General features: G+C 50.1%; 3 protein-coding genes across 3 annotated transcripts in view; 1 reads left to right on the top strand and 2 right to left on the bottom strand.

The window, feature by feature from the left end:
- Positions 1-59,092: 59,092 nt before the first annotated feature.
- Positions 59,093-60,778, bottom strand: LOC137302547 (T-complex protein 1 subunit theta-like). The gene is made up of 2 exons (XM_067972291.1): positions 59,332-60,778; positions 59,093-59,298 (listed from the first exon to the last, which is right to left on the bottom strand). Exons 1-2 carry the CDS (start codon positions 60,776-60,778, stop codon positions 59,093-59,095), a joined length of 1,653 nt encoding a protein of 550 aa, XP_067828392.1.
- A 7,914-nt stretch (positions 60,779-68,692) lies between these two features.
- On the top strand, positions 68,693-243,168 carry dnah2 (dynein, axonemal, heavy chain 2). The gene is made up of 87 exons (XM_067972290.1): positions 68,693-68,858; positions 69,975-70,030; positions 71,812-71,982; positions 73,023-73,251; positions 74,816-74,926; positions 77,500-77,738; positions 78,806-78,997; positions 83,991-84,148; positions 85,714-85,801; positions 87,439-87,644; positions 90,680-90,809; positions 92,796-92,978; positions 93,502-93,716; positions 94,808-94,954; positions 96,859-97,015; positions 98,086-98,325; positions 102,283-102,471; positions 105,146-105,293; positions 106,628-106,820; positions 109,064-109,264; positions 110,335-110,491; positions 110,583-110,757; positions 111,898-112,061; positions 113,049-113,210; positions 114,256-114,359; positions 116,135-116,291; positions 117,187-117,269; positions 119,270-119,450; positions 120,382-120,520; positions 121,156-121,373; positions 123,735-123,833; positions 125,452-125,577; positions 127,730-127,840; positions 129,398-129,586; positions 130,993-131,096; positions 132,645-132,834; positions 134,619-134,799; positions 135,845-135,972; positions 138,271-138,423; positions 143,108-143,233; positions 145,075-145,293; positions 145,985-146,102; positions 151,490-151,626; positions 152,676-152,813; positions 155,025-155,183; positions 156,609-156,761; positions 160,830-160,921; positions 163,364-163,562; positions 165,263-165,487; positions 170,457-170,561; positions 172,290-172,478; positions 173,529-173,614; positions 174,095-174,225; positions 175,846-175,998; positions 176,788-176,955; positions 178,563-178,723; positions 181,147-181,286; positions 182,710-182,842; positions 184,524-184,663; positions 188,294-188,504; positions 190,491-190,607; positions 191,832-191,973; positions 192,876-193,045; positions 194,075-194,191; positions 197,094-197,258; positions 199,709-199,834; positions 201,040-201,188; positions 205,512-205,578; positions 209,868-210,018; positions 210,811-210,959; positions 212,168-212,301; positions 214,181-214,325; positions 216,759-216,958; positions 218,772-218,898; positions 220,795-220,981; positions 221,961-222,109; positions 222,201-222,384; positions 224,587-224,777; positions 226,479-226,670; positions 227,360-227,544; positions 231,394-231,622; positions 232,890-233,041; positions 234,487-234,601; positions 236,959-237,135; positions 237,923-237,997; positions 240,023-240,173; positions 241,463-243,168. The coding sequence occupies exons 1-87, from the start codon at positions 68,705-68,707 to the stop codon at positions 241,615-241,617; spliced, it is 13,512 nt and encodes a 4,503-aa protein (XP_067828391.1). The 5' UTR covers positions 68,693-68,704; the 3' UTR covers positions 241,618-243,168.
- Positions 243,169-254,817: 11,649 nt separating this feature from the next.
- Positions 254,818-256,939, bottom strand: part of LOC137302549 (disks large homolog 4-like) — a 36,116-nt gene continuing 33,994 nt past the window's right edge. Inside the window, exon 15 of the mRNA XM_067972292.1 lies at positions 254,818-256,008. Within this exon, the coding sequence (XP_067828393.1) occupies positions 255,902-256,008 (107 nt within the window). The 3' untranslated portion in view covers positions 254,818-255,901. The remainder of the gene's footprint in view (positions 256,009-256,939) is intronic.

Raw genomic sequence — 256,939 nt, 5'->3', positions numbered from 1 at the left:
TGACCATAAATAACAGATACCCGGGAGTGAGTTACAGGCTGGAATCTAATCGAGATTCCGCACCACCGAGTGAGTCACTGGGTGATCCACCTGGATTTAAAGTCCTGAGAGTTCTGCACAAGCAGCGTGTAGAAGATTAAGGGGTGATCTGATCGAGGGGTTTCAGATGATTAAAGGATTTGATAGGGTCGATAGAGAGAAACTATTTCCTCTGGTGGGGGGAGTCCAGAACAAGGGGGGGCAGAACCTTAAAATTAGAGCAGGCCGTTCAGGGGTGATGTCAGGAAGCACTTCTTCACACAAAGGGGAGGTGGGATTGGAACTCTCTCTCCCCCAAAAAGCTGTTGAGGCTGGGGGTCAATTGTAAATTTCAAAACTGAGATTGATGAATGTTTGTTGGTGAGAGGATTAAGGGTTACAGAACCAAGGCGGGTAAATGGAGTTAAGACACACAGATCAGCCGTGATCTAATTGAATGGTGGAACAGGATGTTCCCATGTTCCCGTGCTCCTGTGTTCCTATGCTCCCGTGTTCCCGTGTTCCTGTGTTCCTATGCTCCCGTGTTCCCGTGTTCCTGTGTTCCTGTGTTCCTATGTTCCCGTGTTCCTGTGTTCCTATGCTCCCGTGTTCCCGTGTTCCTGTGTTCCCGTGCTCCTGTGTTCCTGTGTTCCTGTGTTCCATGTTCCTGTGCCCAGCTGACCCCCGTTGCCTACTCCTGCAAGATGCGAGATTGGAAAGGGGCTTGTCAGAAGGGCCTGAATGATGACAGTAAAGGCTTTCTGTGCAAGGGACAGCCAGAGCTCCACTTACACAAGTACCCGGCAACCACTTCCCATTTAATTCGGCAAGGCTCTCCTCGTCTCATCTCTAAACGGGGCGGCTGTCAGCCAGACACAGTCAGGTATCAGTCAGGTGTTGTCGTAAGTCACTGACTCCCTTTGTAAACATTCATCCCCTTAGTTCCTCTTATCGCTGTCAGATGCTCCCTCACTATAAATCCTGTTAGCGTTTACACAAAGTGCTTTGTGCGTTAATGTGGGTTGTTTCATTCTCTCTCTCCGCCCCCTTCCCCCTCTCTCCTTCCCCCCTTCACAATAAACTCTTTGATTAGACTTTGGCCGTCGCATCTCATCGTCTCGCTGTCCAGCGTCCGGTTATTTTATTACAGGCACTGGATCCAGGTTGAAGGAGTTAAGATCGTAAGAGTTACAGAACCACGGGGTTAAGATAGCGAGCACCCACGACCTCATTGAATGGCGGAACGGGATAATCCTGTGATCCCATGTCTGCGGGCAGGGGGCAGGGGAGCGCGGGCCGCGGAACACGGGAATACGCGGGCAGGGGAACGCGGGCCGCGCGGGCAGGGGAGCGCGGGCCGCGCGGGCAGTGGAACACGGGAATACGCGGGCAGGGGAACGCGAGCCGCGCGGGCAGGGGAGCGCGAGCCGCGGAACACGGGAATACGCGGGCAGGGGAACGCGGGCCGCGCGGGCAGGGGAGCGCGAGCCGCGGAACACGGGAATACGCGGGCAGGGGAACGCGGGCCGCGCGGGCAGGGGAGCGCGAGCCGCGCGGGCGGGGAACACAGGCCGCGTCACACACCCCGACTCTTACTAGGCCGTGTATTCAGAGTAACACAAAAGCAACAAACACCCAGCGTTTTGCTGGCTCCTCGCTCCTGTTCACTCTCCTGAATAAACGCTGCCTTACAGCGGCCCTGCTACAGCACTGCACGAAATAAAAGTCTCCGAAGTGTTTTTATTTATTTTTCTGTGTGTCGTATCCGAGATTTATTTTTCCTCCCTGCTCCTGTGAGCAGCTGGTCGCCATGGCGTATGAGCGTTTCCTCCCCCAATGGATTGTTCTCAGTTTAAATGTGGTTTCACATTCGTTTGAACACGAGCCAATCCTTACATCAGGAGCAATCTCAGCACAAATAACCCAACGGGTCAGAGCCTCCTGGTGTATCAGACAGGGCTCTTAAAGGGCCCTCGCAGGCCACTCGTCAATCGAACCGAGGGGTTCAGGGGGTTTATATATAGAATAACAGATACCCGGGAGTGAGTTACAGACTGGAATCTAATCGAGGGGTTCGGGGGGGTTTATATATAGAATAACAGATACCCGGGAGTGAGTTACAGACTGGAATCTAATCGAGGGGTTCGGGGGGGTTTATATATAGAATAACAGATACCCGGGAGTGAGTTACAGACTGGAATCTAATCGAGGGGTTCGGGGGGGTTTATATATAGAATAACAGATACCCGGGAGTGAGTTACAGACTGGAATCCAATCGAGGGGTTCGGGGGGTTTATATATAGAATAACAGATACCCGGGAGTGAGTTACAGACTGGAATCTAATCGAGGGGTTCGGGGGGGTTTATATATAGAATAACAGATACCCGGGAGTGAGTTACAGACTGGAATCTAATCGAGGGGTTCGGGGGGTTTATATATAGAATAACAGATACCCGGGAGTGAGTTACAGACTGAAATCTAATCGAGGGTTCGGTGGGGGTTTATATTAGAATAACAGATACCGGGAGTGAGTTACAGACTGAATCTAATCGAGGGGTTCGGGGGGGTTTATATATAGAATAACAGATACCCGGGGAGTGAGTTACAGACTGGAATCTAATCGAGGGGTTCGGGGGGGGGTTTATATATAGAATAACAGATACCCGGGAGTGAGTTACAGACTGGAATCTAATCGAGGGGTTCGGGGGGTTTATATATAGAATAACAGATACCCGGAGTGAGTTACAGACTGGAATCTAATCGAGGGGTTCGGGGGGGTTTATATATAGAATAACAGATACCCGGAGTGAGTTACAGACTGGAGATCTAATCGAGGGGTTCGGGGGGGTTTATATATAGAATAACAGATACCCGGAGTGAGTTACAGGTAACAGATACCCGGGAGTGAGTTACAGGCTGGAATCTAATCGAGGGGTTCGGGGGGTTTATATATAGAATAACAGATACCCGGGAGTGAGTTACAGACTGGAATCTAATCGAGGGGTTCGGGGGGTTTATATATAGAATAACAGATACCCGGGAGTGTTATTTTGAACCCCTCTATTAAATCTCCCCTTAACCTTCTCTGCTCTAAGGAGAACAATCCCAGCTTCTCCAGTCTCTCCACATAACTGAAGTCCCTCATCCCTGGGACCATTTTAGTAAATCTCCTCTGCACCTGGGAGCTTCTACTGGGTAAGGGCACGGGGCACGAGCTGGTATTGACCCCACTTGTGGGGCACATCATCTTTGGGTAAGCTGGAGCCAAGCTTCCCAGCCCCCCAGATACAGGAGTGTGAAAGGGGAGAGGGGTTAGAGGCCCCCCAGATACGGGAGTGTGAGAGGGGGGGTTTAGAGGGACCTCCCCAGATACGGGAGTGTGAGGGGGGTTAGAGGGACCTCCCCAGATACGGGAGCGTGAGGGGGGGTTAGAGGCCCCCCAGATACAGGAGTGTGATAGGGGGTTAGAGGGACCTCCCCAGATACGGGAGCGTGAGGGGGGGGGGTTAGAGGGACCTCCCCAGATACGGGAGTGTGAGGGGGGGGTTAGAGGGACCTCTCCAGATACAGGAGCGTGAGGCGGGGGTTAGAGGGACCTCCCCAGATACGGGAGTGTGAAGGGGGTTAGAGGGACCTCTCCAGATACGGGAGTGTAAGGGGGGGTTAGAGGGACCTCCCAGATACGGGAGTGTAAGGGGGGGTTAGAGGGACCTCCCCAGATACGGGAGCGTGGAGGGGGGGGGGGGGGGGGGGGGGTTAGAGGGACCTCCCAGATACGGGAGTGTGAGGGGGGGGTTAGAGGGACCTCCCCAGATACAGGAGCGTGAGGCGGGGTTAGAGGGACCTCCCCAGATATGGAGTGTGAGGGGGGGGTTAGAGGGACCTCCCCAGATATGGGAGTGTGTGAGGGGGGGTTAGAGGGACCTCCCAGATATGGGAGTGTGAGGGGGGGTTAGAGGGACCTCCCCAGATACGGGAGTGTGAGGGGGGGTTAGAGGGGACCTCCCCAGATACGGGAGTGTGAGGGGGGGGTTAGAGGGACCTCCCCAGATACGGAAGTGTGAGGGGGGGGGTTAGAGGGACCTCCCCAGATACGGGAGTGTGAGGGGGGGGGTTAGAGGGACCTCCCCAGATACGGAGAGCGTGGGGGGGGGGTTAGAGGGACCTCCCCAGATATGGGAGTGTGAGGGGGGGGTTAGAGGGACCTCCCCAGATACGGGAGTGTGAGGGGGGGGTTAGAGGGACCTCCCCAGATACGGGAGTGTGAGGGGGGGGTTAGAGGGACCAGATACGGGAGTGTGAGGGGGGGGTTAGAGGGACCTCCCCAGATACGGAAGTGTGAGGGGGGGGTTAGAAGAGATTGCTCCCCAGATACGGGAGTGTGAGGGGGGGGTAGAGGGACCTCCCAGATACGGGGGAGCGGGACGGGGGGCTAGAGGGATCTTCCCGTTTATTGCAACAGGCTCCAAGTCTTGTCTGGTCTGGGGTTTATAGAATCCAGTCATTCTTAAGGGGTTAAGTTGTGGGAGGAGAGGAGTTTATAGCCGCAATGAAATGAAGATGAAGTTGTTGTGACTTGATTCCTCGTCTTATTTATTCTCCTACAGGATCTCATCCTTCAGCTCAGTATTTTTACGATTTGATAAGCTGCAGAGGAGTTTTCTGGAGGCTGAACTTTTGCTCAGCGCAATTATGGAGTCTGGAATTTAAAGAGCCAGTGTCTCACTGACACAAAACACCTCCGTCGTCCACTGTCTTGGTCAGTGTGTCAGCTGGGGCTCAGTGGGGAGCTCTCTCTCTCTCTCTCATCTCTCTGAGTCACAAGGTCGTGGGTTTCGAGCCCCCACTCCAGAGACTTGAGCCCCATAATCCAGGCCGACACTCCCAGCGCTAGTACTGAGGGAGCGCCGCACTGTCGGAGGGTCAGTACTGAGGTCCGACAGTGCAGCGCTCCCTCAGTACTGACCCTCTGACAGTGCGGCGCTCCCTCAGTACTGACCCCTCCGACAGTGCAGCGCTCCCTCAGTACTGACCCTCCGACAGTGCGGCGCTCCCTCAGTACCGACCCTCCGACAGTGCGGCGCTCCCTCAGTACCGACCCTCTGACAGTGCGGCGCTCCCTCAGTACTGACCCTCCGACAGTGCGGCGCTCCCTCAGTACTGACCCTCCGACAGTGCGGCGCTCCCTCAGTACTGACCCTCCGACAGTGCGGCGCTCCCTCAGTACTGACCCTCCGACAGTGCGGCGCTCCCCTCAGTACTGACCCTCCGACAGTGCGGCGCTCCCTCAGTACTGACCCCTCCGACAGTGCGGCGCTCCCTCAGTACTGACCCTCCGACAGTGCGGCGCTCCCCTCAGTCTTCGCTCTGACCCTCCGACAGTGCGGCGCTCCCTCAGTATGACCCTCCGACAGTGCGGCCTCCCTCAGTACTGACCCTCCGACAGTGCGGCGCTCCCTCAGTACTGACCCTCCGACAGTGCGGCGCTCCCTCAGTACTGACCCTCCGACAGTGCGGCGCTCCCCTCAGTACTGACCCTCCGACAGTGCGGCGCTCCCTCAGTACTGACCCTCGACAGTGCGGCGCTCCCTCAGTACTGACCCTCCGACAGTGCGGCGCTCCCTCAGTACTAGCGCTGGGAGTGTCGGCCTGGATTATGGGGCTCAAGTCTCTGGAGTGGGGGCTCGAACCCACAACCTTCTTAAGGGCTCTTACAAACCCAGCACTGAATCCCCCTCCCCCACCACTCTCCCCTCCTCACTCCCTCCCCCCACCGCTCTCCCCTCCCCCACCGCTCTCCCCTCCCCACTCCCCTCCCCCCACCGCTCTCCCCTCCCCACTCCCCCTCCCCCACCGCCTCTCCCCTCCCCACTCCCCTCCCCACTCCCCTCCCCCAACCGCTCTCCCTCCCCCCCACTCCCCTCCCCCACCGCTCTCCCCTCCCCCACCGCTCTCCCCTCCCCTGTGCAATGAGCGGAACCTGTGGCTTTAAATCCTATCGACACAGCATTCCTGTCTCTGACACTCCTTAACAGAAATTCTGCGGCTTATCAGACTGTAGCAATCCATCCTTGTGTTTTATAAAGAGAGGCTGTAAATATTGCAGATATATTCAGAGACAGGGGAATCCTTTGGAGTGTTCGCCATAATGTTCAGTTACAGGATGCGCCTGTGTGTCTGTATCTCTGTGTGTGTGTGTCTGTGTGTGTGTCTGTGTCTCTGTGTCTCTGTGTGTGTGTCTGTGTCTCTGTGTGTGTATCTGTGTGTGTGTCTGTGTCTGTGTATGTGTCTGTGTGTGTCTGTGTCTGTGTCTCTGTGTGTGTATCTGTGTGTGTGTCTGTGTCTGTGTATGTGTCTGTGTGTGTCTGTGTGTGTGTCTGTGTCTGTGTGTCTCTGTGTGTGTCTGTGTCTGTGTGTGTCTGTGTCTCTGTGTGTGTCTGTGTACCTGTGTGTGTGTCTCTGTCTCTGTGTGTATATCTGTGTGTGTCTGTGTCTGTGTGTGTCTGTGTCTCTGTGTGTGTGTCTGTGTGTCTCTGTGTGTGTGTCTGTGTGTATATCTGTGTGTCTCTGTGTGTGTGTCTGTGTGTCTCTGTGTGTCTGTGTCTGTGTGTCTCTGTGTGTGTCTCTGTGTGTGTGTCTGTGTGTCTCTGTGTGTGTCTCTGTGTGTGTGTCTCTGTGTGTCTCTGTGTGTGTCTCTGTGTGTGTGTCTCTGTGTGTCTCTGTGTGTGTCTCTGTGTGTGTGTCTCTGTGTGTGTCTGAAATCAGGGGTGGGGGGGGCTCGAGAGTGGGGACTGATTGTATCCTGTGCAGTGAAGGGGATTCTGGATCTAGTTTCAGGGTAAATATCAGCAGGTTATAAGATTACTACTAGTTACAGGTAGACTATCAGTGAGTTATTGTAATACTGTTGGTTGGGAGGGGAATCTGTGAGTTACCAGTATTACTATTAGTTATCAGTGTAATTTCAGTGAGTTATCATAAGTTGCTGGTGGAATCAAAGCATCTCCCAGCTCGGTTTCCCCTCTCCCCTCTCCCCCTCCCTCGATTTCCCCTCCCTCGGTTTCCCTTCCCTCAGTTTCTCCTCCCCCCCCCGCCCTTGGTTTCGCCTCTCCCCTCCCTCGGTTTCCTCTCCCTCGGATTTCCCTCTTCGCCTCCCTTGGTTTTCCCTCCCTCGGATTTCCCTCTTCGCCTCCCTCGGTTTCCCCTCCCTCGGATTTCCCTCTCCCCTCCCTCGGTTTCCCCTCCCTCGGATTTCCCTCTTCGCCTCCCTCGGTTTCCCCTCCCTCGGATTTCCCTCTTCGCCTCCCTCGGTTTCCCCTCCCTCGGATTTCCCTCTTCGCCTCCCTCGGTTTCCCCTCCCTCGGATTTCCCTCTTCGCCTCCCTCGGTTTCCTCTCCCTCGGTTTCCCCTCTCCCCCTCCCTCGGTTTCCTCTCCCTCGGTTTCCCCTCTCCCCCTCCCTCGGTTTCCCCTCCCTCGGTTTCCCCTCCCTCGGTTTCCCCTCTCCCCCTCCCTCGGTTTCCCCTCCCTCGGTTTCCCCTCCCTCGGTTTCCCCTCCCTCGGTTTCCCCTCTCCCCCTCCCTCGGTTTCCCCTCCCTCGGTTTCCCCTCCCTCGGTTTCCCCTCCCTCGGTTTCCCCTCTTCGCCTCCTGGTTCTTCGAACTCTATGCACGACAGTTGCTGGCATGAAACCACGATCAAAATGACTGAACGACAGGTGACCCGACCTTTATACGGCAAATGCAATAACATTTGTAGAAGTCACATGGTCAGAACGTCATGTGGTCAGAACGTCACGTGATCAAATCTCCAGGAAAGCCCCCAACCAGAGTTGGCAACCCCAACCTGGAGGATGAGTGGGAAAAGTCGTGTTGGAGTTGTTTATGAGTTGACATTGTATTATTTCTTTGACTGGCACAGGCACGATGGACCGAATGGCCTTATTCTGGGCTGTACCATTCCATGATTCTAACCACTTTGCAAAATCTGAATGCACTTTCCTGGTTATCCTGTTTACCTCAGACTGTGGGCTGTGACGAAGAGGGGAGGGAGGAGGCTCGTGTGGAGCATAAACACCGGCACGGACCAGATGGGCCGAACGGCCTGTTTCTGTGCTGTAGACACGATGTAGGAGTACAGGGAAATACGACAGGATTTACAGACACAGTCCAGGGACAAACGGCATCTGAATCTCACATCCTACATGACGAGCCTGATCTTGATTCGGAGACGCAGGGAGTATTACAACTCTCCGGGGCCCCCTCGGCCCTGCTCAATGTGTTTCAATCACTTGTCGTTCACACACAGATTTAATTTAAACCGCGTCATTCAACAAAGGCACAAAAAAGTAAAGATAATTCTTTTAAGTTGCTCGGCAGCTACTGAGCCTTCCGACTCGTGAGAAATGCGACTTTCTTATTATTTTCACGGAGCCAGGCTTTGCTCCTCTCAGCTCTCCCCCCCCGCCTCTCATTCCACCAATCCTGGTAACCTGCTGCTACCGCAATTTGCCACACCTCGTGTGGAGCCTTGAGAGTGAGTGACGGGGAGGGCAGTTCGACTGCAGGGGCATCGCAGATGAAGCAGGTGCTGCCCTCGCCTGCACGTGAGTGGGCCCTTTCCAGCAGGGATCAATGGTTAGCGATCGGGAGCATGAACCCCAGCTGATTTTAACAACCCCCCGACCCCCCACACAACAAAAGGGGCACCAGGTGCCAGCCGTGGGTCAGTGGGTCTCTCCCTCACACTCGCCTCTGAATCAGAAGGTCGTGGGTTTGAGCCCCACTCCAGAGACTTGAGCCCAGAATCCAGGCTGACACTCCCAGTGCAGTGCTGAGGGAGCGCCGCACTGTCGGAGGGTCAGTACTGAGGGAGCGCCGCACTGTCGGAGGGTCAGTACTGAGGGAGCGCCGCACTGTCGGAGGGTCAGTACTGAGGGAGCGCCGCACTGTCGGAGGGTCAGTACTGAGGGAGCGCCGCACTGTCGGAGGGTCAGTACTGAGGGAGCGCCGCACTGTCGGAGGGTCAGTACTGAGGGAGCGCCGCACTGTCGGAGGGTCAGTACTGAGGGAGCGCCGCACTGTCGGAGGGGCAGTACTGAGGGAGCGCCGCACTGTCGGAGGGTCAGTACTGAGGGAGCGCCGCACTGTCGGAGGGTCAGTACTGAGGGAGCGCCGCACTGTCGGAGGGGCAGTACTGAGGGAGCGCCGCACTGTCGGAGGTGCCGTCTTTCAGATGAGACGTTAAACCGAGGCCCCGTCTGCCCTCTCAGGTGGATGTGAAAGATCCCACGGCCACTATTCAAAGAAGAGCAGGGGGGAGTTCTCCCCGGTGTCCTGGGGCCAATATTTATCCCTCAACCAACATCACTAAAAAAACAGATGATCTGATCATTTATCACATTGCTGTTTGTGGGATCTTGCTGTGCGCAAATTGGCTGCTGCGTTTCCTGCATTACAACAGTGACCACACTTCAAAATTACTTAATTGGCTGTAAAGCTCTTTGGGACGTCCTGAGGTGGTGAAAGGGGCTGGAGAAATGGGAGTTCTTTCTTCTTTCTCTCAGTGAGGTAGATTGTTGTGCCGCTCAGTATTCCCCTCGTGAGCCTCAACTTTATAAAACACTGGTTAGGCCTCAGCTGGAGAATTGTGTCCAATTCTGGGCTCCACACTTTAGGAAGGATGTCAAGGCCTTGGAGAGGCTGCAGAGGAGATTTACCAGGATGGTCCCAGGGATGAGGGACTTCAGTTATGTGGAGAGACTGGAGAAGCTGGGATTGTTCTCCTTAGAGCAGAGAAGGTTAAGGGGAGATTTAATCGAGGTGTTCAAAATCATGAGGGGTTTTGAGAGAGTAAATAAGGAGAAACTGTTTCCACTGGCAGGAGGGTCGGTAACCAGGGGACACAGATTTAAGGTAATTGGCAAAAGAACCAGAGGGGAGATGAGGAGAATTTTTTTTACGCAGCGAGTTGTTCTGATCTGGAATGCGCTGCCTGAAAGGGCGGTGGAAGCAGATTCAATAATAACTTTCAAAAGGAATTGGATAAATACTCGAAGGGAAAGAATTTACAGGGATATCAGGAAAGAGCAGGAGGAGTGGGACTAATTGGATAGCTCTTTCAAAGAGCTGGCACAGGCACGATGGGACGAATGGCCTCCTTTTGTGCTGTATTTACTATGAACTCGGCAGAGACAGGAGATTTTGTACCGGGAACTTTCTGGAACTTCCCGACTGAGCGCTGGCAGGCAGTAAGCGCGGTGTGAGGGGAAAGATGCCCTCTGCCCGTCCCACTCCTGGGCGAGGCTCTGACCGAGCTTTCCCCTCGCCCATTCGGAACCGAAAGGAAAGTTCCTCGCACACACTCTCACATTTCCACATCACTCAAGCCGCCCCGAGAGCTGTAAATAAAATATAGTGTTCTGCAAATGGGATCAGTTCATTCAGAAACATGCTTTATATTTTCAATAATAGAAGAGCTTCAGACTGTTCAAAGAGCTCAGAGAGTTACAGGCTTATTCAGGAGGCAACCTCGGGTTCTGTGCAGCTGGGATCACAGTAAGAAATAAAGAAAGAACTCCCATTTCTCCAGCCCCTTTCACCACCTCAGGACGTCCCAAAGCGCTTTACAGACAATGAAGTACTTTTTTGAAGTGTAGTCACTGTTGTAATGTAGGAAACGCAGCAGTCAATTTGCGCACAGCAAGATCCCACAAACAGCAATGTGATAATGACCGGATCATCGGTCATAATTGATGTTGGTTGAGGGATAAATATTGGCCTCAGGACACCGGGGAGAACTCCCCCTGCTCTTCTTCGAAATAGTGGCCGTGGGATCTTTTACATCCACCTGAGAGGGGCAGACGGGGCCTCGGTTTAACGTCTCATCCGAAAGACGGCACCTCCGACAGTGCAGCGCTCCCTCAGTACTGACCCTCCGACAGTGCGGCGCTCCCTCAGTACTGACCCTCCGACAGTGCGGCGCTCCCTCAGTACTGACCCTCCGACAGTGCGGCGCTCCCTCAGTACTGACCCTCCGACAGTGCGGCGCTCCCTCAGTACTGACCCTCCGACAGTGCGGCGCTCCCTCAGTACTGACCCTCCGACAGTGCGGCGCTCCCTCAGTACTGACCCTCCGACAGTGCAGCGCTCCCTCAGTACTGACCCTCCGACAGTGCGGCGCTCCCTCAGTACTGACCCTCCGACAGTGCGGTGCTCCCTCAGTACTGACCCTCCGACAGTGCGGCGCTCCCTCAGTACTGACCCTCCGACAGTGCAGCGCTCCCTCAGTACTGACCCTCCGACAGTGCGGCGCTCCCTCAGTACTGCCCCTCCGACTGCGGCGCTCCCTCAGTACTGACCCTCCGACAGTGCAGCACTCCCTCAGTACTGACCCTCCGACAGTGCGGCGCTCCCTCAGTACTGACCCTCCGACAGTGCGGCGCTCCCTCAGTACTGACCCTCCGACAGTGCAGCGCTCCCTCAGTACTGACCCTCCGACAGTGCGGCGCTCCCTCAGTACTGACCCTCCGACAGTGCAGCGCTCCCTCAGTACTGACCCTCCGACAGTGCGGCGCTCCCTCAGTACTGACCCTCCGACAGTGCAGCGCTCCCTCAGTACTGACCCTCCGACAGTGCGGCGCTCCCTCAGTACTGACCCTCCGACAGTGCGGCGCTCCCTCAGTACTGACCCTCTGACAGTGCAGCACTCCCTCAGTACTGACCCTCCGACAGTGCGGCGCTCCCTCAGTACTGACCCTCCGACAGTGCGGCGCTCCCTCAGTACCGACCCTCCGACAGTGCGGCGCTCCCTCAGTACTGACCCTCCGACAGTGCAGCGCTCCCTCAGTACTGACCCTCCGACAGTGCAGCACTCCCTCAGTACTGACCCTCCGACAGTGCGGCGCTCCCTCAGTACTGACCCTCCGACAGTGCGGCGCTCCCTCAGTACCGACCCTCCGACAGTGCGGCGCTCCCTCAGTACCGACCCTCCGACAGTGCGGCGCTCCCTCAGTACCGACCCTCCGACAGTGCAGCGCTCCCTCAGTACTGACCCTCCGACAGTGCAGCGCTCCCTCAGTACTGACCCTCCGACAGTGCAGCGCTCCCTCAGTACTGACCCTCCGACAGTGCAGCGCTCCCTCAGTACTGACCCTCCGACAGTGCAGCGCTCCCTCAGTACTGACCCTCCGACAGTGCAGCACTCCCTCAGTACTGACCCTCCGACAGTGCGGCGCTCCCTCAGTACCGACCCTCCGACAGTGCGGCGCTCCCTCAGTACCGACCCTCCGACAGTGCGGCGCTCCCTCAGTACCGACCCTCCGACAGTGCGGCGCTCCCTCAGTACCGACCCTCCGACAGTGCAGCGCTCCCTCAGTACCGACCCTCCGACAGTGCAGCGCTCCCTCAGTACCGACCCTCCGACAGCGCAGCGCTCCCTCAGTACTGACCCTCCGACAGTGCAGCGCTCCCTCAGTACTGACCCTCCGACAGTGCAGCGCTCCCTCAGTACTGACCCTCCGACAGTGCAGCGCTCCCTCAGTACTGACCCTCCGACAGTGCAGCGCTCCCTCAGTACCGACCCTCCGACAGCGCAGCGCTCCCTCAGTACTGACACTCCGACAGTGCAGCGCTCCCTCAATACTGACCCTCCGACAGTGCGGCGCTCCCTCAGTACTGACCCTCCGACAGTGCGGCGCTCCCTCAGTACTGACCCTCCGACAGTGCAGCGCTCCCTCAGTACCGACCCTCCGACAGTGCAGCGCTCCCTCAGTACCGACCCTCCGACAGCGCAGCGCTCCCTCAGTACTGACCCTCCGACAGTGCAGCGCTCCCTCAGTACTGACCCTCCGACAGTGCAGCGCTCCCTCAGTACTGACCCTCCGACAGTGCAGCGCTCCCTCAGTACTGACCCTCCGACAGTGCAGCGCTCCCTCAGTACCGACCCTCCGACAGCGCAGCGCTCCCTCAGTACTGACACTCCGACAGTGCAGCGCTCCCTCAGTACTGACCCTCCGACAGTGCAGCACCTCCCTCAGTACTGACCCTCCGACAGTGCGGCGCTCCCTCAGTACTGACCCTCCGACAGTGCGGCGCTCCCTCAGTACTGACCCTCCGACAGTGCAGCGCTCCCTCAGTACCGACCCTCCGACAGTGCAGCGCTCCCTCAGTACCGACCCTCCGACAGCGCAGCGCTCCCTCAGTACTGACCCTCCGACAGTGCAGCGCTCCCTCAGTACTGACCCTCCGACAGTGCAGCGCTCCCTCAGTACTGACCCTCCGACAGTGCAGCGCTCCCTCAGTACTGACCCTCCGACAGTGCAGCGCTCCCTCAGTACCGACCCTCCGACAGCGCAGCGCTCCCTCAGTACTGACACTCCGACAGTGCAGCGCTCCCTCAGTACTGACCCTCCGACAGTGCAGCGCTCCCTCAGTACTGACCCTCCGACAGTGCGGCGCTCCCTCAGTACTGCACTGGGAGTGTCGGCCTGGATTTTGTGCTCAAGTCTCTGGAGTGGGGACTTGAACCCACCACCTTCTGACTCAGAGGCGAGACAGAATGTGACCCACTGAGCCCCGGCTAACATATTTACAGGGCGTGCAGTGCAAACAAGGACACAGGCGCAAACCACAGGTGCGAATGTGAAATACGAGATCTGCTTTCCTCCCCAGGGTTGCTAGCAGTGCTCGGGAGATTAATCTTCCATTCCGGGAGATTCCTGGACAATCCAGGGATGGTTGGTGACCCTAGAATGTCCGTGCCCCCTCCCTATCTCTGTAACCCCTTCATGGCCCTCACCCCCTCCCTATCTGTGTAACCCCCTTCATGGCCCTCACCCCTCCCTATCTCTGTAACCCCCTCCACGGCCCTCGCCCTCTCCCTATCTCTGTAACCCCCTCCATGGCCCTCACCCCTCCCTATCTCTGTAACCCCCTCCACGGCCCTCGCCCTCTCCCTATCTCTGTAACCCCCTCCATGGCCCTCACCCCTCCCTATCTCTGTAACCCCCACCACGGCCCTCGCCCTCTCCCTATCTCTGTAACCCCCTCCATGGCCCTCACCCCTCCCTATCTCTGTAACCCCCTCCACGGCCCTCGCCCTCTCCCTATCTCTGTAACCCCCTTCATGGCCCTCACCCCTCCCAATCTCTGTAACCTCCTCCAGCCTCACAACCCTCCGAGATCTCTGCGCTCCTCCAATTCTGGCCTCTTGTCCATCCCCGATTTCCATCGCTCCACCATTGGCGGCCGTGCCTTCAGCTGCCTCGGCCCTAAGCTCTGGAATTCCCTCCCTAAACCTCTCCGCCTCTCTCTCCTCCTTTAAGACGCTCCTTAAAACCTCCCTCTTTGACCAAGCTTTTGGTCACCTGTCCTAATATCTCCTCATGTGGCTCGGTGTCAGATTATGTCTGATTTACGCTCCTGTGAAGCCCCTCGGGACATTTTACTACGTTAAAGGCGCTATATAAATGCAGGTTGTTGTTGTTGTAGAGTGAACTGCTAGACTCGGGATACTGCAGCGTAGTACAGACTGGTGTCCAGCGAAGGGTTAAGTGACTCAGGCCGATTCTGTGTTTCTGGGCTGGGGAATGCAGACTCTGGATTGTGTCAGGGATGGGCTGAGTTCCTGGAGGGGGAGTTTATATCCCACCCATTCCTCCTGTTTCCCAGTTTGTTCACTCGTAATTCCAGCCTAACGACTCACTGCTTTATTACCAAATGAGGAGTTGCTGGGAAATGATTTGCACCCAGAACGTCTCCCTCTAAACCCCGTGAAGCAGCAGGCCCCTGAACAACACCCTGAACAACACCCAGAACAACACCCTGAACAACACCCTGAACAACACCCTGAACAACACCCTGAACAACACGCTGAACAACACCCAGAACAACACCCTGAACAACACCCAGAACAACACCCTGAACAACACCCCGAACAACACCCTGAACAACACGCTGAACAACACCCTGAACAACACCCCGAACAACACCCTGAACAACACGCTGAACAACACCCCGAACAACACGCCGAACAACACCCTGAACAACACCCCGAACAACACCCCGAACAACACCCCGAACAACACCCCGAACAACACCCCGAACAACACGCTGAACAACACCCCGAACAACACCCCGAACAACACGCTGAACAACACCCCGAACAACACCCCGAACAACACCCTGAACAACACCCCGAACAACACCCTGAACAACACGCTGAACAACACCCTGAATAACACCCTGAACAACACCCCGAACAACACCCTGAACAACACCCCGAACAACACCCTGAACAACACGCTGAACAACACCCTGAACAACACCCTGAACAACACCCCGAACAACACCCTGAACAACACGCTGAACAACACCCCGAACAACACGCCGAACAACACCCCGAACAACACCCCGAACAACACCCCGAACAACACGCTGAACAACACCCTGAATAACACCCTGAACAACACCCCGAACAACACCCCGAACAACACCCCGAACAACACGCTGAACAACACCCTGAACAACACCCTGAACAACACCCCGAACAACACCCTGAACAACACCCCGAACAACACGCTGAACAACACCCTGAACAACACGCTGAACAACACCCTGAACAACACCCTGAACAACACCCCGAACAACACCCTGAACAACACCCCGAACAACACCCCGAACAACACGCTGAACAACACCCTGAACAACACCCCGAACAACACCCTGAACAACACGCTGAACAACACCCTGAACAACACGCTGAACAACACCCTGAACAACACCCCGAACAACACCCCGAACAACACCCTGAACAACACGCTGAACAAGACCCTGAACAACACGCTGAACAACACCCCGAACAACACCCTGAACAACACCACAACACCCTGAACAACACACTGAACAACACCCTGAACAACACGCTGAACAACACCCTGAACAACACCCCGAACAACACCCTGAACAACACGCTGAACAACACCCTGAACAACACGCTGAACAACACCCTGAACAACACCCCGAACAACACCCCGAACAAGACCCTGAACAACACCCCGAACAACACCCTGAACAACACACTGAACAACACCCTGAACAACACACTGAACAACACCCTGAACAACACGCTGAACAACACCCTGAACAACACCCCGAACAACTCGCTGAACAACAACTTGAACAACACCCTGAACAACACCCTGAACAACACGCTGAACAACACCCCGAACAACACCCCGAACAACTCGCTGAACAACAACTTGAACAACACCCTGAACAACACCCCGAACAACACCCTGAACAACACCCCGAACAACACCCCGAACAACAACCTGAACAACACCCCGAACAACACGCTGAACAACACGCTGAACAACACCCTGAACAACACCCTGAACAACACGCTGAACAACATGCTGAACAACACCCTGAACAACTCGCTGAACAACACCCTGAACAACACCCTGAACAACACCCTGAACAACACGCTGAACAACTCGCTGAACAACACCCTGAACAACTCGCTGAACAACACCCTGAACAACACCCTGAACAACACGCTGAACAACACCCTGAACAACTCGCTGAACAACACCCTGAACAACACCCTGAACAACACGCTGAACAACACCCTGAACAACTCGCTGAACAACACCCTGAACAACACCCTGAACAACACCCTGAACAACACGCTGAACAACACCCTGAACAACAACCTGAACAACACCCTGAACAACACCCTGAACAACACCACGAACAACACGCTGAACAACACCCTGAACAACACGCTGAACAACACCATGAACAACACCCTGAACAACACCCCGAACAACACCCTGAACAACACGCTGAACAACACCCTGAACAACACCCTGAACAACACCACGAACAACACGCTGAACAACACCCTGAACAACACGCTGAACAACACCATGAACAACACCCTGAACAACACCCCGAACAACACCCTGAACAACACGCTGAACAACACCCTGAACAACACCCTGAACAACACCCCGAACAACACCCTGAACAACACGCTGAACAACACCCCGAACAACACGCCGAACAACACCCCGAACAACACCCCGAACAACACCCCGAACAACACCCTGAACAACACCCCGAACAACACCCTGAACAACACCCCGAACAACACCCCGAACAACACGCTGAACAACACCCTGAACAACACCCCGAACAACACCCTGAACAACACGCTGAACAACACCCTGAACAACACGCTGAACAACACCCTGAACAACACCCCGAACAACACCCCGAACAACACCCTGAACAACACGCTGAACAAGACCCTGAACAACACGCTGAACAACACCCCGAACAACACCCTGAACAACACCACAACACCCTGAACAACACACTGAACAACACCCTGAACAACACGCTGAACAACACCCTGAACAACACCCCGAACAACACCCTGAACAACACGCTGAACAACACCCTGAACAACACGCTGAACAACACCCTGAACAACACCCCGAACAACACCCCGAACAAGACCCTGAACAACACCCCGAACAACACCCTGAACAACACACTGAACAACACCCTGAACAACACACTGAACAACACCCTGAACAACACGCTGAACAACACCCTGAACAACACCCCGAACAACTCGCTGAACAACAACTTGAACAACACCCTGAACAACACCCTGAACAACACGCTGAACAACACCCCGAACAACACCCCGAACAACTCGCTGAACAACAACTTGAACAACACCCTGAACAACACCCCGAACAACACCCTGAACAACACCCCGAACAACACCCCGAACAACAACCTGAACAACACCCCGAACAACACGCTGAACAACACGCTGAACAACACCCTGAACAACACCCTGAACAACACGCTGAACAACATGCTGAACAACACCCTGAACAACTCGCTGAACAACACCCTGAACAACACCCTGAACAACACCCTGAACAACACGCTGAACAACTCGCTGAACAACACCCTGAACAACTCGCTGAACAACACCCTGAACAACACCCTGAACAACACGCTGAACAACACCCTGAACAACTCGCTGAACAACACCCTGAACAACACCCTGAACAACACGCTGAACAACACCCTGAACAACTCGCTGAACAACACCCTGAACAACACCCTGAACAACACCCTGAACAACACGCTGAACAACACCCTGAACAACACGCTGAACAACACCCTGAACAACACCCTGAACAACACCACGAACAACACGCTGAACAACACCCTGAACAACACGCTGAACAACACCATGAACAACACCCTGAACAACACCCCGAACAACACCCTGAAAAACACCCCGAACAACACCCTGAACAACACGCTGAACAACACCCTGAACAACACCCTGAACAACACCCCGAACAACACCCTGAACAACACGCTGAACAACACCCCGAACAACACCCCGAACAACACGCCGAACAACACCCCGAACAACACCCCGAACAACACCCCGAACAACACCCCGAACAACACGCTGAACAACACCCTGAATAACACCCTGAACAACACCCCGAACAACACCCCGAACAACACCCCGAACAACACCCTGAACAACACGCTGAACAACACCCTGAACAACACCCTGAACAACACCCCGAACAACACCCTGAACAACACCCCGAACAACACGCTGAACAACACCCTGAACAATACGCTGAACAACACCCTGAACAACACCCTGAACAACACCCCGAACAACACCCTGAACAACACCCCGAACAACACCCCGAACAACACGCTGAACAACACCATGAACAACACCCCGAACAACACCCTGAACAACACGCTGAACAACACCCTGAACAACACGCTGAACAACACCCTGAACAACACCCCGAACAACACCCCGAACAACACGCTGAACAACACCCTGAACAACACCCCGAACAACACCCTGAACAACACGCTGAACAAGACCCTGAACAACACGCTGAACAACACCCCGAACAACACCCTGAACAACACCACAACACCCTGAACAACACACTGAACAACACCCTGAACAACACGCTGAACAACACCCTGAACAACACCCCGAACAACTCGCTGAACAACAACTTGAACAACACCCTGAACAACACCCCGAACAACACCCTGAACAACACCCCGAACAACACCCCGAACAACAACCTGAACAACACCCCGAACAACACGCTGAACAACACGCTGAACAACACCCTGAACAACACCCTGAACAACACGCTGAACAACACCCTGAACAACTCGCTGAACAACACCCTGAACAACACCCTGAACAACACCCTGAACAACACGCTGAACAACTCGCTGAACAACACCCTGAACAACTCGCTGAACAACACCCTGAACAACACCCTGAACAACACCCTGAACAACACGCTGAACAACACCCTGAACAACTCGCTGAACAACACCCTGAACAACACCCTGAACAACACCCTGAACAACACGCTGAACAACACCCTGAACAACACGCTGAACAACAGCCTGAACAACACGCTGAACAACACCCTGAACAACACGCTGAACAACACGCTGAACAACACCCTGAACAACACGCTGAACAACACGCTGAACAACACCCCGAACAACACCCCGAACAACACCCCGACAACACCCTGAACAACACCCTGAACAACACCCTGAACAACACCCCGAACAACACCCTGAACAACACCCCGAACAACACCCCGAACAACACGCGGAACAACACCCTGAACAACACCCCGAACAACACCCCGAACAACACCCCGAACAACACCCTGAACAACATGCGGAACAACACCCTGAACAACACGCTGAACAACATCCTGAACAACACCCTGAACAACACCCTGAACAACACCCTGAACAACACGCTGAACAACACCCCGAACAAACACGCCGAACAACACGCTGAACAACACCCTGAACAACACCCTGAACAACACCCTGAACAACACCCCGAACAACTCGCTGAAGAACACCCTGAACAACACCCTGAACAACACCCTGAACAACACGCTGAACAACACCCTGAACAACACGCTAAACAACACCCTGAACAACACCCTGAACAACACGCTGAACAACACGCTGAACAACTCGCTGAACAACACCCCGAACAACACCCTGAACAACACCCTGAACAACACCCTGAACAACACGCTGAACAACACCCTGAACAACACGCTGAACAACACCCTGAACAACTCGCTGAACAACACCCTGAACAACTCGCTGAACAACACCCCGAACAACACCCTGAACAACACCCTGAACAACACGCTGAACAACACGCTGAACAACACCCTGAACAACTCGCTGAACAACACCCCGAACAACACGCTGAACAACACCCTGAACAACACCCCGAACAACACCCCGAACAACACGCTGAACAACACCCCGAACAACACCCCGAACAACACGCGGAACAACACCCTGAACAACACCCTGAACAACACCCCGAACAACACCCCGAACAACACCCTGAACAACATGCTGAACAACACCCTGAACAACACCCTGAACAACACGCTGAACAACACCCTGAACAACACCCTGAACAACACGCTGAACAACACGCTGAACAACACCCTGAACAACACCCCGAACAACACCCCAACAACACCCTGAACAACACCCTGAACAACACCCTGAACAACGCCCCAACAACACCCTGAACAACACCCTGAACAACACCCTGAACAACACCCCGAACAACACCCCGAACAACACGCGGAACAACACCCTGAACAACACCCCGAACAACACCCCGAACAACACCCCGAACAACAACCTGAACAACACCCCGAACAACACGCTGAACAACACGCTGAACAACACCCTGAACAACACGCTGAACAACACCCTGAACAAAACCCCGAACAACACCCCGAACAACACCCCAACAACACCCTGAACAACACCCGGAACAACACCCTGAACAACACCCCGAACAACACCCTGAACAACACCCTGAACAACACCCCGAACAACACCCCAAACAACACCCCGAACAACACCCTGAACAACACGCTGAACAACACCCTGAACAACACCCTGAACAACACGCTGAACAACACCCTGAACAACACCCTGAACAACACGCTGAACAACACCCCGAACAACACCCTGAACAACACCCTGAACAACACCCCGAACAACACGCTGAACAACACCCCGAACAACACCCTGAACAACACCCTGAACAACACGCTGAACAACACCCCGAACAACACCCTGAACAACACGCTGAACAACACCCCGAACAACACGCTGAACAACACCCTGAACAACACCCTGAACAACTCGCTGAACAACACCCTGAACAACACCCTGAACAACAGCAACATCGGCCAATCATGGTCTAAATGGCACCCAGAGAAAGAAAGACTCCCATTTCTACAGCGCCTGTTCACCACCTCAGGATGGCCCAAAGTGTTTCACAGACAATGAAGTACTTTTTGAAATGTACTCACTGTTGTAATGCAGGAAATGCGACAGCCATTTTTGCGCATAGCAAGATCCCACAAACAGCAATGTGATAATGACCAGATCATCTGTTTTTTTAGTGATGTTGTTTGAGGGATAAATATTGGCCCCAGGACACCGGGGAGAACTCCCCCCTGCTCTTCTTCGAAATAGTGGCCGTGGGATCTTTTACATCCACCTGAGAGGGCAGACGGGGCCTCGGTTTAACATCTCATCCGAAAGACGGCACCTCCAACAGTGCGGCGCTCCCTCAGTACTGACCCTCCGACAGTGCGGCGCTCCCTCAGTACCGACCCTCCGACAGTACAGCGCTCCCTCAGTACTGACCCTTCGACAGTGCAGCGCTCCCTCAGTACTGACCCTCCGACAGTGCGGCGCTCTCTCAGTACTGACCCTTCGACAGTGCAACGCTCCCTCAGTACTGACCCTCCGACAGTGCAGCGCTCCCTCAGTACTGACCCTCCGACAGTGCAGCGCTCCCTCAGTACTGACCCTCCGACAGTGCAGCGCTCCCTCAGTACTGACCCTCCGACAGTGCAGCGCTCCCTCAGTACTGACCCTCCGACAGTGCAGCGCTCCCTCAGTACTGACCCTCCGACAGTGCAGCGCTCCCTCAGTACTGACCCTCCGACAGTGCAGCGCTCCCTCAGTACTGACCCTCCGACAGTGCAGCGCTCCCTCAGTACTGACCCTCCGACAGTGCAGCGCTCCCTCAGTACTGACCCTCCGACAGTGCGGCGCTCCCTCAGTACTGACCCTCCGACAGTGCGGCGCTCCCTCAGTACTGACCCTCCCTCAGTACTGCACTGGGAGTATCGGCCTGGATTTTGTGCTCGAGTCTCTGGAGTGGGACTTGAACCCACGACCTTCTGACTCAGAGGCGAGAGAGAGAGAGAGAGAGAGAGCTCCCCACTGAACTACCATTATCACTAACATTAGAGCCAGGCCGTTCAGGAGTGAAATCAGGAAGCATTTTCTCACACAAAGGGGAGTGGGAATCTGGAACTCTCCCCCCACCAAAAGGCTGTGGATGCTGGGGGTCAGTTGGAGCTTTCAAGACTGAGATCAATAGATTTTTGTTGGGTGAGGGTATCGAGGGACACGGAGCAAAGGCGGGTAAATGGAGTTGAGGTACAGATCGGCCATGATCTCATTGAATGGCGGAACAGGCCCGAGGGGCTGAATGGCCTGCATCCTAGTCCAATGTATGTGGATGCTAAGTCTTAACACCAACACCAAAAGATCTCCCCACCCACCCCGCACCAGTCTGATACACTTCACTGCAGCCATCGTTGTAGCTTCTCAGACTGAGATTACCGATTCGGTGGTGAAGGGAGGGGGGCGGTTTTATTCTGCGGACTGGTCCCTGAGTGACCAGTTTAGGACGTCCCCAAACTATGAGACTTGCACCCCCATCACCTCAGGCTGCATTTGAACCCGGAGATGAAATGCCAATATTGTGTAGCTCACTGCACCTCCAAATGTCCCCCTCATGCATCGGGGTTGCCAACGCTCCAGGATTGGTCTGGAGTCTCCGGCAATTGAAGATTAATCCTGGACATTTCCAGGAGCAAAAAAACCCCAGGGACAGAAATCTGTGTTTATTTTCATTTTCTTTGAAAACTTTTGTTTGTGAGTTTTAAAAATATTGGCGACGGGAATAAAAGTTTGTTTGACTGACAGTCAAGAATCACCCATCGGGCAACAAAGAGTCTGTCTGATTGGCCGTGGGAAGGCGGGGCACAGCGAGGATTGACGTGTTGGGCGACCAATGGTGGATGTGTGGGGCGGGGCATTGTGTGGATTGGCGTGTTGGGCAGCCAATGACGGTTCACAATCTATATCAATGATTTGGATGAGGGAACCAAATGTAATATTTCCAAGTTTGCTGATGACACAAAACTAGGTGGGAATGTGAGTTGTGAGGAGGATGCAAAGAGGTTTCAAGGGGATATAGACAGGCTAAGTGAGTGGGCAAGAACATGGCAGATGGAATATAATGTGGAAAAATGTGAAGTTATCCATTTTGGTAGGAAAAACAGAAAGACAAAATATTATTTAAATGGTGAGAGATTGGGGAATGTTGATGTACAAAGGGACCTGGGTGTCCTTGTACACCAGTCACTGAAAGTAAACATGCAGGTGCAGCAAGCAGTTAGGAAGGCAAATGGTATGTTGGCCTTCATTGCAAGAGGATTTGAGTACAGGAGTAAAGATGTCTTACTGCAGTTATACAGGGCCTTGCTGAGACCGCACCTGGAGTATTGTGTACAATTTTGGTCTCCTTACCTAAGAAAGGATATACTTGCCATGGAGGGAGTGCAACGAAGGTTCACCAGACTGATTCCTGGGATGGCGGGATTGTCGTATGAGGAGAGATTGAGTAGACTAGGCCTGTATTCTCTAGAGTTTAGAAGAATGAGAGGTGATCTCATTGAAACATACACAATTCTTACAGGGCTCGACAGGGTAGATGCAGGGAGGACGTTTCCCCTCGCTGGAGAGTCCAGAACCAGGGGTCACAATCTCAGGATAAGGGGTCGGCCATTTAGGACTGAGATGAGGAGAAATTTCTTCACTCAGAGGGTGGTGAATCTTTGGAATTCTCTCCCCCAGAGGGCTGTGGAGGCTCAGTCATTGAGTACATTCAAAACAGAGATCGATAGATTTCTAGATATTAAAGGCATCGAGGGATATGGGGCTAGTGCAGGAAAATGGCGCTGAGGTAGAAGATCAGCCATGATCTGATTGAATGGCGGGGCAGGCTCGAGGGGCCAAATGGCCTACTCCTGCTCCTATTTATGTTCTTATGAGTGTGGGGGGACGGGGCGATCGGAGGCAGGAGGTCACATGATGAAACCTCCAGGAATACGTCCAACCAGAGACGGCAACCCCCCCACCGCCCCCCGCCCCGGCCCCCCCAAAGCCACACGGGCCCATCGAGGCCTGAGAAAGTTGGCCTGTATCATCCTCTCCTCCATCTGGACCTGTCACAAACTGTGACAACTGACGGCGACTGAACGAGGTCTGCAAACGAAAGCTTTAGCTTTTCCTCCCCCCCCCCTGAAATACTCTCATTTGCTGCTCAAGGGCCGTCCTGTTAATAAAAGTCATCGTCTGTGCAGTGTTTGCTCGACACACAGAGCCCTCTGAATGGGCACAATACTCAAGAGTAACAATCTGTCAGCCAGCTCTGTATACACCGCCGTCTCTCTCTCTCTCTCTCTCCATCTCTCCATCTCTCTCTCAAAAGGGGAGCTCACAATGGAAAAGAATAAATCTCAGGGCCCCCTCGCCGTGATTGCACCATAAATCTCGGCAGGCTCGGTCGTGCGGAGGGCTGAATGAAGGTTAGAGAGGAGGGGACAGCAGGTGTTGGAAGAGGCAGGCTTGTCTGCTCTGCCATTTCACCTAGGGAACAAGCCGAGGAATTTAAAACTGGCTCCGTACCTCCTACCGTTGGGGCATTGGTGAGGTGGGGGGGAAGGTGTTAGCTCAGGCTAGCTGCCTGCTCCTGAGAGGGGCGATATACCCCCCTCCCTCCCTCCCTCCCTCCCTCCCTCCCCCTCTCCCTCGATCCCCCGGTCCACAGTTTATTTTCTGATCTACACCGGTTTCAAATCTCCCCACCCATCCCATTTCCCTTTGTCCTTCTCTCTCTCTCTTTCGCTGAAGGGCACGGGATCCGCAGGAACCAGCTTCCCTCTGAGCTTCCCTCTGCCACCTCGCCCCCAGAGGCCCTTCTCCCGCAGGGAAGCCCGAGCGGTGGCTGAGAGTGGGCTATTTGACCGGGGGAGGCATCGTGGCTGGCCACACTCCTGCCCTCTGCTCCCGCGCCCTTTCCAGCAGGCCGGGCACCAGTCGCAAGCACAAACCGTGGCCGATTCTTTTGAGAATCCCCTCCGGTCCTCCCCCCAGCCTGGCTGCTGAAACCCTCGTCCGTGCCTTTGTTGCCTCCAGACTCACTATTCCAACGCTCTCCCGGCCGGCCTCCCATCGACCGAGCTCCGTAAACTTCAGCCCATCCAAAACTCGAACCGAGTCCCGTTCACCCATCACCCCCTGTGCTCACTGACCGACATTGGCTCCCGGTCCGGGAACACCTCGATTTTTAAAATTCTCATCCTTGTTTTCAAATCCCTCCATGGCCCTCGCCCCCCCTCCCTATCTCTGTAACCTGTAACCTCCTCCAGCCCTACAACCCTCCGAGATCTCTGCGCTCCTCCAATTCTGGCCTCTTGCGCATCCCCCGATTCCCATCGCTCCACCATTGGCGGCCGTGCCTTCAGCTGCCTGGGCCCTAAGCTCTGGAATTCCCTCCCTAAACCTCTCCGCCTCTCTCTCCTCCTTTAAGACGCTCCTTAAAACCTCCCTCTTTGACCAAGCTTTTGGTCACCTGTCCCTAATATCTCCTTATGTGGCTCGGTGTCAAATTTAGTTTGATAATCGCTCCTGTGAAGCACCTTGGGACGTTTTACTACGTTAAAGGCAAATTATGGTGAGCAGACCCCTACAGCTGGAGATCGAACTAGCGACGCAGGAAAGTCTCGTCACAAACACAGACCCACCTCCGAAATAAATCCCACCGCAGGTGTAATTTTTCACAGATCCTCCTGAACATATGCTGCAGGTTTTCACGAATAAACCCCCACCAGTGCCCCCCCGGCCCCGAGTCTGTAATGGTGTAAATTAAGATTTTAATTGCACCCTTCGCTGTGACAATTGAGACGGGCTGACAGTAATTTCAGTGTTGCTGCGCTCCCAGGGTCGCTGACGGTGGGAAGGTGCTCGAGTCCCAGCTGAAAGATCCCGCTCAGCGTGAGAGAGAGAGAGAGAGAGAGTGACGGAGAGATGGGTGTCAGCTCTCAAGAGAGAAAAAGAAAAAAAACCAGATAACGCTTTGCTCACTGCCTCCCTCCTCAGCTTTCAGCTGCTGGAGATAGACCGTGTGGCGGAAGATTAGGTTCTGGATCCCATCGTCAGCCTGCGCTGATCGCAGCGTGGGGGCGATAGTTGGGAGGAGGAGGGCGGAGGCGCTCCAGTTGGCCTCAGTGCCCCTGGGTTAAGGAGGTGTGTAGGGCGGAGGACGGGAGATAGCTCTTGTGTACGGAGGCTGGGTTGGGCTACAATTGGGCATGAGATGTGGTGCTTCTCGTGGTTGAATAGCCGGCCAACAGCCATTGGCTGAGCCTACACACACACACACACACACACACACACGAGGAATGGAGAGGTACTGGAGGGCAAAGTCTTAATACAGTGTCAGTCGGGGTTCAGTGGGGAGTTCTCTCTCTCTCTCTCTCTCGCCTCTGAGTCAGAAGGTCGTGGGTTCGAGGCCCCACTCCAGAGACTCGAGCACAAAATCCAGGCCGACACTCCCAGTGCAGTACCGAGGGAGCGCCGCGCTGTCGGAGGGTCAGTACTGAGGGAGCGCCGCACTGTCGGAGGGTCAGTACTGAGGGAGCGCCGCACTGTCGGAGGGTCAGTACTGAGGGAGTGCTGCACTGTCGGAGGGTCAGTACTGAGGGAGCGCCGCACTGTCGGAGGGTCAGTACTGAGGGAGCGCCGCACTGTCCGAGGGTCAGTACTGAGGGAGTGCTGCACTGTCGGAGGGTCAGTACTGAGGGAGCGCCGCACTGTCGGAGGGTCAGTACTGAGGGAGCGCCGCACTGTCCGAGGGTCAGTACTGAGGGAGCGCTGCACTGTCGGAGGGTCAGTACTGAGGGAGCGCCGCACTGTCGGAGGGTCAGTACTGAGGGAGCGCCGCACTGTCGGAGGGTCAGTACTGAGGGAGCGCCGCACTGTCGGAGGGTCAGTACTGAGGGAGCGCCGCACTGTCAGAGGGTCAGTACTGAGGGAGCGCTGCACTGTCGGAGGGTCAGTACTGAGGGAGCGCTGCACTGTCGGAGGGTCAGTACTGAGGGAGCGTTGCACTGTCGGAGGGTCAGTACTGAGGGAGCGTTGCACTGTCGGAGGTGCCATCTTTTGGATGAGATGTTAAACCGAGTAAGAGCGCGTGGGACAGAGGATTTCGGGGTTGGGGGAACAAGAGAGGAAAGTTCCAAGGAGAACTGACCAGGATGAGGCCATTCAGCCCCTTGAGCCTGTTCCGCCATTCAATGAGATCATTGCTGATCTGTATCTTAACTCCATTTACCCTCCTTGCTTCTGTAACCCTTAATCCCCTCACCCAACAAAAATCCATCAATCTCAGTTTTGAAATTTTCAATTGACCCCCAGTCTCAACAGCTTTTTGGGGGGAGAGAGTTCCAGATTCCCACTCCCCTTTGTGTGAAGAAGTGCTTCCTGACATCACCCCTGAACGGCCTGGCTCTAATTTTAAGGTTCTGCCCCCTTGTTCTGGACTCCCCCCACCAGAGGAAATAGTTTCTCTCTATCGACCCTATCGAATCCTTTAATCATCTCAAACCCCTCGATTAGATCACCCCTTAATCTTCTACACTCGAGGGAATACAAGCCCAGTCTGTGCAACCTGTCCTCGTAATTTAACCCCTTTTAGCCCCAATTTGGGTCGACAAACTAGTTGGGAATGAGCCATTGACCTTAAAGTGCCCTTTGGCCCTGGTGAAAATGTTTCCCTCTCCCGTCCCCTCCCGTAATCCCATGGAAGTGACGGGAGCCCTGGGCTACGCCTGCACTCTGTAAATTCCCCTTTGATCCGCCCCTCCTTGTCACTCAGTCAGGCCCTTGATGGGAAAGTGAAGTCAACGCAAATTGTTAGTCAGCGGGGAAGAATTTCCTGCAGGTTAAACTGGATTACAGAACCTCGCAAAAAAAAACAGGTGCTGACCCGGGCCCTGCCTGATTTACCAGCACTTTGAGGAAAACATCAGTGAATGTCGTCTCAGACCCAATCACAATCAGAACCTCGCAAATCCACAGGAAGCAACTGCAGACTGCAATCTCTTATTTCCGCTTCGGAGATTCTCCTGCTTCCTGCTGACTGACCGTGTGTTCCGGGTTATCCCTGTAACCCCCTCCACGGCCCTCGCCCCCCTCCCTATCCCTGTAACCCCCTCCACGGCCCTCGCCCCTCCCTATCCCTGTAACCCCCTCCACGGCCCTCGCCCCCCTCCCTATCCCTGTAACCCCCTCCACGGCCCTCGCCCCCCTCCCTATCCCTGTAACCCCCTCCACGGCCCTCGCCCCTCCCTATCCCTGTAACCCCCTCCACGGCCCTCGCCCCCCTCCCTATCCCTGTAACCCCCTCCACGGCCCTCGCCCCCCTCCCTATCCCTGTAACCCCCTCCACGGCCCTCGCCCCCCTCCCTATCCCTGTAACCCCCTCCACGGCCCTCGCCCCTCCCTATCCCTGTAACCCCCTCCATGGCCCTCGCCCCTCCCTATCCCTGTAACCCCCTCCATGGCCCTCGCCCCCCTCCCTATCCCTGTAACCCCCTCCACGGCCCTCGCCCCCCTCCCTATCCCTGTAACCCCCTCCACGGCCCTCGCCCCCTCCCTATCCCTGTAACCCCCTCCACGGCCCTCGCCCCTCCCTATCCCTGTAACCCCCTCCACGGCCCTCGCCCCTCCCTATCCCTGTAACCCCCTCCACGGCCCTCGCCCCTCCCTATCCCTGTAACCCCCTCCACGGCCCTCGCCCCTCCCTATCCCTGTAACCCCCTCCACGGCCCTCGCCCCCCTCCCTATCCCTGTAACCCCCTCCATGGCCCTCGCCCCCTCCCTATCCCTGTAACCCCCTCCATGGCCCTCGCCCCCCTCCCTATCCCTGTAACCCCCTCCACGGCCCTCGCCCCTCCCTATCCCTGTAACCCCCTCCACGGCCCTCGCCCCCCTCCCTATCCCTGTAACCCCCTCCACGGCCCTCGCCCCTCCCTATCCCTGTAACCCCCTCCATGGCCCTCGCCCCTCCCTATCCCTGTAACCCCCTCCATGGCCCTCGCCCCCCCTCCCTATCTCTGTAACCTCCTCCAGCCCCTACAACCCTCCGAGATCTCTGCGGTCCTCCAATTCTGGCCTCTTGCACATCCTCGATTTCCATCGCTCCACCATTGGCGGCCGTGCCTTCAGCTGCCTGGGCCCTAAGCTCTGGAATTCCCTCCCTAAACCTCTCCGCCTCTCTCTCCTCCTTTAAGACGCTCCTTAAAACCTCCCTCTTTGACCGAGCTTTTGGTCACCTGTCCTAATATCTCCTTATGGGGCTCGGTGTCAAATTCTGTTTGATAATCGCTCCTGTGAAGCCCCTCGGGACGTTTTACTATGTTAAAGGCGCTATATAAATGCAAGTTTTTGTTTGTGGACTCACTCCTTCCCCTCACATTGTTTATGTGCTTTACCCTCAGTCTGTTTAACAAGGCACCAAATCCCACTCCCCCCACCCCTACTGGAGAAATGGGTGTCTCATCGCCTCAGACTGGACGCTTCCCCCATTGGACTAAATAAATGGTCCTGTCTGCCCTGCCCTTCCAGGCAGAATGGACATTCCCAGTTCCCAATAGCCATCCCACCTCGGCCAAATGGAGGCTTCCATCTCCCTGCCCTCCACAACGACCCCCTACTGCACAAATGGACATTACCATTTACCCACGATGACCGATGTGACTCCATTCCCCTCACCACGTGGTCCATTGCAGGAGGGGCCGAGCTTTTAATTGTTCTGGGTCTCTGGCGTCCCATATAAACTTTCAACCCCGGTCCCACTAATCCCGGGATATCTCAAGCTGCTGATACGAACAGCTCTTGGTACTCTGCTTCAGGATTTACCCACCAATGAGGCAACAGCGTTACGACCGGGAGCCTTTCTAAGCCTCCCGGCCGATGAGGTTCGAAGAGGAGAGAGCAGGGAGTGAGAAACATCTGCACAAAGTAAGACTCTTGGTCGGTTTGCAGCGCAGGCCGTGGTCTGGACACCCCCTGATCTATCTTAGGTCTCAACCACGCCTCGGAGTCAGAAGGTCGTGGGTTCGAGCCCCACTCTGGAGACTTGAGCCGAGAATCCAGGCCGACACTCCCCGGTACCCAGTACTGAGGGAGCGCTGCACTCTCAGAGGGGCTATCTTTCAGATGAGATGTTAAACCAGGGCCCCGTCTGCCCTCTCAAGAAGAGCAGGGGAGTTCTCCCCGGTGTCCTGGGCCAATATTTATCCCTCAACCAACTTCACTAAAAACAGATGATCTGGTCATTAAAACGTTGCTGTTTGTGGGATCTTGCTGTGCGCTTCCGCGTTTCCTACATTACAACAGTGACTATAGTTCAATGGTGCTGTCCGTGAAGTGCTTCGGGGCGTCCTGAGATGGTGGAAGGGGCTGTAGAAATGCAAGTTCCTTCTGTCGGAGGTGCTGCACTGGCGGAGGTGCTGCACTGGCGGAGGTGCTGCACTGGCAGAGGAGCTGCACTGTTGGAGGTGCTGCACTGGTGGAGGAGCTGCACTGGCGGAGGTGCTGCACTGGCGGAGGTGCTGCACTGTCGGAGGTGATGCACTGGTGGAGGAGCTGCACTGTTGGAGGTGCTGCACTGGTGGAGGAGCTGCACTGGCGGAGGTGCTGCACTGGCAGAGGTGCTGCACTGGCGGAGGTGCTGCACTGGCGGAGGTGCTGCACTGTTGGAGGAGCTGCACTGGCGGAAGTGCTGCACTGTTGGAGGAGCTGCACTGGCGGAGGTGCTGCACTGGCGGAGGTGCTGCACTGTTGGAGGAGCTGCACTGGCGGAAGTGCTGCACTGTTGGAGGAGCTGCACTGGCGGAAGTGCTGCACTGGCAGAGGTGCTGCACTGGCGGAGGAGCTGCACTGGCGGAGGTGCTGCACTGGTGGAGGAGCTGCACTGGCGGAGGTGCTGCACTGGCGGAGGTGCTGCACTGTTGGAGGTGATGCACTGGTGGAGGAGCTGCACTGTTGGAGGTGCTGCACTGGTGGAGGAGCTGCACTGGCGGAGGTGCTGCACTGGCAGAGGTGCTGCACTGGTGGAGGTGCTGCACTGGCGGAGGTGCTGCACTGTTGGAGGAGCTGCACTGGCGGAAGTGCTGCACTGTTGGAGGAGCTGCACTGGCGGAAGTGCTGCACTGGTGGAGGTGCTGCACTGGCAGAGGTACCATCTTTCTGATGAAATGTTGTTATTGAATGATCCCTTCTTCATTCAACCTCGGATCACAAGGAGGTGTAAAACCCAGAGGGGTGAAATGTGCACTGCCTTTGGAGCGCCGACCAGCCAGTGGAGCGCCGACCAGCCAGTGGAGCGCCGACCAGCCAGTGGAGCGCCGACCAGCCAGTGGAGCGCCAACCAGCCAGTGGAGCTATCAGATCAAGGGGTGAACGGTGATGTGTAAATCTATCTGTTCTTTTTTAACGTGTGTAAGAAACATGACTGAAGAGGCTTGAGGGAGGGCAGAAGAAGTCCTTTGAAGGTGTGACATTGTTTTCACTCGCAGATGTCTGCCGTCTCCTGTTCAGTGGTCCAGCAGTGGGTCTCCAGCCCCCTCACCCACAACCCAAACACCAGCTCCCCTCGTAACAAGGTGTCTTTGTTGCAACTTCGGTTCCGTTAAGTCTGTCGGAAGTCAATCGTAGCCCATCTCCCTCGAGTTGCACCCCATAAATCAGCACAAAGCCCCCCACCCAACGCTGCACCCGCTGTGTGCCGAGAGGTCCCTGTCCAGTGTCAGGGGTCAGTGTCTCAGACGGAGTCTCAGCCCTCGGTGGGTGAGTCGGTCACTCGGAAAGGAGCAGGTCTCAATCATTTCCGAAAAACACGAGTCCAGAAAGGACAATGTTTGAGAAGTTGGGGGGAGGGGTGGGGAGGCAGTTAAAGGTAACTGGGGGTCAGACATGTCAACGTCGGGGTGTCTCCTGTCCCGTGGATGGAGGGATGGAGTTTTATCTCCTGTAACGAGAAAATTATTGAGATAAGTTGGAACCCAAGTCCATTCTCTTTCTCCCTCTCCCCTCCAATCGTTTCCCTCCCCCCCCACCGAAGGTACAGACTTGTGGATTTGGTTCCCTGAGCACTGGGCACTGACTGATATCTCGACAAATGCGTCAGCACGGACAGTGAGTATTAGAGCCTATTCGGCCATGGCGTGCAGCACGTCCACCCCCATCCCTGGTCTGACCCGAGGGGCACTTTCCCGCAGAGACTGCTGGTCAGTGAGTAGGAGGAGGGGTGACGGGATGTGGTGTGACGGGAGGTGGTGTGACGGGAGGTGGTGTGACGGGAGGTGGTGTGACGGGAGGTGGTGTGACGGGAGGTGGTGTGACGGGAGGTGGCGTGACAGGAGGTGGTGTGACGGGAGGTGGGATCCCAACTCCCACCTTGTGCTGCCTTGCCTGATTTGAGCTGTGCGGAGGTGCTGGTAAATCAGAGAGGCGAGGGCAGCCTCACCAACCTCCTAACCAATGGAGACAGAGCCCCCTGGGCGAGGACTCGGTGACAGCTCTGCTCTGAGCTTCAGGAAGCAAGGTAGAAATGGGCAGAAACTAAAAGACATTAAAATTAGATTATCGGGTCCTCCAAATAAAGCTCCTCTTCACACCTCTGGGCTATTTTGAGGAGAGAAGGTGCAAGGACAAGAATCTTGAAGTGTCTTCACTTTGCCTCCTGACGTGAAGTGCAAAGTCTCGCAGTGTCTGAGCTGTACTCTCACTACTTCTCACACAAGGTCTCTCCACTTTCTAACTCTCTCTCTCTCTTGTTATATTTCGATCTGAACAAACTGTGCTTCAGATTGTGTTAACCCCTCGCTCTCCCTCTGCTCCGTCACCTTCTTATTTCCCTTTAAAACCTCACTTCCATCTCGCTTCCTGGATCAGTGTCGAATTGAGCCTTGAGAAGCAGGAAGAATCAAATCTTGCTCTGTGCAGATCGAGCTGATTTCAACCAGTGCTCAGTCCAATCTAACGGTGTCGGTCGGGGCTCAGTGAGGAGCTCCCTCTCTCTCGCCTCTGAGTCAGAAGGTCGTGGCTCGAGTCCCCACTCTAGAGACTCGAACCCATAATCCAGGCCGACACTGCCGATGTCTGTACTGAGGGAGCGCTGCACTGTTGGAGGGTCAGTACTGAGGGAGCGCTGCACTGTCGGAGGGTCGGTACTGAGGGAGCGCTGCACTGTCGGAGGGTCGGTACTGAGGGAGCGCTGCACTGTTGGAGGGTCAGTACTGAGGGAGCGCTGCACTGTTGGAGGGTCAGTACTGAGGGAGCGCCGCACTGTCGGAGGGTCAGTACTGAGGGAGCGCTGCACTGTCGGAGGGTCAGTACTGAGGGAGCGCTGCACTGTCGGAGGGTCAGTACTGAGGGAGCGCTGCACTGTCGGAGGGTCAGTACTGAGGGAGCGCTGCACTGTCGGAGGGTCAGTACTGAGGGAGCGCTGCACTGTCGCAGGGTCAGTACTGAGGGAGCGCCGCACTGTCGGAGGGTCAGTACTGAGGGAGCGCCGCACTGTCGGAGGGTCAGTACTGAGGGAGCGCCGCACTGTCGGAGGGTCACTACTGAGGGAGCGCTGCACTGTCGCAGGGTCAGTACTGAGGGAGCGCCGCACTGTCGGAGGGGCCATCTTTCAGATGAGACATTAAACCTCTCAGGTGGACATGAAAGATCCCACGGCCACTATTTCGAAGAAGAGCAGGGGGGAGTTCTCCCCGGTGTCCTGGGGCCAATATTTATCCCTCAACCAACACCACTAAAAAAACAGAATAACAGGGCATTTATCACATGGTTGATTGTGGGAGCTTGCTGTGCACAAAATGGTTGCCACATTCACCTACATTAAAAATTTTGTTGTGTGAAGCAGTTTGAGACATTTTGACAAAGGTGCTGAGATTATACAAACACAGGCATTCTAATCAAGCCAATTAAAAAAGGAGGTGACACAAGAGTCCCAAAAATGGCCAGGAATTGTTCTGGGCGTTGATGGAAGTTGCTCGGTGAAGCTCCCTGTGCGTGGGAAGCAGTCGATTATCCGACTGCAGCTGCAGAGTTTCAAATTGATTTACAGACCCCCGACAGGCAGGGAAAATTCCAGTCCATCGCTCTTAGTCTGCGATTGGGGGGACGGGGGGACGGGTCACATCGATTTTAACTTGAACTTTCACACTGGAGGGGAGGGGGTAAAGGTCAGGTTGCAGTCAGGAAAGACGCCTTTCCTGTTAATGAACACACACATCATCTGGGGTGATTTAAATGCTCCCGGGAATCCCACGTCGCAGGGACACGCGGACTGAGCTGGCGAGGAGGGGAGACGGCCTTCCCTCCGCCTCGGGGAGGTGGAGTCACACCCGGAATATTAGGCTTGCAAGACAAACGGTTATTGAGACGGGAGGGCGATCGGACGATTCTGAGTCAGACGCTGCTGCGTGGAGAGCAGGGGATTTAATAACACAATTTTAAGACAATAAAAGATACACTCGAGGAATCGCATATCATAACTCACCGTAGGTTCAAGAAAGATCTCCCATTTCTCCAGCCCCTTTCACCACCTCAGGACGTCCCAAAGCGCTTTGCAGACAATGAAATACTTTTTTTTTGAAGTGTGCTCACTGTTGTAATGTAGGAAACGCAGCAGCCAATTTGCGCACAGCAAGATCCCACAAACAGCAATGTGATAATGACCAGATCGTCTGTTTTTAGTGATGTTGGTTGAGGGATAAATATTGGCCCCAGGACACCGGGGAGAACTCCCCCCTGCTCTTCTTTGAAATAGTGGCCGTGGGATCTTTTACATCCACCTGAGAGGGCAGACGGGGCCTCGGTTTAACGTCTCATCCGAAAGACGGCACCTCCGACAGTGCAGCACTCCCTCAGTACTGACCCTCCGACAGTGCAGCACTCCCTCAGGACTGACGCTCCGACAGTGCGGCGCTCCCTCAGTACTGACCCTCCGACAGTGCGGCGCTCCCTCAGTACTGACCCTCCGACAGTGCAGCACTCCCTCAGTACCGACCCTCCGACAGTGCGGCGCTCCCTCAGCACTGACCCTCCGACAGTGCGGCGCTCCCTCAGTACTGACCCTCCGACAGTGCAGCGCTCCCTCAGTACTGGCATTGCGAGTGTCGGCCTGGATTTTGTGCTCGAGTCTCTGGAGTGGGGGCTCGAACCCACGACCTTCTGACTCAGAGGCGAGAGAGAGCGAGAGAGAGAGAGCTCCCCACTGAACTACGGTTGACACATGTGATCTGACAAATCGTGAGACTCCTCACCGCGCCCGGTTTCTGCTGCCAGATTTAGTCTGGAGCCGCTCTGGTTGATGAATCCATGATTCTGGGCCCACAGCCCCTCCCTGGTGTGGCCAATGGTGACGGGGGGAGGGGGGAATGATGGTCCGTACGTGAGCCTCCCGATGGCTGGAAATACATGGAGGCCCCGGCCTACCATTTATGTTTGTCAGTGGTGATTTACCCCAGAAGCAGATGGTGTAATATATACAGGCCGCAGTATTAACGCCCGGAGGCTGGATCTATACAACGCTGATTTTGTTCGATAATTGCTCCTGTGAAGCATCTTGGGACGTTGCACTGCATCTAAGGCGCTATATAAATGCCAATGTTACATAGAATTACATAAAATTTACAGCACAGAAACAGGCCATTCGGCCCATCTGGTCTATGCCGGTGTTTATGCTCCACACGAGCCTCCTCCCTCCCTACTTCATCTCACCCTATCACCATATCCTTCTATTCCTTTCTCCCTCATGTGTTTATCCAGCTTCCCCTTAAATCCATCTACACTATTCACCTCAACCACTCCTTGTGGGAGTGAGTTCCACATTCTCACCACTCTCTGGGTAAAGAAGTTTCTCCTGAATTCCCCTATTGGATTTATTAGTGACGATCTTATATTTATGACCCCTAGTTCTGGTCTCCCCCACAAGTGGAAACATCTTCTCTAAGTCTACCCTATCGAAACCTTTCATAATCTTAAAGACCTCGATCAGGTCACCCCTCAGCCTTCTCTTTTCTAGAGAAAAGAGCCCCAGCCTGTTCAGCCTTTCCTGATAATTATATCCTCTCAGTTCTGGGTATCATCCTTGTAAATCTTTTTTTGCACCTTCTCCAGTGCCTCGATATCCTTTCTATAATATGGAGACCAGAGCTGTTCACATGTTGTTGTGACATCCTGCCCCAGTCTGGGTCGGGGCCGGGGGACGGTATTCTACTTGTGAACTTGTTCCAGGGTCCTTTCTAATCTAAGTCTGAGGGAAAGGGAAAGATTTATCGAGGTGCATCGAGCCATTCAGATTCGGCTGGCGAGCATGGGAACAGAGCTCGGGCCCGCTTCGCCATTCAATCAGGTCACGGCCGATCTGTACCTCAGTTCCATTTACCTGCCTTTGCTCCGTATCCCTCGATCCCCTCACCCAACAAAAATAATCGATCGACCTCAGTCTTGAAAGCTCCAATTGACTCCGAGCATCCACAGCTTTTTGGGGGAGAGAGTTCCAGATTCCCACTCCCCTTTGTGTGAGGAAGTGCTTCCTGACATCACCCCTGAACGGCCTGGCTCTAATTTTAAGGTTCTGCCCCCTTGTTCTGGACTCTCCCCACCAGAGGAAATAGTTTCTCTCTATCGACCCTATCAAATCCTTTGAACATTTTAAACCCTCGATTTGATAAACCATCTCCAATATTTTTACGACTTATATCCAAAAGTGTTCAAGTGAAATTGAAAAAAAACACCATTTTTTTTTCACACCCCAGTGATTTTTCCCCGGGGCTTTTTGCTTGCAGCAGTGCCCTGGGAGATTAATCTTTAATTCCTAACTCCAGGATAATCCTGCAGGGTTGGCATTGCCCACCTCAATTAACAAGGCCATTAATTTATGGTAACGATTTTGAAGCCCAAAACACCAGTGAAGATCCCAGATTTCCATGTGGCATAAATGGAATGAAGTAGCATAAGCTGAGGGCCCTGATTATACACGGGTGAAACAGGGCTAAAGAATCATCCAAAGTTCAGTCACCAGTGGTCTTCTGAACAGAAGCGTTTGGTTGGGAGTTCCCTGGCCTGGTGTGGTCCCAGCCTCGCCTGGAGTCTCCAAAACAGTCACCCCATCACCTCTCACATTCCTTCCCCCTCCCTGTGGGCAGAAACCCCTTTTGACAAGGTTCCACCCTGGCTCACACAGACTATTTGATCAGGCAACGGAAGCTTAATAACAAGGACCAAACTGACTTGTCATTATTCGCTTTCTATCTCCCCTCCGCGGTGGGGGGCGGGTGGGGGGCTGCGAAACGAAGGCCCCGGAATTTTTTTTTTTGCCAAACCAGAAGAGGTGATGGATTTGCAGCCCCCCCCCTGCCCTTTGTCTGGTTTCGAGTATTCTTCCCCCCTTTCTTTCTTCATGAAGCCTTGTATTTAATAAAATGTGGACATTAACGATTCATCCATTGAAGAAAAGCAATGGAGTGTCAGATTCCAAGACCACTGCTCTTGGGATACAAGAGAGAGTTTACACACTGTCGGGGCAGAAATGAATTTCCGAAATTACAGCCCGACTCCTGGGAGATTCTTCGCACTTGACCCCGTGACTGGACATCAGTTTCCCCGCTCCCAAAACCTTCATTCTGTGCAGAGGCCCAATATTGGACAATCAATCCATCCTTAGCTACAAAGACATGCAGCCGGAAAGGACAGGGACGAACTGTTTGTACAGATGAGTGTATTTACATATAATACATTTATAACATCAACCTCGACGTGGAGTCTCTTGGCGACTCTTTATATGTTGGATCTTATTTTTATGAGTCTATCTTTTCGAGAAAGGTCTTCATCTTCTCACAGATCCTCGCCCAGCGGGAGTTATATTGCCACATTTTTTCCCCCTCTCTCCCGGTAACTGCAAGAGATGTCAATATTTAACTTTTTTATTTCGAAGCTGGGAAGTGAAGGGAAGGGTCTTTCCAGCCAACTCTGATCTCACCCAGGTGATAAGGGGAGGGGAGGTGGGTGAGGGGGTTTGCGAGACGATGGGGAGAGGAGCCTGAGGGAGGAGGCCGGTGGGTGGGGGGGGGGGGAGAGTGGGTAATGAGAGTCACCGCGGTTACCAGACGCCGGCTGGTTTAAACTGGTGTTTATCCCGGCCCCCCCCGCCAAAGGTTGGCTCTTTCGTCGGGGTGTGGAGTCCGTCAGGAGCAAATATTTGGACATCCGGCAAACGGAAGAGGAGGCCAATGGAAGGACAGAAATGGATTCTCAACATTCAATTAATTGGACTTGTGAGTGAGACAGAATGTGTGAAAGCTGCCAGACATCTTGAACAACAGCGACTGCACTTCAAAAAGTATTTCATTGGCTGTAAAACACTTTGGGACGTCCTGAGGTGGTGAAAAACGCTGGAGAAATGCAATTTCTTTCTTGAAATGCCACACTTCCTGTCGCCACCATTAATCTTAAAGGAGCAGCGCACTGCAGGCAGAGTCAGTCGGTGATAGAATCACACCACATTGTGACTGTTACTGGTGGAATTAAAACACGAAGGTTAAGGGGAGATTTAATCGAGGGGTTCAAAATCACGAGGGGTTTTGATAGAGTAAATAAGGAGAAACCGTTTCCAGTGGGCAGGAGGGTCGGTAACCAGAGGACACAGATTGAAGATAATCGGCAAAAGAACCAGAGGGGAGATGAGGAGAATGTTTTTTACGCAGCGAGTTGTTCTGATCTGGAATGCGCTGCCTGAAAGGGCGGTGGAAGCAGATTCAATAAAAGAAAGAAATTGCATTTCTCCAGCCCCTTTCACCACCTCAGGACGTCCCAAAGCGCTTTACAGACAATGAAGTACTTTTTGAAGTGTAGTCACTGTTGTAATGTAGGAAATGTGGCAGCCAATTTTGCGCACAGCAAGATCCCACAAACAGTAATGTGATAATGACCAGATAATCTGTTTTTAGCACCTGGTTGAGGGATAAATATTAACCCCAGGACACCGGGGAGAACTCCCCCTGCTCTCCTTCAAAATAGTGGCCGTGGGATCTTTTACATCCACCTGAGAGGGCAGACGGGGCCTCGGTTTAATGTCTCATCCGAAAGACGGCACCTGCGACAGTGCAGCGCTCCCTCAGTACTGACCCTCGACAGTGCAGCACTCCCTCAGTACTGACCCTCCGACAGTGCAGCGCTCCCTCAGTACTGACCCTCCGACAGTGCAGCGCTCCCTCAGTACTGACCCTCCGACAGTGCTGCACTCCCTCAGTACTGACCCTCCGACAGTGCAGCGCTCCCTCAGTACTGACCCTCCGACAGTGCAGCGTTCCCTCAGTACTGACCCTCGACAGTGCAGCACTCCCTCAGTACTGACCCTCCGACAGTGCAGCGCTCCCTCAGTACTGACCCTCCGACAGTGCAGCGCTCCCTCAGTACTGACCCTCCGACAGTGCAGCGCTCCCTCAGTACTGACCCTCCGACAGTGCAGCGCTCCCTCAGTACTGACCCTCCGACAATTCTGCATTCTCTCAGTACTGCCCCTCCGACAGTGCAGCGCTCCCTCAGTACTGACCCTCCGACAGTGCGGCGCTCCCTCAGTACTGACCCTCCGACAGTGCAGCGCTCCCTCAGTACTGACCCTCCGACAGTGCAGCGCTCCCTCAGTACTGACCCTCCGACAATGCTGCATTCTTTCAGTACTGCGCTGGGAGTGTCGGCCTGGATTATGTGCTCAAGTTGCTGGAGTGGGGTTTGAAATGGATTCCATTTAATCACGGACAAAGGATGGGAAAATTCAATAACTCATCCCACTTGTTTTGCAGGACAGTGTGAGAAGCAGGGACAGGGGGGCCCATTGTGGAGTCACAGCGAGCAACGGAACTAAATGTAAAGGCATCAAAACAAAAATTGCGTCTACATTGCTATTCCACCACAGGGGGCATCTCAGTGCGGGATGTCCTCACTGTCGCCCAATGTTCACACGTACTTTCCAGCGGGGGGGGGGTGGGTGGGTTGAGGGGGGGAGCCGGGGGGAGCGGGGGAAGGGGGGTTCGCTGCTTAGTGACCAGGAGTGGAAATCTAGCTGATGCTAATTACGGAGCCTTGCTCGAGGTGAGCTGCCTCAGCAAGGGTCAGGGGGCAAACCCGTGACCTCTGGTCCGTTTGACCCCAGCTCCCCACTCGCCGAGAGACTCCTCGCAGACGGCGCGTTGCTGCGGACTTTGCAAAGGAAGGTTCCAGCCCCCCCTCCAGGGGTCCGTCAGCCATCCCAGCCCCACCTCCAGCTCCCGCATTCTGTACTTTATAGAATTCATTGAAAGATCGGACTGAAGAGCAGAAGCTGGAACGAGTGGCAGTTCAGGGACGGTTCCTGCCAGATCAGGTGGCATCTTTGACAATCCATTTCATGTTTCCATCCATTCTAATTGGACGGACTCCAAGTCATTTTACAAATCTGCCAACAGCCTCTGAACAAACGAGATTAAAAATGTAAATCCCTTCGAGTTCATTTCCTTTCATTGCAGCCAGCAACAGCCTGCATTTATATAGCGCCTTTAACTTAGTGAAACGTCCCGAGGCGCTTCACAGGAGCGATAATCAGACAAAATTTGACACCGAGTAACACAAGGAGCTATTAGGAGCTTGGCCAAGGATTTAAGGAACGTCTTAGAGGAGGAGAGAGAGGTAAGAACATAAGAGCGTAAGAAATAGGACCAGGAGTAGGCCATTCGGCCCCTCGAGCCTGCTCCGCCATTCAATCAGATCATGGCTGATCTTCGACCTCAACTCCACTTTCCCACCCGATCCCCATATCCCTTGATTCCCCTAGTGTCCAAAAATCTATCGATCTCAGCCTTGAATATACTCAATGACTGAGCATCCACAGCCCTCTGGGGGAGAGAATTCCAAAGATTCACAACCCTCTGAGTGAAGAAATTCCTCCTCATCTCAGTCCTAAATGGCCGACCCCTTATCCTGAGACTATGTCCCCTAGTTCTAGACTCTCCAGCCAGGGGAAACAGCCTCTCAGCATCTACCCTGTCAAGCCCCCTCAGAATCTTTATATGTTTCAATGAGATCACCTCTCATTCTTCTAAACTCCAGAGAGTATCGGCCCATTCTACTCAATCTCTTCTCATAGGACAACCCTCTCATCCCAGGAATCAATCTAGTGAACCTTCGTTGCACCGCCTCTAAGGCAAGTATATCCTTCCTTAGATAAGGAGACCAAAACTGGACACAGTACTCCAGGTGAGGTCTCACCAAAGCCCTGTACAATTGTAGTAAGACTTCCTTACTCTTGTACTCCAACCTCCTTGCAATAAAGGCCAACATACCATTTGTCTTTCTATTTCCTTGCTGTACCTGCATGTTAACTTTTTGTGTTTCTTGTATGAGGACACCCAAGTCTCTCTGAATACCAACATTTAATAGTTTCTCACCATTTAAAAAATATTCTATTTTTCTATTCTTCCTACCAAAGTGAATAACCTCACATTTCCCCACATTATACTCCATCTGCCACCTTCTTGCCCACTCACTTAACCTGTCTCTATCCCTTTGCAGACTCTTTGTGTCCTCCTCACAGCTTACTTTCCCATCTAGCTTTGTATCATCAGCAAACTTGGATACATTACACTCGGTCCCTTCATCTAAGTCATTAATATAGATTGTAAATAGCTGAGGCCCAAGCACTGATCCTTGCGGTACCCCACTAGTTACAGCCTGCTAACCTGAGAATGACCCGTTTATCCCGACTCTCTGTTTTCTGTCCATTAACCAATCCTCTATCCATGCTAATATATTATCCCCAACCTCATGAGCCCTTATCTTGTGTAACAACCTTTTATGTGGCATCTTATCAAATGCCTTTTGAAAATCCAAATATACCACATCCACTGGTTCCCCTTTATCTATCCTGCTAGTTACATCCTCAAGAAACTAAATTTGTCAAACACGATTTCCCTTTCATAAAACCATGTTGACTCTGCCTAATCATATTATGATTTTCTAAGTGCCCTGTTACCACTTCCTTCTTAATAATAACTGGACCAGCCATATAAATACTGTGGCTACAAGAGCAGGTCAGAGGCTGGGTATTCTGCGGCGAGTGACTCACCTCCTGACTCCCCAAAGCCTTTCCACCATCTACAAGGCACAAGTCAGGAGTGTGATGGAATACTCTCCACTTGCCTGGATGAGTGCAGCTCCAACAATGCTCAAGAAGCTCGACACCATCCAGGACAAAGCAGCCCGCTTGATTGGAACCCCATCCACCACCCTAAACATTCACTCCCTTCACCACCGGCGCACTGTGGCTGCAGTGTGTACCATCCACAGGATGCACTGCAGCAACTCGCCAAGGCTTCTTCGACAGCACCTCCCAAACCCGCGACCTCTACCACCTAGAAGGACAAGAGCAGCAGGTACATGGGAACAACACCACCTGCACGTTCCCCTCCAAGTCACACACCATCCCGACTTGGAAATATATCACCGTTCCTTCATCGTCGCTGGGTCAAAATCCTGGAACTCCCTTCCTAACAGCACTGTGGGAGAACCTTCACCACACGGACTGCAGCGGTTCAAGAAGGCGGCTCACCACCACCTTCTCAAGGGCAATTAGGGATGGGCAATAAATGCCGGCCTCACCAGCGATTCCCACATCCCATGAATGAATAAAAAAAAAGATTCCAGCATTTTCCCGATGACTGATGTCAGGCTAACTGGCCTGTAGTTCCCTGTTTTCTCTCTCCCTCCTTTCTTGAATAGCGGGGTTACATTCCCTACCTTCAAATCCACGGGGACCGTTCTAGAATCTACGGAATTTTGGAAGATCATAACCAATGCATCCACTATCTCTGCAGCCACCTCTTTTAGAATCCTAGGATGTAGATCGTCAGGTCCAGGGGATTTGTCGGCTTTTAGTCCCATTAGTTTCTCCAGTACTTTTTCTCCACTGATATTAATTACTTTAAGTTCCTCACTCTCATTAGCCCCTTGTTTCCCCACTATTTCTGGTATGTTTTTTGTGTCTTCTACTGTGAAGACAGATACAAAATATTTGTTTAACGTCTCTGCCATTTCCTGATTCCCCATTATAATTTCTCCTGTCTCAGTCTCTAAGGGACCCACGTTTACTTTTGCTACTCTCTTCCTTTTTACATACTTGTAGAAGCTCTTACAATCTGTTTTTATATTTCTTGCTAGTTTACTTTCATATTCTATTTTCTCCCTCTTTATCAATTTTTTGGTCATCATTTGCTGGTTTCTAAAACTCTCCCAATCCTCAGGCTCACTACTCTATTTGGCACCATTAGAGGCCTCTTCTTTCAATCTAATACTGTCCTTAACTTCTTTAGTTAGCCACGGATGGATCACTTTTCCCGTGGAGTTTTTATTCCTCAATGGAATGTATAATTGTCGAGAATATTGAAATATTTCTTTAAATGTTTGCCATTGCTTATCTACCATCATAACCTTTAATTTAATTTCCCAATCTACCTTCGCCAACTCGCCCCTCATACCTTTGTAATTGGCTTTATTTAAGTTTAAGACTCTAGTTTCAGACTTAAGTGCGTCACTCTCAAACTCAATGTGAAATTCTATCATATTATGATCACTCTTCCCCAGAGGATCCCTTACTATGAGATTACTAATTAACCCTGTCTCATTACAGAAGACAAGATCTAAGGTAGAGAGGCGGAGAGGTTTAGGGAGGGAATTCCAGAGCTTAGGGCCCAGGCAGCTGAAGGCACGGCCGCCAATGGTGGAGCGATGGAAATCGGGGATGGGCAAGAGAGGTCAGAATTGGAGGAGCGCAGAGATCTGTAGGGCTGGAGGGGGTTACAGAGATAGGGAGGGGGCCGAGGGCCATGGAGGGATTGAACACAAGGATGTGAATTTTAAAATTGAGGTGTTGCTGAACCAGGAGCCAATGTAGGTCAGTGATTACAGGGAGAACACAGAGGGAGTGGAGGGGTTGGTACAGGTGGTGGAGAGTTAGAGCCGGGTATTATTATCAGACAGCGTGTCTTCGGATGATGTCGAGGGACAGTGTGTAGATAAGAAAAAACACACTAACCGTAAACAGATTTTAAAACATGAAAGTAAAACAGGGCAACCCATCAGCACAGTGGGTGAATGTACTGTCCAGTGTGATACTGACCCATTCAGACCAGTTAGATCCCCCAACTCTGTGCTCAGTTAACTGACCTCAGCCAGGGAGCGAGGAGAAGCCGTACAGTGTCACGTTAGATTGTGGAGATGTGAGGGGCAGTCAGATTCCTGCAGATTTGCTTGATTTCCTTTAAGGTTGAGGGAATATTTATGCACAGTTTCCCTCAGGAGTTAAATGGGTGGGTAGAGTCCACGATAGGGGAGAGTATACATGGGCTGTGGGAGGAGATTCCACACTCCAGCGAGAGCCAGTGTGTGTGGGACCCGTACCCCAGTGAGAGTGAGTATCTGTGGGACCCGCACCCCAGTGAGAGTCGGTGTCTGTGGGACCCGTACCCCAGTGAGAGTCGGTGTCTGTGGGACCCGTACCCCAGTGAGAGTCGGTGTGTGTGGGACCCGTACCCCAGTGAGAGTCGGTGTGTGTGGGACCCGTACCCCAGTGAGAGTCGGTGTCTGTGGGACCCGTACCCCAGTGAGAGTCGGTGTGTGTGGGACCCGTACCCCAGTGAGAGTCGGTGTCTGTGGGACCCGCACCCCAGTGAGAGTCGGTGTGTGTGGGACCCGTACCCCAGTGAGAGTCGGTGTCTGTGGGACCCGTACCCCAGTGAGAGTCGGTGTGTGTGGGACCCGTACCCCAGTGAGAGTCGGTGTCTGTGGGACCCGTACCCCAGTGAGAGTCGGTGTCTGTGGGACCCGTACCCCAGTGAGAGTCGGTGTCTGTGGGACCCGTACCCCAGTGAGAGTCGGTGTCTGTGGGTCCCGTACCCCAATGAGAGTCGGTGTCTGTGGGTCCCGTACCCCAGTGAGAGTCGGTGTCTGTGGGACCCGTACCCCAGTGAGAGTCGGTGTCTGTGGGACCCGTACCCCAGTGAGAGTCGGTGTCTGTGGGTCCCGTACCCCAGTGAGAGTCGGTGCCTTCAGGAAAGGAGGGGAGAAAACTGGAGGGAAAGGAGAATCAGCACGGAGGAGAAATGACAAGGATGGATTGACAAGGGCAGACAATGGAAACAGAAAGAAGCTGTGCGTACATTATCAAACTATGATATTAATGTGTGTAGAGCACTGATGATTAATTAGTACAGCGTTCCTTAACCTTGCTGAAGCGCCTGTGTATTCCCATGAGTCTGACTGTACTTGCCGATGGACGAGGTGGGGGAGCTTGTGATTAGTTCATAAATTTCCACACACATAATAAAGTGAGAGGCAAGTTCCGCTGGGCCTGCTCATCAGGCCTGGTGATTCTCTGAAGTATTGGTTGAGAGTGAGGTCAAGGTGGAGAAATGGAGAGTCAGGGGAGGCAACAACATGAAGGAGATGGAGTTATTGGAAGAGGAGGGAGTAATAGTGGAACACAAAAGAATGCGCCATCTGCCTGCCTCCGGATAGTTTCAGCACAGACCAAACCCCTTCCCATTCACTCCCACTGTACACAATCCCAATGGACCAAACCCCTTCCCATTCACTCCCACTGTACACAATCCCAATGGACCAAACCCCTTCCCATTCACTCCCACTGGACACAATCCCAATGGACCAAACCCCTTCCCATTCACTCCCACTGGACACAATCCCAATGGACCAAACCCCTTCCCATTCACTCCCACTGTACACAATCCCAATGGACCAAACCCCTTCCCATTCACTCCCATTGCACACAATCCCAATGGACCAAACCCCTTCCCATTCACTCCCACTGTACACAATCCCAATGGACCAAACCCCTTCCCATTCACTCCCACTGTACACAATCCCAATGGACCAAACCCCTTCCCATTCACTCCCACTGTACACAATCCCAATGGACCAAACCCCTTCCCATTCACTCCCACTGTACACAATCCCAATGGACCAAACCCCTTCCCATTCACTCCCACTGTACACAATCCCAATGGACCAAACCCCTTCCCATTCACTCCCACTGTACACAATCCCAATGGACCAAACCCCTTCCCATTCACTCCCATTGTACACAATCCCAATGGACCAAACCCCTTCCCATTCACTCCCACTGTACACAATCCCAATGGACCAAACCCCTTCCCATTCACTCCCATTGTACACAATCCCAATGGACCAAACCCCTTCCCATTCACTCCCACTGTACACAATCCCAATGGACCAAACCCCTTCCCATTCACTCCCACTGTACACAATCCCAATGGACCAAACCCCTTCCCATTCACTCCCACTGTACACAATCCCAATGGACCAAACCCCTTCCCATTCACTCCCACTGGACACAATCCCAATGGACCAAACCCCTTCCCATTCACTCCCACTGTACACAATCCCAATGGACCAAACCCCTTCCCATTCACTCCCATTGTACACAATCCCAATGGACCAAACCCCTTCCCATTCACTCCCACTGTACACAATCCCAATGGACTAAACCCCTTCCCATTCACTCCCACTGTACACAATCCCAATGGACCAAACCCCTTCCCATTCACTCCCATTCTACACAATCCCAATGGACTAAACCCCTTCCCATTCACTCCCACTGTACACAATCCCAATGGACCAAACCCCTTCCCATTCACTCCCACTGTACACAATCCCAATGGACTAAACCCCTTCCCATTCACTCCCATTCTACACAATCCCAATGGACCAAACCCCTTCCCATTCACTCCCACTGTACAGAATCCCAATGGACTAAACCCCTTCCCATTCACTCCCACTGTACAGAATCCCAATGGACCAAACCCCTTCCCGTTCCAGTTTCTCATCCAACGATGGGATGTCTTTTGACGGTTTATTTGTTCACAGAATGCAGTGTCCCTCCTCCGCAGGCCTGGTGTCACATGCTGTAATGGGCCAATCACGTCTGTGTTGATGAAGTGTTCCGTTGCGCTGCACTGAGCTGAGTCACAGAATGAGCAATGAGCAGGCTGTGGGAGCGTCATTCCCAAACTCAGACCTTTATCAGACGGCTGGTTGATAAGAAACAAAATCCATTCCAAACAGGACCTTTCTGCCAAACTGTACACTGAACAGATTCAACTCTACTACCACCGGGGTGGGGGGGTGGGGCATTTGGGGGTGGGGGGGTGACAGGGAGCGTTCAGAGGGAGGTCTTAAGTCCCTTATGTAGTCAGCAAAAACACTGATGAAAAATGTAGTGAGGAAGCCCAGGGTTGTGTGTGGAATGTAATGAGATAACAGGCCCGGCTCCGCCAAGTCCAAGGAGCAGTAACATCAGGAGCAGTACTGATCAGATCCAGTACCTTCCTGACCTGTATGGAACTGTACCTCACTAAGGGGGTGAATTTACCCCCTGAGGCTAGGGTCTAGGCCCTAAGCTCTGGAATTCCCTCCCTAAACCTCTCCGCCTCTCTCTCCTCCTTTAAGACGCTCCTTAAAACCTACCTCTTTGACCAAGCTTTTGGTCACCTGTCCTAATATCTCCTTATGTGGCTCGGTGTCAAATTTTGTTTGATAATCGCTCCTGTGAAGCACCTGGGGTCATTTTACTACGTTAAAGGTGCTATATGAATGCAAGTGTGAGATCGGAGAGAGATGGACAGTGTGAGATCGGAGAGAGATGGACAGTGTGAGATCGGAGAGAGATGGACAATGTTAGATTGGAGAGAGATGGGACAGTGTGAGATCGGAGAGAGATGGACAGTGTGAGATCGGAGAGAGATGGACAGTGTGAGATCGGAGAGAGATGGACAGTGTGAGATCGGAGAGAGATGGACAGTGTGAGATCGGAGAGAGATGGGGCTGTCTTAGATTGGAGAGAGATGGACAGTGTGAGATCAGTGAGAGATGGACAGTGTGAGATCAGTGAGAGATGGGACAGTGTGAGATCAGTGAGAGATGGACAGTGTGAGATCGGAGAGAGATGGACAGTGTGAGATCGGAGAGAGATGGACAGTGTGAGATCGGAGAGAGATGGGGCTGTCTTAGATCGGAGAGAGATGGACAGTGTGAGATCGGAGAGAGATGGACAATGTTAGATTGGAGAGAGATGGACAGTGTGAGATCAGAGAGAGATGGGACAGTGTGAGATTGGAGAGAGATGGACAGTGTGAGATCGGAGAGAGATGGACAGTGTGAGATTGGAGAGAGATGGACAGTGTGAGATCGGAGAGAGATGGGACAGTGTGAGATCGGAGAGAGATGGGGCAGTGTGAGATTGGAGAGAGATGGACAGTGTGAGATCGGAAAGAGATGGACAGTGTGAGATCAGAGAGAGATGGACAGTGTGAGTTCAGAGAGAGATGGGACAGTGTGAGATCGGAGAGAGATGGGACAGTGTGAGATCGGAGAGAGATGGGACAGTGTGAGATCGGAGAGAGATGGACAGTGTGAGATTGGAGAGAGATGGACAGTGTGAGATTGGAGAGAGATGGACAGTGTTAGATTGGAGAGAGATGGGACAGTGTGAGATCGGAGAATGATGGACAGTGTGAGATTGGAGAGAGATGGACAGTGTGAGATTGGAGAGAGATGGGACAGTGTGAGATCAGAGAGAGATGGGACAGTGTGAGAACGGAGAGAGATGGACAGTGTGAGATCGGAGAGAGATGGGACAGTGTGAGATCGGAGAGAGATGGACAGTGTGAGATTGGAGAGAGATGGACAGTGTGAGATCAGAGAGAGATGGACAGTGTGAGATCGGAGAGAGATGGACAGTGTGAGAACGGAGAGAGATGGATAGTGTGAGATCGGAGAGAGATGGACAGTGTGAGAACGGAGAGAGATGGACAGTGTGAGAACGGAGAGAGATGGACAGTGTGAGATTGGAGAGAGATGGACAGTGTGAGATCAGAGAGAGATGGACAGTGTGAGAACGGAGAGAGATGGACAGTGTGAGATTGGAGAGAGATGGGACAGTGTGAGATCGGAGAGAGATGGACAGTGTGAGAACGGAGAGAGATGGACAGTGTGAGATTGGAGAGAGATGGACAGTGTGAAATCGGAGAGAGATGGACAGTGTGAGATTGGAGAGAGATGGACAGTGTGAGATTGGAGAATGATGGACAGTGTGAGATCGGAGAGAGATGGACAGTGTGAGATCAGAGAGAGATGGACAGTGTGAGATCAGAGAGAGATGGGACAGTGTGAGAACGGAGAGAGATGGACAGTGTGAGAACGGAGAGAGATGGGACAGTGTGAGAACGGAGAGAGATGGACAGTGTGAGAACGGAGAGAGATGGACAGTGTGAGATCGGAGAGAGATGGACAGTGTGAGATTGGAGAATGATGGACAGTGTGAGATCGGAGAGAGATGGACAGTGTGAGATCAGAGAGAGATGGACAGTGTGAGATCAGAGAGAGATGGGACAGTGTGAGAACGGAGAGAGATGGACAGTGTGAGAACGGAGAGAGATGGGACAGTGTGAGAACGGAGAGAGATGGACAGTGTGAGAACGGAGAGAGATGGACAGTGTGAGATCGGAGAGAGATGGACAGTGTGAGATCAGAGAGAGATGGACAGTGTGAGATTGGAGAGAGATGGGACAGTGTGAGAACGGAGAGAGATGGACAGTGTGAGAACGGAAAGAGATGGACAGTGTGAGATTGGAGAGAGATGGACAGTGTGAAATCGGAGAGAGATGGACAGTGTGAGATTGGAGAGAGATGGACAGTGTGAGATCAGAGAGAAATGGACAGTGTGAGAACGGAGAGAGATGGGACAGTGTGAGAACGGAGAGAGATGGACAGTGTGAGAACGGAGAGAGATGGACAGTGTGAGATCGGAGAGAGATGGACAGTGTGAGATTGGAGAGAGATGGACAGTGTGAGATCGGAGAGAGATGGACAGTGTGAGATCGGAGATAGATGGACAGTGTGAGATCGGAGAGAGATGGACAGTGTGAGAACGGAGAGAGATGGACAGTGTGAGATCGGAGAGAGATGGACAGTGTGAAATCGGAGAGAGATGGACAGTGTGAGATGGGAGAGAGATGTGACAGTGTGAGATCAGAGAGAGATGGACAGTGTGAGATCGGAGAATGATGGACAGTGTGAGATCGGAGAGAGTTGGACAGTGTGAGATCGGTGAGAGATGGGGCAGGGTTAGATTAGAGAGAGATGGACAGTGTGAGATCGGAGAGAGATGGGATAGTGTGAGATTGAAGAGAGATGGACAGTGTGAGAACGGAGAGAGATGAGGCAGTGTTAGATCAGAGAGAGATGGACAGTGTGAGAACGGAGAGAGATGGACAGTGTGAGATCGGAGAGAGCTGGACAGTGTGAGATCGGAGAGAGATGAGGCAGTGTTAGATCGGAGAGAGATGGGACAGTGTGAGATCGGAGAGAGATGGGGCAGGGTTAGAACGGAGAGAGATGGACAGTGTGAGATCGGAGAGAGATGGGACAGTGTGAGATCGGAGAGAGATGGGACAGTGTGAGATCGGAGAGAGATGGACAGTGTGTGATTGGAGAGAGATGGACAGTGAGATCGGAGAGAGATGGACAGTGTTAGATTGGAGAGAGATGGACAGTGTGAGATCGGAGAGAGTTGGACAGTGTGAGATCGGAGAGAGATGGGGCAGTGTGAGATCAGAGAGAGATGGACATTGTGAGATCAGAGAGAGATGGGACAGTTTGAGAACGGAGAGAGATGGGACAGTGTGAGAACGGAGAGAGATGGACAGTGTGAGAACGGAGAGAGATGGGACAGTGTGAGAACGGAGAGAGATGGACAGTGTGAGAACAGAGAGAGATGGACAGTGTGAGATTGGAGAGAGATGGACAGTGTGAAATCGGAGAGAGATGGACAGTGTGAGATTGGAGAGAGATGGACAGTGTGAGATCAGAGAGAGATGGACAGTGTGAGATCGGAGATAGATGGACAGTGTGAGATCGGAGAGAGATGGACAGTGTGAGATCGGAGAGAGATGGACAGTGTGAGAACGGAGAGAGATGGACAGTGTGAGATTGGAGAGAGCTGGACAGTGTGAGATTGGAGAGAGATGGGACAGTGTGAGATCAGAGAGAGATGGACAGTGTGAGATCGGAGAATGATGGACAGTGTGAGATCGGAGAGAGATGGACAGTGTGAGATCGGAGAGAGATGGACAGTGTGAGATCGGAGAGAGATGGACAGTGTGAGATCGGAGAGAGATGGGATAGTGTGAGATTGAAGAGAGATGGACAGTGTGAGAATGGAGAGAGATGAGGCAGTGTTAGATCAGAGAGAGATGGACAGTGTGAGATCGGAGAGAGCTGGACAGTGTGAGATCGGAGAGAGATGAGGCAGTGTTAGATCGGAGAGAGATGGACAGTGTGAGATCGGAGAGAGATGGGACAGTGTGAGATCGGAGAGAGATGGGGCAGGGTTAGAACGGAGAGAGATGGACAGTGTGAGATCGGAGAGAGATGGACAGTGTGAGATCGGAGAGAGATGGACAGTGTGAGATCGGAGAGAGATGGGGCAGGGTTAGATCGGAGAGAGATGGGACAGTGTGAGATCGGAGAGAGATGGACAGTGAGATCGGAGAGAGATGGACAGTGAGATCGGAGAGAGATGGACAGTGTTAGATCGGAGAGAGATGGACAGTGTTAGATCAGAGAGAGATGGGGCAGTGTGAGATCGGAGAGAGATGGGACAGTGTGAGATCGGAGAGAGATGGGGCAGTGTGAGATCGGAGAGAGATGGACAGTGTGAGATCGGAGAGAGATGGGACAGTGTGAGATCGGAGAGAGATGGACAGTGAGATCGGAGAGAGATGGACAGTGTTAGATTGGAGAGAGATGGACAGTGTGAGAACGGAGAGAGATGGGGCAGTGTGAGATCGGAGAGAGATGGACAGTGTGAGATCGGAGAGAGATGGACAGTGTGAGATTGGAGAGAGATGGACAGTGTGATTGGAGAGAGATGGACAGTGAGATCGGAGAGAGATGGACAGTGTTAGATTGGAGAGAGATGGACAGTGTGAGAACGGAGAGAGATGGGGCAGTGTGAGATCGGTGAGAGATGGACAGTGTGAGATCGGAGAGAGATGGACAGTGTGAGATCGGAGATAGATGGACAGTGTGAGATCGGAGAGAGAGGGACAGTGTGAGAACGGAGAGAGATGGACAGTGTGAGATTGGAGAGAGATGGACAGTGTGAGATCAGAGAGAGATGGACAGTGTGAAATCGGAGAGAGATGGACAGTGTGTGAATGGAGAGAGATGGACAGTGTGAGATCGGAGAGAGATGGACAGTGTGAGATCAGAGAGAGATGGACAGTGTGAGAATGGAGAGAGATGGACAGTGTGAGAACGGAGAGAGATGGACAGTGTGAGATCGGAGAGAGATGGGGCAGTGTGAGATCAGAGAGAGATGGACAGTGTGAGATCGGAGAGAGATGGACAGTGTGAGATTGGAGAGAGATGGGGCAGTGTGAGATCGGAGAGAGATGGACAGTGTGAGATCGGAGAGAGATGGACAGTGTGAGATCGGAGAGAGATGGACAGTTTGAGATCGGAGAGAGATGGACAGTGTGAGATCGGAGAGAGATGGACAGTGTGAGATCGGAGAGAGATGGGACAGTGTTAGATTGGAGAGAGATGGAACAGTGTTAGATCGGAGAGAGATGGACAGTCTGAGATCGGAGTCGGCCAGTGACTAGGTGGTGAACTGCGATGCTTACAATCTCATGCTCAGTTAAATGGTGTCGGTTGAGGGACAATGTTGGAGGCTATGATTGACCATAGTGGGGGCAGAGTCGGGGGGTGGTATCTGCTGGGGTTCCATGTCCGACTGCTATGGAGTGACCCCCCCTCCCCCCAATGAAAAACATGCACCTGTGGGCTATGAGGGGCTGGGTTGTGATGCACTCCATGGTCGACTTTCCCTCCCTCGGTTCAGAGTGCGGAGCGGGCATTTGGGGTTAGGTACAAGATGACCGTCAGCCCCCTCGATGTCCATGAGGAGACTTGACGGTGGGAGGTGGGGAAGCCGGAACAAGTGAGGTGAGGGTAGGAAAAGTTTTTTAAAACCTAAAGTCTCCTCCAAGTCGGGGGGGGTGGGGGACAGACGTCAAATGAAGATGGGATGGAGCTTTGCTGCCACCTAGTGCTGATGTAAGTGGGCAGAGCCGCACTCGCAGAGAATTAAGATGAAATTTAATTTGCTTCGTTCATCTCCCACTCATTTTGGCAGAAAGCATCTCCCTGAAGCAAACACCGAGAAAACACGCAGATGTCACTTTGAAACTAGTCTCTCTGTGTGTCACCTCCTCTCTCCTCCTCCTCCCGGCCTCCGCATTTCAGAAAAATTTAACATTAACACTGCTCCAAGTCCACAGGTTTATTCCTGATTATTAAAAATAGACAGTTTGCAACAACAACAACCTGCATTTATATAGCGCCTTTAACGTAGTAAAACGTCCCCGAGGTGCTTCACAGGAGCGATTATCAAACAAAATTTGACACCGAGCCACATGAGGAGATATTAGGACAGGTGACCAAAAGCTCGGTCAAAGAGGCAGGTTTTAAGGAGCGTCTTAAAGGAGGAGAGAGAGGCGGAGAGGTTTAGGGAGGGAATTCCAGAGCTTAGAGCCCAGGCAGCTGAAGGCACGGCCGCCAATGGTGGAGCGATGGAAATCGGGGGATGAGCGAGAGGCCAGAATTGGAGGTAACATAGGAACAGGTGGAGGCCATTCAGCCCCTCGAGCCTATTCCGCCATTAAATGAAATCATGGCTGATCTGTGACCTAACACCATATCCCCACCTTAGCCCCATAACCCCACCTTAGCCCCATATCCCCACCTTAGCCCCATATCCCCGCCTTAGCCCCATATCCCTACCTTAGCCCCATATCCCCGCCTTAGCCCCATATCCCCGCCTTAGCCCCATATCCCCGCCTTAGCCCCATATCCCCGCCTTAGCCCCATATCCCCACCTTAGCCCCATATCCCCACCTTAGCCCCATATCCCCGCCTTAGCCCCATATCCCCGCCTTAGCCCCATATCCCCACCTTAGCCCCATATCCCCACCTTAGCCCCATATACCTTTGTATTTCCATGGTGCTAGCGGTGATTCAAGGCTGCGATCATCCACCACTCCCCTCCCCTCTCATCCCCTCCCCTCATACTCCCCTCACCCTCCCCTCCCCTCATACTTCCCTCATACTCCCCTCACCCTCCCCTCCCCTCATACTTCCCTCACCCTCCCCTCCCATCCCCTCCCCTCATACTCCCCTCACCCTCTCCTCCCCTCATACTCCCCTCACCATCCCCTCCCCTCATACTTCCCTCACCCTCCCCTCCCCTCATACTCCCCGACCCTCCCCTCCCCTCATACTTCTCCCCTCCCCTCCCATCCCCTCCCCGCATACTCCCCTCATACTCCCCTCACCCTCCCCTCCCCTCATACTCCCATCACCATCCCCTCCCATCCCCTCCCCTCCCCGCCCCTCATACTCTCCTCCCATACTCCCCTCCCCTCACCCTCCCCTCCCCTCCCTTCTCTCTGCCTCTGATCTGTGTGCCCGGTCTCACATCCTGTCCCGGGACCCTGTGGGCTCCAGCCCCTCTCTGTGGTATCTTTTCTCCTCTCCTCAAAACACTTTTTTTGGCGGGTGATCGATTAAATGCTTTTATTTCCAGAGTGTGGTGATCTTTTTTGTAATTGTGTTTGGTCTGTGTGGAATACAATGTACAAAAAATTAAGATTAGTCCATATTTATTTTTTAATAAATGCTGTTCTTTTTATCCCTGTCCACAGTTTGTGTTAGAATCGGAGAATCTTACAGCACAGATGGAGGCCATTCGGCCCATTGTGCCTGTGCTGGCTCTTTGAAAGATCTATCCAATTAGCCCCACTCCCCTGCTCTTTCCCCACAGCCCTGCAAATTTTATCCCCTCTCAAGTATTTATCCAATTCCCTTTTGAAAGTTATTATTGAATCTGCTTCCACCGCCCTTTCAGGCAGCGCATTCCAGATCAGAACAACTCGCCGCGTAAAAACATTCTCCTCATCTCCCCCGCCTTTGGTTCTTTTGCATCACAACTAGTTTTTTCTTCCTGGGCGCAACACAACTTTTAAAAACTTTTTAAAAAAACTTTTCCAAACTTTCTGGGGGAGGGGGAGAGAGGTGGGGTCGGGCTGGGGTTTGGGACGAGTCTCTCTTGCTGCAATTGAATGATGCGCAGGATTGACATTTTTGCGATGCCTTTTCCAGGAGGCAACAAAAGGATCTGGACACACAGAGAGAGAGAGAGAGAGAGAGCGAGTGAGAGAGGGAGGGAGATTAGTGTCAGATCTTAACTTGCAATAATAACACGACGAGATTGATCGAGACAGAAAGTGCTGGGAGGGTGGATTAAACACTGACAGTAAATAGCAGGAAGACGAGGAATTGCGGATTGATCTGGGTGAGGAAATTGATTAGCCGTTATATTTTTAAAAGGTTAATTGTCTTTTTTCTGATTTTCCCCATTTTGCTGCAAATATGGATCATAGTTGATTCTGTAATATTCCAGCACCGAAGTGCAGCGAGGAGGATATTAAAGAGTCATTATCAGCAATAACTGGTTATAATGGAGCAGTCAATTCCTGTCAAGGAACTGCTTTGCTTCACTCTTTTAACAACTTGCAGCCATTTGCCAGGCAGTTATCTGTAATCATTTCCCATGGTCTAGTTTCTTCCCTGCTTTTAAAGGGACAGGTGCCGATACCAAGAATCATGGGCAGGGCCAACATGACGACCGCACTTTGAGCACTGGGGCGGAATCCGGTCCTGGTCAACGAGACACAGGGGAGAGATGCTCAACCATGGGAGGCAGTGCAGAGAAGAGCCACGGAGCTGATCCCCAGTGTCGGGGTGGGGGAGGGCGGCAGGCAGTTCTGAGTTATGGGGAGAGACATCGAGTCTTCAGCCTGCAACGGAGGCGCCTGAGAGGGGATCTCTCTATCTAGGGGTTTGATAGAGTAAATAAGGAGAAACTGTTTCCAGTGGGAGGGGGGTCAGTAACCAGAGGACACGGATTTAAGGTAATTGGCAAAAGAACCAGAGGGGGAGATGAGGAGAATTTTTTTTACGCAGCGAGTTGTTCTGATCTGGAATGCGCTGCCTGAAAGGGCGGTGGAAGCAGATTCAATAATAACTTTCAAAAGGGAATTGGATAAATACTTGAAGGAGAAAAATTTGCAGGGGATATGGGGAAAGGGCAGGGGGAGTGGGGCTAATTGGAGAGCTCTTTCAAAGAGCCGGCACAGGCTCGATGGGCTGAATGGCCTCCTCCTGTGCTATAAGATTCTATGAGGGGTGGAGCTCGAGGTGGGGGCGGGGGGCAGTAAAGAGAGGTTGTAAGTGGTAAGGGTGATGATTAGGGGTTTGGTGGTAACAGGGTAAGGTTGGGGGAGGGCGAGGGGGGAGGGCTGATGGTTCAGAGGTGGGATCGGGCAGGAATGGTGGGGCCTGGATCTGGGATTTGAGGCTGACCCAGCTCAGGGCCAAGCACGAGAGTGAGCGTGAATGAGCATCGATAACGCAGAGTGTGATCAGGGAGGGGTGGGGTGGGAGGGCACAGGGGGCTAAGGTGGAACCGAAATTCATAATCACTGGCTGGTGATCAGGAGCAGCAATATTGCGCCCCTAACCCAGCGGTACTGAGGCCGAGTGCAGAATATCCACCGCCACCTTGGCTGAGAACAGGCCTGGGGATTGAATCTTCCATCTTCCTGCTCAGTGTCTGCAGGGTCGACAGGCAAAGTGCGATTACCATCTGGATTGGAGGGAAGAGTAAGGTGGCAGAAAGCTGAGAATCGTTGAAGCTGGAGGCTGTGATTGGAGGGGTTTTTATTCGCTGCAGGATAGGCTGAAAGGCCTGCCCCAATCAACCCGTCTCTTATACCCGATTCAGCCCCGGGGGAGATGGGAAGGTGCAGTCCCCGCCCTGGGAGTGTTTGATGGGACAGTGTAGAGGGAGCTTTACTCTGTATCTAACCCTGTACCTGCCCTGGGAGTGTTTGATGGGACAGTGTAGAGGGAGCTTTACTCTGTATCTAACCCGTGCTGTACCTGCCCTGGGAGTGTTTGATGGGACAGTGTAGAGGGAGCTTTACTCTGTATCTAACCCGTGCTGTACCTGCCCTGGGAGTGTTTGATGGGACAGTGCAGAGGGAGCTTTACTCTGTATCTAACCCTGTACCTGCCCTGGGAGTGTTTGATGGGACAGTGTAGAGGGAGCTTTACTCTGTATCTAACCCGTGCTGTACCTGCCCTGGGAGTGTTTGATGGGACAGTGTAGAGGGAGCTTTACTCTGTATCTAACCCTGTACCTGCCCTGGGAGTGTTTGATGGGACAGTGTAGAGGGAGCTTTACTCTGTATCTAACCCTGTACCTGCCCTGGGAGTGTTTGATGGGACAGTGTAGAGGGAGCTTTACTCTGTATCTAACCCGTGCTGTACCTGTCCGGTGTGTTCAGCCCCACCCAATGCTGTCCTCCTCCTGACATTCACCCTCTTGCACCTTGCAGCCCGGCTCCCTGAACTGTAACCAGGACCAGGAACCTTGATAGCTTCTCCCCTCAGTGCCAGGGTGGCCCCTCTGCTCTCCCAGGCTGAGGTCTGCAAACCCAGCTCGTGGACAGGTACAAAAAATAATTTAAAAGGCTAATGGGATGTTGGCCTTTGTCTTGGGGGCTGGAATAGAAACAGGTGGAAGTTATGCTACAGTTTATATGAAGCTCTGGTTAGACCCCATCTGGAGAGACTGCGTTCAGTTCTGGGCACCGCCCCTCAGGAAGGATAGATTGCCCTTGGAGGGGGGGCAGCGCAGATTCACCAGAATGATACCGGGGCTAAAAGGGTTAAATTACGAGGACAGGTTGCACAGACTGGGCTTGTATTCCCTCGAGTGTAGAAGATTAAGGGGTGATCTAATCGAGGGGTTTGAGATGATTAAAGGATTTGATAGGGTCGATAGAGAGAAACTATTTCCTCTGGTGGGGGGAGTCCAGAACAAGGGGGCAGAACCTTAAAATTAGAGCCAGGCCGTTCAGGGGTGATGTCGGGAAGCACTTCATCACACAAAGGGGAGTGGGAATCTGGAACTCTCCCCCCCCAAAAAGCTGTTGAGGCCGGGGGGTCAATTGGAAATTTCAAAACTGAGATTGATGGATTTTTGTTGGGTGAGGGGATTAAGGGTTACAGAACCAAGGGGGGTAAATGGAGTTAAGATACAGATCAGCCGTGATCTAATTGAATGGCGGAACAGGCTCGAGGGGCTGAATGGCCTCTTCCTGTTCCTATATTCTTCCTGACATCACCCCTGAACGGCCTGGCTCTAATTTTAAGGTTCTGCCCCCTTGTTCTGGACTCCCCCCACCGGAGGAAATAGTTTCTCTCTATCGACCCTATCGAATCCTTTAATCATCTCAAACCCCTCGATTAGATCACCCCTTAATCTTCTACACTCGAGGGGATACGAGCCCAGTCTGTCCGTACTCTGTGTGGAAAACCCACATTCAGTGAAATGGAGTTAATGAGAGAGAGAACGGTGTGGTGAAGGGAGTGATAGTTTTATTTTGTTTTGTTAATAATCAGAGTGACGCCTCGCGCTCTCTCCTCACTCGATGTGGTCGGGCGGCTCGTCCCAGTTTGGGTTTTCCCCCCGGGGCTTGGGTCCTCCCGACTTCTTCGCCATGATGATCTGGTCGACGCTCAGCACGGTGACGGCCGCGTTGGTGGCCAGCTTGATGGCGAGCTGCTTGACCAAGAAAGGGTCCCAGATCCCGGCCTGGGCTGCGTCCAGCACCGCCGCGCCAACACCCCCTCCCCCTCCCCCTCCCCCTCCTCCCCCTACACCCTCCACGTCAAACCCCGCGTTCCGCTGCCCGTCCTGGTGGAGGGCGCAGAGCTTGGCGATGGCCAGGCCCTCCTTGTCTCCCGTGTTGTGCGCCAGCGCCTCCGCCACCAACTCGAAGGACTTGGCATACTCCTTTATGGCGTACTGGTCCAAGCCGGGGCAGGTGGCCCCGTGGGCGGCGATGCGGAGGGCCAGCTCGATCTCCGTGGCCCCGGCCCCCGGCAGCAGGCGCTTGTCCTGGCTCAGGGTCTTGTAGGTGTTGACCCCGTCCCTGATGGCCTCCTCGATGTTGTCCTGCAGGCTCTGGGTGGAGCCCCGCAGCAGGATGGTGGAGATGGGCGAGTGCCGCTCCTGCTCAAAGACCACCACCTGTGTGTCGCCCACCTCCCGCAGGTGCACGTGGTGGCAGTGCCCGATCTCCTCGGGCGCCGGTGGGTACAGTTTGAGCAGGGGTGTGGCCCCCACCGCCCTGCCCAGCCTCACCAGCTCGTAGCGGGAGTGCAGCCTCACCACCATCAGCTGGTGCTTGTCGGCGTAATGGAGGGCCAGGTCACCCACCCTCCCGCCAACGACCACCACAGTCACCCCGCAGCCCACTATCTCCCGCACCTGCGCCTCCGTGGCCTCCTCCTCGCCCTGGCTGAAGTCCAAGAGCTCGGCTGCCCCGCTCAGCAGCACCGTGCCCTTGGTCTGGGTCTGGGCCAGCTCGAAGGGGCAGCTGTAGATGACCACTCGGGCATCCCTCACCGCCCGCACCAGGCTCTCCGTCTCCTTCTTGAAAACCATCCCCCCCAGCACCAGCGAGTCCATCACACCCGCCCCCAGCACCTTGCACACCCGCACCGAGTCCGTGTCAAAGGTGCCGGACTCGGGCAAGACCGAGACGCAGGCCCTGGCCACCAGGCCCGACAGGAGGCCCTCGTAGCCGTACTGCTTGCTCATGATGGGGGCGCGGAGAGCGGCCGCCACCTCTCCCTCGTCCCGCAGGTTCTCCAGCGTGGCGCACTCCAGGCTCTCCAGCACCTCCAGGGCCTTGCGGCAGCCCCGCCGGTAGCCCTCAATCACCTCGGGCACCGACAGGCCCATCTGCAGCAGGCCCCCTGCCCTCTCCAGCAGGATTCCGGCCAGGATCAGCACCAGGGCCCTGCCGTCCCCCACCTCCTCCTCCTGCGTCTTCACCGCCAGTACCAGCATGCTGGCGGCGGGCTGCTCGATCTGGAACTCCCTCAGCACCGCGCTGGCATCGCCCGTCACGGACACCTTCTGCAGGTGGCTGATCACCAGCTTGTTCAGCCCGCTGGGCCCGTACGTGGCTCGGAGGGAGCTTGCCAGCTCCTTGCAGGCCTCGATGTTCCGGTAAACCACCTCCTCCAGTCCACTGAAATACTTCGCACCACTTGTCAACATCTGGAGATAACCCGGAGCTTTGGGGACATGAGCAGCCATCGTCTGTTCGGGGGGGGGGAAAAGAATTCAAACTGAAATTGGGGCCTATTTCTTTCTCTGTCTCTCTCTCTCTCTCTCTAACTCTCTCCCTCTCTCTTTCTCTCTCTCTGTCTCTCCCTCTCTCCCTCTCCCTCTCTCTGTCTCTCCGTCCCTCTCTCTCTCTCTCTGTCTCTCCCTCTCTGTCTCTCTGTCTCTCTCCCTTTCTCTCTCTCTGTCTCCCTCTCTCTCTCTGTCTCTGCCTCCCTCTCTCTCTCTCTCTCTGTCTCTCCCTCTCTCTCTCTCTCTCCCTCTCTCTTTCTCTTTGTGTGTCTCTCTCTCTCTGTCTCCCTTTCTCTCTCCGTCTCTCTCTCTCTCTATCTCTATCTCTTTCTCCATTTCTCTCTGCCTCTCCTTCTCTCTATCTCTCTCTCTTTCTCTGGACGATTGTGACACCTCAGTTGGAGTACATCAGAAATTATTGGGCCACAGGGTTAGATACAGAGTAAAGCTCCCTCTGCACTGTCCCATCAAACACTCCCAGGGCAGGTACAGCACGGGTTAGATACAGAGTAAAGCTCCCTCTACACTGTCCCATCAAACACTCCCAGGGCAGGTACAGGGTTAGATACAGAGTAAAGCTCCCTCTACACTGTCCCAACAAACACTCCCAGGGGCAGGTACAGCAGGGGTTAAATAGAGAGTAAAGCTCCCTCCACACTGTCCCATCAAACACTCCCAGGGCAGGTACAGCACGGGTTAGATACAGAGTAAAGCTCCCTCTACACTGTCCCATCAAACACTCCCAGGGCAGGTACAGGACGGGTTAGATACAGAGCAAAGCTCCCTCTACACTGTCCCATCAAACACTCCCAGGGCAGGTACAGGGTTAGATACAGAGTAAAGCTCCCTCTACACTGTCCCATCAAACACTCCCAGGGCAGGTACAGCATGGGTTAGATACAGAGTAAAGCTCCCTCTACACTGTCCCATCAAACACTCCCAGGGCAGGTACAGCACGGGTTAGATAGAGAGTAAAGCTCCCTCTACACTGTCCCATCAAACACTCCCAGGGCAGGTACAGGGTTAGATACAGAGTAAAGCTCCCTCTACACTGTCCCATCAAACACTCCCAGGGCAGGTACAGCACGGGTTAGATAGAGAGTAAAGCTCCCTCTACACTGTCCCATCAAACACTCCCAGGGCAGGTGCAGCATGGGTTAGATACAGAGTAAAGCTCCCTCTACACTGTCCCATCAAACACTCTCAGGGCAGGTACAGGGTTAGATACAGAGTAAAGCTCCCTCTACACTGTCCCATCAAACACTCTCAGGGCAGGTACAGGGTTAGATACAGAGTAAAGCTCCCTCTACACTGTCCCATCAAACACTCCCAGGGCAGGTACAGGGTTAGATACAGAGTAAAGCTCCCTCTACACTGTCCCATGAAACACTCCCAGGGCAGGTACAGCACGGGTTAGGAGCACTGGGTTATGGAGGGCTGTGATTGACCCTCTCCCCCACTCTGGCAGGTTGCAAAGCCCACAGGTCCCCGCTACCCTTCAATAGGCCTGTGTGCCCACTGTGGGAAGTGCATGAGGATGAAATCGGATGGCGGACTCCCCAGCACCGACACCCGGGATTTAGACCAGGATAAATCCTTTAGTGTACCTTGATTCGGGAAGATTTTATTGGGTATCGATGTACACCACGCCCAATAATTCTCCTTCTGGGACTGACTTGACTGCGGAATATCTATCTCTGTGCCAAACAGAAATCCGTGTAGCATCCCAGCATCTGATTGTCCGTTATGCTGTTAGATTCTTGTTTGAATTTGAATGTATAATTGTTTTGTGATGTTATGGCGGTGATTGTCTAATTCCTGATGGTTCCGGTGGATTGGACAGAGGCCGAGAGAACCTTGTTATTATGACTCAGGTCTGTGGAGACCTTAACCCCGACAAGACTGCTAACGGGGGCGTTAAGATTGTGAAAGGGTTTGATAGGGTAGACGTAGAGAAGATGTTTCCTCTTGTGGGGGGAGACCAGAACTAGGGGCCATAAATATAAGATCGTCACTAATAAATCCAATAGGGAATTCAGGAGAAACTTCTTTACCCAGAGAGTGGTGAGAATGTGGAACTCGCTCCCACAAGGAGTGGTTGAGGTGAATAGTGTAGATGGATTTAAGGGGAAGTTGGATAAACACATGAGGGAGAAAGGAATAGAAGGATATGGTGATAGGGTGAGATGAAGTAGGGAGGGCTCATCTGAAAGACGGCACCTCCGACAGTGCAGCGCTCCCTCAGTACTGACCCTCCGACAGTGCAGCGCTCCCTCAGTACTGACCCTCCGACAGTGCGGCGCTCCCTCAGTACTGACCCTCCGACAGTGCGGCGCTCCCTCAGTACTGACCCTCCGACAGTGCAGCGCTCCCTCAGTACTGACCCTCCGACAGTGCAGCGCTCCCTCAGTACTGACCCTCCAACAGTGCGGCGCTCCCTCAGTACTGACCCTCTGACAGTGCAGCGCTCCCTCAGTACTGAGCCTCCAACAGTGCAGCGCTCCCTCAGTACTGACCCTCCGACATTGCGGCGCTCCCTCAGTACTGACCCTCCGACAGTGCAGCGCTCCCTCAGTACTGACCCTCCGACAGTGCAGCGCTCCCTCAGTACTGACCCTCTGACAGTGCAGCGCTCCCTCAGTACTGACCCTCCAACAGTGCGGCGCTCCCTCAGTACTGACCCTCTGACAGTGCAGCGCTCCCTCAGTACTGAGCCTCCAACAGTGCGGCGCTCCCTCAGTACTGACCCTCCGACAGTGCGGCGCTCCCTCAGTACTGACCCTCCGACAGTGCGGCGCTCCCTCAGTACTGACCCTCCGACAGTGCGGCGCTCCCTCAGTACTGACCCTCCGACAGTGCGGCGCTCCCTCAGTACTGACCCTCCGACAGTGCGGCGCTCCCTCAGTACTGACCCTCCGACAGTGCGGCGCTCCCTCAGTACTGACCCTCTGACAGTGCGGCGCTCCCTCAGTACTGACCCTCCGACAGTGCGGCGCTCCCTCAGTACTGACCCTCCGACAGTGCAGCGCTCCCTCAGTACTGACCCTCTGACAGTGCGGCGCTCCCTCAGTACTGACCCTCCGACAGTGCGGCGCTCCCTCAGTACTGACACTGGGAGTGTCGGCCTGGATTACGGGGCTCGAGTCTCTGAAATGGGGTTTGAACCCACGACCTTCTGACTCAGAGGTGAGGGTGCCATTCACTGTTACCAAGTGCTAAATATAAAAACGTGCCCACAATGTTAATTGGAACAACCTGGACTGTTGGTTGTTGTAAATGGGCTGGGGAATCCATTCTGCTTCAGGGCTGGATTTACTTATTACCCGCGATACTCATTGTTCAGAAAATTTCCAAAAGTATAATCCGACCGAAGCTTTTGCTCCTTTGATGCACAAGCGGATAATTCCCGGGGCATCACTAATGCTGAGTGGAAGACCACACTATTTTATAATGGCAGGACAGCCATACCGAGTAAAGCGCAATGCAATTATAAAACAGTTCATCCTGTGGCACTGTTCATGGGCGATTGAATAATTCTATCTCTCTCTCCTTGTAACTGTGTCTCTGCATTCTTCAGCAAACTCTTGCTCTTTCTGATTCAGTCTCTCTCTCACACACTGACACACACTTTTCCCATTGTCGTGACTGAATCGTCATTCTGGCTGATGCTTTACATCATTTTTCTTTCCCCCTTTTTCTCTAAGTCCCTTCTCCCTCCACCTCTTTGCGCTTTCGTAGGAAAGGGAGGAGGCCATTCAGCCCCTCGAGCCTGTTCCGCCATTCAATTAGATCATGGCTGATCTGTATCTTAACTCCATTTACCCGCCTTGGTCCTGTAACCCTTGATCCCCTCACCCAACAAAAATCTATCAATCTCAGTCTTGAAAGCTCCAATTGACCCCCAGCCTCAACAGCTTTTTGGGGGAGAGAGTTCCAGATTCCCACTCCCCTTTGTGTGAAGAAGTGCTTCCTGACATCACCCCTGAACGGCCTGGCTCTAATTTTAAGGTTCTGCCCCCTTGTTCTGGACTCCCCCCACCAGAGGAAATAGTTTCTCTCTATCTACCCTTTTTTTATTTGTTCATGGGATGTGGGCATTGCTGGCGCCCATCCCCTAATTGCCCTTGAGAAGGTGGTGATGAGCCGCCTTCTTGAACCGCTGCAGTCCGTGTGGTGACGGTTCTCCCACAGTGCTGTTAGGAAGGGAGTTCCAGGATTTTGACCCAGCGACGATGAAGGAACGGCGATATATTTCCAAGTCGGGATGGTGTGTGACTTGGAGGGGAACGTGCAGGTGGTGTTGTTCCCATGTGCCTGCTGCCCTTGTCCTTCTAGGTGGTAGAGGTCGCGGGTTTGGGAGGTGCTGTCGAAGAAGCCTTGGCGAGTTGCTGCAGTGCATCCTGTGGATGGTACACACTGCAGCCACAGTGCGCCGGTGGTGAAGGGAGTGAATGTTTAGGGTGGTGGATGGGGTGCCAATCAAGCGGGCTGCTTTGTCCTGGATGGTGTCGAGCTTCTTGAGTGTTGTTGGAGCTGCACTCATCCAGGCAAGTGGAGAGTATTCCATCACACTCCTGACTTGTGCCTTGTAGATGGCGGAAAGGCTTTGGAGAGTCAGGAGGTGAGTCACTCGCCGCAGAATACCCAACCTCTTAATCATCGTAAACACCTCACCCCTTAATCTTCTACACTCGAGGGAATACAAGCCTGGTCTACGCAACCTGCCCTCGTAATTTAACCCTTTTAACCTCAATCTCAGTTTTGAAAATTTCAATTGACCCCCAGTCTCAACAGCCTTTTTGGGGGGAGAGAGTTCCAGATTCCCACTCCCCTTCGTGTGAGGAAGAGCTTCCTGACATCACCCCTGAACGGCCTAACAATATTGAGTGGATTCTGGACAAGGGGAGGGAGAAAGCCAAGAATAAAAAATTTGCCATGCATTTTTTAACCCAGGCTGCCCCTTTAAGACTTTCATTCACAGATTCGAGGCTGGGCGGGAGGGGGAGGGCGCGCTCCAGCGTCCGGTCTCCAGGGGCAACGCCAGCAGCGGCCAATCGTGGCGCCGGTTGCGATGATTGACGGGGCTCCGGCCCCGCCCCTCCGCCGCGCGGAGCCGTTGCCGGGGAAACGCGCCAACCGTCCGCGCCGCGCCTCAACCAAACCTGCTGGGCGCAGCTCCCCGCCTACTGGTCGAGGGGGCGGGACACAGCGGACAGGCTGCACGATGATTGGGCCGGCGGATGTCAATCATCGGAAGGGCGGGCGGCGAGTTAGGTTGAGCGGCGGGAGACGAAAACACGGAATAAAGTGGGGGGAAAGGTAGGAAAAAAACCGGGGTACAGCCCGGGGGGAGAGGGGGGGAAACCGGGGTACAGCCCCGGGGGGGAAAAACCGGGGTACAGCCCGGGGGGAGAGGGGGGAAAAGCCGGGGTACAGCCCCGGGGGGAGAGGGGGGAAAAAACCGGAGTACAGCCCCGGGGGAGAGGGGGGAAAAGCCGGGGTACAGCCCCGGGGGGAGAGGGGGAAAAAACCGGGGTACAGCCCGGGGGGAGAGGGGGGAAAAAACCGGGGTACAGCCCCGGGGGGAGAGGGGGTAAAAACCGGGGTACAGCCCGGGGGGAGAGGGGGGAAAAACCGGGGTACAGCCCGGGGGGAGAGGGGGAAAAAACCGGGGTACAGCCCGGGGGAGAGGGGGTAAAAACCGGGGTACAGCCCGGGGGGAGAGGGGGGAAAAAACCGGGGTACAGCCCGGGGGGAGAGGGGGGAAAAAACCGGGGTACAGCCCCGGGGGGAGAGGGGGAAAAAAACCGGGGTACAGCCCCGGGGGGAGAGGGGGTAAAAACCGGGGTACAGCGCGGGGGGAAAAACCGGGAAACCGGGGTACAGCCCCGGGGGGAGAGGGGGGAAAACCGGGGTACAGCCCGGGGGAGAGGGGGGGAAACCCGGGGTACAGCCCCGGGGGAGAGGGGGGGAAACCCGGGGTACAGCCCGGGGGGAGAGGGGGAAAAACCGGGGTACAGCCAGGGGGAGAGAGGGGAAACCGGGCTACAGACAGGAGTGAGAGGGGAGAAAAAACCGGGGTACAGGAGGGGGAGAGAGGGGAAACTGCGGTACAGCCCGGGGGGAGAGGGGAAACCGGGGTACAGCCCGGGGGGGAAAACCCGGGTACAGACAGGAGGGAGAGGGGAGAGAAAACCGGGGTACAGGAGGGGGAGAGGGGAAACCGGGGTACAGGAGGGGGAGAGAGGGGAAACTGCGGTACAGCCCGGGGGAGGGGGAAAACCGGGGTACAGCCGGGGGGAGAGGGGGCAGAAAACCGGGGTACAGCCGGGGGGAGAGGGGGCAGAAAACCGGGGTACAGCCGGGGGAGAGGGGGCAGAAAACCGGGGTACAGCCGGGGGGAGAGGGGGCAGAAAACCGGGGTACAGCCGGGGGGAGAGGGGGCAGAAAAGCGGGGTACAGCCGGGGGGGAGAAAACCAGGGTACAGCCGGGGGGTGAGGGGGAGAGAAACCGGGGTACACCCAGAGGGCGGTGGGTACACCCTGGGGGGTACACCCAGGGGGGGAGGCAGGAGAAACCCTGGTGCACCCGGGGGGAGAGGGGGGAAACCTGGGTACACCCTCGGGGGAAGGTAGGAGAAACCCGGGGGAGGTGGGAGCGGGGTAAACCCAGGTACACCCGGGTACCCGAGAGAGTGTAAACATGGGGAGGGAGAGGGGGTAAACCCGGGGGGGGGGGGAGAGGGGGTAAACCCGGGGGGCAGAGGGGGTAAACCCTGGGGAAAACCCGCAGAAACCCGGGACGAGAGGGTGTAAATCCCTGTCAACCCGGGGGGAGGGGGAACCCTGGAGGAAGGGAGAAACCCCTGTAAACCTGAGGTGGGGAGAGGGGGTAAACCCGGGTGAAGGGGTAAACCTGGTGGGAGGGGGTAAATCCATTTAAACCCGGGGGGGGGCAGAAGGGGGTAAACCCATGTAAACCTGTGGGGAGGCTTAGGGAGGGGCTAAACCCATGTAAACCCTGGGGGAACGCAATAAACCCACGGGAGGGGGTAAACATGTCCAAACCTAGGGGTGGGGGGGAATTTGTCGAAATCCTGGGGGAGTAAACCCTGGGGTGGGGGCCAAATCTACCCAAACCCAGGGTGGAGGAGGGGGGGTTTGGGAGGAGGGGTAAACCCACCCAATCTCAGAAGAGCAGGGTGTTCTTCTGGTGTGCTGCCCAAAAGTTTACTCTCAGCTAACAACACCAAAACCAGGTTATCTGCCCATTATCACATCGCTGTTTGTGGGATCTTTCTGTGCATAAATTGGCTGCCGTGTTTGCCTATGTTACAACAATGACTACACTTCAAATGTAATTAAATGGCTGTAAAGTGCTTTGGGGCAACCCGAGCATCTGAAGGTGCTACAGAAATTACAAGTTCTTTCCCTTTCTAAATTGCACGTCATCGTTCTCTCAAATCCAATGAAGCACACTACACTGTCCCATCAAACACTCCCAGGGCAGGTACAGCACGGGTTAGATACAGAGTAAAGCTCCCTCGACACTATCCCATCAAACACTCCCAGGCAGGTACAGCACAGGTTAGATACAGAGTAAAGCTCCCTCTACACTGTCCCATCAAACACTCCCAGGCAGGTACAGCACAGGTTAGATACAGAGTAAAGCTCCCTCTACACTGTCCCATCAAACACTCCCAGGGCAGGTACAGCATAAGTTAGATTTTCTGTTTCCCACCCCAGCTATCCTGTGACCTCTCTGGTGAGTTTGCCAGTCGAGGGAGCGGTTTAATACATGCGGGCCCGTGCGTACTGGGGACTAGGTTGAAACTATCCACGCTCATATCTTGTAATATTTTCTTCCAGGAAGAAGGAAACTGAAGAATGGACGGGCTGTTGAGTCCTTCACGGGCAGCCAGCGCAGCCGTCAGTACAGCCACCACCATAATATCGTCCAACATTTCCACGACCGTGACAGAGGCTGTCACTGATGAGTCCAGCGTATCGTCCAAGAGAAGAGGCAGCGATGTGTCCACGGGTATTGTGACTGCAGCACTCGCGATCAGGCGCTGGGAGAGGTGCAACAACAGAGGCCATCTCCCACCGTTGGAGTTGGGCAGCACACTGCACAGTGTGTTGTGCCTGTGCTGTGTGACGATGGGTGGCCTGGTTAATTAACTCTGTGTGTTTTCCACCACCTGTCCAGCGGTGGCCTTTCACTTGTGTGACTGGAATAGAAGCAAGAGCGATGGCATTTTTTTTTTTGCAAATTTTCTCGCATCGCCCTCTCCTCGCTGGGGTACCGTTCACCGGACGCTGGTGATCTTCTGGTGCCTTCCCAAAGTGGCCATAAGTCTAAACAGTTAGTGCTAGCGGGCGGAGGGGGTTTGCGGGGCCTGATCTTTATCCTCACCTGACATCCACACGAGTGTACTTTTTATAACGCCTGGAGTGCTGCTCTGACCGAGCACACAAAGATACCCTGGATCTTCATGTAGAATCAGAGCATCATAGAATCTTGCCGTGTAGAAGGAGGCCATTTGGCCCACTGCGCCTGTGCTGGCTCTTTGATAGAGCTATCCAATTAGTCCCACTTGCCCCGCCCCCCGGCCTTTTCCCCATAGGCCTGCAAATTTTTCCCCTTCAAATATTTATCCAATTCCCTTTTGAAAGTTACTATTGACCGTAAGAACATAAGAAATAGGAGCAGGAGTCGGCCATACGCCCCTCGAGCCTGCTCCGCCATTCAGTAAGATCATGGCTGATCTTCTACCTCAACCTCACCTTCCCGCCCGATCCCCATATCCCTTGATTCCCCTAGAATCCAGAAATCTCTCACTCTCAGTTTAAAATCTCCTTCTACACCCTTTCATGATGTGGAGATGCCAGTGATGGACTGGGGTGGACAAATGTAAGGAGTCTTACAACACCAGGTTATAGTCCAACTATAGTCCAGCTGTTGGACTATAACCTGGTGTTGTAAGACTCCTTACATTTGTACACCCTTTCAGGCAGTGTGCACACACTAAGTTTACCAACACACCGCGCTAATCGGGATTTGTGCCCTTTCGCAATGAATGAAACCTTGATCTGATCTAAGGCAGAGTATACTCAGTCTCATACTTTGGTTTGTATTGGTGTTTCTCCCACTCAGACTTGAAAGAAGAGCTGAAGACAGATTTGGCAGAGACAGTTGAAGAGACCAGCCTGGTAAATACATTAACTGAAGGGAAAGGCAAATCTTGGGCACGTTTTGTTGGTCTGAAATGCATATCCCTCCCTTTATAGAAGAAATTATAGTCTCACCACAAATTTTTTGGCCTTTTTTTTTCCAAAGTGTCATTTTTCTTGCTGAGATGGGGTCCCCTCAAGGAAGGCCTTGCTCTTAAGCCACTCCGGGAGTCTGCATTGCCCTACGTGCAATACGGTTTCCGAGGCCTGGGAGCTATGGAGTGGCTTTTGAGGCAGATTTGAAGTCATGGCCCCTCACTGTTTGAAACGGAGTCACTCGGTGGGAGGGAGAGGGGAGGAGGGATGGTGGAGGCGGGGACAAGGAGGGAGAGTGGAGAAGGAGGGAGGCGGGAAAGGGTGGAGGGAGAGGAGAAATGGGTAGATGGAGAGTGGGGAAGGAGGAGGAGGGAAAGTGGGGAAGGAGGAGGAGGGAGAGTGGGGAGGAAGGAGGAGGAAGGGGAAGGAAGGAGGGAGAGAGGGAAGGAGGCAAGGAGGCAGAGGAGGGAGAGGGGGAAGGAGGGAGAGAGGGAAGGAGGGAGGAGTGCACGGGGATGTTCCTCATATTTTCTGTGACCAGACAGCCTAGCTGTGCCAGTCTGCATGTCAGCAAGCTAGCTGAAATTTATAAGAAAACAAATGAACTCATGTCAGTCTTATATTTCTGTGCATAAAACGGAATAATAGAATGTGCCCACCCCCCCACCACCGCAGACTTTGCTTCCATTGATTTTAGAGCAAGTCCTAATGTTTTCTAGCGCTGTTAGGTGCAACCTTTGACTTGGAGGTTAATTGAGTTATGGAATAAGTTACCAGGTAAAACCAGACAGTACAGATAGGTTCAAGAGACACTTAGATGCCTTACTGGAGAGACTAGGTCTGAGGGTTAGGGTTACAAGGCAGGTCACAGTCAGTCAAAAAAGGGACAGGCTCGTTGGACCTGATGACTTATTTCTGTATTTGAAAATGATTGTTCTGAAGTAAATTTGAAAACTTCCAGGCGTGATGATATAAGTGACCCAAGGGTTGTGTATGCCAAAGATCCGATTGAGAACTCTGGCACTGAAAGAAGGGACTTGTATTTATGTAACACCAACCTCGGGATTGTCCCAGAGAGTGGTTGCAATTGTTATGTAAGCAAACATGGCAGCCAATTTGTGCACAACAGCGTCCCACAAACAGCAATGATGAACGACCAGTTAATCTGTTTTTTTTGGAGGAGGAATGTTGAGCAGAACAATATTATTTGAGTAGTGTCATGTGATCAGGTACAAGCAGCCCCTGTGCAACATCACATCAAGAGGATGGCACCTGTGACAGTGTAGCACTCCCTCAGTTGTGCACCGGAATGTCAGCCTAGATTATGTGTTCAAGTCCTGAAGCAGGACTCGAACCTGCAAACTCATGGAGAGGAGAGTGCTACCCACTGAGCCAAGCTGGCATTCCAGGGACCGGGACCAAGTCTAAATCATAGAATCATAGAAAATTTAGGGCACAGAAGGAGGCCATTCGGCCCATCTTGTCCGCGCCAGCTGAAAATGAGCCATCCAGCCTAATCCCACTTTCCAGCACTTGGTCGGTAGCTCTGCAGGTCACAGCACTTCAGGTGCACATCCAGGTACTTTTAAAATGAGTTGAGGCTTTTGGGCAGTGAGTTCCAGAGCCCCACCACCCTCTGGGTGAAAAATTTTTTAGTCCTAGCATTGGAATGGCCCATTCTCCAATCCCTGAAAACAACCCTACCCCGATGTTTTCTATTGCAGAAAGGCCTCTTCAAAAGCCGGGTAGTTTTGGAGAATCTCCAGCCTGAAATGTGGACACAGGAACACGATGACATTCTGGAGGACTTTGTCCACGATGTGACTCAGAGGGTTCTAACCGTGCACATGGATAAGTATGCTGGGCTGCAGGTGATCCTTGGCACACCTTCACAGGTACGTTTCATTCTATACCTCATGGTGGGTTGATTCTGGCAGGCACTATTCATCCGCAGTGGATGGGTTAGGAACATAAGAACATAGAAACAGGATGAGGCCATTCAGCCCCTTGAACCTGTTCCGCCATACAATTAGATCATGGCTGATCTGTATCTTAACTCCATTTACCCGCCTTGATTCCGTAACCCTTAATCCCCTTACCCAACAAAAATCTATCAATCTCAGATTGAAAATTTTCAATTGACCCCCAGCCTCAACAGCTTTTTGAGGGAGAGAGTTCCAGATTTCCACTCCCCTTTGTGTGAAGAAGTGCTTCCTGACATCACCCCTGAACGGCCTGGCTCTAATTTTAAGGTTCTGCCCCCTTGTTCTGGACTCCCCCCACCAGAGGAAATAGTTTCTCTCTAACTACCCTATCAACTCCTTTAATCATCTTAAACACCTCGATTACATCACCCCTTAATCTTCTACACTCGAGGGAATACAAGCCCAGTCTGTGCAACCTGTCCTCGTAATTTAACCCTTTTAGCCTCGGTATCATTCTGGTGAATCTGTGCTGCACCCCCTCCAAGGCCAATATATCCTTCCTGAGGTGCGGTGCCCAGAACTGAACGCAGTCTCTCCAGATGGGGTCTAACCAGAGCTTCATATGCCTGTGACATAACTTCCACCCGTTTCTATTCCAGCCCCCTTGAGGCAAAGGCCAACATTCCATTAGCCTTTTTAATTATTTTTTGTACCTGTCCACGAGCTTTTAGTGATTTCCGTACTTGGACCCCTAAATCTCTCTGCTCCTCCACAGTTCCGGGCTTCTCACCATTTAGAAAATACTCTGATCTCTTTCTTAGGTCCAACATGGATGACCTCACACGTCCCCACATTGAACTCCACCTGCCCCAGTTTTGCCCACTCACTGAATCAAGTAGTACAGGGAAACATGACTTCATAGCACAGTCTCAAGGTCCCCCCACCTCAAGCCACTGTTATCTCCATGAGCTCCGTGACCAACTGAATTTTCTTCCTCTTTTCCCATGCAGCCCACGGATTACCTCATCTACTTCATCCGCAAAGAGAAAGCGGAGATAGATGCGGAGAACTTTGTGCATGTTGTCCAGTTTGGCAGCATCCGGGGCGGGCACCTGGAGAGCCTGCTAAGGCACATGCTGGGTATCTACGCTCCTCAGTTCTTAGACAGTCGACTGTGGCCCGAGAGCATCAAGAACCATTTCTCAGCACACCTGCACAAGTTCCTCGCCAGCCTTACAGGTACCTGCTCGTCGACACAACAGCAAGGACATTGCAGGTTGGGCTGTCCATTACCCTTCTGGGTGTCAACCGTGGCTCGGTGTGTAGCACTGTCGCCTCTGAGTCGGAAGGTTGTGGGTTTGAGACCCCTGCTCCAGAGACTTGAGCACATAATCCAGGCCGACACTCCCAGGGCAGTCCTGAGGGAGCGCTGCACTGTCGGAGGGGCAGTCCTGAGGGAGCACTGCACTGTCGGAGGGTCAGTCCTGAGGGAGCGTGGCACTGTCGGAGGGTCAGTCCTGAGGGAGCGCTGCACTGTCGGGGGGCAGTCCTGAGGGAGCGCTGCACTGTCGGAGGGTCAGTACTGAGGGAGCGCCGCACTGTCGGAGGGTCAGTACTGAGGGAGCGCCGCACTGTCGGAGGGTCAGTACTGAGGGAGTGCTGCACTGTCGGAGGGTCAGTACTGAGGGAGTGCTGCACTGTCGGAGGGTCAGTACTGAGGGAGTGCTGCACTGTCGGAGGGTCAGTACTGAGGGAGCGCTGCACTGTCGGAGTGTCAGTACTGAGGGAGCGCTGCACTGTCGGAGGGTCAGTACTGAGGGAGCGCTGCACTGTCGGGGGGTTAGTACTGAGGGAGCGCTGCACTGTCGGAGGGTCAGTACTGAGGGAGTGCTGCACTGTCGGAGGGTCAGTACTGAGGGAGCGCTGCACTGTCGGAGGGTCAGTACTCAGGGAGCGCTGCACTGTCGGAGGGTCAGTACTGAGGGAGCGCTGCACTGTCGGAGGGTCAGTACTCAGGGAGCGCTGCACTGTCGGAGGTACCGTCTCTGCCATTGCTGCCTTGCTGTGGATGCCAGCAGTTGTGGGACAGCAGCTGTGGAATGGTTTCCCTTCCGATTCTACTGGGATGATATTGGGAGAATCTAATCACCCTTGGCATCCGGCACTGATGGCCTAGATCTTTTTGTTAATGTGGCACCCTTCTATAAAACTTTATAATTTAAATATTCCACATCGTTCACCTGAGGAAGGAGGTAGCCTCCGAAAGCTTGTGAATTTAAAATAAAATTGCTGGACTATAACTTGGTGTTGTAAAATTGTTTACAATTATAATTTAAAGACAGGGCTGAAGAATGATGCTCTTGTCGTGTGTTGAACATTATTTTCCCCCTCCCCTCGTCTCACGACGGCTCAATTCATGTTCCACAGGTGTGAAGTACTCTGCTGTAACTTGCCCCGGTGGCCGTTCTGCGTGTGTAAGATAGTGAATGCTGGCAGGTCAGCCCGCCATGGAGCCTGATCCTGATCCTCTCCTCATCAGACATCCACACATGAGCATTTTCCCCTGGGGGTCACGAGATAGTGATTTGAAGCAGAATATCCCCCCTCCCGAACCCCAGGGGGTGCTGAGGCCAGTCCTGGAACCCAAACTCCTCCCTGGGTGAGATCAGTTAGCAGCACAGACTGGGGATGGAAATGGGACCTTCCATTTCTGAGAGCCCCACTACCACATCACCCATTGTGGCCTTGGGGGCCAATGAAAGGTATTGACGCTGTCTTACTCTTTCTCTGTTATTCTCCACAGATGCTCGCTATAAGTTGGACGGCCATACAGTCCTCTACATCCCGCTTGAAAGCTTAAACTTGACACCTGAACAAGCAGCAATGGACAAAGAGCTTATACAGAGACTGGAGAGTGAGTAGAGGTCAAAATAAGGTCACAGTGGCTATTTTACAGTCACCCCCGCCCCCCCCATAACACTGTTTGCACGTTGTGTTAAAAAGACTTTGTTTAATACTACCACCGGTCACTTGCCGGTGATGGAGCCGTAACCAGTACATGGCACTGGTGGTGGTGCTTTCAATGGAAGTCAGTCCACAATTGGGGGTTCAAAATTATAAAGGGGTTTTGATCAAATAAATCAGGAAGAACTATTTCCACTGGTTGGTGAGTCGGTAACTAGAGGGCAAATATGTTACCAAAAGAAGGAAGCAATTAGGAGAAATGATGTTTTGCAGAGGGTTGTTAAGACATGGAAAGGCCGGGGCTCTTTTCTCTAGAAAAGAGAAGACTGTGGGGTGACCTGATCGAGGCCTTTAAGATAATGAAAGGGTTTGATAGGGTAGATGTAGAGAAAATGTTTCCACTTGTGGGGGAGACCAGAACTAGAGGCCATCAATATAAGATAATCACTAATAAATCCAATAGGGAATTCAGGAGAAACTTCTTTACCCAGAGAGTGGTGAGAATGTGGAACTCGCTCCCACAAGGAGTGGTTGAGGTGAATAGTGTAGATGGATTTAAGGGGAAGCTGGATAAGCACATGAGGGAGAAAGGAATAGAAGGATATGGTGATAGGGTGAGATGAAGTCGGGAGGGAGAAGGCTCGTTTGGAGCATAAACACCAGCATGAACCAGTTGGGCCGAATGGCCTGTTTCTGTGCTGTAGTTTCGATGTGACTCGATGGAGCGCTCGATCAGAAACGGTGTGGGAAGCAGTGTCCTAATATCGATTACAGAGTCAATATTGACACCTTAGTCCCATTCCCCAGCCCTTTCCCCATAACCTTTACGTTTTTCTGTTTGAAATATTTATCCACTTCCCTTATAAAAGCTGTTATGGATTCTGATTCCACCACTGTTTCTGGCCAGGCATTCCATGTCCAACCAATCCTTCCATCTAAAAAACATCATAAACTCTCCTTTCGTTCTTTTGGTGATGATCTTAAATTTATTCTCTTCCGGTTACTGATTGACCAACCAGTGGAAATAGTTTTCCCCTGATTGACCTTATCAAAGCCCCACATAATTTTGAACACTTCTGTCAAGTCTCCTCTTAATCTTCACTGCCGTAGTCTCCCCTCATAACTAAAACCTCTCGTGCCCGGTAGCATCTTGGTGAATCTCTTCTGCACCCTCGGCACTGTTCCAGAGAGAGAGCTAGAATTAGGGAGTTACAATATCTGATAGAACTGAAGTGAGATAACACGATTGCAGACAACATCCTGGGTTAATGGCTGTACCTGTGCTGATAATTCATAGCGTACAGAATTCATGGTATAGTGTGCAAAGCAATAGATCGTGCCCTCAGACAACAGACCGATTCTGCCTGGCCATAGCAGTGTTAGTCACTGGATGTTCGGTAGAACTGTTTAATTAATAGCGCTTTTGGTGACAGGTCTCCAAATTTGAAACCTGAAATGTCAGAGAAAATTCACTACCATACTAACTGAGATGGCAATGCAGTGCGCTGTGGGGTGATAGTAGATGATCCACCTGATTTAGTCCCACATTATACAAACCAGCAAATTCCCAGGTCTGACCCCTGGCCTGTGCTGTTAGCTGATCTTAGCCTACAACAGCTCAAATAGGCCTCCGTGCTCCTTGGCTGGAGGATGGAAACAAAGGCAGCTGCCTCCAGACTGCTAATAGGTGACATCTGCTGGAAAGTGTGTGGATAGCCAGTGAGGACAGCTTGGGGCTTGGCTGTGCTACACTCGGCGGTGGAATAGCCTCCCAGTACCCACTGCCTAGAATGGCCACTTGGGTGCGGTACTAAAGGGTTGTCAGTGCCTGTGGGTTCATGACCCGGTGAGAGTCGGTGCATTCTTCAGTTGTGCAGAGCCTTGGTCAGACCCCATCTGGAGAGACAACGTTCAGTTCTGGGCACCGCGCCTCAGGAAGGATAGATTGGCCCTGGTGGGGATGCAGCGCAGATTCACCAGAATGATACTGGGGCTAATGGAGGCAAATTATGAGGGCTTGTATTCCCTTGAGTGTAGCTGGTTGAGGGATGATCTGATTGAGGTGTTTAAAATGATAAAAGGATTCTATAGGGTAGATAGAGAGAAACTATTGGAGAATCCAGAACAAGGGGGAATAATCTTAAAATTAGAGCTAAGTCAATTAGGAGTGAAATCAGGAAGCATTTTTCCACACACAGGGTAGTGGAAATCTGCAATTCTGTTCTCCTGCAAAAGGCTGTGGATGCTCGGGTCAGTTGAAATTTTCGAGACTGAGGTCGATAGATTTTTGTTGGGTGACGGTATTAAGAGATCTAAAGAAAAGCTGGATAAATGGACTTGAGGTACAGATCAGCCATGATCTAATAGAGAGCAGAACAGCCTCGAGGGGCTGAATGGCCTCCTCCTGTTCGTATGCAGAAGACACGGGGAGCAAATTAGGAGAAAGAGAGGCAATGGTAACTGAAAATGACTGGAAGCGTGGGCCGGGGCCTCTGTGTCTAACCTGTGCACTTCAATTTTCAGCTGCCGTCGTTCACTGGACTCGTCAGATTAAGGATGTGCTGAGTGCACAGGAAGCTGTGGAGACGGGGGAGATCTCGGGCCCGCTGGATGAGATTGAATTCTGGCGCAATCGCTGCGATGACCTGTCGGGGATCGGGTTTCAGCTGGATAAAACTGGCGTCAAACACATCCAGTCTATACTCGAGCTCTCCAAATCCTCCTACATTTCTCCCTTCCTCAAACTAGCCAAGCTTATCCAGGTGTGATTGAGCTAGGCTTTATGCAAGGATAACCGGATCGTTCTATCAAGGTCACTCGGCTCCCATGACAGTCCATAGGATAAACACCCCGCCCGCTGTAATACTGACAGTCCAGTGGATAAACACCCCGCCCTCTGTAATACTGACAGTCCAGTGGATAAACACCCCGCCCTCTGTAATACTGACAGTCCAGTGGATAAACACCCCGCCCGCTGTAATACTGACAGTCCAGTGGATAAACACCCCGCCCTCTGTAATACTGACGGTCCAGTGGATAAACACCCCGCCCGCTGTAATACTGACAGTCCAGTGGATAAACACCCCGCCCGCTGTAATACTGACAGTCCAGTGGATAAACACCCCGCCCGCTGTAATACTGACAGTCCAGTGGATAAACACCCCGCCCGCTGTAATACTGACAGTCCAGTGGATAAACACCCCGCCCGCTGTAATACTGACAGTCCAGTGGATAAACACCCCGCCCGCTGTAATACTGACAGTCCAGTGGATAAACACCCCGCCCGCTGTAATACTGACAGTCTAGTGGATAAACACCCCGCCCGCTGTAATACTGACAGTCCAGTGGATAAACACCCCGCCCGCTGTAATACTGACAGTCCAGTGGATAAACACCCCACCCATTTTAGTATTGATTGTCCAGTGGTTAAACACTCCGCCCACTGTAGTATTGATAGTCCAGTGGATGAACACCATGTCCACTGTAATATTGATAGTCTAGTGGATTCGCACCCTATGCACTGTAATATTGATAGTCCAGTGGATAAACACCCCACCCACTGTAATACTGACAGTCCAGTGGATATACACCCTGCCCACTGTAGTATTGATTGTCCAGTGGATTGATTGCCTGCCTGTACCGAGTTACTGAAGTCAGCCAGGGCAGTGATGGGTTTGCTGCCCGCTGCCCCCCCGGGTGCCAGCTGTCCCTAGTGTATTGAGACATTCTTGCTGCATTAAAGACGCTGTATAAGTCCCTTTGAATTCTAGTGTTTTGTAGTATTTCTGGTGTTATTGAATCGTTTTGAACTTTGTATTTTTAAATTCAGGATGGACGTGCACAGGCCCAGTCTAACCTCAGCTTCCTGGCCATACTCAATGTCCCATGCGAAGAGCTGACCACACTGAAGGTCAAAGACATACCAGACAAGCTGCCTCACATCCTCCATCTTATCCGTATCATCTGGATCAATTCAAAGTTCTACAACACCCGGGATCGCATCACCGCACTCTTCCGCAAAGTGAGTAAAACCACAGCCGTCCACAGTGCCGACCGCGGCTCAGTGCGTGTCGCTCTCTCGCCTCTGAGTTAGAAGGTCGTGGGTTCGAGCTCCTCTCCAGAGACTTGAGCACGTAATCCAGGCCGACACTCCCAGTGCCAGTACTGAGGGAGCGCTGCACTGTCGGAGGGTCAGTACTGAGGGTGTGCTGCACTTTCTGATGAGACGTTAAACTGAGGCCTCTTCTGTCCTCTTGGATGGATGAAAAAGATCCCATGGCCACTATTTTGAAGAAGAGCAGGGGAGTTCTCCCTGGTGTTCTGGCCAATATTTATCCCTCAACCAACACCACTAAAAGCAAATGATCTGGTCATTATCTCAATGTTGTTTGTGGGACCTTGTTGTGCGCAAATTGGCTACCACATTTCCTACATTACAGCAGTGACTATACTTCAAAAAAGTACTTAATGGGCTGTAAAGCTCTTTGGGACGTCCTGGGGTTGCGAAAGGTGCTGTATAACTGCAAGTCTCTTTTTTTCATTAGTGCAACTGCTTCAGGGTAGACCAAGGACAGGCGAAGTAGGAGAAATCTAATTGTCGTCCCCCAATTGCTCATTTAGTAGCTGCATTATCTTCAATCTTCAGTCTGTGATGAGCTAGCGGATCTCAGCCAAAATGGGGATAGGGGTCTGCAATTAGACTGCCTGGAACAGGGAAAACTATAAAAGGAACATTGCACTGCATTGAACAAAATAACAGATGATGGCCAAATACAAGGAAGCGCATTTTGTGCTGAAACCTTCTTTTCCCCCCAACAGCACAGCCCTCGAAAACCCCGTGTCTGTTCAAGACTTGAATGTTGCTCTCATATCTGAGAGGTTCTTTTGGCACCTCTTTCACAATCCTGGAGAAGACATTAAAGAAAAGTTTGTCATCTTGAGAGATCTTTCTCTCATCTTCAGCCTCCGTCACACCCTCCTTGTCTTGCTGCATCATCGCCGTGATGGTGGCTGTTGCTTGTCTGAAGGTTCATCTTTTGTTTCTCCTAAGCTGCAAATATAAAGCTCGGGTTAGACCTCATCTGGAGAGACTGCCTTCAGTTCTGGGCACCGCACCTCAGGAAGGATATATTGGCCTTGGAGCAGTGCAGAATCACCAGAATAATACTGGGACTAAAAGGGTTAAATTACGAGGACAGGTTGCACAGACTGGGCTTGTATTCCCTCGAGTGTAGAAGATTAAGGGGTGATCTAATCGAGGTGTTTAAGACGATTAAAGGATTTGATAGGGTCGATAGAGAGAAACTATTTTCTCTGGTGGGGGAGTCCAGAACGAGGGGGCAGAACCTTAAAATTAGAGCTAGGCCGTTCAGGGTGATGTCAGGAAGCACTTCTTCACACAAAGGGGAGTGGGAATCTGGAACTCTCCCCCCCCGAAAAGCTGTTGAGGCTGGGGGTCAATTGAAAATTTCAAAACTGAGATTGATAGATTTTTGTTGGGTAAGGGGATTAAGGGTTACAGAACCAAGGCGGGTAAATGGAGTTAAGATACAGATCAGCCGTGAACTCATTGAATGGCGGAACAGGCTCGAGGGGCTGAATGGCCTCATCCCGTTCCTATGTTTCAAATAATCCTCCTGCTGTATCCTCACTTGAAATCAAGACTAATCTATTTCTAACTCTAACTCATTCCCAGGGCTTCAAAACTCTTTATATCCCTCAATCTGCCCTACTTCCTGAAATCACATTGAGTTACATAGAAACTACAGCACATAAACAGGCCAAACGGCCCAACTGGTCCGTGCTGGTGTTTATGCTCCACACAAGCTCCTCCCTCCCGACTTCATCTCACCCTATCAGCATATCCTTCTATTCCTTTCTCCCTCATGTGTTTAACCAGCTTCCCCTTAAATCCATCTACACTATTCACCTCGACCACTCCTTGTGGGAGCGAGTTCCACATTCTCACCACTCTCTGGGTAAAAAAGTTTCTCCTGAATTCCCTATTGGATTTATTAGTGACTATCTTATATTTATGACCCCGAGTTCTGGTCTCCCCCCACAAGTGGAAACATCTTATTTAAAAAGGGTAGTAGGCAGAAGGCTGGAAATTATAGACCAGTTAGTCTAACATCTGTGGTGGGTAAAATTTTGGAATCTATTATTAAGGAGACAATAGCGGAACATTTGGATAAGCATAATTTAATAGGACAAAGTCAGCATGGCTTTACGAAGGGGAAGTCATGTCTGACAAATTTGCTTGAGTTCTTTGAGGACATAACGTACAGGGTGGATAAAGGGGAACCAGTGGATGTAGTGTATTTGGACTTCCAGAAGGCATTCGACAAGGTGCCACATAAAAGATTATTGCTCAAGATAAAGAATCACTGGATTGGGGGTAATATTCTGGCACGGTTGGAGGATTGATTATCTAACAGGAAGCAGAGAGTTGGGATAAATGGTTCATTCTCGGACTGGCAACCAGTAACCAGTGGTGTTCCGCAGGGGTCGGTGCTGGGTCCCCAACTCTTTACAATCTATATTAACGATTTGGAGGAGGGAACCGAGTGTAACGTATCAAAGTTTGCAGATGATACAAAGATGGGAGGGAAAGTGGAGAGTGAGGAGGACATAAAAAACCTACAGGGGGATATGGACAGGCTGGGTGAGTGGGCGGAGATTTGGCAGATGCAATACAATATTGGAAAATGTGAGGTTATGAACTTTGGCAGGAAAAATCAGAGAGCAAGTTATTATCTTAATGGCGAGAAACTGGAAAGTACTGCAGTACAAAGGGATCTGGGGGTCCTAGTGCAAGAAGATCAAAAAGTTAGTATGCAGGTGCAGCAGGTGATCAAGAAGGCCAATGGAATGTTGGCTTTTATTGCTCGGGGGATAGAATATAAAAACAGGGAGGTATTGCTGCAGTTACATAAGGTATTGGTGAGACCGCACCTGGAATACTGCATACAGTTTTGGTGTCCATACTTAAGAAAAGACATACTTGCTCTCAAGGCAGTACAAAGAAGGTTCACTCGGTTAATCCCGGGGATGAGGGGGCGGACATATGAGGAGAGGTTTAGTAGATTGGGACTCTACTCATTGGAGTTCAGAAGAATGAGAGGCGATCTTATTGAAACATATAAGATTGTGAAGGGGCTTGATCGGGTGGATGCGGTAAGGATGTTCCCAAGGATGGGTGAAACTAGAACTAGGGGGCATAATCTTAGAATAAGGGGCTGCTCTTTCAAAACTGAGATGAGGAGAAACTTCTTCACTCAGAGGGTAGTGGGTCTGTGGAATTTGCTGCCCCAGGAAGCTGTGGAAGCTACATCATTAGATAAATTTAAAACAGAAATAGACAGTTTCCTAGAAGTAAAGGGAATTAGGGGTTACGGGGAGCAGGCAGGAAATTGGACATGAATTTATATTTGAGGTTAGGATCAGATCAGCCATGATCTTATTGAATGGCGGAGCAGGCTCGAGGGGCCGATTGGCCTACTCCTGCTCCTATTTCTTATGTTCTTATGTTCTTATCTTCTCTACATCTACCCTGTCGAACCCTTTCATTATCTTAAAGATCTCTATCAGGGCACTCCTCAGCCTTCTCTTTTCTACAGAAAAAAACCCCAGCCTGTTCAGCCTTTCCTGGTAAATATATCCTCTCAGTTCTGGTATCATCCTTTTGAATCTTTTTTTGCACCTTCTCCAATGCCTCTATATCCTTTCTACAATATGGAGACCAGAACTGTGCACAATACTCCAAGTGTGGACTAACCAAGGTTCTGTACAAGTTTTTAGAACACCAGCTTGATGTCTCCTAGCTACCACTCTTTGATTTATCCCAACTTTTCTCCCTCCCTTTTCAATCTTGGTGGCGTCCCACACTATTGGCGTGAGCCTAGGTTTCTCAATTCCAAAGAGCTATGGCGCCTGGGTTTGAACGGACCATGAGGATGCCATCTATGGAATGCAAAGGTTCAATGGTGCACATTGTATGGGTAGGCTGATAACCCGGTGAGGTTTTGCTCAGTTGCCCGTGGGGATGAGGGAGATGTTTCACAAATCTTGGAAGTGTCCCCTCTTGATTCACCTCTCTCAAGAGAGTAAATAAGTTGGAGAGGACCCATGGTGGTGCCAGTTTAACACTGTTGATTGCAAAGAACAGGATTGGTGTACCAACTGGCCTTTTGCTGTTCCTTATCTGTTAGTATCCAGATATCATTGAGGACTTCTTGTTGGTTTTGTCTTTGTGTAAAACTGGTCCGAATGCATGTCAGGCCTCATGCCCTTTCTTAACTCATCCTCTTGACTAAACATGCACACTGGAACTGGACGTTGGAGAGGGGGGGAGGAGAGATTTCCTTCTGGGATTTTACATTATTTTTGCCACACAAATTCCTAAACCTTGTGTTCCTTGAAATATTACTCCTCAAATATTAATGAACAAATGATTGACACTTTAGTATGAAATTCCTCGCTCTGCTACTTAATGGAAGCGCTAAGCCTCTTTCATCAGACGGGCTAATGCCTCCATCAAAATAGCAGAGAGAAGAATGTCAGAAGAACACATTAAGCCTTTGTTTGCTAATATTTAAAGAACCAAATTTCAAGACACTATGGACTTAAAAATACAAAGTTAATTAATTACAAAAGTTATAATACCAGATCATGTAAATAAATTATGTAAATAAAGTATGTGAAGGAATTATACATGATATGGAAATAAATTGTGCAAATTTTATAAGATAATTTAAATTAGTTGTATAAATTATGCAGTGAATTACACTGGCTATACCCTCTTTCGTTTAAATGAGTTTAGTTTTGCATTTATTTTGTGCTAATTAACACTTCTTCATAATGTTTCAAAATACTTAATGCAATGAATTACCTTTGGAGTGCAGTGACTGTGACTATGGAGGCACGCTTTACTTCCTAAAACTTTGTTGGTTTCAATCTGACTGCATCTGGAGAACGAGTTAACTCCACACACCTGTCTTCCATTCTCTTTTTAGCTGAGTAATGAGATAATCCATCTGTGCTCCAGAGAGATCTCGTTGGACAAGATATTTGAGGGTCACATCAAGTCGAGTAAGGTCACTCTCCACGACTGCATCAACTGTTGCCAAGCCTGGAAGAATCACTTTGCGAGCGCTGCCTCGCTTCACACCAGGTGAGGCCTCGAATCCTTCTGGAGTCTTTCCGCCACCTTCCCCCCACCACCATCACCCCCCCCCCCCCCCACCACCATCACCCCCCCCCCCCCCCGCCACCATCACCCCCCCCCGCCACCATCACCCACCCCCCCCACCACCATCACCCCCCCCCCCCCACCACCATCACCCCCCCCCCCCCACCACCATCACCCCCCCCCCCCCCCACCACCATCACCCCCCCCCCCCGCCACCATCACCCCCCCCCCGCCACCATCACCCCCCCCCGCCACCATCACCCCGCCACCATCACCCCCCCCCCCCACCACCATCACCCCCCCCCCCCCACCACCATCACCCCCCCCCCCCCCACCACCATCACCCCCCCCCCGCCACCATCACCCCCCCCCCCGCCACCATCACCCCCCCCCCGCCACCATCACCCCGCCACCATCACCCCCCCCCCCACCACCATCACCCCCCCCCCACCACCACCATCACCCCCCCCCCCGCCACCATCACCCCCCCCGCCACCATCACCCTGCCACCATCACCCCCCCCCCCGCCACCATCACCCCCCCCCCCCCGCCACCATCACCCCCCCCCCGCCACCATCACCCCCCCCCCCCGCCACCATCACCCCCCCCCCCCCGCCACCATCACCCCCCCCCCCCGCCACCATCACCCCCCCCCCCGCCACCATCACCCCCCCCCCCCGCCACCATCACCCCCCCCCCCCGCCACCATCCCCGCCCCACCTGTAGTATTGATTCAAGCTGGTATCCAGTTCCCAGTATTTGATGAGTTTGCTGGTCTCAGATGGTGGGGGGGGGGGGGGGGGACATATTTTGGGCATAATTGGCCTTCACCGCCCTTGGACCAGGGAAGGGGGTGAACCAGGCAGCATCCCTGCTCCAGATTACTCTTCAGTGACCTCCGATGGAGTGTGTGCACTGGCTGAGAACACAGTCGGCCTCAGTTGTAATGCCAGCCATGGTTGGACCATGGGTACAGTGATGTAATGGTTGCGGGACTGGACTAATAACCCAGAGATTGAGAGTTCAAATCGTACCAGGGCAAGCTGTGGAAATTGAACTCCAGGAATCTGGTCATTTGTGGACTCGCACCCAGATAAAGTGACCATGAAAGCTGCTGGATTGTCATAAAAACCCAACTGGTTCACTAATGTCCTTCAGGAAAGGGAAGCTGCCACCATTACCCTGTCTGCCCTGCCCATGCCTCCAATTCACACTCCATGATTGACTCCTAATGCCTTCCGAAGTGAGCTACCAAGCCGCTCAATTGTAAAAACAGCTGCTTCAAGGCCCAGCACCACCTTCTCAGGGCAACTCGGGATGGGCAATAAACGCGGCCTCGTCAACGTCAGCCATGTCCCAAGAACAAGTTTTTTTAAAAGTTGGGACACTCGAAGAATTTGGTCTCCCACATAAGATGCTAGTCGAACTGTACTGCAGAATGGTTCTGCACTTTCAGGAGGGAATTATAGGAACATTTGGCGACGGAAATTTGAGGACAAAAAAGGCAGTCACGTGTATTTGAAACTTATTCTTATGCTGTGGTACAGATCTTCAAACATCCCCTGGATCCTAGACAACACAAGTGTATTTGCCCAAGTGGATGCCTTCATACAGCGCTGCAGGGACCTGCTTGAGGTATGGTAACATAAAGAATTTAATATTTATCCACAGGCAGATTAGAATAAACTGAAACAAAAGCAAAATACTGCGGATGCTGGAAATCGAAAATAAAAACAGGAAATGCTGGAAAACACTCAGCAGGTCAGGCAATATCTGTGGAGAGAGAAACAGGGTTAACGTTTCAGGTCAATGACCTTTCATCAGAAGCCATGACCTTCTGACTCAGAGACTGAGCCTGTGGAGGGCTGTGGATGCTCAGTCATTGAGTATATTCAAGGCTGAGAGCGATAGATTTTTGGACTCTAGGGGAATCAAGGAATATGGGGATCGGGCAGGAAAGTGGAGTTGAGGTTGAAGATCAGCCATGATCTGATTGAATGGCGGAGCAAGCTCGAGGGGTCATATGGCCGACTCCTGCTCCTATTTCTTATGTTCTTATGTTCCATCCAGGACAAAGCAGCCAGCTTGATTGGCACTCCATGCACCACCCTAAACATTCACTTCCTTCACCACCGGCGCAGTGTGTACCATCCACAGGATGCACTGCAGCAACTCGCCAAAGCTTCTTCGACAGCACCTCCCAAACCCGCGACCACTACTACCTAGAAGGACAAGAGCAGCAGGCACATGGGAACAACACCACCTGCATGTTCCCCTCCAAGTCACACACCATCCCGACTTGGAAATATATCGCCGTTCCTTCATCGTCGCTGGGTCAAAATCCTGGAACTCCCTTTCTAACAGCACTGTGGGAGAACCTTCACCACACGGACTGCAGCGGTTCAAGAAGGCGGCTCACCACCACCTTCTCAAGGGCAATTAGGGATGGGCAATAAAATGCCGGCCTCGCCAGCGACGCCCACATCCCATGAACGAATTTTTTTAAAAAATGAGCCAAGGCAGATACCCTTATAATCCCCTAGCCCAGTATATCTGCTAGCCCCGTGTATCCCGTGGCCCAATCTGCCCCCAGTCCTACTCCTCGCCAGTTCAGCCCAGTGCTTCCCCTAGTGTCTCGAGTCCAGTCCATCCTTTAGCCCAAGATATTCCCTAACCCAGTGGATGGCAGGGCATTAACCTGAAACTGAGTTTGGTAGAAATATGGAAAGGGAGAGAAATCAGTGGGAAAGGTTCTCCTAGTGGAAAGGCTTTCAGTCAACTGCTTCCTCCTGTGCTGCGTCTCACAAAGATAGCCAACAAAAATATCTCCTGTCTGATGTACGGTACCCAGCACTGGCCCCGCCATACACTGTTTGTGGGATCTTGCTGTGCGCAAATTGGCTGCCACGTTTCCTATATTACAACAAGCGACTACACTTCAAAAGTACTTCATTTGCTGTAAAGCGGTTTGGGATGACCTGAGGTTGTGAAATGTGTTGTATAAATGCATATTTATATTTCTTTTTCTAAACTTTATTTCTTTTTCTGAACTTTTCTTTTTCTTTTTTCTTTTTCTTTTAGCTAGCGTGATGTATGACTGGGTAAATGCACTGGCCCAGGGAGACTGAGAATTCCGGTGACTTGCTGACAGCCTAAGTGGTTTAGAGGATAGATAGTGTGTGGTAAATTGGTTTAGGAAAACCTGTGGCTGATAAATCATTTCTGCTGGTAATATGCAAAAGCGTCACTTTTTTTTTCTTCAACCTGTGCAGGTGTGTGATTGCCAGGAGTTCTTTGCCAGACGGGAGGAAGGGGAGCAGACGCCGCTGCCATGTTTTGGAGGGCATCGCGGTCCCGAAATAACACGGAGTCTCCTGGAGATTGAGGCCACCTTCGACAAAATCCTACAAATGCTGAAAACCATGAAGAGTGAGATCCTGGATGTGAAGAATACATTCTGGCATGATGACTACAGCAAGTCAGTGTTATTGACCCTGATAAGATTGCTTTGGGAGTACATTATCCAGTATCAAACTTATTATACAGCATAGGAACATGGTGCTTCTTATCTTTTCAACCCCAATTCCTTGCCTTTTCACCTTTGGTGTTTGTCATGGCTCAGTGGGTAGCTCTCTCACCTCTGAGAGTGGGTTCAAGCCCCCCTCCAGGGACTTGATCACAAAATCTAGGCTGTCATTCCCAGTGCCAGTACTGAGGGAGTGCTGCGCTGTCAGAGGTGCCGTCTTTCGGATGAGATGTTAAACCGAAGCTCATCTGCTCTTTCAGGTGGACGTAAAAGATCCCATGTCACTAAAACAGATTATCTGATTATTATCACATTGCTGTTTGTGGGATCTTGCTGTGCACCAATTGGCTGCTGCATTTCCTACATTACAACAGTGACTTGGCTTCAAAAAAGTACCTCATTGGCTGTGAAGTGCTTTGGGACATCCTGAGGTCGTGAAAGGCACTGTAGAAATGCAAGTTCGTTCTTTCTTGGATCAGAAAAGTTCATGGAATTTTTTCTTTCCTGAGTCATAGTCTTGGGCCTGTGTAGAGGAAGCTTTGCAATGGCATCCCAAACCTTGGCAAGCACAGCCCACTGCCTGCCGACATCAATCCACTCTCTGGGAAAATAGATTAAAGGGTAAGACGGTACATGAGCAGTGGTGTTCATTTAGGGAGTTATTTTACAACTTTCAAAATAAATATATTCCACTGAGGAAAAAAGGGTGTAAAAGAAATGACAGCCACCCGTGGCTAAGTAAAGAAATCAAGGATAGTATCCGACTAAAAACAAGGACATATAAGGTAGCCAAACTTAGTGGGAGGATAGATGATTGGGAATTCTTCAAAAGACAGCAAAAAGTAACTAAAGGATTGATTAAGAAAGGGAAGTTAGATTATGAAAAGAAATTAGCAAAAAATATAAAAACAGATAGCAAGAGTTTCTATAGTTATATAAAAAGAAAAAGGGTGGCTAAGGCAAACATAGGTCCCTTAGAGGATGAGACCAGGAAATTAATGGTGGGAAACATGGAGATGGCAAAAATGCTGAACAAATATTTTGTTTCAGTCTTTACAGTAGAGGACACTAAGAATATCCCAACACTGGACAAACAGGGGACTCTCGGGGGGGAGGAGCTAAATACGATTAAAATCACTCAAGAGATGGTACTCAGTAAAATAATGGGACTCAAGGCGGATAAATCCCCTGGACCTGATTGCTTCCATCCTAGGGTCTTGAGGGAAGTGGCAGTAGGGATTGTGGATGCTTTGGTGATAGTTTTCCAAAATTCCCTGGACTCAGGAGAGGTCCCGGCAGATTGGAAAACTGCTAATGTAACACCGTTATTTAAAAAGGGTAGTAGGCAGAAGGCTGGAAATTATAGGCCAGTTAGCTTAACATCTGTGGTGGGTAAAATTTTGGAGTCTATTATTAAGGAGACAGTAACAGAACATTTAGATAAGCATAATTTAATAGGACAAAGTCAGCATGGCTTTATGAAGGGGAAGTCATGTCTGACAAATTTGCTTGAGTTCTTCGAGGATATAACGTATAGGGTGGATAAAGGGGAACCAGTGGACGTAGTGTATTTAGACTTCCAGAAGGCATTCGACAAGGTGCCACATAAAAGATTATTACTTAAGATAAAAAATCACGGGATTGGGGGTAATATTCTGGCATGGGTGGAGGATTGGTTATCAAACAGGAAGCAGAGAGTTGGGATAAATGGTTCATTTTCGGACTGGCAACCAGTAACCAGTGGTGTTCCACAGGGGTCGGTGCTGGGTCCCCAACTCTTTACAATCTATATTAACGATTTGGAGGAGGGGACCGAGTGCAACATATCAAAATTTGCAGATGATACAAAGATGGGAGGGAAAGTAGAGAGTGAGGAGGACATAAAAAACCTGCAAGGGGATATAGACAGGCTGGGTGAGTGGGCGGAGATTTGGCAGATGCAATATAATATTGGAAAATGTGAGGTTATGCACTTTGGCAGGAAAAATCAGAGAGCAGGTTATTTTCTTAATGGCGAGAGACTGGAAAGTACTGCAGTACAAAGGGATCTGGGGGTCCTAGTGCAAGAAAATCAAAAAGTTGGTATGCAGGTGCAGCAGGTGATCAAGAAAGCCAACGGAATGTTGGCTTTTATTGCTAGGGGGATAGAATATAAAAACAAGGAGGTATTGCTGCAGTTATATAAGGTATTGGTGAGACCGCACCTGGAATACTGCATACAGTTTTGGTCTCCATACCTAAGAAAAGACATACTTGCTCTCGAGGCAGTACAAAGAAGGTTCACGCGGTTAATCCCGGGGATGAGGGGGCGGACATATGAGGAGAGGTTGAGTAGATTGGGACTCTACTCATTGGAGTTCAGAAGAATGAGAGGCGATCTTATTGAAACATATAAGATTGTGAAGGGTCTTGATCGGGTGGATGCAGTAAGGATGTTCCCAAAGATGGGTGAAACTAGAACTAGGGGGCATAATCTTAGAATAAGGGGCTGCTCTTTCAAAACTGAGATGAGGAGAAACTTCTTCACTCAGAGGGTGGTAGGTCTGTGGAATTTGCTGCCCCAGGAAGCTGTGGAAGCTACATCATTAGATAAATTTAAAACAGAAATAGACAGTTTCCTAGAAGTAAAGGGAATTAGGGGTTATGGGGAGCGGGCAGGAAATTGGACATGAAGCTGAGTTCGGATCGGTCAATGCCCTGTGGGTGGCGGAGAGGGCCCAGGGGCTATGTGGCCGGGTCCTGCTCCGACTTCTTGTGTTCTTTAGATTTGTGGTTGGGATCAGATCAGCCATGATCTTATTGAATGGCGGAGCAGGCTCGAGGGGCCGATTGGCCTACTCCTGCTCCAATTTCTTATGTTCTTATGTTCTTAAAAAAGAAAGCAGACAGTATTCCCCTTTGTTTGTTTGTGCTATCCCAGCCCTTTAGAGAAGGTAGTGCTGGACCTACACCTGATGTCCACCGTCTTACTCTTCATGTCTGTTCAGGTTCCGGTCAGGTATCAAAGACCTGGAAGTGATGATGCAGAACCTGATCTCGTCCTCATTTGAAACAGTGACTACAGTGCAGCAAGGGGTGGAGTTCCTGGACGTATTCCAGCACCTGGCTTACCGTGAGGTACGTGCAATATCAAATCATCGTAACCCAGGGTTATTAAACATCCAGCTGAGAAACTGCCTGCATCGCGTGATCTTGGATTGCTATGAAGGTGAGGTGCAGGCCGGAGGAGACCGGTTTCCCTGTGGTTGGATGTTGAGGGGACCCAGGCTGCTGCCAATGGCTGATTTAAAGGAATAGATGAACTATTTCTGCAAATGGTCAGGACATTTACGTTTGCGGGGGGCTGCAGCTCTTCTTTCCCCAGAGAGTAGTGAGCCTCTGGAACACATTGTCGGCTGGTGTGGTGGGTGCTGACTCTCTGCCTTCAAGAGGGAGCTGGACCAGTTCCTGACTGGGGCAGAGATCGCCTCATATAGAAGGTAAGCGTCTTTATAGATAACACTCGGTCCATGTGATCCCCTGGACTGGTTTCGATTGCCTGAGGGGGTCGGAGAGGAATTTTCCAGGATATTTTTTCTCTTATTGGCCCTGAATTTTTTTTTTTTTTGCCTCTCCCAGGAGATTACATGGCTGCAGGGGTGGGGTGAGAGGGGAGGGAGGGAGTGTTTAGCCACAATGCTCCGGCCATCATGGTGTGGGGCAGGCTTGATGGACCAACCCGTCGTATCCTGCCTGTCAATTTTGTATGTTTGTATGATGGGGGATGCTTTGGTGTCTGGCTAACAGGCTAAGTAGGAATGGGGGGCTCTGTCTGAGGGGACCGTGAAGTTGGCCATGGTTGCTGTGGCCTCCTCAATCACTGTCCAACATGCCTGACAGCTGGGAGTAACCAACATATAGAGAAGTGGAAAGCAAACATGAGTTCTCTTTTTGCTCCAGTTAAAAATCTCTGTTAACAAAAATATTTGATGTGGTTTCTGTAACTGGAAGTCAAAGTTTAAAATACAAATCAAATAATCCCATCAGAAGAGCAGTTGTTGCGGGAGAACTGTCCTTCACTCCAGTGAGCGAGATCGGGCTCTGTCCCCGCTGAAGTCCATTTGCATCCCATCGATCCTCTAACTGCACCAATGGTACCGTTAGGCAGCAAGGGGGGGGCGCTTACAGCCAGCCTTCCCTTTACCCTGGCAGGTTACTGCTGCACGCACCTCTGGACCGCTCTAGGCCTGCCGGGCTGTGAGATGGTGACAAAGCCCAGGATTTAAGTGCAGTCCCCTCGCCTTTTGCTGTCCAACTAGAGAAAGCAAGGGAACGGTATAAGAAAATGAGGCCATCCCAGCCTCCATGATGCAACTGATACCAGAACTGAGAGGTTGTACCTATCAGGAAAGATTGAGCAGGCTGGGGCTCTTTTCTCTAGATAGAGAAGACTGAGGGGTGACCTGATAGAGGTCTTTAAGATTATGAAAGGGTAGACGTAGAGAAGACGTTTCCACTTGCGGGGGAGACCAGAACTTGGGGCCATAAATATAAGATAATCACTAAGAAATCCAATAGGGAATTCAGGAGAAACTTCTTTACCCAGAGAGTGGTGAGAATGTGGAACTCACTCCCACAAGGAGTGGTTGAGGTGAATAGTGTAGATGGATTTAAGGGGAAGCTGGATAAACACATGAGGGAGAAAGGAATAGAAGGATATGGTGATAGGGTGAGATGAAGTAGGGAGGGAGGAGGCTCGTGTGGAGCATGAGCACCGGCACAGACCTGTTGGGCCGAATGGCCTGTTTCTGTGCTGTAAATTCGATGTAAAGGGTCCTCTTAAAATGATCCATCGTTTTCCCAATAGAACTATGGGCCCTATCTGCTTTTCTGAGCCGTGCAGTGAAGCGTCTGTCTTCCACTCAGCAACCATTCCAATCAGGAACTCCACTTTGTGTGGGGGAATTGCAGGGGGGAGAGCTGTATCTCATCTCCGTCTGTGTTGGAGCATTCATGAGAGAGGCATTTTGGGCACGACGTTGGTCAAGGCTGCGCCTCACCAACAAGAAGTTAGTGCCTAAACGCTACCCTACAGTAAGATCCAAACTGTTCTGTTGCTCACAGGCCATAAAGCGGACAATTGATAAAAAGACAGTGAAAGTCTACATACTGTTCAACGATGAGCTATCACCAGTAAACAAAGAGCTGAATAGGAAGGCAATCAATCTGACCCCACATATGCCTCGGTACGCTGGCCAGGCACATTGGGCACGGACTCTTCGTCGTCGCATCGACAGATCGATGGAGGTAAGTTGGATGTAAACAACAACAACTTGCATTTATATAGCGCCTTTAATGTAGTAAAACGTCCTGAGGCGCTTCACAGGAGCGATTGTCAAGCAAAATATGACACCGAGCCACATAAGGAGATATTAGGACAGGTGACCAAAAGCTTGGTCAAAGAGGTAGGTCTTAAGGAGTGTTTTAAAGGAGGGGAGAGAGGCGGAGAGGTTTAGGGAGGGAATTCCAGAGCTTAGGGCTTAGGCAGCTAAAGGCAATGGTGGAGCGATTAAAATCAGGGATGCGCAAGAGGCCAGAATTGGAGGAGTGCAGATCAGCCTTTCTACACTCACTGTCTTAGCTCACACATGAAGAATGACCACTGTGTGAGGTACAGAATAGGTGGAACTGTAACCCCAGTGGTGAGTCAGCACCTGAGAGGAGGGGAGAAAGAGAAAGAAAATTTAAAGAAGAAATAAGATGGAATGATCAAAAAACCTTGAATACCAGATGTGGACGGATATCTTAATCTCTGTGTCGTAACTTACAGTTTCTGGTCCAAGCCACCTTTCTGCCCACAATTGGGTTGGGCGAGGAGTCAATGGCATTCTACCAGATGCTAGAACAGTCTCTGGATGAATTTGTGCGCAAGGTCTTCACAGAATGGACAGTCAACGTGGACCGGGACAGCACAAAACGCCTGGAGAGACCACTGATGATCCGCAACGTTGAGGACCGTTCCAAACTCAGCGTAAACTTTGACCTGTGAGTTCGCAAAGTTCAAGCTAGTTTCCAAATCCTTTTGGCAATTGTTGGGTAAGATTGGAACTGAAGTAATAATATTGCATGTGTTAGATACGTAGCTGAACTGTAAATTGGAACTGCCAACATGGGATACACCCTGGGTGTGAGGGTCTCACCATGAGTTTTATGCCTGAAACACACACTCATGAGACAAAACACAAAAATGGCTAAAAGTGGCAAGTTGCATCTGTCAAATGGACCACATGGAATGGTCAAATGGCATTAACATGCACCTCTTCTCTTTTTTGTTTCTCTACCTTTTTCTCCCTTTCTCTATTTCCCTCTTCACAGACTGCCTCACTGGGATTTGCGGGTGTTTTCTCTTGCTTTCTATCACAGATATGAAGACGGTAGGACTATTCCAGCATTCATAGTGTTTGTGAAAGCCCTTTATTAAACTTGTTTCTCTCCCTCAGTTGCAACTCTCCTATAACCAATGCGGCACAGGCACGATGGGCCGAATGGCCTCCTTCTGTGCTGTAAGATTTTATGATTCTATGCTGGGGCGAGAGGGCAGGAGGTGTCAAACTCCTTCCCGACATATTGACCAAAGGCAGAGAATTGGAAGGCCAAGTTAAAGCATGCAAAAAAAAAAATAGCGAATGCTCAGGAAAACCTACATAACTAGAACTACTTTCCAAACCTGATTAATACGATAAAATGAACAAACCAATTCAACAGGGGCTGGGACAAACTAGTTTCACAACAATTCACAATCATGTAGCCCCTTTAACATAACAAAGCCTGCCAAAGCATTTCACGTAGGAGATAGCAAGAGTAACTCCCTCCTTAACTCCTTCCACCTTTTAAAAGCTTCCTCAAAACCCACGCATTTGGTCATCTTGCCCAACTCTCTCAACTACAGCTTGGTGTCCATTTCCCCTCTGTGAAGCACCTTGGATGTTGCCTTATGTTAAAGGCCCTATACGGTATTGATGTCATTTGTCTTTTCCCAAATATAACCCTGCCAATTGTGCTAACCCTGATGTATAATGGCTATCAGTCTAAGAGAGTTGTACCAATATTGTCACCACGTTACCCGTTTCTCACAGGTACCTGTTGGAGTTGTTTGATGAAGTCCATTACTGGGAGCGCTTGCTCTTCGAGATCCCACATTATGTCATGGAGACCTACCAGAGAAGGGAAGATCTCAGGAAGCTACGAGAGAGTGTTCTCCTGGTGGTCCGTGATTACAACAGGTCAGTGCAAGTTGTTGAAGTGCGAGGCTGGGATTGGAATGTTTCACAATGTGTAGCTGCTCCTGCCCCGCTGGCCTTTAAACTCATGGCACCATCTTGCCATTTATTCTGTGAATTTTTCTTTTCATTTTAGATTCCTCTTGCAGCATATAGTATTCTGAGGAAAGTAGGTTGGCATGGTGTGACATCCAGTAAATTGCTGCACTTACTGCCTCTATAATGTGATTTGCTGTCAAACACTGCAATTTTGCATTAAAAGTTCCGAGGCCATCAAAATGCCAGTTTCTGAGCATTAACAAATCATTTGCTCTAATCACTCCCAGACTAAGACATTCTTTGTCACCTATTTCCCCAGTAATCCACTGTACAAAATAACCTGACTTTCCTTTTTTCTGTCAACTATATGACTGTATTTTTTTTTTATTCGTTCATGGGATGTGGGCGTCGCTGGCAAGGCCGGCATTTATTGCCCATCCCTAATTGCCCCTTGAGAAGGTGGTGGTGAGCCGCCTTCTTGAACCGCTGCAGTCCGTGTGGTGACGGTTCTCCCACAGTGCTGTTAGGAAGGGAGTTGCAGGATTTTGACCCAGCGACGATGAAGGAACGGCCGATATATTTCCAAGTCAGGATGGTGTGTGACTTGGAGGGGAACGTGCAGGTGGTGTTGTTCCCATGCGCCTGCTGCTCTTGTCCTTCCAGGTGGTAGAGGTCGCGGGTTTGGGAGGTGCTGTCGAAGAAGCCTTGGCGAGTTGCTGCAGTGCATCCTTCACCTGCTTTGTGTTACAAGCAAGCATGGCTCTGGAGAATGGGGGAAGGGCTTTCAGTGTAAACAACTCCCTCCTTTTAGGCCACCCGTAGAAAATTATTTTGCCTATACCAATATGGCACGGTTATGGCTTGTATGGCTTCCTGCCCGCCATATTGGAAGTTTAGGCACCCGTTTAGCACCTGAAATGTACGCTTGTGGGGGGGGCATGACATCATCAGATTTCTGTATTTTTCGTCATCAAATTTCTAGACCAAAATATCCAAATTTGCAGTCATTTTAAAAATTACAATTATTGCTCCCCTGATACAACAGTTTCCATCTGAACTATAACTCAGCCCTAGAGGCTGGAAAATTTCCTGCCTTTGCAGAGTTAGCTAGTCTCAGTCGGGGCTACAGTTCCCTATGCACCCATGGGTTAGACAGGGGAAAAATCACTGTGTTTCTGCTCCTGATCACTATCGAGTGACTCCTGTAGGAAGTGCTGGATGATAACAGGATCGGGTCTCATCTGTGATGTCCCCGATAAAGAAATAAAAACTTGTATTTATATAGAGCCTTTCTTGACCTCAGGACGTCCCAAAGCTCTTTAGAGCCTTCTGAATTACTTTTGCCGGGTAGTCGCTGTTGTAATGTAGGAAACACGGCAGCCAATTTGTGCACAGCAAGATCCTACAAACAGCAATGTGATAATGACCAGATAATCTGTTTTTTTTAGTGTTGTTGGTTGTAGGAAAAATATTGGCCCAGGATTTTGGGGAGAACTCCCCTGCTTTCACTCAAATAGTGGCCGTGGGATCCTTTACGTCCACCGGAAAGGGCGGAAGGGGCCTCTGTTTAACGTCTCATCCGAAAGACAGCACCTCCAACAGTGCAGCGCTCCCTCGGTACCAGCACTGGGAGTGTCGGCCTAGATGTTGTGCTCGAGTCTCTGGAGTGGGGCTCGAACCCATGACCTTCAGAGGTGAGAGTGCCCCCCCCACTGAGCCACGGCTGGCGCCTGTTGGCACTTGCTGTGTGAGGCCTAGGCTCTAGGGTCACACATGAAGAATGGCCCCTTGGGAAATGGGAAGGCGAGGCATAAAAGAAACACAAAATCTCTTCAAAATTAGAATGATTGGTTTATTTGTAATTTTAGAATCCTTGACGAGCTAACTAAAGAGCAGCGGAACCTCTTCCGAGACAGAATCAAATTCCTCGACAAGAAAATTGCCCCAGGGTTGTCGAAGCTTCAGTGGGCGTCCAGAACACTATCCAGTTACTTCATCGACGATTGCCGGATGCAAGCCAGACAGGTACCTCTTTTTCTGCGGAGCAGAGGGCAGAGCCAGAGATTGGGATTCCCTGGAATTGTCTGATATTTGGAAGGGGTCCCTGGGAGTGTATCAGTATTTACAGGGAGTCCCTGGGAATGTGTTCAGTATTTACAGGGGGTCCCCGGGAGTGTGTCAGTATTTACAGAGGGTCCCCGGGAGTGTGTCAGTATTTACAGGGGGTCCCCGGGAGTGTGTCAGTATTTACAAGGGGTCCCCGGGAGTGTGTCAGTATTTACAGGAGCTCCACGGGATTGTGTCAGAATTTACAGGGGGTCCACGGGAGTGTGTCAGAATTTACAGGGGGTCCACGGGAGTGTGTCAGTATTTACAGGGGATCCCCGGGAGTGTGTCAGTATTTACAGGGGATCCCCGGGAGTGTGTCAGAATTTACAGAGGGTTCCCGGGAGCGTGTCAGTATTTACAGGGGGTCCCCGGGAGCATGTCAGTATTTACAGGGGGTCCCCGGGAGTGTGTCAGAATTTACAGGGGGTCCACGGGAGTGTGTCAGTATTTATTGGGGGTCCCCGGGAGTGTGTCAGTATGTACAGGGGGTCCCTGTAAGTGGCAGTTTTGTTTCTAAACGTAGAGAAAATGTTTGCACCTGTGGGGGAGACCAAAACTTGGGGCCATAAATATAGGATAGTGACCAATAGATCCTACATGGAATTCAGGAGAAACTTCTTTACCCAGAGAGTGGTGAGAATGTGGAACTCGCTCCCACAAGGAGTAGTTGAGGTGAATAGTGTAGATGCGTTTAAGGGGAAGCTGGATAAACACATGAGGGAGAAAGGAATAGAAGGATATTCTGATAGGGTGAGATGAAGTAGGGAGGGAGGGGGCTCTTGTGGTGCATAAACACCAGCATGGACCAGTTGGGCCGAATGGCCTGTTTCTATGCTGTACATTCTAGGTAATGTAATATCTATTAAATCTCTCCTCAGTCAGGGGAACTGTTCGACTTTTAAAATATTGATCCTGTGTTCAGTTATGTTCACAAAAAGGATTTGTCTGTTCATTAATGGTCATGTGTGGTCTTCATTCCCAAATAGCTTCAGCTGACGATTGACGAGTACAAGGCATCAAGTCTGACCATCAAACAGAGTGCCTACCAGATGAGTGAAATGCTGCTGGTGTATATTGATAGTAAGCGCACGTACAGCGATAAGGAGTTTAAAGAGGCGCAACAGCTCCATCAGGATATCATCCAGGCGAAACTCTTAAAAACGCACAAGGACATCGTAGAAATCATGCGTCAGACGTATCTCGTCTTTAAGAGTGACGGATCTGACGTGAGTTTGAGGTGCTCTTGTGTATATATACAATGGAGGGCTGTATCCTTTCATTCTTTTTCTCCCCTCATTGCTTCCCCGGATCACAAGTTTCCAGCATCTTGGAGTCTGTGGCAGCCAGCCCACTCCCAAATAGGGTTGCCAACCCTCCGGGAATGGCCCTGGAGTCTCCGGGAATTGAAGGTTAATCTCCAGGGCACTGCTGCGAGCAAAAAATCCTGGGAGAAAAATCATGGGGGCATTTTAAAAAAATTATGTTTTTTTCATACTCTTTGAACGCTTTCGTTTATTAGTTATAGAAATATTGGAAATGGGGGAAAAAAGGCTGTTTGACCGGGTAGGGCGACTGGAGGCAGGAGGTCATGTGATGAAACCTCCAGGGATACGGTCACCCAGACTTGGCAACCCCATCCTAGGCCATTTCCGGTGTCACTTTGACTGTCCACCAGCAGATCCAGGAAAGCTTGAAATACACGGTGGCCGTTGGCAAACTGATTTGCGTGCACCGCCACCACAGTAGCTCAGCGCGTCTTTGGCAGACGAACAGGGGGTTAAGGGTGTGGGGTGTAAGACAGATGGAAGAATATGTGATCGTTGTGAGGGATGGACCTCTGGTGTCACAATGCAGCTAAAAACCCTGGAACCAAGGCCATAAAAAAGGGCAAACCCAGCACTGGGGTTCATTTCCAGAGGGATAGAATTGAAAAGCAGAGAAGTTATGTTAAACTTGTACTGAACCTTGGTTAGACCACACTCGGAGTATTGCATGCAGTTCTGGTCTCCAGATGATAAAAAGGGTATAGAGGCACTAGAGAAGGTGCAAAAAAGATTTACATGGATGATACCAGAATTGAGAAGTTATACCTATTGGGAAAGGTTGAACAGGCTGGGGCTCTTTTCCCTAAAAAAAAAATAAAAAGCTGAGGGGTGACCTGATAGAGGTCTTTAAAATTATGAAAGAGTTTGATAGGGAAGACGTGGAGAAGATGTTTCCACTTGTGGGGAAGACCAGAACTAAGAATATAAGATAGTCACTAGAATCATAGAAAGGTTACAGCATGGAAGGAGGCCATTTGGCCCATTGCGTCCGTGCCGGCTCTCTGCAAGAGCAATCCAGCTAGTCCCACACCCCCGCCCTTTCCCCGTAGCCCTGCAAATGTTTTCCTTTCAAGTACTTGTCCAGTTCCCTTTTGAAGGCCATGATTGAATCTGCCTCCATCGCCCCCTCGGGCAGTGCATTCCAGATTCTAACCACTCGCTGTGTAAATATATTTTTCTTATTTCACCTTTGGTTCTTTTGCCAATCACCTTAAATCTATGTCCTCTGGTTCTTGACCCTTCCACCAATGGGAACCGTTTCTCTCTATCTACTCTGTCTAGACCCTTCATGATTTTGAATACCTCGATCAAATCTCCTCGCAACCGTCTCTGTCCCAAGGAGAACAACCCCAGCTTCTCCAGTCTATCCACGTAGCTAAAGTCCCTCATCCCTGGAATCATTCTAGTAAATCTCCTCTGCACCCTCTCTAAGGCCTTCACATCTTTCCTAAAGTGCGGTGCCCACAACTGGACACAATACACCAGCTGTGGCCGAACCAGTGTTTATAAAGGTTCATCATGACTTCCTTGCTTTTGTACTCTATGCCTCTATTTATAAAGCCCAGAATCCCGTATGCTTTTTTAACCGTTTTCTCAACCTCCCCTTCCACCTTCAACAATTTGTGCACATGTACCCCCAGATCTCTCTGTCCCTGTACCCCTTTTAGAGTTGTGCCCTCTAGTTTATATTGCCTCTCCTCATTCTTCCTACCGAAATGTATCATCTCGCATTTTTCTGTGTTAAATTTCATCTGCCACGTGTCCGCCCATTCCACCAGCCTGTCTATATCCTCTTGAAGCCGATCACTATCCTCCTCACTGTTCACTACCCTTCCAAGTTTTGTGTCATCTGCAAATTTGGAAATTGTGCCCTGTACACCCAAGTCCAAGTCATTAATATATATCAAGAAAAGCAGTGGTCCCAGCACTGACCCCTGGGGAACACCACTGTACACCTCCCTCCAGTCTGAGAAACAACCATTCACCACTACTCTCTGCTTCCTGTTACTTAGCCAATTCTGTATCCATGCTGCTACTACCCCTTTTATTCTATGGGTATCAATCTTGATGACAAGCCTATTGTGCGGCACTTTATCAAATGCCTTTTGAAAGTCCATGTATACCACATCAACTGCATTGCCCTCATCGACCCTCTCTGTTACCTCATGAAAAAGCTCTATCAAGTTAGTTAAACACGATTTGCCTTTAACAAATCTGTGCTGGCTTTCCCTAATCAATCCACACTTGTCCAAGTGACTGTTAATTCTGTCCTGGATTATCATTTCTAAAAGTTTCCCCACCACTGAGGTTAAACTGACCGGCCTGTAGTTACTGGGTTTATCCTTACACCCTTTTTTGAACAAGGGTGTAACATTTGCAATTCTCCAGTCCTCTGGCACCACCCCCGTATCTAAGGATGTTTGGAAGATTATGGCCAGTACCTCCGCAATTTCCACCCTTACTTCCCTCAGCAACCTAGGATGCATCCCATCCGGACCGGGTGATTTATCTACTTTAAGTACAGCCAGCCTTTCTAGTACCTCCTCTTTATCAATTTTTAGCCCATCCAGTATCTCAACAACATCTTCCTTTGCTGAGACTCTGGCAGCATCTTCTTCCTTGGTAAAGACAGATGCAAAGTCCTCATTTAGTACCTCAGCCATGCCCTCTGCCTCCATGAGTAGACCTCCTTTCTGGTCCCTAATCGGTCCCACCCCTCCCCTTACTACCCGTTTACTGTGCCTGTAGAAGACTTTTGGATTCCCTTTTATGTTGGCCGCCAGTCTATTCTCATACTATCTCTTTGCCCCTATTATTTCATTTTTCACTTCCCCTCTGAACTTTCTATATTCAGCCTGGTTCTCACTTGCGATATCAACCTGACATCTCTCATACGCCCCTTTTCTCTGCTGCATCTTACTCTCTATCTCATTTGTCAAGCAGGGAGCTCTGGCTTATAAATTCAATAGGGAATTCAGGAGAAACTTCTTTACCCAGAGAGTGGGTGGAATGTGGAACTCGCTACAACAAGGAGTAGTTGAGGTGAATAGTATAGTTATATTTAAAGGGAAGCTGGATAAACACATGAGAGAGAAAGGAATAGAAGGATATGCTGATAGGGTGAGATGACGAGGGATAGGAGGAGGCTCGTGTGGAATATAAACACCGGCATGGACCAGTTGGGCAGAATGGCCTGTTTCTGTGCCGTACATGCTATGTAATTTGGAAATGGGGGAACTGTAGACTAGAAAGACTCCTGTTTGATGCCTGGTCTGTGCTGACTTCAGCTGATCTCAGCTCGGGTAGCAGCAGGGGAGCTACAGTTGACCTCAGCACCACCGGGCTAGGAAGTAGGCTGATACTCGGTCGACGGACCTGCTTCTGGTCACTATGCGGTAACCCCCGCTCCAAAGCTGGACTTGTGGATGTCTGGTGTGGGCTGGATCGGGCATAGATGTGGTGCCTTCCATGTTTGAATAGTCTGCTGCTGTGAAGAATGGCCACTTGGGCAAAATATATTGTGGGACCCGGCGTGAGGCAGTGCCGTCGAGAAAGAAGAGGGGAAAAGGGACAAAAAGAACGTCAAATATAAAAGCGTCAGCAGCACATGGCCAGTGACACAGTGAAGCCATTGTGCATTGTTCTGTTTACTGATATAGAATCACACAACACAGAAGGAGGCCATTCTGCCCATCGTGCCATCTTTTAAAGAGCTACCCAATTAGTCCCACTCCCCTGCTCTTCCCCATATCCAATTCCCTTTTGAAAGTTACTATCCTTGATAATTCAATGAGTTTGATTATTAATGTGAATTTGGATGTTTAATGTCCATTTGACATTACTTCTTGCCCCCTACAGGTGCAGCATTATTGGTTGATTTATGCCAAAAAGGTTGACCGATTGGTGGAAGAAAGTTTCAGACTAAACGTTAAACGATCCCTGCTGGAACTGTCCAAGGCCATTAATGGGGATCCCAAATCCACGCCAAATTCCCTCTTCCGGGTCCTGGTGACACTTCAGGATGACATGCCGCGCAGCCAAGGACAGGTATTAACATTTCACAGCTCTTTTATCCAGTGGGAGCAGACGAGCTTTTCACAGAATGTACCTTGTGCAGTTGATGGAAGGTTGAGGTGTTTGATAGGGTGGATAGAGAGAAACTATTTCCTCTGGTGGGGGGAGTCCAGAACAACGGGGCAGAACCTTAAAATTAGAGCCATGCCGTTCAGGAATGAAATCAGGCAGCACTTTTTCACACAAAGGGAACTCGGGAACTCTCTTCCCCCATAAAGGCTGTGGATGCTGGGGGTCAGTTGGAGCTTTCAAGACTGAGATTGATAGATTTTTGTTGGGTAAGGGTATCGAGGGATACGGATCAAAGGTGGGGCAAATGGAGTTACGGTACAGATCAGCCATGAGCTAATTGATTGGCGGAGCAGGCTCGAGGGGTTGACTGGCCTCCTCTTGTTCCTATGTCCCTATGATAAGCAGGGGCCACCCCCCCGCCCCCAGAATGATCCCTCTGCCCCACTCAGATCCACGACATAAAGAGGCTCATTGTACAGACGCACACTCCCAGTGGGGGCGCTCCTCCCACTGGTCGTGCTTAATGATTGGAGAGTCCTGGAGATTTTGCAATATGCACTCTGCCGGGCGAGACAGTGCCCAGTGTCGGCCCAAATTTCGCTCACCTATACCTGACCCCTTTTTGGTTTGATTTGGAGGAGTAAGAAAAGGAAAAGTTGAGTTTGTAAAGTAAGACCACCCAGAACAGGCTGAGCTGAAGGAACTTGGGCACAGTAGCCCCATAAGCCCACTGTTTGAAACAGAATCCAGAGGGAGCGAGAGGTGGATGCAGAAACCTCAACAAATAATGAACGTATGGAATGCTGGATTTGCACTCTGCTGATTGAAGTGGCAGCCGTGGCTCAGTGGGTCACAGTCTCGCCTCTGAGTCCAAAGGTCGTGGGTTCAAGCTCCACGCCAGAGACTTGAGCTCATACGGGAGGGGACGAACTGGCAGTGGGAGTCAATCGGGACGGGGGCGACTGGGTCAGGAGCCGATTGGGATATCGGGAGGGTGGAGTCGATCGGGAAGGGGCTCGGTCAGGAGTGGGGGGTCAATCGGGAGGGGGGTAAGTGGTGCTCGGTAGCAGCTCGTGATTTTAATGTGGAGTCGGGAGAAGCTCACCTGAACCTTCCAGCATCACATTCAGGTAAATATATTTTAACAACTCAGCGTTTTGGCGGCCCCTTTACAGACCGCTGGTTCGGCTGCATGTAGACTTGGTTTTACGGACCGTTGGTTCGGCTGCATGTCGATCTGGTTTTACGGACCGTTGGTTCGGCTGCATGTCGATCTGGTTTTATGGACCGTTGGTTCGGCTGCATGTAGACCTGGTTTTACGGATCATTGGTTCGGCTGTATGTAGATCTGGTTTTATGGACCGTTGGTTCGGCTGCATGTAGACCTGGTTTTACGGATCATTGGTTCGGCTGTATGTAGATCTGGTTTTATGGACCGTTGGTTCGGCTGCATGTAGACCTGGTTTTACGGATCATTGGTTCGGCTGTATGTAGATCTGGTTTTATGGACCGTTGGTTCGGCAGCATGTAGACCTGGTTTTATGGACCGTTGGTTCGGCTGCATGTAGACCTGGTTTTATGGACCGTTGGTTCAGCTGCATGTAGACCTGGTTTTACGGACCGTTGGTTCGGCAGCATGTAGACCTGGTTTTATGGACCGTTGGTTCGGCAGCATGTAGACCTGGTTTTATGGACCGTTGGTTCGGCTGCATGTAGACCTGGTTTTATGGACCGTTGGTTCGGCAGCATGTAGACCTGGTTTTCCTGAACACAGCTGATTCAGTGCCGGCTGCGTTCAGGGAAACCCAATTTTGCACAGGGGACCTCAACAGGTGTAAGCGAGCCCTAGGTGCCCGTTTAGCGCCTGAGGCGAGGTGCCATTGAATTTCTTGGCCCCAGTCTTCGCTTTCACTTTCACTTTTTGTACTCCCTCCTCTTAAACTGTGCAGTTTGTAATCCAGAACACTGGTGGCACCAATTGGGTAAATTACCAGAAGATTCACATGAATTATGAAATTAATTTTGTATTTCTTTGTCGACATGAATGAAAAGCCCATGTGGATGATTTGTAAGCAGCAGGCAGCTGTGGTGAAAGGATACAACATTCATAGACACCGTGAAGCATAATGTGGTGAGAAATACCACAGTACACAGGAAAGTTACATGAAGATAAATGTTCTGAATTAGTACATTTATCGAGAAAGCAGCAGTCAGTGTTTGCTAATGCTTGTCATGTCAGTAATGCTGCTGTTGAGACCCGTTATGCCATTGCCCATGAAATAGCTGTGTCATCAAAACCATTTTCCAAGGGAGAATTTTTGATGCTCAAAAACTGCAGAAATTGCATCTCCAGATACCTTTTGCTGAATGTTAGTCAAACACAAGTGCCAGGATATCGGATCAGGCCCACCATATAAAATGAGGTTGACACCCCCGCTCTAAACTATCTTGAGTTCGTGCCCCAAAAATTGTATAGTGCAGGTGTTGCTAATGATGTCAACACTGGCTGACTCTCTCATCTAAATTCACCAAAAACAAAGAGAATGACGTTTGTTTTCGTTGTCCCTTTATGCTGGTCTCTGCCTACTGCAGCTGCTCATTCTCTATTTATCTCCTTTTACCAATTTGCTTTCAGGTGGAGTTTTCGCCCACACTAGCTAAGCTTGCAAATATTGTCAACAGCATTAGTGCTCAGATTAAGACCACCCTCTCTGTCTTCAAGCGTATACCAGAGCTACTGACAAGGAGGAAATCTACTCTACAGCCTGTCTTCCTATCTATTGGTAAGCAGTGATTACATGACCCTCAATTCTTAGCTGTATTGTTCTTGCACGTTGTGTGGGTCTTTACCAACAAAGTTATTACACCACAAAACGTCACACTATAAAACATTGCACTACATAGCTCCACACCGCAAAACGTCACACCATAAAGCGTCTCATCACTAGGCGTCTTACCGCTAGGCATCTCACCACAAAACATCACACTTGGTAACATCACCATAAAGCGTTTCACCGCGAGGTGTCACACTGCAAAACGTCACACCATAAAGCGTCACACCACGAGGCATCTCACCGCGAAATGTCACATCGCGTATCGTCACTGTAGAGTGCTTCACCACGAGGTGTCACACCGTGAAGGGTCACATCGCGAAACGTCACACTGTAAAGCGTCTCACCGTGAAGCGTCTTGCCGTGAGGCGTCTCACCGCTTGGCATCTCGCCACAAAACATCACACTTGGTAACGTCACTGTAAAGCGTTTCACCGCGAGGCGTCACACCATGAAACATCACACCGCAAAACGTTACGCTGTAAAGTGTCTCACTGCGAGGTGTCTCACCACAAAATATCTCACGTCAAATCCAACCTACATTGGCTCCTGGTCCAGCAACGCCTCGATTTTAAAATTCTCCTCCTTGTTTTCAAATTCCTCCATGGCCCTCGCCCCTCCCTATCTCTGTAACCTCCTCCAGCCCTACAACCCTCCGAGATCTCTGCACTCCTCCAATTCTGGCCTCTTGCACATCCCCGATTTTTATCGCTCCACCATTGGCGGCCGTGCCTTCAGCTGCCTGGGCCCTAAGCTCCGCACCTCCCAAACCCGCGACCTCTACCACCTAGAAGGACAAGGGCAGCAGGCACATGGGAACAACACCACCTGCACGTTCCCCTCCAAGTTACACACCATCCCGACTTGGAAATATATCGCCGTTCCTTCATCGTCACTGGGTCAAAATCCTGGAACTCCCTTCCTAACAGCACTGTGGGAGAACCTTCACCACACGGACTGCAGCGGTTCAAGGCAGCGGCTCACCACCACCTTCTCGAGGGCAATTAGGGATGGGCAATAAATGCTGGCCTCGCCAGCGACGCCCACATCCCATGAACGAATAATTAAAAAAAATTCCCTCCCTAAACCTCTCCGCCTCTCTCTCCTCCTTTATAACGCTCCTTAAAACCTACCTTTTTCACCAGTCCTAACATCTCCTTAAGTGGCTCGGTGCCAAATTTTGTCTGATTACGTCCCTGTGAAGCGCCTTGGGGACGTTTTACTACGTTAAAAGTGCTATATAAATGCAAGTCGTTGTGTTGTTGCAATGTATTTTCTCCTTGTAGAGCAGGATGAGGAGATTAAGAAGATCCAAGGTCAGATCAGCACCGGCATGACAACCAATGCTTCGAATCTTCAGAACTACCTGAAAACCTGGGACACTTATCGCGAGATCTGGGAGATCAACAAAGATTCTTTCATCCGCCGTTACCAGCGTCTCAAACCGGCTGTGTCATCCTTTGATGCGGATATTGCCCGGTGAGAAATCCCGCTTTCCCCCCCCCCCCAGTTTATGCCCCTTTTTCCTTCTCCCTGAAGCTGCTCACTAGTGCGACAATTCTTTCAGCCCATTGACCGCATTCTTCATGTGTGAGCCTAGACATTGTCTGTCTTCAACCTATGTTGTGGAGATGCCGGTGATGGACTGGGGTTGACAATTGAAAACAATTTTACAACACCAAGTTATAGTCCAACAATTTTATTTGAAAATCACAAGCTTTCGGAGGCTTCCTCCTTCCTCAGGTGAATGTGGAAGGAGGAAGCCTCCGAAAGCTTGTGATTTTCAAATAAAATTGTTGGACTATAACTTGGTGTTGTAAAATTGTTTTCAATTGTTCAACCTATGTGAGTGAGGGGTTGGGCGGGGTGGGGGGGGAGCTTTGAATTCGGGCATCATCCTGGCCTCACCCAACCCCTGTACGCAAGTACCTACCAGCTAGGGCCGCTGGACTGCAATCGGGAACAGGAACCCTGGCTGATTTTATTCAGAGTGTCCATTGACACCACTGTGTGTGCCAACGAATTGGGGGTGGGGTGGGGTGGGATTTACGGCAGGACTCACAGCAAACAGTCTATTTTACAGCAAAGTCTATTTAAAGAGTATGAACTACAGCAAATAGAACTCATAACTAAAACTACAGCAAAGTCTCGATTAAAGCAGTGAGTGGAGGATAGTCACACACAAATTATGTGCGTAAAATCAATCCCAGTCACTTACAGTAGTGATTGATGGGGAACTACCCAATCATCTCCGTTCTGGCCGGGAATAGTGGTGTCAGGATATGCAGCCGGTTTGATTTCCCTCCCTAGCCTGGGGGACTGAGGCTAGATGTATCACCCCTGCTGCTGCCCTGACTGAGACCAGCTAGCCTACACTGCAAATCTTCACAATTCTGTGGGTGCCTGGAACACATACAGTGAGATCTGGGAAGTCGGACCTGGGCCACATGACACGATTATTCCAGTGCTGCCAGTGCAATGTGGTGTTTGTGGCAGGCGGCAGGCCAGCGTTCAATTGTGGAGGTGTTGTGGGGATGGATGAATATTTTGGAGTGTTTTTTCTTTAGGGCGTATTTACGCAGATGTTGGCTCCCCACACCTGGGACGCGCACAGCTGGCACCAACCCCAATGTAAACTCGACCGATTCACTAATGCCTAAGGCCAACTTCCAGGAAAACCCAGTAAAAATTTGCATGTTTTTTATGCAGTCCTAAAATAATCGGCACTAGCATGGCTCTCGCACAACATAAAGCAGTTCAATCTTGTCTTCCTCCTACACTCTACAGGCTTTTAAAACCCAAGCTTGCTGTGCTCTAATTCCTACTTTTTGAATTGACAAACCACGGTTGGAGCATGGCATGCAGTTCTGGACACCCCACTGTAGGAAAAATATTGGAGCCTGGGAGAGTGGACTGCAAAGATTCACTGGAATACTAGCAGAAATTAAGATTATTGTTCTTTACCCAGAGAGTGGTGAGAATGTGGAACTCGCTCCCACAAGGAGTAGTTGAGGTGAATAGTGTAGATGGATTTAAGGGGGAAGCTGGATAAACACATGAGGGAGAAAGGAATAGAAGGATATGCAGATAGGGTGAGATGAGGTAGGGAGGGAGGAGGCTCGTGTGGAGCATAAACACCAGCATGGACCAGTTGGACCGAATGGCCTGTTCCTGAGCTGTAAAATTCTATGTGATTCTGATTGCGGAGGTATTGGGGGTTGGATGAATATTTTGGAGTGTTTTTTCTTTTGGGAGCATTTATGAAGATGTTGGCTGATTCAACCACTGGTTGGCTGATTCGGTAATAAGGGATTATAGATTCTGGAGGAATGAAAAGGGCATTAGAAGACATTTTTCACACAGAGGGTTATTAGAATCTGGAATGCTTTACCTACTGAGGCAAAGACTGTAGCATCATTTAAAAGAGAAGTGGATAAGGATTTGAAAAGGAAGAATACAAAAGGAATCGGAGAAAGGGCAGGGGAATGGGACTGGAGTGGAGAGCTCCAGTGAAGAGCCAGCACTGGTACAAACACAATACGCCTCCTATCCTGGCCGCAATCAGCTGAGCTGTGGGACTTGGCCATACACCAAGACTTTTCAATTGAAAGCAAAATCGCATGCTATAACAGTAAGGTTGCACAGCCCAGTGATATTTCACCCACCGTTAACAGGTACCGCTTGCTCCTTAACTCAACTCGTATTCTGCTCTTCTGTTGCAGCTACACAGAAGTGGCCAACAATGTCCAGAAGGAGGAGACTGTCGTGCAGATTCAATTTGTGCTTCTCGATTGTTCCCCGTTGAAATTCTCCCTGGTTCAGCACTGCAACGAGTGGCAAAATAAGTTCACCACCCTGCTGAGTGAGATGGCAAGCCGCATGCTGCTGGACTTCCACTACTTCCTTGATGAAAATGGATCAAAGTGGGTACACGCACAGCTCTAGTACAAGTGATGTAACACTGTCTGCACTTTTTTTTTCTATTTTCTTCCTGAAAATCTGGGAGTTCTATTTGTGTTGAACTCTTTTTGTTTCTCTTCCCCCTCGGTTAATTATTAATGGACAGGGATGCTTTCTCCTTTAATCTTTTAAAAGATGTCTCCCTCCTATCCTGAAGGTTATCGTGTTCACTTGCACGTTCTCTCTCTCTCTCTCTCTCTGTCCCTCTCCCTCTCTCTGGGGTACAGTTCCACAGGCATGAGCCGCTCTCCAGCACCTTGCCCGAGTGGCTGTTCGTCGTGTGCGAGCCTAGGCAGTGAGTGTCGGCCGTTTTGTTTCTTGAGTCTTGATGGGCATTGTGTCCTCGCCAACATAGACACTTTCCAGCAGGCGTTACTGGTTAGTGATCCCCTGGCCGGTGTTTCCTGCTCCTGAGCCTGGACATGCTAAGGCCAAAGGTCAGCTAAATCGGAATGAACCATGGATCTGCCTAGACCATTGGCTCTATCATCAGCATCGCCCGCATCCCGAGAACGCATTCTTAAAAAGCACTTGACAGGGCTTAATTTCCTCATATGACATCTTACTATTCTGGCAGGGGTGTCAATCCATCTGAAATAAATAAGTTCCACGGACGGATGGGTTTGATATGAATGCACTAAGTGTTGCCCACAAATATGGGCAACAATAATTCCCAGGTCAGTGGCCAGTGGGAGTCTCCCTCTCGTTGCAATCACCTGATTCTGTGCAGTTCTTAAAGGAAATTCTTTACAGAAAGAGAAAGGGAAGGTGGAAGAAATGGTGCTGAAAGATGGGGGCATAGGACAGCTCTTTCAAGGACCTGGCACAGGCACGATGGGTCGAATGACCTCCTTCTGTGCTGTAAGATTCTATGATTCTATATGTGCAAACATTTTGTTATTCATAATAGTACAATATTCAGCTCGAGCAATTGCTGAAACACTGATTCATTTGCATCACTGTCCCTGTCGATTTGTGACGAAGATCAGTGTCTCACTGCAACTGACTGCCACTCTCTCCTCTGTCCATTTAGCATCAGCCATATTCCACAGAACTTGCAAGAACTGACCGCTGGTCTGCAGCTCCTGGAGCAGCTTCATGAGGAACTTCCAAAGACAGAGGCACGCATCGCACCCATCCACGAGCAGTTCATCATCCTGGAGAAATACGAGTTCCAAATAGACGAAAATGTAAGTGCACCGCCCGGGCTGTAAGGAGAGGACTCGGCCGCTGTACCTTCACCTTTCCTTCCTGTCTCATCCTCATTCGCTTCTTTCGCAGATCCAGCACAGACTGGAGTCACTGAATGGCGAATGGCTCACCTTCCAGCAGACTATCATTGACAGCGAGGTCATGCTGAAGAAGCAGAAGGAGAGGTTCCGGAGCGGCCTAATCCACTCCGCTGAGGAGATGAAGAAGAAGACTCACAGTGCTATCGAGGATTTTGCCCAGAGAGGTAGACAGCCCTTACTGGCACAAAACTGTCCAAGGCAAAAGAGCTCGCCGCCCCAGAAACCTACATTCCCCTGTTTCTCTAACTAGCTACTAACTCGTAGTGCTACAATATTCACCTAGAGCAGTTAAAGAAAGAAAGAATTTGCGCCTTTCACAATCTCAGGACGTCCCAAAGCCCTTCACCGCCAGTGAAGTACTTTTGAAGTGTAGTCACTGCTGTAATGTGGGAAACGCAGCAGCCAATTTCACGCACAGCAAGATCCCACAAACATTAATGTGATAATGACCTGCTTTTTAGTGTTGTTGGTTGAGGGATAACTATTGGTCAGGACACCGGCGGAGTGTAAAAGGTTTCGATCATATTATAAAACACGTTTTCGATCTCTGATCCCAGTTTAAAAAAAACACCAGGGAGAACTCCCCTGCTCTTCTCCATAGTGCTGTGGGATCATTTATGTCCACCTGAGAGGGCAGATGGGGCCTTGGTTTAACGTCTCATCTGAAAGACGGCACCTTCGGCATTGCAGCACTCCCTCAGTACTGCACTGGGAGTGTCAGCCTGGATTATGTGCTCAAGTGTCTGGAGTGGGACTTGAAACCACAACCTTCTGACTCAGGGGTGAGAGTATTATCCACTGAGCCCCGGCCCATACTCTGACTTACTAATTTATTTGCATCAGTCTTGGTGTGAAACTTACTGGATACACCATTGTTAGCAAATTGGTTAATGGCCTCAGATAAAAATCCCTTGTTTTATCTATTTGAACAGTTTAATGGCTTTGTTAAAATAGTCAAATACAGGAATTCTATCCAAATCGTGTCGACCCACACTAGCACTGGAGCACAAGAAAGGAAAGCACAGAGCAGCAATAACTGGTGCTATTGATAAAGTGCCTGATTCACATCCGCAGGTTGAGAATGTTTCGTTGGGATGCAGGAAACGGAACTGGTTTGGTACAAAATTGGGGGATCGGAGTCTGTATGGGACAGCTGTGACTTTCCTTACTGACATTTATTAAATGAATGATACTGGTGGTCAAAGCGTACAAGAGGATTCTGACCCCTCCACCACCGCGCTGCTGGCAAGGGACCGGGATGTTTTTGTGGGTTTAAAGATCTGCCATTTTCTCTCCCTTTGCAGGGCCCTTCAGCAGTTCATTGGGCACTGAGGCCGCCCTGGCTCTGATCGCTGAATTCCGACAGAATCTCAACGCCCTGAAGCAAGAGGAAGATACCATCCGCAGCGGCCTCAACGTCTTCAAGATTGACCAGCCCTTGTCCAAAGAGTTGCAGAACCTGGAGAAGGTAAGCGAGTGCTGGGATCATAGAATAAATCAATCACACAGCACAGCAGGAGGCCATTCGGCCCATCGTGCCCGTGCCAGCTCTATGAAAGAGCTATCCAATTAGTCCCACTCCCCCCTGCTCTTTCCCCATAGCCCTGCACATTTCTCCTTTTCAAGTATACCTCTTTTTTGTCACCCCCCCACCCCCCCAGACTCGACTATTCCAATTCTCTCCTGGCCGGCCTCCCACTTACAACCTCCGTAAACTTGAACTCATCCAAAACTCTGCTGCCCATATCTTAACTCGCACCAAGTCCCGTTCACCCATCACCCCCTGTGCTCGCTGACCTACATTGGCTCCTGGCAACACCTTGATTTAAAATTCTCATTCTTGTTTTCAAATCCCTCCATGGCCCTCGCCCCCTCCCTATCTCTGTAACCTCCTCCAGCCCTACAACCCTAAAATTTCTGGCCTCTTACACATCCCCCGATTTCCATCGCTCCACCATTGGCAGCCGTGCCTTCAGCTGCCTGGGCCCTAAGCTCTGGAATTCCCTCCCTAAACCTCTCCGCCTCTCTCTCCTCCTTTAAGACGCTCCTTAAAACCTACCTCTTTGACCAAGCTTTTGGTCACCTGTCCTAATATCTCCTTATGTGGCTCGGTGTCAAATTTAGTTTGATAATCGCTCCTGTGAAGCGCCTTGGGACGTTTTACTATATTAAAGGCGCTATATAAATGCAAGTTGTTGTCATTGTTATATCCAATTCCCTTTTGAAAGTTATTATTGAATCTGCTCCCACCACTCTTTCAGGCAGTGCATTCCGGATCATAATAACTCGCTGCGTTAAAAAACAATTCTCCTCATCTCCCCTCTGGTTCTTTTGCCGATCACCTTAAATCTGTGTCTTCTGGTTACCAGCAGAAACAGTTTCTGTTAATTTTATCTATGTATCATTCACAAGTCATGGGCATCTTTTGAACTTTTCTTTTTGCTTTGGTTCCTAGGATCTGGATTACATTCAACAGGCGTGGGAGGTCACCAAGCAATGGGAAGAATCCTGGGTAGAGTGGAAGGAGGGAAAGTTCAGCTCACTAAAGACGCAGGTTATGGAGAATACTGCGCAGGGATACTACAAGAAACTGCACAAGCTCAGCCAGACTCTCAAGGTATTTAACGTGATAACGTTCAACCCCTCTAGAATGTGAATACTGCCCCTTTGTTTACACAGACAGAAATTTACTGTCAATCCATTCACCAGTGCACTTAAAGTAACGCACAGAGCAATGTCAATACAGGACAGAGAAACTGTGAAATTCCTAACCTTCTTCAGCCTGCCCTGCCTCCTGCTATCTAAAGCCAAGCTTGGCACCACCTAACTACTATTTCTTGATTTACCCCATCTTCTTTCCTACTCTGTTCAACCATGCTTGGCCTTTCACTTCAATCAAAAAGAAAACAAGCTTATTTTGGAGGAGGAGGCTGCAATTTCTCTCACCACCACCTATCCTTCTCGGAGGATGCGATGGTGCATATAGTCCAATTCTACATCTCCGCAGATACGTGCTGCTTTGTTCACCTGATGCAAGGGGCATTTGAGCAGATGGTATTGCAGAAATGGACAGAAAAGAAACCCGAGAAGGACTTTAATTCACTACAACAGTTTGATTTCTAAATGGTAAGTGATGAGGAGACACTCCTCATCACTTTCAAGGAGAAAATCTCCGAAAGCTTGTGAATTTAAAATAAAATTGCTGGACTATAACTTGGTGTTGTAAAATTGTTTACAACTCTTCTCAGGTGCAATAGAAGGTACGGTGAAACTCCCAAAAATACAGACACTTATTGAGAGACCCAAATAACTTGCATGGTAAAATATACAAGAGGCACCCTGAAACCACGGACACTCGCAAATTACCAACTACAGACCGCCTTCAACGCCCCAAGCCCTTTTACAACTTAACACACCGGACACGGCCTGTTGCATCGCCGCTGTGTCGAACTTTCACTGAGTTGGCATCATTGACCCTTTCGCTATGGATGCTGGGTAAAGAACGCCACCATTCGACGGAAAATTTTTACAGTACATTTTGAAAATAAGGATACCTGCAAAAAAAGGGCAGCCAGTGCCTGTCCCTGAGGTGTCCGCACAAGGCAGCTTTCACTGTTTCAGAGCAGAAAGGGTTAATGGCATGTTTATGTTCTACTCCTTAGGACAGGAACTGGGACATTATAGCTTCATCAAAGCACAAGGTCCAGCAGTTTAAGAAGACAATGCCACTGATTACAGACTTGAGGAATCCAGCCATGCGCGACAGGTGAGGCGGTGGCTTTGGAAAGTCTTTCCTCTTTCGTTAGTTATTCCGTTACCCCCACTCCCTCACTTTACTGGACAGCATGACTCTCCTCTTCAGCTGGCTGAACCTTTGGCTCCAGTTTTCAGCCAGTGAGAGGTCAGTTTTAACAGCCATGTAGTGGGGATCTGGGAGCCAGAGGAAAAACAGGGCAGTAAAGGCGCATAAAGTCAGTTGTTTTTAAAGAAAAGATTTCTTGAAACATTGGAAAAAAAGCTTCATAACTGTACAGCCATAGGTGCAGGAGATTTCACCCTCCTGCTGCTCTCTGCCTGTGGACACTCTTTCATGTCCCACCAGCTAAAGACAGCCATCACGATTTTCTGTCCTTCAATTTTAACGGATGGAAAATCATAGCCTGTGTATTTCCTGACACCTGCTTCGCAGCTCAGACAGAACAAGTACCCTAATATATATCTTTTAAAATAGTGTCTTGTATATTAAACTGTTAAAAGCGCTCCATGGTGCCTGTTCAAAAATTAGGTGTATACTGAGAAAATGTGGCTGGAGGTTTTTGTATAATTTTAATCCATCAGGTCAGGTCTCCTTGCCTATAAAAAAAGAAAGACTTGCATTTCTACAGCGCTTTTCACAACCTCAGGATGTCCCAATGCGCTTCGCCGCCAATGAAGTACTTTTTGAAGCACACATCACTGTTGTAATGTAGGAAATGCGGCAGCCGATTTGCGCACAGCAAGATCCCACAAACAGCAATGTGATAATGACCAGATCATCTGTTTTAGTGATGTTGGTTGAGGGATAAATATTGGCCCAGCACATTGGGGAGGACTCCCCTGCTCTTCTTCGAAATAGTGGCCGTGGAATCTTTCCATCTACCTGAGAGGGCAGACAGGACCTCGGATTAACGTCTCATCCGAAGGACGGCACCTCCGACAATGCAGCGCTCCCTCAGTACTGACCCTCCGTCAGTGCAGCGCTCCCTCAGTACTGACCCTCCAACAGTGCAGCGCTCCCTCAGTACTGACCCTCCGACAGTGCAGCGCTCCCTCAGTACTGACCCTCCGACAATGCAGCGCTCCCTCAGTACTGACCCTCCGTCAGTGCAGCGCTCCCTCAGTACTGACCCTCCGACAGTGCAGCGCTCCCTCAGTACTGACCCTCCGACAGTGCAGCGCTCCCTCAGTACTGACCCTCCGACAATGCAGCGCTCCCTCAGTACTGACCCTCCGACAGTGCAGCGCTCCCTCAGTACTGACCCTCCGACAGTGCAGCGCTCCATCAGTACTGACCCTCCGACAGTGCAGCGCTCCATCAGTATTGACCCTCCGACAGTGCAGCGCTCCCTCAGTACTGACCCTCCGACAGTGCAGCGCTCCCTCAGTACTGACCCTCCGACAGTGCAGCGCTCCCTCAGTACTGACCCTCCGACAGTGCAGCGCTCCCTCAGTACTGACCCTCCGACAGTGCATCGCTCCCTCAGTACTGACCCTCCGACAGTGCGGCGCTCCCTCAGTACTGCCCTGGGAGTATCAGCCTGGATTATGGGCTCAAGACTCTGGAGTGGGACTTGAACTCACAATCTTCTGATTTGGAGGCAAGAGTGCTACCCACTGAGCCATAGCTCTGACTGGAAGAGACCCTTTGCTTCAGAGTAAACCAACTGATTGCAGTGGGGGCAGCAACTGGAGACTGGCCCGTGAGCCAAGCTGCTCCCCCTCTTCCTGTTTGAAGTAGTATTAAAAGTGGTTACTGATTTCCTACCCGTTACTAACTTTCAGACACTGGAACAACATCAAAGATGAGGTGCAGAGGCATTTTGACCAAACTAGTGATGACTTCACCCTGGAGAAGATCATTGAGCTGGGTTTGGAGCAACATGCTGAAGCAATCAACAGCATCTCAGCAGCTGCCAGCAAGGAGCTCTCCATCGAAATGGTAGGGAGAGCACACATTGTGCGGCCGACCTCTAGCTCTGTGCGCGACCTTATTATGTCAACAAGCCCCCCCCGCCCCCCCCCCCCCCCATACTCCACTACCTCCTTTCGGGTTGAGCTTTGCATCTTGAATGCCAATGATGGTGACTCTTGAGGGCAGTGTTGGCTCACACAGCAGTCCAGTGGGTATATGAACCTTCCGCTGTCTTACTGAGTCAGCGGTATACGCAGGTGGCCACATTCAGTCCCTGGTCTGTGCTGAGTTAGTTGGTCTTTGCTGGGGTGACCGTGTCGGTGGGGAGAGGGGGTTCTATAAAAGGGCTTGAACAGGAAACAAAAAAGGTTGGCCAGATTTCCTGCTGCTAATCACTATTCAATGATCCCTGTTTGAAACATTAGCGAGATGGATATGATGCCCTCCGTGGTCGAATATTCCATTGACACTTAGCAGGTAATTCTTGGGAGTCCGTTCTACCAGCAAGGAGTGCTTGAATTTTCAATTTGCACTTTTTGCGGCGAAGGAAGGCTCTTCACTGGCATCTCAGACTCCAGAAAACTGCCCCTTTACTGTCTAGGAGAATGGCCAGCTGGGCAAAGGGTACCACAGTGGGTGGCTGGGGCCCCTACAGGAACCATGTACCAGCATCGGCCGGTGCTCTCACGAGAGGAGGGGAGAAGACCGGAGAGACTGAAGGAACCAGTGATGCCCTGACACGGTGATCGGCTGCTCAATTGATCAGGCATTTGCCTGTGGAAACAGTTCCATAATATCAGTGAGACAGATCAGAGGAGCTCTGACCTCCAGTGAGCTGGGAGCCTGACAACAAACCTAGATTTTTGCTCACCAGGTATAACTGTACATTAAACAAATTTTACAAGGTCTCATCTTTCAACAGGCTTTGGAAGCAATGAAGAAAACTTGGGATGTTACCACTCTCGATCTTATGCCGTACAAGGAAAAAGGCCATTTTAAGCTGAGGTGGGTCCTTAACGAAACAAAGACAAAGACACTGAAAGAGAAGGAAATATCAGGAGATTGTAACTCTAATCCCCCCCCCCCCGCCCCCCCACCCACTGCCATCAAAATTAATGTTTGGGCCTAGGGCACTGCCCTGAGGAACTCCTGCAGCAATGTCCTGGGGCTGAGATGATTGGCCTCCAACAATCACTACCATCTTCCTTTGTGCTGGGTATGACTCCAGCCACTGGAGAGTTTTCCCCCTGATTCCCATTGACTTCAATTTTACTCGGGCTCCTTGGTGCCACACTCGGTCAAATGCTGCCTTGATGTCAAGGGCAGTCACTCTCACCTCGCTTGAGGGTGAAAGGAATAGAAGGATATGCTGATAGGGTGAGAAGCTCTTGCATAGAGTCGGCTTGGACTCGATGGGCCGAATGGCCTCCTTCCGTGTCGTAACCTTTCTATGATTCTATGTAGAGGAGTGGGAGGAGGCTCGTGTGGAGCATAAATGCCGGCAATGACCAGTTGGGCCGAATGGCCTGTTTTTGTGCTGTAAATTATATGTAATTTAAAATTATGAAGGGTTTGATAGGGTAGACGTAGAGATGATGTTTCCACTTGTGGGGGAGACCAGAACTAGGGGCCATAAATATAAGATCGTTACTAATAAATCCAATAGGGAATTCAGGAGAAACTTCTTTACCCAGAGAGTGGTGAGAATGTGGAACTCGCTCCCACAAGGAGTGGTTGAGGTGAATAGTGTAGATGCATTAAAGGGGAAGCTGGATAAACACACATGAGGGAGAAAGGAATAAAAGGATATGCTGATAGGGTGAGATGGAGTAGGGAAGGGGGAGGCTCGTGTGGAGCATAAACACCGGCATGGACCAGTTGGGCTGAATGGCCTGTTTCTGTGCTGTACATTCTGTGTAATGCTGCCCACTGCCAAGAAAAAAGTCCTCACCAAAACAGAATAAAACCCCAGCCCTTCAGACTCTGCATGAAGATATTGGAAAGACCGACCTGGACTGGCGTGTAGCACCACACACACACACACACACACACACACACACACACACACACACCATCGATAAACCTCTCGAGCCTGGATGAAAATCCATTCGGATTCCAGTTCTTGCTTTGAAGCTTATTCAGTTGCAAAAAAAAAACAGCAGCAAGAAAACACGGCCAACAAACGAAAACCCGAAGGATGGAACGTTAAGTGTTTGTACAAAAGCTAATAACTAGTAACAGATGTTTTCCAGCTGTTTTAAGATGTTTCGTGTCTGAGCTTGGCCAGGCTCAGTCAGTCCCTCTAATTTGTAATTTGCAGCAGTGATTGTGCTGCTCAGAGTTAATGGCTCCCACTCCAAGCTAAGTTGTGCCTTTCATTCAAATGTGCCTGCTATATACAAAATGAAAATTTGTCAAGTGTACAGCCAGCACCTCTCAGTGCCAATACATGCAGTACGTGTATACAGTGCCAGTACATGCAGTACGTGTATACAGTGCCAATACATGCTGCATGTGTATACTATGCCAATACATGCTGCATGTGTATACTATGCCAATACATGCTGCATGTGTATACAGTGCCAATACATGCAGTACGTGTATACAGTGCCAGTACATGCAGTACGTGTATACTATGCCAATACATGCTGCATGTGTATACTATGCCAATACATGCTGCATGTGTATACTATGCCAATACATGCTGCATGTATATACTATGCCAGTACATGCAGTACGTGTATACAATTAGCTGGGTGGGTTGTGTAAATACTGGTATCTGTGAGCAGGACCGACGGTGTTGGTGGTGGAGGAGCTGCTGTTGATTTATCCGGACCTGTTTAGCTGCCGTGCAAACTGCACCTGGCTCTTGTACAGATGTTGTGCACCTCGAGTAATCCCTTTGATCACTTCGTATCCACAGTGCCTGATTCGCAATCCGCTGACCCCATGAATGCAAGGAGCCATTCCGTCGATGTTTCTTTATGTTTTTATTTTTTGTGCAGAGGAACCGATGAAATTTTCCAGATACTGGAGGAAAATCAACTCACGTTGTCAACCATGAAGTCCTCCCCCTATTTAAAGGCATTTGACAAGCTGGTGGATTATTGGGAACGCTGCCTCTCCCTCATTCTAGAGGTGATAGAAATGATCCTGACCGTGCAGAGGCAGTGGCTGTACCTGGAGGTAACTGGAATCATCACAGATATATCGCACTAGTGACCAACCAGTGTCTGATGTACACTACTGGCTGGTGAGCTTCCCGCCAGCAGTACAAACTCACAGGATTAATACATTGTCCTGTTTTTAATTTGGGAAAGAAAGTAAATTAAAGAAAGAACTTGCATTTCTGTAGCACCTTTCACGGCCTCAGGATGTCCCAAAGCGCTTTACAGCCAATTAAGTACTTTTGGAAGTGTAGTCTCTGTTATATAATGTAGGAGACGCAGCAGCCAATTTGCAAACAGCAAGGTCCCACAAACAGCAACATTATAACGACCAGATAATCTGTTTTCTGTGGTGTTGATTGAAGGATAAATATTGACCCAGGACGCCGGGGAGGACTCACCTGCTCCTCTTCGAAATAGTGCCCTAGGACCTTGTACGTCTACTTGAGAGGGCAGACGGGGCCTCGGTTTAACGTCTCATCCGAAAGACGGTTGGGTCAATTTCTGTGCTGATCAAAGTAGGGAATTGGAACCCTTCCTCTTGTGGCACCAGACACCAGTACAGTGTGAGCTTAGCGCGGTGAGAAAAGCTCCCTGTACTGATACCCTCCAATCCAACAATCAAGTAGGAATTCCTCTGGTCCCAATATGTGCAGAGTACATTAAAACTGTGCATAACAAACCAAGAGCAAATGGCTCTGGAGTTTGTTGCAGGAAAGGAGAGGCAGTTTACACTGAGAGATCAATGCTCTACTTGTCATTGAGCTACACAGCCCATGGGGGTCCCAGGTTCATTTTCCACTCTGTGCTCCGCCCACTCATCTCAGCTGGTGGGTGATGGCAATGCCTGGCCCCAGCAAAAGTCTCGGTGCAATCAGGAGAGGAGGGGAGAAAATTGGAAACCAGGAATGATACGTAATGAGCTCCTGGTTTTTTTTTATTTGCCGCAGAACATTTTCCTCGGCGAGGACATCAGAAAACAGCTTCCCCGAGAATCAGCAGAATTTGAGAACATCGACGCGCAATGGAAGGTCATAATGCAACGCATGAGTCGTGACACCAATGCTCTTCGAAGCACCCACCACCCAGGTGTGTTCAGTTCAGGGTACCGCACCTCAAGAAGGATATATTGGCCTTGGAGGGGTTGCAGCCCAGATTCTAGTCACCCCCACCCTCCCGCGATCAGACCCACCCCCCCACCTGATGCCCGAGCTCCCCGGCTGCAGCCTGGAGCCACTGGCCTACCCGCCTATCAGCCAGCCTCTCAATCTGGCTGTGGCTGGGGAAAACGATTCAAGAAATTTAAATCAGGCCCTGCCGTTAAATTTGGCAGAACCTCCGGGAAACCCGTATTTCCGCTAACTCTCCCTGCCCACCCCCCCCCCACACCCCACTCTGCCTTGCCATTATTATCGGGGCTACTGTCTCCGTATTCTTGCTCTTGTCCCCGTTCAATCCACTGCACCAATGGTGGCAGCTCATTCAGCCTCGAGCTCCTGCACTCTGGGCCACCTCTTCGCCTTGCCACCTCCCCACTTTCAAACACCGTAAGCCCTTCTCTTCACTGTGCCTCCCGTTCCCCCCACTAACTCGAACTCTCCCTGTCTTCCCTTTTTCCTTCCTGCTTGGACTGTACCACTTTTTCCTTCTAAAGTGGAGTGATTTGAGGCCTGGTTTGCGAGGAGCGGTGTAGGAACACAAGCTGCTGTTGTTGCATTCCACAGGTCTCCTGGACACACTGAACGGCATGAACCGAAAGCTGGAAGAGATTGAGAAATCCCTGGACATGTACTTGGAGACCAAGCGGCAGATCTTCCCTCGCTTCTACTTCCTGTCAAACGATGACCTGCTGGAGATCTTGGGACAGTCCCGTAACCCCACGGCAGTACAACCGCACATGAAGAAATGCTTCGACAATATCAAATCTCTCAAAATGCAAAAGGTAATGTCACTGGCTGCCGTTGCCTCATCCCCTAGAGGTGCTGACCCCACACTGGTGCACAATTTCATGGGTAGCGGTCGACATACGACCGTTCATGATGTGGAAACATGGTTATTAAGTGTTCGTAGGGTATTCCACTATATGACAGCCAAGCCCAGGCCTGTCCCCATCCATTAACCACATGCACTCATTCACAGGCGCTCACACTGACACTGACGCGCGCTCACACTGACACTGACGCGCGCTCACACTGACACTGACGCGCGCTCACACTGACACTGACGCGCGCTCACACTGACACTGACGCGCGCTCACACTGACACTGACGCGCGCTCACACTGACACTGACGCGCGCTCACACTGACACTGACGCGCGCTCACACTGACACTGACGCGCGCTCACACTGACACAATCACAGACATTCTCACACACCAGCTTGCACATGCATGCGCACGCTCACACATGCACACTCACACTGACACGCACACATTCTCTCTCTCTCTCACACGCACACACACACTATAACACCGAGGGACATTAATCCTGGCTGATTTTTCCACTCCCAAACCTGGGGCGTTGGGGCAAATTTTACACCGCCTACTTTCTGCATAGAAATGCACACATTTATGTCTCCTGATAGTATGCTGCTTTACAGCTCTCCAAACTAGTTGCATTATACATCATAAAAAGAAATTAAGACTTGTATTTATAGAGCACCTTTCACTTTTTGAAGTGTAGTCACTGTTGTTAATGCAGGAAATGTGGCAGCCAATTTATGCACAGCAAGCTCCCACAAACAGAAACGTGATAATGACCAGGAAATCTGTTTTTTTTAGTGATGTTGGTTGAGGGATAAATGTTGGCCCAGGACACCGGGGAGATCTCCCCCTGCTCCTCTTCACAATGGGACCTTTTACATCCACCTGAGAGGGCAGACGGGGCCTCGGTTTAACGTCTCATCCGAAAGTGCCTTCGACACTTGACGGCACCTCCGACAGTGCACCACTCCTCAGTACTGACCCTCCGACAGTGCAGCGCTCCCTCAGTACTGACCCTCCGACAGTACACCACTCCTCAGTACTGACCCTCCGACAGTGCAGCGCTCCCTCAGTACTGACCCTCCGACAGTGCACCACTCCTCAGTACTGACCCTCCGACAGTGCGGCGCTCCCTCAGTACTGACCCTCCGACAGCGCGGCGCTCCCTCAGTACTGACCCTCCGACAGTGCGGCGCTCCCTCAGTACTGACCCTCCGACAGTGCGGCGTCCCTCAGTACTGACCCTCCGACAGTGCGGCGTCCCTCAGTACTGACCCTCCGACAGTGCGGCGTCCCTCAGTACTGACCCTCCGACAGTGCGGCGTCCCTCAGTACTGACCCTCCGACAGTGCGGCGTCCCTCAGTACTGACCCTCCGACAGTGCGGCGCTCCCTCAGTACTGACCCTCCGACAGCGCGGCGCTCCCTCAGTACTGACCCTCCGACAGTGCGGCGCTCCCTCAGTACTTGTACTGATACTGGTTCTTAAGTCTCTGGAGTGGAACTTGAGCCCACGACCCTCTGACTCAGGCGAGAGTGCTGCCCACTGAGCCACTGCTGACACATATCAAGACGGTATCACACAGCAAGTCTATCAGTAAGGACAGAAAATGCTGGCCGTGTGCCGCATGTCTGTCAGCATCTTAAAGGACAGGTTAACATTTCTGTGAGACTCTTAGTCAGTCCTGGAACAGTATACTTGTCTTTGCTTTCTCAGACGCTGATGGGCCCACTGTGTATTTCCAGCATTTCCTGTTCTTATTTCAGATCTACAGTTTTTTTTCCTCAGTCACTGCGAAAGTAACGTTAACAAGTTAGCGCATTGTACGAGTTACCCAGATTAGCTAGTAATGTTTAGTTCAAGCCCCCGGCAGTCTCTTCTTGAGTAAATTGTATTTTAAATTGATTTTTAAAAAAATGATTTGTTCTCTGGGTGTGGGCGACATCCAAAGCTGCATTTATTCCCTTCCCTGAGAAGGCCCTAGGAGGAGACGGTGAGCCTTCGAATATTCTATAACCGAGGGCATCAGAGAGCATTGAGAGCCAATTGCGGTGTGCGGGACTGGGGTCATGTGTAGGCCAGACCATGTAGTGGTGGGTGGTTCCCTGTCCCGAAGGACATTAGTGAATCATTTGGGTTATTATGTGACAATCCGACAGCGTTCGTGGTCATCTTGTTTTTTCTCTGGTACCAGCCCACAACTTGCCACGGTGGGTTTGAATGATGAGCTCTGGGTTGCCGATGCCGTACCATAACCAGGAGCTGACCCTACCTATTTCCCATCACTGTGACCATAAATCTAACTCTGATCTATCGCTCTAGGTTGGAACCACCAACAAAACAGAAGCTGCAGGAATGTTCTCTGCTGACGGGGAGTACGTGGAGTTCAAACATCCCACTTTACTCGAGGGCCCTGTGGAGGTACGGAGATTTACCCTGGTCGCAACATTGCCGGGGTTTCAGCTGCTGCGCAATTGTAAAACGCCCTCCTAAATGAACACAATCGCCATTTCACTACGGTGATCAGAGCAAATCAGCCCACACTCCCCATTTGCCCACATGTCCAGTGGATGAGGTGAGAGGTAATTCTGTCAGAGATAGGGCTACAACATTGCAGCTTTGATCCTCCGACCGGCATTCCGTGTGACCACAGTATCGTCCCTGAGCGTTCAACCCCCACCCCAGAGGAACAAGACAGATGAATCGTCAGGAGAACTTGGAAAGTAAGAGTCTAAATGGGGTAGAGGAGCAAAGGGATCTGGGGTACAGATACACAAATCACTAAAAGTAGCGACACAGGTTAATAAGGCCATAAAAAAAAAATGCAAACCAAGCACTGAGGTTCATTTCTAGAGGGATAGAATTGAAAAGCAGAGAAGTTATGTTAAAACTTAGACCACGCTTGGAGTATTATACACAGTTCTGGTCTCCATATTACAAAAAAGGTTATAGAGGCACTGGAGAAGGTGCAAAAAAGATTTACAAAGATAATACCAGAATTGAGAAGTTATAACTATCAGGAAAGAATGAATAGGCTGGGACTCTTTTCTCTGGAGAAGAGAAGGCTGAGGGGTGACCTGATAGAGGTCTTTAAAATGATGAAAGGGCTTGATAGGGTAGACGTAGAGAAGATGTTTCCACTTGTGGGGGAGACCAGAACTAAGGGTCATAAATATAAAATAGTCACTAATAAATTCAATAAGGAATTCAGGAGAAACTTCTTTACCCAGAGAGTGGTGAGAATGTGGAACTCGCTCCCACAAGGAGTAGTTGAGGTGAATAGCATAGATGCATTTAAGTGGAAGCTGGATAAACACATGAGGGAGAAAGGAATAGAAGGATATGTTGATAGGGTGAGATGGAGTAGAGAGGGAGGAGGCTCGTGTGGAGCATAAACACCAGCATAAACCAGTTGGGCCGAATGGCCTGTTTCTCTGCTATACATTCTATGTAACAGGCATTGTCAGGATAGAGAAGCGTTTACAGGATTGGCTAAGACAAGCCATGCCAGGAAGGGGGCGAAGAACAGATGAAGATTAAGGGCATGGAAAGACCACGGTTCATGATTACATATAAACTCAACACGGTCATACGAAATTCCTGTCCGTTGTGGAACAGTTCTTTGATCAGTGGGTGTCCTCCAGTACCTCTCCCTAGTAGCCATTATTCACAGGTGAATCAAGGCAGTGAATATCAACAGGCTATTTGACTGCTGGAGCATCACAGCTCACGCAGGTCCTGCCCTCACTGGATGCCCTCCACACTACTTTCCAACACAGGTCATTGGGTGGTGATCTGGACCGAGATCCCCAGCTGATTTACTCCTGCCAATCCCAGGCAGACCAAAGCCAATTGTTGCCGTACCATCGCCCTGACTGGGATCAACACAGGCCGAGGGGTTTTCCAGGTCTGTGTGGCAGAGCTTACTGCTTGGGAGTCTCGCTGAACGTTCAGGGTTAAATAATACGGACCTCGTGTCTCCTCATCAACGTTCGATGCTCTCACTTGTTTTTTGTTCTGATATATTCTTGACCCTCAGGCTTGGCTCTGTGACGTGGAACGCACCATGCGCTTTAGTCTCAAAGACCTGCTGAAAGAGAGCCGCTTGTCTCTGAAGAGAATGATCACCAGACGGGACAAATGGGTGAAAGAGTGGCCTGGACAGGTCAGTGGGGAATATACAGGTCTGATTGGCTGGAGATTCTGCACAGGAAAACCAGGCTGAACAGTAATGGAGCCCTTTTTTTATTGCTCAGATCTGTGCCCGTCAGAATGATGGATGTTTAAAGAAAGAACTGCACTTATACTGTGCCTTATCACAACTTAATTCCCACACACTTAATGACTTTGAAATGCAGTAACTGCTATTGTGCAGGGAAATTGTACCAGCCATTTACGCACAGCAAGATCTCAACGAACAGCCAGTGATATGACTGTGCAGTTGGTCAGTTATTGATGGTTTTGGTTGAGGGAGGGATGTTGGCCATGATTCTTGGGTCTTCTTCAAATAGTGTCATGGGATGGTCAACATCCAACAGAACAGGTAGACAAGGCCTTGGTTTAAGGTCTCACCTAAAGGTCAGAACTCTGTTAATGCTGCACTCCCTCAGAACTTCACTAAAGTGTTTGCACTGATGAAAGGAACAATTTCCCTTTTCATAGAATGCTCTAACACAGAATCAGACCATTGTGCCACCTAGTCTAATCCCACTCTCCTACTCAGTCGCCATCTCTTTTAATATTCCTCCTTTCCAAGCCACTATCTAATTACTTTTTAAAAGCATTTTTGGACTCTTCTTCAGCAACAGCTTGTGACAGAGAATTCCACATTCCAACCACTCTGTGTGTAAATAACATTTTTCTAACCTCCCAATGCTGGATCCAAACACTCCCAGGGCAGGTGTAGCAAGGGTTAGATACAGTGTAAAACTCCCTCGACACTGTCCCATCAAACACTCCCAGGGCAGGTACAGCACGGGTTAGATACAGAGTAAAGCTCCTTCTACACTGTCCCATCAAAAACTCCCAGGGCAGGTACAGCACGGGTTAGATACAGAGTAAAGCTCCCTCTACACTGTCCCATCAAACACTCCTGGGGCAGGTACAGCACGGGTTAGATACAGAGTAAAGTTCTCTCTACACTGTCCCATGAAACACTCCCAGGGCAGGTACAGCACGGGTTAGATACAGAGTAAAGCTCCTTCTACACTGTCCCATCAAAAACTCCCAGGGCAGGTACAGCACGGGTTAGATACAGAGTAAAGCTCCCTCTACACTGTCCCATCAAACACTCCCAGGGCAGGAACAACCTGGGTTAGATACAGAGTAAAGCTCCCTCTACACTGTCCCATCAAACACTCCCAGTACAAGTACAGCAAGGGCTAGATGCAGAGTAAAGCTCCCTCTGTAGCCCCCACTATGTGCATGCTTATGTCATCTCTGAGAGAGACTGTTAACAAAAATCTAGAAATTACTGTTGCTATTAGCAGAGAAATGTTTAGCATTTTGAACATAAGAACATAAGAAATAGGAGCAGGAGTAGGCCAATCAGCCCTTCGAGCCTGCTCTGCCATTTAATAAGATCATGGCTGATCTGATCCTAACCTCAAATCTAAATTCATGTCCAATTTCCTGCCTGCTCCCCGTAACCCCTGATATTCTGATATGGTCTGATATTCCTCCATCTGCCCTTTTATGGAGGTGTTATACCTGTTTAAAATTAACGGAATAACACCAAATGGACCGAAAATCACAAGCTGCAGGCATACAATTTACCTGTGAGCACCATTGGTAGGTGTGGTCCCCCACCAGTATGGGAGGTTTACTCCTGTTGCTTCTGAATCTTCCCAGTTGAAATGGCAATGACAGTTTTCATAGGTTGCAAGATGGATGCAGATGTCATAGCTATTCGGCTCACCTTAGTTAACATACAAAAACAGAATGCTGGAAACACTCAGCAGGTTAGGCAGCATCTATTGGGAGAGAAACAGAGCTAACGTTCTGATGAAACGTCATCGACCTGAATCGTTAACTCTGTTTCACTCTCCGCAGATGCTGCCTGACCTGCTGAGTATTTCCAGCATTTTCTGTTCTTGTTTCAGATTTCCAGCGTCTGCAGTATTTTGCTTTTGTTTTAGATAACATACAGTCTGCCTGTTGTAGCAGCCACCTGTTTCTTAAATACCTCCAGGGTTATTGCCTCCACCGCTCCTATTCCAAGTGTTCATCACTCTGTGTGGGGAATTCCTAACTCTGCTTTCCATCATCTTTTTCCCTCTTTCCCTCTACCCAACATTCAGTCTTTTATTTTATTACAGATGCTCATCACCGCAAGCCAGATTCAGTGGACCACTGACGTCACTAAGGCCCTGATATCGGCCAAAGATGTAGGGGAAAAAAAACCCGTCAGGGTTATTAAAAGGAAGCAGGTGAGTCACGCTCTGGGTGTCTGCACGGGGCATTACAATAATCTGAATTATGGAACCCAAACATATTTCAGTTAGGAGGGAGTAGTACCCTATATGACTGTCCTATAGCTCCAAAAGTTCTAAAACGTACACTCGCCAGTGTACTTCAATAAGGGACCTTCACTTTGTTCTTTCCTCCCCTTCCCACCTTTAGCCCCGGCTCTGTACTTATTTATAAACTGTTAAATCTCTTAACTTCTTTCAGTTCTGATGCAAGGTCATCGACCTGAAACGTTAACTCTGTTTCTCTCGCCACAAGGTGCTGCCTGACCTGCTGAGTATTTCCAGCATTTTTATGTTCTTTACTTCCTTCAATTAACCCCTTGTTAACCCTGTTCTAGGTGCTACAGAAATGTTGGCTAAAGGCAGGGCTGGGAGCAGCCTCGAAGAGTTCAACACCACAAACTGGAGACAGTGCGCTGTGGGTCATCTTCCTCGTTGATGACGACACTGCAGCTGGACGCTCCGCACTGCGCTGTTATCTGTTCGTGGCTCGAGCATTGGTGTGCACTGCCATTGTCCCCAGCGCCCCAGGCCAGGGAGGTGGGGTGGGGGGAAGCAGAATAAGCTCCTGGTCAGCCCAGCTGGGATGTGCCTGTGAATGTCGGATGAGCACGCGAGCAGGCCAAGCCTTCATGTTCCTCCTCCTCTGACCAAATAACCTGCCAGCACTCCCCGTCTAGGGCAACTGGATAGTGACTCAATCAAGGATGACCTGTGGGCACGCTTACTGCCTCCTGTGAAATTGTGCCCCTCACGCTGACCGGGGCTTTCGTAGAACTCAAAGTTTACAGCACAGAAGGAGATCGTCTGGCCCGTCGTAAAGAAAAAAAGAAAGAACTTGCATTTATACAGCGCCTTTCACGACCTCAGGATGTCCCAATGTGCTTTACAACCAATTAAGCAGTTTTTGAAGTGTAGCCACTGTTGTAATTTAGGAAAGGTGGCAGCCCAATTTGAGCACAGCAAGATCCCACAAACAGCAACGTGATAATGAGCAGATAATCTGATTAGTGACTTTGGTTGAGTAATAAATATTGGCCCAGGACAACGGAGAGAACCCACCTGCTCGTCTCGGAAATAGTGCCATGGGATCTTTTACGTCCACCTGAGAGCGCAGAAGGTTTAACGTCTCATTCGAAAGGTGGCACCTCTTGTCTCATTCTCTTAGTAACACTTTTAAATTGATGACACCTCATCACTGACTCCCCAACCAGAGAAATAATCTTTCCCGTTCATCCTCTCAATGCCCTCGATTATTTTAGAAACCTCCAATAGATCTCCTCAGCACTCTGCTGCTGCAGTGGACATTGTCCCAGCTTCATGACTCTCTCCTCCTGGATCATCTTGGTGAATCTACACTGGTCGCGCTAAGTCTTTAATGGCCTTTCTGTAATGAGGAGGCTGGGGGGGGGGGGGGAGGGAGGCAGGAGGAAATAAAAACCTTGTTAGCATTAAAAATCAATCAGTGGTCAGTGTATTGAGAAAGCCTTAAACATCGCGTTGATGTCTGTGCAGGTGAGCATGCTGCGCAAGTATTCCGAAGCCATACGTGGAAACCTCTCAAAGATCATGCGTCTGAAGGTGGTGGCTTTGGTCACAGTGGAAGTCCACGCTCGGGATGTCATCGACAAGCTCTACAAGATCGGGTGTATGGACGTGACGGCCTTTGATTGGCTGAGCCAGCTCCGCCTCTACTGGGACAAGGTATATCGAGCAGCGTTTCCTGTACGCAAATAAAACTCGCCTCTGCTTTCATTTCAACTTGTGCTAAAAAATGTTTCCTCCCCTTCTGCCAATTATCTCCCCTCCCTCCCTCATGTCTTGAAAGGTACAGTTTCACGGGCTCCGATTGCCCCCGGTACTTCACTCTAGTGGAGCAGTAGAGATATACCAGCTGATTCTACCATCGGGCGTTCCTGGTGAGGCAAAATTACACTCCTCTAAAGCTGATTTTCCTGATAGTGGATGCAGCCCTATAGATGGTCAGATATCCCGAGGGATATCAGAACACGAGCCACGTTGGGAGTATTGGAAGTCATCTGGGGAATACAGAGTTGGAATACCATGAGGTACCAGCTCCCCGACGGTAAATGGCAATAGGCTATGTGACCCCCAGGGGTCATCATAGTCAAGCCCAACCTGAGCCTTTACCCCACACGCATTGACTTCCGACAGGCACCATCTGTAGCCCCCCGTCACACTGCCCTGCCCGAGATCGGCTGACTCAGCACAGGCCAAGGGTTGAAGCTCAAACCTTTGCTGCTCTGAATGGCTCAATTACTCACTGCTTTGGGGGAAGTCCGTCACTTATGTTTTATTGAGAAACTACAGATGAGTCCCAAGTGCAGGAGGGTAGAAAATAACAAGAGAAGAGGCAGCAAGTCAAGAAACAGCGATTAGGAACTGCCCCGCTGTTATTTAATCGGACAGTTCATTGTATATCTAGTTATAAAACGATTAGAAGGGACAGTAGAAATGTGGATGACCAGATTCGTCCAAAGTATTGCTGTGATATGTGTCCTGTTGGGAGCTTTGGAACCTCATCTAGCAAGGGTTGTAGAGGTCGATCTGCCCTGATGGATCAGTGCTAACATGACCCCCAGGTGCGGTGGTGGGCTCCAAAGACCAGGAAGGGCCTCTGATATCCATCCCTGGTGTGTGCTGAGGAGGTTGATCTCAGCCAGGGTGCCAGCAGAAGAGCTAAAATTGGGCCGAGCACCCTTGGTCTAACGAAGGGAGATTGCGCCATGGCTCATACACTTGGTACTGCTGGAAAATGCACGAGACATCAGCTGAGGACAGGATCAGGCTCAGCTGTGAAGCCCACTACAGTCAAATAGCTGACTGAGACTAAAGGTTAGGTTAACAAGAATAATCACCACATTGGAAGGATACTATCGCCAGTGGCACTGGAAGGCCGCTGCTGCCAGTGAAAGCGAACCCCAACAGGAGTAAGCCCCTTAAGGAGCAGAGAGGAGAGGAGGTGCGAATTATGGTAACAACAGAACAGTGCACTGACCTGGTGCATCCGGTCTCTGTGGACTTGATGCTATATTAGTTTGACTGATGCGCTCTGTAGTTTTGACAATTGTATTGTTTTTTCCCCGTAGGATGTGGATGACTGCATAATCCGACAAACCAACACCCATTTCCAGTATGGCTATGAGTATCTGGGGAATTCGGGCCGACTGGTGATCACCCCACTCACGGACAGGTAGGACTCAGCTTTACACTTTGTGGGATTGCGCGGTGCTGATGGTGGGTGCTGGCTTATCACTGCTCATTCCTGAGTTGGCAGAACATCAGGCCCGTTTTCTGCAGTCACCAATGTGAGTGAGAATGTTGGTGTGAACATAAATCGGGGAAACCTGTTTTACGTTTGCAGCATCAACAACTGGAGGAGAATGTAGTCTACTTTTAATTCAAAATCACTTCATTCAATTTATCTGATAATCCAAACTTCTTTAGCACTAAATTCACACTTAATTGTTATTTATGTTGCTTAAGACAAATTATTAGTGAGAAAACGACTTTGACTTATCAGGAGTAGACTGTGTATTCTCTGCTGTATTACTGGGTTTTGACATCTCTTTGATAAATATTCAGTGTTATAATCAACTTTCTCCATTAACAAAGTCCTCACAGATATAACACAGTTGATTTGAAGTTAATATTTTTTTGGGGGTGAGTTTTTGTTTTCGTCAAGGTGAGAGATGCTAGTACTAGGTAATGGTATGTCGTCTTATTGTCAGCATCAAACACTCCCAGGGCAGGTACAGCACGGATTAGATACAGAGTAAAGCTCCCTCTACACTGTCCCATCAAACACTCCCAGGGCAGGTACAGGGTTAGATACAGAGTAAAGCTCCCTCTACACTCTCCCATCAAACACTCCCAGGGCAGATACAGCACGGGTTAGATACAGAGTAAAACTCCCTCTACACTGTCCCATCAAACACTCCCAAGGCAGGTAAAGCACGGGTTAGATACAGAGTAAAGCTCCCTCTACACTGTCCCATCAAACACTCCCAAGGCAGGTAAAGCACGGGTTAGATACAGAGTAAAGCTCCCTCTACACTGTCCCATCAAACACTCCCAGGGCAGATACAGCACGGGTTAGATACAGAGTAAAACTCCCTCTACACTGTCCCATCAAACACTCCCAAGGCAGGTACAGCACGGGTTAGATACAGAGTAAAGCTCCCTCTACACTGTCCCATCAAACACTCCCAGGGCAGGTACAGCACGGGTTAGATACAGAGTAAAGCTCCCTCTACACTGTCCCATCAAACACTCCTAGGGCAGGTACAGCATGGGTTAGATACAGAGTAAAGCTCCCTCTACACTGTCCCATCAAACACTCCCAAGGCAGGTACAGCACGGGTTAGATACAGAGTAAAACTCCCTCTACACTGTCCCATCAAACACTCCCAGGGCAGGTACAGCACGGGTTAGATACAGAGTAAAGCTCCCTCTACACTGTCCCATCAAACACTCCCAGGGCAGGTACAGCACGGGTTAGATACAGAGTAAAACTCCCTCTACACTGTCCCATCAAACACTCCCAGGGCAGGTACAGGGTTAGATACAGAGTAAAGCTCCCTCTACACTGTCCCATCAAACACTCCCAGGGCAGGTACAGCACGGGTTAGATACAGAGTAAAACTCCTTCTAGTGAATCCCCTAACACTACTTCATTCTGCAATCCGGCTGAGACTTGAATATCGTCCATCTCACACTCTCTTGGTTTTCTACTTTTCAGGTGTTACATGACACTGACGACAGCTCTCCACCTGCACCGAGGTGGATCCCCCAAGGGACCAGCTGGAACAGGGAAGACGGAATCTGTGAAGGATCTGGGGAAAGCCCTGGGCATGTATGTGATTGTGGTGAACTGTTCGGAAGGCCTGGACTACAAATCCATGGGCCGAATGTACTCCGGTTTGGCACAGGTGAAAAGAAAATCTCAAAAATACAATTGAACATTGTAATTGTCGTCGTACGTTAGGCTATTTCATTCCTTTTAGGAAACAAACTTCACTGCTATCACTCTCCCCGCTGAGTCAGAAGGTCATGGGTTCGAGTCCCACTCTAGAGACTTGAGCACATAATCCAGGCCGACGCTCCCATTGCAGTACTGAGGGAGTGCTGCACTGTCGGAGGGTCAGGACTGAGGGAGCGCTGCACTGTCGGAGGGTCAGTACTGAGGGAGTGCTGCACTGTCGGAGGGTCAGGACTGAGGGAGCGCCGCACTGTCGAAGGGTCAGGACTGAGGGAGCACTGCACTGTGGGAGGGGCAGTACTGAGAGAGTGCTGCATTGTCGGAGGGTCAGTACTGAGGGAGCGCTGCACTGTGGGAGGGTCAGGACTGAGGGAGTGCTGCACTGTCGGAGGGTCAGTACTGAGGGAGCACTGCACTGTCGGAGGGGCAGTACTGAGGGAGCTGCACTGTGGGAGGGTCAGGACTGAGGGAGTGCTGCACTGTCGGAGGGTCAGGACTGAGGGAGCGCCGCACTGTCGAAGGGTCAGGACTGAGGGAGCACTGCACTGTGGGAGGGGCAGTACTGAGGGAGTGCTGCATTGTCGGAGGGTCAGTACTGAGGGAGCGCTGCACTGTGCGAGGGTCAGGACTGAGGGAGTGCTGCACTGTCGGAGGGTCAGTACTGAGGGAGCACTGCACTGTCGGAGGGGCAGTACTGAGGGAGTGCTGCACTGTCGGAGGGGCAGTACTGAGGGAGTGCTGCACTGTCGGAGGGTCAGTACTGAGGGAGCGCTGCACTGTCGGAGGGTCAGTACTGAGGGAGCGCTGCACTGTCGGAGGGTCTGTACTGAGGGAGCGCTGCACTGTCGGAGGGTCAGTACTGAGCGAGCGCTGCACTGTCGGAGGGTCTGTACTGAGGGAGCGCCGCACTGTCGGAGGGGCAGTACTGAGGGAGTGCTGCACTGTCGGAGGGTCAGTACTGAGGGAGCGCTGCACTGTCGGAGGGTCAGTACTGAGGGAGCGCTGCACTGTCGGAGGGTCTGTACTGAGGGAGTGCTGCACTGTCGGAGGGGCAGTACTGAGGGAGTGCTGCACTGTCGGAGGGTCGGTACTGAGGGAGCGCTGCACTGTCGGAGGGTCGGTACTGAGGAAGCGCTGCACTGTCGGAGGGTCTGTACTGAGGGAGCGCCGCACTGTCGGAGGGTCTGTACTGAGGGAGCGCCGCACCGTCGGAGGGGCAGTAGTAAGTGAGCGCTGCAGTGACGGAGGTGCCGTCTTTCAGTTGAGACTTTAAACCAAGACCCGAATACCCTCTCAGGAGAACGTGAAAGATCCCACGGGCACTAATTCAAAGAAGAGCAGGGGAGTTCTCCCCGGTTCCCTGGGCCAATATTTATCCCTAAACCAACATCACTAAAAAGCAGATTATCTGGTCATTATCATATTGCTGTTTGTGGGATCTTGCTGTGCGCAAATTGGCTGCCGCGTTTCCCACATTACAACAGTGACTGATCTTCAAAAAGTACTTTGTTGGCTGTGAAGCGCTTTGGGACGTCCTGAGGTGGTGAAAGGGGCGATAGAAATACAAGTTCTTTCTTTTATTCCACAGAAAATGCTATTAATGCACAAAGACTAATATTCACACAGTGTAATTTCAAGCACCTTATTATCCTCTGTCGTAACACAAACATCATTTTACACAGTGTTATAATGAGTTACTGTGGAATATTTCTGATGAGCGTTCTGTGTGTGCAGACTGGGGCCTGGGGTTGCTTCGATGAGTTTAACCGTATCAACATTGAGGTGCTGTCCGTGGTGGCCCAGCAGATCCTCTCCATCCTGTCCGCTCTGTCCGCCAACTTGACCCGCTTTGTCTTTGAGGGACGCGAGATTAACCTGGTCTGGTCCTGCGGCATCTTCATCACCATGAACCCGGGTGAGATTGTCAAGCGATACATCACAAGTGGGGAGTTCAGAATGCTCACAAAACGGCACCGCCTTCATTACAAAAGTTGTCCCGAGAGCTCCCCTGGTCACCGAGGTGCTGTACTAAGCGAAGTAGAATTGCCCCCAGGTTTGATTCCGTCTCCGCTGCGTTGGCCAAGGCAGCAGTTGGGGTGTTAGCATTGGTCCCAGCAGCCCCACACTGGGGAGAGAACGATTGTTCAGGGTTGCGTCCGCTGATCCCTATTCCCAGCTTGAAAGCGTGTGTGTGTGTGTGTGTGTGTGTGTGTGTGTGGACGTCAGTGAGGATTGGATCAGGCCTAGCTGTGCTCCCCCACGTTGTCGGATACTCTTGTGACATTCGCTGTCTGGGCTCACACCTGGACAGTGGTCATCTTGGGCAAGGTACCGGAGGGCTGTTGTGACCTGTGGAGCTGTGCCCCAGTAGGAGGCCACGCCAGCAGGATACGAGGGCAGATAGTGGGGAAATCCAAAGATTGCCAGCACAAAGGGTTAAATTACGAGGACAGGTTGCATAGACTAGGCTTGTACTCCCTCAAGTATAGAAGATTAAGGGGTGATCTAATTGAGGTGTTTGAGATGATTAAAGGATTTGATAGGGTCGATGGAGAGAAACTATTTCCTCTGGTGGGAGAGTCCAGAACAAGGGGGCAGAACCTTAAAATTAGAGCCAGGCCGTTCAGGGGTGATGTCAGGAAGCACTTCTTCACACAAAGGGGAGTGGGAATCTGGAACACTCTCCCCCAAAAAGCTGTTGAGGCTGGGGGTCAATTGGAGCTTTCAAAACTGAGATTGATAGATTTTTGTTGGGTGAGGGGATTAAGGGTTACGGAACCAAGGCGGGTAAATGGAGTTAAGATACAGATCAGCCATGATCTAATTGGTTGGCGGAACAGGCTCGAGGGACTGAATTCTGACCTGTTTCTATGTTTCCACAAGCATAGGCACAGAAAAAAGTAACAGCGAGTGTCTGGGTCAGGAGGGCATGGTGATAACATCACTATTGTTCATTCCAGGGTATGCTGGGCGTACGGAGCTGCCAGATAACCTCAAGTCAATGTTCAGGCCCATCTCCATGGTGGTTCCTGACTCAACACTAATCGCAGAGATCATCTTGTTTGCAGAGGGATTCAACAACTGTAAGGTGCGTGCTCCTGCATTCACACTCAGCTTGTTGTCGTCTTCCCCTTCTTTCTTTTAGGACTCCCGCACCAGCCCCCAGATACAAGGGAGAGGGACAGCCTGCTCCCTCGAGTTTCTGCCCGTGCTGCTGTGTACCTGGATGCCAGGGCAATAGTTGAGAACAGGCGGGACACACACACACACACACACACACACACACACTTACTTCAATGCCTGTCCCAGCTGATACTGCCGAGATAGTGAACGCAATGTGGTGGTGGGGGAATGGGCAGGGACACAGGGCCTCGCTCACTGTGTTCCAGCTTCTTGGTGCTTTCTGATCCACATTTCCCAGTGTATCAAGTACAGTACTCAGTCTGCAGTATCTTCCAGTCAGCGTTTGCCTTCCTTTAGGTTTAGTTTGTACAATGCTGTAACCGCACCAGCTGATGGAAAGACATTGTACACCCTTCCTGTGGATATTCTGGTGCTCTACATATGTTTGACCCTAAACCCTTCTTCAAACTTTCCACAGTGATATTTGGTATCAAATCATAGAATTCTTGATCTGTCTGCTACCATCTCTGGTGTGACCCAACAAGCTGGTGCTTCACCAAACGTGTCCGTAGGAATTTATCCACACTCGTCAGTTGCCAAACGTTCAGCTAGAGCCTTTGGGAGTGGGGTGGGAGGAGGGGAAGGTTTATTGGTCCCTTTGCGGTCAAGGTGTCTCCAAGATGCCACACCTGTCGATGGAAGAAACCAAGTAAAGCCTCTGTGGGAGATTCAGTGATCTGGTACCTGAGCCTGGCAGGCCTGCTGTACTTCAAGGCACTGTTGATGACTGATGCAACCTGGAAAACTACACCTGTCACTAGGAGCTGCCATTCTTCTCACTCAGCTATTGATAACCTTGCAAGTGAGTGCCCTAGGGCGCTGCAGGCTGGATGGGCTGCGGGAACCTTACCAGTACTCTGTGCTGGTTAAATTCCAGCAATTGGAAGCTGCAAAGCCTTGGCTCCTCCGACCTGTGCCTGAGCTCTCTGAATTTGGATAAGTGGGGTGTATCCCTATGGGGAGAGAGTGCGAACTCCACATTAGAGCAAACACAAACTCTACCTTGGATTGGCATTTCCACATATGTCAGACAGCTGGCTGATCTTCCTTGCAATCAAAACATTTCTGCTAGCTGTTTGAGCTTGGTTTTATGATGTGCAGACATTACAGTGCTGTGAACCTCAACTTGTACATTGTACAAAAGAAAATAAACATTGTTAGGAACAATAAAAGGCCATTTAGCTAAACAAGTCTGACCCTTTTTAATTGATTTCAGCCCCACCGACCTGCCCTCACTCCCTTCTCCAGAAACACACTCAGTTCATTTACTTTTGCGGTTCCCTTCAGTGGCCTTCCCTGTTCTACCTTCATGTATAAAAACTTTCACCTTGTTTCCACTCTTAGTCCTAATATCCTAATATTAACATGTTTCTCCTCAATTTGAACTTTTCACCACAACTCGCCCACATCTACTTTGTTAAAACCTCGGACACCACCGATATGTTTCCTCAAAGTAACTTTTCCTAAAGACAATAAACCAACTTCCCTAATGATTCCTCTGCTGTGGACCGACACCCATTGGGATTTGGGTAGAGACTGCCCATGCTCAGTTCACATGTAACCCATAATACCAACATAGAGATGAGACTTTCAAACCGCTGACAGGACATGTGCTAATCTAAGGTTCCCTTTAGTGGAATGTGTGTGAAATCAGATAAAAATTGGCTTGATTTCAATTAAACTTACAAAGGGATGGGAAGCAACATATCCAGAGTCTGGTCTGACTGGGACCAGCTGTTCTCCAGAAAAGAGAAGGCTGAGGGGTGACCTGATAGAGGTCTTTAGGATTATGAAGGGGTTCGATAGGGTGGACGTAGAGAAAATGTTTCCCCTTGTGGGGGAGACCAGAACTAGGGGCATAAATATAAAATAATCACTAATAAATCCAATAGGGAATTCAGGAGAAACTTCTTTACCCAGAGAATGGTGAGAATGTGGAACTCACTCCCACAAGGAGTAGTTGAGGTGAATAGTGTAGATGCATTTAAGAGGAAGCTGGATAAACACATGAGGGAGAAAGGAACAGAAGGATATGGAGATAGAGAGGGAGGAGTCGCATGTGGAGCATAAACACCGGCACAGACCAGTTGGGCTGAATGGCCTGTTTCTGTGCTGTACGTTCAATGTAATTCTGTTGTAGTTTAAGGTTCATGCCTCTGATTGGCTCCCAGTGTGCTGACTGTGCTCTGTGTGTCCTGTACAGGCCCTTGCTAAGAAAGTTTACACCCTCTATGCGCTGGCTGTGCAGCAGCTATCTAAGCAGGATCACTATGACTTCGGCCTGCGAGCTCTCACCTCTCTGCTCCGCTACGCTGGGAAGAAGCGACGAGACAAGCCTCAGCTCTCTGACGAGGAGGTAAGAACAGAGCAGCCAGTCTCAGAGCCTGGGTCCACAGTGAGTCCTCTCTCTCTGAGGAGGAGGTAAGAACAGAGCAGCCAGTCTCAGAGCCTGGGTCCACAGTGAATCCTGAAGATTTCTCATGGAATGAGCAAGGCTACCTGTCCAGTTTTGGAATGGCCAGTCTGGTTTTTGAGTTAGCTGTCCAGAAGTTTCTAACCACACAAGAGACAAGAATTCCTTTGTCCACCGTGTGCAATAACGCTGTCAGGGTGTTTGTGAAAATGTCCTCTTTTAGTGGAATTGCAAACGTGTTCTTTTAGAAACGCTGAACAAGGAATCTTCACAAATATACTGTTGGGGAAGGTTTAAACTAGAGTGGCAGGGGGATGGGAACCTGAGCGGGGAGTCAGAAGGGAATAAAATTGAGAGCAGCAAGAGAGGGGAAGACCCAGGGGAAATCTACAATACAAATAGTACTAACAGTTGTTCAAGAACAAGTGAGAGGGAAAAGCGTAGAGCAGCGGAAAGAAAGTGTACTTTAGGCACGACAGATAAAATAAAAACTGGAAGGCGTAAAGCGATTAACCCAGCATCAAAGCTGTGGCAGGGGGTTGGGAACCTGAGCAGGGAGACAGAGGAAAGCGTGTCAGGAAGGGACAGAAGGTATGGAATAAAAAGTAAAGTGTTAAAAAAGGAAAAAGCAGGAACTAAGCGTCACAAGGCATATTTGGAAGTTCTTTATCTGAATGCACGTAGCATTCGTAACAAAATGGACGAGTTAACGGCACAAATAACTACGTATGGGTATGATCTTGTGGCCATTACAGAAACATGGCTGCAGAGTGACAACGACTGGGAATTAAATATGCCAGGGTATTTAACAATCACGAAGGACAGGCAGGAAGGAAGGGGAGGTGGGGTGGCTATGTTAATAAAGGAAGGAATCACTGTATACAGAGAAATGATATTGGGACAAAGGATCAGGATAATGAAACAGTTTGGGTAGAGATAAGGAATAATAAGGGGAATAAAACACTAGTGGGCGTAGTATATAGGCCTCCTAATAGTTGCAACTCTGCTGGAAGAAGTATTAATCAGGAAATAGTCGGAGCATGTAATAAGGGAACAGCTATAATTATGGGGGATTTTAACTATCATATTAACTGGACAAATCAAATTGGGCAGGGCAGCCTTGAAGAAGAGTTTATTGAGTGTATTAGGGATGGATTTCTTGAGCAGTATGTAACTGTTCCTACAAGGGGGCAAGCAACCTTGGACCTGGTCCTGTGTAATGAGCCAGGATTAATTAATAATGTCCTAGTTAAGGATCCCCTTGGAATGAGTGACCATAACATGGTTATATTCCATATCCAATTAGAGGGTGAGAAGGTTGGTTCTCAAACAAGCATACTGAGCTTGAATAAAGGAGACTATGATGGTATGAGAGCAGAATTGATTAAAGTGGACTGGGAAAATAGATTAAAGGGTAAGACGGTACATGAGCAGTAGTATTCATTCAAGGAGTTATTTTTCAACTTTCAAAAAATATATATTCCACTGAGGAAAAAAGGTTGTAAAAGAAATGACAGCCATCCGTGGCTAAGTAAAGAAATTAAGGATAGTATCCGACTAAAAACAAGGACATACAAGGTAGCCAAACTTAGTGGGAGGATAGAAGATTGGGAGGTCTTCAAAAGACAGCAAAAAGTAACTAAAGGATTGATTAAGAAAGGGAAGATAGATTATGAAAATAAATTAGCAAAAAATATAAAAACAGATAGCAAGAGTTTCTACAGTTATATAAAAAGAAAAAGGGTGGCTAAGGCAAACGTAGGTCCTTTAGAGGATGAGACCGGGAAATTAATGGTGGGAAACATGGAGATGGCAAAAATGCTGAACAAATATTTTGTTTCAGTCTTTACGGTAGAGGACACTAAGAATATCCCAACACTGGACAAACAGGGGTCTCTGGGGGGGAGGAGCTAAATACGATTAAAATCACTAAGGAATTGGTACTCAGTAAATTAATGGGACTCAAGGCGGATAAATCCCCTGGACCTGATGGCTTACATCCTAGGGTCTTGAGGGAAGTGGCAGTAGGGATTGTGGATGCTTTGGTAATAATTTTCCAAAATTCTCTGGACTCGGCAAAGGTCCCGGCAGATTGGAAAACTGCTAATGTAACACCCTTATTTAAAAAGGGTAGTAGGCAGAAGGCTGGAAATTATAGACCAGTTAGTCTAACATCTGTGGTGGGTAAAATTTTGGAATCTATTATTAAGGAGACAGTAGCGGAACATTTGGATAAGCATAATTTAATAGGACAAAGTCAGCATGGCTTTACGAAGGGGAAGTCATATCTGACAAATTTGCTTGAGTTCTTTGAGGACATAACGTACAGGGTGGATAAAGGGGAACCAGTGGACGTAGTGTATTTAGACTTCCAGAAGGCATTCGACAAGGTGCCACATAAAAGATTATTGCTCAAGATAAAGAATCACTAGATTGGGGGTAATATTCTGGCATGGGTGGAGGATTTGTTATCTAACAGGAAGCAGAGAGTTGGGATAAATGGTTCATTCTCGGACTGGCAACCAGTAACCAGTGGTGTTCTGCAGGGGTCAGTGCTGGGTCCCCAACTCTTTACAATCTATATTAACGATTTGGAGGAGGGGACTGAGTGTAACATATCAAAGTTTGCAGATGATACAAAGATGGGAGGGAAAGTGGAGAGTGAGGAGGACATAAAAAACCTACAGGGGGATATGGACAGGCTGGGTGAGTGGGCGGAGATTTGGCAGATGCAATACAATATTGGAAAATGTGAGGTTATGCACTTTGGCAGGAAAAATCAGAGAGCAAGTTATTATCTTAAAGGCGAGAAACTGGAAAGTACTGCAGTACAAAGGGATCTGGGGGTCCTAGTGCAAGAAGATCAAAAAGTTAGTATGCAGGTGCAACAGGTGATCAAGAAGGCCAACGGATTGTTGGCTTTTATTGCTCGGGGGATAGAATATAGAAACAGGGAGGTATTGCTGCAGTTACATAAGGTATTGGTGAGACCGCACCTGGAATACTGCATACAGTTTTGGTGTCCATACTTAAGAAAAGACATACTTGCTCTCGAGGCAGTACAAAGAAGGTTCACTCGGTTAATCCCGGGGATGAGGGGGTGGACATATGAGGAGAGGTTGAGTAGATTGGGACTCTACTCATTGGAGTTCAGAAGAATGAGAGGCGATCTTATTGAAACATATAAGATTGTGAAGGGGCTTGATCAGGTGGATGCGGTAAGGATGTTCCCAAGGATGGGTGAGACTAGAACTAGGGGGCATAATCTTAGAATAAGGGGCTGCTCTTTCAAAACTGAGATGAGGAGAAACTTCTTCACTCAGAGGGTAGTGGGTCTGTGGAATTTGCTGCCCCAGGAAGCTGTGGAAGCTACATCATTAACTAAATTTAAAACAGAAATAGACAGTTTCTTAGAAGTAAAGGGAATTAGGGGTTACGGGGAGCGGGCAGGAAATTGGACATGAATTTATATTTGAGGTTAGGATCAGATCAGCCATGATCTTATTGAATGGCGGAGCAGGCTCGAGGGGCCGATTGGCCTACTCCTGCTCCTATTTCTTATGTTCTTATGTTCTACTCAGGCACTTGCACGATGCAGCTTGTGACTTGTAAGTCTCTTTCACATTCGAGGCAGGAGTGCACCTCCCTGGCTGCGTCAACCTGTATCAATCGTGTGTAGCCATTTAGGATGATGGCTCCTGTGCTCCATAGTGTGAGAACAGGCCAGTGAGAGGGGACCCTATGGAGATGTAGAAAAGGTAAATCAGGGTGAGGCAGGACATTAGGGCAAGGGAGCACAGGGTCAAACTGGGCAAAGAAAATGTAGCACTGATATCAGGAGGACCTTCTTTACACAAAGACTAATCAATAAACTTCCAGATGGGCTAGTGAATTTCTAGAGGGATAGAATTGAAAAGCAGCGAAGTTATGTTAAACTTGTATAGAACCTTGGTTAGTACACACTTGGAGTACTGTGCACAGTTTGGTCTCCATATTATAAAAAGGATATAGAGGCACTGGAGAAGGTGCAAAAAAGACTTACTAGGTTGATACCAGAATGGAGAGGTTAGAACTATTGGGGAAGACCGAACTGGCTGGGGCTCTTTTTTCTAGAAAAGAGAAGACTGAGGGGTGATCTGATCGAGGTCTTTAAAATTATGAAAGGGTTTGATAGGCTAGATGTAGAGAAGATGTTTCCACTTGTGGGGGAGACCAGAACTAGGGGCCGTAAATATAAGATACTCACTAATAAATCCAATAGGGAATTCAGGAGAAACTTCTTTACCCAGAGAGTGGTGAGAATGTGGAACTCACTCCCACAAGGAGTGGTTGAGGTGAATAGTGTAGATGGATTTAAGGGGAAGCTGGATAAACACACGAGGGAGAAAGGAATAGAAGGATTTGCTGATAGGGTGAGATGAAGTGGGGTAGGAGGAGGCTTGTGTGGAACATACAACACTGGCATGGTCCTATTGGGCTGAATGGCCTGTTTCTGTGCTGTAAATTTTATGTAAGAAGCCTTAATGTTATTCAAGAACGATTTAAACGCTGTGATGAGGTAAGACAGGCCAAATGACATTGCTCACCTGTGTTTATCTTGTGATTGAGTGTTCTTATTGTTACCCAGGTCCTCCTGATGTCGATGAAAGATATGAATCTGGCCAAGCTAACCTCCATTGACCTTCCGCTCTTTAGCGCCATCATCCAGGACCTGTTCCCCGGGGTGGACACCCCAACCTTGGATTACGGAAAGGTAGGCAGATCCCGACTTTTACACCAGTCTGGTGATCATTCTTCAATCACCACTTCAAGTATTGTTTAAAGGTAGTGGTCTAGAAATGGCCTCCTAAGCCTCCAATATGGCGGACAGGAAACATGTGCTTATTATGAGCCGGAGCTGCCTCGCTCGCCTTATTAGTAAATGGCCAAAAAATCGGTGTGCGGTTCCCACGTCTGAAACAGGCCCTTTGCACGTGCAAATAAGGGGACTTGTATACCTGTTTGAACACTGCAAGATTAGTTTCCCCTGAGGCAGCCAGCACTCCCCAGGTCTACATGGGGCCTAACAAAGTCATATTTTAAAATATACTTCGCTGAATGTGGAGCCAGGAGGAGCAGGACTGCCCGAGGGCCGCTGGAGGCGCCTGAATTTCTGGGCCAATTTCAGGAATGCATTTCAGAAATGTTCCCAATTTCATGCTTTTTCTGTCAATTACAATTACTGGAGGCTCCGCACTGGGAACGCTGAAGATGAGGTGCAGGCGCTTAGCATGTGCAGCTGCGTTTTCCTCTCTGCTCTAATTTAGCAAAATGTTAACACGTTTAAAGCGAACAGGATAAATCCTCTGCTAAAGGAGCAAGAGAGAGGAATATCACACAGATGCATTAAGTAGCCTCACTTATCCCACAGCATTATTTCTGACCAGAGTCATGGGGGCGGGGGGGGAGATTTCCTTTGTTTGCTGTGAGTTACCGTTCATTGCAAATCATGGACAGGGTAAATCTCCACTCCTCCTCGGTCAATAATATTTGTCTACTATTTTTTTTTCAATTTTCTCCCCGAGCTGCAGTTCCAGGAGGGAGCTGTCCTTGAGCTCCTCAACCAAGAGCATCCTGAGTTAGTGAGTGTCAGCAAGCTATGTGTCCAAGCCTGGTCATGTCCCTACCCAGCACAAATCAGTGGATAACGATCAGGAGTGTGAATCCTGACTGATTTTCTCCCTTCTCAAGCCCAAGGGACACCAAGACTGATTGTAGTGCTCCCCAACTGAATCATAGAATGCTACAGCACTGAAGGAGGCTAATGGGCCAATCCTGCCTGTGCCGGCTCTTTGAAAGAGCTGTCCAATTAGACCCTCTCCCCTGCTCTTTCTCCATAGCCCTGCAAATTTTTCCCCTTCAAGTATTTATCCCCCAATTCCCTTTTGAAAGTTATTATTGAATCTGCTTCCACCGCCCTTTCAGGCAGCGCATTCCAGATCAGAACAACTCGCTGCGTAAAAAAAATTCTCCTCATCTCCCCTCTGGTTCTTTTGCCAATCACCTTAAATCTGTGTCCTCTGGGTACCGACCCTCCTGCCAGTGGAAACAATGTCACCATAAGAACTGTTAAATGGAATACAGTATTTGGCAAGTACAAAACAAAGTTTTCAGTTGCTCTTACATTATCAATAGTTGGAAATAGAAGCAGGAAATGCAAAAAAAAGTGCAGAGTTATTCTGTATAAAAACAAATGTGTTAGTATTGGACAAAAATGGTGCAGTGGTTATTTAATATACAGATGATTATTTTTATAGTTATTTTATAGTTATTTTTATTCACTCTATCAAAACCCTTCATGATTTTGAACACCTCTATTAAATCGCCTCTTAACCTTCTCTGCTCCAAGGAGAACAATCCCAGCTCCTCCAGTCCCTCATCCCTAGTACCATTGTGGGAAATCTCCTCTGCACCCTCTCCAAGACCTTGACATCCTTCCTAAAATGTGGTGCCCAGAATTGGGCCAACTGAGGCAGACTGGGGAGCGCAGGGGAATATTAAGTAAACTGAACCGTAGTCTGATTTGTCTTTTTTGCTCCTTTCCTTGCATCGCAGCTTAAGGATGCTATAGAGGCAGAGCTGACTGAATCAGGATACAAGGTGACTGAGTTCACGACGGCGAAAGTGATTCAGCTGCACGAGACCAAGAGCTCCCGGCACTCCGTCATGATTGTGGGGAAAACGGGAAGCGGCAAGACGGTAGTGTGGCGGACATTACAGGGGTCCCTGTCAGCCCTCCATAAGAGTGGAGACACCAATTACAATCTTGTCAAGGTTAGTGAATGGGCAAGGACAGGAACGACTGGGGATGTAGGAGCATAGGAACACAGGGACATAGGAATTTTATGCTATGTCATGAAACAGTACGATAGGAGTTTTGCACCAGTGATTCCTCATTTAGTGAGTCTCAGCTTTGCCCTCAAGCAGATGTGGTGGGTCGAGGTCAGGCAGGACCCTACTCGGGCCATCCTTATGCAGCAGCTGCAGCATGGACGTGGGCATGGGCATGGGCAGAGGGCTTGGGAGCAGGTCACTGGCCGAAGGAGAAAGCAAAAAGAAAAGAGTAATCAATTGTTGCTGGAAACTAAAAGGTTGATGCACTTTCATGCATTGACCATCTTATTAATAACGTGGGACTAGAAGAGTAGTTCAGAAGTGGTCTGTAAATACTTTGGAAAGGGAATTGGATAGTTAAAGGGAATGGGGTGATGCAGGAGAGTGGGATTAGACTGGGTGGCTCATGTGGAGAGAAACACACCAGCACAGACTCAATGGGCCAAATGGCCTGTTTCACATTCTACAATTCTAAAATGTATCAAGGAGGAAGATTGGTTGCTTTCCAATGCGAAATGCTCTTTTTTTTAAAAAAAAACTTTTAGATTTTCTCTGCCGTAATGTCTCCTGTTATGAGTTATTGTCCCCTCCCTTTCTGTTTCGAGCTATGACCTTGTGGCTTTGTGGGCAGGACTTTCCTCTGAACCCGAAAGCGGTGTCACTGGGTGAGCTGTATGGAGAGTACGAGCTGGCAACAAACGAGTGGACGGACGGTGTGCTCTCCAATCTGATGAGGACCGCCTGTGCAGGTACATTGGTGCGATTACAAATAGCACAACACTAGCTGCAGCCCAGTTTACATAGGCAGCTTCCACTATAAATGTGGACAGGAGTGCACAAAGATACAAGACTTTTAATATATTATAGAGTCTTAAAACACAGGAACAAAATGGGAAAAAATGAAACTCTGTGTTACGAGTTGTTATGATCTGGAATGCGCTGCCTGAAAAGGCGGTGGAAGCAGATTCAATAATAACGTTCAAAAGGGGAATCAGATATATACTTGAAGGGGGAAATTTGAAGGGCTATGGGGCAAAGAGCATGGGGGGGAGTGGGGCTAAATTGGACAGCTCTTTCAAAAAGCCGGCGCAGACACGATGGGCCGAATGGCCTCCTTCTGTGCTGTATGATTCTGTGCTCACAGTGCAACTTAGAAATTTCAGGCTGTCTGATCCAAAACTGGATGGGTGACCGCCGTAGGGACGGTAGTAATGTCAGTCAGGGCCAAGATTTGTCAGAGGAGTTTCAAAGTGATTTGGATGAAGGAGGCTCTTCAGCTCATTTGATCCCAACCTTCCTGAATACCAACAACAACAACCACCTGCATTTATATAGCGCCTTTGACGTAGTAAAACATCCCAAGGCGCTTCACAGGAGCGATTATCAAACTAAATTTGACACCAAGCCACATAAGGAGATATTAGGACAGGTGACCAAAAGCTTGGTCAAAGAGGTAGGTTTTAAGGAGCGTCTTAAAGGAGGAGAAAGAGGCGGAGAGGTTTAGGGAGGGAATTCCAGAGCTTCGGGCCCAGGCAGTTGAAGGCACGGCCGCCAATGGTGGAGCGATGGAAATCGGGGGATGAGCAGGGAGCCAGATTCGGAGGAGCGCAGAGATCTCGGAGGGTTGTAGGGCTGGAGGAGGTTACAGAGATAGGGAGGGGGCGAGGGCCATGGAGGGGATTTGGTTGGTGAATACCAACCCCTGAGTCTCCCCATTACCACCACCTAACTTGCACAAGTGCCCAGTGTCCTGGCCTCAGCAACCCTCCCTGGCAGCCCCATTCCAGCTGTTCAATAAACTTGCCCTTCACACCTGCCCCTGTGCCCTCTTGTTCGACTGCCATTCTGTTTCTTTCGTCTTTTGGATGAGTCGTTAAACTGAGGCCCCGTCAGCCCTCTCAGGTGGACATAAAGGATCCCACGGCCACTATTTCGAAGAAGAGCAGGGGGAGTTCTCCCCGGTGTCTTGGGGCCAATATTTATCCCTCAACCAACATCACTAAAAAACAGATGATCTGGTCATTATCACGTTGCTGTTTGTGGGATCTTGCTGTGTGCAAATTGGCTGCTGTGTTTCCTACATTACAACAGTGACTGCACTTCAAAAAAAAAAGTACTTCATTGGCTGTGAAGCGCTTTGGGGTGTCCTGAGGCCATGATAGGCGCTGGATAAATGTATTTTCCTTTTTGAAGGTTTTGTTCTGGTTTATTTTTTCTATCCTGTTTTCTGGTGGTAGAGCTGCAAGTCCCCCTCCCCCTCAACTTCACCACAGTTCCATGTTTTAAACATTTAGTGGCAGGATTATAAATCAAAGCAGCTCCAGGGAGCATAGAGTAAGGAACAAGTGAATGAAGACATGAACATGATGCAATATGGGTGCCCAGAGGGGACACGACATCTAATTTACAGGAACCATGGATCAAGGAGATTCACGATGTTTGTCCTCCGCTGGTTGCTGCAGGTCCCTTATGTCTTCCAGATTCTGTAGAGAGGGCATTGCCGCAAGCTAGACACCTCATAACTGAACAATTGCACATTGCAGTGTTATTGGTGAAAAATTGCTGAACATTTCTCATCTCTTAATGAAAGTTCCGCAGATTACTCTCCTTGCAGTAGAAATAAAGATGCCTTCAGGGCCTGAAATGGAAATGGGAACTTGTCAACAACAAATGCGATTAAAGGTGCCCATTAAAGGGGTGGGCTGGGGGTGAATTGCCCTGTAAGCCTTTATTCAACAATAGAGGAAGATGTGATGGATACAGTAACGTCAGTGCGCTACCAGAGGAGCAAGCTGCTAATTTTAAATTTGAGCTGAACAACACCAATTTTTTAAAAATTCCTTCTCAGGGTGTGGGTGTCGCTGGTAGTTATTGCCCATTTATTGCCCCGAGAAGGTGGTGGTGGGCCTTCTTCTTGAACAACAGTTTTCCTATGTCGGCGACCGCACAAACGTGCTTAGGCTGCTGGGATACAGCACGGTTTTATTAGGTGGTCGACCCTGCCTGAAGCTTCCCTTCAGAAATTGGCCCAAACACTTGCACAAGGTGAAGCCCACATCTCAAAACATAACAGCTTTACGCACGAGACTTTGGCTGCTAACAAAGCACAGTCTATAAGGCTGATCCGTAACGTTAGAGGATCAAACTAATGAGGAGATACTGGAGAAACCTGGGCTCTGCCGAGAGGCCACCGTACATCAATATGTAAGGCATTAAATGGCACGGAAGAGGTAAATGTGGAATACCAGTTCAGTGTGTGCAGTGAAAGTAGAAGAGGACACATCGATAAAAGGCAAGCTTAGGACTAATGTCACAGAGTGATTAGCAAATGGAATGGATTCTCGTAGGGTAATGGGGGACACAAACCGTGGAATCATTTAAGGGACAATCAAATGCTGTGCTGAGGGGGGACTGTGGATTGTTCTAAATGGATTAGCTTCCTGTTTCCATGTCAGTCTCATATGGTGAGGGCATCATTTGGTTTTATATATATATAAATATATATATTATATATATTTATATATATCAATATATATACATTTCTCACTGACTTGAAGAAAAACATTGAGCCAGTTAATCTCTCAGATTTGCTGAAATAATTTCTAGCTTGCAGACAATGAATTATTTATTAAATTTTCACCCAACAGGTCGGGCGGCCTCGCACAATTTAATAATTTATTTTCACGTTGACTCACACAGCTGGCACCTGATTTAATTTTGTATCTACACATTACACATTTCAGACACAGTGTGAGGGAAACCATGCAGCTAGCACAAGAATTGAACCTCGAAGATTTAATGAATGAATTTCTCCCTCCACCTATTTATTTAATTTTGGCCAGCGGATGGGCTGTATCACTCAATTAATTATTTATTTTCATTTCGGCCTCGTATGGTTGGGACCTCGTTTAATTTTCCATTCCATGCTTAGTGTGAGGTCAGTCATGCAGCCAGCACATAGAAGCTTTGATTAATCAATCTCTACCTGAAGCACAACCATTATTTAATCTTCAACCGGTGGGTTGAGTGTCTCCCCATGCTTATTTATTTTCATATTGAGTAACAATTTTCAGGACCTATTAGTCTTCAAGATGATTAATTGATCAGAAGCGGAGAACTGGAGTAGGAGTTTCAGAGAATCTTACAGCACAGAAGGAGGCCATTCAGCCCCATCGTGCCCGTGCCAGCTCTTTGACAGAGCTATCGAATGAGACCCACTCCCCTGCTCTTTGCCCACAGTCCCGCAAATTTCTCCTTTTCAAGTATATATCTAGTGCCCTTTTGAAAGTTACTATTGAATCTGCTTCCACCACCCTTTCAGGCCGCACATTCCCGATCATAACATGGTACTTGGTACTTTTGTAAGTTTCTAACTTGGTTAGCACGGGTAACGGTTCTGTTTACTGAGGGGGAAAAAAATGAAGCTGCGAGATGGGCTTGAGAGGACCAGTTTGGGGGCAAGTCATAATGGTAGTTATCATCAAGTGGTAGGTTAAGTTTACTGCTAGAGCACCCCCTAGCTCAGAGGCACAGCCAGGAGTAGTCAATGACAGCCGTGTTGTATGTATACAATATCAAGCTAAACAGGAAAATTCAAACAGGACAAAAATAGTATGATAGATATCGCATGACTGGAAGCAAGTGTTCCACTTGCCGGAAGTACATGCATACCAAAGATTTAATATGTTATAAATCGTTCGATAAATTTCAGTGCAGATCGAACAACATAACATCTGTAAAGAGAAAGGGTGAGTTAATGTTTCAAGAGTAGACCCTTCATCAGAACTGGAAACTCGAAGATAAGCAAACCCTTTATAAGACTGTAATTGTCTGAAAAGCACTTTGGGGCGTCCTGGGATCGTGAAAGGCGCTATATAAATGCAAGTTCTTTTTATATACAGGACTGAACAAAACAAAAAGGGGGAAACAGCAGGTAAATGTGATAAAAAAAAATCTTTTAAAACGGCAGATTAGACACAAATCTGTTTCCAGTTGAAAGACACGAGTCCCACACGACACCTGAGGCTCAGCTCACGTGTTCCTTTGCGCACACAGCAGTGCTCCAGAAGGAACCTCACTGGCTACCAGCTTGTCTGCATTTACTGAACAAAACGGGCGAGATCCAGAATGCACGAGAGAAAGGCACCAAGTTCGTGTGGAGTTCAGGCCAGGCCGATAGTTAGTCTCAGCATCCTGAGGTAACATCACCTGGAGCTGCTGCTGCTGGACATTATCCAGTGACTCCTGATGGGGTGTGTGTGTGTGGCTATATATGTGTTGGGGGTAGGTGTCTACAGTATGGATAGTGACATCCAGCTAGCTGAAAGAGGACAGTGTGGGTATGAGAGAGTAGAGTGTCAAAAAAAAAAATGAAAAAAAAGACTCTGTTGGGTTTTCTGGCCTTGTTAACTTGGCCTCTATCCAAGGACTGCAGGCAGAAATTTACAAGCAGCTGCCAATCTACAGAGATTTCCCTCAGGAATTACACTGTGATAGAGCCCAGGATGTGCTGATTTATAGATCACTTGTCCCAGGGAGACCCCAAGCAGCAGCTATAAACATAAGAACATAACATAAGAAATAGGAGCAGGAGTCGGCCAATCGGCCCCTCGAGCCTGCTCCGCCATTCAATAAGATCATGGCTGATCTGATCCTAACCTCAAATCTAAATTCATGTCCAATTTCTTGCCCGCTCCCCGTAACCCCTAATAAAAGGATAGACCATGCTAAAACACATCTGCATCTTAGAGCCAAGCACCGTGACCGTGCTCCAGACCACAGGCCACCCCTGAGCAATGCCACGGGAGATCTGCTGACCAGATAGTAAATATCACTGTTAAACTATCAACGTGTTTCCGATAACGGTACTAAAATCACACTTTTGAAAGCTCAAAATGATAAGCAAATTGATTTCCAAATCAGTTATCGAAAAATCCAGTGACTAAGTTGCACCTTAACACAGATTTTTAACCGAGGAAGAGGTGACTTGCTGACTGATGTAAGGGCTGAAACCCAGCAATCACGTCAGTGCACCCAGTGCACTGGATTTTATCATCGGCTTTATGTTAATTATTTGTGGTAATATTTATCGAGGCTTGAGTTGCCAATTTGAACGAACCCTATTCTGCACCCGCAGATGAGAAGCCAGATGAGAAGTGGATAGTGTTTGACGGACCTGTAGATACGCTCTGGATCGAGAGTATGAACTCAGTAATGGATGACAACAAGGTGCTGACATTAATCAACGGGGAGCGGATATCGATGCCTGATCAGGTAGGCCCCGTCAAAGAAAGCTGCCGAGAGAAATAGATGGCCCGGATTTTCTCCTGGAGCATCTACTGTCTGTGGCAGCACTCAAACAGAGATTGCCAATGCTTAGAATTTAAATCTCCCCTTCACACCACCCCCCCTCCCCCCACCCCCCCCCCCCCCACATCTGTCCAGGAAGGATGGGACAGTGAGGTCGAACACCACTCTGCACCCCTGGGACCTAGGTCTCGAATCCAGCAATGGGATCAGTTTTCCTTCTGCGGTAATTTTGGTTAATTTAAGTGGACCAAACAGGAACAGGGCTCCCTGGATGGTTCAGTGTCCCGGTGCTGAGCCTAACGGAACAGAAAGGACCCAGGAGAAAAATAGAAGATCCCGTGGCACTCTTTGAGAAGAGCAGGGGGGAGTTCTCCCCGGTGTCCTGGGGCCGATGTTTATCCCTCAACCAACATCACTAAAAACAGATGATCTGGTCATTATCACATTGCTGTTTGTGGAATCTTGCTGTGCGCAAATTGGCTGCTCCGTTTCCTACTTTACAACAGTGACTGCACTTCAAAAAGTACTTCATTTGCTGTAAAGCGCTTTGGGACATTCTGAGGTCATGAAAGGTGCTATATAAATGCAAATTCTTTCTTTCTCTTTTAATGAGCCAGGGTACTCCATCCCAATCACTATCCATTGACAATGTGTGTGCGGATTTTTGGGTAAGGGTAAGACTGGGCTCGGCTCTGATCTGGCTCAGCTGTGATGCCTGCCCAGCCCCATCCATGAACGTTCCCTGCCTAGAGACGTGTGCGCGCGCACACACACGCACACGCACGTCACTTGGATACGGCATTGGAGGACTGCACGGAACTGTGCCCCAACAAAGTCAGTGCTATCATGAGAGATGGGGAGAAAAGGTAATTTAACACACACCAGGAATTGAACCTGGGACTTTCTGATCTGTGTCGCTCAGAAGGCAGTGCATTTACCCATTGGACCATCAAAGACGATTCATATTAAGTCAGCGCGTTGTTTGACACCCATGTTTTGTCCCTTATTCCCAGGTTTCCTTGCTCTTTGAGGTGGAAAATTTGGCAGTAGCCTCCCCTGCCACTGTATCGCGCTGTGGGATGGTTTACACCGACTACTCGGACCTGGGATGGAAACCATATGTTGAATCCTGGTTGAACAAACGACCCAAGGTAACCTTTAAAACAGACTGCGAGCCGAAGCCGGTGGTCTGTGGGGCCACTCTTGCTTCCTTCACAAACACAGTGAAACTTGTATTAAAGGATAGGTGTGTGTCGGACTGATCCTTCGGAGGCTTGACCGTCATGTTCGTGGCGAGTCCCAATCACCATTGCCAATATCAGACCTCAGTCGGTCACTCATCATTCTCCTCCGCTTGACCCAGCTCCAGATTCTCACCGCAACTCCTCCTGTCTTAGTTTATACGATCTTTCAAAATGAATGACAATCAGCTGAATGTTCCCTTCCAACTCTGGTGTATTCTGACCCCCACCCCCTCGCAGAATCGGTGGCACACGTCTGCACTTTGGAATTCTCTCCCAAAACCCCTCACCTTTGCTACCTCTCTGCCCTCCTTCAAACACCTCCTCAAAACCCTACCCCTTTGTCCATGCCTTTAGTCACTTCCCCCAGCCCCTCCCTGAATTCAGTTTTAAAACATTTGTTATCAAAACAAAAGTGACCGTGAAGCTGTCGGATTTTAAAACCCAACCGGTTCACTAATGTCCTTTAGAGAAGGAAACCTGCTGTCCTTACCCGGTCTGGCCTATATGTGACTCCAGGTGCACACCAACGTGGTTGACTCTTAATTGCCCTCTGAAGTGATCCAGCGAATCACTCAGTTGTATCAAACTGCTAACCAGAGATGGACAATCAATGTCAGCCTTGCCAGCGATGCCATATCCCGAGGATGAATTTATAAAAATCACTGCTCAATGTCCAATCGCCTCGACACTCTTTGCTGTTAAAGGGGCTACATTGGTACAAGTTGTTATTTCAGATGTTTCGTTTGTACTGAGGTTTAATGTTGTTGTAACATTGTCACTCTACTCTATGTAGTGTGTGCTGCCCTCTGTTTCTTTGTGTTTCATTTTTCTTTCCTTATTAGTATTTTTCCCTTCATTCTCCCCACCCCGCCCAACCCCCAACTCACACATTGTAATTTCCATAAATAAAAGGAAGATGTATTGCAGCCCGAATTGGTGGTAGAGGCAGGGACCCTCAACTCTTTTAAAAAGTACCTGGACCTGCACCTAAAGTGCTGTAAGCTGCAGGGCTACGGACCGGGTGCTGGAAGGTGGGATTAGAATGGGCACCTGGTTGTTCTTCGAGCCGGCGCGGACACGATGGGCCGAATGGCCCCCTTCTGTGCTGTATCTTTTCTATGGTCTATGCAGCCAGCAACACAGAGCAGCATTGCAGAGCAGCACCGTGGGGCAGGAGAGAGAGCAGCACCATGGGGCAGGAGAGAGAGCAGCACCGTGGGGCAGGAGAGAGAGCAGCACCGTGGGGCAGGAGAGAGAGCAGCACCATAGGGCAGGAGAGAGAACAGCACCGTGGGGCAGGAGAGAGAGCAGCACCGTAGGGCAGGAGAGAGAGCAGCACCATGGGGCAGGAGAGAGAGCAGCACCGTAGGGCAGGAGAGAGAGCAGCACCGTGGGGCAGGAGAGAGAGCAGCACCGTGGGGCAGGAGAGAGAGCAGCATTGCAGAGCAGCACCATAGAACTCTATCAAAACTCCTCATAATTTTGAACACCTCAATTGGGGCCCCCCTTAACCTTCTCTGCTCTAAGGAGAACAATCCCAGCTTCTCTAATCTCTCCACATAACTAAAGCCCATCACCCTGGTATCATCCTGGTTAACCTCCTCTGCACCCTCTCCAAGGCCTTGACATCCTTCCTAAAGTTGGGGTCCCAGAATTGGACACAATACCCCGAATGAGGCCTAACCAGTGAATTGGACTGAAATTTCTGCCCTGTAGCAAGTAAGTTGAGAGAAAACATTCGAGGTTATCTGTTCCAATCCGTGAAGTTCACTTACAGACGTTTACCCTGCCTTCAAACAGCAGCCAGAGGAACGTAGTACAAGCACGATCGGAAAATATACCCAGAGAAAACAAGAATCTTTAGAAATGGGGAAAAAAGACCATCAGGCTAAAGGATCTTGGCAATTTTTGAAGAAGAACATGTTTATGAATTCACTAAGCACAACAAACAGCACAGTTCCTCCGACCCCCGTGTGGACTAAAAAGCAGCAACATCTCATTTTACCATACCACATTTCAGTTTATGACCCTCCTTTCTTCATTCTGTACAAGCCTCCTTCCATATTCCTAGCAATTCACTTTTTACCAAGCTTTCTGCTGTGTGCTCTCTTTTCGCAGGACGAGCAGGAGCATCTTCAGGAAATGTTTCAGAAAAACATTGAGAAAACCCTGGAATTCAAGAACGAGCACTGCAAGGAGTTGATCCCAATTGCTGAGCACTGCGGGGTCGTCTCTCTGTGCAATCTGTACGGGACCTTGGCTACACCAGAGAATGGGGTAATTCAATAACTGAGCACAATGCAAGGCAGTAATTCTACCGATAGGTGTAGAATAAGACGTACCAGGAGTGAGTTACAGACTGCAACCTAATGGAGGAGTTTGATGTGTATATCCATAGGGTTCTTGTATGAATTCAAACTCCTTTTGTGGAGCCTCACCCGATAGGAGCACGCATTAGGAACTATGGTACGCACTCCCCAAAATTTTCCATCCATTAACATTAACGGAGGGACTGTAGTGGGAGGTGCATGGTCAAATTCCCAATACGTGCCTCTGACCGGGAAAGCTCCACATCGGTAGCACGGATTCGTAAAATTACCCCTGTAGAGTACCGGAGTTACAGGCTGGAATCCAATCGAGGGGCTCGGGGGAGTTTATATATAGAATAACAGATACCCGGGAGTGAGTTACAGGCTGGAATCTAATCGAGGAATTTGGTTGATTCAGATATAGAATTTGTCCTTTAACGTAGTAAAACGTCCCAAGGCGCTTCACAGGAGCGTTATCAGACAAAATTTGACACTGAGCCACATAATGAGATATTAGTACAGGTGACCAAAAGCTTGGTCAAAGAGGTAGGTTTTAAGGAGTGTTTTAAAGGAGGAGAAAGAGATGGAGAGGTTTAGGGAGGGAATTCCAGAGCTTAGGGCCTAGAAGCTGAAGGCATGGCCGCCAATGGTGGAGCGATTAAAATCGGGGATGCGCAAGAGGCCAGAATTGGAGGAACGCAGAGATCTCGGAGGGTTGTAGGGCTGGAGGAGGTTACAGAGATAGGGAGGGGCGAGGCCATGGAGGGATTTTAAAACAAGGATGAGAATTTTAAAATGGAGGTGTTGGTGGACTGGGAGCCAATGTAGGTCAGCGAGCACTGGGAGTGATGGGTGAACGGGACTTGGTGCGAGTTAGGATGCGGGGCAGCAGAGTTTTGGAGGAGCCCAAGTTTACAGAGGGTGGAAGATGGGAGGCCGGCCAGGAGAGCATTGGAATGGTTGAGTTTGGAGGTAACAAAGGCATGGACCAGGGTTTCAGCAGCAGATGGGCTGAGGCGGGGTGGAGACGGACGATGTTAAGGAGGTGGAAGTAGGTGGTCCTGGTGATGGAGAGGATGTAGGGTTGGAAGCTCAGCTCAGGGGGTCAAATAGGATGCCAAGATTGCGAACAGTCTGGTTCAGATTTGGACGGTGGCCAAGGGGAGGGATGGGATTGGTGCCAAAGGGAACAGTTTGTGGTGGGGGCCGAAGTCAATGGCTACCCAATATTTCCCAAATTGGGTCTTCCCAATATTTTCGAAAACCTACAGAAATAGAAACGAATGAAAAAGTTGCTGAACTTGTCACCTCTTGTCTCCTTTTGTGTCCCATTGGTGGAACTCTCTCTCTCTAAGTGCTGACACGCTCTCAGTTTAAGTGGCGTCTCTTTTAGGTGAACCCGGCCGACCCTGATAACCATTTGCACATGGTTGGGATGGTCTTCATGTTCAGTTTGATCTGGTCCGTGTGCGCAGCTGTGGATGAGGACGGGAGGAAAAAGATGGACAGCTTCTTGCGGGAGATGGATGGCAGCTTCCCCAACAAGGTGAGACATTTCTTGGGGTGTGTGGAATGTTAAAGATGAAGGGTAACTTTTTGTTCAAACTACTCCTTTGATTTTGTTTCACTGAAAATAAATAAAAACCCAGAAATGACACAGTGCAATAAAAGCATAGAGTCATAGAATGATACAGCACAGAAGGCGGCCATTCAGCCCGTCGTGCCTGTGCCGGCTCTTTGAAAGGGCTATCCAATTAGTCCCACTCCCCTTGCTCTTTCCCATAACACTGCAAATTTTTCCTTTTCAAGTGCTGGAAAGTGGGATTAAACTGAATAGCTCTTTTTCAGCCAGCAATGACACGTCAGGCCAAATGGCCTCCTTCTGAGCCGTGACTTTCTATGATTCTAAATATTTATCCAATTCCCTTTTGAAAGTTATTATTGAATCTGCTTCCACCGCCCTTTCAGGCTGCGCATTCCAGATCATCACAACTCACTGCACAAAAGAATTTCTCCCCATCTCCCCTCTGGTTCTTTTGCCAATTACCTTAAATCTGTGTCCTCTGGTTACCGACCCTCCTGCCACTGGAAACAGTTTCTCCCGTTCTACTCTATCAAAACCCCTTTAGAATGTTGAACACCTCGATTAAATCTCCCCTTAACTTTCTCTGTTCTAAGGAGAACAATCCCAGCTTCTCCAGTCTCTCCACATAACTGAAGTCCCTCATCCCCGGGACCGTTCTCGTAACTCTCCTCTGCACCCTCTCCAAGGCATCCAAACACATAACTTATCCGTGTGAAATTAATTTGCCACTTTAAGGAACACATAAAATGTTTAATTTAAACATATAAAATAGAGGGAAAGTAATTTTTTATTTAATGCCTTAAGTGTTTGTTCACTGGTATCAACCAATGTAATTTGTAAACTACACCTGAAAATGGTCTGTTAAAAAACAACCCTCCCATCAATTTGCAGTTTTCCCGGCCGATCACGGTTTTGTCAGGATCAGCTCTCCGGATGGTCCCGAGTGGTTTTCAGAAGAAGCTGCTCGGAAGGCAGAGGCTGCTCACCCTAAGATGGTGTTGTGCAGCAGTCTGCTAATTCACTGGCATCTCTGCAGCTCCCCAAATTGTTCTCGTTTTAAAATAAATAAAAAGATTTTTGTGCATATACCTTTTTGCAGTATAAAATGGGGGAGAGTTCTCTGAAGAAAGTGTACTCCTGTTGGACCTGCTTCCCCCCCTTTAAGCAGCGTGGACTCTCATTCAAAAATTCAAAATGGCTTTCTTTACAGGAAGTGATATTCAATTCAGAAAAAAATAATTTCACATGGCGGATACCAAAATCAGAAACAGAAAGTGCTGGAAATACGCAGCGGGTCCGCCAGATCTGAAAGAGGAAAGGCAGGTTATGGTTTCAGACGTAACACCTCCATCAGAATCCACCAACCAAGGCTATGGATCCAAAAGCTTCTCCTTTCAGGAGCAGGAATTGATTAACCCCTCCAGGGGGCACCCTGCCAAAATTGTACCAATGTAAGGAATCTTACAACACCAGGTTATAGTCCAACAATTTTATTTTAAAATCACAAGCTTTCAGAGATTATCCCCTTCGTCACTGTAAGGGGGTGGTAGTGTGTGTCAGCTTCACCTCTGACTTCTGAGCGGTCCGAATCGCTCCCACTCCCTGGGTTCTAGACCTTGGACTTATTTGGGGGTTGTGACAAAGTGCAGCAGACAACTGGTTTTGGTGCAAGAAACTTTGACCTTTATTCAAGAGAGGAAATACAACACAACAATCTTAACACTCTAATAAAATGGGGAACACTTCAGTACACGCGAGGGAAATTACAGTAGAAAGATACCTCACCCCTCCCAATCCCACTGTACTAGCTAAGTTGGACTCTAAAGGACCAGGGATAATGCTCACCAAACGAAACCTTGATAGTAATTCACCCAGAGGTAAGTCAGAAATAGATTGTAGAGTGGAAACTTTGCGGATCTTCGGTTTTCTCCCGAGTTGGTTTTCTTTGGTCGCGGTGGCTCAATATTACCCGGTTGGTTGGTGGTAATATTCGGTTGGTTGTTTCCTAAGGCCCTTGTTGCCGCGAGGTGTCTGATGGTCACTGGGACTGTTGCTCTGGTTTCTTCTTGTGTGTCGGCCTGCTTCTAGAGCTGCTGTCCTTCCCTGTCGAACTGCTTTCCTTGTTGTCTGCTGGAAACTGCTCTTCTTTCCAGACACAGGCAGAACCAAGACAAGCAGCCCACCAGAGCCAGCAAGCCAGAGAGAGAGAGTGAGAGCTTTCGCCTTGTGGATGTCTCTCTTACAATGCTCTGTTTAAAAACAGTACTTACAAAGCCCTTTGATGGCTTTTTTTGATGGTCCCAATCATATTGCAAATTGTTTCTCCCAATGGGTCATTGTTTTAATTCTGATTTAGAGCTTGTCACATAAGGCTTCCTTTTGTATCCAATGTCCTAGGTGTTGGTGGTTTTGCTTTAAAAACAAAGGCATGGCCCCACGATGTCTGGAACAGTTACCTCTTTCAATGGGGGTGATTGTCAACCCCCTGCTGTCCGTTTTGCATTAAAACAGAGACATGTATGAAGCTCCACGGTGTGTGTGTTGTTGATTTCGTCTGGTGACCTCTCACCTATCCTTCCATCTTAGGATTTTAGTCAGGGTCCACAGTTTTTCCATACTCAGGGAAAACGTGAATTTCTTTAGGGTTTTTCTCTGAGTTTATTGGGGGATCTGTGAATTTTGAGAATCTTACAGTCACCTCCGAAAGCTTGTGATTTTCAAATAAAACTGTTGGACTATAACCTGGTGTTGTAAGATTCCTTACATTTGTCCACCCCAGTCCATCACTGGCATCGCCACATCAAAATTGTACCAGTCCAGGGGGACTATAAACTCAGCAAAGATCAGGGATCCGGTTTCTTTGTCGTTTCAGCCGTGGCTCAGTGGGTAGCACTTTCGTCTCTGAGTCAGCAGGTCCTGGGTTCAAGTTCCGCTCCAGCGACTTGAGCATAAAAAAATCTACGCTGACACTCCCAGTGCACTACTGAGGGAGCGCTGCACTGTCGGAGGTGCCGTCTATCAGATGAGACGTTAAACCGCGGCCCCCTCAGCCCTCTAAGGTGGAAGTAAAAGATCCCACGGCACTATTTCGAAGAAGAGCAGGGGAGTTCTCCCCGGTGTCCTGGGGCCAATATTTATCCCTTAACCAACATCACTAAAACAGTTTATCTGGTCATTATCATAGTGCTGTTTATGGGATCTTGCTGTGCACAAATTGGCTGCCGCGCTTCCTACATTACAACAGTGACTGCACTTCAAAAGTAATTCATTGGCTGTAAAGCGCTTTGGTACGTCCTGAGATTGTGAAAGGTGCTGTATAAATGCAAGTCTTTCTTTGGTCTTTACAGTCCAGTTCCACAGCAGCACCTGGACCAAGTGATGTACTGGGAGACAGCTCAAGCTGGCCAGTAGGAAGTGCAGGATAGCGACTGAGACACACTTGCCTTTCCCTCCCTCTGTGGTGTGGAGCAAGTGGCAAAAAAAAAAATCAGAGGCTGATTATTTTTTGTTAGGCAAGGGTATTAAGGATTACGGAACCAAGGTGGGTAGATGGAGTTACAGATACAGATCAGCCATGGTCTAGTTGAATGGCGGAACAGGCTCGAGGCGCTGAATGGCTCCTCCCGTTCCTATGTTCACAAAGTCACTGCCCCCAATATTGCGGAACAAAGGACAAAAAGGCCAACTTTAAAGTTGAAGCCCTGATGGACCTTCGTTTTACGCTCTGGATTCAGAGTCTTGAGCCCAGCAGTTCAGATTCAACTACCTCCACCCTGGCGAATGGGTGGAAAGGACTGCTCAGGGAGACAATGGCCAACACAGTTGGCAAATGAAACAGGGATCTGCTTAGAGTTCTTTTAGTGCAAGAAGCAACTAACTGGGTATAAGAGGTAGATTATCGTGTGGGAGTCAAACTTTCGGACATCGGTATTGTCTTCTGGTCCGGTATGTTCCGAGGTTCCTGTCATTCAGGTAAGCCCCAGCTTTTTGTTTGAACTTTCCCACTAACAGCCCTGTTCTTTTGCACAGGAAACCGTCTATGAATATTACGTTGATCCGAAAACTAAGGTCTGGACCTCCTTTGAGGATAAGTTAATGAAATCATGGCGATATCCCAGCAAGTAAGGCAATTGTTTCAGCTTGTTAGTGATAATGCAGCTGGAGAAAGAAAGAACTTGCATTTATATAGAGCCTGGTCACATCTATAAACGCTTCACATGCAGTGAATTACTTTAATCACTGCTGCTGTGTGAACAACTGTGGCAGGACTTTGCGCACAGCCAGATCCTACAAACAGGAGCGAGACTCGTGGTTTTGGCCGCGGGAGAAACGTGGACCAGGAGAACTGGCGGCTCTTCTTCAGATCGTGCCGTGTGATCTTTAATGTCCATCTGAACAGTCAGACAGGGCTTCCTTTTAACGTCTCGCCTGAAGGAGGGCCGCACCCTCGACAATACAGCCCGCTGTACTGAAATCTTGCTTGAAGCACAAACTCGTGCGAGGGCGAGAACGCTACCGACTGAATCTAACTGACACTCTCCCCCCATATTTCTCCTTACCCACTGATCCTGTATCTATGGACCGCAGGGTCCTGTTAGATACATATGAAGGTACGAAACGGACGGGCAGAATAAGACCCTCGCTGGTCCACGAAGCCTGCCTCACACTCATGATGGCCGGAGCATCCTGACTAAATATTCCCTCCTTCCCCTCCCTACACCCACACCCCCCCCCCTCCTCCCGCAGCCATGTAATATCCTAGGAGAGGCAAAAAAACAGGGGAGAAACCCAGAGCCAATAAGGGAAAAAGTACTCTGGAAAATTCCTCTCCGACCCCCCCACTCAGGCGATCGAAACCAGTCCAGGAGATCTCATGGACCGAGTGTTCAATTATTACAGTTATAGCTTTTATTCCCTCCCCCACCCCATCATGCCCCATGCTTTGTAGGTACCAGGCCCCTGACCTACTGCCTTGTACTTTTCCTTCCTCCGTCTGCTACATAACAACAGTCACTTAATCACAAGAGTGATTCATTGAGTTGCGGCATTCTGTTTACTGATGTAATAAGGCACTGTATCAGTGCAAATCTCTTTCTATTGGAATCTAAAAAGGTTTATATTTGAAAATCTGGTGTGTAGGGTAAAAGGCCGTCAAAATGAAAACAAGTAGTGGCCTGGTTTTGTGGTGGAAATTCTGAGCCGGGGGCCTGGGAAAGTAAAGGGCCGCCTTGGGTGCTTTTATGGGGAATGGAGATATTGCTCTTTGAGGTAGGAAGGACATAAAAGAAGAAAAATTAACTCAAAAAAAAACAAAACATGCTGAAAATGCATAACTGGTGACTCAGCATGTGGAAGAGAAAGATTGTTTTACATTTTGGATGGGACACTTGACAGAAACTGGCACTGTCAGGTTGGATAAGCCCCTTTGTAGGACACCGGTTTAAGCCGTGAACTCCACTCCCTTGGCACTAACTGTGTTCCCCTTCTCGGCCGTTTGCTCAGGCTTATCCAGATTATGTGAGACTTCAGCATCCCGTTCGACCCAGAGCTGAGCTTCCAACCCCCATATCATATCTATCAACAAGACACTTACTTCCACTTCCACAGCATCCACCTCTAGCTCATCCTCACTGCCACTGAAACCCTTCCCACTGCTTTTGCCACTTCTAAATCCAATTTCTCCAATGTCCTTGCCAGCCTCCCATCCTCTACTTCTATAAACTCCAATTGGTTTAAAGCTCAGCTCCCCATATCCTGTCCCACGTAAGTCCCACTTAACCCATAGTTTATGCCCTTGCTGATCTGCATTGGCCTCCTGTCCCCTAATGCATTAAAACCTTCATTCTAGTCATCAAATCTCTCCCATCATGTTCCCCACACTAGCTGTAACCAGCACCTTACTGAGCTCCCCTCCTGCAGCGTTCGGTTCTCTACTCTGGCCATTTGTGCATTCTCCCCTCTCTTTGTCCCACCATTATTGGCAGAGCCTTCAGCTGCCTCAGCCTTACTCTCCTTGGGACGTTTTCTACATTAGAGGCGCTACATGGATGCAAATTATTGTTGTTGACCAAAACAAAAGAACCAAGAAGAGAACAACAGGTAGAGGGAAATATACAAATAGGCTAACCACTGTACTGCTTCCTGTTCCCCACTGCCCTTTGTATGGGACAGTCCTGGAAAGGGACTGCAGATTTCCAGCAGTATTTCTTGCTTAGGGCAAACTGCCAAGATCCCAGTCTGGCATGTTTTAACGCAAGGTGATGAGATAGGTCAGGAAGCATTGGTTATATGAAAAGGAGCACGGGATAATGCCTGTTCTAAAATAACAATAGCAAAGATTTAGTACCAGCATGTTAAGATTTCGCACCAAGCAATCATGATCGAAAAATCTATGCTATTTCTATAGTTACCACCACTTTAGTCAGTCCCACGTCCTGTAACAGAAGATGCGCATCTCTGCTTTTCTACTTATATTGCAACGTTGTACAATGATTTGAATTGGAAGCACTCTTTTTAACAATTTTATCGTCTGGTGGAGTAACACTTTTCCTTCTGTTCTGCAGCATGCCTTTCTATAAAATCATAGTGCCCACAGTGGATACTGTGCGATACAACTTCCTGGTCAGCAGCTTGGTGTCCAATCAATGTCCCGTGCTGCTCGTGGGTCCAGTTGGGACTGGGAAGACCTCCGTTGCCCAGAATGCACTTCAGACCCTTGACCCGTATAAGTGGTCAATACTGACGGTCAACATGTCTGCTCAGGTAGGAAAGCATGATTGCTAATAGTAAAGCAGCACCCTCGATAAGTGGGCCGAACTATCGTTTGGACAATAAAAACAGAAAATGCTGGAAATACTCAGCAAGTGAGGCAGCGTCTGTGGAGAAAGAAACAGAGATAATGTTTCAGGTCGAAGACCTTTCGTCAGAACTGGAAGATGTTAAAGAGTTAACAGTTTTTAAGCAAGTACAGAGTCAGGGAAAGGGGAGAGGGAGGGGAGGAAAGAACAAAAGGGAAAGTCTCTGATAGGGTGGAGAGCAGGAGTAATAAATGACAAAAGAGATGATGGTGCAAGGCAGGGAGGGTGGTAATGGGACAAGTAAAGAAACAAAAGATGGATCCAGAGGAGCTGTAAATGGCAGCATCAGAATCATTACCAGCACCTGCTGTCCCACACAACAAAAAATTAAAAAAAATAGGAACAGTGGTTATGGTCTGAAGTTATTGAAATCATTGTTGAGTCCGGAAGGTTGTAAAGTGCCTAAATGAAAGATGAGGTGCTGTTCCTCGAGCTTCTGTTGAGCTTCATTGGAACAGTGTAAGAGGCCGAGGTCAGAGTGGGAGTTGGACGGGGAATTAAAATGGCAAGCGACCGGCAGGTCAGGGTCACGATTGCGAATTGAGCAGCGGTGTTCAGCAAAGTGATCACCCAGCCTACATTTGGTCTTCCCAATGTAGAGGAGACCTGCCTGATTTGCTGAGTATTTCCAGCATTTTCTGTTTTCATTTCAGACTTGCAGCATCTGCAGTATTTTATTTTTAATTATAGTTTGGACAATTTGATCACTGCACACTTATTAATTCAGTTCTTACTGTGAAGTGTCTGTCAACAGATGCATTCACTGTTTGTTGTGGATGGGTCAGTAGCTAAATGCACCGTGATGGTGTGGCACTGAGTCACATAAATCACAGGACGATCCCAGCTCGGCCAGGTCCAGATGTAGTAATTTTGGCCCAATGTCATTTTACGGAATGGGACGCCTAATCTATTACATTTCAGAGTATTTGTTTGGAGAACTGTTATGCTAATGAGTGACCTTTCACCTCTGGCGCCCGGGGTCAAATCCGATACAGTGGGATGAAATTCTCCCCTTTTTGTTGGCCGTAAGGATCCCAGGTCTCGGCCTAGATTCAATGCGGTAACAACCCACAGCACAAAACTTCCCTGCGTCCAGCATCAATTGTCACTTAGTCGGTACTCTCACTTAGGCCACGAGGATGGTGTTGTAAGCCTTGAGAAAGCATCAGACTGGTGCTTAGGGACCCCTCTTTTCAGTGGAGTCTGAAACACATTATTTAGCCTAGAGCGGAAGGAGCTGTGTTAGTTGCTGAGGGGGTTGGAGAGGAATTTTCCTGAATATTTTTTCCTTTATTGGCCCTGGGTTTTTTTGCCTCTCCCAAGAGATTACATGGGGGTGGGGGGAGGGAGGGAGGGACAAGCGTCTGGTCATAATATTCCAGTCAACATGAGTGTGGGGCAGGCTTGATGGACCAGATGGCCTTTTCCTGCCTGTCATTTTCATATGTAACTGGAGTGCTTGATACTGATGGTGGGTGATTGAAATATGTTCCATTTCCCTTGGTGACATTCCTCACCTTGATGATGAGCTCAAAGTTGGTACACAAAATATTAGTTTCGAGCACTCACTTGCTGGTTCCTGACCCCTCCCGTCCTTATTCACAGACCACATCTAAAAACGTCCAGGATATCATCGAGAGTCGGGTGGAGAAAAGGACAAAAGGAGTTTATGTTCCAGTTGGCGGCAAAAAGCTCATCACCTTCATGGACGACCTGAACATGCCAGCCAAAGATACCTTTGGCTCTCAGCCTCCACTAGAGCTCATCCGCCTCTGGATCGATTACAGCTTTTGGTACGACCGCCTCAAACAGACTGTCAAATACGTAAAGGTAAAGGCAGTTTGGGTTTCAGAAAGAAAGAACGAATTTGCCTTTCTATCGCGCCTTCCATGACCTCAGGACGTCCCAAAGCGCTTTACAGCCAATGAAGTACTTTTTTGAAGTGTAGTCACTGTTGTAATGTAGGAAACGTGGCAGCCAATTTGCGCACAGCAAGATCCCACAAACAGCAATGTGATCATCTGTTTTTTAGTGATGTTGGTTGAGGGATAAATATTGGCCCAGAACACCGGGGAGAACTCCCCCTGCTCTTCTTCGAAATAGTGGCTGTGGGATCTCTTGCATCCACCTCAGAGGGCGGACGGGGCCTTGGTCTAATGTCTCACCTGAAAGATTGCACCCCTCGACAGTGCAGCGCTCCTTCAGTATCGGCATTGGGTGTGTCAGCCTGGATTTTATGCTCAAGTCTCTGGAGTGGGATTTGAACCCACGACCTTCTGACTCAAAGGCAAGAGAGAGAGAGCTCCCCACTGAGCCCCGGCTAACATCTAGCATGGAGCAAGAACCTCTCAGAACATTGTACAAGTAGAAAGGAGTTGCTCCCCTCCTGGCCTAATGAGTAAAAGCACTGACCCCTGCAGTACCGAGCCATATGGACCGGAGGGTCCCAGGTTCGATTCTTGGTCTGAGCTCAACTGGGTTAGTTGGGCTGCTGCAGCTGGGCTAGGGAAAGGGAAATCTCAGTCCTGATCGCCACCCAGTGACTCTGGAAGGTGGATGTGTGTCGAGTGAGGGTCGGGCGATGCTCAGCTGTGACACAGTTGAAAGGCCTACTGACACTCGTTGACTAAGCTCACATGTGAAGGATGTGTCACTTGGGTGAGTTAGTGGAGGAGGGCTGGAACTGCATTCTAGACTCCAGGCGAGGGAGAAAGTTCTGATAAAACTCGAAGGGAGTATTCAATGTAATGAAAGACTCCACTCCCTCTGCAATTTCTGCTAACTTTTACTTTGTAATACAAATGCATTGAGTAGAACAGATCACACTTTCTTACTCCTATTGCTCAGGCTTAGAGGGGCCATTTAAAAAAAATAAAAGTGGCAGAGTGGATGGTGCTGTACACAGATTAGCTACCAAATTAGCAGCAGTGACTACACTGCAAAACAAATCCATTGGCTGTCGAGCTCTCTGAGATAGCCTGAGGATGCTAGAGGTGCTATATAAATGTGTGTATATATCGCTCCTGTGAAGCACCTTGGGATGTTTTACTACATTAAAGGAGCTAAATAAATGCAAGTTGTTGTTGTAAATGTATGTTCTTTATTTAGTGCTTTTTGTTTATAGAATCATGTGGCACAGAAGGAGGTCATTCGGCCCATCGAGCCTGTGCCGGCTCTTTGAAAGGGCTATCCAATTGGTCCCACTTCCCCCCCTGCTCTTTCCCCATAGCCCTGAAAATGTTTCCCCTTCAGGCTTTTATCCAATTTCGTATTGAAAGTTATTATTGAATCTGCTTCCCCCGCCCTTTCAGGCAGCGCATTGCAGATCATAACAACTCGCTGAGTAAGTTCTTTTTCCTCATGTCACTTCTGGTTAAGAAACGTTGTGCATTTGAAATTCTAGAAACAGTTAACTGGCTCAGCTCCCAAGTCTCCTTCAGACTGCTCAGCTATTTATTGTAAATAGTTGTCGTTTACCGCCTCACTGTCTCATCTGACTTTTTAACCCAGCCATTTGAGCCAGTTAGATATGAAGTGGCAGCTAGCTAAACGGGTAGTGCCGGTTTCCTAGAGCAATATGTCATGGAACCAACCAGGGAACAGGCTATTTTAGATCTTGTATTGTGTAATGAGACAGGGTTAATTAGTAATCTCTCAGTAAAAGAACCTCTGGGGAAGAGCGATCATAATATGATAGAATTTCACATTGAGTTTGAAAGTAACGTGTTTAAGTCAGAAACTAGAGTCTTAAACTTAAATAAAGCCAATTACAGAGGTATGAGGGGTGAGTTGGCGAAGGTAGATTGGGAAATTAAATTAAAGGGTTTGACAGTGGAAAAGCAATGGCAAACATTTAAAGAACTATTTCAATATTCTCAACAAATAAACATTCCATTGAGAAATAAAAACTCCACAGGAAAAGTGATCCATCCGTGGCTAACTAAAGAAGTTAAGGACAGTATTAGATTAAAAGAAGAGGCCTCCAATGGTGCCAAATAGAGTAGTGAGCCTGAGGATTGGGAGAGTTTTCGAAACCAGCAAAGGATGACCAAAAAATTGATAAAAAGGGAGAAAATAGAATATGAAAGTAAACTAGCAAGAAATATAAAAACGGATTGTAAGAGCTTCTACAAGTATGTAAAAAGGAAGAGAGTAGCAAAAGTAAACATTGGTTCCGTACAGACTGAGACAGGAGAAATTATAATGGGGAATCAGGAAATGGCAGGTGCGTTAAACAAATATTTTGTATCTGTCTTCACAGTAGAAGACACAAAAAACACACCAGAAATAGTGGGGAACCAAGGGGCTAATGAGAGTGAGGAACTTAAAGTAATTAATATCAGTGGAGAAAAAGTACTGGAGAAACTAATGGGACTAAAATCCGACAAATCCCCTGGACCTGACGATCTACATCCTAGGGTTCTAAAAGAGGAGGCTGCAGAGATAGTGGATGCATTGGTTATGATCTTCCAAAATTCCCTAGATTCTGGAACGGTCCCTGTGGACTGGAAGGTAGCAAATGTAACCCCGCTATTCAAGAAAGGAGGGAGAGAGAAAACAGGGAACTACAGGCCAGTTAGCCTGACATCAGTCCGTCGGGAAAATGCTGGAATCCATTATTAAGGAAGTGATAACAGGGTACTTAGAAAATCATAATATGATTAGGCAGAGTCAACATGGTTTTATGAAAGGGAAATTGTGTTTGACAAATTTATTAGAGTTTTTTGAGGATGTAATTAGCAGGGTAGATAAAGAGGAACCAATGGTTGTAGTATATTTGGATTTTCAAAAGGCATTTGATAAGGTGCCACATAAAAGATTGTTACACAAGATAAGGGCTCATGGGGTTGGGGGTAATATATTAGCATGGACAGAGGATTGGTTAACGGACAGAAAACAGAGAGTAGGGATAAACGGGTCATTCTCAGGTTAGCAGGCTGTAACTAGTGGGGTACCGCAAGGATCAGTGCTTGGGCCTCAGCTATTTACAATCTATATTAATGACTTAGATGAAAGGACTGAGTGTAATGTATCCAAGTTTGTGGAGGATACAAAGCTGGGTGGGAGAGTAAGCTGTGAGGAGGACACAGAGTCTGCAAAGGAATTTAAGCAGGTTAAGTGAGTGGGCAAGAAGGTGGCAGATGGAGTATAATGTGGGGAAATGTGAGGTTATTCACTTTGGTAGGAAGAATAGAAAAACAGAATATTTTTTGAATGGTGAGAAACTATTAAATGTTGGTATTCAGAGAGACTTGGGTGTCCTCAGACAAGAAACACAAAAAGTTAGTATGCAGGTACAGCAAGCAGTTAGGAAAGCAAATGGTATGTTGGCCTTTATTGCAAGGAGGCTGGAGTACAAGAGTAAGGAAGTCTTACTACAATTGTACAGGGCTTTGGTGAGACCTCACCTGGAGTACTGTGTACAGTTTTGGTCTCCTTATCTAAGGAAGGATATACTTGCCTTAGAGGCGGTGCAACGAAGGTTCACTAGATTGATTCCTGGGATGAGAGGGTTGTCCTATGAGGAGAGATTGAGTAGAATGGGCCGATACTCTCTGGAGTTTAGAAGAATGAGAGGTGATTTCATTGAAACATATAAGATTCTGAGGGGGCTTGACAGGGTAGATGCTGAGAGGTTGTTTCCCCTGGCTGGAGAGTCTAGAACTAGGGGGCATAGTCTCAGGATAAGGGGTCAGCCATTCAAGACTAAGATGAGGAGAAATTTCTTCACTCAGAGGGTTGTGAATCTTTGGAATTCTCCACCCCAGAGGGCTGTGGATGCTGAGTCGTTGAGTATATTCAGGGCTGCTGCTTCTATTTCTTATGTTCTTATTTGGTGATTCTGTTTTTAGTGTTGGGATTTACAGTATTGTATCTACTAGTATGATGATCAGAGCATAACAGTGCTAGTTTTCGAGTTTCGAGTTAGAATTTACAATTCCGGATATCTGGGAGTCAGCACACGGCTGGGATCTGATGTCCATGTTCAGGTAGCGGATATTACTGGCTTTGATTATTATCCTCTTATTATTCTATATCAGCTCCACACCTGAAGCAATGAAAATTGCAGCAGTGATTGCAGAATGATATTTTGTCAGCTTGGTTCAGCGGCACTCTCTTCTCTGGGCACGGAGAGAGTGCAGTCTAATCCAGTACTGAGGGGGGGGGGCACTGCATTGTTGGAGATGCTGTCCTTTAAACAAGATATTCCATCAAAGATCCTGTGGCATTAATTGACCAACATACCTAAACACAGTTAACTGGACATTCATCTTATTGCCTGTTTCTAACGCCGAAAAGACTGTTGCACATAACAGTCACTGCACTTCAAAAGCAGAGTGTTCATTAACACCACTGTGTCAGCCAATGAGTTGGAGGTGGGCCGGGATGTACAGCAAACAGAGTCTATTTAAACAGCGCAGAGAACAGTCTACAGAGTCTATTTAAAAAGAGTCTCTATGAACTACAGCAAACAGAACTCATGACAGAAACAGGATGATTATATGTTGCCCGATAAAAGCAGGGTGATTTCTCCAGCAAAATCCAGTGAGTGGAGGATAGTTCCATACAAACGATATGTGTAAAATCAATCCCAGTCACTTCCAGCAGTGCGGTCTTCAGGCGTGATTGACGGGGGAATTATTCTGGCCGGGAACAGTGGGGTCACTATATCCAGCCCTTCAAAAATAACCATTTGCCCAAAGCATTTCAAGATGATAAAACGCTATAGAAATGCCAGGTATTGTTTACCATTTTATGCAAATGACATTTTTACAACGTGCTAATGTTTATCTCTCAGGACATGTTTCTGATGGGTGCGATGGGCCCTCCTGGAGGAGGGAGAACGATCGTCTCGCCCCGTCTCCAAAGCCGCTTTAATCTGATCAACATGACGTTTCCTGTGGTAGGTAGTCTTTCTTTGGGGAGGGGTAATATAATTGCAATCTCATTTATTTCTCTGATTTTTTTTTAAAAAAGGAAGAAAGAAATAAGGTTAAAAATGTAATTAAATTGCTATCAATGCAAAAACCTTAAACATAAGAATATATGAACAATGTCAGACAGGAAAAGACCTTCTGGTCTATCCGGCCTTGTCCCCACACACTTACAATACCTCACAATATATACACTCTCCATCCCAACCAAAAGCCATGTGATCTCCTGGGAGAGGCGAAAAACCAGATAAAATCTCAGGACAATTAGGGAAACATAATCTGGGAAATTCCTCTCTGACTCCCTTAGGTGATCGAAACCAGACCAGGAGGTCACTCTGGCCCTGAATTCTATGCAGTACCTTTTGTAAGAGGTGATCTCCGCCCCAGCCAGAAACAGGTCCGGCTCACGGTGGGAGGGATTCAGCGAATCGGCGTCCACCGCACGAGCCGGCAGCCTGTTCCAGAGGACAACTATTCTCTGGGAAAAGAACCACCTCCTGACATCTAACCTCGATCTGGCCTGGCACAACTTAAAATTGTGACCCCTGGTCCTCCCTAAGCTATTCAGTTGAAACAAACTGTCCATACAAGCACAACCTACTCCCTTTGTCTTATAAACCTCGATCAAATCACCCCTAAATCTACGTTTCTCTAAATGTAGTGTCCCGACACTTTGAGCCTGTCCAGGTAACTAAGATACTTCAAACTGGGAATTAATCTCGTGGCCCTTTTCTGCACCCTTTCCAAAGCTTGAATATCATCCATCCCTCTGAGGAGACCAAAACTGGGCACAGTATTCTAACTGAAGCCCAACCAAAGTCTTGCACAAGAACGGAATTGTTTGCTTTGCCTTCTAGTGAACTGTCCCATAAATGCACCCTACTTGCTGTCGCTATCGCTTCACTGCATTGCTCATGAACCTTTGGAGATCTATGCACTAGAACGCCCAGTTCTCTTTCTTCCTCCATCGGCTTTAGTCCTTTTCCCTGAAGGGCGTATGAATGTTGGACATTAGCCATGCCCACGTGCATAACACTGCACTTTTCTAAGTTAAACATAATTTGCCAGTCACGAGCCCAATCCCCCAAAGCACCCATATCTGCCTGTAGTAGTCGAGCATCGTCTGCAGTCCTGACTCTCGCACATATCTTAGTATCATCTGCAAACTTGTAGATTGTTCCCCCAGCACTCACATCTAGATCATTGATGAAAATAGTAAACTGCAACAGTCCTAACACCGATCCCTGCAGGACACCACTGGTGAACGGTCTCCAAACAGATCCAAATCCATCTATAACACTGTCTGTCCATGGGCTTCCAGCACGGTAGATTGCCACTGATACCAGAGGCTTTGATCTTGTAGAGAAGTTTCTTACGATGCGGTACCTTATCGTAAGCTTTTTGGAAGCCTAGGTAGACAGTATCTACCGGTTTCCCTCATCTTGGTGATTTCTTCAAAAAATACAATCAAATTAGTAGGACAGGACCTCCTTTTTTTGAAGCCATCTTGGGTGTCCCTAATATGTCCCTCTCCATCTAAGTAGTCATATATTGCAACCCTAATGATTCCCTAATTGACGGTTTGTATCCTTCCATGTATGTTTACAGATGTACCTCTATACTGATTGTCTTGTTAACTTGCATTGTTTCTTAAATTCTTGGGTAGATTGACATATGAACATTTTCTCCCTGTGTAGACATCCCAGATTAAGCGTATTTTCAGTACACTGATAAACCAGAAGTTGCAGGACTTCGATGAGCAGATGAAGCCCATCGGCAACATCATTACAGAAGCCACCATCGAGCTTTACAATGCAGTTATTCAGAAATTCCTACCGACACCAACTAAGATTCACTATCTTTTCAACCTCAGGGATATCTCCAAGGTACCTTTTCTCTTGCTCCACCTTTCATTCCTCCTGTCCTATCCTCTCTCAGTGTCTCTCTCATATTATCTGTCCTGCTCTCAATCTTTCTACTGTTCTCTCTTTCCCGTTGCCCCTCTCTTCAATTCTGTCTCCCCCTCTTGCATTGTTTCTCTTCTATTATCTCTCTCTTCTGTTCTTTATCTCTTACCTCTCCTAGTCCCCTTTTTCAACTGTTCCCCCTCTCTTTTCTATTCTGTCTTCCTCTCTAGCATTGTCTCTCTTCATTATCTCTCTTCTATTCCTTATCTCTCATCTCTCTCCTATTCCCTCTCTCTCATTTCCCCTTTCTCTACTACCCCTTTCTCCTATTCTCTGCTCGCTCCAATTCACTTATCTCTCACATTTTGCCTTCTCCCTCATCTATTTATATTTTCCATCTTTCCTTCTGAAACCCCACCCCTGCTTGTTTTCTGTCTAGTCTGTTTTGCTTTAAAGCAGCGATGGATTTTACTTGTAAGTCAATGACCAGGTTATGAGATTTGATGGACGAGAAGGAGTATGCTGTATTTATTTTTAATCCATGACATTGTTTCTCACTCCTCCTGATGACCTTGTAAGTAAAGCCTTCACCCAGTGTATTCCTAAACCATAGAGAGCAGAAGGTCTTCAGTTCTGTGCTGTGTCAGATCTTAGCCAAGGCATCAATAGGGCTCCAATTGACGTCAGTTCCCTGGGCTAGGGAGGAGAACAAGCAGCCATAATTCTCAGTAGTGACCCCTGCCGGAAAGTGCCCTTGAGAAGTGTCTTGTGAGGACAACACAGGCTCGGCTGTTATGCTCTCCATGAACGAATACCTACCGACATTCACTTTCTGGGACCATGTGAGACGGATGGTCCCTTGACCGAGACACTGGAGGGCTGCTGGCAAGGAGGAGAAAAAATTGGCCAAGAAGAAACAATGGTGATGTGTGTTTGTAGTTTAGCCCAGCCAGCCCTGAGGTACATCCACCCGCCCCCATCTCCCTTATTTGTACCTAATGTTGCTGCTATTTTGATTGCTGCCCACAGATATTCCAAGGAATGCTTCGTGTACACAAAGATTACCATGACACAAAAACAAGTATCACACGGCTATGGGTGCATGAGTGCTTCAGGTATCTCTCTTACTTGTTATCTTTTCCGATTTTTCTCCTGACACGGTGTTGGGGTACAGTTCCACGGGCACTATCATCCCCCTCCCTCCCATTACCCGAGGGTCGGGTTCTTCATGTGCAAATCTAGACTGTGGGATATTGGACCAGGAGAGGGGCATCACAGCCAAGTCCAATCCTGTCCTCACCCAGCGTTCACTGGACCGCGATCAGGATTGGGGGGTATGATGTTATTTTCCCCCCTCGCTCGCGGATGCTGAATCCCAAACTGCCGTCCCAGCTGCTTTCAGCCGTCTCGGCATGGCCAGGAATCGAACCAAATACGCTTCCTGGTTTGTAGAGCTCGGCTCCACCCCTCACCCCTCCAAAAAGCTCCAGTTATTTTCCCTGTAGCATTCTCGGGTGTATGTCAGTAGAAGTATTTGAAGTGCCTTTTGCTCCTGTCACAAGGCCGAATTAACCTCTCCTGTCTGATTGATGCAGGGTGTTTTCTGATCGCTTGGTGGACCATAAAGACATGGAAACGTTTGTGGTGTTACTGACTGAAAAATTAGGCACCTTCTTAGACATGACTTTCCACAGCCTCTGTCCAAACAAGCAGTCGCCCATCTTTGGTAAGAGTGGACGCACAAAATTAAAAAAAAATACAATGTACACAAATAAAGTGTGCCTCCCCGTCTCAGGGATTCTATGAAATTTCCTCTCTGCTCATGATTTTAAATAACGCGAGCTGAAATACCATGGCATCACCTGTGGGTAGCCTGAAGCACAGTTGTGATGTACAGGTGCTTTGGTATAGGTGTTTTAACTTGGACTGTGCCTTTAAGGTCACTGCTCATGTAATCCCTATGGATAAGCTTGGTCCTTGGGAAGAGGCCAGGTTAGCAAGCTCAGAAATGCCTGCCTGCCTTGCTCTTTTCTGGTCTGTCGCTGTTTTGTGAATACGACATTTGACCCGTAAGGTGCAAAGGCAATGCGTACTTTACATGCATGACAAAGTGCGACATTTCAAGGTACGCCACTTGGAGTTGTGATGGATGCGTGCTAGACGCAAGACTAATATTGGAGCATTTATCAGGATGGTGATATATAAAAAAAAATATTTGAATCGGTGGCCTGATGGCACATGCTGCCAGAGTCATTGGCCAATAAGTTCGGGAGCTAACTGGCAAACTAAGACACTTATATGACAGGCAACATTTCTAGCCAGATGTGTGCCATCCGCCATGTTGGGATAGGAAGAAATAGGCGTCCTGTCCCCTCGCCTGAAGCAGGTGTTAGTCCCTTTGCATATGCAAATAAGGGACCCACTGCCTGTTTGAGGCCCCCATTGCCTGATTGGTTTGCTCAGAGGCAGCCGACACTGGTTACACTCGGGGGAACCAGACCTTGGGATCACCTCCAACCTACAAGGTAAGTTTCTTATTATTTACTTACCTGGAGGAGTACTCACCCCAACCCCCACATTTAACATAAGCTGCTCTCCCCACCTCCGGCGTCCTGTCCCTATCCCCGATCAGACCCGATACCTGATCTCCCCCCACCACCCCCAACCCAGATCTCCGGACCCGGCCCCCACGATCCCTGGCACAGACCCTGGACCCGCTTACCCGAGGGCTGTTGTGATACTAGCAGAGGCCCGATCTTGCACTGCTCTTCACCTTTGGGCTGCTGCACCTCACCGGCTCCATTATAATGCGGTCTGAGGCCCAATACCGGGGGCACCTCGGGCCTCACCATCCAGGTGAAGAGTGTTCAAATCCCTCCATGGCCTCGTCCCTCCCTATCTCTGTAACCTCCTCCAGCCCTACACCCCTCCCTATCTCTGTAACCTCCTCCAGCCCTACAACCCCCCGATTTTAATCGCTCCACCATTGGCGGCCGTGCCTTCAGCTGCCTCGGCCCTAAGCTCTGGAATTCCCTCCCTAAACCTCTCCGCCTCTCTCTCCTCCTTTAAGACGCTCCTTAAAACCTATCTCTTCGACCAAGCTTTTGGTCACCTGTCCTAATATCTCCTTGTGGCTCGGTGTCAAATTTTGTTTGATAATCGCTCCTGTGAAGCGCCTTGGGACGTTTTACTACGTTAAAGGCGCTGTATAAATGCAAGTTGTTGTCATTGTACGATAAAATGCCAAACCTAATTCCAAGGACCACTAGTCACCCATTGGAAGTACGCGGGCAGCTCTCTTGCAAATGGGCTGTAGATTAATGGGGGTGTCTTTCTTTTGTGTCAGGCGACTTCATGCGAGGAGATCCGCCCGTGTATGAAGACCTAACAAACTTCAAGGTCCTGAAAACGTACATGGAGACCCAGCTGGATGAGTATAACGCAACCCCTGGGGTGGTGTCAATGAGCCTCGTCCTGTTCAGAGACGCTATCGAACACGGTAACGATCCTCCAGCGTCCTACATTGCTTTACGTAGTGGCGGGTGCAGCTGTTCCTCTTGCTATTGGCAGGAGCACATTCAGAAGCAAAAAGTCTTCAAGAACAGGGAAAGGCCATTAAGCCCATCTGTTTTCCATCAATTAGCCCTACAGGCCTTGTCACCATAGTTAAGATTTCTTCTGTGGGTTGTGAAATTATAAAATCTGTATTCATGATTTTGCTGCATGTAGTACGCAGAGAAAACCTTCCCCTATAACCCCAGAAATACATCCAGTTGTCTGCTGGACCTATTTGTACTGTCTGTTTCAGGAACTAGTTCCATAGCTCTATTACGCTTTGGTGAAAAAGTTTCTTGACTTCCTTATTTACTGCCAACTTGATGTGATGTGATGAATCTGTTGCTATAGTTATAATACTGCGATACCAATATAGCATACTTTAAGACCGGGTGTTTGTGCAGGAGATGGCCTTGGGGGACTGGCTGGGCAGGAGGACATGGGAAGCATCCTACTTTGTCCAGTTGTCCAGTTGTGTTGGTTTATTCTATCTTAAAAGCTGATTTCAAAGCCTCTATCACTGATCTTTCATGTCTGGCGCTTGCATTCAAAACCAGCCCCAATGGATGGGATGTCTGTTGGCTACAACAGTCCAATCCAGTTCCTGGTCACATTGGCCTTGGGTTAGGAGGTCGGAGGTGCCACGCAGTGCTCCACAGGAGAGCTGCAAGAGATCTGTTCCACATACCAGCCAGTCTGCTTCGATTTGTACTCTTCACTCTTCCTTCCTTAGTGACGCGGATTGTTCGTGTGATCAGTCAGCCGCGTGGGAACATGCTGTTGGTTGGAATCGGGGGCAGTGGGCGACAGAGCCTATCTCAGCTAGCAGCTTACATCTCTGACTACAACACCTACAAAATCGAAGTTACCAAGGTTTACCGCAAGCTGGAGTTTAGAGAAGGTAAGTCTGCCTCTGGGCTGCAGCGTCTCGGTATTGTTATATATTAATGCCCTTTCTGCCCTCAGACATTTAACCTTACTTGTCTCATTTCTTTTTGAAAGTGCCTGTCTTAGATCCCCAAAGGCTATGTGGCTTTTAATGTACCACCCAGTGTGATCCTGAGCCATACGCTCCAGGCAAGTCTCAGTCTGCATGGAATTAATCCATCTCAGCTGAGCAAAGGCAGTAATATTGGCTGTACTGTCCCTGGGCTATGAGTACCAAAATTCTATTTAGTGATGACTGCTGGAAAGTGCATGTGTATGGATGTTGGGTGAGGACAGGATTGGGTTCAAAACAACAACTTGCACATCCCAAGACGCTTCACAGGAGCAATTATCAGACAAAAATTGACACCAAGCCAAAGAAAAAGTCTTTAGGACAGGTGACCAAAAGCTTAGTCAAAGAGGTAGGTTTTAGGGAGAGTCTTAAAGGGGGAGAGAGGGGCAGAAAGGTTTAGGGAGGGAATTCCAGAGCTTAAGGCCTAGATGGTTGAAGACATGGTCGCCAATGGTAGGGTGAAGGTGGGGGGCGGGGGGCTGGTGGGTGGACAAGAGGCAAGAGTTGGAGGAGCACAGAGATCTCGGAGGGTTGTAGGGCTGGAGGAGGTTACAGAGATAGGGAGGGGGCGAGGCCATGGAGGGATTTGAAAACAAGGATGCGAATTTTAAAATGGGAAGTGTTTGGAGACTGGGAGCCAATGTAGGTCAGCGAGCACAGGGGTGATGGGTGAACGGGACTTGATGCGAGTTAAGATACAAGCAGTAGAGTTTTGGATGAGCTGAAGTTTATGGAGGGTGGAAGATGGGAGGCCGTCCAGGGGAGCATTGGAATAGTCAAGTCTGGAAATAATAAAAGCATGGATGAGGGTTTCAGCAGCAGATGAGCTTAGGCGGGGCGGAGACAGGCGATGTTACGGAGGTGGAAGCAGGCGGTCTTGGTGATGGAGATGATAATGGGGGTCGGAAGCTCAGCTCAGGGTCAAATAGGACGCTGAGATTGCGAACAGACTGGTTCAGCCTGAGACAGTGGCCGGGGAGAGGAATGGAGTCGGTGACTAGGGAACAGAGTTTGTGGCGAGGGTTGAAGATAATGGCTCTGGCCTACCCAAAGTTTAATTGAAGGAAAATTCGGCTCATCCAGGATTGGATGTCGGACAAGCAGTCTGATGACCCAGAGGCAGTGGAGGCGCAAGAGAGCTGGTGGTGAGGTATAGCTGGGTGTTATCTGTGGAATCTGACATTGTGTTCTCGGATGATGTCGCCTTGGGGCAGCATGTAGATGGGAAATGGGAGGGGGCCAAGGATAGATCCTTGGGGGAGTCCAGAAGTAACGTTGCGGGAGCGGAAAGAGAAGCCATCGCAGCAGATTCTCTGGCTACGACTGGATAGGTAGGAGTGGTGCCCTCCACTGTCTAGGCTCACACACAAACGAATGGTCACATGGGCTAAGTACAAGATGGTGCCCGTCACCTCATTGGTTTGAGGAAGGGAGGTGGGAACTGGGGAGGGAATTTAAATATAATAAAAATAATTTTCTGTTGACTGAACTCAACTGTACATTTGTAGACATCAAGAAAATCTACCGTGAGGCAGGAGTTGAAAATAACCCGACAATGTTCCTGTTTACGGACACCCAGTTAGTTGAAGAGTCCTTCTTAGAAGATATTAATAATATCCTGAGCTCAGGAGAAGTTCCAAACCTGTTCAAAGCAGACGAATTTGAAGAGGTGAGTAGCTGGTGTGCGATACAAGGCTAGTGCATGTGCCTGCTCAGGCTCCCTACACTTGCATATGGCCCGGTCAGAAAGAACTTCCCTTTCACCTCCTCAGGACATCCCAAAGTTTTATTTTGAAGTCCAGTGACTTGTTATTCAGGAAAGCTCTGCAGCTATTTTCTGCATAGCAAGGTCCAATAAACAGCAAATGAGATGAATGTCCAATTAATCTGTGCTTTTGGTGGTGTTGGTTGAGGGAAGGATTTTGCCTCCAGGACCACGAAGAACACTCTGCTCCTCTTCAAATAGTTCTATAAGATCGTCTACATCCACTTAAGCAAGCAGAGAGGGCCTCACTTTAATGAGTTGGCTGGCAGACAGCACTACAGACAATGCAGCACTTCCTTAGTATTGCACTAAGCACGTCTCACTTGTACTAGTTCAAGGACCCTGTCATTAGCCAGCTGTCTTGCCCAACTGACATTCAACATGTCACTTAGGCCATAGAAATAATTTTCTGAGTTCTTGCTCCCAGAGCAGGGCCTCGCCTGCTGGGAGAGCGTATTGGGATTAGGGTAGATGCCCTCACAATTTCCCTCCGTGCCCGAACTCTCGATATGCAGTCCCTGTGGGTGAGGCTCTGTGCTGGGAGCATGATCTTGTCAGGTTACCTCTTGTACCTCAGGCTGGCCTAAATAAGTGAGCACAGAGTCCCCACCAGAGGAAATGTGAATTGTTCAGGAAAGATTCAGTGGAGAGCAGATTAAACCGTTCCACCAAGATTTATTTTTTCCACTTTTCCTTCTGTGGCAGACAGACTGAACGCTATTTTAAACCCAACTTCACTCTGTGTTCCAGTACTCCGCACAATTAGATTGAGACCTGACTCGCAGTTATTCAGCCACTTTCAATGCACTCCCAAAATAACTTTGCATTGGCGCAGAAATGTCAATATGACTGTACGCTATGATCTAAAGCCTTGCTTGTGGGAATCCTTGCTCGTTGGAATCCTTGCTCTATTCAAGATCTTTTAGCAATCTCCCATAGTGCGAAAGAAAGAACTTGCATTTCTATTGCCCCTTTCATGACCTCTGGTCGTCCCAAAGCGCTTCACAGCCAATGAAGCACTTTTGAACTGTAGTCACTGTTGTAATGTAGGGGAAACAGCCAATTTGCGCACAGCAAGATCCCACAAGCAGCAAAGAGATAATGACCAGATAATCTGCTTTTTAGTGATGTTGGTTGAGGGAAAAATATTGGCCCAGGACACTGGGGAGAACTCCCCTACTGTTCTTCGAAGTAGTGCCGTGGGATCGTTTATGTCCACCTAAGAGGGCAGATGGGACCTCAGTTTAACGTCTCATCCGAAAAATGGTATCTCCGACAGTGCAGCGCTCCCTCAGTACTACCCCTCCGACAGCGCAGCGCTCCCTCAGTACTGCCCCTCCGACAGCGCAGCGCTCCCTCAGTACTGCCCCTCCGACAGTGCAGCACTCCCTCAGTACTGCCCCTCCGACAGCGCAGCGCTCCCTCAGTACTGCCCCTCCGACAGCGCAGCGCTCCCTCAGTACTGCCCCTCCGACAGCGCAGCGCTCCCTCAGTACTGCCCCTCCGACAGCGCAGCGCTCCCTCAGTACTGCCCCTCCGACAGCGCAGCGCTCCCTCAGTACTGCCCCTCCGACAGCGCAGCGCTCCCTCAGTACTGCCCCTCCGACAGCGCAGCGCTCCCTCAGTACTGCCCCTCCGACAGCGCAGCGCTCCCTCAGTACTGCCCCTCCGACAGCGCAGCGCTCCCTCAGTACTGCCCCTCCGACAGCGCAGCGCTCCCTCAGTACTGCCCCTCCGACAGCGCAGCGCTCCCTCAGTACTGCCCTGGGAGTGTCAGCCTGGATTACGTGCTCAAGTCTTTGGAGTGGAGAAGACAAGAGATATCAATAATTATTGGTTCGGTGACTCCAAGTTTGGATTTTAAGAGCCTGTACATTTTCAGAGGAAGGGAATACAGAGAATGGGTGAGGAATTCCACAGTTTTGACGTCCTGGGAAGAAAGAATAGAGTCAGAGATGGCACAATGAGTTCTGTTTTTTTTCCCCCCCTTTCCCCAGATAGTGTGAATCGAAGTTACAGAGCGTACCGGCTGACTGTTTGGGATATGGTCTCATTTCATGCCGATAATTTTAGCAAAAATGTCGGTGTGACAAAATGGGAAATCCACCCTTGCGGCGGCATTTTCACTGAAATTATTAACAGGAGAAATGTGCGGTCCCACTTGTGGCACCTGCTTTCTGAAAATTGATAGTTTGGCGTAGCTTTTTGCTAGTCTGGGGCTACAAGGCAACTATGGACTTGCTTTGGATCATAGCCAAATCTAATCCGGGAGCCACTGAAGCAGAGTAAGGTACAGTGCAGTTGTTAATCATTTTCTCCATTCCCAGATTAAATCTTCTTTGCTGGAAGAAGCAAAGGAAGAGTCCATTTCTGAAACAACTGAAAGCATGTTCAATTTTCTAATGGAAAGAGTGCGTAATAATCTCCATGTCGTGATGTGCATGAGTCCTGTCGGAGACCCTTTCAGGTAAGCAGTTGTGATGGAGACTGTGGTATGAGTGAGATCTATCGGTATGAGACCAAAGGTTCTATGTTATTTTCGCTCTGAAGATGTTTATTCAGCATCAACCATGTGCCAATAGTGTGAGTCCAGGTTTCAAGAAGAACTAGTGAAAGTATTGGAACTGACAGTTACTGTCTGGTACAGGTTAGGAGAAACCTGAAAGGGATAGTGAAGACAGCTTATCATCCAAACTGGACAAACTCAACCACAATAAGGGGAACCCTAAGAATTGTGTACCTTTGACTTGTGTTTTTGAGGTCGATAAGCTCGTGATGTTAAGTTATTGCCCGTGTGGCTTTCTCTTTTTCATTTCTTCAGTTTCGTTATCTGATGCCCTGTTTCTTTGCCCCATTGTCTACACTATGGAGCTCTTCACCATTGTCCTAAAGTGGTCGAGTTCGTCCAGTTTGGATGATGGGTGTCTTCGCTTTCCCTCTCAGTTAGACAGTAACAGGCAGTTCTGATACTTCCACTAATTCTTCTTGAAATATTTGCAACTTGCCTAGAGCGGTGTTTGAGAGACAGATCTTTATCTCAGTTGCCTCCCTGAATGGTCGTGCCAAGAAGTCCAGCAGAGGTGCCTGGGCGTTGGGGGAGAGGGCAGGGGGATTACCAATGGTAAGCTGTTAGCTGCACTCAAGAAAAGAGCGAATGTGTCTTCATTTTGGCTTGTAAACATGACTCTGTTTGACTGGGCTATGTTCCACAGTGTGTGGATCCACATGAGCTGAAGTGGGAGGCCCACCTACTGGCATAGCACAGGAATCGTTTGCCGCGCAATGCGTAGTCAGCGCTTAGCGGACTGTACATATGAGGGTTAAAAGGGTCTTCACAGAGCGGCCAAGTGGGTACTGGAAGCGCTAATTAAGGTTCTCATGATGTTCTTAATTCTCTGGCTGTAGCTGCCCAAATTGGCAGAAGCAGGAGACCAGTCAAGAAAATATGAAAGCTGTGTCAGCTCCCCACAGCCACTCAATTAGTTCTTCACACACAAGCGGTATTTTGACTTTAGATGATAGTGTGAAACGGGCAATATCGATTCACCCGCGTGTTATAGATCTCTCCCGATTTTCATTTCCATTGAAGTCAATGAATCGATATCGCCCATTTTACACTGTCACCCAAAGTCAAAATTACCCCCAGAAGAGTGATCAACGCATGGATTGGACGTCACTTACAACAGTGGAAGTGAAATCCCCTTGAACCATTTAAGATACAGGTAGATGCTCTGAGAGGTGGGGTACAGGGTCTGTCTTGATGGTTGAGGTATTTTAGGCTGATTGGCCTTCCTCATTTATACCTTGTGATTTTCATTGCAACACGGAATTTTTAATCACCAGAGTAAGCTGCCCAAGGACATTTTATTTTCTCTTTAACTGTTTTAAAGGAATCGTGTTCGCCAGTACCCTGCACTGGTGAACTGTACCACCATTGATTGGTTCTCAGAATGGCCAAACGATGCCTTACTCGAAGTGGCCGAGAGATACCTGCTGAGCGTGGACCTTGGAGGACCAGAGGAGGTAAGAGATCGTTCCCATCAGGAGACCTTGGAGAACCAGAGGAGGTAAGGAATCATTCAGATCAGGAGACCTTGGAGAACGAGGAGGGAAGAGATCATTCCCATTAGGAGACCTTGGAGAACCAGAGGAGATAAGAGATCATTCCCATTAGGAGACCTTGGAGGACCAGAGGAGGTAAGGAATCATTCAGGTCAGAATGATCTGTGGCCTCTTAGGTCGAAGGTAAATGGAGGGCACTCCAGTCACTGTGTATGATGCTGACCTGTAGTGGTCCCAGGTTCAATCCCTGGCCTGTGCTGTTAGCTGGGGCAGCAGTGGAGCATGGCAATTGGCCTCACCCAACTTCTGCATAAACGCATCTTCCAGCTGGAGTAATTGGACAGCAATCAGAAGTGGGAACATTGGCTGATTTCCCCCCCTCCCTAGCCCAGGGGTTCTGATGCAAATTGCGGTGCCTGTCCTGCTGCTTGGGCTGAGATCATCTAACTCAGCATTGACCAGCAAGTGAGCCGGGGACTTTCCTGACCTGCATACTTCCACTCTGCTCTTTTACCAACTGAGATATCAGGTGAGCTAGCTTGAAGACTATACATGTGTGAAACTGTGCTGGCTCTATCTTTCACTTTTATACAATCCTGCATGTTTTCTTTTTAGTAACTAAGAGGATATATTTATCAGGAAAGGCTGAACAGGCTGGGGCTCTTTTCTCTAGGCTGAGAGTTGACCTGATAGAAGTCTTTAAAATGATAAAAGGGTTTGATAGGGTAGATGTAGAGAAGATGTTTCCACTTGTGGGTGAGTCCAAAACTAGAGGCCATAAATATAAAATAGTCACTAATAAATCCAACAGGGAATTCAGGAGAAACTTCTTTACCCAGAGAGTGGTGAGAATGTGGAACTCGCTCCCACAAGGAGTGGTTGAGGTGAATAGTGTAGATGCGTTTAAGGGGAAGCTGGATAAACACATGAGGGAGAAAGGAATAGAAGGATATGCTGATAGGATGAGATGAAGTAGGGAGGGAGGAGGCTCATGTAGAGCATAAAAACCAGCATGGACCAGTTGGGACGAATGGCCTGTTTCTGTGCTGTAGGTTCAATTTGTAAAGACATTTTAAAAAAGTGAAAGACTTAAGAGCCACACGAGGACAGGCCGGCAGGTTTCGGCCCACGACTGTCAGTGTACCTCCTGGTCCGCACTTACTGGGTGCCATTGGTCACCCGTCCGCCCCCTCATTCAGCATTTGGTGCAGTTCAAACAAGATGGGGCTGGGGGTTATTTAACAAATGGGAAAGGGGCAGGAAGAACATGAATGAAGATTAGATTCAGAACCATTGAATAACGGTTTCAAGCTGAGAAACCCAGATGGAGGGTCCAGGCCGATAGCGCAGGATACTGGACAGCAAGTGGCCAAGAGAGGCAGGAGAAAAGTTGAAGTAAATTAAGAAGTAGTGATGAGGTGACGTCGAGCTCGGCTTTTAAAAGCCTGTAGGTTGTAAGAAGAAGGGAAGACTGAGGGAGGAGAGTTCCACTGTTTTGAGATCCTGGAGAAGAATAATTGAGTGGGGGATGGTGAGATAAGTCTTGAGTGAGACATAGTGAGGATGCAGGCAGAAGGAAGAGTGTATGGAGTGGACTATTTGCACAGCAGAATATATAATCCAAGAGTTCCTTCCGTTCTAGCTACGCAGTAACTTGGCGCACATTTTTGTGACCATGCACCGTTCAGTGAGAACGTACTCTGAGAAAATGATGCTGGAACTGCGGAGGCAAAACTACGTCACCCCAACCAACTACCTGGAGCTCGTGACTGGCTACAAAAAGTGAGTGCCAACTGGTGGCGTGATCTCTAACTTCATCCTATTAATGCACTTATCACTGTCATGCAGCATGTAAGACATAACTGTAATCTCCCAGTATCAGTACAGGAAACTACGTAGCCTGCTCCTGATCACTAGCTAATAATCCTTGCTGTAACGTGTGTGTGTGTCTGGGTGCGTATGAGTGTGTATCTGGGCATGTGCGCGCACATGTGTGTCCGGGTGAGTGCGTGTCTTGGTGTGCGTGTGCACGCGCATGTGTTTCTGGGCGGGTGTGTGCGTGTTTGTGTGCATGTGAGTCTCTGGGTGTGTGTGTGTATGTCTGTGCGCGAGCATGAGTGTCTGGGTGTGGGTGTGTGTGCGTATGCGCGCATGCATGAGTCTCTGGCTGTGTGTGCGTGAGCATGAGTGTCTCTGGGTGTGTGTGCATGTTTGCTTGCACGTGCATGAGTGTCTCTCGGTGTGTGTGTGCACGAGCATGAGAGTTTCTGTGTGTGTGTGTGCGCGAGCATGTGAGGCTCTGGGTGTGTGTGTACACGAGCATGAGAGTTTCTGGGTGGGTGTGTACATGAGCATGTGAGGCTCTGGGTGTGTGTGTACACGAGCATGAGAGTTTCTGGGTGGGTGTGCGCGCGCGTGCATGTGAGGCTCTGGTGTGTCGCGCGCACGTGTGGGTCTAGGTGTGTGTCTGAAGACAGGATTGGGGCTCGACAATGCCCAATCGTGGTGTCTAGCTGTGAACACTGCCCGTTCCGTCTCACGCGGGAAGTGGGTGAGGTGCCAGAGGGCTGCTGACACTCGTGGCTCTGTACCCAGCCAGAATCGGGGCTTTCACAAAAGCAGACGAGGAAACTATCACTTGGTCTGATGATGTAGCACATCACAGGGCTCAGCTAACATCACAAACTGCAAGAGCAAAGCTCAAGCACAGAACTAACTGTAACTGAACTGCTGTGTGCTTGTAATGTGCCCTGGAGTTTCTAACTCTATACAGTGGATCCACACTTTGCATTATTTATTGATTTTCAGTTTTGTTTTTTGACCAGTACTGAGAGTGCTTGTTACTAGCACTGGCTGCCTTGAAATAGGAAAGTGTTCCATTGCCCAGCCCTATTGACCCTCGCATTGATTAGCATGAAATTCATACAGCTAAATGACATTGTAGGATACTGGCATACTGTTTGAAGTTGTTCTCTCTGCTGTTTCAGCAGACGTGCTAACCCGGTTATTTAAACAAGTGCGTTGGACGTTCGTGCCACTTGTTATCATGCACTGTAATTTTGTCAGTCTGGGTGTTTCAATTAAAGGGATTGGATGACAGAGCAAGCGGGATTGAATGGCCCAGTGGGCGATTGCACGGCCGTTTCACCTCCGTCTGCGTTCAAATCCACCCCAGACTGATGGGATGAGTCTCCTCTGTCTGTCTGTAAGGGTCACATATGAAATAAATTTGGGCAGTCTCAATCCAATCCCTAGTTGGGCAAACCTGCCCCTTATTCTGCACTAAAAGGGGAGACTCCTCTTAAAGCCCGGGTTAAGGCACATGGGTAGGAATTCCTCTGGTGGCCGTGCAACATAACACAAATGGTTCATGCAGGTCTCCTCGCTCGATGGAGTACCATTACAATTTTACTTCATAAACTGCTTTACCATATTCCAGAAGAGTTCTTATCTTATTAAAAAAAAATATTCTGGAGTGAGGGTGACACTGGCAAGGCCGGAATTTATTGCCCATCCCTGAGAAGGTGGTGGCGGGCCGCCTTTTTGAACCACTGTAATCCTTGTGATGGGGGTGCTCCCACGATGGTATTAGACAGGGCATTCCAGGATATTGACCCAGTGCCAATGACGGATGTGTCCAAATCAGAATGCTGTGTGAACTCGATGACCCCTGCATTGCTAGTCCAGTACCACAGCCAGTACACTATTGTACCCAGTTAGGTTGTTGGGGAGAGAGGGAGCTTTATTCTTCAACTGTCTGTTCTATACCTGACCTGGGAGTGCTTGAAGCTGACATTTTGGGGAGTGGGGGAAGTAGAAAAGAGTCAAATTCCCCATCGCTGACACGCCTCACTCTGAGGAGCCTACAGAATTCAGCCTTCCTTCTACAAGAGAAAAGCAGCCACTGGCAAAATCTTGTACCACGGGCGATATCATCCAGTAATTCAATCGGAACAAAGCTCGAGGAAAAAAAAAATCACTTTACACAAAAGTGGTTAGACTCCTGAAGTGAGCGGCTATTGTGAAGTAAATCTTATGCTGAACGTTAAAAGAATAATTATGGTTCATTTTATGCTTGAATATGAAATCTCATACAATCAGAGTGAATGGGGAAAGTGGTCTTTTTGAACCATGCACTTGGATCACATTTGACTGGAGCTGACAATACAATAGAGTGATTTTCCAGCATGAATTGCTGACTCCCTGCTGTCTGGACATTTACTGACGCTAGTTCCTTGCACTTTACTGCTGCAAAATTAAGCTCCTTCCAACTTAAGCTGAACAATTACCAAATCTGATTAATCCTTAAAGGGGAAGGAAAGTCTTAACCATGCCAGGTATGCAGCATATACCGTCTTGGTAAAAAAAGAAATACTTGGAATTCATACAGTGCCTCAACTCAAAGCACTTCACTCTGTAAATTACTTTGCTGGAGTGCAGTGACTGCCGTTATGTAGGTTATGGTAGCGTGGTTTCCCAGGGTCAGGCAGGAACAGTCACGGCTCCCACTACCATCGACGCAGCGCAAAGGCAGGGGAGGGCTAAGCCTATAGCCTTCGTGAGAGGAGTAGGTGCGTGCCGTGGAGCTTCAGGGGCCAGTTATAAAATTTAAAATAAAAACAGAGATTGCTGGAAACACTCAGCGGGTCAGGCAGCATCTGTGGAGAGAGAGAGAAACAGGGTTAACGTTTCAGGTTGATGACCTTTCATCAGTACCAGTCATCGACCTGAAACATTACCTCTGTTTCCCTCTCTCTCTCCACAGATGCTGCCTGACCTGCTGAGTGTTTACCAGCATTCTCTTGTTTTATTTCAGATTTCCAGCATCCGCAGTATTTTGCTTTGGTATAAAGTTTAAGTCCCTGTTCCGTTAATCTGCATACGCCACAAGTTGCTGACACTGACTTATCCTGATGTTCTGATTTAGGATTTATTTGTCAATGAGGCAACAGCACTAAAAACAACGCTGTCCAAACCTCTAGGCCCACAGCGTTCAAACAGGGCCGACCAGGGAGTAAGAAATCCAAGCACAAGCACTGGGTTACCTCAGCTTCAATGGCCAGATTGGCAGGCGTCGGAGGGCAAGGGCTGCCATCGGCTGCGGTTTGGACACCACGGCATGCAGACGTGCATCACTGTCAGTGACATCACTGGAGTGGTCAAGCTGCAAAGAAACCCAGGTTGTCACGGCTTACTCACAATAGAGACTTCACAGCTGAGCCCACTCCTGCTCTCATCCCAACATCCACATGCCATTTCCTGCAGGATAGTGTGATAAGGAGCAGCAACCCCAGCTCATTTTACCCTTCTTTGGCACAGTGGCGCTGAGTCAGTCGCACCTTGCCATAGCCCTGAGGCCTTGTGTTAGGCTGGCCTGTGCTGATGGGAGTTTATCTGATTTTTGTTTCAAAGGCTACTGGAGGAGAAACGGATCGAGCTGAGCACTCAGGCCAACAAGCTGCGGAACGGACTGTCTAAGATTGACGACACCCGCGTTAAGGTGGAGGTGATGTCAGTCGAGCTGGAGGATGCCAAAGTGAAAGTGGCAGAGTTCCAGAAACAGTGTGAGGAGTACCTGGTGATCATCGTGCAGCAGAAGCGGGAGGCTGATGAGCAGCAGAAGGTGGGAGAGGAAGATCTCTTCCACATTGTATTTCCATTAGCCCTCCAGTGCTCCTGTAGCAGTGAAGGTGCACTCGCATTATCCCCATTCATTCATTTAGGTTCAAAGGCAGGAAACTCAGTGCTGGGGCTGGAAATAGATGACCTCTATTGCCCTGGTCCCCTCTCTGTTTTCTTCAGCCTAATTTTTCTAACTTCCTAACTTGACCCTGTCAGTCCTATGAGCTGGATGTGTTCTTTACCTGCTCACTTCCGTTACCTTGCTCCTCACCAGGCTGCATATATCCCTTTATCAATTTCAGGATCCTTATCCTCATCTTCAAATGTCTCCGTGGCTTCACTCCACCCTACCTTGTGGCCTTCCCCAGCCCTATGCCCCTGCTTGCGCCCTTTGTTCCACTGACATTGGTCTGTTCCTTGTTCCCTGTATTCTTATCTCCAACAAATTGCAGCCACTCTTTCAGCCCGGTGCCCGTTCCGTCTGGAACTCCCTCTGCCGTGCCCCCTCCCTCCCTGTTTTCAGGAGACTACTAAAGCTTTTTATCTTTCAGCCCCGTTGCTGAACTCCACCCCCACCTACTCTTTGCCCTCCGGCTCAGTGTCCACTTGATCATCCAATCCGTAGAGGTCTCTGGGTTATCTGTCTCACCACCTCAGAGAAAGCTGTTGTTGCTTCTGCAGGGAATTCTGATGGTGGGTTTCACATGATGCTGCGAGACCACTTTCCATTTCCATTTGACCTCACTATTTGTAGATTGAGTTTTTTTTTGTGTCCCTCTCCTCATCTGACAGCATGGGCTCACACTGAGGTATGATGGGAGTGGGAAGTTACAAAGGGGCATAGACAGACTGAGTGAGTGGGTAAAACAATGGCAGAAGAAGCTCAATGTGGGGAAGTGGGAGGTCATCCACTTTGGATCCGAGAAAGACAAGCCGGAATATTTTCTTAATGGTGAGAGACTAGGAGCTGTGGAGGAGCAAAAGGGGTTTAGAAATCCAGGTACACAGATCAATAAAAACTAGTGCACAGGTAATGGAATGTTGGCCTTTATCTCAAGGGGATTGGAATTCAAAAGTGAGGAAGTGATGCTTCAGTTGTACAGAGCCTTGGTCAGACCTCACCTGGAGAGACTGCATTCAGTTCTGGGCACCGCACCTCAGGAAGGATAGATTGGCCTTGGAGGGGGTGCAGCGCAGATTCACCGGAAAGATACCGGGGCTAAAAGGGTTAAATTATAAGGACAAGTTGCATGAACTTGGGTTGTATATCAATGAGTTTAAGAAGTTGAGGAGTAATATAATCGAGGCGTTTAAAATGATGGAGGAATTCAGTAGGGTAGATGGAGAGAAACTATTTCCTTTGATGGGGGGAGTCCAGAACGAGGGGACATAATCTTAAAATTAGAGCTAGTCTGTCCAGGAGTGAAATCAGGAAGCACTTCTTTCACACAAAGGGTGGTGGAAATCTGGAACTCTCCCCCCACCAAAAGGCTGTGGATGCTGGGGGTCAGTTGGAGCTTTCAAAACTGAGATCGATAGATTTTTGTTGGGTAAGGGTATCGAGGGATGTGGAGCAAAGGCGGGTAAATGGAACTGAGGTACAGAACAGCCATAATCTAATTGAATGGCGGAGCAGGCTCAAGAGGCTGAGAGGCCTCCTCCTGTTCCTCTGTAACAGCCTCGCAGGCAGCAGCTGCTCTATGGCACCTTGCCCAAGAGGCTGCTGTTTCCAATGTGAGCATGTGTGTGTACCTTCCAGCCAGGGTCACTAGTTAGCCATCAGCTACCTTGGCTGATTTCAGGACATCGAGCCCAATTGTAGCATCCCATACTGCCTGTCTCAGCTGGAACCTGGAAGCCTCCCGGCCTCTGTGGTTCAAAACCACACCGGGCAGGGACCTACCGATTTAAGTCACAAGGGTGAGCTCTTTTTACTGTAATATGATCATTGTCCTGATGGCCTCATTGAGTGTTTCTGTCCGTACAGACTGTAAGCTCTCACAGTGAGAAGATAGCAGCGGAAGAGATAAAATGCAAAATAATGGCAGCAGGTGCCCAAAAGGAACTGGATGAGGCCATGCCAGCACTGCAGGAGGCGATGAAGGTACGAAACTGGAAATAAATGATGTGACTTTTGCTCACGCAGCCTCCCTCACCTGCTGCTGCTTCACATCCTCTGCTGTTGCAGAACGTCACGTTGGATTGTGTGCCAGCTTGACTCAGTTAGTGGCACTCTCATCTCTAGGGTGAAAGGTTGTGAGTTCAATTCCCGTGTCAGGAGTTTGAGCTGAAACTCCAGTCAGTACTGAACGAGTGCTGCATTATCGGAGGCACCACCTCTTTGGATGAAGAGATTAAGCCAAGGCCCCCGGTCTGCCTGTTAAGTTATTTTGCCTCAGTCACACAGTCACTTTGCCTCACTTGCACAGCCACTTGATAATCAAGGCTGTTAACCAGAAAACTGCGCGCACTGTATACAGAAGAATCAAGTGGATGTAGAACTAAGCACGAAGCCAATGAGGGGGAGAGGCCGAGTTATTTGTACTTGCAGTTTTTTAGTCAACCTAACTGGACGTGTAACACCGAACTTTTTCAAAATATTTAAACTAAATTTGCAGTGCTCCATGGGCTAATTATCATGGTACCATACAGCACGGTCCATCGTGCCTGTGCCGGCTCTTTGAAAGAGTTATCCCCCTGCTCTTTTCCCACAGCCCTTTAAATTTTTCTCCTTGAAGTATTTATCCAGTTCCCTTTTGAAAGTTATTATTGAATCTGCTTCCACCGCCCTTTCAGGCAGCGCATTCCAGATCAGAACAACTCGCTGCGTAAAACAATTTCTTCTCATCTACCCCCTGGCTTCTTTGACAATTACCTTAAATCTGTGTCCTCTGGTTACTGACCCTCCTGCCACTGGAAACAGTTTCTCCCTATTTACTCCATCAAAACCCTTCATGATTTTGAACACCTCTATTAAATCTCCCCAAACCTTCTCTGTTCTAAGGAGAACAATCCCAGCTTCTCCAGTCTCTCCACATAACTGAAGCCTCTCATCCCTGGAACCATTCTAGTAAATCTCCTCTGCACCCTCTCCAAGGCCTTGACATCCTTCCTAAAGTGTGGTGCCCAGAATTGGACACAACACTCCAGCTGAGGCCTAAGCAATGATTTATAAAACAAAAAAACATTCTTTTCTGAGGTACACCACAATTTACCAAGGGATGTCTACCTCCCAGGCACTAATCGTTTTAAATGGCACACCTTGCTAGGGTTGAGTTAGCACTGCTGGCAGTCGTGTAATGCATTGTCTCGATCCATCACGTTCTAGGCTCTGGAGTCCTTGAATAAAAAGGACATGACTGAAATCAAATCTTATGGCCGTCCTCCTGTTCTCGTCGAGACGGTGATGCAAGCAGTTATGATCCTTCGAGGGGCAGAGCCAACCTGGGCTGAGGCCAAGAAACAGCTGGGTAAGGGCCCAGTACTGTTGTTGACTGGTTGAATGGGTGGAAGGAGATGGTATGTGAGACAGTTCGGCTGCCGGGTTGATTGGTCGTTGTTTTGTGGTGTACACGTGTTTTTGACATCTGGTTAGCAAAAAAAAATGTGTAAAAGGGTTGAATTAATTATTTTTTTCCCCTATGTATCAATAAAAAAGCCAGCAGGGTCATTGTCAGCTTATTCTATGTCAGATCAGTGATGGGTGCCCTCCCCTGTAAGCGCAGTGCCAATAGTCCTTGTGTAAACACAGCGCTGTATACTCAGTCCTTGTAATCACACTGACAGATCCCCATTGGGTGTAATCACATTGACAGATCCCCATTGGGTGTAAACACTGACAGATCCCCATTGGGTGTAATCACACTGACAGATCCCCATTGGGTGTAATCACATTGACAGATCCCCATTGGGTGTAATCACATTGACAGATCCCCATTGGGTGTAAACACTGACAGATCCCCATTGGGTGTAATCACATTGACAGATCCCCATTGGGTGTAAACACACTGACAAATCCCCATTGGGTGTAATCACACTGACAGATCCCCATTGGGTGTAATCACATTGACAGATCCCCATTGGGTGTAATCACATTGACAGATCCCCATTGGGTGTAAACACTGACAGATCCCCATTGGGTGTAATCACATTGACAGATCCCCATTGGGTGTAAACACTGACAGATCCCCATTGGGTGTAATCACACTGACAGATCCCCATTGGGTGTAATCACACTGACAGATCTCCATTGGGTGTAATCACATTGACAGATCTCCATTGGGTGTAAACACTGACAGATCCCCATTGGGTATAAACACACTGACAGATCCCTATTGGATTATGATGTGGTGACAGTCGTGTCATTTTTTAGGTGAGGGAACCTTCATTAAGCAGCTGATTAATTTCGACAAAGATAACATTTCAGACAAAGTGCTGAAGAAGATTGGAACGTACTGCGCACAGCCAGACTTCCAGCCAGAAATTGTCGGGCGTGTGTCTGTTGCGGCCAAATCCCTTTCCATGTGGGTCCTTGCCATGGAGGCAAGTATTTACAATTATCCACATCTCTCTTTCTTTCACCCTTTTCTCTTTCTCTATTTACTTATCTTTCTATCTCTTGTTCTTTCTCTCTATCGTTTTCTTTCTTTCTATCAAGCTCTCTCTTTTTCTGACTCTTTGTTTCTCTGCCTCTCTCTCTCAATCTCTCAATCTCTCTTTCTCTCTATCCCTCTATCTATTAATCAAATTTCTAATGAATTATGAAGCCTAGTAGATAAAATAAAATGCATTTTAAATTAAATATGATTGGATGTTCCTGTTTGTATGTCAATGAAGATATGAATTTAAACGTTGGTTCTGAGAATGGGAATCTAAACCTTTACCACCAGAGCTACTGGGCTCTGTGAATGGGAGTCTAAGGATTTGCCACCAGAGCTACTGGGCTCTGTGAATGGGAATCTAAGGACTTACCACCAGAGCTACTGGGCTCTGTGAATGGGAATCTAAGGATTTACCACTCGAGCTACTGGGCTCTGTGAATGGGAGTCTAAACCTTTACCACCAGGGCTACTGGGCTCTGTGAATGGGAATCTAAACCTTTACCACCAGAGCTACTGGGCTCTGTGAATGGGAGTCTAAGGATTTACCACTCGAGCTACTGGGCTTTGTGAATGGGAATCTAAACCTTCACCACTCGAGCTACTGGGCTCTGTGAATGGGAGTCTAAGGGTTTACCACCAGAGCTACTGGGCTCTGTGAATGGGAGTCTAAGGGTTTACCACCAGAGCTACTGGGCTCTGTGAATGGGAGTCTAAACCTTCACCACTCGAGCTACTGGGCTCTGTGAATGGGAGTCTAAGGGTTTACCACTTGAGCTGCTGGACTCTGTGAATGGGAGTCTAAGGATTTACCACTCGAGCCACTGGGCTCTGTGAATGGGAGTCTAAGGATTTATCACTCGAGTGGAGTGGACGTGGGGAACAGGCGACAAAAGCCCTTTCACACCAATTCTACAGGCGTTAACTGCATCTGTGGTGAATTCTTTGTGTAACTCTGTCTCTTTACCCACAGCTGTACGGCAGACTGTACCGTGTGGTTGAACCCAAGCGAGCCCGCCTGAATGCGGCCCTGGCACAGCTGGCAGAGAAGCAGGCATCATTAGCTGACGCACAGGCCAAGTTGAGAGAGGTCCGTACTGCCTTGTCTTAATAGTCTGTGGCTGCTTTATTAATCCCCCGTTTCCCATTTACGGTGAGGTAGAAGCAAGAGAAAGCCCCTTGAATTCATACCCTCCTTCAAAGGCCAGGAGTTGGCAATTCCCTTTTCAATTTATTTTCTTGAATTTTTACCACCTTTTCAATCATGCTGTGCATCCTTTCACCAAAATACTGTGGGTTTTTTCCTCCAGATTCTTGTTGCTGGCACACACCGCAGCACGGTTCCACAGATATTGGCCCACTTCAGGCAGTGATATTGAGAGTCTATTCGACCGTGGAAAGCATCTCAGCCAAGCCTGATCCCGGCCTCCCTTGACATTCGTGGACACATACGTTATGACAGGAATTAGTGAATGTTGAGTCATGTGATTCACATTACAATGTCATTGTGTCACCTGTCAATGCGATCATAGAATCTTACAGCACAGGAAGCCATTCGGCCCATCGTACCTGTGACGGGTCTTTGAAAGAGCTACCCAATTAGTCCCACTTCCCTGCCCCCCCCCCCACTTGCCCTGCTCTTTCCCCATAGACCTGCAAATTTTTCCTATTCAATTATTTATCCAATTCCCTTTTGAAAGTTATTATTGAATCTGCTTCCACCGCCCTTTCAGGCAGCGCATTCCAGATCAGAACAACTCGCTGCGTAAAAAAGAATTTCTCCTCATCTCTCACCTGGTTCTTTTGCCAATTACCTTAAATCTGTGTCCTCTGGTTACCGACCCTCCTGCCAGTGGAAAAAGATTCTCACTGTTTACTCTATCAAAACTCCTCGTAATTGTGAACAACCCCAATTCCTTGTGATATTCTTCACAACTCCAAATTACTCGCAGGGTGGGTTTTCAGTATCAGCCTTAGCGGCGCTGGTGAATGGTGGTCGGGTGTTCCACCACAATGAGGGTGGAGAGGATTGTCATGGCAAGTCGCACTAGGACACCCGTGCACCTCCCCAACAGGCTGAGGTCCAGGGACGGAGAGAGGCTGAGGTCCAGGGACGGAGAGGGGCTGAGGTCCAGGGACGGAGAGGGGCTGAAGTCCAGGGACGGAGAGGGGCTGAGGTCCAGGGACGGAGAGGGGCTGAGGTCCAGGGACGGAGAGGGGCTGAGGTCCAGGGACGGAGAGGGGCTGAGGTCCAGGGACGGAGAGGGGCTGAGGTCCAGGGACGGAGAGGGGCTGAGGTCCAGGGACGGAGAGGGGCTGAGGTCCAGGGACGGAGAGGGGCTGAGGTCCAGGGACGGAGAGGGGCTGAGGTCCAGGGACGGAGAGGGGCTGAGGTCCAGGGACGGAGAGGGGCTGAGGTCCAGGGACGGAGAGGGGCTGAGGTCCAGGGACGGAGAGGGGCTGAGGTCCAGGGACGGAGAGGGGCTGAGGTCCAGGGACGGAGAGGGGCTGAGGTCCAGGGACGGAGAGGGGCTGAGGTCCAGGGACGGAGAGGGGCTGAGGTCCAGGGACGGAGAGGGGCTGAGGTCCAGGGACGGTGAGGGGCTGAGGTCCAGGGACGGTGAGGGGCTGAGGTCCAGGGACGGTGAGGGGCTGAGGTCCAGGGACGGTGAGGGGCTGAGGTCCAGGGACGGTGAGGGGCTGAGGTCCAGGGACGGTGAGGGGCTGAGGTCCAGGGACGGTGAGGGGCTGAGGTCCAGGGACGGTGAGGGGCTGAGGTCCAGGGACGGTGAGGGGCTGAGGTCCAGGGACGGTGAGGGGCTGAGGTCCAGGGACGGAGAGGGGCTGAGGTCCAGGGACGGAGAGGGGCTGAGGTCCAGGGACGGAGAGGGGCTGAGGTCCAGGGACGGAGAGGGGCTGAGGTCCAGGGACGGAGAGGGGCTGAGGTCCAGGGACGGAGAGGGGCTGAGGTCCAGGGACGGAGAGGGGCTGAGGTCCAGGGACGGTGAGGGGCTGAGGTCCAGGGACGGTAACAGGTGAAGTCCAGGGACAGCTTGCCTGCCTTAATAAGTACCCGAGCCTTGTGGAGCAAAAGGAGGCTTCACGGTGATCTAATTGAAGTATTCAAGATTATGAAGGGTTCATTATCAAAGTTGAACCAGGCAAATTTTTCACTCTGGTATCAAGGGATGCAGGTTAAAAATTGGGAAGTTCTGACAAAGAAGGGAAGACGGAGGAAACTTTTTCATCCAAAGAGCGATAGAGTAGTGGAATAAATTACCAGTGAAGGTCATTTGAAGGGGGGCAGTGTGGATTGGCTCTAGAGATTTCTGGAAAGGGATTGAGTTTTATGGTAAGGAGGTGAGAAGGTAAGATTAATCTCCGAGAAAGAGACAGGCTCGTTGGACTAAGGGCCTTGACCTGATGCTAAGAAGTATCTTTAAAAAATGGAGACTAAAGAAAAGCAAAGGGAGCTGCGAGTGAGCTGAACGTTTGTCACGCTAATCCTGCTCCTCCTCACCCCCCTCAGCCACAGTCCAGGCACTCCATCCCTGATCAGTATCGCGTACCAACAGCACTAGGGGCACTTCAGAGAGCAGGTTCCAAAAAAACCTGCTGTTTCAAGATAAACCCAACCCTAATCCAGAACTGTACAACAAGGGACTGACTCCAAGGGAAAATGAGCAGACAGATTAGATTTAACACAGAGTGTGAGGGGCAGTGGAGGTGGTGGAGGCAAATTCAAAAGGGAGCTGGAAAGATATTTGGCAGAAAAAGGGAGTGAGGTGTGTGAGAGATATAGAGAATGGTTCTGTACTTTGTGAACTTTGGGACTGGGAAGATGGGTTTCAGTCGTCACTTCTGGTCATGTGCCTTTGGTTTGAATATGGTAAATTGTAAAATGCACATGACTGCTACACCTGGATATCTTAGAAAGCACCATGCTAGACCGCGACGGTTACCTTCAACGTGCTTTTCCCTTGTTTTACCAGGTGGCTGAGAAGCTGGAAATGTTGAAGAAACAATACGATGAAAAACTGGCTCAAAAGGAGGAACTGCGCAAAAGGTCGGAGGAGATGGAGACCAAACTGGATCGTGCTGCTAAGCTGTTGTCTGGTTTAGCTGCAGAGAAGGGACGCTGGGAAGAGACTGTGGAGGTGAGGGGCAGCGCACAGTGACTGTGCAAAACATCCAACTGGACTCAACCACCTTCTGACTCTCTCCTTCCATATTCCCGCTCCTTCCTTATCCTCCTTCCCCGCCCCCCGCCATTTCGAAACATACTTTCTCCTTGATGCCCTCAGTGGCATATCATTCCCAACTGAGGCATTGTGCATCTCCTCCCCAGGTCAACATCAACTTGCATTTATAGTGAGTTTAAGGTAGGAAATATCCCAAGGTGCTTCACAGAGGTGAAAACAGATGGGGAGCAGCAATAGGGGAAGAGTTGGGTTGGAAGGGATGGGTTTAAGGAAGCCTTTCAAGGTGGGAGAGAAGTAGCAGGGCAGAGAGGTTCCAGAGTGAGGGGCCAAGATGGCTAATGGGGAGATGGAGGCAGGGGGCAATGGGAAGACCAGAGGACATGTAGGGCCAGAAGTGGCTTCAGAGGGAGGGAGCAAGGCTCTGGAGAGAGCTGTAAACGAGGACAAAGATTTTGAATTTAGTGCATTGGGGGGTGAGGTCGATGAGGACCAGGTGAGCGGGGAATGGGATTGGATGCGAGGGGCAGAGTTTAGTGCGAGTTTAGTAGAATGAAGTTGGGGAGGCCGGCTAGAGAGCAATGGAAAAGTCAAATTTGGAGATAACAAGGACTTGGCTGAGGGTTTCCGGTTAGCCACTTATTGCAGAATTTTACTGTCAGTTTACAAAGAACATTAAAACTCACCAGGAACCCGTTCAAAACTAAAAGGAGCAGAGGGCTGCCATTGACAATTCGGGTGGCAAACGGTGTGGCACTGAACCATACGATCAGAAGGGTCTCGGGTTCCCTCTCTGGTGCGAGCGGAGTCAGTCGGTCTCAGCTGAGACTGCAGTGGGGACACTACAATTGGTTCCAGCACTCCTGGGCTGAGTAAGGAACTAAGTCAGCCAGGGTTGCTGCTCCTAGTCACTAGCCTGTAACTCCTGCATATGTGCAGGCGTCGAGTGAGGACAGGACCTGGCTCGGCTTTGATGCCCTCTCTGTAATTGTAGCTTGCTGGCGCTCACCGCCTAGGCTCAGTCCCGAAGAATGGGCACTTGTGCGAGGTATTAGAGGGTGTGTGACACGAGGACCTGATCGGCTCGAGTCACTGAGGTCGATTTACATGAATTGTGTAATCGGGCAGGCAATGGGCGAGGCACCTGCTCCACCTGCAGACAAAATCGTCGTAACAAAACCGGTGAGATGCCAGCACTAATCGCGCTCCATATAGAACAGCTCGTCGATTGGGAGCATGGTGGCAGCTGCCAGGATAGAGGGCACAGACCTGCATAGTCGCCACATACCAGTTGCACATTAATGGAGTGGGAGCCCTTGTGATTGAAGAAGGCACTGGGTTTGTCTGAAGGAGCCTGCAGGGTGATGTTGCTGCAGTCAATGATGCCCTGGACTTGTTGGGGAACCCTAGTAAAATTGACGATATTGGGAAGCAGGGGGCAAACTCTCCAGTGGCTGGAGTCATACCTAGCACAAAGGAAGATGGTAGTGGTTGTTGGAGGCCAAGGGGGGGACAGGGAGGAAACATCCTATCTGAGCAAACCCCCAGAGCCCTATCCCACAGCTTCCAAACATGCATGGGCAACGTGATGAAAGTGTTTGCTTTAGCGGACATGGCATCGGTCACCTGATTAATACAAGCACAGGCTGCAGATTGACTGATTGTTACTGATAGCACCTGTGGCAGCTGGGAAGGAGTTGAAGGCAAAGAAGATGAGGGCTGCAATGAGCTTGATTGTAACAGGCCGTGCTGTGCCTGTTGATCGCAGGCCTTGTTGCAGGAGGTGACACGACTCTGTGGCAGCCTCCCTGGAGAAGCACAGCCTCCTGATGGACTGCCCCTCGGAGAACAGCAGGTATGTTGTTCCGGGCCTATAATATCTATTGGAATGGTCAGGATTCCTGCGAGCACTACTTCTATTTGCTTTCCCTGCAGCAGCAGCTGCTCTGCGTGCTGCTTCCTTCTGAGCCGCCCACTCCTCTTCCTCTAGTGACAGTTGAATTGCTAGCAGGGCTGCCATGATGGAAAGAAGTGCGTTGCCAGAAGCCTTTTCAGAGTTCAGAACGTTCTACAGCCATTAGAAGCACTTTGAAATGGTTTAAGTAGCCAAAACCCAAAAGGCAATAGAAGCAAATCTTTTCAGCGTTTTACCTGAGGGCAGCTGGCAATCCCTTGGAATGCCGCTGGACTCCCGACTTGTACCGTCCATGGTTTGTGGACTGGGAGTTGAGGAACTTGTGATCGCAACGAGGGAGTAACTCGACTGCAGTCAGTCGTGAGAAAATCTATCAATATGGAACCCGTGGAGTGCTACGTACTGAACATTTCAGTATCAAAATTCCTCTGAGTGTTGTTTTAACAACGTTGTTAACCTTTGCATGCTCAGCTTTTGCTCTGTTTTGTACTAGGGTCTGGAATCGGACATGGGCTATCTGGTCGGAGACTGCCTGCTAGCCTCGGCTTTCCTCTCGTACATGGGCCCTTTTCTATCCAATTACCGAGATGAGATTGTTGCCGATATCTGGATGAAGGAGGTGAGTGCCAGATATCAACTTTTCTACTTCATTTTAACTGCGGGCCAGCATCTCCTCTGTTGCAAAATCCAACCAGTATCTCTGGGTCATTAGCTCATTGACCGGTATCTCGGGGTCATCGGATCATTGACCGCTATCTCTGGGGGGGATCATCTGGTTATTGACCAGTATCTCTGGGTCATCGGGTCATTGACCGGTATCTCTGGGGGGTCATCAGGTCATTAACCGGTATCTCGAGGTCATCGGGTCATTGATCGGTATCTCTGGGTCATCGGGTCATTGACTGGTATCTCTGGGTCATCGGGTCATTGACCGGTATCTCTGGGGGGATCATCTGGTTATTGACCAGTATCTCTGGGTCATCAGGTCATTGACCGGGATCTCTGGGGGGGCATCAGGTCATTAACCGGTATCTCTGGGTCATCGGGTCATTGATCGGTATCTCTGGGTCATCGGGTCATTGACCGGTATCTCTGGGTCATCGGGTCATTGACCGGTATCTCTGGATCATTGATCGGTATCTCGGGGTCATTGGGTCATTGACCGGTATCTCGGGGTCATCAAGCCATTGACCGGTATCTCGGGGTCATCGGGTCATTGACCGGTATCTCTGGGGGGGTCATCGGGTCATTGACCGGTATCTCGGGGTCATCGGGTCATTGACCGGTAACTCGGGGTCATTGGGACAAGCCTTTGACACAGGTTGGTGATGCTGCCAGTGTGTATTTACGTATTGTGGCTTATATGTGCTCCCTTTGAGATTCCCACCATTCCATGGTTCCTGATCTCAGTTGGTCACACAGGGGAAGCCCTGGCAAGAAAGAAGGGAAAACATGAGCATTTTCATTCATTTGGAAGTGTCTCCCGTTTAGTATTTTATCGATTCTCTTATGCTCTGAACTTTCCTCCCTTGCTCCTTCCAAGCTCCAAGTGCTCCTCCCTCCACACTCTCCCTCCTCCCTCATGCTTATCGTGTTGAAATCCAGACTCCTCACATCATCTCTTGCTCTAACTCATCCTTTTTCATGATCTCAAAAATGTGGAACTCCTCACCTCCCTCAGCCTTCCCTTCCTCCGTCTGCACTTTTATAACCCAAGCATGGCGTTACCAAGCCAGCAGTGTCGCTATAATGGAGTTTGTGTACAAGTTCCTGGATGTTGCTCATTGTGCCGCGGTCACACTCTTCAAAACAATGTGCCCACAGATCAACATGCGGGCAGTTCCCTACTCTCCTGAATTCACGTTTGCAAACTTCCTCTCAAACCCAACCACGGTGCGAGACTGGAATATCCAGGGGCTACCAACGGACGCCTTCTCCACAGAAAACGGAGTCATCGTGACCAGAGGAAACCGGTAAGCTGGAGAGATGCACCGGTGGGAGTCGGGAGCAGAGACTAATGTGGCACTAACGGCACAGGGTAACCGAGGGAAATTGGGATCTGCCTGCGTTAAAATATTCATGGTTGGATGTGTCCTCAGACATTGTTAAATGCCGCCTGGAGCTGTGGCGATGCAGTAATGGAACTGCATCGCTGGAGATTCCTAATGAGGTCCTCAGTTTATCCTACGGGTCCGACTGATCCAAATTCTGGCTTCCCCTTTCTTCCCACCCCCACAGAACAGCTGATTCCTCCTCGAGCTCAGAAGTTGTGGAATAGATGTGAGGTAGACTAACTGGACACTTAGAAAATGGATTGAAATTAATAATCAGTCAACCTAGGCCATTGAGAGCTCTTTGTGCATTCTACCTTCATGTACACACAGCTAGACGTGCAATCCCAGTCTAAGCCATTCCAGGAGTTGCTGACAGAACTAGTGTCAACAAAAGCACGACCATGGGGCCTGTGTGACACAGTGGGCGTTCACCTCTAGAGGTGGGGCAAATCCAGCCCAGACTGATGCTGGCTGTAAGGTTTCCAGGTGAAAGTGGTTTCCGTGACTACCTCACGTCGCTCAGTTTCTGGCGGGTATTCAGCCGCTAATTGGTATTGTTGGAGAAGGTGCAAGGATGGCTGTTGTGGAAAATGTCATCTGGGGTGCTGCAGGAGAGATTCATGGGATTGGGACACATGATTGAGGCATTAGAAGGGGCGTTTCACCATGCATGTAACCTGTGCTGCATCTTACCTGAGATGCTAGAATGGACGAATAAAAAGAGAGCTTTACTCTGTATCTAACCCGTGCTGTACCTGCCCTGGGCGTGTTTGATGGGACAGTGTAGACGGAGCTTTACTCTGTATCTAACCCTGTACCTGCCCTGGGAGTGTTTGATGGGACAGTGTGGAGGGAGCTTTACTTTGTATCTAATCCGTGCTGTACCTGCCCTGGGAGTGTTTGATGGGACAGTGTAGAGGGAGCTTTACTCTGTATCTAACCCTGTACCTGCCCTGGGAGTGTTTGATGGGACAGTGTAGAGGGAGCTTTACTCTGTATCTAACCCGTGCTTTACCTGCCCTGGGAGTGTTTGATGGGACAGTGCAGAGGGAGCTTTACTCTGTATCTAACCTGTGCTGTACCTGCCCTGGGAGTGTTTGATGGGACAGTGTAGAGGGAGCTTTACTCTGTATCTAACCCGTGCTGTACCTGCCCCGGGAGTGTTTGATGGGACAGTGTAGAGGGAGCTTTACTCTGTATCTAACCCTGTACCTGCCCTGGGAGTGTTTGATGGGACAGTGTAGAGGGAGCTTTACTCTGTATATAACCCGTGCTGTACCTGCCCCGGGAGTGTTTGATGGGACAGTGTAGAGGGAGCTTTACTCTGTATCTAACCCTGTACCTGCCCTGGGAGTGTTTGATGGGACAGTGTAGAGGGAGCTTTACTCTGCATCTAACCCGTGCTGTACCTGCCCTGGGAGTGTTTGATGGGACAGTGTAGAGGGAGCTTTACTCTGTATCTAACCCGTGCTGTACCTGCCCTGGGAGTGTTTGATGGGACAGTGTAGAGGGAGCTTTACTCTGTATCTAACCCGTGCTGTGCCTGCCCTGGGAGTGTTTGATGGGACAGTGTAGAGGGAGCTTTACTCTGTATCTAACCCGTACTGTACCTGCCCTGGGCGTGTTTGATGGGACAGTGTAGAGGGAGCTTTACTCTGTATCTAACCCGTACTGTACCTGCCCTGGGAGTGTTTGATGGGACAGTGTAGAGGGAGCTTTACTCTGCATCTAACCCGTGCTGTACCTGCCCTGGGAGTGTTTGATGGGACAGTGTAGAGGGAGCTTTACTCTGTATCTAACCCGTGCTGTACCTGCCCTGGGAGTGTTTGATGGGACAGTGTAGAGGGAGCTTTACTCTGTATCTAACCCGTGCTGTGCCTGCCCTGGGAGTGTTTGATGGGACAGTGTAGAGGGAGCTTTACTCTGTATCTAACCCGTGCTGTACCTGCCCTGGGAGTGTTTGATGGGACAGTGTAGAGGGAGCTTTACTCTGTATCTAACCCTGTACCGGACCCTGGGAGTGTTTGATGGGACAGTGTAGAGGGAGCTTTACTCTGTATCTAACCCTGTACCTGACCCTGGGAGTGTTTGATGGGACAGTGTAGAGGGAGCTTTACTCTGTATCTAACCCGTGCTGTACCTGCCCTGGGAGTGTTTGATGGGACAGTGTAGAGGGAGCTTTACTCTGTATCTAACCCTGTACCGGACCCTGGGAGTGTTTGATGGGACAGTGTAGAGGGAGCTTTACTCTGTATCTAACCCTGTACCTGACCCTGGGAGTGTTTGATGGGACAGTGTAGAGGGAGCTTTACTCTGTATCTAACCCTGTACCGGACCCTGGGAGTGTTTGATGGGACAGTGTAGAGGGAGCTTTACTCTGTATCTAACCCTGTACCTGACCCTGGGAGTGTTTGATGGGACAGTGTAGAGGGAGCTTTACTCTGTATCTAACCCGTACTGTACCTGCCCTGGGAGTGTTTGATGGGACAGTGTAGAGGGAGCTTTACTCTGTATCTAACCCGTACTGTACCTGCCCTGGGAGTGTTTGATGGGACAGTGTAGAGGGAGCTTTACTCTGTATCTAACCCTGTACCTGCCCTGGGAGTGTTTGATGGGACAGTGTAGAGGGAGCTTTACTCTGTATCTAACCCGTACTGTACCTGCCCTGGGAGTGTTTGATGGGACAGTGTAGAGGGAGCTTTACTCTGCATCTAACCCGTGCTGTACCTGCCCTGGGAGTGTTTGATGGGACAGTGTAGAGGGAGCTTTACTCTGTATCTAACCCGTGCTGTACCTGCCCTGGGAGTGTTTGATGGGACAGTGTAGAGGGAGCTTTACTCTGTATCTAACCCGTGCTGTGCCTGCCCTGGGAGTGTTTGATGGGACAGTGTAGAGGGAGCTTTACTCTGTATCTAACCCGTGCTGTACCTGCCCTGTGAGTGTTTGATGGGACAGTGTAGAGGGAGCTTTACTCTGTATCTAACCCTGTACCGGACCCTGGGAGTGTTTGATGGGACAGTGTAGAGGGAGCTTTACTCTGTATCTAACCCTGTACCTGACCCTGGGAGTGTTTGATGGGACAGTGTAGAGGGAGCTTTACTCTGTATCTAACCCGTGCTGTACCGGACCCTGGGAGTGTTTGATGGGACAGTGTAGAGGGAGCTTTACTCTGTATCTAACCCTGTACCTGACCCTGGGAGTGTTTGATGGGACAGTGTAGAGGGAGCTTTACTCTGTATCTAACCCTGTACCGGACCCTGGGAGTGTTTGATGGGACAGTGTAGAGGGAGCTTTACTCTGTATCTAACCCTGTACCTGACCCTGGGAGTGTTTGATGGGACAGTGTAGAGGGAGCTTTACTCTGTATCTAACCCGTGCTGTACCTGCCCTGGGAGTGTTTGATGGGACAGTGTAGAGGGAGCTTTACTCTGTATCTAACCCGTACTGTACCTGCCCTGGGAGTGTTTGATGGGACAGTGTAGAGGGAGCTTTACTCTGTATCTAACCCGTGCTGTACCTGCCCTGGGAGTGTTTGATGGGACAGTGTAGAGGGAGCTTTACTCTGTATCTAACCCGTGCTGTACCTGCCCTGGGGGTGTTTGATGGGACAGTGTAGAGGGAGCTTTACTCTGTATCTAACCCGTGCTGTACCTGCCCTGGGAGTGTTTGATGGGACAGTGTAGAGGGAGCTTTACTCTGTATCTAACCCGTGCTGTACCTGCCCTGGGAGTGTTTGATGGGACAGTGTAGAGGGAGCTTTACTCTGTATCTAACCCGTGCTGTACCTGCCCTGGGAGTGTTTGATGGGACAGTGTAGAGGGAGCTTTACTCTGTATCTAACCCGTGCTGTACCTGCCCTGGGAGTGTTTGATGGGACAGTGTAGAGGGAGCTTTACTCTGTATCTAACCCGTGCTGTACCTGCCCTGGGAGTGTTTGATGGGACAGTGTAGAGGGAGCTTTACTCTGTATCTAACCCTGTACCTGCCCTGGGAGTGTTTGATGGGACAGTGTAGAGGGAGCTTTCCTCTGTATCTAACCCGTGCTGTACCTGCCCTGGGAGTGTTTGGTTCAGCTCAGTGGACTGGGAGATCACCTCCATCTAACCACGGTCAGTCGGTGTGCATTCTATCCCAGATAGTGGAATCTGACCAAGTCTATTAGTGTAAGGGGTGTGATATCAGAGAGCAGTTGTACTCACTGGAGTGAGAATGCACAGGTTCACTTGTCCCTCCCTCCCCCAGGTGGCCTCTGATGGTGGACCCACAGGGTCAGGCACTGAAGTGGATCAAGAACATGGAGCATTCTAAGGTATGAGGCACATATAAAACAAGCAGCTGCAAAGTCAAAAAACTGAGCGCTAACATGGGTTTGAAAATGCTAAATAAAATCTTTTTGCACTTTCTCCAGTGCCTCTATATCCTTTTTATAATATGGAGACCAGAACTGTGCACAATACTCCGAGTGTGGTCTAACCAAGGTTCTATACAAGTTTAACATAACTTCTCTGCTTTTCAATTCTATCCCTCTAGAAATGAACCCCAGTGCTTGGTTTGCATATTTTATGGTCTTGTTAACTTGCGTTGCTACTTTTAATGATATGTGAATCTGTACCCCCAGATCCCTCTGCTCCTCGACCCCATTTAGACTCTTATTATCCAAGCAGTTTGTGGCCTCCTTATTCCACCTACCAACATGCAGCACCTCACACTGATCTATACTGAAATTCATTTGCCAATTACATGCCCATTCTGCAAGTTTATTAATGTTGTCTTGTATTTTGCCGCAGTCCTCCTCAGTATTAACTACACCCCCCAATCTGGTGTCATTCGCAAGTTTTGTAATTGTACTTCGGATTCCCGAGTCCAAATCATTTATACAAATGGTGAACAACAGCACCAATACCTGTGGAACACCACTTCCCACATTCTGAGCATACTATACCTAGGCATGCATGCTGCTAATGCTAGCAAGGGAAAAAATAAAATTAAAAGTGTTCCGTTTCTTTCCCCGGAGTAATGAATTGAGCAACAAAATCCATTAATGGAATCTCGGTGAATAAATGAGGATGAGTCACACTGTGTTTGTGACAGCGTGGCAGTGCGGGGGGAGTATGAACATCACTGACAATATGCAGCACCATCCACTGGTCATAACCAGGGACTGTACTGAGCCCACTACAGTTAGAACAGTTAAACCGGCTCACACTGCACTCTGTCAGCTGAGATACCAGGAGACCGGAGTCCGTGAGCCTGCCCCCTCCATTCACTGTGCTGTGTCGGGCTCCCTTAGCGGCACCACCATCCACTAACAAAAGCACTGGAGGGGTGGCCTTGTATTTAGGGCGGGCGCTGGCAGATTGGCCGTCCCCTTACAGAATCCATCAGATTTCCCTTTCCGTTGAAGTTAACAGAAAGGAAAATTGAGCAGAGTGCATAACAGGCAGACAATCCACTGGGATGTGGAATTTCACCCCCTGGGTGCCCCTGGGATAAAGGAAGTTGATTTAATGGTGTAAATGCAGCCAGCCGGCTTGTGGATTCTGCTTTTAATCTAAACGATAGCCAAGTAAATCGCCAAAGAGAGAAAACAAAACAATTTTGACACTGAGGTTCTCTCCTTGGAAAGTATATTCTTCCCATACCTTTTTGCCAGCAAGGTGGCTGCGGCCTGCTCTTCGAGCGATACTAGTGCACCTTTGAACCTGCCACCAGGGAGCGTGCAAGAGCAGCTCTGAAACCTGTCACTAGGGAGCGTGCAAGAGCAGCTCTGAAACCTGTCACTAGGGAGCGTGCAAGAGCAGCTCTGAAACCTGTCACTAGGGAGCGTGCAAGAGCAACTCTGAAACCTGTCACTAGGGAGCATGCAAGAGCAACTCTGAAACCTGTCGCTAGGGAGCGTGCAAGAGCAACTCTGAAACCTGTCACTAGGGAGCGTGCAAGAGCAGCTCTGAAACCTGTCACTAGGGAGCGTGCAAGAGCAGCTCTGAAACCTGTCACTAGGGAGCGTGCAAGAGCAACTCTGAAACCTGTCTCTAGGGAGCGTGCAAGAGCAGCTCTGAAACCTGTCACTAGGGAGCGTGCAAGAGCAACTCTGAAACCTGTCTCTCGGGAGCGTGCAAGAGCAACTCTGAAACCTGTCACTAGGGAGCGTGCAAGAGCAACTTTGAAATCTGCCACTAGGAGTGTGGCCATGATGTGGAGATGCCAGTGATGGACTGGGGTTGACAATTGTAAACAATTTTACAACACCAAGTTATAGTCCAGCAATTTTATTTGAAATTCACAAGCTTTCGGAGGCTTCCTCCTTCCTCAGGTGAATGTTGTGGGCCACAACATTCACCTGAGGAAGGAGGAAGCCTCCGAAAGCTTGTGAATTTCAAATAAAATTGCTGGACTATAACTTGGTGTTGTAAAATTGTTTACAACTAGGAGTGTGGATGAGCAGATCTGAAACATATCACTAGGGAGTGCACATGAGCAGCTCTGAAACCTGTCACGAGGGAACGTGCAAAAGCAGATCTGAATCCTGACACTAGGGGGCGTAGAAGAGCAGATCTGAAACCTGGCACGAGGAGGCGTGCAAGAGCAGATCTGAAACCTGGCACTAGGGGGTGTGCAAGAGCAGCTGTGCAGGGTCAGTGAGAAAACCACTCAGGTTTTTTTACCTTCTCTTCCCTCCTGAAAATAGCAGGAGGGAAGAGAAGGTAAAGCGGGAAGTAGTCCTTTGATGACACTATGCTTGGGTTTGAAAAGCCTGCAGATTGTAGCAGGAGAAGGAAGACCGAGGGAGGAGAGGAGCTCCATAGTTTTGGGGTCTTGGAAACCAATGTGTAGGTACGAGTCAGTGCGATGAGTCTGGATTTTTTTTTATTCGTTCATGGGATGTGGGCGTCGCTGGTGAGGCCGGCATTTATTGCCCATCCCTAATTGCCCTTGAGAAGGTGGTGGTGAGCCGCCTTCTTGAACCACTGCAGTCCGTGTGGTGAAGGTTCTCCCAAGGTGCTGTTAGGAAGGGAGTTCCAGGATTTTGACCCAGCGACGATGAAGGAACGGCGATATATTTCCAAGTCGGGATGGTGTGTGATTTGGAGGGGAACGTGCGGGTGGTGTTGTTCCCATGTGCCTACTGCTCTTGTCCTTCTAGGTGGTAGAGGTCGCGGGTTTGGGAGGTGCTGTCGAAGAAGCCTTGGCGAGTTGCTGCAGTGCATCCTGTGGATGGTACACACTGCAGTCACTGTGCACCGGTGGTGAAGGGAGTGAATGTTTAGGGTGGTGGATGGGGTGCCAATCAAGCGGGCTGCTTTGTCCTGGATGGTGTCGAGCTTCTTGAGTGTTGTTGGAGCTGCACTCATCCAGGCAAGTGGAGAGTATTCCATCACACTCCTGACTTGTGCCTTGTAGATGGTGGAAAAGGTGTCAGGAGGTGAGTCACTCGCCGCAGAATACCCAGCCTCTGACCTGCTCTTGCAGCCACAGTATTTATGTGGCTGGCCCAGTTAAGTTTCTGGTCAGTGGTGACCCCCAGGATGTTGATGGTGGGGGATTCGGCGATGGTAATGCCGTTGAATGTCAAGGGGAGGTGGTCAGATTCTCTCTTGTTTGAGATGGTCATTGCCTGGCACTTGTCTGGCGTGAATGTTACTTGCCACTTATTAGCCCAAGCCTGGATGTTGTCCAGGTCTTGCTGCATGCGGGCACGGACTGCTTCATTATCTGAGGGGTTGCGAATGGAACTGAACACTGTGCAATCATCAGCGAACATCCCCATTTCTGACCTTATGATGGAAGGAAGGTCATTGGTGAAGCAGCTGAAGATGGTTGGGCCTAGGACACTGCCCTGACCCGAACTCCTGCAGCAATGTCCTGGGGCTGAGATGATTGGCCTCCAACAGCCACTACCATCTTCCTTTGTGCTAGGTATGACTCGAGCCACTGGAAAAATTTTCCCCTGATTCCCATTGACTTCAATTTTACTAGGGCTCCTTGGTGCCACACTCGGTCAAGTGCTGCCTTGATGTCAAGGGCAATCACTCTCACCTCACCTCTGGAATTCAGCTCTTTTGTCCATGTTTGGATCAAGGCTGTAATGAGGCCTGGAGCCGAGTGGTCCTGGCGGAACCCAAACTGAGCATCGCTGAGCAGGTTATTGGTGAGTAAGTGCTGCTTGATAGCACTGTCGATGACACCTTCCATCACTTTGCTGATGTTTGGAGAGTAGGCTGATGGAGCGGTAATTGGCTGGATTGGATTTGTCCTGCTTTTTGTGGACAGGACATACCTGGACAATTTTCCACATTGTCGGGTAGATGCCAGTGTTGTAGCTGTACTGGAACAGCTTGGCTAGAGGCGCGGCTAGTTCCGGAGCACAAGTCTTCAGCACTACAGGAAACAAGAAAAATGTTCTCCAATTTTTTCCCTCCTGTCGTGTGGGGTAGCCTCAGCTTCACATCTCCTTGCTGAAACCTTGGGATGGTGGAAAGTGAAGTGTCCCGTAGCACTGACATGCTTAAAATAAAACCCATTTCGTTGAGTCCTCTAAAATAATCCTCTGAAACTAACCTACTGCCTCTTTGCCTTCTCTCTCTGCATTCTCCACAGGGACTGAAAGTCATCGATTTTCAGATGACCGATTACATGCGTGTGCTGGAAAATGGAGTGCAATTCGGATCTCCTGTCTTACTCCAGAATGTTCACGAGGAATTGGACCCATCGCTCGCCCCTATACTCAATAAATCTGTCACCAAAACAGGTAAGTGTCATTGTCAAAATTATAGAGAAACTCAGGGCCACGACCCAGAGGGCAGGATAATCTAACAAGGTGAAAGGGGTAGGAATGGGATCCCAACAGCACCAGGAAGACTGAACTCATCTGTAAATCTCATCACTAAGTGAACTAAACCCATCTGTAACATTTAAAAGGCTAAATAAAAAATTGGCACCTGGGTTTCAAATCCACAATTGGTGAGCTGAATTAAAATGACTCCCTTTAAGCGAGCTGAGTCAAAATGGCGCCTTTCACAGTGAGTTGTAAAGACAAAGGTCTCAGGTTTAATTGTCAGGTCTGTGCTGATTTAGCTGATCTCCACCGGGGGAGAAGATGGACGCTGCAATTCTCCCTTGGTCCGGGGAGGGTGATAAATCAGCAAGGATTCCCTCACCTGATTGCTATCCAGAAACTCCTGGTGGATAGTGGGTGCATGTGGGAAATGGGGTGAGGATAGGGTCGATTTGGCTGTGATTCGCCCCTCCCAGCGGGCTGACAGCCTGCTGGCACAAAACTGTATCGGCTCCTGCGTGAAGAACAGCAACTTGAGTGAGGTGTTGGAGGGTGAAAAGAGCGAAACAAGTGTAGAATAACGTGGAAGGATGTTCAATATAAGAATGTCCATTATTTCTTTTAATAAACTAAAAAGCACAGCTGTGATATGTGTGTGTTCCTCTCCAGAGGCAGTGTTTGGAACACTGGCTTCCCATCCCTTTTAATGAAGCTCGAGACACTAGCTTCCTGCAATAGATCAGTGATGTTCTTTCCCTTCTGTAGCTGGTCGCCTGCTGATGAAACTCGGAGACAAGGAGATCGAGTACAACCAGCAATTCCGATTTTACATCACCACCAAGTTGTCCAATCCACACTACGCACCAGAAATCTCCACCAAGACCACAATCGTCAACTTTGCTGTCAAAGTCCAGGTAGGTACAGGGCTGATACCACCCAAAGAGTGAATGGACTTCTGGGCAGGGCAGAGAAGGCAAAGTAGAGGTAGAGTGAAGTGCAGGGGTAGGTAGAGGAGGTTAAACCCTGGAAATGTTTAAGAAACGGTCGGATGCTGCGATGTGGCGACTGTGGGATCATTTTCTGGAAGGATGGGCTGAATGACTTTCATGAGCTCTTCACCTCTCTTTTGAATTGCTTTATTTGTCCCGTTTGGGTCTTCCCAGGCCACACACAATAACCGGGCTAGGACAGCTGTCAGAAGAAGTCCTTCTGCACTCTCTTCCTCCTCACAGAGAGGTCCAATGTTGTTGGTCAGGTAACAAGCAAGCGTTGTCAGCTTGGTTAGCGAGCACTTGCACTGTCAGTTCAGGAATTGTATCCTTGTCTTTTCCTGGGTGCTATTCCAGAGCTACTGTTTGCCCCATTACCCACTGCTGGTTCTGGAGGGAACGCTGTCTGGGGAACTGGAGGGAACGCTGTCTGTGGGGAACTGGAGGGAACGCTGTCTGTGGGGAACTGGAGGGAACGCTGTCTGTGGGGAACTGGAGGGAACGCTGTCTGTGGGGAACTGGAGGGAACGCTGTCTGTGGGGAACTGGAGAAAACGCTGTCTGTGGGGAACTGGAGGGAACGCTGTCTGTGGAGGGACTGTCTGTGGAGGGTTGGAGGGACTGTGTGGAGGGCATAAGGCTAGATTGAAGAGTGGAGATGTGAGGAAGGATGAATGTGCTACCTTTGGGCAGAAATCGCCAGGCTTTTTGTGTATATGGACCATGTTGATGTGTACCACGGAGTCTCTGGGGAAACATAGAAAGTTTACGTCTATCTCCAGTTGCTGATTCTAACCAATCTTGGTATTCTGACTCACCATTTATCCATGAATGGGGCAACAGTGCAAAGTACAAACTCTTTCCAAACCTCCAGGCCCACGAAACACAAATGGGACAAACCAGTGAGTAAGAAATAAAAGCACAAATCGTTGGGTTGCCTGGGCTTCATGGGTGAAAAGCCCTGGAGATCAGGAATATTTATCCACAACTTTCCCTCAGGAATTAAAGGAAAGGCGTATTGTCCATACAGGGTGCACTGCCCATGGATGGTGGAAGGGATAGGGATGATGGGCTGAAAGGCTTTTCCTGGGTCTGTGTTTTCTGATGCCCTTGTATGCCTGACCTCTGCTGTAGGGTCTTGAGGCTCAGTTGCTGGGCATTGTGGTGAGGAAGGAACGCCCCGAGCTGGAGGAACAAAAGGACTCGCTGGTCATGAACATCGCGGCCGGCAAGAAGAAACTAAAAGAACTGGAGGATGAAATCCTGAGGTAAGAGGTCAAGTCTGACCCCGAGCAAGGCCATAGGTCAAGGTGTTCAGCTGATTGTTGGTAACACGGCCTGGTAGCCTGAAGCTCCAGGGCTGAGCGATATCCAGAGGCGCCAGGACTGTTATGAAGTGATTGACACTTGCTGGGGTGCGACCTTCCAGTACCTCACCCAAACGGCCATTCTTCAATGAGTGTCCGTGGACTTTTCAACGGAGGAGCAGCGTTAAACCTGAGCCCAATCCTATCCTCACCCGACATCCTGGCCAGCAATCCTCCTTCAACAACATCACCTAAAACAGATTAACTGGTGATTCGTCTCAGTGTGGTACTCACCTCCAAAGGAGCTCACTCCACTAGAGATATTTGAGGACATTTCTAAGCGCTATATAAATGCAAACCTTTCTTTTCTTTAAGAAAGAACTCGCATTTATACAGCGTCTTTCACGACCTCAGGGACGTCGCAAGGGGCTTTACAGCCAATGGAGTACTTTTGAAGTGTAGTCACTGTTGTAATGTAGGGAAACTGAAAATGTTATCCCATCACAGATTATAATTTCCTTCAGGCTGTCACCAGCTGAGGTCTTCATGGAGCTAAAGCTCCCAACAAAATCAACCTTCTCAACCTTTCTGCCTCCTGATTTGCCTCCACTGCCCACTTGCATGTTTTCTTTTGTCAGTTTCAGGGACTCCCTTCACTCACTCACTCACTTATTCACCACGCTGGCAGTAGCTGCCATGCTTCAATGCAGCCAATCAAACATGCCACATATCCCCGGGCCAGATCGCACCTCATCCGTGTCTTTGTTACCTCCAGACTCGACTATTCTAATGCTCTCCTGGCCGGCCTCCCACCTTGTATCCTCCATAAACTTGAGAGTCCAAAACTCTGCTGACCATATCCTAACTCGCACCGAGTCCCGCTCACCCACCATCCCCTGTGCTCGCTGACCTACATTGGCTCCCAGTCCAGGAACACCTCAATTTTAAAATTCTCATCCATGTTTTCAAATCCCTCCATGGCCCTCGCCCCCCTCCCTATTTCTGTAACCTCCACCAGCCCTACAACCCTCCGAGATCTCTGCGCTCCTCCAATTCTGGCCTCTTGCGCATCCCCCGATTCCCATCGCTCCACCATTGGCGGCCGTGCCTTCAGCTGCCTGGGCCCTAAGCTCTGGAATTCCCTCCCTAAACCTCTCCGCCTCTCTCTCCTCCTTTAAGACGCTCCTTAAAACCTACCTCTTTGACCAAACTTTTGGTCACCTGTCCTAATATCTCCTTATGTGGCTCGGAGATTTTGTCTGATAATCGCTCCTGTGAAGCCCCTCGGGGAAGTTTTACTACATTAAAGGTGCTCTATAAATGCACGTAGTTTTTGTCGCTGTTCAAAGCTGAACAAAGGCTGCAGTGGAGTCTTTGTGTCATTGGTGCCCTGAAGAGATGGACATCCAGCACTTGGGAGGAGCGGGAGTGTGTGGTAATGTGGAGTGGCTGATGCTACTCTGGTTTAATTTATTGTTGTATAACATCAGTCACTGTAGCAAGATCTGTGATGAGTCTTTGGGCTAAATAGGGAGAAAGAAAGGAGCAAGAGGCTCACTCTCCCAGTTGCTGTCCAGTCAATCCCACCGCAGAGTGTGTGTGTGATGCTGGCGGAGGGTGGAGCTCGGGGGTGATGCCTCTCCCAGTCAAACATCTTGCCAACAGTGACTTGTCTAAATTCAGCCTTCGAAGGAGGAGTGGAGAAAAAAACATGAACAATCCTGAAAGCTGGAGTTGGGAGTATGGTCTGGTTCTGAAGTGGAGTTGGGAAACACGCTGTAGAATTGCTGGATTTAATGTACCATTAATTGTTAATTCACCGCTGGCTCGCCTCCTCCAGATTGCTGAATGAGGCGACAGGCTCCCTATTAGACGACGTGCAACTTGTTAACACCTTGCAGACGTCGAAGGTAACTGCCACAGAGGTAGCCGAGCAGATAGAGAACAGCGAGACCACTGAAGTCAAGATTGACACCGCTCGAGAGGTTAGTGCACCGTCAATAGGGCGAGCGGCACCTAACGGGGAAAGATTAACTTTAAACATTCTTTGGGCATGGAATTAGATTCTACAGGAACTTTCAAAAGGCAAACGCGCATGTTGAATCATAGAAAGTTACGGCACAGAAGGAGGCTGTTCGGCCCATCGTGTCTGTGCCGACCAAAGAAGAGCCATCCAGCCTAATCCCACTCTGCAGCACTTGGTCCGTAGCCCTGTAGGTTATGGCACTTCAAGTGCACATCCAAGTACTCTTTAAATGCAGTGAGGGTTTCTGCCTCTCCCACCCTTTCAGGCAGTGAGTTCCAGACCCCCACCACCCTCTGGGTGAAAACATTTCTCCTCAGCTCCCCTCTAATCCTTCTACCAATCACTTTAAATCTCTGCCCCCTGGTTATTGACCTCTCCGCTAAGGGAAATAGGTCCTTCCTATCCACTCTATCTAGGCCTCTCATAACTTTGTACACAATTACTTGAAGAGGACTAATTTGCAGGTTTATGGGGAAGAAGCTGGGGTGTGGGACTAAGTTGGATAGCTCTTTCAAAGAGCTGGCACGATGGGCCGAATGGCCTCCTTCTGTGCTGTGGATTCTATGGGGAAGTTGGTGCAATGGGTCCATCAACTGACCTTTCACCTCAAGGAGCCTGGTTCAAATCCAGCCTTATGGGTCCTACGTGAAATGAGTATGGGACAGTCTCAATCCAGTTCCTACTGGAAACAGGCCCACAGCCCCTAATTCAGCACATCTTTGGCAAGGTCACTGAGCGAGCTGTGGCTTGTGTGGGACTTGTGGGCAAAAACTGGCAAATGGAGTTCAATGAGGGGAAGTGTGAGGTCACCCACTTTGGACCTAAGAAAGAGATCAGAGTATTTTCTAAATGGTGAGAAGCCCGGAACTGTGGAGGAGCAGAGAGATTTAGGGATCCAAGTGCAGAAATCACTAAAAGCTCGTGAACAGGTACAAAAAATAATTTATAAGGCTAATGGAATGTTGGCCTTTGCCTCAAGGGGGCTGGAATACGAAGGGGAGGAAGTTATGTTACAGTTACATAAAGCTCTGGTTAGACCCCATCTGGAGAGACTGCGTTCAGTTCTGGGCACCGCACCTCAGGAAGGATAGATTGGCCTTGGAGGGGGTGCAGCGCAGATTCACCAGAATGATACCGGGGTTAAAAGGGTTAAATTACGAGGACAGGTTGCAGAGACTGGGCTTGTATTCCCTCGAGTGTAGAAGATTAAGGGGTGATCTGATCGAGGTGTTCAAGATGATTAAAGGATTTGATAGGGTCGATAGAGAGAAACTTGCGGCCCATCCCCCACCCTAAACATTCACTCCCTTCACCACCGGCGCACCGTGGCTGCAGTGTGTACCATCCACAGGATGCACTGCAGCAACTCGCCAAGGCTTCTTCGACAGCACCTCCCAAACCCGCGACCTCTACCACCTAGAAGGACAAGGGCAGCAGGCACATGGGAACAACACCACCTGCACGTTCCCCTCCAAGTCACACACCATCCCAACTTGGAAATATATCGCCGTTCCTTCATCGTCATTGGGTCAAAATCCTGGAACACACTTCCTAACAACATTGTGGGAGAACCGTCAAGAAGGCGGCTCACCACCACCTTCTCGAGGGCAATTAAGGATGGACAATAAATGCCGGCCTCGCCAGCGACGCCCACATCCCATGAACAAATAAAAAAACTATTTCCTCTGGTGGGAGAGTCCAGAACAAGGGGGCAAAACCTTAAAATTAGAGCCAGGCCGTTCAGGGGTGATGTCAGGAAGCTCTTCCTCACACAAAGGGGAGTGGAAATCTGGAACTCTCTCCCCCAAAAAGCTGTTGAGGCTGGGGGTTAATTGGAGCTTTCAAAACTGAGATTGATAGATTTTTGTTGGGTAAGGGGATTAAGGGTTACGGAACCAAGGCGGGTAAATGGAGTTAAGATACAGATCAGCCTTGATCTAACTGAATGGCAGAATAGGCTCGAGGGGCTGAATGGCCAACTCCTTTTCCTATGTAAATATCCCTCTGCTCCTCACTCCCTCTACACTGTCCCAACAAACACTTCTGGGGCCCCCTCCTGTTCCTATGTTCCATTCGTACTTGGAATATATATTGCTTTTCTAGAGGCACTTTTTTTTTTAATGACGTGCCGATCTGTCATGGCCTTGCTCACAGTAAGTCTCATGATATGCTGTGTATTATAAGGGCAGGAGCTGTACTGCCCAATGTTTTATTCTAAGGCTAATGGCCACTTGGTGTTGAGGTACCGGAGGGCAGTGGGTGAATGTGGAACCGTATCGCAACAAGAGTCAGCACTTCCAGGTAAGGCAGGGGAGAATTGGGCAGACCACCAATAACAGTGGTTTACGCGGGGAAAGCAGTTTTGAGTAATTTCGTGTGTGTTTGATCTCAGGGGTACCGCTCATGTGCCGAGCGGGCTTCCATTCTCTTCTTTGTGCTGAATGACATGGGCAAGATTGACCCCATGTACCAGTTTGCGCTGGACGCCTACATTGACCTCTTCAACCTGAGCATCGAGAAGAGCAAGCGCACCCCCAAGCTGCATGAGCGCATCATCAATCTCAACGAGTACCACACCTACGCTGTGTACAGGTAAACGGCCAGTGTACCACCCGTATAATGAGGTTTCGGGGCCCCCGCCCCCAACCCCAGGGACAAACAGTGCAATCACGTTATGTTAGAATAGGATGGGCCTAGCACATCTCCTGCCACTCTAGTTCCATTAGGCCAGGTGCCATATTGGTTAAGGGCACCTTGTAGTCGTCCATGGCAACTGCTGGAAATTGGCATTAGGCTCACTGCCTATGCAAATAGGGGGCTCAACCCCTGTCTTAGCCCCCTTTCCGAAAACTGTTTGCGATCAATGGCAATGTGGTCAGTTTTCTCACGCGCGCAGCAGCCGAAATCAATGGTCTTTAAAGGGACCGTTGGAGGCTGCCGACAAAATGGTAAGTACCTGAATGTGGAGCCAGGAGAAGCAGGAGTGCCCTTCCTAACTGCACACTACAATGGCGGGCTACTGCCTCCACTGCTCTCTGACCCCCCCCCCCCGGACTTACCTGTTTCCCATGGCCAGGGGAGTACGCAACTGAATGTGACTGGAACCCGCAGCCCATTGGTTCTGTACTAATGAGACCAATTGCCCATGGCCCTGCCACTGGCCGATTGGTTCAAGCGCGATCCAATTTCCTGGCCAATGGATCTGATTTAAATTGCTGGGAGAGATTGTTGACCTTGGCAGGGTATGAGAGGTGAGCAAGCAAGATTATTCCCCACCTGAGGAATCTGAGTTGTGAGGGCAGGTTAAAAAATGTTGGGCTTATTTTCGTTGGGAAAAATGGAGACTTCATGGTGGCCTGATTGAAGTTTTCAGGGAATCGAAGGACTTTGACAAAGGTTGACCTGGGCAAAATAACACTGGGTCTCTCCGCACCCCTCACTCCCTCCCCTCCTGTAACACTGGGTCTCTCCGCACCCCTCACTCCCTCCCCTCCTGTAACACTGGGTCTCTCCGCACCCCTCGCTCCCTCTCCCTCGCTCTCTCGCTCTCCCTCGCTCTCTCTCGCTCTCCCTCGCTCTCTCCCTCGCTCTCCCTCGCTCTCTCCCTCGCTCTCCCTCGCTCTCCCTCGCTCTCTCTCGCTCTCCCTCGCTCCCTCGCTCCCTCGCTCTCTCGCTCTCCCTCGCTCTCCCTCGCTCTCTCTCTCGCTCTCCCTCGCTCCCTCGCTCTCTCTCGCTCCCTCGCTCTCCCTCGCTCCCTCGCTCTCCCTCGCTCTCCCTCGCTCTCCCTCGCTCTCCCTCGCTCCCCCTCGCTCCCCCTCGCTCTCCCTCGCTCTCGCGCTCTCTCGCTCTCCCTCGCTCTCTCGCTCTCTCTCGCTCTCTCTCGCTCTCCCTCGCTCGCCCTCGCTCTCTCTCGCTCTCTCTCTCTCGCTCTCCCTCGCTCTCCCTCGCTCTCTCTCCCTCTCTCTCCCTCTCTCTCCCTCTCTCTCGCTCTCTCTCGCTCTCCCTCGCTCTCCCTCGCTCTCCCTCGCTCTCTCTCGCTCTCTCTCCACACCTCTCCGCTCTCTGAATGTCGTTGGCAGCCGCTCCTTCAGTCACTCCTGCCCTCCAGAACACTTTAGCCAATTCTCTCCACCTTGCCAGCCCCCTCCCTGTTTTGAAAAACCTCCCATTGGACCATGCCTTTGGTGGCCCTTCCTTCCCCCGCATTCTGCACACACCCTATCCCTTCCTTCCTCCTCAGAGATGTGTCCCTGCGTGTGTGGAGTACCATAATGATACAAGTTGCTGTAACTGTTCCTTCTTATAGTCACTCACCGTAAAGCAGCTGCAGTGATATTTCGGAGTAGTGAGCAGTTTGCAGTTGTGTGAGGTTTGATTGACCATCCCTGCCTCCCTTTGGTTCCAGGTACACGTGCCGAGGGCTCTTTGAGAGGCACAAGTTGCTATTCAGTTTCCAGGTGTGCATTAAGATCCTGGAGGTGGCTGGCAAACTCCACATGGACGAGTACAACTTCTTCCTGCGCGGGGGTGTGGTGAGTACCAGCGGGAGCGTGGCGAGTGCCAGCGGGAGCGTGGCGAGTGCCAGCGGGAGCGTGGCGAGTGCCAGCGGGAGCGTGGCGAGTGCCAGCGGGAGCGTGGCGAGTGCCAGCGGGAGCGTGGCGAGTGCCAGCGGGAGCGTGGCGAGTGCCAGCGGGAGCGTGGCGAGTGCCAGCGGGGGCGTGGCGAGTGCCAGCGGGGGCGTGGCGAGTGCCAGCGGGGGCGTGGCGAGTGCCAGCGGGGGCGTGGCGAGTGCCAGCGGGGGCGTGGCGAGTGCCAGCGGGGGCGTGGCGAGTGCCAGCGGGGGCGTGGCGAGTGCCAGCGGGGGCGTGGCGAGTGCCAGCGGGGGCGTGGCGAGTGCCAGCGGGGGCGTGGCGAGTGGCGAGTGCCAGCGGGGGTGTGGCGAGTGCCAGCGGGGGTGTGGGGAGTGCCAGCGGGGGTGTGGGGAGTGCCAGCGGGGGTGTGGTGAGTGCCAGCGGGGGTGTGGTGAGTGCCAGCGGGAGCGTGGTGAGTGCCAGCGGGGGCGTGGCGAGTGCCAGCGGGGGCGTGGCGAGTGCCAGCGGGGGTGTGGCGAGTGCCAGCGGGAGTGTGGCGAGTGCCAGCGGGGGCGTGGCGAGTGCCAGCGGGAGTGTGGCGAGTGCCAGTGGGGGCGTGGCGACTGCCAGTGGGGGCGTGGTGAGTGCCAGTGGGGGCGTGGTGAGTGCCAGTGGGGGCGTGGTGAGTGCCAGTGGGGGCGTGGCGAGTGCCAGCGGGAGTGTGGTGAGTGCCAGTGGGGGCGTGGCGAGTGCCAGCGGGAGTGTGGTGAGTGCCAGCGGGGGCGTAGCGAGTGCCAGCGGGAGCGTGGCGAGTGCCAGCGGGAGCGTGGCGAGTGCCAGCGGGAGCGTGGCGAGTGCCAGCGGGGGTGTGGTGAGTGCCAGCGGGGGTGTGGCGAGTGCCAGCGGGGGTGTGGCGAGTACCAGCGGGGGTGTGGCGAGTGCCAGCGGGGGTGTGGCCAGTGCCAGCGGGGGCGTGGCGAGTGCCAGCGGGGGCGTGGCGAGTGCCAGCGGGGGCGTGGCGAGTGCCAGCGGGGGCGTGGCGAGTGCCAGCGGGGGTGTGGCGAGTGCCAGCGGGGGCGTGGCGTATACCAGCGGGGGTGTGGTGAGTGCCAGCGGGGGAATGCGTCCAGTATCTTGCAAGGTAACAGACAGCAGCCAAATGGATTTGGACATATCGTAAACCACCAGAGCAGAGCATTCCAGTCACATTGTCTCGCCATCTCTCTGAAAACCTTCCACAATAAAATTCAAGAGATTAATATTTAGTTTATGTGATAAAAACAAAGGGTGGAAATACAGGACAAAAAATACAAAGGAAAGAAAGGTCCATGATTCAGGATAAGGCAGAAGATAGGATAAGTCAAGTAGGAATGGTTAGGTTGGGTTTCTAAAAACAGCAGATAGAAGGAAGGGTGTTGAGGAATTGCACTGTTGAGGGCCTGAGAGTGAGAGATGGTGCAATGAGTCTGGTTTTTAACACAGTGGGGATGCAGGGAGAAGGGATAGTGTGTAGGATGGAGGATTTGGAGCTTAGGCGGAGTAAGGGAGGACAGTTCAGAGGGAGCACTGACCTTTATAGTATTGATAAGTGAGGACTCTAAAGGATTCTATTAGAGGTGGGAATAGAGAGAGAGAAGGCGGAGGCTCAGGTGGGAGAAAGCTTGCCAATTAGGTAACAAGCTTTATTTGTGTTCTGTCTAGGACTGTGGGTGAGGTGTTAGAGGAACCTCTTCAGATATTGGAGCAGTGATGAAGTCTTGGATGGATTTGGACTTTATAGAGAATAGCCAGTTAGTTGTTGAAGTGTTATAAAGGTCATTGTAACATGTGAGCATTTCCCTTTACTGCCTGGTACAGGTGTTGGACAGGGAGGAACAGATGGACAATCCCTGTTCTGTGTGGCTTGCAGACATCAACTGGGACAACGTCACTGAGCTCGATAAATTGACGAACTTCCATGGGATTATGAATTCCTTTGAGCAGTATCCCAAAGACTGGAATGCCTGGTACACCAGCTCAGAGCCAGAAACTGCAGTGTTGCCGGGTGAGTGTCCTCACAACAGCGGGGCTGATTTTCCAAGCATGGGCAGCCTCACCCGCTGGTCATGGGCATCAGGACACCGTGGGCACACCTTCCCCATGATTTTCCATCCATTGAAAGCATTACCTAGAATTACACAGAATGTACAGCAAAGAAACAGGCCATTCGGCCCATCTGGTCCATGTCGTGTTTATGCTCCACACGAGCCTCCTCCCTCCCTACTTCATCTCACCCTATCAGTATATCCTTCTATTCCTTTCTGCCTCATGTGTTTATCCAGCTTCCCCTTAAATGCATCCATGACTCGTGTTGCTACTTTTAGTGATTTGTTTATCTCTAAACCCAGATCTCTTTGCTCCTTTACCCTATTTACTTTCTTACCATCCAAGGAGTAAGTGGCTTCCTTATTCCTCCTACTAAAATGAACCACCTCACACTTCACTATATTGAATTTCATTTACCAACCCTGCCAGTGTCGGATGGAAGATCCCAGTTAGCACTCCTGCAATTTGCCAATAGGCACAGACAGGCAGACTGAAGATCGGCTCTCTTGTCTTTTTCTTTACTCCTAGCTTCCAACTCAAATTGTTTCTGTACAAGTTTCCCCCTCCCTTGTATTTTTGGACTGTTTTTTTCTGTACATATGCATACCAGTTACTGTGTTAATCTGATTCTGTCCTTCCTTCAGTGTGATCACCCTTATGAGATGTCTCTCAGAATCATCCCTTTCCTCGCTACCTCCATCGCCTCAACATCCCCCAGTGGTACTGTTTCCAAATCCTCCTCCTCCTCCATGGCCTGTTCCCCCCCCCCCCCCCCCCCCACCCCCCCGCCTCGAACCCTCCCTCTTTAGCCTCCTCCAGCTCTGATCTGTGCAAACTAAAATGCAGATTGACCATAGCTTGTGCCTCTTATAGAGAGGATCCAATAAAAGACTCCTCACAGTTCTAATTCACCCTGGTTTCTTTGTGCTCTCCAACAGTGGAATGGGAGAACGCTTGCAATGAACTACAGAGGATGCTGATTGTACGCTCCTTAAGACAGGACCGTGTCGCATTCTGCGTGACATCGTTCATCGTTAACAATCTCGGCTCGAAGTTTGTGGAGCCTCCCGTCCTGGATATGAAATCGGTCAGTGAGAAAATGGAGCACCGCATCAGAACTCCAGGGAATGCCCAGCCTTCAGGAACCCTAAAATAAATGTTCTCCCTCCTCCACACAGGTCATTGACGATTCCAACACCAGGACCCCACTGATATTCGTGCTGTCCCCAGGGGTGGACCCCACCAACTCCCTGCTGCAGCTCGCAGACTATTCGGGAATGGCGAGCAGGTTCCTCGCGCTCTCGCTGGGTCAGGGGCAGGCGCCTATCGCCACCCGGATGATCACGGAAGGGGTAGCGGAAGGTAAGTAGTGCTGATAAATCCCGCCTCGAGTCTCGTGTCTTTCTGGCTGCAGTGATCGGCGTCGCCACATCACAAGATAGATTTTGGCCCCTTCTAGTTCATCCACCCTGACACACCCTCTAGTCCCCCTGTCAAGGCATCCAGCTGCTTCTTAAAGGGTTTTCACCTCCCTTACCTCTCCCTGGAGTGCATTCCATGTGATGACCACTGTTTGAAGAAGAACTTCCTGAATTTGCCTTTCACCAGTGCGAGTACGCTTTGAGCCCTGACCGGCCTCGTCTTATATCCTCATTCAAACGTACTTGTGGAACTCTGCTGCTGAGCCTATACCAGAAAGATACCATTTGGTCCCTTTCCAACTGCATTCAGGAGCAGGCGTCCCGATTCAGTATCTCTCCCCGCCCCCGCCCCCCTACCCACAGATGCTGAGGCCAATTGTACCAACCTGCCTGAGATCAGACAACTCGACACGGGCCGGGAGTCGAACCTTGGATATTCCCCACTGGCCAGAATGGTGGGCCATACCCTGAGCAACTGTGTCCCCAACGAGTCAGGAACCTCAGGAGAGGAAGGGAGAACATTTGGGGGTTGGGGGGGGAGCAGCAAAAGAAGTGAATCTGAATGTTGAGAAATGTACTGGGGATATCCAATAATCACTGGGTTAACAACAATAACCTGCATTTATATCAGTAAAACGTCCCCAGACACTTCACAGGAGCGATTATCAAACTAAATTTCAAACCGAGCCACATAAGGAGATATTAGGACAGGTGACCAAAAGCTTGGTCAAAGAGGTAGGTTTTAAGGAGCGTCTTAAAGGAGGAGAGAGAGGGGGAGAGGTTTAGGGAGGGAATTCCAGAGCTTAGGGCCCAGGCAGCTGAAGGCACGGCCGCCAATGGTGGAGCGATTAGAATCAGGGGATGCGCGAGAGGCCGGAATTGGAGGAGGGCAGAGATCTCGGAGGGTTGTAGGGCTGGAGGAGGTTACAGAGATAGGGAGGGGGGGCGAGGGTTGTAGGGCTGGAGGAGGTTACAGAGATAGGGAGGGGGCGAGGGTTACCGGGTCTGGAGGAGGTTACAGCGATAGGGAGGGGGGGGGCGAGGGTTGTAGGGCTGGAGGAGGTTACAGAGATAGGGAGGGGGGGGCGAGGGTTGTAGGGCTGGAGGAGGTTACAGAGATAGGGAGGGGGCGAGGGTTACCGGGTCTGGAGGAGGTTACAGAGATAGGGAGGGGGCGAGGGCCATGGAGGGGGTTACAGAGATAGGGAGGGGGCGAGGGCCATGGAGGGGGTTACAGAGATAGGGAGGGGCGAGGGTTACCGGGTCTGGAGGAGGTTACAGAGCTAGGGAGGGGGTGAGGGTTACCGGGTCTGGAGGAGGTTACAGAGATAGGGAGGGGGCGAGGGTTACCGGGTCTGGAGGGGCTTACAGAGATAGGGAGGGGGCGAGGGCCATGGAGGGGGTTACAGAGATAGGGAGGGGGCGAGGGCCATGGAGGGGGTTACAGAGATAGGGAGGGGCGAGGGTTACCGGGTCTGGAGGAGGTTACAGAGCTAGGGAGGGGGTGAGGGTTACCGGGTCTGGAGGAGGTTACAGAGATAGGGAGGGGCGAGGGTTACCGGGTCTGGAGGGGGTTACAGAGCTAGGGAGGGGGCGAGGGTTACCGGGTCTGGAGGGGGTTACAGAGATAGGGAGGGGGCGAGGGTTACCGGGTCTGGAGGGGGTTACAGAGATAGGGAGGGGGCGAGAGTTACCGGGTCTGGAGGAGGTTACAGAGCTAGGGAGGGGGCGAGGGTTACCGGATCTGGAGGGGGTTACAGAGATAGGGAGGGGGCGAGGGTTACCGGGTCTGGAGGGGGTTACAGAGATAGGGAGGGGGCAAGGGTTACCGGGTCTGGAGGGGGTTACAGAGATAGGGAGGGGGCGAGGGTTACCGGGTCTGGAGGAAGTTACAGAGATAGGGAGGGGGCGAGGGTTACCGGGTCTGGAGGAAGTTACAGAGATAGGGAGGGGGCGAGGGTTACCGGGTCTGGAGGGGGTTACAGAGATAGGGAGGGGGCGAGGGTTACCGGGTCTGGAGGAGGTTACAGAGCTAGGGAGGGGGCGAGGGCCATGGAGGGGGTTACAGAGATAGGGAGGGGCAGTAGTGAGGCAGCACAAGGACTGATCTGATTGCTCTCTTTCCTGTACATGTGATTGACAGGTAACTGGGTGTTCCTTGCAAACTGCCACCTCTCGCTCTCGTGGATGCCCCAGTTGGATAAGCTTATAGAACAGCTGCAGGTGCAGGATCCGCACCCTGACTTCCGACTCTGGATGAGTTCCAGCCCCCACCCTGACTTTCCTGTCTCCATCCTACAAACCAGCATCAAGATGACGACAGAACCACCGAAGGTAGTCCCGAGGGAGCACTTGTCTCCGTCCTATTTCAGGTGTTCCTTTTGCTGCTCCGATGGTTAAGTAAGCACCAGCCTGCCCTGAGCGAGCCGAGTCCCACGGAGGCGGCAATGGCGGACTAGAGCTTGTCTTGTTGCACCTTCATCACAACCTCTGAGTCAGAAGGTCGTGGGTTCGAGCCCCGCACCCCAGGACTTGAGCACATAATCCAGGCCGACACTCCCAGTGTAGTACTGAGGGAGCGCTGCACCGTCGGAGGTGCCGTCTTTCGGATGAGACGTTAAACCAAGGCCCCGTCTGCCTGTTCCACTGGATCAGGTGGACATTAAACATCCCACGTCACTATTCAAATAACAGAATCCTGACCAATATTCCTCACTCAACCAACATTATCAAAACACATTCAATACTCATTTGTTTCATTGTCCTATGTGGGATCTTGCTGTTGTCAAAATGGCTGCTGCGTTTACTCAAATAGCGACAGTGGCTACACTTCAAAATCATTGATTTTATGTGAAATACTTTCAGGACATTTGGGAAATATAGAATTGTAGAATGGTCTTCTTCTGTGCTATAACCATTCGGCCAATCAACCCCTGCCAGCTCTTTGTAAGAGCAATCCAGTTAGCCCCACTGCCCCGCTCTTTCCCCGTAGCCCTGCAAATTTTTTCCCTTCAAGTATTTACCCAAATCCTTTTTGAAAGCCGTGATTGAATCTGCTTCCACCACCCTTTCAGGCAGCGCATTCCAGATCATAACAACTCGCTGCGTAAAAAAGTTTTTCATCATGTCGCCTTTGGCTCTTGCCAATCACCTTAAATCTGTGTCCTCTGATTCTCGACCTTTCCGCCAATGGGAACAGTTTCTCTTTATTTACTTTATCTAAACCCGTCATGATTTTGAACACTTCTATCAAATCTCCTCTCAACCTTCTCTGCTCTAAGGAGAACAACCCCAGCTTCTCCAGTCTATCCACGTAACTGAAGTCCCTCATACCTGGAACCATCCTAGTAAATCTTTTCTGCACCCTCTCGAAGGCCTTCACATCTTTCCTAAAGTGAAGTGCCCAGAACTGGATACAATATTCCAGTTGTGGCCAATCCAGTGTTTTATAAAGGTTCAACATAGCTTCCTTGCTTTTGTACTCTATGCCTCTATTTATAAAGCCCAGGACCCCGTATGCTTTTTCAACCGCTTTCTCAACCTGCCCTGCCACCCTCAACGATTTGTGTACATATACCCCCAGGTCTCTCTGTTCCTGCACCCCCTTTAGAATTGTACCATTTAGTTCATATTGCCTCTCCTCATTCTTCCTGCCAAAATGTATCACTTCGCACTTCTCTGCATTAAATTTCATCTGCCACGTGTCTGCCCATTTCACCAGCCTGTCTAAGTCCTCTTGAAGTCGATCACTATCCTCCTCACTGTTTACTACACTTCCAAGTTTTGTGTCATCTGCAGATTTTGGAATTGTGCCCTGTACACCCAAGTATCCTATCAAATCCTTTAATCATCTTAAACGCCTCGATTAGATCACCCCTTTATCTTCTATACATGAGGGAATACAAGCCTAGTCAATGCAACCTATCCTCGTAATTTAACCCCTTTAGCCCCGGATGGAAGTTGGCAGGATGTCTCGAGCCTCAGATCTCGTGCCCCCTGTTCATGGTCATCTCTCTTTTCCTCTATGCACCTCAGGGCATCAAAGCAAATATGAAGCGTCTGTACAACCTGGTGACCGAGCAGCAATTCAGCCGCTGCACCAAGCCCAAGAAATATAAGAAGCTGCTGTTCGCCCTGTGCTTCTTCCACAGCATCCTCCTGGAGCGCAAGAAGTTCCTGCAGCTGGGCTGGAACATCGTCTACGGGTTCAACGACTCCGACTTCGAGGTGGGCATCTTTCAAACCTGCGCACTCGCCCTGTGTAACCGAGTGTTGGTCTGCAGCAGGTGTTACTTGGATGGGAGAGGATTACATGGGCTGCTGGGGGGGAACTGCAGACATCTTCCTGCCTGGCTCCTGGGGCAGCTCTCCTGCCCTGTTAGAAAATCAGGTGGTTTTTATATATATAATATATATATTTTCCACTTTCTTTTAAAGTGTATTTGAGCTCAACAAGGTGAGGAATCGTACTTCTGGGAATTTTGCTCATTGTCAGCATCAAACACTCCCAGGGCAGGTAAAGCACCGGTTAGATACAGAGTAAAGCTCCCTCTACACTGTCCCATCAAACACTCCCAGGGCAGGTACAGTACGGGTTAGATACAGAGTAAAGCTCCCTCTACACTGTCCCATCAAACACTCCCAGGGCAGGTACAGCATGGGCTAGATACAGAGTAAAGCTCCCTCTACACTGTCCCATCAAACACTCCCAGGGCAGGTACAGCATGGGCTAGATACAGAGTAAAGCTCCCTCTACACTGTCCCATCAAACACTCCCATTGCCCAGCACTGACTTTCCTCACTTGATGAGCACAAAATTCCCAAAGAAAAATGTCAAAACGTGTGTCGGTGGAGCAGGTATGTTGGGTCAGTAATAGACATGATTCTAAAACTCAGTGCCACTCTCTGTGCTACAGGTGTCCGAGAATCTACTCAGCATTTACCTGGATGAATATGAAGCGACGCCCTGGGACGCTCTCAAGTACCTGATTGCGGGAGTGAATTACGGAGGCCACGTGACGGATGACTGGGATCGCCGGTTGCTCATCACGTACATCAATGATTACTTCTGTGACAAGGCAGTCGCCGGCTTCTACTTCAAGTAATCCTTGTTTTTAGTTTGGCATGTTATGCTGCAAAAGAATAATCCGAATGAAAGTCAGTCACCATGACCCGAATAAGGCCTAATAAATAAATGCCCGTCAAGGGGCAAGGTCTCCTCTGGTTGCAATATTTCAGGTGAAATCAATGCACCTTCTATTCAGTGGATTTACAGTTTGACCAGCAATAGCAAAAGTATTTTCCCACTTGAGTTTGCAAAGTCGCTGACACGTAGCGACCAGCAGTACTCTGCTCCCTCAGGCTCCTACACCTGCAAACTTTTCCTCAGCTGGTCACCGACCCAGCATGTGTCCCGCTCAAAATCCACTCTCGAGAACAATACAACACAGAGTGATGGCACATGGGGCTCTGCTCACTTCTCCGACACGGTGATATGACATGGAGCTCTGCTCACGATTCTCCGACACGGTGATAGGACATGGGGCTCTGCTCACTTCTCCGACACGGTGATAGGACATGGGGCTCTGCTCACGATTCTCCGACACGGTGATAGGACATGGGGCTCTGCTCACTTCTCCGACGTGATGATAGGACATGGGGCTCTGCTCACGATTCTCCGACACGGTGATAGAACATGGGGCTCTGCTCACGATTCTCCAACACGGTGATAGGACATGGGGCTCTGCTCACGATTCTCCGACGTGGTGATAGGACATGGGGCTCTGCTCACTTCTCCGACGTGGTGATAGGACATGGGGCTCTGCTCACGATTCTCCAACACGGTGATAGGACATGGGGCTCTGCTCACAATTCTCCAACACGGTGATAGGACATGGGGCTCTGCTCACGATTCTCCAACACGGTGATAGGACATGGGGCTCTGCTCACGATTCTCCAACACGGTGATAGGACATGGGGCTCTGCTCACAATTCTCCAACACGGTGATAGGACATGGGGCTCTGCTCACGATTCTCCCACACGGTGATAGGACATGGGGCTCTGCTCACGATTCTCCGACACGGTGATAGGACATGGGGCTCTGCTCACGATTCTCCAACACGGTGATAGGACATGGGGCTCTGCTCACGATTCTCCAACACGGTGATAGGACATGGGGCTCTGCTCACGATTCTCCCACACGGTGATAGGACATGGGGCTCTGCTCACTATTCCCCCACACGGTGATAGGACATGGGGCTCTGCTCACGATTCCGCCACATGGTGATAGGACATGGGACTCTGCTCACAATTCCCCCACACGGTGATAGGACATGGGGCTCTGCTCACGATTCTCCCACACGGTGATAGGACATGGAGCTCTGCTCACGATTCCCCACACGGTGTTAGGACATGGGGCTCTGCTCACAATTCTCCGACACGGTGATAGGACATGGGGCTCTGCTCACGATTCTCCGACACGGTGATAGGACATGGGGCTCTGCTCACAATTCTCCAACACTGTGATTGAACATGGGGCTCTGCTCATAATTCTCCAACACGGTGATAGGACATGGGGCTCTGCTCACGATTCTCCAACACGGTGATAGGACATGGGGCCCTGCTCACGATTCTCCCACACGGTGATAGGACATGGGGCTCTGCTCACGATTCCCCCACACGGTGATAGGACATGGGGCTCTGCTCACAATTCTCCGACACGGTGATAGAACATGGGGCTCTGCTCACAATTCTCCAACACGGTGATAGGACATGGGGCTCTGCTCACGATTCTCCGACACGGCGATAGGACATGGGGCTCTGCTCACGATTCTCCAACACGGTGATAGAACATGGGGCTCTGCTCACGATTCTCCCACACGTGATAGAACATGGGGCTCTACTCACGATTCCGCCACACGGTGATAGGACATGGGGCTCTGCTCACGATTCTCCAACACGGTGATAGGACATGGGGCTCTGCTCACGATTCCGCCACACGGTGATAGAACATGGGGCTCTGCTCACGATTCTCCGACACGGTGATAGGACATGGGGTCTGCTCACAATTCCCCCACACGATGAAAGGACATGGGGCTCTGCTCACAATTCCCCCACACGGTGATAGGACATGGGGCTCTGCTCACAATTCCCCCACACGGCGATAGGACATGGGCTCTGCTCACAATTCCCCCACACGGTGATAGGACATGGGGCTCTGCTCACAATTCCCCCACATGGTGATAGGACATGGGGCTCTGCTCACAATTCCCCCACACGGTGATAGGACATGGGGCTCTGCTCACAATTCCCCCACACGGCGATAGGACATGGGGTCTGCTCACAATTCCCCCACACGGTGATAGGACATGGGGCTCTGCTCACAATTCCCCCACACGGCGATAGGACATGGGGCTCTGCTCACAATTCCCCCGCACGGCGATAGGACATGGGGCTCTGCTCACGATTCCCTCGCTCGGTGCTCGAGCGCAGGTCTGTACCAGTGATTTCTGCCAAGCAGCAAGCTCCTGATTCCGATTTGCAGTGTCGACAGTTACTAAGTGGGGACAGGAAGAGAAAAAAACTAGGCCCAATAGGTCTGTTGAATACTTCTATTTAAATCGGGTTCTTTCACTTGCTGTATGATATTGGGATAGTCCTTTCTCCTCAAAACAACGCCTTGCTTTCTCTTAGTAGATGATAAGAGGGGAGAGGACAGTGCTGGGTGTCACTGCAACATCCCAGAGACAATTTGCTGCCTTTCAGCAGAGCGAATGGACTGAGGGACATGGTGAGAAGGTGGATAGGTGAAGTTAATCCATGGAAAATCGATGGTTGGGTTCAAAGATTCATGTTCTTCAGCTCGTGACCTGCCTGTCCATACATCATGCATCATAAAGTACTTAAAGACATAAGTCAACGATGAGCATATTTCCTTCAGCCAACAAAGCCATCCCTTAGGACACTCACTCTCTCTCTCTCTCTCTCTCCGTCTCTCTGTCTATCTGTCTCTGTCAGTCTGTCTGTCTCTCTCTCTCTCTCTCAGAAGCTTGTTTTTCCAGTGACCTAATACATGCTGAAGCTCAATCCTCTGGTACCCTAACTCATCAAATTTCATCCTCTAGTACCTAACTTTAAAACTCATCCTCTACTCCCTTAAACCTCCTTTTGAAGCTGGTTCTCTAGTCTCCCACCTTTCCCCCAGTAGCCCAACCTTTGGTACCCGAACTCTTCCATCAAAACCTGTCCACTTGTACCCTTACTTTCTCATTGATGCTCACAGTGCTGATACCCTAACATTCCCATTGATGCTCACAGTGCTGATACCCTAACATTCCCATTGATGCTCACAGTGCTGATACCCTAACATTCCCATTGATGCTCACAGTGCTGATACCCTAACATTCCCATTGATGCTCACAGTGCTGATACCCTAACTTTCCCATTGATGCTCACAGTGCTGATACCCTAACATTCCCATTGATGCTCACAGTGCTGATATCCTAACTTTCCCATTGATGCTCACAGTGCTGATATCCTAACTTTCCCATTGATGCTCACAGTGCTGATACCCTAACATTCCCATTGATGCTCACAGTGCTGATATCCTAACTTTCCCATTGATGCTCACAGTGCTGATATCCTAATTTTCCCCAGCCAGCATCTGACAGTATTTTGAACGCCGGTAAAGCCTGTATCTCTAGTCCCTGCCTGACAGATATTAGACATTGAATTGCCCTGGTGTGATCTAAATTTACTTACTGATTTGGGGTGTTTTTCTATAATAAAGGTGCAAGAAGTTCATATTTACAACTTCTGGTCCTCCTCCACTGCCTTATTTAAACCATTTATAATAATTTCTATGCTTCAGCAAAGACCCCCTCCCACTTATTCTTCATTCTAGGCTGTAAAGATTGAGCTTAAAATTCATATTGTTTGCATTTCATTCAGACTCTCGATCCTGGATAATTATTATATCCCCAAAGATGGAGACCTTGCTTCTTACAAAGAGTACATCACCATGTTGCCAGCCATGGAGCACCCTGAGGCATTCGGGCAGCACGCCAACGCTGACGTGGCCAGCGAGATCGCAGAGGCACGCAGGCTGTTCGAGACACTGCTATCGCTGCAGCCCCAGATCACAGCTGCAGTGGGGAGAGGACAGACCAGGGAGGAGAAGGTAAACAGCCTGCTGAACGAGAGGGCACGTGACGGACACTCCTCCCTTGCGATTCTCCGCCCCCCCCCCCCCCCGCCCCCGAGTGAACTGCATCGTTCAGAAAACCATGGAACCAAAGATAATACTCCCCTCCCCCACTACCTTGATGGCACAATGCACCCACACACGGTACTGAGCCCTATAGACCAGGAAGGGCCCGTGTTTGCTCATCGTTGTGTCAGCGGTGGCTCAGTGGGGAGCTCTCTCTCTCGCCTCTGAGCCAGAAGGTCGTGGGTTTGAGACTCACTCCAGAAACTTGAGCACAAAATCCAGGCTGACACTCTCGGGGCCAGTACTGAGGGAGCGCTGCACTGTCGGAGGGTCAGTACTGAGGGAGCGCTGCACTGTCGGAGGGTCAGTACTGAGGGAGCGCTGCACTGTCGGAGGGTCAGTACTGAGGGAGCGCTGCACTATTGGAGGGTCAGTACTGAGGGAGTGCTGCACTCTGAGGTGCCGTCTTTCGGATGAGATGTTAACCCGAGGCCCCGTCTGCCCTCTCAGGTGGACGTAAAAGATCCCACGACCACTATTTTGAAGACGGGCATGGGGAGTTCTCCCCGGTGTCCTGGGGCCAATATTTATCCCTCAACCAACATCACTAAAAAACAGATTATCTGGTCATTATCACATTGCTATTTGTGGGATCTTGCTGTGTGCAAATTGGCTGCCGTTTTTCCTACATTACAACAGTGGCTACACTTCAAAAGTGCTTCATTGTCTGTAAAGCGCTTTGGGACGTCCTGAGGTGGTGAAAGGCACTGGAGAAATGCAAGTTCTTTCTTTTTATTGTTCTGTGCTGAGTTTGTTAATCCTAACACACTGGGACTAGGGGTGTTACAGTGCACCACAGCATTCCTGGGTTAAGTAGGGGGAGAATTGCCAGGGTTCCTGCTCCTTGTTGATATTCAGCAGGCCCTCAAACCTAGTCTCAGAATTACACCAGTGTGACTTTTCTCCAGTGCCCACTGCAGCCGTCCCTGTGATTGTCCTGAGTAAGATTATCAATTTTAGCGCCACGAAGAACAGGGGCGAAGCTCGGCGCATTTTCTTCCCTCCGGGTCCTTACAGCTAGCAGTGAGAGAAGGTTCTCATCCCATCGATTCAGACCCCGGCCCCAGAGGTGAGAGGCCAGTGTGTAACTCGCTGCACACCAGTCCCCTCCTGCCTTCAGTGCCATCACACAGTATACCCAGCCCCACATTAGCGTCACTCTGTCTTGTCACTGCAGGTCCTCGAGCTGTCGGCCGATGTGCTGCAAAGGACTCCAGAAGACCTCGACTATGAAGGAACGCGTGCAATGTTGCAGGATGACAACTCCCCCTTGAATGTTGTCTTGCTGCAGGAGATCCAGCGTTACAACATTCTCCTCGACACCATCAGGTTGGATTAATGCTTGGCTATTTTCTATTTCACTTTTCTGTCATTCTCCCATCACATCCCCCTTTCCTGTGTTTTCAATAGCAGCTGTAATGTTGGTGTCAGTCTTGGCTCGGTGGTGGCACTTTTGTCATCAAACACCCCCCACCCCGGGCAGGTACAGCACGGGTTAGATACAGAGTAAAGCTCCCTCTACACTGTCCCATCAAACACTCCCAGGGCAGGTACAGGGTTAGATACAGAGTAAAGCTCCCTCTACACTGTCCCATCAAACACTCCCAGGGCAGGTACAGGGTTAGATACAGAGTAAAGCTCCCTCTACACTGTCCCATCAAACACTCCCAGGGCAGGTACAGGGTTAGATACAGAGTAAAGCTCCCTCTACACTGTCCCATCAAACACTCCCAGGGCAGGTACAGGGTTAGATACAGAGTAAAGCTCCCTCTACACTGTCCCATCAAACACTCCCAGGGCAGGTACAGCACGGGTTAGATACAGAGTAAAGCTCCCTCTACACTGTCCCATCAAACACTCCCAGGGCAGGTACAGCACTGGTTAGATACAGAGTAAAGCTCCCTCTACACTGTCCCATCAAACACTCCCAGGGCAGGTAAAGCACGGGTTAGATACAGAGTAAAGCTCCCTCTACACTGTCCCATCAAACACTTCCAGGGCAGGTACAGCACGGGTTAGATACAGAGTAAAGCTCCCTCTACACTGTCCCATCAAACACTCCCAGGGCAGGTACAGCACGGGTTAGATACAGAGTAAAACTCTCACTGCACTGTCCCATCAAACACTCCCAGGGCAGGTACAGCACAGGTTAGATACAGAGTAAAACTCTCACTGCACTGCCTCAACAGCGTCATTCAGCCCCAATCTCAGAAGAGTATCCCTGACTGCCATTTTGACAATTCCATTTTGAGTACCAGTGATTTTCGTGGACCCTCTCATTGCAAGGTCCAACTTTGCTACATTGTGGGCAACTTTTGAACTGTGAACCCAAGCTTGAGGTTGAAACTGCCTCAAATGCATTTAACTTCGGGAGCCTTGCTATTTAAATGGAGGGAAGAACCTCGCCCAGATTCAAACCCAGGTCCCAGAGCAGCCACTGATGGCTGTAGTTCTCGGGCACTGCTCTGACCCCCTGGACCTGAGCCCAAGTGGTGACTCTTCATGTGCAATCGTTGACCAGGAGTATCAGTATACTATTCAACCGCGGGAAGTTTCATATACGATCCCATCCCCGACCCCACCCAACGTCCACATACAGCTCCTTCCCAGCAGAGGTAATCTAATTAAATAAATGATCTGTTTCCTCTTCCATTGCCTGTATTGTTTCCCTATCCCGTCTGTTATCTTCTCAGTTGTCACTTTGCCCTGTTATGCTTCTCTTGCGTTGCTCTTGCTGTTTCACTCACTAACTGGCCTCATTTATCTCTCCCAAGGATGTCCCTCATTGAACTAAAGATGGGGATCCAAGGACTGGTCGTCATGTCAACCAGCCTGGAGGAAATATTCAGCTGTATCCATGATGCTCGTGTTCCTTCTTTATGGGAAATGGTAAGGGAACTCTGAGCAGTTGGCCACATGGTGAAGGTAGTCATGATGTGGAGATGCCGGTGATGGACTGGGGTTGACAATTGTAAACAATTTTACAACACCAAGTTATAGTCCAGCAATTTTATTTTAAATTCACAAGCTTTCGGAGACCTCCGAAGGACTTCCTCCTTCGGAGGTCTCCGAAAGCTTGTGAATTTAAAATAAAATTGCTGGACTATAACTTGGTGTTGTAAAATTGTTTACATGGTGAAGGCACAGTGGTAAATTGCCAATCCTAACTATACATAAGAACATAAGAAATGGGAGCAGGAGTAGGCCTTACGGCTCCTCGAACCTGCTCCGCTATTCAATAATGTCATGGCTGATCTTTGACCTCAACTCCACTTTCCTGCCCGATCCCCATATCCTTTGATTCCCCTAGAGTCCAAAAATCTATCGATCTCAGTCTTGAATATATTCAATGACTCAGCATCCACAGCCCTCTGGGGTAGAAAATTCCAAATATTCACGACCCCCTCAGTGAAGAAATTCCTCCCCATCTCAGTCTTAAATGGCCGACCCCTTATCCTGAGACTATGCCCCCTAGTTCTAGACTCTCCATCCAGGGGAAACAAACTACCATCAGTAGAAGGACCCAGTTGTCCCCTCACCACGAGGGGATGGTGTTTAATTTCCCCTCCCTGTTCTGCCGTGCGGAACCTTGCACCAATTGACCCTTCCCCACTCCTCGGCTGTGAGGGGAGCACCATAACTTAAGCCCATTTCCTTTCTCACCCCTTCGTCCACGTCCACATGTTTTCCAGCAGCAGTCACCGGTAGCCAATCGCCGTATGCCATTGCTGTTGCCCTGCTCCTTGCCAAAGGAGGAGAGATTAGAAGGGGTGACTGAAAGTTTGGTCAAAGAGGTGGGTTTTAAGGAGAGTGATCTCTGCACTCCTCCAATTCTGGCCTCTTGTGCATCCCCGATTTTCATCGCCCCACCATTGGCGGCCGTGCCTTCAGTTGCCTGGGCCCTAAGCTCTGGAATTTCCTCCCTAAACCTCTCCGCCTCTCTCTCCTCCTTTAAGACGCTCCTTAATACCTCCCTCTATGGTCACCTGTCCTAATGTCTCCTCATGTGGCTCGGTGTCAAATTTTGTCCAATTTTTATTTTTGATTCGTTCATGAGATTTGGATGCCACTGGCAAGGCCAGCATTTATTGCCCATCCCTAATTGCCCATGAGAAGGTGGTGGTGAGCCGCCTTCTTGAACCGCTGCAGTCCATGTGGTGAAGGTTCTCCCACAGTGCTGTTAGGAAGGGAGTTCCAGGATCTTGACCCAGCGATGATGACGGAACGGCGATATATTTCCAAGTCGGGATGGTGTGTGACTTGGAGGGGAACGTGCAGGTGGTGTTGTTCCCATGTGCCTGCTGCCCTTGTCCTTCTAGGTGGTGGAGGTCGCGGGTTTGGGAGGTGCTGTCGAAGAAGCCTTGGCGAGTTGCTGCAGTGCTTCCTGTGGATGGTACACACTGCAGCCACAGTGCGCCGGTGGTGAAGGGAGTGAATGTTTAGGGTGGTGGATGGGTTTGCAGGGTTGACTGGGCTTGATTTGCCTTTGTCGTGTCCAGTGCCTTGTGGTCCGATGCCGGATGGTCCATCTGGTTTTATTCTTCTTATAACCTTTTGTAGTGAGATTGTACAATTGAGTGGCTTGCTAGGCCATTTCAGAGGACTCCTTACGCATCTTGGGATATTTTACTACGTTAAAGGTGCTATAAAAATGCGAGTTGTTGTTGTTGATGGTGAAGGAGGAGAAAGAGGTGGAGAGGTGGAGGGGTTTAGGGAGGAAATTTCAGAGCACGGGTCCTAGCAGCTGGTGGTACAGCTGTCAGTGGTGTGGCGCGGAGGAGGGGATGAATAGGATGTCAGTACGAGAGGGACAGAGGCAGGAGGCGGTAAGCTGCCGTAGGGCGGGTCGAAGCTATGGAGGGATTTAAACCTAAGGATGAGGATGTTAAATTTGTGGTGTTTGACTGGGAGCCAGTATGAGTCAACGAGGACAGGGTTAACAGGCGAATGGGACTTGGTGGGCGATAGGCTTCAGGCAGCAGAGTTTTGGACAGGATTGATGGACAAGGTGTGAAGGTGAGTCTTTCGGAGGTCTTTCAAAAAAGGGACAGGCTTGTTGGGCCTCTTCCTGCTCTTAGGTATTATTAACCAGTCACCGTGCACATCACTTTTACTTCCTTTGGTATTGTAGAGTTTAACATATTTCTGTTTTGTTCCTCAGTCCACACTGTTCTTCTAATGCTCCACATGTCGACCTCGCTTCCATCTTTACTCTTGTAATGTGGTTCACCATCTGTTTCCCACAGGCCTACCCGTCAATGAAGCTCCTCGGGGCCTGGACCCGGGATCTCGTGCACAGAGTGGAGCAATTTGCCAAGTGGGCAGAGTCCGCCCACCCACCAGTCATCTACTGGATTTCGGGATTCACCTTCCCCACGGGATTCCTCACCGCAGTGCTGCAGGTCGCAGCCCGCAAGAACACCGTAAGAATTATCTCAACACCTTGTAAACGAGGCCTGAAGCTGCACGGCCTGCTTCTCTCACTGACTGTAATTCAGACCAGTAATCGGAAATATCCGACAAACGTCGCGAAAATCCAGCTAGGTAAAAGTCAGAAAGATTATCCCTTGACAGAGCGATGGGTAAAATCCCCTACCCACTGATCTATCCAGACCAGGAGAGTCCTAGCTTCCAACCTCGATGGCTGCTGAGTTGGCTGGAGCATTGGACTTTAGGGAGGGTGGAGAGGAGATTTACCAGAATGGTCCCAGGGATGAGAGGCTTCAGTTATGTGGAGAGACTGGAGAAGCTGGGATTGTTCTCCTTAGAGCCGAGAAGGTCAAGGGGAGATTTGATAGAGGTGTTCAAAATCATGAGGGGTTTTGATAGAGTAAATAAGGAGAAACTGTTTCCAGTGGCAGGAGGGTTGGTAACCAGAGGACACAGATTTAAGGAAATTGGCAAAAAAGCCAGAGGGGGAGATGAGAATTTTTTTATGCAGCAAGTTGTTATGATCTGGAATGCGCTGCCTGAAAGGGCGGTGGAAGCAGATTCAATAATAACTTTCAAAAGGGAATTGGATAAATACTTGAAGGGAAAAAATTTGTAGGGATATGGGGAAAGAGCAGGGGAGTGGGACTAATTGGATAGCTCTTTCAAAGAGCCAGCACAGGCACGATGGGCTGAATGGCCTCCTTCCGTGCTGCATGATTGTATTAATCAATTTAATGTAACATAAAGAAGATAACTCTTTTCATCTCCCCTCCCCAGATCTCAGTGGACTCGCTGTCCTGGGAATTCATAGTTTCCATGGTTGATGATAATAACCTGCTGGAGCCCCCCAAGGTACACCAAACACTTCCTTAAAAACAATGTCGCAAGAGCCTTTAATCTCTCACTGTAACTGAAAGAAAGAAAGAACTTGTATTTCTATCGCGCCTTTCACCACCTCAGGACGTCCCAAAGCGCTTTACAACCAATAAAGTCCTTTTTGACCTGTGGTCACTGTTGCAACGTGGGAAACGCTTCAGCCAATTTGCGCACAGCAAGATCCCACAAACAGCAATGTGATAATGACCAGATCATCTGTTTTTAGTGATGTTGGTTGAGGGATAAATATTGGCCCCAGGACACCTGGGAGAACTCCCCCTGCTCTTCTTCCAATAGTGGCCGTGGGATCTTTTACATCCACCTGCCGGGGCAGACGAGGCCTCAGTTTAACATCTCATCCGAAAGAAGAAACATCCAACAATACAGCGCTCCCTCAGTACCGACCCTCCGACAGTGCGGCGCTCGCTCAGTACCGACCCTCCGACAGTGCGGCGCTCCCTCAGTACCGACCCTCCGACAGTGCGGCGCTCCCTCAGTACCGACCCTCCGACAGTGCGGCGCTCCCTCAGTACCGACCCTCCGACAGTGCGGCGCTCCCTCAGTACCGACCCTCCGACAGTGCGGCGCTCCCTCAGTACCGACCCTCCGACAGTGCGGCGCTCCCTCAGTACCGACCCTCCGACAGTGCGGCGCTCCCTCAGTACCGACCCTCCGACAGTGCGGCGCTCCCTCAGTACCGACCCTCCGACAGTGCGGCGCTCCCTCAGTACCGACCCTCCGACAGTGCGGCGCTCCCTCAGTACCGACCCTCCGACAGTGCGGCGCTCCCTCAGTACCGACCCTCCGACAGTGCGGCGCTCCCTCAGTACCGACCCTCCGACAGTGCGGCGCTCCCTCAGTACCGACCCTCCGACAGTGCGGCGCTCCCTCAGTACCGACCCTCCGACAGTGCGGCGCTCCCTCAGTACCGACCCTCCGACAGTGCGGCGCTCCCTCAGTACCGACCCTCCGACAGTGCGGCGCTCCCTCAGTACCGACCCTCCGACAGTGCGGCGCTCCCTCAGTACCGACCCTCCGACAGTGCGGCGCTCCCTCAGTACCGACCCTCCGACAGTGCGGCGCTCCCTCAGTACCGACCCTCCGACAGTGCAGCGCTCCCTCAGTACCGACCCTCCGACAGTGCAGCGCTCCCTCAGTACTGCACTGGGAGTGTCGGCCTGGATTATGTGCTGAAGGCCTAGAGTGGGGCTTGAATTCACGACCTACTGTCTCGGAGAGGGAGGGAGCGAGATCGAGCAAGCAAGAGGTGGGGGGGCAATGAGCGGGAGAGGGAGTGGGAAGGGTGCGAGTGGGAGAGCGAGCGAGGGAGCGAAATCGAGCAAGCAAGAGGTGGGGGGGGCAATGAGCGGGAGAGGGAGTGGGAAGGGTGCGAGTGGGAGAGCGAGCGAGCGAGGGAGCGAGATCGAGCAAGCAAGAGTGGGGGGGCAATGAGCGGGAGAGGGAGTGGGAAGGGTGCGAGTGGGAGAGAGTGAGTGAGTGATGGCAGGTACGTCAACCTCAGTGGGCATCAAACCCCAGGTCCACTCCTATCCTCAACAATAGATGCCCATGCGCGCGCGCACACACACCCACACACACACGTATGTACCTACACATACACGCATACATGCACACACGTACACGCATATATATCCTTGTACACGCACGCACACACGTACGCATACACGTTCACATACACACGCACACACGTACACATGCACACATGTACTCTCTCTTCCACCAGGGGTCATTGGATTGTAATTGGGAGCAGAATATTCACCTCCCAGGTCTGGGGCACTGAGGTCAATTATAGATTCCCAGCCCTCACCCCCGCTGTGACCAGCGAGCCCAACACAGAGCAGATATTCAAACTGGATCCTTTTTAAATGAAGAGAGACCATATTTGCCTGAATCTCAGATGGTGTAGCTGAAGATGTCGAGTGGGGGCTGGGTCCTGGTCAGTGAGATGTGGATGCTGACTCTCGCCCTCTGCCCTCTCAGGATGGTGTGTATGTGAAAGGGATGTACCTGGAGGGGGCAGGCTGGGATAAGAGGAACGCCTGTCTGGTCGAAGCTGAACCCATGCAGCTGGTCTGTTCCATCCCCAGCATCCACTTCAAGCCAGTGGAAAATAAGAAGAAGAGTGGCAAAGGTAAAAGGGGCGGAGTCCACGCCAGGGGTGGGGGGGGGGGGCGGAGTCCACGCCAGGGGGGGGGGGCGGAGTCCACGCCAGGGGGGGGGGGGGCGCGGAGTCCACGCCGGGCGGGGGGGGGGTCCACGCCGGGGGGGGCGGAGTCCATGCCGGGGTGGGGGGCGGAGTCCACGGGGGGGCGGAGTCCACGCCGGTGTGGGGGGGGCGGAGTCCACGCCGGTGTGGGGGGGGGGCGGGCGGAGTCCACGGGGGGGGCGGGGTCCACGCTGGGGGAGTAATGGGGGCAAAGTCTGCCCCGGGGGGTCAAAGCGATTAACGCTGAGGTACCGCTCTTCTCAAAGTCGCATCGTGAATCTAAATCAATGGGGTGGGTTCAACACTCGGTCTTTTTATTATAAAATTAGTGGTGCTGTGTAAGCAATGCACAGACTGTGTATAGTGCACGACTGTGGCTTCACTTGTGAACAGTGCCGGGGGTGTTTACGGTGCACGACTGAGGCTTCACTTGTGAATAGTGCCGGGGGTGTGTACGGTGCACGACTGAGGCTTCACTTGTGAACAGTGCCGGGGGTGTGTACGGTACACGACTGAGGCTTCACTAGTGAACAGTGCCAGGGGTGTGTACGGTGCACGACTGCGGCTTCACTTGTGAACAGTGCCGGGGGTGTGAACAGTGCCAGGGGTGTGTACGGTGCACGACTGCGGCTTCACTTGTGAACAGTGCCGGGGGTGTGTACGCTGCACGACTGAGGCTTCACTTGTGAACAGTGCCGGGGGTGTGTACGGTGCACGACTGAGGCTTCACTTGTGAACAGTGCCAGGGGTGTGTACGGTGCACGACTGAGGCTTCACTTGTGAACAGTGCCGGGGGTGTGTACGGTGCACGACTGAGGCTTCACTTGTGAACAGTGCCAGGGGTGTGTACGGTGCACAACTGCGGCTTCACTTGTGAACAGTGCCAGGGTTGTGTAAGGTACACGACTGAGGCTTCACTTGTGAACAGTGCCGGGGGTGTGTACAGTGCACGACTGAGGCTTCACTTGTGAACAGTGCCGGGGGTGTGTACGGTGCACGACTGAGGCTTCACTTGTGAACAGTGCCAGGGGTGTGTACGGTGCACAACTGCGGCTTCACTTGTGAACAGTGCCAGGGTTGTGTAAGGTACACGACTGAGGCTTCACTTGTGAACAGTGCCAGGGGTGTGTACGGTGTGTGAACTGTGGCTTCACTTGTGAACAGTGCCGGGAGATTGACTGATAACCATATTTATTGTTCCATTATTCCTCCAGGGAACTATTCCTGTCCCTGTTACTATTACTCCCAGCGAGCCGGTAGTTCCCGGCACTCCTCCTTCGTGGTGGGAATCGATCTGAAATCTGGGGACAGGGCATCGGATCACTGGATCAAACGAGGGACGGCCCTGTTACTGAGCCTCGATTATTAACGCCTTCGCATCACCCTCGAGTATCCCCCCCACCCCCGACATGGAACATCACCCCCCCACCCCAACATGGGACGTAACCCATCCCCCTCCCCCCAACATGGAACGTAACCCATCCCCCCCTCAACATGGAACGTAACCCATCCCCCCCTCAACATGGAACGTAACCCATCCCCCTCCCCCCCTCAACATGGAACGTAACCCATCCCCCTCCCCCCCGACATGGAACGTAACCCATCCCCCCCCCCCCCGCCGTGGAATGTAACCCTAAATTAAGAAAGATTTTATAATAACATGGGAATGCTGCTGTAAATCCCTAAGAAATTTAAAATGTCATTTTTGCAGAGTGTGATATAAAAAATCCTGTTAATAAAATGTCACCAAACAATGTCATACGGTGACTTTATTCCTCCTCGTGTTGTCGCCCGTCCAACCCTAACCCTGACCCAGACTCAAGTTCTCTCGGCCAGAGTAAAGTTTCCTCCTGCTCGGCCCCACAGCAGGCCAGCCCTCCCCGTGGGCTCTGAGCACCACGTTAAGGGAGGTTTGTGCTCCAAGCCTAGGCCCAGGCTCACTGGGGACTGACCAAAGGGCCCTTCCCACTGCAGAGATAGTCTCCCATCAGTCTGGGCTGGATTGGAGCTCAGGGCCAGAGGTGGAAGGTCACTGTTCACTATTATTACTGTACAGTATTATTACTGTGAAAAAGAGCACACCCCCCAACTGGTTAACCCCAGCCCGAGATCACTTTATTGTTAAAATACAGTAATATAAAATAATGTACATTTTACACATCACTCCTTATGAAAGTACAAATGCACAACACAATATTAAGGATTATATTTAGAGAATGCTTTATCGCCTCTCAAACTTAGAGGTAAGAAAATACAGCAGCTAAATTCTGCACAGCAAGCTCCCAGAAAGTGATGGAGCGGATAATGTGTTTCTGGGCATTGAGAGAGGAGTGTTAGGAGGTCACCCTGTGCGTCCTCAACTAATGCCATGGAACCTTTAACATGCACCCGAACAGGAGCACAGGTTTCTGAGTATCACACCTTGCCACAAGGGCCTCCTGTAAACGCGTTACTAATTATTGCACAGCACAATTTCACCCCGTGAATACGCTCAGAGTTTCTGTCTGATGCAAATGAAGTTCAGGGACACAGTCCCGCTAACTCCATGCCTGGTGTGGTACACAAATCTCTCGGAGAAGTGTCCAAGCTCCATTCCCGCTCTGTATTGAGTCAGAAGGAAGGTTTCCTTCCCAACAGGACATTAGTGAATCAGTTGGGTTTTTACGACAGTCTGACAGTTTCATGGTCATTTTTACTGAGACTAGCCTTTTATTTCCAAATTTATTTATTTCTTTATTTAACTGAACTCAAATTCTGAAACTAACACCATGGGAATTTGAATTTAGTTAAATAAATAAAATACTCGAGGTACAGCACGGGTTAGATACAGAGTAAAGCTCCCTCTACACTGTCCCATCAAACACTCCTGGGGCAGGTACAGCATGGGTTAGATACAGAGTAAAGCTCCCTCTACACTGTCCCATCAAACACTCCTGGGGCAGGTACAGCATGGGTTAGATACAGAGTAAAGCTCCCTCGACACTGTCCCATCAAACACTCCCAGGGCAGGTACAGCACAGGTTAGATACAGAGTAAAGCTCCCTCTACACTGTCCCATCAAACACTCCCAGGGCAGGTACAGGGTTAGATACAGAGTAAAGCTCCCTCTACACTGTCCCATCAAACACTCCCAGGGCAGGTACAGCACGGGTTAGATACAGAGTAAAGCTCCCTCTACACTGTCCCATCAAACACTCCCAGGGCAGGTACAGCACGGGTTAGATACAGAGTAAAGCTCCCTCTACACTGTCCCATCAAACACTCCCAGGGCAGGAACAGCACAGGTTAGATACAGAGTAAAGCTCCCTCTACACTGTCCCATCAAACACTCCCAGGGCAGGTACAGGGTTAGATACAGAGTAAAGCTCCCTCTACACTGTCCCATCAAACACTCCCAGGGCAGGTACAGCACGGGTTAGATACAGAGTAAAGCTCCCTCTACACTGTCCCATCAAACACGCCCAGGGCAGGAACAGCACAGGTTAGATACAGAGTAAAGCTCCCTCTATACTGTCCCATCAAACACGCCCATGGCAAGTACAGCATAGGTTAGATACAGAGTAAAGCTCCCTCTACACTGTCCCATCAAACACTCCCAGGGCAGGAACAGCACAGGTTAGATATAGAGTAAAACTCCCTCTACACTGTCCCATCAAACACTCCCAGGGCAGGTACAGCACGGGTTAGATACAGAGTAAAGCTCCCTCTACACTGTCCCATCAAACACTCCCAGGGCAGGGACAGGGTTAGATACAGAGTAAAGCTCCCTCTACACTGTCCCATCAAACACGCCCAGGGCAGGTACAGCACGAGTTAGATACGGAGTAAAGCTCCCTCTACACTGTCCCATCAAACACTCCCAGGGCAGGTACAGCACAGGTTAGATACAGAGTAAAGCTCCCTCTACACTGTCCCATCAAACACTCCCAGGGCAGGTACAGCACGGGTTAGATACAGAGTAAAGCTCCCTCTACACTGTCCCATCAAACACTCCCAGGGCAGGTACAGCACGGGTTAGATACAGAGTAAAGCTCCCTCTACATTGTCCCATCAAACACTCCCAGGGCAGGCACAGCACGGGTTAGATACAGAGTAAAGCTCCCTCTCCACTGTCCCATCAAACACTCCCAGGGCAGGTACAGGGTTAGATACAGAGTAAAGCTCCCTCTACACTGTCCCATCAAACACTCCCAGGGCAGGTACAGCACAGGTTAGATACAGAGTAAAGCTCCCTCTACACTGTCCCATCAAACATTCCCAGGTCACTGACCATGGGCTTCAGAGGCAGGGAAAGATGAACAGACTGACACGACTTAAGACTAGAGCTTCAAGTGAGGGGGTTAGTGGAGGCGCAGTCAGTCCACCGTCTACCAATCTGAGCTACAGAGGAGGTCCAACCACAGACGCAGAGGCCACTTCACCATTTTGGAGTCCCTACAGTTTCAGCTCAGTGCACTGTTTTCCCCAGTATTCCACACACAGGCCTGGGAGTTTCCTGCAGTCACTTGCCCTGTATCTTGCCCCCTGGTTGGGTTGTGAGGGAGAGCCTCATCCTGAGGCCTGTTGGTGGTGAGAAGGGCCGCACTGGGTTTCAGTGTGGAACTGGCAGTGGGAGAGTTCTCCGCTATGGGGACCCCATTAGATTGGGCCTGTCCCAGACAAACAAACTATCTACTTCTCAATGGTTTGAATTCAAAAACTACCATTGAAAAGAATTCTCCCCCAACTTTCGCTCTTTCCTCTTGTTGTGGCACATTTCCATGGGCACTGACTGCCCCCCCCCCTCAGGTCAGGACCCCGTTTCCATGGGCACTGACTGCCCCCCCTCCTCAGGTCAGGACCCCGTTTCCATGGGCACCGACTGCCCCCCCTCCTCAGGTCAGGACCCCGTTTCCATGGGCACCGACTGCCCCCCCATCTCAGGTCAGGACCCCGTTTCCATGGGCACCGACTGCCCCCCCCATCTCAGGTCAGGACCCCGTTTCCATGGGCACTGACTGCCCCCTCCTCAGGTAACCCCGTTTCCCTCTGATGTTGAAGGACCTGCTGCTGGTGCTCAGTATTCAGGTGAATGGAGGGTGGGAGGGTACGTGAAGGCTCAGCGGCTTCAGGAGGGGAGGGAGTTCCAGGATTTTGACCCAGCGACGATGAAGGAACGGCGATATATTTCCAAGTCGGGATGGTGTGTGACTCGGAGGGGAACGTGCAGGTGGTGTTGTTCCCATGTGCCTGCTGCCCTTGTCCTTCTAGGTGGTAGAGGTCGCGGGTTTGGGAGGTGCTGTCGAAGAAGCCTTGGTGAGTTGCTGCAGTGCATCCTGTGGATGGTACACACTGCAGCCACGGTGCGCCGGTGGTGGAGGGAGTGGGTGTTTAGGGTGGCTCAGGACATCAGTAAATGCTGTAAGTGCCAGTAACGAGCAGTGCAGATGGGTCCTGTGGACTCATAACCAGCTGATATCCTTAACCTGAGACTAGTTGAGCCATACAAACCAGGAGAGTCCCAGGCTCCACCACGGGCCTGCGCTGAGTTGGCTGCACTTCGTTGACTGATGGCCGAGGGCACAAACATTGGCTCTGAGCAAGAAAGGGGAATAAAGAATAATCCAGGGGCCCAGCTCCCATTTCCTATCCATTAACCCCTTCAGCAAAGAGCATGTAGATCTTCGCCAAGCACAAGATTAGGTGTGCCTGTGATACCTCTCAAAGTTCAATAGTTTGCTGTTGGGCTCACACACAAAAAATGACCACGCGGGTGAGGTGCCAGCAGGCCTAGGGAACCAGATGTCCATCAGGAGATAATACCTTCAAGGTGGAAGGGAAATATCAGTGGCCATCCGTCTGCTTCTGAAACAGAAAATACAAGTCAACCATTCTGATGGAAAAATGCATCAGAGAGACAGGAATCTAATCGAGGGGTTCGGGTGGTTTATATATAGAATAACAGATACCCGGGAGTGAGTTACAGGCTGGAATCTAATCGAGGGGTTCGGGGGGTTTATATATAGAATAACAGATACCCGGGAGTGAGTTACAGGCTGGAATCTAATCGAGGGGTTCGGGGGGTTTATATATAGAATAACAGATACCCGGGAGTGAGTTACAGACTGGAATCTAATCGAGGGGTTCGGGGGGTTTATATATAGAATAACAGGTACCCGGGAGTGAGTTACAGGCTGGAATCTAATCGAGGGGTTCGGGGGGTTTATATATAGAATAACAGATACCCGGGAGTGAGTTACAGACTGGAATCTAATCGAGGGGTTCGGGGGGTTTATATATAGAATAACAGGTACCCGGGAGTGAGTTACAGGCTGGAATCTAATCGAGGGGTTCGGGTGGTTTATATATAGAATAACAGATACCCGGGAGTGAGTTACAGGCTGGAATCTAATCGAGGGGTTCGGGGGGTTTATATATAGAATAACAGATACCCGGGAGTGAGTTACAGACTGGAATCTAATCGAGGGGTTCGGGGGGTTTATATATAGAATAACAGATACCCGGGAGTGAGTTACAGACTGGAATCTAATCGAGGGGTTCGGGGGGTTTATATATAGAATAACAGGTACCCGGGAGTGAGTTACAGGCTGGAATCTAATCGAGGGGTTCGGGTGGTTTATATATAGAATAACAGATACCCGGGAGTGAGTTACAGGCTGGAATCTAATCGAGGGGTTCGGGGGGTTTATATATAGAATAACAGATACCCGGGAGTGAGTTACAGACTGGAATCTAATCGAGGGGTTCGGGGGGTTTATATATAGAATAACAGATACCCGGGAGTGAGTTACAGGCTGGAATCTAATCGAGGGGTTCGGGGGGTTTATATATAGAATAACAGATACCCGGGAGTGAGTTACAGACTGGAATCTAATCGAGGGGTTCGGGGGGGTTTATATATAGAATAACAGATACCCGGGAGTGAGTAACAGACTGGAATCTAATCGAGGGGTTGGGGGGGTTTATATATAGAATAACAGATACCCGGGAGTGAGTTACAGACTGGAATCTAATCGAGGGGTTCGGGGGGGGGGGTTATATATGGAATAACAGATACCCGGGAGTGAGTTACAGACTGGAATCTAATCGAGGGGTTGGGGGGGTTTATATATAGAATAACAGATACCCGGGAGTGAGTTACAGACTGGAATCTAATCGAGGGGTTCGGGGGGTTTATATATAGAATAACAGATACCCGGGAGTGAGTTACAGGCTGGAATCTAATCGAGGGGTTCGGGGGGGGGGTTATATATGGAATAACAGATACCTGGGAGTGAGTTACAGACTGGAATCTAATCGAGGGGTTCGGGGGGGTTTATATACAGAATAACAGATACCCGGGAGTGAGTTACAGACTGGAATCTAATCGAGGGGTTCGGGGGGGTTTATATACAGAATAACAGATGCCCAGGAGTGAGTTACAGACTGGAATCTAATCGAGGGGTTTGGGGGGTTTATATACAGAATAACAGATACCCGGGAGTGAGTTACAGACTGGAATCTAATCGAGGGGTTCGGGGGGTTTATATATAGAATAACAGATACCCGGGAGTGAGTTACAGGCTGGAATCTAATCGAGGGGTTCGGGGGGGTTTATATATAGAATAACAGATACCCAGGAGTGAGTTACAGACTGGAATCTAATCGAGGGGTTCGGGGGGTTTATATATAGAATAACAGATACCCAGGAGTGAGTTACAGACTGGAATCTAATCGAGGGGTTCGGGGGGTTTATATATAGAATAACAGATACCCGGGAGTGAGTTACAGGCTGGAATCTAATCGAGGGGTTCGGGGGGGTTATATATAGAATAATAGATACCCGGGAGTGAGTTACAGGCTGGAATCTAATCGAGGGGTTCGGGGGGGTTATATATCGAATAATAGATATAGAAACACAGGCTCACAATGATTTTTAGGAGATCACAAGAAGCAGTTTAAAGAAGAAATTGTCGATGAAAAATTAATCCGTCTCCCGGAACAGAGGAACCGATCCGTCTGTTTGGAGTTGTACTCACCAGATACGGTTGTATGGCATCGTGTGGAAAACTGGTGTGTCTCAATGTCAATAAAATTCTTCATAGCATTAGTAAAATAATTACAGTGTTTCAGTCCTGGTTGATTCTTACCCTTCGTACCCCAAAGAGTTAAAAACGCTTCACAATTTAAATTCTAATAAGGGTTGGGGGCTGCGGGTGGGGAAACTGTGTGATTATCATTAGGGTCACTGGATAGGTACAGACAAAGATCAGCACAGCACATCCAATCACAACCTTCGACTCACAGCTTCCATCGTCTTCGAGCTCTTCAATGAGGCTGGCTTCGAGTGGCCTAAAAGGGTTAAATTAGAGCCAGGCCGTTCAGGAGTGATGTCAGGAAGCACTTCTTCACACAAAGGGGAGTGGGAATCTGGAACTCTCTCCCCCAAAAAGCTGTTGAGACTGGGGGTCAATTGAAAATTTCAAAACTGAGATGGATTTTTGTTGGGTGAGGGGATTAAGGGTTACGGAACCAAGGTGGGTAAATGGAGTTAAGATACAGATCAGCCATGATCTCATTGACTGGCGGAACAGGCTGGAGGGGCAGAATGGCCTCCTCCTGTTCCCAGATCAAGGTTTCTACCCTCTGTACCTTACCCTGAAGACCATTTCAACTCTTCATTGGTTTATATGGAGAAGGACTTCCTCACATCTATTTGAAGCTGTCCTTTCACTGGTTATTGCCTGTGCCTCGTGACTAACATTGTTCCAGATCATTTGCTTCTACCATTTAGTCTCTTGCATTCCTCCAAATGGTCCCATCGCAGCCATCTCCTCCGAGGGGTAAAGAGCCTCCGTTTCTCCACTTTCCCTGTAATTCAGGCCAGAGATCATCTTTGATCATCTTCTCTGCACCGTCTCCATGGTTTCAGTGTTGTCCTTGCATCTCGTTGGCTGAAGCTGAACCCAGCATTCCCTCAGAGGCAGGTACAGCACGGGTTAGATACAGAGTAAAGCTCCCTCGACACTGTCCCATCAAACACTCCCAGGGCAGGTACAGCACGGGTTAGATACAGAGTAAAGCTCCCTCTACACTGTCGCATCAAACACTCCCAGGGCAGGTACAGGGTTAGATACAGAGTAAAGCTCACTCTACACTGTCCCATCAAACACTCCCAGGGCAGGTACAGCACGGGTTAGATACAGAGTAAAGCTCCATCTACACTGTCCCATCAAACACTCCCAGGGCAGGTACAGGGTTAGATACAGAGTAAAGCTCCCTCCACACTGTCCCATCAAACACTCCCAGGGCAGGTACAGGGTTAGATACAGAGTAAAGCTCCCTCTACACTGTCCCATCAAACACTCCCAGGGCAGGTACAGCACGGGTTAGATACAGAGTAAAGCTCCCTCTACACTGACCCATCAAACACTCCCAGGGCAGGTACAGCACGGGTTAGATACAGAGTAAAGCTCCCTCTACACTGTCCCATCAAACACTCCCAGGGCAGGTACAGCACGGGTTAGATACAGAGTAAAGCTCCCTCTACACTGTCCCATCAAACACTCCCAGGGCAGGTACAGCACGGGTTAGATACAGAGTAAAGCTCCATCTACACTGTCCCATCAAACACTCCCAGGGCAGGTACAGGGTTAGATACAGAGTAAAGCTCCCTCCACACTGTCCCATCAAACACTCCCAGGGCAGGTACAGGGTTAGATACAGAGTAAAGCTCCCTCTACACTGTCCCATCAAACACTCCCAGGGCAGGTACAGGGTTAGATACAGAGTAAAGCTCCCTCTACACTGTCCCATCAAACACTCCCAGGGCAGGTACAGGGTTAGATACAGAGTAAAGCTCCCTCTACACTGTCCCATCAAACACTCCCAGGGCAGGTACAGCACGGGTTAGATACAGAGTAAAGCTCCCTCTACACTGACCCATCAAACACTCCCAGGGCAGGTACAGCACGGGTTAGATACAGAGAAAAGCTCCCTCTACACTGTCCCATCAAACACTCCCAGGGCAGGTACAGCACGGGTTAGATACAGAGTAAAGCTCCCTCTACACTGTCCCATCAAACACTCCCAGGGCAGGTACAGCACGGGTTAGATACAGAGTAAAGCTCCCTCTACACTGTCCCATCAAACACTCACAGGGCAGGTACAGCACGGGTTAGATACAGAGTAAAGCTCCCTCTACACTGTCCCATCAAACACTCCCAGGGCAGGCACAGCACGGGTTAGATACAGAGTAAAGCTCCCTCTACACTGTCCCATCAAACACTCCCAGGGCAGGCACAGCACGGGTTAGATACAGAGTAAAGCTCCCTCTACACTGTCCCATCAAACACTCCCAGGGCAGGTGCAGGGTTAGATACAGAGTAAAGCTCCCTCTACACTGTCCCATCAAACACTCCCAGGGCAGGTACAGGGTTAGATACAGAGTAAAGCTCCCTCTGCACTGTCCCATCAAACACTCCCAGGGCAGGTACAAGGTTAGATACAGAGTAAAGCTCCCTCTACACTGTCCCATCAAACACTCCCAGGGCAGGTACAGCACGGGTTAGATACAGAGTAAAGCTCCCTCTACACTGTCCCATCAAACACTCCCAGGGCAGGCACAGCACGGCTTAGATACAGAGTAAAGCTCCCTCTACACTGTCCCATCAAACACTCCCAGGGCAGGCACAGCACGGGTTAGATACAGAGTAAAGCTCCCTCTACACTGTCCCATCAAACACTCCCAGGGCAGGTACAGCACGGGTTAGATACAGAGTAAAGCTCCCTCTACACTGTCCCATCAAACACTCCCAGGGCAGGCACAGCACGGGTTAGATACAGAGTAAAGCTCCCTCTACACTGTCCCATCAAACACTCCCAGGGCAGGTACAGCACGGGTTAGATACAGAGTAAAGCTCCCTCTGCACTGTCCCATCAAACACTCCCAGGGCAGGTACAGGGTTAGATACAGAGTAAAGCTCCCTCTACACTGTCCCATCAAACACTCCCAGGGCAGGTACAGGGTTAGATACAGAGTAAAGCTCCCTCTACACTGTCCCATCAAACACTCCCAGGGCAGGGACAGGATTAGATACAGAGTAAAGCTCCCTCTACACTGTCCCATCAAACACTCCCAGGGCAGGTACAGGGTTAGATACAGAGTAAAGCTCCCTCTACACTGTCCCATCAAACACTCCCAGGGCAGGGACAGGATTAGATACAGAGTAAAGCTCCCTCTACACTGTCCCATCAAACACTCCCAGGGCAGGGACAGGATTAGATACAGAGTAAAGCTCCCTCTACACTGTCCCATCAAACACTCCCAGGTCAGGTACAGGGTTAGATACAGAGTAAAGCTCCCTCTACACTGTCCCATCAAACAGTCCCAGGGCAGGTACAGCACGGGTTAGATACAGAGTAAAGCTCCCTCTACACTGTCCCATCAATCGGCCTCAGCCCCAATGTTTGGGAGTCCCCCCTCCTGCTCCAATATCCCCTTTTCCTAATCACCAACCAAACGTGCTTTGCTGTTTTCCTGAAAACTACAAGAAAGAACAAAGTACTTGATTGTAAAAGAGACGCGGGACTTTGAGAAACAGTTAAAATAAAACTTTTATAACTTTTTTCATCCACTTACAATAGCATCCAGTCCATTATGACATCACAGGTGGTAATGACCACAGTTAATTCAAAGAGGGAATAATTGATGACATTAATTTCGCAAACCACACATGCCCAACTCTCAGCTGGCAGCCGACCAGCTTGTTACTGAGTCAGGGTTGGCAGGGCCGGGGAGGGGAGAGGATGGGTGGGGGGGTCGAGGGGAGAGGATGGGTGGGGCGGTCGAGGGGAGGGCTGAACTGAGCGCGCGGTGCATTCCAGGGACCAGGGAAGCCTTATCTTGTGAGACCTTTCTGGGCAGAAGGCGCGGGTCTGCCTCTTCTGGACTTTGGAAACCCTCTCGCTGCCGTGGGAACATTCACAAAGTGGGGCGATTGGGGAGGAGGGGGTGGTCGGGGTGGGGGAAAGCCATGCCCCTGCCCTCATACCAGCCCATCTCGGCACAATCTGTCAGCTTCCGGGGACGAGGTATCGCTGTGGCTTTGCGAGTACACGCGTTGCCGCTCAGAAAGAACGCAGGGCAGGGGGACTCTGGAGGTGGTGTTCAGGTGACCGATTTCCCCACCTCAACGTCATTTAAAAATAAAGTTTTTTGGGGCAGGGGGAGGGGGATGACAATCTTGTGATGGGAGTTTCTCTTCTACCGTCCGGTTATTTGGCCGGGCGGCTGGTTCCCCTCACCCACTCTCCCCCCTTTCACGCAGTTCAAAGTTCAGAGATAGGGGCGAGTTGGGACGATTTCCCAAGCTTCGTTGGTATTGTGATGACATCGCCACCCCGTGAACGGTTTGGTGACCCCACGACCCGGGTCCTCGTGACGTCATCGTTTCATTGGCCTAAAGTACAGCTTCAACGGATTTTTTTTTTCGGCCAATAAAAGACAGTGGCCCTTTAAGCAGGGGCAGTCCAGTGACTTATTCCCGGGATAAGGGGCATCGAGCAACAAATCCCATTGAGGGGGGAAAAGGCGCGGAAAACAAGAGGGGCAGTGAACCCCCTCGTCACACGACCCCGTCCTTCACAAACCAGCAGAGGCAGTCTCTCATCTCATGGCCAATCCCACCACTCTCTCCGTTCCCCCCAACCCCATCTTCATGACAGGCCCCTCGCGCTCCCTCTCTCTCTCTCTCTCTCTCGTTTCCCCTATTTAAACAGAATCTTCCCCCGCTTCCCCAATTAAAGGGAATCTCCCCCGCTTCCCCAATTAAAGGGAATCTCCCCCGCTTCCCCAATTAAAGGGAGTCTCCCCCGCTTCCCCAATTAAAGGGAATCTCCCCCGCTTCCCCAATTAAAGGGAATCTCCCCCGCTTCCCCAATTAAAGGGAGTCTCCCCCGCTTCCCCAATTAAAGGGAGTCTCCCCCGCTTCCCCAATTAAAGGGAGTCTCCCCCGCTTCCCCAATTAAAGGGAGTCTCCCCCGCTTCCCCAATTAAAGGGAGTCTCCCCCGCTTCCCCAATTAAAGGGAATCTCCCCCGCTTCCCCAATTAAAGGGAGTCTCCCCCGCTTCCCCAATTAAAGGGAATCTCCCCCGCTTCCCCAATTAAAGGGAGTCTCCCCCGCTTCCCCAATTAAAGGGAGTCTCCCCCGCTTCCCAAGATCTGTCCTTTTCCCCCTTCTGAGAAATTCGAGGAGGAGACAGCAGCGATGATTTCCTCTCTCTCATGGTTTGATTATTTCTTGAGGGGGTCAACCAGCTCTTGTCAGGTGATTAATTCTTTTCCCTGGCTCGCTCTCTGCAGGAATTCTCTCCTTTTACCTGCAGCTAATCACTCATTGTTCATCAAAGACAGAGTGAATTCAAAGCCGTGAGGTTTTTGGGGGGGACGGTGTTCTGAAAGACTCCAGATTCCCAGCCCCTGAAAGTGCTTCCCGCACCATTTCTCTTCCCCCTCCTTTCTTCCATCCCTTATCAGCTCCGATTGTAAGCAGTTCCTCGACTGAAAGACTGCTTTTCAAAAGTCACTTCACTGTTTGGGTTGGCGGTGGGGTTTGGGGGGGGCCTGAAACGGAGACAAGAAGCTTCATCTGGGATGGAGTTGGACCAAATCTGAAAGGTCTAACATGCAACCTTCGACCAGGGGTGAGAAAGAGACCGTCACTCCCATCAGCTCCGCTCGATTTGATTCCTGGGTGAGGCGGGGATGGGAGGAGAGGGAGGGGGGTATGAACTGTACCAGCCCGGCAGAAACCGGACGGTTAAAATCGCCCCAAGTTACTCACTCGTCCTGAAGCCGCTGGGCCTTCAATTTTAACCCGTTGCCCTGAGCAGGCGGCAAGGACGGGCATTGGTGTAATCGCCTCTACATTTACCCCAGCGGGAAACGGCAGCCCGGCCTGGGACTGGGATCGGGGCCAGAACAGGTGGGGGGAGGGGTGCTAAGAAAAGCAAAGAGGGTTCCCCTGGACCCCAGGAGGAAATCAGAGGCCTCCACTGCCGTGATCGCCCTCCCACCAGATCCCATCGATGGCGGGGATTCCCTCCCCCATCTCACGGAACGCACCCACTCAAAGGGTCAACTCCGGGAGGCTCTGCGACTTCTTGCCGGGAACTGGTGGGGATTCAGGACCGAGGCCCTGAATAAACTGAAATCTAACCTCACCCAAGGGCCCCCCACCCAGGGACCCTCACCCAAGGGCCCCCCACCCAGGGACCCTCACCCAAGGGCCCCCCACCCAGGGACCCTCACCAAAGGGCCATGGTCTCAGAGTTGAAAGTTCAGTGTTCCAAACATGACACTCCGCCAAGTCCTCCTCAGCGAGAAGGGGACGATGACCTCTGCCCTCTGCCCTATGCCCGGGCCGCACAAACCGAAAGGCTGGTTGACCTACTGACCCCACTCCACTCCGCCGGAGAAGGCCGTTCACCCTCTGAGCTGAAATCCCCGCGCCAGGTTATAGCGATAAGGGAGTAAACACCGCCCCCCCGCACCCCCCACCTCCGCCTTCCCCCAACACCCAGCCCCCACCCAGACAGCAAGGCCCTCGGCCCCGTCGCAGCCTGAGCTGAAACGCTCCCATCACACGCACTGCGTTACCGTCCGGCAATAACAAATCACTGCGCGTCGGATAATCCTTCACATTTACCAGTGGAACAAGAAAAAAAGCAAAAAAAACCTGAGAAAAAAGGAAAACGAGAAATAAAAAACTTCCAGTGAACTCAATAACGCAATTATTGAAAGACAATTAAGTTTCTGGAAAACAAAATTAACCGGAAGCGGAAGCTGAAAAAGAGACGAGGGACACAATCACAGTCTCCATGCGGTGAAGAGTGAGGTGCCGACTGTTTGAGGGGAGGGTGGGAGAGGGAAGGACAGACCACATCTCGTGACAGGAGAAGGAGCTCTGAAGAGGTTTCCACACAGCGGGAGGGAGCGAGCGAGAAGTAGTTCGAAAGGCCCTTTCATCCCTCCTGGATTTCATGCTCGTTCCCGTCGACAGTCGGCCAACCTGTGGACTGATTCACTTTTTATTTGTTTGCGATCTTTGTTTCGTGTTGCAGGCAGCAAAAAACCAGACGCTACGAAGGGAAAGGAAAGGAGGAGGAAAAAAGAACAGAAAGCGATATTTTTTAAAGGTCTCTCGTATTTTCTTGTGTGGCTCGGTTTTTCGTTTTTTTGTGTCTCTTTCGTTAAATAAGGAAGTTATTTACAGTCACCCAGAGACGAGACAAAGCCAAGGTGTGTGCGGTCGACAGCGAAAGCCTCCAGACGCACCTCTCGTTCATCGCAAGTTGGGGCTGATTGTATTTTTCGTTTTTGTTCGACGTTCTTCCTTTGTTGCTGCTTGCTTTTAACACTAAACATGCACAAGCGATTTTTGCACAGCGCAGAAACATAATAGTGCCACACGCAAGGCTGTCCTGTTTTGTTTAAAAAAAAACATTATTTTTTTTTTCCTCTCCCACCTGGAAATGGAGCGAATGAGAAACAAAACCCAGAGGGTGTGTTTTCAGTCCCTGCGAGAGAGAGAGGCGTTTAGCAGCTGTAGAAGCTCGGGATGGAACAGAGTAGGATGGATGGATTGGTCGTTTGGGGAGAAAGGAGATGGTCCTACAGTCTCTCTCTGGAAGGAACCCAGATGTAAGGGCCAGAATGCTCCTCGATAACGTGCTTCCCACGGATGTAGATCTCCTCGAAACTGTCACCGTCGATGATTGCTGCAACAGAGAAGAGACGAGAGGGTTGGTTTGTTTCAAACGAGAGAGCTCATGGAATGAGGGATTGGAACAGGGATTTGGTCTCTGGGAGTTCAAAGACTCTTAAACCCTGTTCCTCAAGAGGATGGGACTTCCCAACACAAAAAACTGCCCCCGATTTCACACTCGGGACAGTGTAGAGGGAGCTTTACTCTGTATCTAACCCTGTACCTGCCCTGGGAGTGTTTGATGGGACAGTGTAGAGGGAGCTTTACTCTGTATCTAACCCCGTACTGTACCTGCCCTGGGAGTGTTTGATGGGACAGTGTAGAGGGAGCTTTACTCTGTATCTAACCCGTGCTGTACCTGCCCTGGGAGTGTTTGATGGGACAGTGTAGAGGGAGCTTTACTCTGCATCTAACCTGTGCTGTACCTGCCCTGAGAGTGTTTGATGGGACAGTGTAGAGGGAGCTTTACTCTGTATCTAACCTCCTCTTTAATAGAAAGACAGACTTGCATTTCTATCGCACCTTTCACAACCTCAGGACGTCCCAAAGCGCTTTACACACAATGAAGTATTTGAAGTGTAGTCACTGTTGTAATGTAGGAAACGCAGCAGCCAATTTGCGCACAGCAAGATCCCACAAACAGCAATGAGATAATGACCAGATAATCTGTTTTTAGTGATGTTGGTTGAGGGATAAATATTGGCCAGGACACCAGGAACAACTCCCCCCTGCTCTTTTACATCCACCTGAGAGGGCAGACGGGGCCTCGGTTTAACGTCTCATCCGAAAGACGGCACCTCCGACAGTACAGCGCTCCCTCAGTACTGCAATGGAAGTGTCAGCCTAGACTTTGTGTTCAAGTCTCTGGAGTGGGTCTCGAACCCAAGATATTCTGACTCAGAGGTGAGAGTGTTCCACTGAGCCATGGCTGACACAGGAACAGG

The sequence above is a fragment of the Heptranchias perlo genome, chromosome 35 (assembly GCF_035084215.1).
Source record: "Heptranchias perlo isolate sHepPer1 chromosome 35, sHepPer1.hap1, whole genome shotgun sequence".
NCBI lineage: Eukaryota > Metazoa > Chordata > Chondrichthyes > Hexanchiformes > Hexanchidae > Heptranchias > Heptranchias perlo.
This window is presented reverse-complemented; position numbering and strand designations above follow the sequence as displayed.

What these genes read in the sequence shown, in the direction of transcription:
- LOC137302547 (XM_067972291.1), bottom strand. Translation starts at nt 60,778, where the DNA reads ATGGCTGCTCATGTCCCCAAAGCTCCGGGTTATCTCCAGATGTTGACA. An exon ending in CGCGGGGTTTGACGTGGAGG is followed by an intron (nt 59,299 to 59,331) that starts GTGTAGGGGGAG and finishes GGGGAGGGGGAG; the next exon opens with GGGGTGTTGGCGCGGCGGTG.
- dnah2 (XM_067972290.1), top strand. Translation starts at nt 68,705, where the DNA reads ATGGACGGGCTGTTGAGTCCTTCACGGGCAGCCAGCGCAGCCGTCAGT. An exon ending in TGGGTGCATGAGTGCTTCAG is followed by an intron (nt 173,615 to 174,094) that starts GTATCTCTCTTA and finishes TGATTGATGCAG; the next exon opens with GGTGTTTTCTGATCGCTTGG. An exon ending in CACTGCAGGAGGCGATGAAG is followed by an intron (nt 190,608 to 191,831) that starts GTACGAAACTGG and finishes ATCACGTTCTAG; the next exon opens with GCTCTGGAGTCCTTGAATAA.